This window comes from Schistocerca serialis, chromosome 1, assembly GCF_023864345.2.
Source record: "Schistocerca serialis cubense isolate TAMUIC-IGC-003099 chromosome 1, iqSchSeri2.2, whole genome shotgun sequence".
NCBI lineage: Eukaryota > Metazoa > Arthropoda > Insecta > Orthoptera > Acrididae > Schistocerca > Schistocerca serialis.
Genome location: NC_064638.1, coordinates 549286732 through 549575089, shown reverse-complemented (window position 1 = coordinate 549575089; position 288358 = coordinate 549286732). Strand labels below are relative to the sequence as shown.

The 288358-nt window shown below is 42.2% G+C and overlaps 1 protein-coding gene and 1 non-coding gene across 2 annotated transcripts; both read right to left on the bottom strand.

Annotated features, from left to right (window-relative positions):
* Positions 1 to 46299: 46299 nt before the first annotated feature.
* Positions 46300 to 217470, bottom strand: LOC126414230 (uncharacterized). Its single transcript, XM_050083332.1, has 8 exons — positions 217150 to 217470; positions 168713 to 168868; positions 86401 to 86748; positions 77689 to 77873; positions 56844 to 56943; positions 53739 to 53852; positions 49188 to 49343; positions 46300 to 46382 (listed from the first exon to the last, which is right to left on the bottom strand). Exons 1-8 carry the CDS (start codon positions 217468 to 217470, stop codon positions 46323 to 46325), a joined length of 1440 nt encoding a protein of 479 aa, XP_049939289.1. The 3' UTR covers positions 46300 to 46322.
* On the bottom strand, positions 108177 to 108251 carry Trnat-ugu (transfer RNA threonine (anticodon UGU)). Its single transcript has one exon. It is a non-coding gene; the product is annotated as a tRNA-Thr (tRNA).
* Positions 217471 to 288358: the final 70888 nt, after the last annotated feature.

The window sequence follows — 288358 nt, the reverse complement described above, 5'->3', positions numbered from 1 at the left end:
AACAGCGAAGCAATTCAGAGGCGTGCTGCTGGATTTGTTACCAGCAAGTTCGACCAACACACTAGTATTACGGAGATGTTTAGTGAACTCAAATATGAATATCTGGAGGGAAGAGTATTTTCGTGAAACACTAATAAGAAAATTTAGAGAACCGGCATCTGCGGCTGATTGGAGTACGATTCTGTTGCCACCAACGTACATCTGGCGTAAGGACAATGAACACAAGATCAGAGAAATTAGGTCCTGTGCGCGGGCGTATAGACAATGGGTTTTTCTTCAGTTCCACTTGCGAGAGGAACAGAAAGGTAATGGCTAGCTTTGCTACAAGATACTCTCCGTCATACACCGCATGATGGCTTGCAGGTCTGTACGTAGATGTAGTGTAGATATGAATCTCACTATCCCTCAGTACCTCAACATCCTATTTGTTTACACCATGGTTGACGGGTCTCTTTAAACTTCGTTCTAATCTTCAGCATTGCTTAACTGTAATCCGAGTCTATGTCTATCTTCCCGTGGCTCCAAGTTTTTATCTCTTCTTGCGTTTTTCGAACAGTGGATTAGCTGTATATATTATTGCAGTTTATTACGGACTCCGGGACTGTTATTACTTCTCGTCTCTCATTCTCCTACGAAGTCCGCATTCTCCAATGACTCTTTCTTTTATTCCTCCCCCCTCTACTAAGTGCAGATTACCCCAAGGTTATTACGTTATCATCAGCGAGAATTACCTTTTCCATATCCTCATATACTTTCCCTATCCCTTCATCTTCCGCGTGTGACGTATGTGTTTACACCTGAATTGTGGTTGTCGGAATTAGTTTGCTGCCGCTTTGGATGAGAACAAACCTATCACTGCGTTGCAAAAAACTCACTCTTACAGACCTTGAAATCCGCCTCGACACGTACTCATCCTGCCGTTCTTTTCCTAGATGAAAACTGCAGTACCTCTCACAATCTCTAGTCTTAAATTAGGACCTTCGTGTTCCAGCTTCCTTTCATATATTTTTTTCACTTGCGAGTCCAACACAATACCCCTTATCCAAACATAGCAATCCAATTACCAGATTTGTTCTTCAATCCGTTTTTTCTTCATTCCTCCTTCCTTCCTTTCATCCCATTTACTGGTAGCTGACCTCAAAAACTTACACTATACATCGTCATCATCATCGTTATCATCATTCTGTTAACACAGGCTATATTATGGGGAAAGAAGCACTGCGGCTACACAGCAACGGTGGCGATCGAATGAAATTGGTACTACTTCGCCATTCGGTTAAGGCCAATCCGGTCACACTTAACATGTGCACGAGCATTCAGACAAAGCATTGTGCAATGAATTAAAGTGCAGTTAAATATTTAAATGATGTCACACTACCTTTTCAGGTGATGTAAAATCATAATAATGTTATATATTTTGAGTTCCAGCATGATTCACTGATTAGTTTCCTCAAAAATCTACTTTTTACGAAATTTAAAAATACACTCCTGGAAATGGAAAAAAGAACACATTGACACCGGTGTGTCAGACCCACCATACTTGCTCCGGACACTGCAAGAGGGCTGTACAAGCAATGATCACACGCACGGCACAGCGGACACACCAGGAACCGCGGTGTTGGCCGTCGAATGACGCTAGCTGCGCAGCATTTGTGCACCGCCGCCGTCAGTGTCAGCCAGTTTGCCGTGGCATACGGAGCTCCATCGCAGTCTTTAACACTGGTAGCATGCCGCGACAGCGTGGACGTGAACCGTATGTGCAGTTGACGGACTTTGAGCGAGGGCGTATAGTGGGCATGCGGGAGGCCGGGTGGACGTACCGCCGAATTGCTCAACACGTGGGGCGTGAGGTCTCCACAGTACATCGATGTTGTCGCCAGTGGTCGGCGGAAGGTGCACGTGCCCGTCGACCTGGGACCGGACCGCAGCGACGCACGGATGCACGCCAAGACCGTAGGATCCTACGCAGTGCCGTAGGGGACCGCACCGCCATTTCCCAGCAAATTAGGGACACTGTTGCTCCTGGGGTATCGGCGAGGACCATTCGCAACCGTCTCCATGAAGCTGGGCTACGGTCCCGCACACCGTTAGGCCGTCTTCCGCTCACGCCCCAACATCGTGCAGCCCGCCTCCAGTGGTGTCGCGACAGGCGTGAATGGAGGGACGAATGGAGACGTGTCGTCTTCAGCGATGAGAGTCGCTTCTGCCGTGGTGCCAATGATGGTCGTACGCGTGTTTGGTGCCGTGCAGGTGAGCGCCACAATCAGGACTGCATACGACCGAGGCACACAGGGCCAACACCCGGCATCATGGTATGGGGAGCGATCTCCTACACTGGCCGTACACCACTGGTGATCGTCGAGGGGACACTGAATAGTGCACGGTACATCCAAACCGTCATCGAACCCATCGTTCTACCATTCCTAGACCGGCAAGGGAACTTGCTGTTCCAACAGGACAATGCACGTCCGCATGTATCCCGTGCCACCCAACGTGCTCTAGAAGGTGTAAGTCAACTACCCTGGCCAGCAAGATCTCCAGATCTGTCCCCCATTGAGCATGTTTGGGACTGGATGAAGCGTTGTCTCACGCGGTCTGCACGTCCAGCACGAACGCTGGTCCAACTGAGGCGCCAGGTGGAAATGGCATGGCAAGCCGTTCCACAGGACTACATCCAGCATCTCTACGATCGTCTCCATGGGAGAATAGCAGCCTGCATTGCTGCGAAAGGTGGATATACACTGTACTAGTGCCGACGTTGTGCATGCTCTGTTGCCTGTGTCTATGTGCCTGTGGTTCTGTCAGTGTGATCATGTGATGTATCTGACCCCAGGAATGTGTCAATAAAGTTTCCCCTTCCTGGGACAATGAATTCACGGTGTTCTTATTTCAATTTCCAGGAGTGTAGAAAGTCTTAAATCTGGATGCAGGTCCTGTTTTAACTAAAACCATACCGCAGAGTTTATTTGTGAAATTACTTCTTTTATGTTTCATGATGATAAATAAAAACTGAATTTTGTGCTAAGATTTGTAAAATCATCGTACAACTAACAGTATGTCGAATTTTTTAGTCAGAAAGAGTGTCATTTAAGCACTCTTGCAGGTGCTTAAGGAGTTCTAACTACAAGTATTTTATTTGCCGTCCGGCGAGAAACTGCAGCGGCAGTATTAAAGCACCACAGAAGCGAAGCAGTATGTAGGAATTCATCCCATCGTCATCATTCGCCAGTAATGTATGTCGCTACGCTTCAGAATGTACTCTAAGCCTGCCGGGACTGCGTACACTAAGCCTCGGATGGCACTGAAGACGACTGACTTTAGTGTTTATCGATCGAATTAGTTATCGTGCATTTTTGTGTAAATGTGTAGAGGTGACCTGATAATTTACTGGAAGCCTGTTTTGGTTTCAGTGTTTTTATTTTGTTTGCCTCCGTTAGGGTTGTAGAAAAACAGCGTTCCAAGTGGCGCACCTTTTCACCATTTTTAAGCAGAGCAATTAATTGTACTTGATTAATGGACGGTGTGATAACTAGCAGTGCTTGGAACTCTCGTAGAGCTCGTTATGAACTGTATCAAGCGCTGATTCCCATAGGAAATTTATAATGCGATTCAAAAATATTAATTTGTCCATGTGAAATTTTCTTGAATACACTGATTTGTTAAAACAGTAAAACATCGTTAATCACTGCAGTTCCAGACTCTTCTCGACTATAAATGCTCAGTTAGAAGTTTTTTTTATTCCTGTTTGACGAACTTGATTGTGGACTGGGGATTGTTGGCAGCAGGTTTCTTCATTACTATTTGGCTTTCGCAAAAATAATTTTCAGCCTCTTGTATACGGCAGTGGTAATTAAAATCACGTACAGGCATACTAAGTACACCCTGAAGGAACACTATACCATAGCAATAAAAACATTTTTATCCCGCTACCCTTCAACTGTATCACCTTAACAACTGTTTTTACAGTAAATCAGGCGAAGGTATAGGTAGCGGGGGACGAAATGACTAATAAAAATAATCGCTTATCTCTTTCTGTTACTTTAGCCACATACTAGAATAATGCCAACAGGAAATCACTCTTACTGTGATTATACCTACGTAATTGTTCATAAAGTAGACATTGGTTATAGCTGGATTTGGTAATGTATTCTGTCTGTGGCTTGGCCGTCTCCTCCTGTCAGTGTCAGTGTTTCAAGTGTATTTTGATTGTGCTAAACACATGTTACACGCACTAATTCACCGTTAGAAAACCGGAAGCGAGAGACTACGAATATACACTCATGCTCATAAATTAAGGATAATTGCAAAATGTGGTGCCACACAACGTGGCACTACACAAAACTGGCGGATTACCGACGTCCCGTACTGTAGCGCCTGGACACGTTTCCTGTCTGCTGCAATCGTTGCCATAATCTTGAGGTCACACTTTGTGGCACACGGAGGGACCGTGCTACGACCTGCTGTGTTTGACCAGCTTCCAGTCGCCCTAGTATTCACCCCTCATAACGTCAATATATGTTCTTTGAGCGATTTTCAGCACACAGTCACCATTAGCACGTCTGAAAACGTCTTCACACTTACTCACTGCTCCGTACTCTGACATGCACCAACACACTTCTGCGTATGTGGACTGCTGCCAGAACCATCGTGCGACGACTCGCAGATCAAATGCACCGCATGGTCATACCCCGAGGTGATTTAAACCCGCAAACCTCCCACCAGAGCGTTGTTTCACCGTGTATCAGCATTATCCTTAATTTATGACCACGAGTTTATGTTGACTCGCCATGGAACACTGAAATTGCCACAAAATCCACAGGAAAATATGAAATTCCACCAACAGCAAGTGGCCAGACCATCAGCATCGCACTCAGCGTCCTTGGACACATAATTTATTTCTCATTTAATGAAAGTGTTATTGAACGGGTGTTTAGCAGGAACAGATTTTGCTGTACACCAGGTAACACACCACTCAGTGTACCGGAATATGTTATTCTGCTTGTAAGTCTCAGGACGTAATTAATCGTTGCTGATTGGCTGATTGAGACGTAAGGGGCTAAACAGCAAGGTCATCAGTCCCTCGGTCCAGGGATAGTCCATTCAGAACTAGTGACGTCCGCGAAGGACGGCTTCTGATGATGAAAGTTTGTACGAGCGGTGAGACCGAGGCAATTTGGGCAACACTGGGTGCCAGAGCTGAGAAAGAATTTAAGGAGAAGTGCGTGGATTGGACCGAAACGTAAGTCAGAGCAGACGATGGGCCTTCCAGGGCTCATCCAAAGGTGAACAAAGACCCACCCCGCATTCGATCCTCATTATCGCAATGAAGGGCTGCAGCCAGTCTTATTCGCAAATTGTGTTCTTTGCGGGTCACAATACTTTGCATGGTTCCTGTATTTGTGACTTGATGTCATCGTACTCTAGCAAACAAACCGATGTAGTAGCATCACGGTTGTAATTACTTCGGTTACTTCCATAACGGAGGCAGTCACAACATTAAATACGTACTGTCCTAGTGTCATTTGTATTTTCGTGACATGTTCTGTCTTCTGTACATCCGTTCACTGAATTTATTGCGTCCTCTAACTGGGCAAGATGTTTCAATGCTGAACTTGTCTTCATCATTAGGTCAAACAGTGAAATAGCCGTGGAACTGATGATCCATTACTGATACAGGAACAGTGTTTTTGTAATATAAATAGTCCATAGAATTCCTATAATGCATCACTTTTGTGCCAGCCAAATCAAACGTGCCGTGCTAGTAACCAGGCTATGTCACAGAGCAGAAGGCGGGTCTCCTATATACATCCAGAGGTAACTTCTTGTTGGTTTTGTTCCGGGCACTTTCCTTCACCTCTCTATAGCGACACCTTTCCTGGAAGATACAACTGGAATACAGCATTAAGAAATTGACTACAAATGATTGTAACTGTCAGTCTCAATGAAATTCACCAATAGCAGTGTAACTTAAGATGTTGTTTTACTTTGTTTTGAAGGCTACCTGTTCTAATATTTCCCTATGCTATCTTCAGGCCCTGCATAATAAGAGTCTACTATTTAGTGTATATCGGGCCGTATACCTGAAGATAGCATAACGAAATTCTGAAACTGGTAGCCTTCAAAACAAAATAAAATAAAATAACATCTTGAGTTGCACGTCTGTTGGTGGACGTCATTGACATTGACAATTACTCGACCAGCCGACGTCCCCTGTCCATGGCAGAACGATAGGCACGAATAACTGTAGTTTTCACCCAACAAGTTAACAGATTTGCTGTTAAAGATACAAAGCTCTGTATTTGACACACTAAAGGGTCGTCATCCGTAAATGTGAGGGCATAATTCAAAACAAAACTGATGGATATTCAGAACTTTAAAATTACTTAGTGTGAGGTGGGTGACAGGGGTGGAACGGTGAAAGGGGAAGCGGTGATACGAGAGAATCGTGTGAGAATGTTTTATTAACATGACGCCCACTTTGGAAATCACTGTTTTGAATGCAAGTCATAATTTTCGGTATGCAGAGAATCGGAAGACAATATGCTGCTTGACATGTAATTTTAGTATATTCACTTATTTCGGCTTTATTGCCTTCATCACCACATGTCCTGACGTTGTATATGGACATATGTCAACTATGAGTAAACCATTATTGCTATATATGGCTCTTGGACGTATTTTTTCCAGCGACGTTCTAAAGTTGGTCAATGATTTGCTGTTGCATGTATATTATAATATGTCTTTTTTTTATTGTCTGACAGTTGAAGAAATTCGAAGTTTGACAGCCCCTCGTATCTTCCAGAACAGGTGTCGCTATCGGGAGGTGAAGATGCCTCTAGATATACACGGGACACCCGACATCTGCTCAGACTTTATCTTTGTCTCGTTACTAGCGTGGTACGCTTGATTTGGCTAACGCAAAACAACTACCCCTCGAACTTGAATTTCTGCAACTGTCAGCTAAAAAAATAAGCGTATAATACACTAAAGCGCCAAAGAAACTGATATACGTATGCGTATTCAGATAGACCTGAGAGATGTGTAAACAGGCAGAATACGGCGCTGCGGTCGGCAACGCCTATATATGACAACAAGTGTCTGGCGCAGCTGTTAGATCGGTTACTGCTGCTACAATGGTAGTTTCAAAAAATGGTTCAAATGGCTCTGAGCACTATAGGACTTAACATCTATGGTCATCAGTCCCCTAGAACTTAGAACTACTTAAACCTAACTAACCTAAGGACATCACACAACACCCAGTCATCATGAAGCAGAGAAAATCTCTGACCCCGCCGGGAATCGAACCCGGGAACCCGGCCACGGGAAGCGAGAACGCTACCGCACGACCACGAGCTGCGGACTACAATGGCAGGTTATCAAGATTTAAGTGAGTTTGAACGTGGTGTTACAGTCGGCGCATGAGCGATGGGACACAGCGTCCCCGAGTTAGTTCAAAAATGGCTCTGAGCACTATGGGACTTAACATCTATGGTCATCAGTCCCCTAGAACTTGGAACTACTTAAACCTAACTAACCTAAGGACAGCACACAACACCCAGCCATCACGAGGCAGAGAAAATCCCTGACCCCGCCGGGAATCGAACCCGGGAACCCGGGCGTGGGACGCGAGAACGCTACCGCACGACCACGAGATGCGCGCCCGAGTTAGTGATAAGGTGGGGGTTTTCCCGTAAGACCATTTCACGAGTGTACCGTGAATATCAGGAATCCGGTAAAACATCAAATCTCCGAAATCGCTGAGGGCGGAAAAAAGATCCTGCAAAAACGGGACCAACGAAAACTGAAGAGAATCTTTCAAAGTGATGGCAGTGCAACCTATACGCAAAATGCAGCAGATTTCAATGTTGGGCCATCAAAAAGTGCCAGACAACCTCATGAATTCGTGGGCCCTGCGTGTCAGGAAGGGGCTGTTCAAGCTAGTGGAGGCTCTGTATAGGTGTGGGGCGTGTGCAATTGTAGAGATATGGTACCACTGATACCTTTAGATACCATTCTGACAGGTGACAAATACCTAAGTATCCTCTCTGATCACCTGCGTCCATTCATGTCCATTGTGCATTCACACGGACTTGGGCGACGCGACACCCCAAAAGTCCATAATCGCTACAGAGTGGCTCTAAGAATACTCTTCTCAGTTTAAACACATCCGCTGGCCACCAGACTGCACAGACATGAACATTATTTAGTTTATCATGGATGCCATGCAACGTGCTTACGGATTTATGGACAGCCCTGTAGGATTCACGACGGCAGTACCCTCCACCACTACTTCAGACAATTGTTGAATCCGTACCACGTCCCATTGCTGCACTTCTGCGCTCTCGCGGGGGCCCTACCGGATGTTAGGCCCGTGTACCAGTTCTTTGTCTCTTCAGTGTAATATGCGTGCAACAGCAAATTATCGAACAACTTTGGAACGTCGCTGAAAAAAAGTATTTCATCCAACGACTACAGGTAGCAATAATAGTTTACTAAAAGCTGACATGTGTCCATCTACAATTTTAGGACATGTACTGATTAAGAGAACAAAGCCGAAGTAAGCTAATACACTAAAATTAAGTATCAAGCATCATATTGTCTTGCAGATCTCTGCATAATGTCCTATTGTGATGTAATGTATGGTGCAGGACCCACAATAAAGAAAGTAACAATTTTCGTGTTGAAAGGGTATCATGTGACATATCAAAAAGGCACCACTGCGTGCTGGATGATGGCCTTTTTCTTAATAAACTTGCCTCACAGGTCTCCCCCACCCCCCCCTCCCCACCGTTTCCCCTCTCATCATTTGACTTTTAATTTCTGATTATTCACTTGTTATTGTTTTAGAAGGTTTTCTACACCTACGGTGCATCAAATACATCCATTGTTTGCCTGTAGAGCAAGCATTCTCCAGGCAATGCCCAGTGTGGATATAGTGGACACTTTGTGCTAATTTGTGCTAATTGTGGTAACCATCGAAACCACAGCACATGTAAAACCTCTATATGGCTAATACACTATCAGTACTTCAGTGTTTGTTTGTGGTTCCTTTAATCACTCACATCTATAGTGTAATTACCAAATTACAAAGCCGATAAGTATATAATTCCGGTCCACCTATGACCAGTGGACGAAGCTCATAAGATGTTTTCTTAGTTCGCTGCAAGATTTGAAATTTAATTTTCAGTGCTTCTCGCGCCCGGGTTCCCGGGTTCGATTCCCGGGGGGTCAAGGTTTTCTCTGCCTCGTGATGACTGGGTGTTGTGTGCTGTCCTTAGGTTAGTTAGGTTTAAGTAGTTCTAAGTTGTAGGGGACTGATGACCATAGATGTTAAGTCCCATAGTGCTCAGAGCCATTTGAATCATTTTTTTAACTTTCAGTGCTTCGGACGTCATTTGTTCCAATTAACAACCAAAATATAATTCTGGAGATCATAGAGCGAAAACATATAGTAACGTGAACAAAATTAAATGCTGGCTTCGAAGACGACTGGAAACAGGATAGTTACAAACAGAAAATATGAGATTTCTTAGCACCAACCTTGATCAGAAACCCGGAGCAGATAAAAATAACTAAACAGCATAATGTGATCTCTTCGAGCTCAGGCGGAATATCCATGATAAGTTTGAGAGCCGAGAAAGTCGGCAGCAGCGCGAGGCAGAGTAGCGTCACGGATGCAGACGTTGCTGACCAGATGCGCCCCCATCGCCCCTCGTACCACCACAGGCCCAACAGACGCCGTATGGAGGCTCCAAAGCCCAGCAGACACTGATGCTCCGTTTGCTTCATCACAGAAGCCGCAGCTCCACAGCCAGCTAATGTCCAGCGAGACGAACCTGCAACATTGTCAACGTTTTCTCCAATTTCGGTGGCTGCTGAGTTCTTTCAGGTTAGGCGTTGTAGAACAACTTGGATGATATTCAGTTATGTGAGGGAAGAAGTATTATAGATTAGCGTCCCGTCGACGTCGAGACAGAAATGAGGCACAAATTCAGATTGGTGAAGTATGACGTGGCAAATTAGCCGTGTCCTTTGAAAGAAACTTTCCAAGCCTTTGATTTGGCGTGATTAGAATGTGATGCAAGAACACAAAACCAGTGATCAGATGGATAAAAAGGTTACCCGAAATATATTAGTTAACAAAGGTCTAAGATTAGGAGTGGAATGTCACTATGTTGTTTAATGTTTATTTGGATCAGGCACTGAATGGCTGGTTCGCTGAATGGTCAGGCACGACAGTGAAGTTTGGTGATTACACTCTCCACACTTTTTTACGTCCGGATGACCAGGTATTATTCTCTCAAGATGAAGAGGGTATGGAATGCCCCCTGAGAAACCTTAAGGAAGAGTATACAAAACGTGACTGGAGAATAAATCAATAAATCTGAACAAGACGGAATGTATGAGTCTGGGATAGAATCTGGTGAAAACTCACACAGAGGAAGGAGAGATAAAATCCTCTAGAAGTTAAAAATATGTGGCGACAATAACAGAGAACTCCAGTACTTGTGATAAGGATATTACGAGGGGCAGTCAATAAGTAGGCAACAATTATTATTCTGAAAGCTCCTCCGTTACAGACGCCATTTTGAAGTCTGGATCTATTAAGACAGGATGGAACTATAGGGCGTGGAGCAGAAATATTCCATGCTGTCACACAACAAAGTCTCCATTTTTTTGCACCGAAATGGGCCGAGAAGAAATGTGTTGCGTTAATTACTGAACACCCCTCGTTGCTCCAGAACAGCAAAGGGGAAGGGAACTATGAAAGGCTTGCATACGATAATATGGAATAATGTTCGGCTCGACAGTAAGAAAGGAATAATTCACAATTTGGTGGTAAATGTAGTTCAATAAGGGACAGCCAAATGAAAATGAGACTCATGGAAGCTTAGGCATCAATTTTCTCCCATTGTTTAAGGAAATGATTCAGCTCGGACATAAGACATAATGCTCTGCAGGAAAGAATCATCGCTGTAGATGAGCCAACCAGTCTCAGTCACTGGTTAATCAACGTTTCTGAAATATTTCTTTCTGTACCCGACAACGTGATTTCGACTCTTGTTCCTGTCTCCTTCCATTGTTTTAAAATTTTCCTCGAAAATGTACAAGGTTCTCGTCTGCTGTTTACTGAGGTACTCAGCCCATCAAAGTTTGCGTCACATAAAAAGGTATCCATCCTAAGAAAATTATCTGTAGACCTGCGAAGTGCTGAATAAAACTTTTAAATGATTCAATATCCTTAGCGACGTATGGAAAGCATTTGATGACGCCAGTAAAAACATCAGTTACAGTTCATATATGAACCTCATGATTTATAGACTAACCTAATCAGGCAATTCAAGGGTGCTGTCGCATCATCTACATGGCAAAACTCTATTTTAATAACAAAGCAGTATTACAATTAATATTTATCGTCAGAAAACATGGAAACGGGTCTAAAGAAATTACACATACCTTTTTCTTTAGATTTCGGCTTCCTACTACTCAGTACGAAAATCTGGGCGTTTAGAGACACCAAGCTATATGCATCAGAAGTATACAACTATTGCCAATAATATGATTTCATCTCAAGGACAGCCACAAAGTAATTGCCAAAACTTTCTATTTTAAATTTCATTGTTTTTTTGTGGAAACTGTCTTTATGAAAAATTTCACCTCTGATTAAATGAAAAATCTAAATTTCGGCTACTTCAGCGTATTGGTCTTCCCACTGACAACGATAGGTCAGGGAGGCACCGTTTCTTGCTTCTGCGCTGCTATTCTCCTCTATTCGGCTCACTGTGTGTGCTGTCAGACATACCTACTATATCTCCTGTGAGTCCCAGTACGATCTGTTCAGAAATAGTCTACCGGCTGTACACGCGTATTTCCTTCGAATAACTTCATATATTAAAACGTTTTTTCAAGTTACGTAATTTCTTCAGAATCTACCCTCTTCTTTCAAAACGATATATCCAGTAATAGCTACGAAAAATGATGTTGCTGTTATATAATAAACTGAATATAAGCATTGTCGTCTACTTTCAGTATTTATCCTGTTTAGATCGGCTAACTACTGAAATGACGAGACCTGCGACGCCTTTTGTGCAACTGTAATCCCCTGGTGACCCGGACGTCTCTGCGGCTTCTGATACACATCTGACCCGTTCGTCCTCACTCCAGAGTGGGTGGCAGACAGTGAGTCACTGGGCGGAAGGCGAAAGAGGGAGCAGACCGTGCGGCTGGCTCCCTACGTCTTTGCAACTGGTACGAGGTGCTACCCAGTGTTGATTATAGCTCTGAGCCAGCACAGGATCCCTCTTTTGTTGGGCCAGCGGTCGACTTTCCTGCCCAGTCCGGACAAGTACAGAGGTTGCGTATACTTGTCACTGGGAGCTCCAATTTTAGGCGGGTGATGGAGGCCCTCAGGGAGATAGAAGGCAAGGCGGGAAAGAATTCCATTGTGCATTCGGTATGTTTGCCGGAAGGTCTCATCCGTGATGTGGAGGAGTCCCTGCTGGCGGCTATCGAGCGCACTGGGTGCTACCTGCTGCATATAGTGGCGCATGTCGGCACAAGTAACGTCTGCAGCTTGGGTTCTGAGGCCATACTCGGCTTCTTTCGGCGACTAGCTGAATTGGTGAAGGCTACTAGCAACGCACGTGGGGTGCAGGCTAAGCTGTCTGTTTGTACCCAGGGTTGATCTCTGTCCTCTGATTTGGAACAGAGTGGAAGGTCTAAACCAGAGGCTAAGACGACTCTGTTACAGTACCGGAGGCGAATTTCTCGACCTCCGCTATTGTAGGGTTTTCTTTGATATGTCAAGCGTGCACTACACACATAAAGTGGATACTAGTGTATCGGAGTACGTGTGGCGTGCACATGCGGCTTTTTTAGGTTGGAGAACCCCTCCCTTGGGATCAAAGACGATTTGCCTGTTAAATCAGCCACAATAACCCCAGAGAATCATGGTCCTCCCAGATCAGAGATAGAAAAGATTAATATGATTTTAGTAAACTGCAGGAGCATTCAAGGAAAGGTCCCAGAATTAGTATCGGTTACTGAAGGTTATTATGGATAGATGGTATTGATAACAGAAAGCTGGTTGAAACCACACGTCAATGACAACGAAATCCTAACTTCAGATAGGAATGTTTATCGTAAGGATAGGTTAGTCGGCAATGGTGGTGGCGTGTTAATTGTAGTTAAAATTTTGATAAAATCTATCGAGGTTATCACGGATTCGGAATATGAATTAATCTGGGTGAAACTGAGTATCATAGAACGTTCAAAAATGGTGATCGGATGCTTTTATAGACCAGCTGGGTCAGGATCTGTAGTTGTATAGCGCTTCAGACAGAAATTGCAGAATAGCTTTAGTAATTTTTCTGATCATGCTGTTGTAATAGGGGGTGACTTCAACTTGCCAGGTATAGATTGGGAGTGTTATGTCATCAAAACTAGTGCCAGGGACAGGGATTCGTGTGGCATTGTTCTGAATGTCTTGGCCGAAAATTACCTTCAGAAGATGGAAAACCAACTCGTGACGGTAACGTCTTTCATCTCCTGAAAACAAACAGACCTGTACTTATCGAATCAGTTAATGTAAAGGAAGGTGTCAGTGATCATAGGGCTGTGACAGCATATATGACGACGAGTCCTACAAGGAATGTTAAGAAGGGTAGGAAGATATATTTGCTCATCAAGGGTGACAGGATACGAATTTCACAATACCTCATAAGTCAACACCAAATATTCGGTGATGAGGACGAAGATGTGGAGAACAAATGCAAAAAATTCAAAGGCACCTTTCAATATACCATAGACAAGTATGTTGCAAGTAAGGTTTTAAGGGATGGGAATGATCCATCGTGGTTTAATAGTCGTGTTTGAAAAGCGCTACGTAACAAAGAGCACTTCGTCTCAGATTCAAGAGAACTAAAATCTAGCTGCCAAACATAAGCTGAACGAAGCGAAAATGAGCGTAAGGAGAGCAATGAGAGAAGCGTTCAATGGTTTCGAAAGTAAGGCGTTGTCAATCGACCTGAGTAAAACCCTAAGAGAGTTTGGTCATATATAAAATCAGTAAATGGGTCAAAATCATCTATTCATTCTCTCAGCTACCATATCGGTACAGAAACGGAACATAGCAGAGAGAAGTCCGAAATACTGAATTAGGTCTGCCGAAGTTGTTTCACCGCACCAGATTGTAACACTGTCCCTCCTCTCAAACGTCGTACGAACGTCGAAATGGCACACATTGAGACAGCCGATCGCGGAATTCAAAAGCAGCTACAATCGCTTAGCAGTGGAAGGGCGCCAGGACAAGATGAGATACATACAAGAATCTAGAAAGATTTCGTGAAAGAAATTGCTCCATTTGTAGCAGGAATATATCGTGCATCGCTTGAGCAAAGAAAGATACTTAACGGCTGGAAAAAAGAAAGGCCGTAAGACAGATCCACACAATTATAGGCCTATATCGTTGAGATCAGTCTGTTGTAGAATTATGGAACCTGTTTCATGCTCAAGAATTATGACGTTCTTGGTAAATGAACAGGTCCTCTATCAAAGTCAAAAATCAACATGGATTCCGCAAACAGAGATCCTACGAAACTCAGCTGTCTCTGTTCCTCTATTAGATCCATAGCGCAGTGGACAACGGCGCTCAGGCTGATACCGTGTTCCTTGATTTCAGTAAGGCATTTGACACCGTCCCGCATTGCCGTTTAATGAAAAAATACGAGCTTACGGAGCATCGGAGCAGACTTGCGACTGGATTCAAGACTTTCTTGCAGATAGAACTCAACACGTCGCTCTTGAAGGAACAAAATCGACAGATGTAAGGGTAATATCCGGAGTACCACAGGGAATTGTGATAGAACTGTTGCTGTTTACAATATATGTAAATTATCTATTAGAAAGCGTTGGATGCTCTTTAAGACTATTAGCAGATGATGCAGTTGTCTTTACCGAAGTAAAGTGAAGATACATTTTTACGTTTCTCAACAATGGTGGTCGGGCTGCGCTATGGGTGTTGCCGAACTGTAGGATCTTAGAGATACGCTTTGCCGTTTTATTCCTACAAGTATCAGTCTTGAAGCCACCCATGAGCAGGCTTCGAATCGCTTTCAAATTTCGTCTACTGGTTTTAAACGGACCATTGTGGTTCAACACTGTACATCAGAGCAAACCTTGCAGTTGCACTGCATGCAAAGATGTGGGTGTATGTTTAATGGGTTGCTGGTCGACGACATCTTCAGATAAGGACTGAAGCTTCCGTGCTATGTCGGGAGTGTCAAAGACTGTCGAGGTCGTCGTCTTGTTGCTCATCGAACCGTGAACAGGCGTTTTCGATAGCAAAATGAGTGTGAATCAGCGCCTCAAGGGAAGGGTTGGTTTCATGCCGCATCCTGAAACCTTTTTATGTCGATTCTGAGCAGGCCGTTTCTTCAGTCACACATAAAAAACTCCACGATTTTAACACTGGGCGTCGCAACTCAAATCCCCGTCGTGGAAGCGTCAAAAGAGGCGGTGATATGTAAGAGGGGGTGTAACGATATTCCCATTGTCTAACACGTATCTGGCGGCGTTTGGCAGCATTGTGGTATAATGTGGTGCCAACGTGGCATCATCAACGCACCTTGTAGCTCTCGTGAACTTCTGAGCTCTGGTATTTTCTTAGCTCTTGTCGACAACTTACCGTCTGAAGCGTCGGCGAGCCCGAGGGCGACGTCGCAGAGTGCCGTGCTTTCCCGTCATTACAGACAAGTGTCGTAGGCACCTTTCTGCTAAATTTCAGACTCCTCATTCGCAATCGGGAATAATTATCGTTTTCGAAAAAGTGATTCATTCATTGTGTTATGTAATGTATATTAAAGCGCCCTTGTGAATAGACGGCGGAACGTAATCACAAAGCGTTTAGCATCAATCTTTCAAATTCGTCTAAGCTTGAATTGAAGCTCGCTATGCCAGAGATTACCCTGTTTATTCAAATTTTCAAGATGAATTCGGAGGTCACACGGAATACATCTTTGATTAATCTACAGAGGACAGAGCTCCGGTGTGGTTAAATGATCATTCAGTTTCCTGAAGGGGCATAGGATATGCTGAAGAACATTAACATTGACATTTTCATCACTACTTCTTTATTAGGTTAAGAGTCCTGGCGAATGCAGACCCTTAACCACTTTTCCCAAATCCCGTGCAGTAATAAAATTAAAAATGAATTGGAAATGTATGACTTTATGAATCGATCATCCAAGTAGATAGTTGTTTCGGCCACTGTATGTGAGGTAGAGGGCTCAGAATAATTAATCTGCCTAGTGTGTAGAATTACTGTTGGCGTGTTGAACAATTCTCGCTTTCCCTGACTATAAATTTGTCTGATACATGGCAGCTTTGCAGGTAATAATCCAGTTTCAGCTTACAGTTATGAATTATAAAACTGTAATACTATACACGGTCTCCCAGCAGGGATGCGTCAGGAACTATCATTCGAAGCAAAGAAGTCTGGTAAACATGGGATCTAAAATGCACGCCTTGAGATCTATGAGCACTTATTGATCTTCGGTACTGTGACTCTTTGCTTTCAGTATTTTTTGAGGTAGTACGACGGACCGAAAAAAAAAGAAAGACCAGTAAACATTGGTTGTAAACTTCATACCTTAAGAGCTACGAACATTTGTTCGTCTTCTCTACTGTGAAACACATATCTTCTAATGAACAAACGCTCGTAGGTCTCATGATACGCGTTTTAAAACCTATGTTTACTTGAGGTTTTTGAATAACCGTTCCTGTTATATCCCTGAATACTGACCATTCCTCCAAGAACGCTCTGTATAAAAAAGAAGGGGATCTGTAATATGGTGGAGAGTATAAGCAGAAATGTAAACAGGAAAATCGCAGGACAGTCGTAGTTCTATAAACTCTGCCTAAGTATTAATATGGCGTTCTTATTTATTGCCAATCATCCGAATACTACAGAACTGTATCTCAGGAAATGGGGAGTATGAAGCATAAGCAGGCTCATTGTGGAGAGTGCGTACACTTGACGTCGTAGGATTATTCATTACCAGGGAACAGCTAGAGTTAAGCGAACATACTTAAATGTTTTGTGTACAATGCATTATGTATTATCCAGAAATAGGTAGTGTCTCATTGTTTGAATACAGTAACTTTTAGTGTGAACTTGATAATACGACGACAAACAAGCTTTACATACAAACTTTACTGTAGAGAAAAGAAATGTACCGCCTTTTTTTTTAGAAGTATATTGACCTCAGTCAGAAGGGAAGTATGAAGACACATTCAGTGCAAGTGAAAATATTTTTCAAAAAAATAATAAATAAGTGAAATTGTTAAGAGATGCTGAGCACCCGAGGTGCACAAACCTTGGGCTACTCCGCGATGTTGTTCCACCAGTTGACCAGTCGTTCTCTGCAGGGCTAATGCGAAAGTGGAGACTGTAACCCCAGCTGCTTCGTTTAAAGCATTAGTCTTGGATCGCGTGTTTCATGGGAATATCAAGGCACAAGAACGGTACTTCTATTTTATTGGCTCATGATTCTTGTATCTTAAGCATACCCTGTGTTTTCCGAAGGGGCCTTCGTAACGCTCTGAGGTGACTTTCGAGACAGATGTATGAATCATTCTAACTCGTTAGAAGAGATAATGAGAGTTTTCACCTCGTTATGAATGTGTTCTACATTATGTAATGTCAAACGATGGAGCACACTTAACGGGCCCTGAAAATGATGCTGCTGCAACATATATTTGTTTCTCAAGATAAGCTGTTATTGTTACTCGATTGGCACTTAAGATGAAACAAATAGGTGAATATATGATTCCGACTTCTTGATCGACAGTAATACCGTCCGCAATGAGTTAAAAAGCTTGCGTAATGCTTGCTCGGTACATGTACCACCTGTGCGGCACTGAATCTGGAAGATACTTTTTGAACAATCACTTAATAGAAATTGTTATCAATACGACACAAGCTAACTCTAAATGTACCACTGTGTTTCTTTTCGTGAAATAAGCATATTACAAACGCTTTCATCGTATGGAGCTACATGTTAAGTAACAACTGCGCCTAAACATTTCAGCAAGAAAGAATGCCTGAAAAGGAAATTTATGAATTTTTAGATCACCACAGGACTGTAGTTTAGTTTTAGCGGTTTTTAGTTGGGCAGAACCCTACGATCCACGACAGGGCTGGTTTAGCGAGGAAAGTGTCCAATATTGTTACCCAGGATTCAGAGGGAAGGCGCCGTTAGAGACTACATTTACTACGCACGGGTACTGAGATACTGTTGAATCGATTTCATTGTTGCAAACAAGCGTTGTCGAATCGGTTGGTGTAAAGCATGGAATGCCACATTCAGCAACAGAAAATAAACGTATACGAAATGATTCAGAATTAGCTATTTACACGTCTCCTGTATATTTCTACTGTAAAATTCGTTTTCATGTCCGTTAGTACCTTTTGCTGCAAATACGGGAAACTTTATGAACAAGTAACTGCAACTCATGAAGCGAATAGACTATTATCCAAGAACTAATATGAAAAAAGGAAAATGGAGGAATGGATGATCATAAATCACTGTAAATGGCCTTCAAGATTCGCCATGTTCTAGAGTTGCGCAAGCTGCATTTGAAAAAGAAGTACTTACTGCTTGCATTAAGTATGTGATTCAAATACTGCTAAGAAAAGTCTTTAGATACAGTACATCTCAGTCGTGTTCACACTTTTTCTGTGTAGTATCTTGTTGAAATTCAGAATGTAATTTCACGAAGACGCGATTTACAAGTTGAATTGCGGACGGTTTTAGCGCAGCTCAGATACAAATAAATTCATCAGCGAGTTTCAGTGTAATGTTGGAAGGAAAAAGAATTATATATCATAACCGGCGAATATTTCTGATAAGATAATTCTCTATATATTACAGGTTTTAAACTTCTGATCTTAAATAGGTATTATAAAATTAATCACAACCCCTAACCCGCCCCCCCCCCCCCCCCTCCGGTAACCTTCTTACTGTGGCGTCAAGTAACATGCAAGCCTTTCAGCTTCATTGCCGTCGGTAACATAATAATGGTGCAGTGCAGTTAATAGTAAAATGTACTGACAGACTTCGTACACCGTCATTATCAGATTCCACTTTTTTGAGTAGAGTACTCTCTATACAGTGTTCCAAAGTCTTTGTATGAAATGTCCAGGGATCATATCTCACATCACGGGGAGCAACTTCTGTTAGAATTCGCTGACGTTTCCCGGTGGCGATAGAGTCTTCTACTATACGATACTGCAGTGACTGTGTTGCTTGAATTACGATGCAATGTTCCTTTGGATATGCATGCATGAAACACAAGAAATGTATTCACAGTTTCGAATATGGGCAACGATCAGCTGCTGTATCTTATTAACACGCCGATACCGGTCAAGAGGCTTGCAATAGTAGTGTGTCCCCTGTGCGGGAATACACGTAATGGACCTACGAGCACAGGCTGTGGACACTTGCTTGACGACGTATGGAAGTCTGGATCTGGGCGCGAGTCTTGCGCGGGTAGTTAAGACGACAGCTCGCAATAAGCGGGAATCCTGAGTTCGAGGCCCAGTTCGGTGCAAATTTTCACTGTCTTCATTCCATTATATGGACGATGGTTGTCCATATTCGCAGCTGCGAGTACATTTCATGTATCTTCTATTATCGGTTGTTTCTCCGAGAGGCAGGGAGTAGGGACTCTGTGGTGTGCGCAGCCCACGCTTGTTGCCTAAACACCAGTCATCTGGTCCATGTTAGATAAAGGGTATATCTAGACTCTGATATATCTTTTACCACTTAGAGACATTCATTCTTGTTGGAAATCACTCAGTCAGTTTGCTGACATACGTAGCATGCAGTTTCAGCGCACCTGGTTACTAAATATTGCTAGTTTGGTGAAATTTCGTCGTCCCAGGGCGGGCGAATTAAATAAAGAGACTTCTAGAGCCGCTGGGAAATATCAGCGAACATTTTTGCTGTAACAAAGGTTGCTCCCCATGATGTGATCTATCACACTTAGACGTTTCATGCAAGGAATTTGAAGCACCCTTGTAGCGCACACCACAGAAGGTGGAAGTCTGTCCTGCCAACATGACACTCTGCTTGCACGTGACTGAGGTATTATATTGTGGAGAATAAATGCATGCAATGAAATGCGACTTATATATAAAGTGAGATGAACACCAGTTCACAGTGACATGACTGTCGATTTGACCCTTGAAGAACATGGAGGAGAGGTGTTACTAACGTAAACTTCAGTATTCATAAAAGTAGAGCAACGTCACATGCTACACATCTATACACCAACACCCTGCATAGTACAACAGTTAGTCATCGACTAGCATTTTAGTTTGACCATAATTCTTCCACATTATGGTTTTTCCCGCATTTATGCACATTTTAATACACTTGAATCCACGTTTCGTCAAAACAAACGAAGGGGTGCTTTAATTACAATGCTCCGTTCTTCCGTAACTATCTGACGTAGTTTGTATTTAATCGAAATATAATTCGTTTATTCTGGTACCCTTTAAAGCCAAGACAGAACTGACAGAACGGTTTTTCTGAGAATTTCTTTGCTAGCCTTGAACTCCAGTTTTGTACAACAAAGCACTGAAGGGATTTCCAGCGTGCTGGTATACTGAAGTATCACCAGCTGGTAATATTATTTCAATATTCCAAACAGACAAGTTGCCTGATAGCTCTTTTTATTACCTGATTTTGGGTTTTCGTTCATAACCTATTCTCATATCATCCATACAGTCACAATTAATATTACTCCACATAGCAAATAATCATGATTATCATTATCCAAAGTAGTACACTGCAAGTTACCGTGAATCAGGAAGTAAACAGAAACTCCTCCCTATAACGATGGTCATGATTTTTGGCTGTGCGGAACAATAGTTATTCTAGACCAGAGGTTTTGTTAAGAACACAACCGGTTTCGGGCACTTATACTCCAGTATTCAGGTGCTGAAACTTGGTGCTGTGACCCCAAGCGCCACGGTGGACGAGTACAAGACGCCATGTGCTACCAGCGAGAGCAGCCCATCCAATACTCAGCCGGTATCGAGCCGTTATACGAAATGGGAACTTGCAATAAAGTGTCAATATGCCTTGCCGAAGTCAAAGGGTGAAATATCTGAGTGCGTTCGAACCTGGTACAGTGATTCGTCTCCTGGAGGCGGCACCGTCGTTCGGTGCGATTCGCCTCACTCTGTAGAGACTGCTTTAAAACTGTGGCGTATGTGGAACCATTGGAGAGAAGAGGGCCGTGCACAGCGCTGACAGGATACTGAATGACACAAAATAACCACAGCACGAGATGACCGCCATCTTGTCTTCTTGGCCGTGACGGATAGAACAGCTTCGTCCACACGTTGGCGCAACGGTGGAGCACTGTAACGGATGGACTAGTGGCACGCATGCCGTAGCGTCATCTTCCTTTGACTGGAACACAGCAACGCTGGAGACTGCGATAGGCACTGGAACGTTGACACAGGCATGCTGAGTGGCAAAATGTAATGTTTTCTGACAAGCCTTGCATCAACATGTCCCACAGTGGTGGTCGCATACGCGTTCGACGCCACCATGGTGATCGTAATTGGAAAGATAGAGCGGCACAGCCGATAAACACCAAGTTTGGGGCGCCATTCTACAAAACACGCGATCCCGCTTCGTATGTCGTGAGAGGAGATTGTACAGTTACCTATGCATCAAGGAGGCTTTACAGACCGAGGCACCACCCCTCCTACAAGCTGTTCCACATCATACAGGGTGTTACAAAAAGGTACGGCCAAACTTTCAGGAAACATTCCTCACACACAAAGACAGACACTCTGTGACCAAAATGGTACTGAAACAGAGGATGACAGACTGAAGGCCGAAATACTAAATGTCTTTTTCCAAAGCTGTTTCACAGAGGAAGATTGCACTGTAGTTCCTTCTCTAGATTGTCGCACAGATGACAAAATGGTAGATATCGAAATAGACAACAGAGGGATACAGAAAGAATTAAAATCGCTCAGAAGAGGAAAGGCCGCAGGACCTGATGGGATACCAGTTCGATTTTACACAGAGTACATGAAGGAACTTGCCCCCTCTTCTTGCAGCGGTGTACCGTAGGTCTCTAGGAGATAGTCGCGTTCCAAAGGATTGGAAAAGGGCACATGTCATCCCCGTTTTCAAGAAGGGACGTCGAACAGATGTGCAGAACTATAGACCTATATCTCTAGCGTCGATCAGTTGTCGAATTTTGGAACACGTATTATGTTCGAGTATAATGACTTTTCTAGAGACTAGAAATCTACTCTCTAGGAATCAGCATGGGTTTCGAAAAAGACGGTCGTGTGAAACCCAGCTCGCGCTATTCGTCCACAAGACTCAGAGGGCCATAGACACGGGTTCACAGGTAGATGCCGTGTTTCTTGACTTCCGCAAGGCGTTCGATACAGTTCCCCACAGTCGTTTAAAGAACAAAGTAAGAGCATATGGACTATCAGACCAACTGTGTGATTGGATTGAGGAGTTCCTAGATAACAGAACGCAGCACGTCATTCTCAATGGAGAGAAGTCTTCCGAAGTAAGAGTGATTTCAGGTGTGCCGCAGGGGAGTGTCATAGGACCGTTGCTATTCACAATATACATAAATGACCTTGTGGATGACATCGGAAGTTCACTGAGGCTTTTTGCGGATGATGCTGTGGTATATCGAGAGGTTGTAACAATGGAAAATTGTACTGAAATGCAGGAGGATCTGCAGCGAATTGACGCATGGTGCAGGAAATGGAAATTGAATCTCAATGTGTACAAGTGTAATGTGCTGCGAATACATAGAATGATAGATCCCTTATCATTTAGCTACAAAATAGCAGGTCAGCAACTGGAAGCAGTTAATTCCATAAATTATCTGGGAGTACGCATTAGTAGTGATTTAAAATGGAATGATCATATAAAGTTGATCGTCGTTAAAGCAGATGCCAGACTGAGATTCGTTGGAAGAATCCTAAGGAAATGCAATCCGAAAACAAAGGAAGTAGGTTACAGTACGCTTGTTCGCCCACTGCTTGAATACTGCTCAGCAGTGTGGGATACGTACCAGATAGGGTTGATAGAAGACATAGAGAAGATCCAACGGAGAGCAGCGCGCTTCGTTACAGGATCATTTAGTAATCGCGAAAGCGTTACGGAGATGATAGATAAACTCCAGTGAGAACCGATAGAGGTACTCAATGTACCCTCCGCCACACACCGTCAGGTGGCTTGCGGAGTGTGGATGTAGGTGTAGATGTAGAAAGAAAATATGTTATGTGGACATGTGTCCGGAAACGCTTACTTTCCATGTTAGATCTCATTTTATTACGTCTCTTCAAATCACATTAATCATGGAATGCAAACACACAGCAACAGAACGTACCAGCGTGACTTCGAACATTTCGTTACAGGAAATACTCAAAATGTCCTCCGTTAGCGAGGATACATACATCCACCCTCCGTCGCATGGAATCCCTGATGCGCTGATGCAGCCCTGAAGAATGGCGTATTGTATCACAGCCGTCCACAATACGAGCACGAAGAGTCTCTACATTTGGTACCGGGGTTGCGTAGACAAGAGCTTTCAAATGCCCCCATAAATGAAAGTCAAGAGGGTTGAGGTCAGGAGAGCGTGGAGGCCATGGAATTGGTCCGCCTCTACCAATTCATCGGTCACAGAATCTGTTGTTGAGAAGCGTACGAACACTTCGACTGAAATGTGCAGGAGCTCCATCGTGCATGAACCACACGTTGTGTCGTACTTGTAAAGGCACATGTTCTAGCAGCACAGGTAGAGTATCCCGTATGAAATCGTGATAACGTGCTCCATTGAGCGTAGGTGGAAGAACATGGGGCCCAATCAAGACATCACCAACAATGCCTGCCCAAACGTTCACAGAAAATCTGTGTTGATGACGTGATTGCACAATTGCGTGCGGATTCTCGTCAGCCCACACATGGTGATTGTGAAAATTTACAATTTTATCACATTGGAATGAAGCCTCATCCGTAAAGAGAACAGTTGCACTGAAATGAGGATTGACACATTGTTAGATGAACCATTCGCAGAAGTGTACCCGTGGAGACCAATCAGCTGCTGATAGTGCCTGCACACGCTGTACATGGTACTGAAACAACTGCTTCTCCCGTAGCACTCTCCATACAGTGACGTGGTCAACGTTACCTTGTACAGCAGCAACTTCTCTGACGCTGACATCAGGGTTTTCGCCAACTGCACGAAGAATTGCCTCGTTCATTGCAGGTGTCCTCGTCGTTCTAAGTCTTTCCCAGTCGCGAGTCATAGGCTGGAATCTTCCGTGCTCCCTAAGACGCCGATCAATTGCTTCGAACGTCTTCCTGTCGGGACACCTTCGTTCTGGAAATCTGTCTCGACACAAACGTACCGCGCCACGGCTATTGCCCCTTGCTAATCCATACATCAAATGGGCATCTGCCAACTCCGCATTTGTAAACATTGCACTGACTGCAAAACCACGTTCGTGATGAACACTAACCTGTTGATGCTACGTACTGATGTGTTTGATGCTAGTACTGTAGAGCAATGAGTCGCATGTCAACACAAGCACCGAAGTCAACATTACCTTCCTTCAATTGGGACAACTGGCGGTGAATCGAGGAAGTACAGCACATACTGACGAAACTAAAATGAGCTCTAACATAGGAATTAAGCGTTTCCGGACACATGTCCATAAAACATCTTTTCTTTATTTGTTTGTGAGGAATGTTTCCTGAAAGTTTGGTCGTACCTTTTTGTAACACCCTGTATATTTCAGCAGGACAACACGGCCGCATGTGGCGAGGAGTATGCAAGCCATTTTGGAAAAACGACGTGTACCACTGTCTACCTGGCCTGCCCGTTTGACTGACGTGTCGTCCATCGAACATGTCAGGAATACGATCAGTCGGCAACTTGGTCGTTCAGGTCCTCCTCCAGCCACAGTTGATGTATTGTGGACGCAAGCATTAACCGCGTGGCACAGTATCCCCCAGCAACATACTGGTTCCATAACACGGCGTCACGCGGCCTTGACTGCAGCACGTGGTGGCGTTACTCCGTACTGAACTTCCACAGTCACAGAACGCGTACAGGTCTGTAATGATAACCATTTGTGTAGTGTCATCTCCCTACTCGGTGCAATAAATTTCATTGGGATCACATCTCTCAGTCTCGGTCTTCTACTTTTCCCAGACATAGTGAAGATGCAATAGTTGGTCAAGAGTCAGCAAAGTTATTTATATTTCATTGTATTAGGTATGGCACATAAGGTGCCACTCATCAAACTGTACCACAGTGAAATACTGTGTTGTAAGATACTCTTAGCAAATTTTGTTGATTCTTTCTTGTTGTTTTGCATCATTTCTGTTCTAGTGGTGCCCTGTCAACAAGTATTTAAGTAGCATACAATGTGTCACCTTTTAAAAGAACAGTAGGATGCTGGATGTATTGTGCTACCACGGATGGTTGGAGTGAATTAATAGTAGCATTCAGTTACAACATTCGCAACACCAACAAACGTGTCCACACGTGTGCGGAGACGTACGCACGCAAGCACGCGCTCACGTATGTGTGTTTTGTGTGTCTTCATGTCGATGATCGCTACAGCTCTCACAGTTTTTCACTGACGATGTGGACGCACATTACTTCTGAAAGCTTGTGGGAATCAGGAAGAGCTCACAGCAGGATGACACTGGACAGGGACGCTACTTGTGTACGACAACAGCTGAATTTGGGTCGGATGCATAGCGTGCCAGGATAGCCGTGGCAGTCAAGAAGACCGCTATCGTTAAGCGGGATATTCGGGTCCGAGTCGATCCGGCAAAGATTTTTACATGTCGTCTTTCAATATATCTCAGAGCCTGGAAGCGATTTATGCCATTGAAGTCTGTCAAATCATCACCTGTATCTTGTAACTGGAACACATTCTTTCATATTGGTATTGGCTCTATTTGTTCTTGGAACAATACATACTGTATATTGGAAACTGCCGTGAAGTGATCGAAAGTGAAATAGAAGAAATGGGTGCCATTCTCGTGCTTTCTCAAGTCAGAGGGAAGCATTAACAAAAAAAAAAAAAAAACCATAATAAAATAAGGGAAATCATAGTTCGCACGAAAATAGATAGGTTGGAAACCCCTTTGAATAGATGTACTATATATGTTCATCTATGATGGAGCATATTTTCAATAATTGCATATAAAAGGAATTGCAATTTATTCCCTTCATCAAGAAGTCGATGTCAGGTTAGGCAGAAAAAGTTTTTACATCTTCATGTACATGGATACTCTGCAAATCACAATTCAATGTGGGACGTACGAGGAACGTATCCGTTAGGATAGTTCTGCGAAATTTGACATTAATGGGCTATGAAAGCAGGCGACCAAAGCGACTGCCTTTGCTAATAGCACTATGTCACCTGCAGCACCTCTCTTGGTCTCTCAGTGCCTGGCAGAGGAGAAAGTAGGCGACTGAAACAGCGCTATTCGATAGTTGAATAACAGAGAATTATACATCAATACGATATCGACCTTTTCCGCAATTGGTAAACGGTCCATTCTAAGGCGGGTAATGTATCACGAAGCAAATACCGACGGAATGTAGGAATGTTACGTGATACCACGTACTTATAAGTTTGTGGCTATTACAGCGCCACCTATCACAAAGCGCAAAAAGTCCTCCAACTAAAACATTCGTATTTCTTTACGTACTACACGAATATGTAATCATTCATGTATTTTAAAAAATCTCAGTTGATATCCGTTTGACCTATGGCAGCGCCATCTAGCGGGCCAACCATAGCACCATCTGGTTTTCCCCTTCAAGCTAGACACGTTTCGTTCTCCGTAGTTTTTTCGTTTGGCGCTTATTTCGTGAGATATTTGGCCTAGTGACGATCAATGGACCACCTTGTATAGCCCGTTCGTTCCCTGATCAGTAATTATGGTATCAGGCGCCCCAAACTTCAGTAACCAGTTATTGACTAAAGCTTCTGCTCCCGTACTTGCCTGTTGGTCTGGTATTGCGACTGCCTAGGAACCGCGAAAAGTGATCAATTATAGTCTAAACATAACGATTCCCTGCTGGTGTTTTGTTATATGGCCCGCAGATATCTAGCCCGATAAACTCGCGAGGTTTCGAAGCCTCTGGTAACCGTTGCAACGGTTGCAGAGTGCACTGGCAAATTTTCAGCGATTATTAGATGGGATTTTAAGGGGATTGAAACCAAAGGCATGCATGGTATACCTAAATGACACTATAGTATGTATTTTCGAAGGATGCATCAGAACATGTATCGCGTTTAAGAGAAATCCTTAGAAGATTCCGGTCCGTACGGTTAACATTAAATTTACATAAATGTAATTTTGCGCAGACGCAGATCAAATATTTAGGTCATGTAATCAGTGAACTAGGGGTTCAGACCGATCCTGGTCTAACGGTACGGTTCGCACATACGTCTGCAAGTGTTCTGCACGTCTGTTCAAGTAACATTGATCCAGTATCTTCGGATTATAGCGAAAAAGACAGCGGCAGGCACATTTTTTCGATAGATGGTATTTCGTCGCGATACCGACGTTGACTTTGAACCACGGACTTACATAGCTCAAATACTAACTATTTTTCCCCGTGCCGTCTAAAACACGGTTTTCTGGATTGGGAAGGAATGCCTGGTCCCCGGCACGAATCCGCCCGCCGGACTTGTATTGAGATCTGGTGTCCGGCCAGTCTATGAACGGTTTTTAGGCGATTTTCCATCTGCCTCGGCGATTGCTTTATTCCGCCTCAGCTACACTATGTCGGCTATTGCTGCACAAACATGATCTCCACGTACGTGTACACCACTATTACTCTACCACGCAAACATAGGAGTTGCACGCGTCTGGTGTGAGACATTCCCTGGGCGACGGGGAGAGGGAGGAATCTACGGGGGTCTGAACCGCACAATAACCCTGAGAGAGTAGTTCATTGTGGGGCAGCGGATGGGTGAAGTGGACTGTGGTAGTCGTGGTGGGGTTGTGGACCACTGCGGCTGCAGTTGGGACGGAGCCTCTCCGTCCCTTCTAGGCCCCCGGTTAACATACAATACACTACAATACAATACAACCATTTCCCCAGAGCAAACTAATGCACGTGTCTTGCGAGGACGAACGTCCTATCTCTAGTATCTCTGTTTTTTTCTGAACATGAGTGTACATAATGCTAATAGAGCTTTCATTCTCGGAAAACTTTAATTCAGTTTGTAATAAATCAGTCAATTCGCATTATACTTTCATTACATTATTGTGAACCTCTGACAACTCGATCACTTGTGTCATAAGAACATTGATTGAATAGGTAATATTCTTTATTCATTTTTGCCATTTTTGGGTGAATTTTCTTGTGAGGCTCTATTTTGTTTCTTGTGTCATGTTATTGTTCAGTCATTTTATTGGAAAATACACCAATTCACTAATCGAGGACAAACAAATTTTTATTACAGATCTTTGCAACAGGCCTTGCTGTCAATAATCGGTAATTCAATTTTTTGATGTATCAGTCGTAGAAAATCAAATATTTGTGTAAGACATTTGTATTCTGTTTTACGTTAGTTATAATTCCTACACATACGTGTAAATGTTTAACAGAAACGGTGTATATAGTGCTGTGACTGTTTGACTCATATTTAATTTCCGTTTAAAATTTGTAAAGGATGAGCCAGTTGGTAGGAAAATTTTAATTTGTTTTATTAGGTCCCAGAGGTAACTTCGTTTTTTCAATACGGCCAAGCCACGGCCGGCAGCGTCGGCCGCCTGTAAATTCTTTCGTCCCACGGTCTAGAAACAGGAAGTTAGCACCGAGGAAGGGCACCTTCACCACGCACCGCCCTTGTGTGCTGACGAGGGTACGCTATGCGGAGGCGATGCTCTGGAAAGTTCCATTGCCGCCGCTACGGGTTTCTCGGTTCTGACCAATCAGGGCGGAGGATGCCGCATGGTGCACTGAATATACCCAGCTGCCCATCGCCGGGCCCGCGCTCTTGTTTTCTTGCTCTCCTGTGAGTCGGACGCGCGCCCTGTAGCACTGTGGACCTTCCCGCTTCTCCCGATGCTGCGGCACTGTGGACTTAGTTTTCGTGGACACCAACCTTCACCATACTTTACCTCCTGAGTCACCCTCACCGCCATAGGACTGACTATGTGATCCCTTTTTATCATGTTTTCGCCAACAAACGGCGTTTGTCTAAATATTATCCTGATGAATTAATCACGCCCACGACCTCCCCATCCACCCACCCATCCTGTACAAATTTTTGTGTAAGTTTGTCTATGAACTTGAGTTGTTAAATTTAGCTTCAAGCATAAATACTTCTTTTATTACATCATTCCTTACACCATAATTAAAAATTTCATTCAGTATAGAATCTAAATCACCATTCCTCTGAAATAGTTGGATTCGTGTTCCAATGGAAGCCAGCACACTGCGGAGAAATATGTTTTCCTTCTCCAGCAGAATTTAACTAATGTTCTTTATTACTCCATGATGTTATTGTCACGTATCAATAACGGATAGTGTTTCATTTTGTTGCAATTATCTTGCGGTTCTTTTGCTGTGAGTACTGGGCATATTTTCTACAGAGGAAAGCTTGTGTTTTTCTCAAAGGGTAGGTGAACTCCCGGCATGGTCATAGACTCCTGTTTGAGGCCAGAAGGCAGTGAGCGTATCACACTCTCCAGGGTGACGGCCAGTTTTTGCAGAAGCGGAGCTGTTAACACACATTGTGCTTTCATGGGCAAAGCCGACGTCTGTCCTCATTGCAGGTGGAGGACACAGTGCCACCTTGCAGAGGTGTATGGAGAATGAAATTTTTGCGTTTCTCATGAGCATCACAAGACGAATCTCTGTGACGCTAGCCAGTAAGTGTGAGGAAATCAGCTGCAGTCGCTTGAAAAACTTTCGTCTATCCGATCCTACGTCTCGCCACTGCAACGAACATCTACATCTACATAACTACTATGCATCTCACAGTTAAGTGCTTGGCAGAGCGTTCATTAAACCACCTTGAAGCTATTCATCTTTTCTCTATAGTTCCACTCTCTAACAGCAGGCGGGAAATAAGAACACAGGTCTTTCCATGCAAGCTCTGATTTATCTTAGTTTATTAAAATGATCCTTTCTCCCAGTGTAGGTCAGCGCCAAAAAATGTATTCGTATTCGGAGGAGAAGGTTGGTGACTGAACGTTCTGAAAATATCCAGGCACAACGACGCAACGAGAAACGCTGTTATTTTAATTATTGCCACCTAACTCGCGTAGCACATCGATGACACTCTCTCCCATATTTCATGATTTCTTCGAACTTTTTCGGTGTCTTCTGTCATTCCTATCTGAAGGAGCCGCACATTGTGCAACAGTTTTCCAGACGAGGACAGACAAGCATAGTGTAAGCAGCTCCTTTAGTAAAAATGTTGCATCTTCTAAGTGTTGTGCCAATAAATTGCAGGTCTTTCTCAACAACATTATCTATGTAATCGCTCCAATTTAAGTTATTCATAATTGTAATCCCTAAATGTTTAGCTGAAGTCACAGCTTTTAGATTTGTTTCACTTATCGTGTTACTGAAATGTAACAGATTCCTTAAAGTACTCGTGTGGGTGACTTCAAACTATTTATTATGTAGAATCAAATGCCACTTTTTGCACCATGCAGATATCGAGTCTAAATCATTTGGCTATTTGTTTTGATCGTTTGATGGCTTCATGAGACGGTAAATTACAGTAGTGTAAGATGGGCATGTCGTCTGATTTTTGTGTGTTATCTGTGTGCACGTCAGAGAGAGAGAGAGAGAGATGTTGTGTTACTGTTAAACAATTTTTGGTCTTGTGCCACAGTCTTTGCCTCTGCGCATTGCGGTACGTGATGGAGGTATTCAGTAGTGCTGTGTTGACTTACTATTGTACCTGTTAGTTGAAGTAAGAATTATTGTAAAGGACAGAAAGGGTGAATATGATGTATATAGAAAGGCTCAGACCTGAGGCATGCATTAACGTATCAACTGATTAAGGTCTTTGGTCTTTATAGAAATTCTCCGTTAACGTTATACCTTTTTAAAATTAATGTTCACTTTGTTAACGGTAGTATTGTTCAGACCAACGTTATGTGTGAAGATCATGCGAAGTTTTACTCTGTGTTTTCAAATACATACGTCATTCTAAAATCGTTGCCTCGGAATATCATTTCATAGGAATAGTTACTCTCCCCATTTCGCTCGTTGAGGAAGTTTTATCAGTATCTACGCATTACCAAGAGGCACCATATAATATGCAACAGTTTCAATATTGTTTGGAAATTTTACTTAAAAATAGAAATCTAGATTAGCCGCTGTCTGCTTGCTGTTTGCACTTGTGTTTTGGAGAAATCGGCAACGATGTTGTCAATGTCCGAAGTAAGCAGAAATTCTGACTAGGGCCAGATAATTGTTTAACTTCAGTTGATGATTTAATATAAAAATAAGCTGTATTGAGACTAGTGACAGTTCAATTAAAATTAGATTCTGTTTAGCATACTAGCTGAAAGTTGGTAGCAGTTTGTGGGTTCATAGTTCCGGTAATACACAGACATTTTATAGAGTGGGAGGTAAGTTTGGGCTAAATTTCTTACAGTAAAATGCAGTGAGGAACTTTCAGCACCATCATCAAGCAATTTAAGAGGGCTGCTTAGTTTGTCTCCTACATCGTTTGTAGCCGCGCGGGATTAGCCGAGCGGTCAAAGGCGTTGCAGTCATGGACTGTGCGGCTGGTCCTGGCGGAGGTTCGAGTCCTCCCTCGGGCATGGGTGTGTGTGTGTTTGTCCTTAGGATAATTTAGGTTAAGAAGTGTGTAATTTAGGGACTGATGACCTTAGCAGTTCAGTCCCATAAGATCTCACACACATTTGAACATTTGAATCGTTTGTACAGATTAGGAACAGCAGAGGGCCTGTAACTATTCCTTGCCTAGCGCCATATCTTACTTCTGTTTTACTCGATGACTTTCCACCAATTCCTGCGAACTGTAACCTTTCTGAAAGATAATTACGAATCCAGTCGAAAAACTGAGACGATACTCTTCAGGCACGAAATTTGATTACAAGTCCCTTGTGAGGAACCTTATCAAAAGTCTTCTGCAAATCTAAAAATATAGAATTAATTTGAGATAACCTGTCGATATCACTCCATAGTTCCTGTGAATAAAGAGCTAATTCTATTTCACAAAAACGATATTTTCTGAATCTGTATTGACTATTTGTCAATAAATCGTTTTCTTTGATGTAATTCATAATGTCTCAACACCGTATGCCAGTATTTCAGCAGATGAGTCCTGTCTGCTTTCTTGAGTTCTGGTGGGACCTGTGCATCTTTCCAGTCTTTGAGTACGGAACGTCCATCGAGATAGCGGTTGTGTATGATTGCTAAGAATGGAGCTATTTTATCAGCATACTCTGAAAAGAACCTGTTTGGTATCCAGTTTTGATCGAAGTACTTCCCTTCCTTAAGTGATTTAAGTTACTTCGTTACTTTCAGGATATGAACTCTTAAATTTGTTGGCACCTGTTCTTGATTATAATTCTGGAGTATTTACTTTATCTTCTTCGGTGAAGGAATTTCGGAAAACTGTTTAGCACCTCCGCTTTATTGGTGCTATTTTCGGTAATATAGACATTGTTATCATGCAGTGAAGGTACTGTTTGCGTTTTCGTCAGATTTCTAAATAGCGTTCCATTGTGGGAGCTGTTAAAAACGTCTCGCGTGGGAGGCAATGATAAATATAGTACTTCAGTAAAAAATTGCCAGTCCTAGAGATTTGACTTTTTAAAAATTTTACGTCCTATTTCTTTGTTTCCACAAAGTGTTCTGACCTGTTTCGTGTACCATGTACGACGTTACAAACTCTTGTTAATTTGTTTGGTGTGTATTTCTCACCTGCCATCGATACGATTTCTTTGAAGCCAAGCGACATCTGTTTTGCAATTATATAGTCAGTGTCGAAGGATAGCGTCTCTCATGAAGGTGTGGAGCGAAATTATATCTTATTTTCTTAAAATATAGAAGTATTGTGCGTACATTACATTGAATTCTTATGTTACGACGTTCAGTCTTGCTGCCACGACCTTGTGATCACTAATCCGTGTATCTCTCACTTGCCTTCTATTATTTATTGTGAACCTTTCACACTTCGATTGGGCTCCTGAACTAATTGTTGAAAAGTAATTTCGGCATTTTCTCACAGTCGAGTGGCATCTTATTGCTCCCTGACTTACTACCATAACGAGCTGCTGACTTACCTCCATCAACGGCAGCAGCAGCGCTTATTTTTACTAGTACAGCTGTACCGCTGTATTTCCGTGTGCGGGTATGTGCGAGGCAGTGGGTCGGTTGCCACAGAGCAGCGAGGAAGTCTCTGTGGCGCAGGGTCAGGCTGGGGCCGCTGGCAGCGTGCATGAGCGGTCGGGTTTGTGAGGTACTAGCTGCGAGAGCTGCAAAGTTCGTCGCCCACCGAATCTGGATGCTGGAGTTGAGTAATCAGTTAACCTGTTATCAAACCTCAACTGCTGTGACATCTCTTCGTTCATTGCCAGTTGTTGCTTCCTGGGCCGTCCTCACAAGCATCAACGTATGGTGTGCTGAAGTCAGCAAAATTTTGCAGCCGTCTTTCTGTATGGTGTTTAACTATTGAATTCATTGAAACTTACTACTGAAGTGCACCAACGGTATCTTCTGCCTTGTGGTTGTTAACGTTCTGTTTACATGCCCTCATCGTTAGCGTCGTTTTCCGGCAGTGTGTTTTCCTCGCCGTGTCGATGCTGTCCGGCACGGCATGTAGTTCGATAATCTTGACGTGGTTCATTTTTTTTAGTGGTTATTGTGCCTTGACTGTATTAAGACACCAATTGTCAAGACGCAGTGCTGCTGGTATCATCATCCTCGCTGATATTTCCAGTTGTCGTGCCATTGGTTGGGTGGAAGGGAATTGATTAGGTTGTTGGTTGGTTCTTCAGCTGTCCCTAAGTCAAGTTCTCATTCGATTATTTAGTATTATGCTTGGCTGCCTGTCTCACCTAAACTTATGTTAGAGTTTCCTCCCCAGGCCGACCCTTGGAACACTTCTGAGCACCACTGTTATGTTGTTTTGGATTGCGATTTTCTTTTAGTCTCAAATCTGTATGAGGACTAAAAGAAAATCGCAATCCAAAACAACAACAAGTACCGTGTGAGAGCTGCAAAATACTAACGCGAATTCTTTACAGACGAATGGAAAAACTGGTAGAAGCCGACCTCGGCGAAGATCAGTTTGGATTCCGCAGAAATGTTGGAACACGTGAGGCAATACTGACCCTGAAACTTATCTTAGAAAATAGATTGAGGAAAGGCAAGCCTACATTTCTAGCATTTGTAGACTTAGAGAAAGCTTTTGACAATGTTGACTGGAATACTCTCTTTCAAATTCTAAAGGTGGCAGGGGTAAAATACAAGGAGCGAAAGGCTATTTAAAAACCACGTGACAGTTATAAGAGTCGAGGGGCATGAAAGGGAAGCAGTGGTTGGGAAGGGAGTGAGACAGGGTCATAGCCTCTCCCCGATGTTATTCAATCTGTATATTGAGCAAGCAGTAAAGGTAACAAAAGAAAAATTCGGAGTAGGCATTAAAATCCATGGAGAAGTAATAAAAACTTTGAGGTTTGCTGATAAAATTGTAATTCTGTCAGAGACAGCAAAGGACTTGGAAGAGCAGTTGAACGGAATGGACAATGTCTTGAAAGGAGGCTATAAGATGAACATCAACAAAAGCAAAACGTGGATAATGGAATGTAGTCAAATTAAGTCGGGGGATGCTGAGGGAATTAGATTAGGAAATGAGACATTTAAAGTAGCAAAGGAGTTTTGCTATTTGGGGAGCAAAATAACTGATGATGGTCGAAGTAGAGAAGATATCAAATGTAGACTGGCAATGGCAAGGAAAGCGTTTCTGAAGAAGAGAAATTTTTTAACATCGAGTATAGATTTAAGTGTCAGGAAGACGTTTCTGAAAGTATTTGTATGGAGTGTAGCCATGTATGGAAGTGAAACATGGACGATAAATAGTTTGGACAAGAAGACAATAGAAGCTTTCGAAATGTGTTGCTACAGAAGAATGCTGAAGATTAGATGGGTAGATCACATAACCAATGAGGAGGTATTGAATAGAATTGGGGGGAAGAGGAGTTTGTCGCACAACTTGACAAGAAGAAGGGACCGGTTGGTAGGACATGTTCTGAGGCAACAAGGGATCACAAATTTAGTATTGGAGGGCAGCGTGGAGGGTAAAAATCGTAGACGGAGACCTAGAGATGAGCACACTAAGCAGATTCAGAAGGATGTAGGTTGCAGTAAGTACTGGGAGATGAAGAAGCTTGCACAGGATAGAGTAGCATGGAGAGCTGCATCAAACCAGTCTCAGGACTGAAGACAACAACAACAAGTGTGTGAGGCCTTCAGCCATGTATTAATTTAGTTTGTTTTAGTGTTCAGATATGGCCTTCAGCTGAACCTTATGTGAAATATTTTAAGATAAAGCCTTCAGCCATCTTAAGTTTAAATTTGAAAAATAATTTGAACATTTGAAAATTTTCCTCTCTACCTTAATCTGGTTATCGAAACCTTATGCCCTGAGTTGTTCTATGTTCAGATATGCCCTTCAGCCGAACCTTACGTGAAATATTTTAGGATAAGGCCTTCAGCCATCTTAAATTACAATTTCAAAAATCATTTGAAAATCTGAAAATATTCCTCTCTACCTTAATTTGTTATCCAGGCCTTAAGCCTTGAGTTGTTGTATGTTCAGTATATGGCCTTCACCTGAACTTTATGTGAAATATTTTAAGATAAGGCAATCATCCATCTTAAATTCAGATTTGAAAGGTCATTTGTTTAAATTCTTTTAACACAACACAAACGGTGGCCTTTGAATTTGGAGTGGTACCGTAACTGGGAAGATTAGCCTGCTGGTGAATGGCGTCTCATTATGATTAAAGATGAACTGCAATTTTGCACTACACCAGAAGTCCATCGTGGGCAAGTATGACGTGAGATAGGGTTATCAGCACATGACAAAGTCTGAAAGATGGCTCATTCCAGGTCTACATTTGGGGAGAGGTTCCCATGTTGCAATGCTTTGGAGAAACACAATGGTGATACTCTTAGCAGTATTGTGTGGGGAGCCATCGGATATGATTTAAGGTCATGGTTGATAGTGTTTGAGGGATCTCGGATGACACAGCGTTGCAACTGGGACATCTTGCATCCTGATGTGTTACAGCTTATTTGAGAAGATAGTGGTTCTATCTTTCAGAAGAAAATGCTCGTTCATAGATGGTACGTGTCTCTATGATACCTGTGCATGATGCTGAGGCACTCCTGTGGCCAGCAAGATACCCACATTTGTCACCGATTTGAATATGTATGGGAGCAGATCGGAAATCACCTCGTCCTGCACTAGTACTCAGTTTACTTCAGGGGAGGACACACCACCCTTACGAGCCGAATCTCTTCATATACATCCAGGCCAAAGGTGGAGAACCTAGTATAGACATGTGGACTGATATTGCCAACTTCTTTGTTAACTTGACTAGTTTTTCCAATCAGTGAAATAATATCGTGTACAGTCTCAAACTGTGAGGTTTCGTTTCGTTTCCTGCTCCCCATGTGGGTGCTTCACTTTTCTCTCTGGCAGTGTATGGGTATTCCGACAGTACCCTATAATGATTGAATGTCTCTTACAAAAACAGTACTTTGGCTTTAATATCTCTAAATACACAATTTATGTTCCAATTTTTAGCTCCCACACATGTGCTTAAACTCCTAAGACGGACACATATGTATTGATGGATATATTTAGCAGAGCCACGTTTGTTTGCCCATACCTTTATGAAAGTGTGTGTCTTAACATAAACACTACATATTCAGTTTATTGTAATACACATGAAATACTTATGATTGAAAAAAAAACATATATTGTGTGGCAACTGTTACAATTAGGTTGTTTAATTTCTGCAATTTACATCTAAAAGCACTTCAAACAGTACATCGACATATCGCAGAGAAAATTTTTTACAAGAAAAAATTAAAAACAATTTAATGTGTTCATAAAAAATAGCATTCCCACGGATAATGAAAGTATAGTGGCGTTGTCTGCTTTTTTGTTTATTTATTTTAATTACTTAATTACTTTTTAATCTAAACTGTTTGAAGAATGTTTCAATTAATGTTAAGCGTTCTAGTAGATTGTATTCAATGCAATAAATGATTTATTTGTTTGAAAAAAGTGGTCCAGTGATTAAATGCAAAACTGTGCCTCAGGTCTGAGGTTCAATCTAAGGTCAGTTCCATTTGTCGTTGTTGTTGCACATACCATTAAAATGCCAAGCTGCGTCATGGTTTTTAGTTCACTTTAGAATCTATGTTCCCATATATCTGAATGGATGTGAACAAAGGTCTAAGGAAGACAAAGATATATTATGTCAAAAAGGGCTGTGCCCACTAAGTCAGTGTGGTAGTCAAGCCTACATTCGGCTTGATGGCGACTCAGCTTATGTAGACAACACAATTGTTTACCACTGCCGTTCTCTGCTTCAGTAGTTTACTTAGCTTTGACTAACAATGGCTGTAATGTCTGTGAAACTGTCATCCACACGAAAAACGCAGATTCCATGGCCAGCGATGTGTACCGTATTTGTATTAGTCATACGCAGTAAACGCCTGATTACCTGATGCTATGATATGGTCATCTACATTTTGAAAAGTTTATTTTGCTTAGTATCGTGAGCATTGTAACAGCAAATCGTTAATATCAAATACTGCATAACATACCTGTATGACTAATTTCGGTGGTAGAAGTGTGACAGCTGATATAGTGGTATTACCAAGTATGAACTAAGCTGATTGAGATCAATACTAAACCCCGTTTACTTGGTCCAATACTAATGTCATACAGTATAGCCAATTTTTTATCTGGGTTTATTTTCTAAATGAAGATGAAGATTCATCTCCAGAGATACAATAGGCCTTTAAGGTCTGTATACAGTCATCGTTAAAACGCTTTTCCGGTACCGCTTGCGTGATGTGACAACCTTAGCATAAAGGTGTTACTCATAGCACTACCAATGTTAAATGCCACACCAGTAAGATGTCACAATGGCAGGTGTATTTTTTATTCAATAGGGTTTGGAGTATTATGTATTGTAGGCGGGGTGTTGTCGTCACTGTTTAAATTGTTATGGAAACTGACACAGGATGATGTATGGATACTTACAGTTTCTGGAATCTATTTCTATACTTCCGCCATCAGACATTTTGTAGTTGAAATATCAGAACTTATTTAATACTTTTAACCTCTGATTTCCTAATCTAATTTCCAAGCATTATGTGACATAACTACACTTGTTTTACTATTAGTGGCATTCATTCTATAACCTTCAATAGAAAAAGTCTGTTCTTATCAACAGAGCTTCCATCTCCTTTTCTTTCTGCGACGGAAGCACAGTGTGATGTCACATCTTACATTTCTTATTTCTTCTCCATTAGCTTTCTCCCCTCTTCCAGATATTTATGTTGGTTCCTTTATTAATTGATTTGTGTGCAAGTGGACATGGTGGTGGATTCCTTGCAATCTTTCTAAATCTCTTCCTAAGAATGGCCTCGTTTTCATGTCCTACAAGACTTTCAATGACAAACTAATATCTGCACAAGTTTTAGACACGTTTTCGACACCAGTATTGTATCCAGGATAAGTTCAGTATCTCAAAAAAGTGTATGCCAAGGAACATACTCAAAAACGTTTCCTAAAACTAAAAATACGAGTACAATAATATGGACTTCCCTTTCGTCAATTTGTCTTCTGTGACTTGTCATGGGATTAATGTCGACTCGTATTTTCGTATATTTACCTGGAATCCAAACTGATTTTCTCTACGTTCTGCTTATTACTGGTATGTCCTTTCGTTCTGAATATGGTCCGTATTTAGCAAGGAGGGGTATTTAAGCTCATGGATGGTGTAGGGATTATAACATTCTTCTTGAACGTAGCTTGCAGTCTCCTATGCGTTTAATACTAGAAAGAAAAGTTTTGCTTTGGTTGGCTCTCCTGAAGTTCTTAACAGTCCCAGAGGAAATGTTGTCTACTCCAGTTTCCAGGTGCCTTTCCGACATTAGACCTCCATTTGAAAATAATAATTATTTGTTGTTACCAGTGGCATAAATTTTAATGAACAAACCTTGTGGTGACGACCTGAAGCAGATCGTGGCTAATAGATTACCAGTGAATTTTAGCATAGGAATTGGATTCGTTTGATGACAATAACTAGAACAGGCTAAGACAAACAAGAAACGAGGACGCACAGTTCAATTGTTACCCAGCATTTCTAGGATGTGGGATAAGATCTCAGCGGCAGCTTATGTTATTATGAAACTTTACTTGCTTGTTTTGTTACCATCAAACAACGAATACTAACCCATCATTGTGTAACACCACCTTAATTACTTCGTGATATCATTGACAATAATGGATAACAAATATTCCACACATGTAAGCATCAATAGCTGCCAGATGAGTAGCCAATTTAGCCCTTGGACGCAAAATGAGCATGGCTTATGTTGATAGAACATGAGGTGATAAAAAAGATTTATAGACATAATCTGCATATGATATGGACTTTATGAGTGACGATGGAGGTTTCACCGCTGTGCAGTTTCACGGCGTGGATGCAACGACATTACTTGGTCTGAGCTCAACTCTTTTGACTAATAAAATAAATAATGATATTGGGCAGAATTTCGCCTGTCTAGAAACAAATTGTGGTACACTGGCGCATTGTAGTCCGACTACATGCTGTTATAACCCCAACAATAACTTGCTCCGGACACTGCGAGGGGGCTGTACAAGCAATGATCACACGCACGGCACAGCGGACACACCAGGAACCGCGGTGTTGGCCGTCGAATGGCGCTAGCTGCGCAGCATTTGTGCACCGCCGCCGTCAGTGTCAGCCAGTTTGCCGTGGCATACGGAGCTCCATCGCAGTCTTTAACACTGGTAGCATGCCGCGACAGCGTGGACGTGAACCGTATGTGCAGTTGACGGACTTTGAGCGAGGGCGTATAGTGGGCATGCGGGAGGCCGGGTGGACGTACCGCCGAATTGCTCAACACGTGGGGCGTGAGGTCTCCACAGTACATCGATGTTGTCGCCAGTGGTCGGCGGAAGGTGCACGTGCCCGTCGACCTGGGACCGGACCGCAGCGACGCACAGATGCACGCCAAGACCGTAGGATCCTACGCAGTGCTGTAGGGGACCGCACCGCCACTTCCCAGCAAATTAGGGACACTGTTGCTCCTGGGGTATCGGCGAGGACCATTCGCAACCGTCTCCATGAAGCTGGGCTACGGTCCCGCACACCGTTAGGCCGTCTTCCGCTCACGCCCCAACATCGTGCAGCCCGCCTCCAGTGGTGTCGCGACAGGCGTGAATGGAGGGACGAATGGAGACTTGTCGTCTTCAGCGATGAGAGTCGCTTCTGCCGTGGTGCCAATGATGGTCGTATGAGTGTTTGGCGCCGTGCAGGTGAGCGCCACAATCAGGACTGCATACAACCGAGGCACACAGGGCCAACACCCGGCATCATGGTGTGGGGAGCGATCTCCTACACTGGCCGTACACCACTGGTGATCGTCGAGGGGACACTGAATAGTGCACGGTACATCCAAACCGTCATCGAACCCATCGTTCTACCATTCCCAGACCGGCAAGGGAACTTGCTGTTCCAACAGGACAATGCACGTCCGCATGTATCCCGTGCCACCCAACGTGCTCTAGAAGGTGTAAGTCAACTACCCTGGCCAGCAAGATCTCCGGATCTGTCCCCCATTGAGCATGTTTGGGACTGGATGAAGCGTCGTCTCAGGCGGTCTGCACGTCCAGCACGAACGCTGGTCCAACTGAGGCGCCAGGTGGAAATGGCATGGCAAGCCGTTCCACAGGACTACATCCAGCATCTCTACGATCGTCTCCATGGGAGAATAGCAGCCTGCATTGCTGCGAAAGGTGGATATACACTGTACTAGTGCCGACATTGTGCATGCTCTGTTGCCTGTGTCTATGTGCCTGTGGTTCTGTCAGTGTGATCATGTGATGTATCTGACCCCAGGAATGTGTCAATAAAGTTTCCCCTTCCTGGGACAATGAATTCATGGTGTTCTTATTTCAATTTCCAGGAGTGTACATTAAGCCTAAACGAACATAGTCCGGAGCGTATAAGTACTGAGCCATTTGCATACCAAAATATTCTCGTCTTAATAGCACAGCCTACACCATGGATCTGTGATACCTGGAGCGACGTCTCAGGATGCATTACAGGATCCGCTGTTCGACCACAGTATGGTGCAGCCTGGTCTGAGTCACGAGAGCTGCTGCTGCTGGAGCAGAGAGCCGCCTGCTCTCTGGAGGGAGGTCATGGCAGCCTCTGCAGTATCGTCAGCTGCCCTGCCACACTGTCACTACGGTCACAGCTGGAGACATCGCTAACAGCATCATTCGAATGACGCCACACTTGGCACCCTCACTGCGCTGTCGGCAATGCCGGATGTCTATTTCTTTGCATGAGAGCCGGCAGTTGTGGCCAGCGGTTCTAGGCGCTTCAGTCCGGAAACGCGCGACCGCTACGGTCGCAGGTTCGAATCCTGCCTCGGGCATGGATGCGTGCGATGTCCTTAGGTTAGTTAGGTTTAAGTAGTTCTAAGTTCTAGGGGACTGATGACCTCAGATGTTAAGTCCCATAGTGCTCAGAACCATTTGAACCAATTTGCATGAGAGGCTACTAGACGCCTTCAGCAAGCTGTCCGTGATGTACCGCATCCGAGGCCCAGAATAAAGAAGTTAATTAAACAAACCTGCCGTCGTCCTGACATCTGATTTCACTCTCCACAGGTGACAATCCTTAGGTCATCTGGTCATCATGTCATAGCACTGACATTGCTTCATAGAGCAATGTCTGAACCTACAGCCCATGGTACAATGAGTCCAAAATATTTTGATTGTATTTTGGTAATGGAGAAAAGGTTTGACGATCATGCATTTTGTAAAGCAGATTTTATTGTGAGTAAAGAACCAGTGGATGTGTCTAGTTTTAGAGAAAATGGAAGTCACGACTGGTTAGTGCTTATTATGTATGAACAGTGTAACCTTGAGGGACACTCAGCGCGATGTATGGCACCTGTTCCAGTGAAATCTTATACAAGCAAAGCTAAGGTCATATTGCTAGGCAATATGGGGAGTCGAGCTGGCCCATAATTAGACGTAAGAATTGAGTTAATATATTTTGTTTCCTTAGCTTGTGAACGTTAGTCCTCAAAATGAGTGTTGGTAACGATAAAGCTTCGACAGAATCAGAGTCAGAAGCAGTACGCATATTGTTAGAAAAGGTAGCACAGTTAACAGTCAATTATACAGAACTGCGTGGGTTAGTAGAATCGGAGTCATTACGGTGGAAGAAAGATATCTCAGCCACGAGTTTAATTGCTCCTTTTTCTGGTAAGGCAAATTAGGATGTGCAGACCTTTGTGGGAGACCTTGGAAATCTGGCTGAGATTGAAGTGTCTAGTCCGATTGGAATACTCAGACAAGCAGCGGAAGCTGAAACTTATATAGAGTGTCCAGAAGCTCTTAAGGGAGCTACAACATTCGAAGAATGTAAAGAATTGTTAGTGCAGAGATATACGAAATGAAATAGTGTCAGAAACTGTTGTACTGGACAAGAAGCCTAGTAATGGAATATGTCTGAGTAAAGAAGCAGAGCAAGGGGCCCTATAAAAAGGTGCAAGATTGGGTGCTAGGGTTATGGAAACCAACTGTTAGCATAAGTCTCAAGAGGCGAAACAGGGCCTGAAGTGTCAGTTCTCAGGAACTGTAGCGTAAAGGATAACCTAGTTTGGTCGACTTGAGGGACCAGGTCTTGATAAAAAGGAGTGCAGTGTGTTGTATCGACCATATTAAGTCAAAAAGTACATCAGAGCAGAAGTGAAATGCAACAGAGCCAGCCACAGAAAGAAAAAGTGTTACGCTTTGTGAAGCAAAACACTACTACGAGTAACAAGCCTTGCGAAGCAGAGCCAGCTTGGTGGAGTAAAGCAACAGCTGACGCTGCAGTGCGCTCAGGAAGGACGGAAGTTTTCCTCAATTGCCACCAAGGAAGTGTTTCGAGCACATGCCTTAAGCCCTAAACAAAAATAGACAGGAGCGTGTAAATGCTGAGCCATTTGTGTATTAAAATATTCTCGTCTCAAAATAACAGCCTGCAGCACGAGCCTCTGACACCCAGAGTGACGTCCCGGAATGCAGAACGGGGTCTACTGTTCGACCACAGGACGGGGTAGCTTGCCCTGAGACAAGAGAGCAGCCGCTGCTGTGCAACAGAGCCCTCCGCTCACTGGAGGCATGTGACGGCCGCCTCCATGATATCAGCTGCGCTGCCACCCTGTCATCATGGTTACAGCTAGAGACTTTGCTGACTATGGCTTTCGGCTGACTCGTACTGTACTGCCACCACTGACAATACACCAATAGCTGCAGACCATTACTCAGTCGGCCTTCTGATATTTTAAAGAACCTTCCTGCACAATATCTGGCAGATATCAATTGACAAGTTTTGTCTCAAGTACAGATAGTTTTGAGGATCAGTGGACAAAGTTCAAAACCATCGTACAATATGCGTTAGATGAGTATGTGCCAAGCAAGGTCGTAATAGGTGGAAAAGAGCCACCGTGGTACAACAACCGAGTTAGAAAGCTGCTGCGGAAGCAAAGGGAACTTCACAGCAAACATAAACATAGCCAAAGCCTTGCAGTCAAACAAAAATTACGCGAAGCGAAACGTAGTGTGAGGAGGGCTATGCGAGAGGCGTTCAGTGAATTCGAAAGTAAAGTTCTATGTACTGACTTGGCAGAAAATCCTAAGAAATTGTGGTCTTATGTCAAAGCGGTAGGTGGATCAAAACAAAATGTCCAGACACTCTGTGACCAAAATGGTACTGAAACATAGGATGGCAGACTAAAGGCCGAAATACTCAATGGCTTTTTCCAAAGCTGTTTCACAGGGGAAGACTGCGCTGTAGTTCCTTCTCTAGATTGTCGCACATATGACAAAATGGTAGGTATCGAAATAGACGACAGTGGCATAGAGAAATAATTAAAATCGCTCCAAAGAGGAAAGGCCGCTGGACCTGATGGGATACCAGTTCGATTTTACACAGAGTACGCGAAGGAACTTGCCCCCCTTCTTGCAGCGGTGTACCGTAGGTCTCTAGAAGAGCGTAGCGTTCCAAAGGATTGGAAAAGGCCACAGGTCATCCCCGTTTTCAAGAAGGGACGTCGAACAGATGTGCAGAACTGTAGACCTATATCTCTAACGTCGAACAGTTGTAGAATTTTGGGACACGTATTATGTTCGAGTATAATGACTTTTCTGGAGACTAGAAATCTACTCTGTAGGAATCAGCATGGGTTTCGAAAAAGACGGTCGTGTGAAACCCAGCTCGCGCTATTCGTCCACGAGACTCAGAGGGCCATAGACACGGGTTCACAGGTAGATGCCGTGTTTCTTGACTTCCGCAAGGCGTTCGATACAGTTCCCCACAGTCGTTTAATGAACAAAGTAAGAGCATATGGACTATCAGACAAATTGTGTGATTGGATTGAGCAGTTCGTAGATAACAGAACGCAGCACGTCATTCTCAATGGAGAGAAGTCTTCCGAAGTAAGAGTGATTTCAGGTGTGCCGCAGGGGAGTGTCATAGGACCGTTGCTATTCACAATATACTTAAATGACCTGGTGGATGACATCGGAAGTTCACTGAGGCTTTTTGCAGATGATGCTCTGGTGTATCGAGAGGTTGTAACAATGTAGAATTGTACTGAAATGCAGGAGGATCTGCAGCGAATTGACGCATGGCGCGGGAAATGGCAATTGAATCTCAATGTAGACAAGTGTAATGTGCTGCGAATACATAGAATGATAGATCCCTTATCATTTAGCTACAAAATAGCAGGTCAGCATCTGGAAGCAGTTAATTCCATAAATTATCTGGGAGTACGCATTAGGAGTGATTTAAAATGGAATGATCATATAAAGTTGATCGTCGGTAAAGCAGATGCCAGATTGAGATTCATTGGAAGAATCCTATGGGAATGCAATCCGAAAACAAAGGAAGTAGGTTACAGTACGCTTGTTCGCCAACTGCTTGAATACTGTTCAGCAGTGTGGGATCCGTACCAGATAGGCTTGATAGAAGAGATAGAGAAGATCCAACGGAGTGCAGCGCGCTTCGTTAGAGGATCATTTAGTAATCGCGAAAGCGTTACGGAGATGATAGATAAAGTCCAGTGGAAGACTCTGCAGGAGAGATGCTCAGTAGCTCGGTACGGGCTTCTGTTAAAGTTTCGAGAACATACCTTCTCCGAAGAGTCAAGCAGTATATTGCTCCCTCCTACGTATATCTCGCGAAGAGACCATGAGGATAAAATCAGAGAGATTAGAGCCTACACAGAAGCATACCGACAATCCTTCTTTCCGCGAACAATACGAGACTGGAATAGAAGGGAGAACGGATAGTGGTAATCAGGGTACCCTCTGCCACACACCGTCAGGTGGCTTGCGGAGTATGGATGTAGATGTAGATAGACTACGAAAGTCTACTGTACGGGATTGAATGAATGGACAACTATTGGTGACTGATAAGATATGTAACAGTCCATACTTTTATAGTTCAGTATTATTTCTCTCAAAGAATGATAAAAATTGTTCTGCTACAACAAGTCAATAAGATATTTTCATAATTCATTAGGTGTAATGTACCACTTATTTCGGTTCGTATAAGCCCATACGAATTATCTAATATTTTTTCAGCTTCTTGTTTCATTTCTCGGTAATCTATTTTAATGATTTTTTCTAAAGGCGAAATATATACAGCGAAATATAAAATAGCAGTCTTCTGAGTTCTGGTGAAGTTTTTTCGTGAATCAAAAAGCCTTTTATTATCATGAAGTTGCTTTATTATTCTAAAGTGTGTGCTAGGTTTGGTTCAACAAATCTATCATGGATTGCGCACGTAGTCAAAATGAAACGATTTTCTAATCAGCAAAAATATTATATCAGTAAATAAACTCTGGTCTGTGTTTGCTTTTACATTAAGTGTAGTAACAAGTTACTCAGTGCTTTGAAAATGATAGAGCAAATTCAGCAGTCCATATGATCCATTCAGCACCTGCAGACATAAAAATATTTTAAGCCACTTACAGATCTTTACCTTGCAATTAGACTCAAAGCTATTATTGTATATTTTGTTTTTATATTAAAACTAGAATTAGAAAAAGTACAAATAGTACTATGACATAAAATACTTTGTTTTTGAAAATAAATAATTGTGGATCTCCACAATGAATACAAATTTGAGTAAATTTTACGGATATACACTCCTGGAAATTGAAATAAGAACACCGTGAATTCATTGTCCCAGGAAGGGGAAACTTTATTGACACATTCCTGGGGTCAGATACATCACATGATCACACTGACAGAACCACAGGCACATAGACACAGGCAACAGAGCACGCACAATGTCGGCACTAGTACAGTGTATATCCACCTTTCGCAGCAATGCAGGCTGCTATTCTCCCATGGAGACGATCGTAGAGATGCTGGATGTAGTCCTGTGGAACGGCTTGCCATGCCATTTCCACCTGGCGCCTCAGTTGGACCAGCGTTCGTGCTGGACGTGCAGACCACGTGAGACGACGCTTCATCCAGTCCCAAACATGCTCAATGGGGGACAGATCCGGAGATCTTGCTGGCCAGAGTAGTTGACTTACACCTTCTAGAGCACGTTGGGTGGCACGGGATACATGCGGACGTGCATTGTCCTGTTGGAACAGCAAGTTCCCTTGCCGGTCTAGGAATGGTAGAACGATGGGTTCGATGACGGTTTGGATGTGCCGTGCACTATTCAGTGTCCCCTCGACGATCACCAGTGGTGTACGGCCAGTGTAGGAGATCGCTCCCCACACCATGATGCCGGGTGTTGGCCCTGTGTGCCTCGGTTGTATGCAGTCCTGATTGTGGCGCTCACCTGCACGGCGCCAAACACGCATACGACCATCATTGGCACCAAGGCAGAAGCGACTCTCATCGCTGAAGACGACACGTCTCCATTCGTCCCTCCATTCACGCCTGTCGCGACACCACTGGAGGCGGGCTGCACGATGTTGGGGCGTGAGCGGAAGACGGCCTAACGGTGTGGGGGACCGTAGCCCAGCTTCATGGAGACGGTTGCGTATGGTCCTCGCCGATACCCCAGGAGCAACAGTGTCCCTAATTTGCTGGGAAGTGGCGGTGCGGTCTCCTACGGCACTGCGTAGGATCCTACGGTCTTGGCGTGCATCCGTGCATCGCTGCGGTCCGGTCCCAGGTCGACGGGCACGTGTACCTGCCGCCGACCACTGGCGACAACATCGATGTACTGTGGAGACCTCACGCCCCACGTGTTGAGCAATTCGGCGGTACGTCCACCCGGCCTCCCGCATGCCCACTATACGCCCTCGCTCAAAGTCCGTCAACTGCACATACGGTTCACGTCCACGCTGTCGCGGCTTGCTACCAGTGTTAAAGACTGCGATGGAGCTCCGTATCCCACGGCAAACTGGCTGACACTGACGGCGGCGGTGCACAAATGCTGCGCAGCTAGCGCCATTCGACGGCCAACACCGCGGTTCCTGGTGTGTCCGCTGTGCCGTGCGTGTGATCATTGCTTGTACAGCCCTCTCGCAGTGTCCGGAGCAAGTATGGTGGGTCTGACATGATATGTAAGTCTGCAAATTTGGCATTGAAAGTAGTCCTGTAGGTTGTTAGCCGCATCATTTTCCTCTTCTATTACTGCTTAAATTGTCGACATTTCGTCCCCTCGGGTTACTGTGGTATTCCCGAAAAGCTGGACACTGTCAAATATGAATGTGGCAGTCATTTATAAAAATAAATGTGGCACATTGTCTTCGACAATTTTCAGCTAACTAGGAACACTAGAAGATCCATATAAGAGTGATCCCTACACTGGTCTTTGATAGTGTACAGTTAATAGGGAACACATGAAGATCCTGAAGATGATGGCAGAAGAGGAGTCGAAACTTCGATTGTGTGAGACGAAACTGAAGAGGAACACGACGCAGTCTAAGAACCTAGAAAATTTTACCTCAACATCGACATAAATGCTAAGAGTAGCTGAAATGTTCTTTTAAATATAACATATAGCAAACAAAGCCTACATTTTTTGCATTTTAAAATATAAATCAGTAATACATTTATCTGTTTTAATGTATGTGGTTCCCTGTTAACCTCTTCATGTAGTTGACAGTTCTACAAATCTAAACGTTGTTGGTTTGCCTCGACTACTCTGACTTACAGCAATAATTAATAGGTCTAGTAGCAAAGGAGGGCCACATTATAACTGACTACCAGTTTGGAAACGGAAAAAGTAGGTACCACAATGCGTAGCTTTTCATGCGAAATTCACAGATTTACATCTCAAAAGGGAAATATTTTCTCTGGTAAGATACAGATCAAAATAGTCTGTGCGAGATTCATGGATCATGACAGTAGTTTCCTTATAAAACCAGCGATGAAATACCAACATGAACTTTCAAGTCATGTCAAGCGTTTGACGCTGTTAGGAAATCATGTTGGTAGTGACGTTAGAAATGGGATTTTTTATATTGGTCAACTCTCAGTGTCAGTCAGATTGTGTATATAGTCTTCCATAAACTTGACTCAGTATTTAATGGCATTAAGATAACGACAGTAAGACATCTCCATAGCCGCGGTCTCTGAATACCGACTATATTACCAGAAGAAAATAATTCTCACTATTGGACAGGGGACGTGTTGAGAATTTATGGTGTATACTTGTTGATCTCCTTGCTGTGTACTCTGTCCTAGGTTACATTGTGTCACACTCAGGGCTAACTCATTGAATGGAGGCTACAACGCTATATTTGGTGAACTGAGAGTCTTGTCAACTGACCTGCACAAACATTTGCTTAGATAACTTGCTCATCTTGCCCACCGTGATTTCCAAAGGCTTGCCAGTGGATATGAGGAAAACCAGGAAATCACGCTTGAATCGCTCATTGCAGTCGACCCATCCACAGCTGATGGCAGAGTCGGACAGTTTTTCACTCTGAAACACAAATCAATAACTGTCTTAAAGGCAAGTCTGGAAATATTCGTACTGTTAGCTAGCATTTACAGTTTCTTCCCTTTAATATTGCTATATTGTACCCCAATAAAGTCCAAATCCGAGAGCAGGGTCGTTAATGAAGTACAAGGCACGTTTACTATCAACAGCAACGTACTGCCAGAAAGTAACTCAACTCTTGGAGAGGGAGAGTGCTGCTACTTATACGAACATCAGGTATTCTAAAATATACAAAGATTACAAACACCACGAATTACGAGTACGAGAACTTACCAGAAATGGTAAATACTAAATAGCAAACCATTGCTGGCGGTGGAGTTTTAACAAGTAACCGGCAGCACGCTATCCACTGACGCAACCCGTTACTCCATACTGCATGCAGTACACATCGCCGTAATATTTTATTAGTTCATAATTACTTCTGCACTACAATTGTACGCCTCTTTGTTTGAACCACCGAGTGCTTATAATTAGTGCAGCTCCTAATGGAGGTCCAATGTAGGCTGTATTTACTGTAGAGCAGGGAAACTTGGTATTTATCCTAATGCGCTACAGCGGGACTGATTTACACTGAAAAGAAATTACTTCCAATTTTGGCCACTAGATGTGGAATTGGCTCTGTAAATGCAAGAACGAGGTACAGAAATGTTTTTACATAACGAAGTACGAAAGGGGCGTGGGCACAATAGGTCAAAGAAGTGAGGAAATCATAATGATTTTGTTATTAAACATCTCGCATGGAAACAGTGGTGGCCACACAGCTGCGCTCCTCCGAAGCAGGAATCACATGCTGTACAAGGAGTGGTCATTAACGTGCTGACCTCACTGTACACCTGACAGGCCATTGGCTGTATTCTCTTCAAAGACTTCGCGACCGAGAATAAAGGTGCTTCTGAATCCACAGCACACAGCCACAAACGGCGAGTGCAATTACTCTCCGCATACAACACAGTACTCGACAGTACCCCGAATTCGGCAGTTCTTTGTATTTGCTGCACGCCATTCTGTAAAATGTGCCTTGTCAATCCACAGAATAATGCACGGGCATGAGGTTTCAGCTGCTGTACCGCCGAGACCTTGTACGGGTACGGGTGTAAAATAGATACCAAAATTTTCCGTACTGTTGGCTTTGGGATGGACAATTCTCGTGACACTGCATGAGCACCAGTACTACCCTGGGGCACGTGGTGCATGGTCAATTGCTGCAACAGCACCTCGTCAACAACTTTCACGGGGATAGGACGCCTTCCTCTAGCAGTAACCATACCCAGCTCACTCGTGTTTCAGAGTTTCCTTATTGTCTTCTTTAAACCATTCAAAGACATCAGACCTCTCCTCAGACATTACAGTCAGCGATACTCTCTCGAAGCAGCTCTGAATTTCCTGGGGTTCAAATAAAACGGTTTTACTAACAGCACGGTCTCTTGTCTCGATAGTCATGCTGCTCATTCGCGTCACGGTTGTCAAATGACAGGGTGGATGTTGTAACGTCATACAAACAGAGTATTCAAAGGGGTCAAATGGCTCTGAGCACTATGGGACTCAACATGAGAGGTCATCAGTCGTCTAGAACTTAGAACTGCTTAAACCTAACTAACCTAAGGACATCACACACATCCATGTCCGAAGCAGGATTCGAACCTGCGACCGTAGCAGTGGCACGGTTCCGGAGTGAAGAGCCTAGAACCGCTCGACTAAAACGGCCGGCCAAACAGAGTACATCAGCAGATTTCCACCCGGTAATTTTTGCACCTGGTAATTTGTTCCAGCGCAAATCGGTTTCGCATTTAGAATATCTAACAAGTATCGCTGCCATACGATAATTCCAGCCCGAACTGGACCTCCGTAAGAAGCTGCACTTTAATTAGAAGCAATGAGCTCTTCTTTACTTGTGGGCTATCTGTACAGAAAATATCTTTGTTCGAAAGATTTCTAGAAGGTTACGAAGCCTTTAATCAACTATTCACAGAACTACCAGATAACTAGTCGTCATTTATAGAAAAATTCATCTGCATCTATGTTTGTATTTACAGCTGCGCAACAGTAGTAAAAAGAGGACGATCAAGAGTAGTGTAGGCAGTCTCTTTAGTAGAACTGTTTCATTTTCTGAGTGTTATGCCAGTAAAATGCAGCCTTTGGTTTGCCTTCCCCAAATTTTTCGATGAGTTGATTAATACAAGAAAGTAGATGGAAACCCACATAGATGGATGTGGAATTTTTTAAATGTGAAATTGGTGAAAACTGCATCGTGATCCGAACTTGGGATCACGAGATATCTGTTTCTGGATTGTGCATAATGATTAGAAATGATGGTACCTGGCATCAGCCATGAGATTCCGTTGTCACACAGTAGGGAGAAAGAGTGGAAAAAACGCGAGCCATCGTGGCGAGAGTTCCCTACTGGAGAGTTCGCGCAAGAATACCAGCAGGGGCATAATAATTGATATTACGTAGTGTGTAGGAGAGGATACCCTCCCAGCTACGACCATGTGGAACAGTCCAAGGCAGTGCAGCACAGAAACGAAGAATAATCCATCATAACATTATGTATTGCCCTAGTTAGTAGGTAGGGGAAATTATTTCACGTGGAATTCTGGGAGTGACTCCTCTGGTGTAATTGAGTTAGGGCATTATATTATGAGAAGGACTGATATTCATAAAGTGTAATGTATGGCGTCACTGCAACCAGGAAAGTTAATAGTAGCGATGACGAGCCACTGTTCAAAAAAATCGTGCCGGCTGCTATACAAAGGTCGTACGTGCATCGAATCGCAGCACCACTTCAGTGGCATAGTAAGTTTCGTTTCTTCCTTTGTCGAGCTACCAACACCTAATCAAGTAGAGTCACCAAGGCAGTTGGTTTCGATAAAGTATATTTTGACTGTGACATTCTTGACAGACTTACACAATGACAGACAATGAGCAAAGCTTACGTGGTGTACTATATCATCACTCCACCACACGCCAGTAAGTGGGGCGATATGGATTATATAGTTGTTTACTATCTCAGTATTGTGACCTTGTTGTCACTGATGACCCTCTTGTTCACGACAGAGGGTTTAAATCAGTTCGTGTCATGGAGAATATCATATTACTTGTTGCCAATAGATTCAAAAGTGGCCTTTCGTTGCGGTTTTAAGTCTCACGTGGCACAAAACATATTTCGCATACCTCACAGTATAGCAGTGTTGTGGAAGTTTGCAACTGTACATTCACACGCGCGCAATTGTTTCGTTTGTGGTGTCATGGTGATTGTGGCTTATTGAACAGAGCTAGTTTCGCTCCTGTGAGCTATGTGAATACCTGTTACCGCACTAGAACTTTGAGTAAGTGCTATAATGAATTTACACCTACCAACTTGGAGGTCACTGGGTCACAACAATATACCACGATTTTATCATATTTGTTTGCTCTTCGTCTGCTGTTTTATCAACCTTGCTTAGAGTGTTGCTGTGTTCTGACAAATCGGCATCGGTTATCACTTCTTGTGGAGCAGCTTATTCACAAATGCAATACAGATAAAGGCAGGTAAGGTTAACAGGTCGAGTATGTGCTGATGGACTTCGAGGATGCAGTACCAGAAGGTAGATCTGTGTTACACCTCTGTCACCCACTGCTGCTAAGCGTCTAATTCCTAGTGATGGCAGTTTGTTCCGTAGTAATTTGTCACTTAGAGTTTTCTAATTATTTTGTCTCTGATCAAATCAATGCATTTCGTTCCAATTAGCACCAAAAGGGAAAATTAATTCTAATACATGAGCATTTAACATGTTTCCAAGTTCCTAATTTTTTTCTTTTGGAATCACGCATTTCATGAACGATGATGGAGGAAAACAAACTTCCAGCAACAGCTCATACGTATTTTATGAACCGCTATGATGGTCTTCTCTGTCATATCACAAAGAACTCTTAATACTATAGTAAAACTAAGTATAACTGTAACATTACTATTCCTAAGAACTTGATCAACTGTGGCAGTATCTATTTCACGGCCGAAAGCTCTCATTAATGTATCTAACACAAATCATATTTGCTGTTGACATAAGTGCGACAAAATGTGTAGCAGGTGTTTGAAAATTGTTCCTCTTTTATAAGATCCAAGCACCACATTGTGCTGCGTAGTTATCATTAGTAAGACTGACACCTTTTAATCATTTGCAGACTGATCAGTAGCACTTTTGTTGAGTAATAATTACTTCTTTTCTAAGTAAGTTTCATGTTTCTTAAGTCATCACATATTCTCGTTTTGTTGTTTCTGCTATGAAGCAAAAACATCTGATCCACGAATGTGTTTGAGCCAATATAGCTATGTATGTTAAAGCAAACTATCATGGACCTTGCTTCGATTTAATACATGATAATTAAATGTAAACTTACCTGATCAGTAAGGATTTGACCGAAGATACAGTAGATGCCTGTTTCGAACAAGAGAGGAGGTATCACCGACAGTGTCTTCAGCGCCTTTGTCACGTTCCCATCTCTCTGCAACAGCTACACAGTTCATGATATTCGTGTATCTCCCCAGGAACGTCTTCATATCATAAAAATACAGAAAAGAAAAGCGATAGTATATTGTGCAAATGATTAATTGTTCCAATTCAAGTGAATCAGTCCTGAATTCCACAAAAATAGGATGCTGGTAAAAAATTTCTTATGAGACCTCAGATAACAAACACTGTTGTCACATAGGTGAGACTGAAAAATTTCGAGGGGAAGGGCACGGAGGAAAGATAAATTTATCAAGAAAGTCTGAGCGTCAGTAAATTGAAAAGAAATTTGTTCGCTCCAGTTGATAGTTAAAAGGAAATTATTATGTTAAGCGTAATGAGACGTGATGAAAATTGTTTCATTAAATTTCTGAGACTGGTTTCAAAAGCGAAAACTTCGAGCCTATACTGTACACCTACAAGCCCCAGGGAATTAACAGGAATTTCGTTAACAGGTAGCTGCATTGTTACATTGTATTACATTACCCGTATAGCAATAACGGCAAGAAAAAACATATCTAAAGAATACCCAGTAGAAATTTTATTTGAGTGTTAGATAGTCTTTCCTGATGGTACTTTTCTGTAGTGTGCCTTGTACGTAAGTGAAATTTGAACGATTAGCAGTTCAGAAAAAACAGAACAGAGGCTTGTGAAATGTGGTGTACATAAGAACGCTGACAATGAGACGGGTTGATGCCGTCACTGATGAGGAATCGGTAAATAGAAGTGCGGAGGAAAGAAATTTGTGGTAAACTTGTCTAAAGGAAGGGATGGGTTGGTCGGACACATTCTGAGACACCAAGAAATCAAGAAACACTATTGGATTTAAATGTGTGTGTGTGTGTGGGGGGGGGGGGGGAGAACTGTAGTGTGAGTCCAAGAGAGAAATAGAGTAAGAAGGTATGAATGGGTGTCGGACCCAGCAGATACGTGGAGATTTATAGGTTTTCATTGGATAGAGTGGTATGGAGCACTGTGCAGAACCAGTCTTCAGACGAAGATCACAACAACACAACAGAGTCATTCACTGTAGGAAACTGTTCAAGATTTATATTTTGTTTCACTGGAATGCAGTGAAACGACAAGACTACATTGTTCTACAGTGCTAATGTTGATACTAAAATAATGTAAAACACTTTTTGCAGTTAAAGTGAAAAAACTTTAGGCAGTGAATTACGCCCTAGACCATGGTCTTACACAGATAAAACGAATGTCAAAGAAATATCTCTCGTAATACTATGGGAACAACAAGATGACACGTTTTACTTTTTTCTGATTCTGATAAGGTGAAAATCATTTCCTTCCTATTCTATACTAATGTAACTTTTGTATGGATGAATCATCGTTCACACAATCAAATGCCTTAGTAAGTTACAAAATATAGCCAATGGCAGTAATCTCTGTTGTAGGACCTAATGATAACATAATCAGCTATCAGAAACATAGAGTTTAGGTTGACATTTTGGAAATATGAGATTAGTTTTCTGCACTAAATGTTTACAAGGTGTGATGTACATAAACCTGTCGAAATTTTTAGATAGTTTCTGATAATGATGCTATGACTCAGTAAATTATTAGTAATATTTTAATTACTTTTTAAGTGAATCGACAGTAATACATTTAATTATGTTACGCAAAGAACCACTGTGAGCAAATTCATCACGTGAGTAACTGAATAGAGTATAAAATTAAGTTTCGTTATTTTACTATGAACTGCGTCATATGAATAAGAATAATAACGATAAACGTTATTGATATGGTGCTTACATTGACGTATAACAGCATGATCAGTGCGAAGTTCGACGAAAGAGTAACTTGATCGCTGGAATGAGCTTTTAGATAACCTCAGCTACTAACCAAAGATACTTGCAGTTACAGTCCTGTCCAAAACCAATTCATTTCAGCGAAAGTAAGATTCAGTGACAACCACATATGTAGAAAACAACTGAAAAATAGTTTTGAGCTTGCTACAGGAATTTCACAAGCGAATATTTTCCTTTTTCCTTTAACTTTCAACAACCCGTCCAGCTCTCATGAGTTTAGAATGAAGGAGGTTAAACAAAATCCATTACGATCACTACACAATGATTAGTTCAGGCTACCATGAGCCAGTAAAAACCTTAATACAGAACGATGATGGATGTTTCCATTCATGATGCGTTGTCTTTCACTGCACAGTCAACTACACAAGAGTTGCCTATGCTGGCTCCTGTCAGATATCTGGAATGCGAATTATATTGCTAGGATTCAGTGTAAGCTATCACGCATTTGCGCATGAACTCCATTACTCAACGTTACGCTTAAGCAAATCCCCTAGTTGTCGTCGTTCCTTAATTAACACCAAACGGTGAGTAACACTTTCTGAAATCAACCTCTATCGAATGTGGCTACTTTAACAGGATGTCTTAACATTACACTACTGTGATTTGCATCATAGGAAACATTCGATTAACTGTTCTTGGAAAGTACGCCAACAGAATTTCAAAAATAGACCACAACGTAATGCACATTGCCTCCCATGTAGTGTCTGCCAGTGGTGTTGGGTAAGCATTTCGTGACGTTTCCGCGCTAAGTAAACGAACCTGTAACAGGGAGTGGTGGTTTTTGGGATATTCTGTATTTATTCTACCAAAGCTCTGTGGTAGCGGTCCTACATTGACGAGCGATACTCAAATATCGGTCGAACGAAGGTTTTATAAGCTTCCTCACTGCTAAGTTCTTACCAAACTGCTTAAGATCGAATGAAAAATCGACTATCCATTTTATATAATCCGCTTGCACATTACTTGATGTTGTAGTCGACGAATTATAACTTTTAACTTAAGTAGATTTCTTGGAAGAGGTTAATTCATCTCGTTATTTGGTGTCCTTTCGTTGCACAATAGCGAGCAGTCAACGCGTGACGGAGATGCAGCGGAAAAGTATCGCTTAACTATATTAACAGCCACTGATGACCGAGAAATACCTAGTAACAAAAATTATGAAAGTTACTCACCACAGCACTCACAAATATGCAGGCACACAGATCAACCATATTGACGAAAAGGAGGATTGAAATTGACTCGCTCATTATGTTCTGCAAGAGGAGTACAGACCTGTAACAATATTTGAAATAGCTTCATTCTGTATTAATACAAACACAGGAGTTACATTTCTGCTACCGTCAGATGCAATGAATTTTACACACAATGAAATAAAAAAGAGAGCTTGGTATGTTAGTTTCTATACATATGTGATGTGACAGTGTGCTATAAACAATGAACGTCCTACTACTAAAGGCTACAACAGTGATGGCTGCAATAGCATGTGTGCAATTTATTGACTGTCGTTTCTTCCAAACACCTCACCATCGCTCACAAGCTAAGTTAATTAAGATGTCGACATATTTCAGGCCAAACTGAAAGCTACAGTCGGAGATGAAAAAGTGCAGGATCTATAATTTCACCCACAGTTATACCGAACGAATATTTCTTACGTGATATTTATTGAAACATTTAGCATTTAGCAGTGCAGGAAAGGTAAACGGAAATCGGTTTTTACATTTTGCACTTAAGAGGACGGGGTGACCACTACACTTTAGACGAAAGTTCTTACGCGTGCCGAATACTAGTCATTTGCCAGTCAAGTTAACTGCGAATATGAACCCTGACTACATTCCCTGCATGCAGTTTGTAAATGGTACAATTAAACTGCACATAAGTGTAGATTAACGTTCACAAGTTTGCATGACTTATCTTCGTACTCATAACTGTAGCTGATAACTGATTAAACAGATATTACGGAGAATATGGATGACTATAGACTATTCAAGCACCATACTCATGTTATACCGATTAAAACTACCTGATTTTGGGTAATGTGCTGTGATCCACATACCAACTTACTGAACACGCAATGGATTCATGTTTGCTAATTATCATCAGCAGCATTGCAGTGTACTATCTGGTCCACTTCTGGCTTCATATATGCATACGGTGCACGTATATTTTGGTGTACCCATGATATCACAAGTCATGCCCCATTCCGTGATGTCATCATGTCAATTCTCTCTCCAAATCCACGCCACACGTAAGTCAGAGGGACCACACACACACACACACACACACACACACACACACACACACACACATTTATATCTCCCAGTCACAGCCCAGTATTTTATCAGCCTTTAAAGCAAAACAGCCAGTCAGTATTTACCCTCTGAGCTGCCATCTCAGCAACGTTCAAAAGCATCCAATCAACCTGAATTTTGTAAATTAACCCCATGCACGAAAGTAAAAGAAAGGAGTGTATGACTTTTACAAACAAATTAAAATATTGACAGTACTGGTGTAACTTACGGTTTTTTCACATGTAAAATGTCTGTATTACTTTTCAATTTGCAGTATTTTTAGCTTTAAAACGTCTGTATTATTTATCAGGTTTCATCAGCATAATGTTTAAATCAATGTTATTTCACTGTCTAACGAAAAATATGTAAGTATATTGCCAACACTTGTGTAACTAATATTATTTCGAAATTCAATATGTATGGTGAAATATAATTGTGTGATACCTCTGAAGTAACTTACAGGTTAAAGTGAACTGCAAAATGAACAAATTTTGACCTTTTTACCACACCCAGTGCGAGGCACAATACAGCGCCAAATTAAATTTTTTCCGCTTCTGAATTATTTGTGTTATTATTCTACGACTCCAGACTACATATGTTAAATAAAATAACTGGAAAAGTGCTATTACTGTACTACTTCCAGGCTAAGCTAGACCTGGCACCTTAAACATGACAGTGGCGCCTCAAATTCTGTGCCACAATGCCTTTTTCAAGTGGAAATGTCTGTATTATTCTTTTGTAACAGTAAAGAATACACATGGCAAAAATTACATGCTAAACATGCAATGCAGTATTATTTGACAGTCACTGGTGGTACAAAAACGAACTTACCAAGAACCACTGTAGGGGGCAGACAAAAATACATAAAAAACAAAATGAATATGGTTTATTGGCTTTTCTTATTAGTTTTGATCTTGAACCGACCTGTTGTCATGTTCCACTGGTGTACAAAAACACTAACTTTCAAGGAAGGCTGCAACAGCTTATCGAAACTATAGTGCCAAGCCAGTCTAAATGAGTTTACACACGTCCATAATCAACTACTGAATAATACTGCATTTACACACTGAAGTCACATTTTATGACAATTTACCGGAACAAACCGTACTAAAATTTGTGTATTATGATGAAACCGTCAGTTTGTTGTATCACTAAACTGCATATTTTTGTAGTATACAGGTTTCACTTCGAAATACATCCCATATGACACAAAAATCCTGCTTACATCAATGATAAAAAGGCAATGATGGACAATATTCCACACAGATATCTGACCACAAACGAAAATTCGATATTTGCACCAAATTAGAGTTGTCTGTATTATTTATCAAGAATACGTAAACATTTCTTGTAAAATAGTACAAAGCGCTAGCGACACTACTGCTGTGCCTTAACCCTCCAACAGCAGGCGCTTTTTCCAGCGTCCCTGTATAAAGTCACTGACAATTTTTCTCGATACTTCTTTATAAATTACATGAAATAAATGCAAAAAAAAGAACGGAATTCATAAGTGATTTTTAGTTGTCATTCGACATACATAATCTGAGAAATCCGATAATTTCCTTCAATGTTATAAACACAGGAGACATGTAGTGATAATTTTTTGTTGAAGTAAGATTATCGCACAAGCTCCTGAAAAACGGTTGCAACATTGTTTGGAAGTGAAGAGATATGTGTAAGAGTGTGGGCGAGACTTGAAAACATGTGAAATGTGATTCAAGATGTTCCAAAGCAACAGAAAAGATTACACAGAAAAATAGCGACTTCCCGTGTTCCAGAGCAACAGAGAAAGATTCGACGGAAAATTAGCTACTTTCACTGTACAAACAGAAAACGAACTATATCTGACATGAATACAGCAGGCACCATGGGAAACAGCGAAAAGAACTGAATGCAAATATGAACATCACCTGCAGTTGAAGGGTGATTTCTTTTATAGTTGGAAGAAAATACATAACGCTTTTATCTCCTGATCTTATTTACAGTGAAGCTGCACTTTGCACCGAGAGAATTTTGATCATAGTACTACACTTCATAGAAACCAGAAGTTGTATTATTTATAAAAATAGGTAAAACTTTGTTCTTTGCCTTTACAAAATACTCATGACGATGCTAATCTTATACGATAAGTGCTCTTGTCAAAGAAAATTGTTCGATCTTTGTACCATGCTTTATAAAAACCAAACATTTACTAAAATACATAATACTTTGTTCTATAAAAGTAAAAACACAAGAGCAACTAGTGATCCAACTTATAGATTATGGTACACTGTCACTGTCACTGTCACACAACAGAAATTAAATGTCCTATGATGAAGTAACATAATGAACATGAATTTAATACACAATCAAACTGATGAAAAACGATTGTTGTCATTATTTCACCTAAACACTTTCTTTCAGTCTTTCAAAATGATCCAAACATTATAACAAATCCAGGCTATGGCAAATATTTTATGTTGCAGTACAGAACTTTTTCACCTTCTGCTAATGACGATAATGTGAACTGTTACAGATAAGCCTGAAACGCATTGTTATAAATGGTCGCATACAACTCCAGTTACTGATAAGGATCAAGCGAAATTATAACACATTGTTCCATACATTTCAAGTTTCAGATAAGCATCAAATGAAATTGTATCAAATTGTGTTGTGCATCTCAAATTACAGATAAGCAGCATATTCAAAAGCAATTTTTCTTAAGTTGATTGGATGATGATCTTTGATAGCATAAATGTGAATATTACTGGGACTAATAAGGGTCAGTTGACAAGGTGATTTCTATTACCTGGTCATGGTTATCACCATCCTACAAACAGATGGTGGCTACTATCAAAATCATGACATCGTGATTGCCATTACCCCAAGCCCTAGTGCATGCTATTGTTGAAATAGGTACCAAATGATTTGATGACTGGCATTATCCCTGTCATTGTGACAATCATTAGCCAGAATGCTTAGTGGGTGCTTTTGGGGGTTTAGGGTCAGCTGACATTGTGATTTCCTCTATCCCAATAACACAATTATTAATGTAAGAACATCACAGATTCTATTGAGGGTAGTTGGGGTTAGTTGACATGGTGACTGCCATTACACTGATGATTATGATTACTATTACCCTGCATGCACCGAACGAGGTAGCGCAGTGGTTAGCAAACTAGACTCATATTTGGGAGGATGCGAATTCAAACTTGCGTCTGGCCATCGTCGTTTAGGTTTTCCTTGATTTCCTTAATTGTTTCAGCCAAATGCCAGGATGGTTTCTTTGAAAAGGCATGGCCAATTTCCTTCCCCATCCTTCCCTAATCTGGTGGGAGCAATGACCTCACTGTTTGGTCCCTGCCTCCAAACTAACCAACTCTGGACACATGGTATTATTCAACAACTGAAAAATAATGTGCTTAAACTCCTTTATAAAATACTGTCCAGTTTGATACAGTTTAGTTAGTTGCCTATGCGCAATGGAATATACAAGTTCATTGTTTGGGGCAATGTGTTACAATTTCGACTGATGTTTATCTGTAATTGGAGACATAAGGGGTAATTTCTTGCAATTTTATCTGTAACTGGTGACATATGAGGCAATTTGCTACACGTTCAGTTGATGATGATCTGTAGCTGCGGACACATGGGGCAGTTTGTTGCAGTTTAGTGGAGGTAGTTGCGACAGTGCAAAAAATGCCCCATGTTACCGAATATGTATTGAATTTAAATGTTAAAAACTACTGTGCATGGAGCTATTTCATTGGTCAGGTAGTCTCCACTGTGTGACAGTAGAAGTTGTCACTGTCAGAAAGATAGCAAATTTTTTTCTGCAAAATAAAATTTGTACCCACTTATGCTTGGCTGATTTTGAAAAAGTAGGCAACTGAGGGTAAATGAAAGCATAGCAATTACACAAACTCTTGGAATCACTATAATGAAAAGCATTTAAAAGTGGGTAGTTGAAACTATGGCTATCCTTATTTCGTGTCTATGAAATGTGTATAAAGTTCATAATTTAAAACTGATATTAAGTAAGTTATTTCATCAATGTGGCCTGTATGACCCACTGCAAGGGGACCATGGAATTGTTCCTTTCAAAAATTGTAACTACATAAGTTAAGAAATGTAGATAACTGAGAAATTGTACTGGAAAAAGTAATGAGAATGAACTAGCTAATCTTAAGAGCATTTCACCTGTAAAGAAGCCTGTTTTTAAATAAAAACAGGCTTCTTTACAGGTTTCAGAGGTATGAGCACTGATTTTTCAACAGAATTCTGAATAAGACTGAAATAGATTTTACAGTAGAATAGACTGCCTTGTTGGAAAAAGGACTTAAACACAATGTAGTTCCTAACCTGTCAGATAAAATGTAGTAGAAAATATTATTGTAAATCTTAAAATACGCCTTGACAGCGTCAAAGTAGAGTCTTCTCGACAAACGAGAGAAGCTCATGATCTATGTAGTGCTTTTGCGAAACTTGCAGCTAATAATTCCTGCCAATGTGTTTGTGATAAGAAATTGATTAAAAAATATTAAAGTCAACCTAAAAGAAAACAATGCCTTATAACACAGTCTGATTAAGGGAATGGTGGAATCATTGCTCAAAACGAATACGTGTCTAAAACACTACAATTTTTTGAGGAGAATAATGTTTCGGAACTAGAAGAGGATCCAAAAGTCATGACACAAAAAGAAATTAGGCTAGCCGATAACAGCGCTACGCATGTGCTCAAATCATTAAAAAAAAAGCAGCTTTAATATAATCCACAGACCCCTAAATTGCGTTCCTGGTTTAAAGTACATAAAAGTCATCATCCGATACGTCGAACTGTAAACAGTATGAACAGGGCATATCATAAGTTAACAAGGTTTCTTCAGGATGAAATAAAAAAATCCTTTGTTTTTCGAAATTATTGTTCTGTCATCGACAATCAAAATTTAGTCAGCAAAATCACAGATCTGTAGTGCAACCAGGATACTAAATTGTTTTCATTAGACTTCAGAAACCTATATATTAACGTACCTGTTCAAACAACCATTGACATAGTCAAAAAAACTCACCTACGTTTAAAAAAGATATTTCTGATGAGCAAATAACTGACCTAATTTGTTTGCTATCAGTAGTAGTAAAATACAACTATTTTGTTGTCAGTAATTATGCCATTAGCATGACTGCCAGGCAGTGGATAACCCACTGGCTGGCATCTCGGCCGATATTTTCATTAATTCGATGGAAGAGCAATTCTTGAATAATTTTTCAGCTGCTGGTCGTGGTATTACTATTGGCAACGACAGACTTCCTTTCAGTGTTTTTCGAAACGCGACTAATACCAATCAAATTGTGACCGCTAGTTCAGAGCATCCTCATTCCCACGACAAAGCATTTTTTCTTTCAGACATTCATGGTGCAGTCTCTATACCTTTGTCACCTGACAGGCTTAATGAAGATACGAGCATAATAAAAAATATTGCAGTTAATAATGGCTATGATCCCACGTTAGAAGATCTGCAAAGTTGAAGCTGACGCTAAAGTGATCACTTTAGGCAGCAGTGCTTTTCTGTAAGCCTAACACAGGGCTCTATTGTACTTAATCTGCGTGACTACCGTGTAATTTCAGATAGACATTAAGCTTTCGTCGTATTTTTTTTTTAAGTTGATTATTGTTTCTTTCAATTATTTTTGTTATAATGTTTCAAATGGGCATGTGCTACTGTCCGCGGCTGATAGGCGTACGGTATTCGTGGCAGCAATGTAAGCCACTGGGCCGATAAATCTGATGTGGTTCCCAGCTGGGTGTACGTGACAAAGGCTACAACGTTTTGTTTTACTTTGGAGTTATGACTATTGCTTTTTAGCAATGTAATTTTACATAGGTAACCTTTGTGCGTCCATAAAATTGTCGTCTTCGTTAATGTGGTTTTGTCTTACCCAATTTTCTACGTATTATTTTATAGGGTTTAGCAACTGTTCATTCTGTTGAAGACACCTCTAGTAGGTGGCGAAACCTAGGTCAATGTACCTAACGTTTATGTGCAACTGGTTGGCTGTTTAATCTTATACTGAAACGAGCATACGGTTGATGAAAACAGCCATGTTCGAAATTGCATGGCGAAGTTACTATCAAATGTGTCCAGACAGAAACAAAGCGCTGTTATTCTTTCATTGGCTGACTAAGGAGCAAAATTCATGCCGCTCACAATTCGACACAAGGTACCGATCGATCTTGGAAGCTAGCCTCAACTTGAAGAGCCAAGTGGCAGACACTCGAGCACCCACCATATACACGATGTTTATTTTAACGGAAGACTTTGAAATATCTCAAATACGTTTGTCTCGGAGGGCGAAACCCAATGACACCACACTCGACCCACAATCCTACCCTGCATGTGGGTGGCGAGGGGCAACTTTGAAATCTTCAGCTGGAATCCCCGATTTTTATTGTACTTTGCGATTCGACGGCAAAATCTGCATATGTTTTGTCTGAAGCACATTTTCTTCGTCTCGCCAGAGATGACGCTGTAATAGGCGTAGAAATGTGTACACGATCGTAATTTAAAACAAGCTTTCCAATGGCCCTTGAATATCCAGTGGCACGTGTTTGACCCTACTTCCATGCTGTGAGGGTGGGACAAGCCAGTACTTCTAATTGGAAACCCCATTGGCAACGTTGTATTCTTCCAACATATCGAATAGGAGACTACACTCGATGCGCCACAGTGGTCGTGACTCGAGTCGAAGGCTACTCTACTTTTACAATCAGAGTAAATGTTCAAATGCAGCACTTCCAACCCCTTTACACTTAGATACCCGCTTTTCAAATGACCATACACAGGACAGAAGCATATCTGCGGGAATGTCAGCACCGACGTTTATGATACGGTCGACTACGTCTTCACGGCCTGTTAGCAATTGCTGGTACACCATATCTCTTAAATATCCCCACAGGATGTAATCCAGTGATGTCAAATCCGATGACCTAGCGGCCCAATTAACAGGGCCACCTCTGCCAATCCACCGACAGTGTAAACAGGGTGTAGTATCTTCCGTGCTTCAACTGCGTAATGCGCTGGGCAGCCCTCATCCTGCAGTAGTACCCGTAGTTCCTATTCCAAAAACGTTCGATATTTGAGTCCATTCAACGTACCGGCGATAACATACAACCAATGAGTTTGTTTCTCATGTGAATCGACCAAGGACGTTGATGGTCCTTGGGGATTATCTGCACTCCAATAACGAATGCTATGCCGATTACCGCTACCACGGTTTGTGAACGTAGATTAATCGGAAAACAGTTTCTCGACAAAGAACGTGCTGGTCGTCTGCATTTATTAACGTGCCCACTCAGAACACTACCTAGGTATGAAAATCGCCACCATGAAGTTCTTGATGCAGTGACACATTGTATGAATCATACTTACGACGATGCAGTATTGTGAAAATACTATCTACGGGCATACCGGAATTGTGATGTAATTCCCGGTCGCTTATCCGTGGGTTATTTCCACTGCCACTAGTACAGATATTTCATTAGCTTATTGTGTAACACGCCTGGTTCGTTTCCTTTTGCCGGTCTGTGTGCTGCCATCAGGCATAAAGGCGTTCACAACCTTGTAGAAGAACGAAAGGGAGCGAAATTTCGCTGGAAAACGCTTGGCATACAAGGCAATAGCAACCTTAGTATTTCTCCTACAATCTCCGTAAATGAAGATCATTGAAAGTATTTCATCTGTTGTTGCCACATTCATCGCCCACTTGCACCTGTGTTCTCTTATTGATAGGTAGGTATGCAAGCAATAAACACTGTAACGTTTAGAGCCGCTATCTGTTCTATCTCTCCACGATACGTGAGACCCACTTGCAGTATACTGCCTGTTACGATACGTCGTAGTTTGCTACATGGCCTTGGTTCTACCTTCGCAGCAAGGAGGTGGGGTCCCATGTGCCATTGGATGCTCAAGAGCCATTGAGTACCATGTCGTAAAACTTGATTGTGCGCCAATTTCTGTTCCTCCGGTTACAGTGCCATCTGTGACGAAACGAAGAAAATGCTTCAGACGAGATGCATATAGTTTCTGCCGTAGTATCGTAATCTGCTACAATAAAAACCGAGCGTTCCCATAATAGAATTCAAAGTTCCCCTCCACCCCACCCCACCCATCCCACGCACAGGGTAGGGTGGCGAATCAATGTGTAACCCCCTCCGACACAAAGAAACTGAAATTATAACTTTTTTTTAGATGTGTAGTTTTCAAGATATATCAGTGTCTTCATTTAAAGTAAACACCCTGTAGTCCTGATAGCACCCCATACGAATATCACATCTTCTATGAAACTTCCTGGCAGATTAAAACTGTGTGCCCGACCGAGACTCGACCTCGGGACCTTTGCCTTTCGCGGGCAAGTGCTCCACCATCTGACCTACCGAAGCGCGACTCACGCCCGGTACTCACAGCTTTACTTCTGCCAGTACCTCGTATCCTACCTTTCAAACTTTACAGAAGCTCTCCTGCGAACCTTGCAGAACTAGCGCTCCTGAAAGAAAGGATATTGCGGAGACATGGCTTAGCCACAGCCTGGGGGATGTTTCCAGAATGAGATTTTCACTCTGCAGCGGAGTGTGCGCTGATATGAAACTTCCGGGCAGATGAAAACTTTCTTTCAGGAGTGCTAGTTCTGCAAGGTTCGCAGGAGAGCTTCTGTAAAGTTTGGAAGGTAGGAGACGAGGTACTGGCAAAAGTAAAGCTGTGAGTACCGGGCGTGAGTCGTGCTTCGGTAGCTCAGATGGCAGAGCACTTGCCCACGAAAGGCAAAGGTCCCGAGTTCGAGTCTCGGTCGGGCACACAGTTTTAATCTGCCAGGAAGTTTCATATCAGCGCACACTCCGCTGCAGAGTGAAAATCTCATTCTGGATCACATCTTCTGTTCTTTAATAAAGGGGTTGAAGTGTTGACGATTTCTGTCGGATTACGAAATGCTACAGGCAGTTACATATTTCTTCACGCAGCTAAAACACTGTGTTTTGCCAAGCCGGTATCTTAGAGTGGTGTTTCGGTTGGATTATTGTCTCAATACTCAGGACGACTTTGTCCGGTTGGCATACCGAATCAGGAATGAATAGCCTTCAAATGCAATTTTTTTTATCGATCCTGATACATAACAGATACTGAACATGATGTAAGAGGAAGGCAAGACAAAGAATAAAACAATGAAGCATTTAAATAAAGGAAATTAGGATTGACAGATGTGCGGGATACGCGAATGGTTCTATCTGAAGCAGATTGGAATGTAGATTTATCAACTAACGATGCAACAACGTCTAGCAAGAATAGCGAAACTCACTCCTGTATGAAAAGCAAATACAGAATTCTTCACGTATGCACCAGATGTTGCAAGAATAAGAATACTCGGTTTTACGAATATGTGCTGGCAGAATGGTTATATGCCTGAAGAATTGGATATCCCCAGATATGTTCAATTTATAAGAATGGAAACAGACATGATTATTAAACCTACAGAACTATTAACCTTCTATACTCATGTTATAAACTAGACACTACAAATATAACAAACCGGCTGTCACCAAGCGTTAATACTACACTGACTTAGCAAATGTCATTGGATAGGGACCTAATATTGCGAGCGGCCTCCTCTGGCGATGTGATCTGCAGTGAGACGCCGTGGAAGTGAGTCTACAAGTCCCTGGTCCTCCTCTGGAAGCAGCTGACACCAAATTGCTTGCAGAACGGCAGCCGGTTCTGGTCTGTTCGTGGGCGCAGGATCCATGGCACGACTCTAGATTCCATGACATCCCATGTATGCTGGCTGGGGTTCAAATATGGGCTCCAGGGTGGCCATCTCAGTTTTTGAACCTCCCTTGCATGTTCCTGGAACTATCCCCGGGAGACGTGGGAGCGATGGGGCGGCGCATTATTATCTGCTACACCGCTGAAATGTCAGCGTGTTGGACGGCTAAAAATGGGTGGAGATGGTTCCCGAGCAGCTCAACATACCGTGGACCATTCATAGTGGCTTCCGTAACAACTAGGGGACCCAGTCCATACCAGAAAAATGTACTTCAGACCATAACAGAGACACCACCGCCTTGGACCATAGACTGTGGCAGGTGGGATCCATCGATACATGTGGTCTGCGCCACTCACGGTGCATCTCATCGATGTGGTGCAGTTGAAATCGTTATTCGTCCGATCGTATCACTTTGTGCCATTGTTTCAGCGTCCATTCTGCTCATTGGCGGCAAATCCAAGTCCGATGACCTCGCCGTGTGCGGCGCTGGCTTTCATACCACATGGAACCTACGTGTATAGCACGTCCTGTGTTAGATCGAGCCGTGATTTGTTGCATTCCCGGCCTTCTGTAACTACTGACGATCTATCTCGGATGGTGACATCGGATCACTGAAGATAGCTCGACGGCCTAGTTCGTCTGTTTTTGACTGTGACACCCTCAATCAGCCATTCACTATACACCCTGGACTTCGCTGAACATGTGAGGTCGAAATCAAAATTCCCATCCGTCGGGAACTGACGGCCTTAACCCGTTCTAACGGCATGAGTTCACGACGACGTTGCATTTTACGCAGGTCTCTTGCACAACTACTTCTCCGAAGGTCTCCTACACAACTGCAGCTGACACAGGGGGCGTGTGGTGCGCCATCTGTACCTCTCCATTCCCTCACACTTGTGCTACACATCAGTGTACCACACTGCCAGGTAAGTAGAAGGATTTCACAAAGGAAGGTCGTGTTTCGACTATATCTGCATTATGACGCTAGTAACAGAAACATTTGTGAATTCAATTTGCCATCTTTCTTGCTTTCATTGACTGCGAAAAGACATTTGATAACGCAGATCGTAACAAACTTTGAAGAATTTTAAGAAACAGAGGAAACGTATCTTCTACGAACTGCAGAGGGTTTGCTTATGAATAACAAAATACAAATATAAATACAAACAGAATTACGAAGACAAAACCAGTGGTAATTTTAGGACAACAGCTCTTGCAAGTTAAGATCTAAACTGAAAAGTAGACCATAAAACAAGTTAATACATTTAAATATCTAGCGTGAGATATTATGTACTGCGCAAATTTGGAAATACAAAATAGGTTAGATCTATTTTACATCTATGTGGAAGTATCCACAGAATGTTGTGAATGAGAATCCACAGAGATACGATACTCACATTCTACGCTGTTATCGTCAAACCTGCTCTGCTCCATGAATGTGGAAACTGGACTCTGAAGAAGAGAGATGGAAAGAGAATAGAAACATCTCAAATGAACTTCCTTAGATACGTAACTAGATACACTGTAATGGATAAAAAGAATAAAAAGAGAAAAGGTGGTATGTGAGCTGAATATAATATTCGAAACATAACTGGCATGTTAAAACAAAATCAGTTGCACGGAAAGAACACAGTAACCGTAAGCCAGATGCAAGAATTATTAAAACAGACAATATCAACCACGAGACAAAAGACGTTTAGGAAGATAAATGAAGAAGGAGCTTGACACACTTTGAAGGAGTCTAGCCCTGATGCGGCATTCCAGGCCGTGTTTTATACCGTAATAAATGAGACATGCTGTGGTAGCTTTGTGGGGCGGTAGTACCCCACTCTACAAGTGACAGGTCGTCAATCCATACGGACTGGGAGTATGGGCAAGAGATGAGAAAAGACTACTTATCCTTGACCTACAACAGAGAAGATTTGTTTCCAAAACGCATAAATTTTAGTATTAATAAGTAATGTTTTAATGATTAAGAAGCAAATCTGATACAAATAGAGATTATACGCACACTAATGTCTCTATAATTACAACCTGACTTATTAAAATTGACCTGCAAGGGTTGACTAAAGATTTAATTTATTGTTACGACCTGACTGGCAGACTTAATTAGCAACCACTAAAGTAAGACACTATCTAGGGGATCTCATACTAGTCTTCTTGCAAACAACATATGTGCTCTATGAGTGGTTATTTCATTTAAGTAAAGATGACTTGTAGCTCAACTTTGTTTCATGAAACGTTTATATCCAGCCTACTACTGCCATTCCGCCAGAGAACACGTATAGGTCAATCACCTTAAGTTTAATTTTGAATTGGTCGATTACTTGAACTGAAAAAACATGGTAACAATTAACAGTGCATTGTTTTTGCGAGTGTTATGGTGCTCGAAAGACTACAGTCAGATTTGATGAACGATACTTCAATTAATGAGTACATATTGTATCTCATAAAAGGTTGATTGCAACGAAGCATTTTGATTTGGATTAATAAAGGAGGTACCACGACTTTACTGTGGAATTGTAGTAGCAAAACACACTCTTTAAATCGCATGTTTGGAGCTATGGCCTATGTAGAAGAAATAAGAACAGCTTTCGAAGAGAGGAGTTAAGCAAGCGTCCACCCGATTATGTAGGGAATAAACTAATGCATTTTCCTAGATTCTGTGTTTGTAGTTTATTTGTTGTAGTTCTCTACATTCAGGTTTGTATGCAAAGGTATAATTTTCGTTCATGATCGGAAATCTGTGAGGAATATTGTCCATAATCATTTTGAAGTAATCGTTGTTTATACATCGTATTTGCGAAATTCGAAGTTTAGCTGCATATTACGAAAGTATGGTATGTAAGTGGTACAACACATTAAAAATATCACCCAAACACTCCCTTTTTAGTACGTTTTACTGTGTTAAAGTGTCAGAAAATTTGACGTTAGTCGATGAACATGGCGTTATGTACTAGTTGGCTATGGACTTTACAAAGTTCTTTTAGAGAAACTTGGCACCGTAGCTCCAACTAGTACATGTCGCGGCCTAATCGAAAGTGTCAGCTATTACAGCAGCACCTACTTAGGGTGTTATTTGTAGCCACATGTCTTACTAGTGTTACGCCCGCAGCTCGTGGTCCCGCGGTAGCGTTCCCGCTTCCTGAGCACGGAGTCCCGGTTTCGATTCCCGGCGGAGTCAGGGATATTCACCTGGCTCAAGATGACTGGGTGTTGTTGTGTCGTCTTCATCATCATCATTCATCACCATCTCGGTCGGAGGAAGGCAATGGCAAACCACCTCCACCAGGACGTTGTGTAGTACGGCGGTGCGGGTCTCCCGCATCGTCCCCTACGCTCTGTTACGGAGTATGGGACTTCATCACCTTCATTTCTACTATTATAGAACAATAATAGAAACAATTTTGGCACTTAATTTGAGCGTCTACATCATATTTTGGGCGTCAAGTGTATCTTAACTCATAAGAAGCACAGTAATTTCACTCTTCCCGTAGCTGACACATTACTTTAGCTAACATGTATTTTGAGCAGCTATTGAACATCAACACAAAATGCTGGATGCTCCACTGAGTCTTGTACTATGTGTGGTAGAAACATCGAAGGCTGGTCGTTGTCCACTGCAGCTTTTACTGTAACTTACATCAGTGGTGTAGCATGTTTTTTAAAAGACATTTTGGATGTGGAAACATTGTGAGTGTTGCCATTATCTTCACATATCTGTCTTTCAACGTGGAAATAACTACGACATAAACATTGTGAACTTCTGATAAGGCTTAGGTATTTTTGATAATTAATAAAAACATTTTTGACGTGTAAATACTGTTTGTTACACTAGTATTGTCAATAACGTTATATGTGTTTTTGATAGACATCTAATTCGTAGACATGAAATTGACATAAACGTCTTGTGTCTGCTTACGTATTTTTGGTAAATAACACAGATATTTTAGGTGTGTAAATGCTGTAATTTACACCGTACAGAAATTCTTTATATTGATATTTCATTGGCTAACATTTGTTTAAAAAGATATTGTATAGCCCACACAACTGTGATTATAGTTTTATGTGAGGACATTTTCTATTGTAAAATAGGGGTATAATCTTTTTTTGCTAGTAATCTCAGTACCATATCTGTCTCCACACGAAATTAAGTCATCTTCTTCCTAGTTCAGATATCTGAATTGATTATTTTAGTCCCAAAAAGTATATGTTTCGAATGAAGATATGTTTATCAAGAAGTTAAGACTTCGATGTAAACGGCAGGGTATCAGTCGCAGTTGTTACGCGAATAACAAGACTAAGTCATCCAAGAGCCCAAAGCCACTATTTCTAGCGGAGTATCTATAATATATGCATTAATGAGCAGTGTACTTTTCAATTTCCAGGCCGTACTGTAGATTTATAAGCGAACTACAAGGAAGAGAATGTGCTTTGTCAATACTTTCTGCACCTAAAGAGTAATTGGATATAAATTATTGTTGTGATACGTCAGACTCTATGGTGATGAGTCAGTATCTATATCTGTTGGTGTTTAAAGTAATAAAACTGGCGAAACGGATTACAGCCAACTGATTAAAACTTCCGTCATAGGACAGGACAGAAGATTGCAAAAAAAAGTTTAAAAAGTCGACAAGTGCAGCACTTTATATATCAGTGAAATCAACTACATTGCCGGGCCGTCTCTGAAGTCTATGAATTCCCTACATATCTTCTGAATGACCGTTCTCCTCACAGTTTATTTATCAGTCTGAAAAACTGGCATCGTTAACGATTATGTTAAATTTTAAAACACTTGAGATATGCGTATTGTTGCAGTTGGTAGCTCTTGTTATTGTTTTACAAACCTTGCTTATATGAAGGCATCCCACTTAAAGATTAACAAAATTTAAGGTAAAAAGTTTCCTAATATGTCTATAATTCAGTGAGGACACCTAGAACTGTCTTTAGTTCTAAGCATCTACTTTTATTGTTCATGTTCCTTATTCAAGAGTCTTGGAAATTCTGATATAGGACGTCATTGTTGCATCCACCGTGTTACAACCTATATGCATGCTTAATGCTGTTGAACTCGTCTCTAAACTGTTACTTCGCCGGAGGTGTCTATGAAACTAGCCTTCCCACTGCTACACTGAGGTATGAGGTTCCTTCAGAACGAAGTAGTATACAGGTTGTTAAGTCTCATGCTCCGTAGGAGTCAAGACTGTCTTTGGCCTTGACATTTACACTGCACAGGTGTTTAACAAGATAAGTCGTAGGCAGCCACAACCTGCGTCGATTTGAGTAAAATAATTTTGGGTCTTAAACTATGTCAATATAAAACAGTTCATGGCAAATAACTTCTACATTTTGAGGATCGTCTGCTCCTTATACTTATTTCGGTTTTAAGGTCAAAATTTCGCGATGCCATTGAAGATTTCGATGTAAGGGTTCCTATCAAGGGATGAGAACCAATAACATTGACATGACGTACCCTCCGCCATGACTGTGCAACGGTTAGCGAAGAATATGTACTATCTCAACAAAAGTACGAAGACATCTGTTAGTAGACATTAATATGAGGTGTGTTTACCAGTCTTCTTTATTGCGACTTAGACTCTGCCGAGGACACTTATAATGAGGTGTCTAAACACGTGTCGAAGAACAGCAGCTCATTCTTCCTTAAGAGCCAAAGCACAGAAAATAGTAATTCTGAACGACGGGAATGAAGTCGACGTACTAACTCTCCCCAAGCTGTTCCGTCGGTTTTACGTCGGGACTCCGAGCAGGTTTGACTATTTTAGGAATAATATTGTCCACAAACCACTGATTCATAAATGCTACTTTATCAAACTGATAGAGTCATCATCTCCGCATTGTTTCCATAATATAGGGAGTACAAACTGCTGCAAACACTGTTAATGTCCTACCGCATTCATCTTTCCCTTCTACGCAATAAGGAAGACACATTCCAACCATGAAAAGCACGCCACCTCTACTGTTGACATTATACATGGTGGGAGGTAGCATTATTCAAGCCTTCACCAAATCCAGATTGCCATAGGGTGTAGCGCGGTTAATCGCTCCACATCACTTGTTTTCAGTCATCGACTTCCCAGCGCCATCGTTCTTCGCACCACCCCACGCGCAGCTTGGAAATGAATACTGAAACGTGTAGCGTATGACGAGCAGACATGCAGTCTGCCTGATCTTGGTTTAGCTGCAAATGTTCTTTCACGTTTCCATTTTACAGTCACATCAGCGACAGTCGGGCTTTAGAGGGTTGAAATGTCCCAGATGGATTTGTTACTCAAGTGACATTCAATAACTTGTCCTTGTAACATGTCATGGGCGCTCTTCACAGATACATTCTGCGGTTACTGATTCTCTTCTGACATCGCAATACACGACGGTTCATGAAAACTGACAGGTCCGCCTCTAACGGCGCCGTAGATTCCACGGATCCTAAAATTCTGAGGGTTTTCACCCAGACTCAAGTTCATTTCAGCTGATGACAGCTTTGGTTTGCACACCTTTTGTGTCGCTCACTTTACAGCAGTCAACAATTCGTTGGACTTAGCTGGCTGAGCAGATTCTGTTTTTATGCGCCTCGTGCAGATATCAGTTAGTGATCCTGTCGTAATGATGATGTGGCGTCCTGGATTGTTGAAACAGAGCTTGTTGCGAAATGGTGGTCATACCACCGTATTGGCGCCTGACGGGTGAGTTGATACTGAAGTAGGTGCAGGCAGCACTCTGCACAGATTGCCCCGTAATCAGGCGGAGACCTGAACTTTTTCTATGGAAGATACTCATCTAGGCTTCCATGGATCCTGAGGTAGTGACTGATGGCAATATCACTGCTGGTAACTACGTGGACGATATGGACTACCTGCACCCATGCGTTACATCTTCCACCAGTATAACCATACGAGTCAGAAGACCAGAATGGTGTTACAATGGTTTTAGGGAGCAAGACAGTGAAATAACACTGATGTCTTAGCCACAAACTTCACCTGCTGTGAACACGCTGTAACACAATTGCCATGCTGTTGGGTGCCATCGGCACGTCCACAAACGGGAGACCATAATTTACCAGCCGGCCGGGGTGGCCGAGCGGTTCTAGGCGCTACAGTCAGGAACCGCGCGACCGCTACGGTCGCAGGTTCGAATCCTGCCTCGGGCATGGATGTGTGTGATGTCCTTAAGTTACTTAGGTTTATGTAGTTCTAAGTTCTAGGAGACTGATGACCTCAGAAGTTAAGTCCCATAGTGCTCAGAGCCATTTGAACCATTTACCAGAATTTCGTGACGTATGTATAAACATGTAGGGCGACATAACTCCTGAAACCTATCAGCCAGGCAGAATCGCTGTGGATTGCATCCCATTGACGCATCGACATGCTATTAAGCACGTGGGCATTTTGTTTTGGTTCATTTGGTGTTGCACTTTTCGCGTAGATGGAATATTTCTGAGCTCAAACGTTCAGTTAGAGGATGAGAGACTTCAGGTTTATGATACCATGTGAAAAGCTCCATATATCTCGGAACGTTATTGTACTATGTCCTGATGCATAGTGAAGTGACGTACAGTCTGAAAGATTTCGGGTACCTTCGTTATGTTCTTAAGAGACACAGTGTGCAAATCAATTTAAACAGACCAGTCGATGGACGGGCGGTGACAGTATCCCATTGTTTTCCTTTCAGAATGATTTAGCAAGATCCTAGATTTGTTGCACATAATTGTAATTATGAGTTTAGCGATTTACGTTAAGCATTGGAGCTGTGTGTGCGATTACACAAGATGTTACAAACCACAAATGAATTCCAGAACACTGAAATTTGTCAGGCAGTGAAGCAATCGACTATCGTCCATAAATTAAAAGGTAGGAGACTGCAATGGCCTGGGCATATGGCTAGAACGGAAAGCAACAGAATTCCTAAGAATACATTTGAGGGCACTCTCCAAGCAACAAGTCCGGTGGATGCCTGTCTTGGTGCTGTACTGGTAGAGTCTGTTGGCAGAGGCAAGTCAGAGACGGTGTTGGCAGCTTGCTCCTTTCTCCACCTCATCTGTTGACAGGAGACGTTTCGTATGACACTTCAGCGACTATTGTTTCCAGGATCGCGTGTCCACCGCCGGCAAGGGGCTGGGGTCATAACTTACGGTCGTGAGACCGATGTCTGGAATTGATGCCCCTGGTATGAAGACAGTTGTGGTGGTGGAGAGCGCCGTGTCCTTCAAGGGTGTCTTTTGTTGTCGACGGCTGAGCTCGTGTTTGCGTGAGGCTGCAGCATGGGCGCGGCGTCTATGTGCATTGGCCACTTACTTAAGCAGTAACGCGGTCATCGACTCTGTCTGCACCGGTTCCACGCGTGGCACCCGGGCAAGGTGGCACTGTAGGCAGTCAGCTCCGACTGGCCTTCCTGTCCATAGCCGGAACATGTCCTCGGTTGTCCTTAATAAATAGTGATGGCTCAACAACTGCAGATGGACGAGTACCACGGCTTGTGTTTGCGTAGTTCGATACGCACATGTCAGACGCCATTAAGAACGTGAGCGCACAGTGTTCACACACATACTAGCGTGGTCCTAGGTTGCCGTGCTGACGCTACCGTCAGCAAGGCGAAAGCACTAGCCCTTGGTGAAACGTCCATTAGACTGACACAAGCCTCTTCATTCTTCATCTTGAAGCAGACTGTACTGGAAATTATAGACAGGTGGATGCCTATCAGTTCCTGGAGATGGACATGCATGTCGTCCATCAACACCCGATTTCATAAGCCTTCGGACGCGCTTAAGATTTTTGGAACATGAGTTTCATGATCGCCTGGCGGTAAGAGAATGCCGCGTGTAGTCAGAGTTCTAAGTCAGAATAACGATCGCAATACCACACAGAAGCGAATAAGCAAACACTTGTGCGGAGCGCTACTCGGCTCGCCGTGGGTCGGGGGCGTGTAGCGTCTGAAGGGCGACTGAGGGCACGGGCCAGACTCACACTTCCACATGTTGTCAATGTGTCAACCACCTGCAATCGTTCACCCGTGATATATATTCACGTAGAGCAGAAACATTTTGCTTGAATGTCTCTTGGCGGTGTCGGCGGATAAATACGGTACTGCAGTGACTTTGTGTTCCGAATTACGATGCTATGTTCCTTCGGACATGCTCGACACCGGGCAAACGACTTTCAAGTAAAATGTCTTCCCTGTACAGAAATATACATAATGGATGTACGAGTAGAGATTGCAGACACATGGTAGAGTACGTACAGAAGTTTAGGTCTGGCCGTCAGTCGTGCACGGGTAGCCAAATGGTAAGGCGACCCCTAGCGACAAGCAAGAAATCCGGTTTCGAGTCCCTACCCGGCACACGTCTTTATTGTCTTCGTTCAGTTATATAGCTGATTGTTGTCCATATTCACAACTGCGAATAATTTCATAACGGCTGTGGTCGGAGCAGAGCGTGTTTCTTCGGACATGCATGCATGTAGTACAATTATACCACAATTCTGTGCTTCCGCAACAGAAATGTGAAAACGAGTTCACAATCGTAGATGGCGGTATGCATCGCACGAAAAATAGCGATTAGACTTACACTTTGGGTTACGGCATCGAGAGAAACATTGGGATGGAGGAAATCAGACCTTAACAAAGTTGTTTAACTTTCCGTCCTTCTGAAGTCCTTTATGTGTGTTTACAATTTACAGATTTAGTGATGAATGTACTGAAGTTTCAGTCAACGGCCGATAGCGATACGACCCATGACGACAACTGAAATTTGCTCTGCAGATCAATAGAGCACCTTATCCTGACGGATGATTTATAAAAGCTGTATCAGATATAGTTTTCTAACTTTACAGCATAATTCCGAGATTAAGTGCAAAGGTGGTATCTGAACGTGTGAATGAATGAAAAAAAAATGTATTTGAAGTATCCAAAATCCATTATTGCTTACCTGATTATTACCTGATGATGCTGAATGTTCTTCACCAACAGTAGACACATCTCTTCATCTGACACGTCCTCTGACGTAGTGATGTTAGTCGAATCTCCTTTTCTTTGAAAGGTCAGTTCTGCATTTTCTTTAATGTTAATTCTCCACTCTTGATCTTCGTGTTGTTCATCCTTCACTTTTACTTTCTGCAGAAGTGCGATGTTCTCATTCAGAACTTGCAGCTCAGCAGCAACCATAAGCATCGCATGGACGAAGAAACTGTCTATGCAAAACGAAGACTGAGCGGCTACTAGCACGCTGAAAGATTGAACACCATACAATATTTCGTATGTGGGTGACAGATAAAAGTTTCCTGGAAACCAGATGGGCATAGGGAACAGGCGGTGTGATTCGGGCGAACCATCGTCGGAACTGATGAAAGCATTAGCAAGTAGTGGTGAGGAGACCAGAAAAACGATTGCTAACCAAAACGCTACCTGCAAAAACCCATTTGGTGTATGTATATGTCTGAGAAAGATACAATGTGACATAGGAAGAAATATTATATATCAGCTCTGATCTGAAACAGATGGAAATAAGACTTGAGACATACCTGATATCGATATTATTTAACCTATATTGTAAAATTTTGAAACGTGCGCCAGCTCCTGCCGACATCTGATTAAAGCAGTCAGAGACCGTGTTGCTGCATCGCTCCGCAGTGGTGTTCGCCACGAGCCGATAGCAGGCACATGAAAATAAAGGGGAGGGTGTTTACTCCACACGGCAGAGGCAGAGAGAGGGAATCTTGCTCACCTGGTCTTGTCCCTTACACTGCCTGGTGTGCAAGAGTGCTGGGGGGCCATGCATTACAGTGAACTGGTTCTACCGCCTACATGTCGAGTTGTCGTGCACCTTGAGGACCAGTGTTATTGAGTACTTTCGTCCGGCAGCGTGTAGCGTCGATTGCACTGAATATTTCTGACAGACAAGATTTAAACGTGGCTGCAGGTTTCTGAGGCATATTCACTGGTGATTTACGGCCATCTCGTCTGTGCAGCATGAGCGGTGTTGGATATGTCCAGCCTTCGTGTGTTGATATGAGTCAGTACATGTTGTTGTGTCGGAGACACGTTTTCATTGTACATTCGCTTTGGGAATATTGGAAGTATTTCTGTTGAACATCGTTTCACGTCGATCTTCTTATGGTGAAACCAGTTTGTATTCTCGTTAATTTCAAGAAGCTTGTTAACGTAAAGTACGAGCCAAATAGGCATTGATGTTACATAAACTGGCAGTATTTGTTCATTGGAATTATTACAGCAAGTGTACGGCCAAGACAAGCTTAATTAGTAACTATTCTTGGCACATATTTCATGTTTTAATGTACTTTAGTGCCTATATTTATTATGTACTCAAGCGTGTGGCACGCATGTAACTTGCATTTCTGCATGTTGTATTCAAGTGACTCATTGGCGCCAGTGCCCTTCGTAACTTGTAAGGCACAAGCACCACCTGTACGGAGCTGGGATTACTTGGTGTGTTGATTGCTACAGAGTAGCTGACAATGTATTGTTATTTCTTCTGAAACCTGTCTAGCAATCTTGGTAGCAGCCAAGTGTTTAAGGTTATAATTAAAGTGAGTTACTTTCATTAATTTTAACACTAATTTGTTAATTGTAATTTTTTAGTTCAAGCTGTATACTTAATAATCAAGATCCCTAAATTATTTATTTATTTAATTTCAGCTGCTTGTTGGTTCAGATTGCTGTGATTAGACTGTATTAAATTAACTTGAATTTCTCTTTTAAAGGATTGTGCCAAATCTCCTTTGCGCTTTGCAGAGACCTCTTGAGAATAAAAGCAATTATTGTATTTATGTCAGCTGGTGCTATTCAGTTCCATGCAGTTTCCACCGTGGTAGATATTCTTCACCTTAACAAATTTCGTTGACTGAAAAGCTCCACTTGTTTCACACCATATAAAACAATAGCATTTTTCTTAGATTTTACTGGTGCATTTGCTTCGCATTTGTGAGTCATACCTGCATGTATTGATACAATCGGTGTGACTGCTTTTCGTAAGAGCTCCGGACGACCTCGTTAATTTTGTCGTTACGGTAGAGCCTCCTGGTGTCTGACAGCAGCTCGAGCAGTTGTTTCATTGTGTCGCCTTTGTAAATGAAGAACGCTGCCTGTAAACAGATAAAACTTTTCTTCGAAAAGTTGCCCTTGTAAGTCAGGTGCGTCTTATACTCGAAATCAATGTAAAAGTGTCCAGTGTTTGATTTAAAATCCCTGCCAGGATTAAAAATGGTCACATATGCGATGCCGCGGGAAACCTATCTCTGTCTGCCAACATTCGATTCAGCTGGTAGCAGCAGTGCACCGATGCGATGAACATGAGTTGCGGGGTTTCATAAACTTGCTAACAGCCCACCCCATCATCACAAACCCAGAATGCTGTCTATCCTACGATGTGTCGTTGCAGCCTAGGATGGCAGTGAACTGCCGACCGATGTGGCCGAGCGGTTCTAGGCGCTTCAGTTTGGAACCGCGCGACCGCTACTGTCGCAGGTTCGAATCCTGCCTTCGGCATAGATGTGTGTGATGTCCTTAGGTTAGTTAGGTTTAAGTAGTTCTAAGTTCTAGGGGACTGATGACCTCAGATGTTAAGTCCCATAGTGCTCAGAGCCATTTGAGCCATGGCAGTAAACTCGAACTAAACGTGATTTGTGTTATCGGCAACAGTACAACATTTTTGTTAGTAGCTAGCTTCGTAATCGAAAAAACTGTAAGTTGAAAGTAATTTCATATTCAGAAGAACATGGAAACAGAGCATTTCGGCCCACCACCAACAGACTAAACCATTCATAATTGACAGCCTAATAAAGAAGAGCTGAAAAAATTGAGGAAGACTAAATAGAGTACTGATTGCAAATGGCCAAAACTAGAAGATGACGTACTGAAATGGAATCAAGGACACCGTCAAAACAGCAGTGGAATTAATACAGAAAATGATTCAAATACAAGCTCGTAAGCCAGCACAAAAGAGAAACTTAACAGACTTTAAGGGTGGAGTTGGTTGGTGCTACAGGTTTCGCGATGTGAAGCGTCATGGACTTAGCATACGAACCAAATCAAAAATATCTGAGAGAATGCCGTAACAGAATGAAGAGAAAATATTATCTTTCAGCTGCTGTATTATTCAACAACATTTGAAGTGCCGAGTAGCAGAACTGTTGCCATGAAAGGTGCTAAAACTGGAACTAAAAGGCAAGTGGACATGAAAAAAGGCACTACACTGTTGTCCTTTCATGTTGTACTTAACTTAATCCAATGTCCATTTTCAACGGCAAAACAATGCCAAAACCTTCTTTAATATTGCCAGGTGGTGTTGTTCACCTTCATGACAAGGGCTGAGTGGACGAGGCTGGTATGAAATTACGTATTATCAGAATTTCGGAGAGAAGGGAGCTTTAAAACGACTTACATTCAACAAGTGTGTCGGTGGATAAAGAAGTCGTGGTCTACAGTGAAATAAGACATTATTGTCACATCTTTCAAGAAGCGCGTCATAAGCCAAGCTCTCGATGGTAGCGAAGACTATCTTATGTATCAAGAGGACAACGATGAAGACGAAGAGGAAGAAGAAGAAGAAGAAGAAATTTTGGATGACGATTTTCAGGGACTTCAGATGTCGGTTCGGTTTTATAGACTAAGAATTTATTTTAGTCAAATTTGCAGTCTAATAATAAAAAAGGTAAAAATAATATTTTTTAAAAAGTTACATAAAATGAAGGTGCTTCTTATAGTCAGCAGCACCTTACAATTTGTAAAATACTGTAATGGTTACCGCATAGCACCTCAGAAGAAAATGGTTATCAGCCTGATGAATGACGAGGCGAATAGCTCGCAAACTGTGGAATGTATGGTGCTCAGATCCAAAATCTATCCACACCACATAGACGCAGGTGCCACCCATAGGCATTCTATGGGTGCGTAGCGGATGGGTTCACAGCCTATGATAACTGAGGACTACAAGGAGTGTCTACGTGGTGGTGATGCATTTCTGCATATGGTGCGAGAAGGAATCTATTGGTCGCTGTGCCATGAGGTATATACTGTATTGTGGCTGAAAGTCAGCCTTTCGCTCCATGATGACACGCTCCATATGTGCGAATGAGATCGGTGTGTGTGTATGCACGTCAGCGGCTGCACACTATGTTTGGCTGCAAAATATACCAAATAATACAGTGCACACTACGTTGCTTATACATATATATTTAAGCAATATATATATATATATATATATATATATATATATATATATATATATATATATATATATATGAACTGGGGACCTAGAAACGACGAAGAGGCTTCGTCCACACCGTAGCCCTCAGTGGCATACAACTCTACAACAGGCTGCAGTGTGTCTCTCTCGCAGCTGCCCTTGAATTAACCGATTTGTAACCGTTGTGTCACTGTTATGCCAACTGTTGCTGAAAACTGCTGCTGCAGATGCAGTACGATGCACCAGAGCCCTATACTAAACACGATGGTCATCCCTCTCAGTAGTGCTACGTGGCCGTCCGGAGCCCGGTCTTCTTGCGATCGTGCATTTTCGTGATAACCACTGTCACCAGTACTGTACAGTGGCTACATTCCTGCCAATTCGTTCTGCATTATAGTGGAAAGACCATCCAGTTTCTCGTAGCCGTATTACACGACGACGTTCAAACTCAGTGAGGTTCTGACAAAAACCTCATTACCTCCTTAAAGATGTTCTTGAGTACCATTATCTCACCACGTCCAAACTCAAAAGTAACTAACGCTTACGGCCATTACAGCAAGTATTTAGAAGAAATATGATTTGCATCCCCATAGTGACGCTACCAGCGTCGCTTTTATGGGAGTGGCACGAAATTTGAGCGCGGTCGTGTGTGTGTGCGCGCGTGTTCAAGTGTGTGTAAAATCTTATGGGACTTAACTGCTAAGGTCATCAGTCCCTAAGCTTACACACTACTTAACCTAATTTATCCTAAGGACAAATACATACACCCATGCCCGAGGGAGGACTCGAACCTCCGCCGGGACCAGCCGCACAGTCCATGACTGCAGCGCCTAGCCCGCTCGGCTAATCCCCCGCGGCCTGTGCGCGCGCGCGCGTGTGTGTGTGTGTGTTTGTGTGTCTGGTTCTTTCCTCTTCACTCGCAGGTGCTAGTCCCCCTGCAAGGTAAATGTTGCATGTAAAACATTCCATGTTGTGAGAAATAACATTGTTGTAAATAAGAAAACATTGAAAAACAAGAGATGTATTGTTAACGCTGATTAACTATAAATTAATTAGTTTTCTCAGTGTTATTATTTATTAAAGATCCTGATCCTATCATTATGATAGTTATTGTTGCTGGGCTAGGGTGGAAACGAATGTTAGTTTTGCAGAAGATTTTTTATTTACACAAATGTGCACAATCATTCAGTTTTGCAGCAGTGTCACAATTATTGTTTTCTATGCGCGTCGAATGCAGCATGAATCGTAATAAGGTCAATAATGCGTAGGTCTTTCCGTAAATTCCACTACCGCAAATTTTACGTTTATAGCGTTTTCATATGCATATTTTGGTGCTGAATGAATTCAAGCATTCATGCACTACTGCAATCGGTTAATGTTCAAACTGTTCACATGCGTTCTCTGCCTCGTGATGACTGGGTATTGTGTGCTGTCCTTAGGTTAGTTAGGTTTAAGTATTCTAAGTTCTAGGGGACTGATGACCATAGATGTTAAGTCCCATAGTGCTCAGAGACATTTTTTTTGTCCACATGCGCAGGGAACTATGAGAAAAAAGTTACCCCAATTTTACCATCCTTGTAAGCTCATTAAAAAGTTTGTTTCTTAGCAGCTTTTTGCTCCAAGACTTTGAAACTCGTAAGGAAATCAGGGCTCATTTGAGTCAGATGAACTTAAGTAGTGCTGAAGCAGGTGATATATAAAGAATTAAAAAAGTGGACTACCCACCTCAGTTTCTGATTTAAGTGGGGGAGATTGGTGGTCTCATGTCAATATATTCTGCTTATGCTAACGGCGTCGAGTTCTTTGGCAAGCCGCGAGAGCCTGCTGTTTCTGAATTGTTGGTCTGCAGATGTTTCGCAAGTGCAAGGCTTGGGCGGTACATTTAGAGCAATCTGCTAGCCGCCGCGATTGCCCATGACTAGAGCGAGAGTTACTTAGTAAGAGAGATACGTTTCCTGTTTGGAGGTGGCAATGTGATGGGTAGCCATATATTAACTCGTGCAGTCATCAGTGGTCTTTACCTGCTGGTTTGGAGCTTCTCCATGGGGATGCTTGCTTCTAATTCAGCTACAAGTTTAATTGCGAAAGCTTCGACGGCTAGAGTCAGTTGACTTAAAAGTTTTCTAGGTATGGTACCGCGTCATTATGTATAAAACTACTACTGCTGGAGAAAACCAACGTTTCGGCCACGATTGCAGCGGCCTTATTTTGGGTGTACATCCAAGTGTCGGTACTTATGACGGAGGCGGGCTTGATCATTAAATTACCTAAAGTGAATCTAGCCCATAGTGAAATCTTTTTTGGATATTTAGTGCCAGCGAGAGAAATTAATATACATGACGCCTGAACCTAAGGTGTTTACGGATTCTCGTCACCTAGTGACAAGAAGGGCATTGCATGATTCATAGGCATGGTGCAATCATTTAAAAAATTTATCCCCAATTACGTACAATTTGCACCACTTAGACAACTGCGTCACAGAAGTGGGGAAATTCCCTACAGACAGCCTTCGATGGTCCAAAACACACGCTGAGAAATGCTGTAGTACTGGATATTCTAGATTTTAATTCGCTGTTTACTGTGCATGCAGACGCATCCAGTTTTCAAAATAATTTTAGATAATTGATCTGAGCAACTTTGGGGCACATTTGAATCTACACCTACGTGATTACTCTGCTATTCACAATTAAGTGTGTGGCAGAGGTATCAATGAACCATCTTCAAGCTGTCTCTACCGAGCACTTAAATTTCTCTGTGCGAGCGCTGATTTATTTTATCATGATTATCATTTCTCCCTATGAAGTTAGATGCCAACTGAATGTTTTCGCAATCGGAAGAGAAAACTGGTGATTGAAATTTGATGAGAAGATCCCGTCGCAACGAAAAACGGCTTTGTGTTAATGATTACCACTCCAATTCCCTTAACATGTCTATGGCAGTATCTCTCTTATTTCGCGATAATACAAAACGAGCCGCCCACATTTGATCTTTTTCGATGTCATCCGTCAGTCCCACCGGATGCGGATCCCACAACGCACAGCAGTACTCCAGAATAGGGCGGCCAAGTGTGGTGTAAGCAGTCTCTTTAGTAGATCGGTTGCACCTTCTAAGTGTTATGCCAATGAATCGCAGCCTTTGATTTGCTGTACCCACAACATTATCTATGTGATCGTTACAATTTAGGTTACTTTTAACTGTAATCCCTAAGTATTTAGTTGAATTTACAGCCTTGGGATTTGTGTGACTTATCGCGTAATCGAAATATAGCGGATTTATTATAGTACTCAAGTGAATAACTTCACACTTGTCTTTATTCAGGGTGAATTGCCACTTTTCGGACTAACTGCCACTTTTCGCACTAATTCCTTCATATTGTTCTGCGTCTTCGTAATATTTTCACTTGGTATTTTAGCATGCACCAATTGTATTGTTTTAATAAAGATACTCAGATGGCAGGTGAATGCTTCATGTATATTTATGATATTGACATAAAATTGTTTAATTTTTCTGCTGAGTCTGGGCTCAGTTATTTATCACTCCCTGATCCCCATATCCTTAACCATTTCAGGGAGAGTGACTGCAGCTGCTACTGGTGTTGTGTGGTGGCTCAGGCAGGAACGTTAACATGTCCTCATCTATAACAGTAATAAGAAAGCTCTAAGTATAATGATGTACACACATGTAATAATAATTATTATTATCAGAAAGAGAAAATATTTATCGACAGTCATTTTCTCCCCAGCTGACTGCTGCTGGTGGTAAAGTTTCACAATAGTCATCTTACTATAAACAGCAGATAGCAAGTGAAGGTGCTCAAAGAATGCCATTATAAAAATTGAAATCGCTGGAGGGATGGAACCTGTGCTTGCATGCCACTGGCTGAAACGTCAGTGGCTGGGGTCCTACGGCGTTCGTCCAACGGTGTGATGACGTCGATACACAAAAACGGCTCTAATGCCTCTGAGCACTATGGGACTTATCTTCTGAGGTCATCAGTCCCCTAGAACTTAGAACTACTTAAACCTAACTAACCTAAGGACATCACACATCCATGCCCGAGGCAGGATTCGAACTTGCGACCACTTCGGCCGGCCGTCGACACACATACGTAATGACATTTGCCACGGTGAGGGGAGAAGTGGGAAAGGGAAGGGAATTCTGGAAAATGCAGGAGGAGGAGGGAATTCCGGAAATGCCGTTGCTTAAGTCAACGATTCGAGAAACGCTGATGTCAGCGATCTGAGCTAACATGCACACTGCCCTCCTATTCAATGCACCATTGGCACACAATTGTTACGAATTTCGTTTTATAAACCAGATACAGTATGTTATTAGTAATTTGCTATTATTCACGATACAACTCGATTGACACGAAACACATGCATTTAGATAACAGAACGATAAAAGTGTCAAGATACGAATTCAAATAGTACATACCTTGGACAGATCTCCAGTACAGCCAAAAATAAGCAAATAGCACATTACGAGCTCCTCGAGCTCAGGTGGGGGGTCGATGATGAGCTTGAGGCACGAGAAAGCCACCAGAATCGCCATCGAGACCAAAGTCACGGCGGCGCACACAGCCGACCGCATGCGTCCTCGCTGCCCATGCGGCCACCACAGGCCCATGAGACGGCGAATGAACGCTCCAGGCCCCAGCAGCGTCTGCATATCGCTCTCTGTCAGCACCATTACAACGGCCACAGTCCCACAGGCTGCAACTGCACGATGAAGAGACCCTACAACATTATCCACGCTTCCTCTAATTTCTGGAATCTCCCAGTTCTGCAAAGTTGAGTGCTGCAGATCAAGGACGTATAATTAACTACCGTAGTCCACATATCAGAGTATATCAATATTTTGGCCTTATACGAGATGTGATACTGAGACATAGAATCAGGAAAATAACATAAACTGAAAAACTCCAAAATAAGGAACCTCATTCACGCCTCCTGCTAGTTAAAACCACTATGTGGAATTTCTATTTGCGATGCCAATATGATGGGGTCAGAAGCAAATCTATATAAGTGACATTTTTGAAGAAAATGAGATAATTGCACATATATGTTCTAGAACACTTATTATGTTGTGAGGAATAGTAATATACGTGACCCTCCGTTCAGAGTTGCTCTCTGGTGTCCGAATACATGTACTACTTTGGCTCTGAAGTTTTGCAAAAGTAATACAAGTGCATTGCTTACGTTCGTTGATTGCTCCTAGTTCCTGTTCGTGTATTTATTTGCCATATTTAACGAAGATGAGTTATTGTTGATTTAATTATACGAAGTTAGCGTCTTAGAGAGTGAAGTTATTTGCTAGATGGATTGTGAATATTTAGGAAAATCGGTACAGTGATGCAAGTTTGTTTGGTGTGGTAATGTGTGAGTTCATGATTCGATTTTGGACAATGTTTCGTGATGTACTGTGTACATATGCGCATCCAATGCAGGAAACGCGTACTTCTCCTAAAATAGTGTGCGTTTCAAAAATGGCTCTGAGCACTGTGGGACTTAACAGCTGAGGTCATCAGTCCCCTAGAACTTAGAACTACTTAAATCTAACTAACCTAAGGACATGACACACATCCATGCCCGAGACAGGATTCGAACCTGCTACCGTAGCAACGGCGCGGTTCCGTCCTGAAGCAAAATAGTGTGCGGTTATATGGAAAAAGCGTACTTTTCCTAGCAAGTAGTGATAGTTTCATCAGCTTGTGATGTACACTAAATTGTCATATTACATGAGTTATTGTGTGATTAAGTACCAGATGAAAATGACGCAATGGCTTTTGTTTTATTGTATGTGAGTCCAGTTCCGATTCTTCGCATCTATCTGCCGATGATAGTGACTTCAGGCCATCTGATTGTGATCGTAGTGATAGTGATGATGAATCATTAGTCAAATCATCATCATCTGAATCTTCAGATATTCTGCTTTCTAGAAGTATTTTGACAACAGAATCTTCTGTGTCAGAAGAAACCTCATCTTCTGCTAATGGTACTTTTACCAACTGATGAGAATTCTAATAGAAGGGGAAGAAAACGCTTACGAAATCCAGCTAACCATAGGCATGATGTCACAAAACTGCTGCGAAATGCTGGGTAATCCTATGTTGGACACAGAGGATTAGAACATCAAGCGAAATGTGTAAGACCATTCAATCACATGTGTCGATATCACCAATTTTTCTGAGAGAATGCGTGAAGAGCTATTTACTGCATATTGGGCACTTGGATCATGGAATTTACAAACTGCTTATCTCGGAGGCTGTCTTGAACTGAAAGAACCAAAGCGAAGAAGCGGAAATGTCACAAAAAGGAAACTTACTACTGTTGTCAAACTTAATGGTGTATTGGTTTGTAAACAGTTTCTTCTAAAGACATTTGATGTATCAAATGTTCGCTGCAGTAGAGTCATGTCCAATAGATCCATCAGCGGAGAATCACCAAAGGATCAGAGGGGCAGAATGCACCAGCAAGCAAAATACCTGCTACTAAAGTACAGGTTGTTGACAAACATATTCAGTCATTTCCCACTTACATCTCACATTACAGCAGGATTCAGAACTCTAACAAAAAATACCTCCCTGAAAGCCTCAATATTATTGTGATATACCATCTTTACGGATATTTGTATGTGGAGAGAAATGAAGACCTTGTGAAGGAATGTACATACCGGCATGTTTTCAACACCCGTTTCAGTTTGGGTTTTCATGGTCCTAGTACTGATACACGCAATAAATGTGACAAGTATAACAATTTGTTACGCAACTGTGACCATAATAACGATGAAGCAAAAGAAGTGCAGCGAGAACAGATGCTCCATCACCGCAAGGCCGAACGTGCACGACAAGAAAAGAAATCTGACAAAGAAAGAGCATCAAACCAGAATAAAGTTGTGGTGACGTGTTTTGATTTACAGGAAACTTTGCCATGTCGACGTCTTTCTACTAACAAAGTTTACTGTTTTCGTCAGTTGTGGACTTATAATATTGACATTCACAACATAGTGTCTGGCAAGGCCAGATGTATAAGTGGGATCAAAGCACAGCTCCAGACCTTCACTGAATGTCGGTTGTTGTTCGTTGGCTCTTACAATCTTTGGATTGTAATGCTAAGCACATCATAGCTTAATCAGACTGTTGCTCTGAACAAAATTTCAATGTAAATACTGTCAAATACTGGATGAATATCGTTTCTCACACACATATTGAAACAGTCCATCACAAATTCTTAGAACCTGGGCACGCGTTCAACGAGTGTGATCAAGATTTTGGCCTTATTGAGAAACGCAAGAGGAATGAAACTCATGTGTATCTGCCTCAGGATTGGGTATACGTCGTTAAAAGGTCCAGCAAACAGTTCACAGTTACCAAATGAATCAGGCAGATTTTGTAGCTATCACTAACGTGAAACTTTTGACCAAGTCATCCATTCCAGGAGATACCGAGGGGAATGCGTTTGCTGGCGGTCTATTAGATGGTTTCAAGTAAAAAAATGAATTTACTATTATTCTCGATTCAGAAACATACAAATTTACAGTAGCCATACACACTCACACACACACACACACACACACACACATATATATATATATATATATATATATATATAGTTTCCACTTATATTACTTTGCTTACATATGTCTCCTAGAGTTCGCACCCCCTGCGAGAACCTGTCTCGCATCCGAAACTCACTTGTGGCCATTTTGTTACTAAACGTTGCCAACTACATTTTTATGGGGCAGATCGGCTGACAGTGGGTAGTGAAAGAGCTAATCGCTCCGGGCTTATCAGATGCCAACAACAACTGTCATCAATGTAGAGGCAGAAACGACACTATCCAGACGAGACATGTTATGACAAAGGATTGTTAGATAAAATTGTGTTTAGTTAACTTGTTGCCTGCATGTGTACAACATTGTTTTGTTTTCTCATTTCATTGTACAGAATATATCTATGTTGGTATAAAATTGACAATAACATTTATAAATTTAGGTTTATATATTGTTTGTATTCGTGTAAACTTCTCTTATGATCATATGTAATCTAAGATGCAAAGCTGTATTAAATGTAACGTGAGAGCCCTGTCAGACACATTAATAACACCCGCGGCATTTTGCTAGGACAGAAAACTACTTCGTTAAAACAGGAGACTGGATAGCCGTACTGACGTGTGAACGGGGAAGTGAGACGGTGTACGCTGATTTCGGGAACTGTTAACTGGTTGTGTGGGAATTTGAAGTCAAGGTATAATACGAGACATAAACCAACTTAAGAGACTTGGACGAGAATAGTTGGGAAGTGTTTTGATGAAAGAGTCGATTTGGAGACAGGGGAAAGGTATTTCAGTGCCATACATCATAAAGCAAATGGCGGAATATTCCGTTTCAAAATAGAGCAATGGTGATTTAGATTGTGGATATTGACTATGTGAGAGGAAGAAAACCGTCAGTAGAAGGACCAGCTGAAATGTGTGAGCTGTGATACAGTATCATTCAATGGTGTTCGTCTATATGCTATGATTTTGAAAACTGTGGTATAGGAGAATGGATGACGTATTAATTATTTCGAGCACGGTTGCAGTATTGTTACATTGTAAATAAACTTTTAAGGCAATACACTAATTTTACATGTTATTAGCGGAAGTTTTAACAAAAGTAGACGGGCCGGTATAATAAACTTGAAGTTGGTGTGTACATCGTACTCAGATAGGTATTGTTTCAAGTAACATTTTAATCTAAAAACCTCTTATGACACCTGTAACTACAGATACCATCGACATGTTGGCATGAGGTTCACTGTTACCTTTATAGCACTAGTTTTCAGTGGACTAATGTATTACAATACAACGAAAAAACAGCCAGAGTCGCTAATTTCACTTTTATTTACTTGACCACTAGTTTCTAGTCGGGATCCATTTTCATATCATCAGATATTCAAAATGGCATTTCCCAAAATATAAGAACCATGTGTAGATAATAAACATGAAGTTACAGAGAATACAGATAACTGTTAATGCATGCTCTGCCACTGTTCGTTTGCATTTTGTTATACGTGTATGTTTATTATCTCGACGAGGTTCTTATATTGTGGAAAATGTCGTTTGACTATCTGAATGATTTGAAAGTGGGTCGTCAAGTAAATTTAAACGAAATTAACAACTTTGGCAGTTTTTCCGTTGTTTCTGTTAATAAAAGTTGCTGCACTGCGATTACTCCAGCGTGCTTGAAGTTCTTAAATTTTTTTAAAAGTAATTGAATTTAATAAAGCAAGAGGGAGAACACAACTGTGATCGACCGACATCTTCTTCGCTCCAGTACAAGGCACAGATGACGCAGCAACAGCACGCAGACGCCCACCACAAGTGGAGTATGAAGGTATGGTTTGTGTAGTTCCGCCTCAACTCTGGACACAGCGGTGTCAACAGAAATATAAGATCTCAGAGATTAGCGAGTTTTACAAAGTTATCCGATATGAAACGGAGTGTTTAACAGCTAATGCAGATTTTTTAAACCCATAATTAATTAAAATACCATTATTCAGTCAGAAGGCTAAAATTTTGTGCATTGTAAGAATTTATTTAAAACTGAACACTGCATTGCGTTAGGTCCTGCAACAGTAAAAGGCCCACATTGCCTTCCTGCTTGAACACTTGTTGATAATTTCGAATAAGACATCCCATGTAGTAACTAAATTAACTGGTATCTCGAAGACCTACACTCACATCAGATACATTATAGACAAAGGATGCTGCAATAGATTTTGAAATTTCGTAAGACAATAATACTAATCTGAAACACATCGTTGTGCCATTTACATGAGTAACAGATAATTTAATTGCTCGATCATAAAACAGTACATGCTGAAAGTGTTTAAAATGTTTTTCTGCTCTAATATACTACTACGATGGACCTTCAAAAACTAAGTTGCACATAATTATAGCAGGCCAAATATCTTATTCAATACTGCACTAGACATTAAAGTGACGCGATGCATGGCACTCTTTTTCATCATAATCACTAATTTTCTGTAACCAATCGTCGGAACATACTATCAATCGTTCAATTCCTCAACGAGAGAACTCCACTGTTTGGTCATGGAGCCACTCGAGAACTCCTACGTGAACGTCCTCATCTTTGAAAAGTTTCTTTCCTCTGACGTGTTTTCGTCCGCAGTTCGTGGTCGTGCGGTAGCCTTCTCGCTTCCCGTGCCCGTGTTCCCGTGTTTGATTCCCGGCGGGGTCAGGGATTTTTTCTGCCTCGTGATGGCTGGGTGTTGTGTGATGTCCTTAGGTTAGTTAGGTTTAAGTAGTTCTAAGTTTTAGGGGACTGATGACCATAGATGTTAAGTCCCATAGTGCTCAGAGCCATTTGAACCATTTTTGAACCTGACGTCTTTTCAGATTCTGTGATAAAATATTGCCTGGATACTGTCGCCTGTGGTCTACGTCGATGGCCTCAATTCCCGATCAGTATGACCCACGTCTGTGCGGCCTCTTAGTAAAATTTTTGGTACCTTTTCACTACGGCTGGAGGCGACATTGCACTTGATCCGCGTACTTTCAAATCTTCGAAGTGAATCTGCGTGCAATTTAGACGTTTTTGCTCGCAGGTGTCGCTTTCTCCCGCATAATTCAGCTTGGACTACGTTTCCAGTTGTCGCGTCACTTCAGTCGCTCACCGTCTGCAACTGTTATTTGCACCGAAGCATTACTATATCTGCAGGAAACCCGGAGCATCTACTATTTTTCGTTTTTGTGCCACTCGTTTCGCACAGTGGTGTTAACGTGTGACGTTCTGTGTAACTTCCTGAAACTTTTACGTATATTGTCGCTTCATTTTCATATTTTGTCGACCGAGTGACAGCATAAATGTGTGTGTGTGTGTGTATGTGTGTGTGTATGTGTGTGAGTGTCTGCCACGTTTCCTTTGTGTGACAGAGTTAGTATCTAAAGAATAATTAGACGAAAGATTATGAATTTATTGTATTTTATACGCTCGGTTTCCAGAATAAAATGAGAGGGAATTACTGCTCAAGATCACACGCACGTTAATACTGGAGCTATCACGTTTTAATGATCTCGTAACTAAATACGTCTTCTAGGTTTTCCATGTCGTAGTGAAGAAAACCACAATTAAAACAGGGATGTTTATGAGGAAGCATTTCTTCCACAGTAAAGACAAGTGCGTCACCTCAGTAACCGAAGATTCATATTATTACTAAGAATGTTTTATGTAAATAATATTGCTACCAAAAACCGACTGATCAACTTTTGAATATCTGTTACATATGCTGTATTCAGAGTATTTCGAGAGGACATCTCCTGGCGGAAGCCACCTCTAGACTGCTTAGTACCAGAAGAAAATGCATCGTAGCTGATGACCTCAACGCAAAGCACATATGATGAAAAGCCAAAGCGATTACAATACGCGGCCATCCCCTCCTGCCTTAGTAAAGTATGTGCCCCAATTAGTGTACGAGGGGAGCAACTCTCTACCTCCTTAGTGGTGCACCCGACGTGATAGGCATCGTTATAAACAAACACACCTTTCCAATTCTCTCAGCAGATGTTATCCATCTACTCTCTTCTAACCACCTGCCAGTGGCGTTCGCCTTGAACACACACTCATCCCATCCATGTCTCCTGCAATAGGACAGACTAATTGAAGCACGTAATAGTTAGCAACAGTCGAATAACTTAGCTGCCAGCCAACGACAGTAAAATAATTCACGAAGCAGTCAATCACTTCACTGCTGTAAATAAAGATGATGTAAAAATTACGACCCTAAGGATACCATACCAAAGAAGAAACAGATGAGGAGAACCACTGTACACGGAAACTCTCAAAAGAGATATAAGATTTAGCAAGAGGTGGAGCCGAACAAGGTTGTTGGAAACTAACGCTAGAGTAAAGAAGTAAGGCGGGACACAAAAGTTTCCCTTATCTAATAACGACACAAAAGTGACCCTAAGAAATCTTGAGACGTAGCGCACAACTTTACTAAGAAGAAATAAAGACTGTCAAAACACACAGCTCTTGGTAGCGACTTATATCTGTCGGAGGACAAAGATAATTCTCTGCCAGATATTTCTGAATGCAATTACGATTCATCCTATAGTCTGTCGGCTTACTATCAACTGTGAGTCAGTTATATGAAAGACTTCTTTTATAGAGACTCAACTAACGATTGATTCAAAAAACCAACATTACAGATGAATAGTTTCGGTTCCATGTGTGATACTGAAAGCTGCAGAACCAATTTAGAGTTGTTGTGGAAGCTGTGTTGTTCTTCAAGAGCAAAAAGCACTTTGACTTGGTCCTATTAGATGTAACTCTAGCCTGTGACAGCTTCGGATCAGAGACTCTGTAGTCAGGAGTCATGAAATGCGAAGCTCAACTTTGAAGTTGCTGAAGAACGTACTCGCTGGGCGCACACGTGAAGTATGGTTGTCGATACTGGATCCTCTCACAGGGAGAATCATACAGGAGTTAGACAGGTAATTCTGGTATGCACTCCCGTGTACAGTGCCTACATTTCCGACTTCTCACCGTTTACACGGGCCTCCAAATGCGCACACTGCCACAATTAAAAAGAGCCGATCATCAGCTGTGATTCAAAGCCGACTATACGGTCCTTGCCGATATCTGCAGAAGTGGAATAAGAAATGGAGAGTGGGAGTATATGGTGCTTGATAGCAGGCACGACGGCCCAGCAAGGCTAACTTCAGGAATTGGAGAGATAAGAGTAACTGTCACTTCAGTAGAATGGACAATGACAGCGAAGTACTAGGGAGTAATATGATGGGGCAGAAGAGCTCACAATTTCTATACTGATTCTGTCCACTAATTAGTGAAAATGTTCACTACCCACTGAAGCCGATCTGCTAATTTACAGGTCTTACATACAGAGAGCGACGAACCACACTGGCCTTGCCCGCGGCACGGCAGCAAAAATTTCGGGAAAATACCACGGCTTTAAAACAAGGCACTATTCCCAATATCAAATCCAATGTACACAGAGTTCCAGGAGCACGGCTAGAAACTTTAAAGGAACAATTAGTTTTACGTAAGTCACTTATTACGCAGACCCGGACATAGGAATGAAGAAACACATTGCAACGCATCAGTCTGTGGAACTACTGGTTAATGTCTTAATATCTAAATACCTAAAAGGTACTAAACTGAAACCACAGACTATGTAGAAGAATTCTTTGAGAGAAAATAGATCCAGTGTTGACTTATTTTGATATTAAACGTCCACAGTGTTTACAGACTGAGCCTGAGTTGATTACAATTTGGTACAAAGCAGGATGTATCACGAATTCAGTGGATCGTCAAAATGCCTTCTGTCTGAAAAAAAGTGTCTTTCATGGATATTAAGATAGCAGAATTGTTTCACTATGTCTCTATTGCCTTTGCTTTGAATGTCAGCATGAAGATGTGAATAAATAAAAGACAAGTGAAACAATGGCCAGAGCGAGAGCGAAACAAGCTTAATTGAAGACTATAGAATATGTTGCTTCTGATATTGCTCGGAACAGACATTTATGTGGTCTTTAGCTATTTAATTAAAGCTAAAATCCATTGTAGAAACACTGTGCAGTCCGCTTCATTTCCATATTCATCTGATCTCTGCAGCTCCAGTTCTGCATGAACAAACTAATTCCTCTCCTTCCCCTTTCGTTTTCTCTTCTCCAAATGAACCCTACCAGCCAAGCGTTTCATCCCTCATTACTGATCCTCGAACACTGCTGCGACTGAAATGGCTCATCCGCATAATCACTCATCCATACACTCTGCAAACGCCATCCCAACGAAACGGCAAACACCTCTCCCTACCTGACCACACAATACTTACAGGAATCTACCAAAGCACCAAAATTTCTAGAATTTGCATTTTCCGCTCAATGTCTGAGATCTACTTCCAAGAAACTGTTCGAGTGTTCTCACCCTCATCTTTGCTTTACCATATCATTTTCAAATCACATTCCTAGAGAAACCCTCGCCACCTAAAGCTTACCTCCACATCAGAAGGAAATCTAGTTTTTTCTTTTAAAAATACCCCAATAAAAGATTGGTATTCAAACTCATGTGAGTTACATAGTAAAATATCTATTAATATTTTTAAATCACGTTTACATATTGATAAATTTCTCTGAATGAAGTTTGATGTTACCTCTGAGAGGCAACCACACCCCATGTGAGGCAAGTAGGTGCTCATGCTGTGACGGGCTACTCTGTCATAAGTTTTGGAACCTGTCTCCGCTCCACGTGTTTACCTCCATTACCAACTTTCTCATCTCATGCCACAAGGAAACACGCAAATAAAGAATGACCCCGAACTCCACGTACAGACTTCGAAGATTGATCACGGATATTTTCTTAGTATTTCGGTATAGTGGTCTCCGATGGTCAATACTTAGTAGATGCTTTTCGTTTGATTTCTCTCCCCAGTTTATCTTTGTATCTGTATTACATTGAAAATATGTCCACAACGAGTGCAAAAGCTGACTTTTGCACTGTGTCTTGTTTCGAAATTATCTAGTTCCAGCCGGCCGCGGTGGTCTAGTGGTTCTAGGCGCGCAGTCCGGAACCGCGGGACTGCTACGGTCGCAGGTTCGAATCCTGCCTCGGGCATGGATGTGTGTGATGTCCTTAGGTTAGTTAGGTTTAAGCAGTTGTAAGTTCTAGGGGACTGATGACCACAGAAGTTAAGTCCCATAGTCCTCAGAGCCACTATCTAGTTCCACTTAGTCATGGTACTTCGTGTTGACAGCAGGAATGCCCATTCTTCATGCATGAATACTTCTCGGTCATGTTTGAGGTTGTTTTTCTGGCAGTGTCTTTTCTACGTCACGGTGATACACAGCTGTATCGGAAGGTTTACTGACGGGGAGCTGGTTGATGTGCACGTCGTCTGCGGGTTCAGTGAGTGTAAATGAAGAATAGTACAACGACACCAAGCTGAGCTAGTCTCATAGATACGGCATCCGCATCACAGAAGACTTGCATTGCCCTAGGTTTTGTTTGGTACGATTTAGTGAGTGCATATTAACGGTTTTTCACGGTTGTAAAGGAATTTTTACAGAAACAAAAACCTCTGAGGCAACAAGCCGAATAAATCATAACTACATTGTTACTCTATAACGAGCAACCGGAAAGCATGGTTACCTTGTACAAAAATTCAAAATATCCTTGAGCAAGAAGGACAAAAATTCTAAATATCCTTGAGCAAGAAGTTGACCCTGTAGAACTAAATGACCGGATACAAATCTGTATACAACAGGTATGCAGCTATTTACAAAAGTGTTCTTTTCCCATGAAATACCTGCACGTTTTGTTCAGTTAACGCGTTTCATTTCAGGTATTTTATTGTGAACGTAATTTATGGATCACCTAACTAAATATCCTATCCTAAACTAACTAAAACCAGAACGTAGATGATAATATTATAAGCTCGACAAAAGTTAATTTGAACTACTAGAAATGATCACTCATACACCCATTATGAAACATCGTTCACTCAATTGTAAAAGTCACTGTCCTTCTTAATTCTCTACTATATTGTTTCTCAATAATACTTGCTCATTGCTGAAACATATATGAACGTAATAATTAATGCCTCCAGCATCCAAGAAATTTGTCTATACTCTTCAGGGTCTAAATAAGTGATCGAAAAAGTTTCTTACGATACCAACTCTCCGAAATAAGCCTTTAGTTCCGTAATTATGTTGTAAAGTAACAGTGACGTCAGGCAAGACAGTTACAAAACAGTAATACTAATAAATATCGACAGTGAACAACAAACAGTACTGAAATATTCAACGACGCACGATATGGAGACAAATTTGAGCATTACCCATATACTTGTTCATTACATGACAGCTTTCTTGTGCTCCGTCGATAAAATGTGAAAGATCTGCGAAAATAGCTTCTCTGCTGCAGCAACATCCCATGTTTACTGTAAATCAGAAGTCCATCGCAAGAGGAGGCACAATGCCTTAGACCATTCTTTCCAAGTTGTTTTCAACCGGTCAGAAACGCGTCCCCCTTCCTCTGTAGTGCCTAATAATATCTGTTGACAATACTAGTACAACTGCCTACGTTATTTTTGTATATTGCGCTATATATAGCGTCTTCTTCATGGTAATTTGCAGCAGATTCTACCCCTTTCTTTAAAAATTATAAATACGGAAATAGCTGGAAATAATATGGTTCAAATGGCTCTGAGCACTGTGGGACTTAACATCTGTGGTCATCAGTCCCCTAGAATTTAGAACTACTTAAACCTAACTAACCTAACGACATCACACACATCCATGCCCGAGGCAGGATTCGAACCTGCGACCGTAGCGGTCACGCGGTTCCAGACTGAAGCGCCTAGAACCGCACGGCCACACCGGCCGGCTGGAAATAATAAGTTCGCTATTATGTAAACTATTATTGAATAAGAGGAGTGCAGTTCAGTACCCAGTCAATACCAAAATTCTTATTTCTTACGTTTCCGTTTACAATCTCCCGTAGTTTTCTATCTTGCCTTTCACTTTTAACAAACTAAACTATTAATGTAAGTCGCTCATCAACCTACCTGTTCGTACTCGACAGTGGCTTGATGCCCTTCGGCCTAACACTGCAAAGCTGACTTTTTATTTGAATTCTTATTAGAGTTTCTTTGCTACAGTGAAAGATTCTGAACTTAAATACTGTGTCAAAATGCTGCATCGGAAACTGAGACTGCTCTGCAGTTCACACTTAAGTGTCAGGCTGAGTGTCTCCATCACACTATTATTCCACCGTTCCACTCTCTAAGTGCGCATTGGAAAGATGACCATTTCAATCTTTCTGTACGAGCTCTGATTTCCCTTACTTTATTTCGATGATCACTTTTCCGTATGTACGTTGGCGACAAAAAAATATTTTCATACTTAGAGGAGAAAGTTGGTGGTTGAAATTTCACGAAAAGATCAGGCCTCAACGAAAAACACCTTTGTTTTAATTTTTGCCATACCAACTCGCTTATCATACCCAAGACAATCTCTCCCTTATTTCGTGATGATACAGAAAACGAGTTGCTCTTCTTTGAACTTTTTCGACATCCTCCATCAGTCCTATCTGTTAAAGATCCCGTAATCGACAGCAATAATCTAACAGGAGTGGAACAAACAAATAATTAGGATTTCAGGGCAGCCTAACATTCCGCTTAAAAGGAAAAGTTACGCAGTGGAAACCGCATCTGAATGTTTGTCGTTTGGGAGAAAATAGTTTTATGTCTCGCGTAGAAGGAGAAACAGAAGTCGACAGGAAAATGCAGTAAATGAATCTAATGTAAAATGACTGAAGATAAAGTGAGGCTGAAGGGATGGAGAGAGAGGCAACAAAACGACTACTCTCGCTAGTGTGTGGTGCATGAAACTGGCGACGAACCACCAGACTTCCGAAAACATATTGTCCACACAGTGTCGAAGATAGGAAGGCCAGAGAAATGTTAGAAATATTGTAGTGTTAATTTACAATTCACGCATCGAAATTGTTGACATGAATAATACACAGAAGAATGGAAAAGAAACCTGGGGATGTGTTATGTGACGAGTAGTTTGCCTTAGAAATGGTAAAGGCAGCAGAGAGCCAATTCTGACGTTGTGGTGGATAATGCAAGCTAGACTGAAGAAAAATCAAGACACGTTGTTAGAAACTCTAAACCTACAAAAAGGGTTTGACAGTACAGAATGGTTCAAGACATCCGAAATTCTGAATAAAATAGGGATTAGCTATAGGAAATGACGGGTAATATACAGTATGTTCAAGAACCAGGAGGGAATAATAGGAATGGAAGACAAAAACGAAGTTCTGCGATTAAAAAGAGTGTAAGACGGGAATGTGGTCTTCCACCGCTACTGTTCAATTTATACATCGAAGAAGCACTGACTGAATAAAAGAAAGATTCAAGAGTGGGATTAAAAATCAATGTGAAAGGGTATGAATGATAAGATTCACTGATGACATTGCTATCCTCAGTGAAAGTGACGAATAATTATAGGATATGTTGAATGGAATGAACAGTCTATTGTGTACAGAATATAGACTGAGGGTAAATTGAAGTAAGATTAAAATAACGAGACGTAGCAGAAATGAGAACAACAATAACTTTAACATCGGGGGTGTGATCACGAAGTAAATGACGTTAGGGAGTTCTGCTATCAGGCATCAAAATATTCCAAGACGGCTGAAGCAAGAAGGACATAAAAAACCAACTATCCCTGGTAAAAGGGGAATTCCCGGGCAAGAAAAGTCTATTAGTATCAAACACACGTCTTAATTTGAGGAGAAATGTCTGAGAATGTACGTTTGCACCACTGCATTGTGTGGTAGTGAATCTGGGACTGTGAGAAAGCGGAGCAGAAGAGGACTGAAGCATTTAAGACGAGGTAGTAGAGAAGAATGTTGAAACTTAGGTGGACTGCTCGGGTAAGGAATGACGAAGTTCTATGTAGCACCGGTGTGGTCAGAAATATATGAAATACACATCTTTTAAGACGTCAAGGAATAACTGCGTGGTACTAGAGGGAGCTGTAGAGGGCAAAAAGTCTAGAGGAAGACAGAGACTGGAAAACATGTAGCAAATAATTGAGGACATACGTTGCTAGTACTACTATGAGATTAAACAGTTGACTCGGGAGAGGAATTCATTGCAGGCCGCGTCAAGCCAGTGAAAAGACTGTTGACTTAAAAAAAGAAGACAGACAGCTGGTAGCTCATCGCGACTGCTGTTTACCGCTCTGCGACACAGCCACTCTCGTTGGTCGGGACTTCATGGCTGTCGCTTGGATATGGAATCGATGGGTTTCGAAAGGATCTCAACTTCCCACGAGTCTAGCGCCCGAGACAAGAGTCGTAGTGACTGCACGCTCTGCTATGAGGTTTCATACCGCTAAATCACGTACCTTGCGTCAGGAAATGGATTTTTTCGAAGCAAGACAAGTATCCACAGAGGTACCGCGAAGACGTGTATAACACCACGGACTGTCACTATGGTGACCGTTGATGCCGCAGACGCGTATGGACATTGGGGCACCCAACGACAGCAGTGACCGCAAGGGTGGCTCCACGTCATCATTTCAGACGAGTTCCGACTCTGCGCATAGCATCAAGGTGGGTGTGTCCGTGTGTGGGGACTTCAAGAGGAATGAATGTTGACAAATAAAATCCGCGATCGTCTTGTGAGCCCAGTACATGTGACGATAAGAGTTGTTTTGGATACAGAACAGATTACATCTGATTCTTGTAGATGATAGTTTCGATAGCAAGCGTCACGTTTCTGACGAGCTAAGGCCGGAGGCTGTGCTCTGCTTCAGAGGTCTCCTGGACGTTACAACACAAGGCTGCATGTCGTCTGTGCTGTTCTTGCCTACATGACGGAGTCGGTATTGAGAGTTGCCCTGGTCAGCCCTGTTATCTACACTCGCTGTAAGCATCTGGTAATGCGTTGCCGAGAGATTGATAGGTCTACATTCGGCAGCCCTTAAGTTTGACGTATCTAACACAGAGTTGAAGCTTTGTGGTATACGTCCCCAAGTGTATAGTCCAAGCACAGTTCGACTTGATGCCCAGCAGAGTTACAGCCCATTTTGCTGCCTGATGTGGAAGCTCTGTATATCAAATTTCAACCCTGAGTACATCTGTGAACTTAATCATATATTATTTTATACAAAATGAGAGAAATTTCGTTTGCTGCTATTCATCCTGGTGTTGGAAACTTCAAAGCCGGCAGTATACCTACATTTCTGTTTCTAACTAAAACAGACTACTGATGTATTTCTTGGTGTGGCTGTTGAACAAAACTGATTACTTCAAGTCTCTAGTTATGCCATAGACTCTCTGTAAGGACAATTACAGGCATTTGCTAATTTCCGTGGCATCACTGGACAGGAATGTCGATGCGTACAATTCTTCCCATTTGTAGACCAACTGTTGACATGTAAAGCATTTCTCTTCTTCCGTCGCCCACAGACGTTTTCTATCAGCCACAGTTTCACGTAACAGTGTAACGTAAGCCCAACGTTGTGAATTAGAGAATACCGGTAGAGAAAATTTGATAACAAGGTGCCGAATATATGTAGACAATGTAAGGGAAATGAGGAAACAGTCTCTAAGCGCATGTGTGACGTAACTATCCATCGCTAATGATCAGATTATTATGCAACTTTATAAATAAAGGAGAATAAGGGAGTAAAGAAAAAAACATATGATAACTATTCACATAGAACCTATTATGGTGGACGTGAATAGTTGAAATTTATAGGATTCATTGTTATTCATTGTCTGAAAAGACAGATAACAGAAAAGATTTAAAATTTTAGTAGTCAGTGCAGTATGCATTATTCAGAACAAGGTGATGTCTCACTGCTTCAGTACAACTGTGTTGTAGCACAATCCTCACAATATGAAGATGATATAGGCAATGTAATAAAATAAAATCCGATGTTACCTGGTCAAGAAGTGGATGTACTGTCTCTTATGTCTTTTGAGGCAGCTTCATCAGTGAGTAAGAAGGAAGACGGTATTTTGGAATAAATGAAATGAACAGAATATTGTAGAAATTGTTAAAGCGAAATTAAGTTAAAGAGGTTGAAAGAAGCTGAGCATATTCAAACCTCGGGTTATTGCGTGATGCTGTTCTACCAGCAGCAGTCTACGGTCCTATCGTGGCGATGGAGCAGACTGTGGCCTCGCCTGCTTCGGTTAAAGTATTAGTCTCGGATCGCGTGTTCCGTGGGACCTTGAAGATGCGAGGAAAATGCCTCCTCTTTGTTGGTGTATCGTCCCTGGCTACTTAGAGTACCCTGTGTTTACCGGAAATTCTTTGGTTCACTTCAGATGACGCTACCGAAACGCAGCTATTCAACACACTAGCACATCAGTAAATAATGGGTTTCACTTTCTTAGGAATGTCCGATATTTCACACAGTATTGAATAATGAATGTCATATTTCGGCATCTAAAAATGTTTCCGGTGCAAACATATATTAGTTCCACAAGATGGGCTGTTATTGTTGCGTAATAGGCACTTGAGAGGAAACAGCGTCTGGGATTCCGGCTTGTTGACCGACTGTACTAGTGTCTACAACGACGGAAGATGCTTGCGTAACGCTTATTCGTTAAATGTACAAGCCAATTCATAACAGGTCTGTGCGTTTCTTTTTCTGAAATGCTCAGACAGCAACGTCATCAGCGAGTGAACGTAGATATTACATAATAGTTGCACTGAAAAACTGTAGCACAAAAGAAGGAACGCTTAACATAGCTGGCACAGCGGTAACACTCTGGACATTTGAGGGAAGATGATGGTCCTGCCAGCATGCATTCGTAAAGTGACTTTCCATGTTTTCATTAAATCGCTTAAAGCAAATTTCGGAATGATTTCATTGAAAAAGACACGGCTGATTTTCTTTTCTATCATGCCATAATCTGAGCTTATGCTCCGTCTCCAACGACCTACTTGTCGATCGGTCGATAAACTTTTATGTTCCTTCTTTCCTTCAATTTTATTTGTTACGCGTACTGCAATCTCGGTATCCAGTATTTTTCCTGTGCGACTTCATATATTTACATGGACTTTTCCATAATCTCGTAAACATCTCGTGTATCCTGTCGCTATTTCTGGTCGGTATTCTCGATATTGTAAATTCCTTCCAGATACCGTCGAAAACTCTCATTTTCATGTTACCTTATGTAATTTTGAGCATCCGTCTGTAAGAGAGCTTGTGCAACGTTTAGATTTTCACTCTTTTTGCTAATGGTGTCGCCTGTGAGTTTTTCCGAACTACATATTTGGTTTCAAATATTTCTAATTACATCATTTTGTGGATAAATTTTACTTTATTGTGAAACAGTGTATGGATAGATGGACAGAACTGCTCGTCAGCCCCATAATGAATCTCTGTAATCTGTAAGACGCCCTGACGACTCAGCACTACCACGTCGGGAAAACTTCTTCTATCTAATTCTCTACTTACTCCAACAAAATAGATTCCATTGTATTCATCCCAGTCTGACTTTCTACACTACAGAGAAGAATTAGCATGGTATCGTTGAAATAGCGTCATGAGCATCACAATTAGAGAATACTGGTGTACTGATTGGTGAGAGAGTAGCCCTGACATCACAGAGAACGGAATAGTTTCAACTGTCAGTCGACTGGGATATCATTGGACAGCATACTAGCCATAGCAATAACAGTAGAGTACGTCTTGGGCTAGAGACTCTATATCAAAGCGTTTGCTAGCGGCTACATGTTCATGTATACTCCGCGAGTGATCTTACGTGGTGGAACGACCATTTGTGCAGCGAGTTGAAAGGAATCGGTGAACAACCTAATAAAGAAATGGACGAAACTTGTAGGTAACGTGATGAGCAGCTTCATCAGTTGACCATATCATGTGAAAATTCTAAAAGGGAAATTAAAAATGACTTAGGCATGTCGAACTGTGAGTTGACTATGTTTTGTAGAAGGGTAAATACTGAAAATGACCAAATGTATCAAGTGGCTGAAAATATTGAAATGAAGACGTTAGGAAAAATTATTTGTAATGACAGTAAATTATATGAACATGATGATAAAATGCGGGAGAGTGAGGATCATATTTACGAACTAAACTGAAGTCCAGAGGTCGTAAACGAAAGCAGGAGCATATCGGTGAATAAAGGAGCAACAGAGTTAGTGTAGAAAAAAATGGCCCTAAAAGATAAGCAGAATAATGTTAGTGCTGGAGTGTTTGAGGATAAATTGAAATATTGTCTACCAGTAGACTGAAGTGGTAACAGAACAATGGAAAGTACAGATAACATAGAGAAGGATTACCTAAATGAACAGATACGTGAGAATATTGTACTAAATTTTATGTAAAACCAGTTCATATAATGTAATGCTATGCTACTGTTGTGTGACACTGGCCATGTACGTTTTATAATTCTTCTACAAGATTAAGAATAACAAAGACAAAAATGAAACGTGTTGAGATGCAGTGGTGAGAACTGTAAAAACAGGAACACCAGGGATTATTGTACAAGTTATTGGCTCTTGACTCTTGGGGCAATGAACTGTACGATAAAAGCTGTAGTGGTCCAGAACGCATTAGTGGCCTTTGAAAGCAAAAGAGGTAACCCAGTGCATCAGGTGTGTAGCAAAGGACTGTTTTCATGTTTGGTATTGCAAGGCAACTATTCTCATAGCGATTAAAATAAAATTCGTGTATCAACTGTATTGAGACAGGTCTGCTTAGATGCTTAGGCTACTATGATAAATAACATTAAAATAAATTGTATCGGTTTTCAAGCCGCGTCAATTCCAATAACTGTCCATTGCAGCTTACACCAAATGTGGTACCGAAATCGAGCTATGTCATAGACAAGCCCACCTTAACATGTACGTTACAACATTTACAGGATTTGATCAGTAAGACAAGTGGCTCATATAAATTATAACACAGAGATCAATGTGGAGTTTTGTATATATCTAAGATGTATGCTCTGTGGATAAATTGTGATTAGGTGTTTTATTTTAATTGCTGGTAAGATACTGGACTATGGTTAGCTGCTTCATTTTAAACGATGATAAAATACTGGGAGATCTGAATGTGTGTGCGTATGTATGTGAATGTGTGTGTGTCTGTGGGTGGGTGGTTGAGTGGGTGGGTGCCGTAGGTGGGTAGTGGGCGTCTGGGCATACATGCATGAGTTTCATTTTTGATAAATAACTACTGTTACTTAGATATTTTTGAATATTAATGAAAAGATGCTATAGCTGCTTTTTTAGAGATTTATTAAGCTTAACCTACTGGTTTTGGCTTTTATATTAGGCCATTACCACGTGCATGTTATGTTGTAGAGAAGTAACGTGAAATAATCATTTGACGTTACTTTGTAAAGCATAACTTGTTTTCCGTAATAGCATAATGTCAAGGGCGAAACTGGTCGTGTGAAATAAACAATGTTCTAAAAATGTAACTGCTGCTGTTTTTTGTTAATTGAACATCAGTTGTGGAATCAGCATTATCATCATCCAGATGTGGAGAAACTAATAACTTTCGAATATGGCAGAAATTTCTGATCATTCAGATACTTCTGTGCATGAGGCCAATTGACACAATGTAAGTGAAAATTACATATATTAACAAATAATACAAGTCAATCAGATACTCTTGAACATGGTGCATAAAATTCAGATCATTCCGATTCTTTTAAAAATGGCAGCTGTATGCTGACAGGTTACTTCGTTTTAATGACTGGTTTACTATTGCACTGCAATTGGCAATTTCTTTGCTATTTTGAATATCTCGCCAACGTCATGTGAAGTGTGCAAGCTTGTGACATGATCATTTGCTCACAGAAAATGGGGTGCGGCTTGTGATGTCTTACCTATGATGTCATAGATAGAGGGCCCAGCTTGTGTCGTCGTAGGTAGGGCACTAACTTCTGTATGTAGTGCCAAAAAATTATCTGTTTCGGCCAGGTTCACTGTGGACACTAATGGAGGGGCAGTGGGAGACATACAAACTTCAAATGATTTGATGTCGTACAGAAACTATACAGGCATGCACGCAGTTACACCGGAGATGTCTATGAGCTAATGTCTCCCAAGAGAGGGGAAAGGAGGGGACGGGAGGAAGAGCATGAATGGGTGAGCTAATCCAAGCTGTATCAAGCTTCCTTCCCTCCCTACCTCTACATTTACATAGACAACCCGCGAGCTACCGTACGGTGCGTGGCCAAGGGTACCCTGTACCACGACTTGTCATTTCCCCTCCTGTTCCTCCCGCAAACAGAGCGAGGAAAAAACGACATCCTGTACGACTCCGTATGAGCCCTAATTTCTCTTATCTTATATGTTGGCAGCAGTAAAACCGTTCGCCACTGAGCTTCTAACTCTGGTTCTCTAAATTTTCTCAGTAGTGTTTCTCGAAACGAACGTCACCTTCCGTCCAGGGATATCCACTTTAGTTTGCGAAGAATCCATGTAACACTTACTTGTTTTGCTCGAACATACGGTAACAAATCTAGCAGCCAGCCTCTGAACTGCTTCGACGTTTTCCTTCAATCCGACCTGGTACAGATCCTAAACACTCGAACAACACTCAAGAATAGGTCGCACCAGCGTCCTGTATGCGGTCTCCCGTAAAGGCAAACAACTTTTTTCTGAGATTCTCCCAATAAATCAAAGACGACCATTTGCCTTCCCTACCACAGTTTTCACATGCTCGTTCCATTTCGTATTGCATTGCAACGTTACGCCAAGGTATTTAAACGACTTGACTGAGTCAAGTAGGACACTACTAATACTGTATCCGAACAGTACAGGTTTGTTCTTCCTACTCATCCACATTAACTTTCATTTTTCCACAGTTAGGGCTAGCTGTCACTCATCACACCAACTAGAAATTTTGTCTAAGTCGCCTTGTATGTTCTTACAGTCATTCAATCTCGACTCCTTACCGTAGACCACCGCATCATCAGCAAAAAACCGCAGATTGCTGCCCACCCTGTCCGCCCAATCATTTATACATATAGAGAAAAACAGCGGTCCTATCGTACTTCCCCGAGGCGATCCTTACGATACCCTAGTCTCTGATGAACACTCGCCGTCCAGGACAACACACTGTGTACTATTATTTATGAAGTCTTCGGGTCACTCACATATTTGTGAACTTATTCCATGCGCTCTTACCCTCACAGCCTGCAGTGGGGCAGCGTGTCAAATAAACTAAACTAAACTAAACTCCTTCCTAACAGGCCGCCGTGTCATCCACAGCACACAGGCGTCACTGGATCCGTTATTTTACCCTTCTTATATGCTGGAGTCACTCACGCTTTCTTTTCAGTCGCTTGGGACTTCGTGCTGGGAGAGAGATTCACGATAAATACGAGCTAGGTAGTGAGCCAATGCCGTAAAGTACTCTTTGCTATCACCTAACAGGAAATATTCGAGTTCTGCGTTCTGTGGTGAGAAGACTCTTTGATTAAATTTTGTAAGAAATTATGATTTGAAAATATTATTCGATCAATGGTAGGGGCAATGCGACGCCAGCTTCACACCAGTGTGACATCAGCATCCCACCAGTGCAAAGCCAGCATCAACATTCACGTCGGTGACACACTTATTAAATGCACTGATAATTAAATCAAGACCCTAATCAACAGGGACAGTTGAAAATATCTGCCCCGACCAGGATTCGAACCCGGGATCTCCTGCTTACATGGCAGACGCTCTATCCATCTGAGCCACCGAGGGCAGAGAGGATACTGTCACTGCAGGGCTTTATCCGTTGCACGCTCCCCGTAACATGTCCGAAACACCAGATACCATCTTCATATGGAATCCACTGTTGGTGGCGCCTGCCGCGTCACGATTGTGAAATTTCCCCTAACCTCGCCGCATAGACATGTTTTCTGCGGAGTAGATACTTAAATTGGTAAACACGCCGATATGATGTCCTTGGCGTTGCACTGCCAGTGGGTAACATTTGACACCCATCGTGCACGCAGAGACGGACATTACGAAACTTATCCTGATAACAAAAATGTATAAGTACAAATTAAACTGGTGTCCATATTAATTAAATTGCACTGCGTAAAGATCACACATTCTCAAGGGAAGAACGGCAAACACTGTGAACATTATTCCTATAAAGTTGGTACCCATGCATGAAAGTAAGTATTTGCTATAGAATCTACTCACGTTTCCCCTCTATTCCCGGGATTCATTCTACTAAAAACTGTCTATGAATTGTAAATACATCCACAGATGATGTATATTCAAACCAACCGCTTCTCCCGTCGGAGGTTCCAGTCCACCCACGGCGATGTGTGTGTTTGTTGTCCTGAGGATAAGCTAGTTTAAGTTAGATTACGTAGTGTGTAAGTCTAGCGACTTATGACCTCAGCAGTTTGGTCCCATCGAAGCTCCCCACACATTTCAAATTTCAAACCAACCTCCTACGTACACTAAAGCGCCAAAGAAACTAGTATAGATTTACGTATTCAAATACAGAGGTATGTAAACAGGCAGAATACGGCGTTGCGGTCACAACTCCTATATGTGACAACAATGTCTGCTGCAGTTGGCAGATCGATTACTGCTGCTATAATGGCATGTTATCAAGAAGTAAGTGAGTTTGAACGTGGTGTTATAGTCGCTGAACAAGCGACGGGACACAGTATCTCCGATGTAGCTATGAAGTGGGGATTACCCCGTACGACCATTTCACGAGCGTACCGTGAATATCACGCAACCCTTAAATCATAAAATCTCCGACATCGCTGCAGCCGGAAAAAGGTCCTGCTAGAACGAGACCAACGACGACTAGAGAGAATCTTTGAACTTGGCAGAAGTGCTACCCCTTCCCAAACTGCTGTAGATTTCAGTGCTGGGGCCAGCAACAAGTGTCAGCGTGCGAACTATTCAACGAAACATCGTCGAGAAGGCTGTCGAAGCCGAAGGCCCACTCTTGTAGCCTTGATCACTGCACGACACAAAGCTTTACGCCTCGCCTGGGCCAGTCAACACCGACATTGGACTGTTGATGACTGTAAACATGTTGCCAGGTCGGACGAGTCTCGTTTCAAATTGTATCGAGCGGAAGAATGTGTACATGGTATGGAGACAACCTCATGAACCCAAGGGCCCTGCATGTCAGCAGGGCTCTGTTCAAGCTGGTGAAGGCTCTATAATGGTGTGGGGCGTGTGCAGTTTGAGTGATACGGGACTTTTGATACGTCTATATACGACTCTGACAGGTGACATGTACATAAGAATCCTGTCTGTTCACCTACATCCATTCATATCCATTGTGCATTTAGACGGAGTTGGGTAATTCCAGCGGAACAATGCGACACCCTACTCATCCAGAATTGCTACAGAGTGGCTCCAGGATCACTCTTCTGAATTTAAACAATTCCGCAAGCCACCAACATGAACATTATTGAGGATATCTGGGATGCCTTGCAAGGTGCTGTTCAGAAGAGATCTATGGACAGCCTTGCAGGATTCGTGATGTCAGGTCTCTCCAGTACTACTTCATACATTAATCGGGTAATTGCCACGTCATGTTGCTGCACTTCTGCGAGTTCGCGGTGGCTCTACGTGATGTTAGGCTGGTGTACCAGTTTCTTTGGCACTTCAGTCCAATTAAATGCATGTCTGTATACTCCACAATGTGAGCCAAGAGTAACATGCATTGAACACCAGCTGAAGGTAAGTTTACTGCACTTTAAAGAAGAGGTATAAATTTATTCTACATCAGTAACAATAGAAAAGACAATTTCCGACTAAAATACGTGTTAATGGCTATTGATAAATCACCCACCACGTTGAGTGGGAATATTCAAAAGGTAAACATACAATAACAAATAATGATGTTTACCGCTGACTATAACTTAAACAAGAGCGTCTGTAAACACGTTAGCATCGTGAGTTTCATCCAGTACTATATTCTAAAATCCGCGATGTCTTGTCTATGAAGTGATTGAGCCGTGTGTGGCTCGTGTTCCCGCCATAATCTATTTTACACCCTGTTTCTAACGTACTTCCACCTCACTACGATAATTGAAATTAGTACTGTCACTGAGTTGCTGCTTTGCCTGACCGTGTGCGGCGTTAGCAACGTGTAACGATGTATCCCATCTCGTAGTATCTTTGCTGGACTGCTATTACTTCCCGCTCGTTGTCTGTTGTAAGTTAGTTGGTCGCGGTTCGAGTGGCGAGTTAGTGTCCGCCAGTCGTTTTGAACGCTTCTGGAGCGCAGTCCGGACCTGCCAGTCGGGAGTTGCAGAGTGGCACTAGTGCAGTCGGGTTGGAGCAGCAGTGAGGTCTGCGTCGACATGGCTCGCCCGACCATTGCCGCCACGCATCACTTGAGCCGGGCCACGGTCTTGGTGGATCGTCGGTCGATCGTCCTACCGGACGACGTGTTTTGGCTCGCCGATCGTTCATGAGTCGGCTGTGTGTGTGCGTGCATCGGTTCCCGATTATCTTCGTCTGTGCTTAGTTACTGTTAGGCATCGTTCAGGGCTTACTGCAAGTGTTTGTCAGGTTGTGTGTGAAGTTGGCATTATTTCCTTGACAAGTTATCTCAAATGTTGTCTGCGTACTGCCTCTGAGAGGTCGATCTTCTCATCGGGCGACGTGTAACTGGATCTCAGAGCACTTCTGGGCCCTTTCAGCTACCATCTTGTGGAAGTTGGGTCGGCCCTTTCCTGGTGCAGAGATGTCGTTTAGCCAGTGGGCGTGTTTCCTGTGCACGGTTGGGTCCGAGCCAATATTTCCGCCGTCGTGTGTCTAGAATTGAGAAAGGGACGCACCAGTAGTGCAGTCGCGACGGACCAGCATGCAGTCGGTCGGTTGCTGCGGACCAGCTAAGTTATCTCCGCGCGGTGCAGTCGCTGGGTCAGCTGCCGGTCCCTGCTCAGTGTCGGAGCGTGTGTGGAGCTCTCCGATCGCTACGAGCTTCGTGGCTCGCCGACCCAGGACGTCTGAGTGTGTTTTCAAGTACCCAAGCCTCGTCCATTCATGTTGTGGTTCGTTTCGGTGGTTCGCTGTTGGGGAGGTTTTCCTGTGACCAACAACGAGTGTTTGTACATATTTGATTGTGGATAATTACGTCCGTAACATTTCCTGTTTGAGTTCTCATGTACTGATTGATGGGAAGCAAGTCGTTGTGTCGGTCGGTCCGTGTCTGTCCCCTGGTTGGGTTCCGACGGATCAAGTGCAGTTGGGCTCACCACGTGTCTCACCTAAGTGAACGAGGGCAGACCGACCTCCCTGGAGGCTTTTGAGTGCCACCGGTGTTTTATTATCTGTTTTTAGCTGCTTAAAATTTAAGGCTTATTGTTATTTTTTCTTTTTTTCTTAAAAATGTTGCAAAATTAATTCTTCAATTCATCTTTCAAGCTTACATATTGCGGCCTTCTGCCTTTAAAAGATTATGGTAACATATTTTTAAATTTCGAAACGTAATTGTTGCCTTCAGCCATTGGTATTGCACCTTGCATATATTTGTTCTATCTGCTATGCCTTAAGGCTTTCCACTTAGCCGTGATATGTTTTCTTATTTACTTTATTTGCCTTTTATTTGCATTTTTTATGTTGCTTTTTTTCAAGATTTCTTGTTTTTAAACATTCTGGCCATCTACCTTTAAAAGTCTATGGTAATGTATTCTAAAATTTTGAAACTTAATTGTGGCCTTCAGCCTTTGGTATTGCACCTTGCATATGTTTGTTTTATCTACTTTGCTGTGATGTTTTTTTTAATTATTTTATTGCTGTCTTAATTGGATTTTTATCTTGTTGATTTGTTAAGATTTCTTGTTTGGAGCCCTTCAGCCGTGAAAGAGTTGCGTGCGGTAAAGGTCCTTGTATGTGCCGCTTTGGTTGTAAAAGTGTTATTAAATTACAATAATTTGCAATTAGACGGTGAAACTGACCCCAACCTTATGTGGCCTTTCCCACAATACTAAGTACCTGTTCTGCCCAGCGGGTTTAGCGGGCGTCTCAGTGATATTATCCCGAGACGTGTGGAATTGTCTATGTAGTGTGTCAGTGCAGATTGCTCCTTTCCTCTACGGAAATACTTTGCCCTCAATGACTCTTATCTTGTGTTCATCTTGCCCCTGCCCATCCTGATTGTGTGCAAGTGTTTCACTTTACCAAATTGGTCTGAACATCATACCTTTCATGTCTGGTGAAATAGGTTTCCGTCTATACTAACTGAAGTATCTAAAGTATATTTAGAACTACCTTGTAGGACCACAACAAAACGCTATCAGCAGATGGAGACTGAATGTAAGGATTTGTTTTATCAAACTATTCTGCTAGTTCCCACTATCACCTGTTCCTCAGGCTGAGTGTCTGATAGACTATTCAAAAACTGTTACGATATACACTCCTGGAAATGGAAAAAAGAACACATTGACACCGGTGTGTCAGACCCACCATACTTGCTCCGGACACTGCGAGAGGGCTGTACAAGCAATGATCACACGCACGGCACAGCGGACACTCCAGGAACCGCGGTGTTGGCAGTCGAATGGCGCTAGCTGACAGCGTGGACGTGAACCGTATGTGCAGTTGACGGACTTTGAGCGAGGGCGTATAGTGGGCATGCGGGAGGCCGGGTGGACGTACCGCCGAATTGCTCAACACGTGGGGCGTGAGGTCTCCACAGTACATCGATGTTGTCGCCAGTGGCCGGCGGAAGGTGCACGTGCCCGCCGACCTGGGACCGGACCGCAGCGACGCACGGATGCACGCCAAGACCGTAGGATCCTACGCAGTGCCGTAGGGGACCGCACCGCCACTTCCCAGCAAATTAGGGACACTGTTGCTCCTGGGGTATCGGCGAGGACCATTCGCAACCGTCTCCATGAAGCTGGGCTACGGTCCCGCACACCGTTAGGCCGTCATCCGCTCACGCCCCAACATCGTGCAGCCCGCCTCCAGTGGTGTCGCGACAGGCGTGAATGGAGGGACGAATGGAGACGTGTCGTCTTCAGCGATGAGAGTCGCTTCTGCCTTGGTGCCAATGATGGTCGTATGCGTGTTTGGCGCCGTGCATGTGAGCGCCACAATCAGGACTGCATACGACCGAGGCACACAGGGCCAACACCCGGCAGCATGGTGTGGGGAGCGATCTCCTACACTGGCCGTACACCACTGGTGATCGTCGAGGGGACACTGAATAGTGCACGGAACATCCAAACCGTCATCGAACCCATCGTTCTACCATTCCTAGACCGGCAAGGGAACTTGCTGTTCCAACAGGACAATGCACGTCCGCATGTATCCCGTGCCACCCAACGTGCTCTAGAAGGTGTAAGTCAACTACCCTGGCCAGCAAGATCTCCGGATCTGTCCCCCATTGAGCATGTTTGGGACTGGATGAAGCGTCATCTCACGCGGTCTGCACGTCCAGCACGAACGCTGGTCCAACTGAGGCGCCAGGTGGAAATGGCATGGCAAGCCGTTCCATAGGACTACATCCAGCATCTCTACGATCGTCTCCATGGGAGAATAGCAGCCTGCATTGCTGCGAAAGGTGGATATACACTGTACTAGTGCCGACATTGTGCGTGCTCTGTTGCCTGTGTCTATGTGCCTGTGGTTCTGTCAGTGTGATCATGTGATGTATCTGACCCCAGGAATGTGTCAATAAAGTTTCCCCTTCCTGGGACAATGAATTCACGGTGTTCTTATTTCAATTTCCAGGAGTGTATAAGATTGGGAACACTAAGGAGTGTGTTCACATTCATGACAAAAAGCCAGTGTCTACTGTAAGTGCATGGTCGATCATCAGTACCTGAGGTAGAACCCTACTGAAGTAGAGTGATAATATCTCCTTAACGGAGCAGTTGTCACGCCACCGAAGTCATAATTATCAATCAATACTTACTTCACAAATTTGTGACGAACTGAAGAATAAGTCAGCAAATTTATTTTCAGCTGGAGATTATTAAAATCGTCGATGTTGTACAAATGGCGCTGTGTGTTCTGCGCTTTCTGGAGACAATACCGAAGGAGTACTATTGTTTGGTACATGAAGTTTAAACAGAGCAGTAATAATTTTAACGTTCTATGAACAAAGTGTCAGGCGTCCTTCCAAATGTATTCGACATACGCTGAGGTAACAGAAGGCATGGTATACCTCCCAACATCGTGTCTGACCTCTTTTTACCCAGTGTAGAGCAGCGTTTCGACACAGCAACGACTCAACAAGTGGCTGGAAATCCGTTGCGGTAAAAATGAGCTATGACACGTATATAGCCATTCATAATTATAAAGGTATCACCAGTGCAGGATTCCGTGCACGAACTGACCTCTAGACTACATTTCAAAGATATACATCCACATGGATACTCTGCAAATCACATTTAAGTACCTGGCAAAAGGTTCATCGAACCACCTTCACAATTCTCTATTATTGCAATCTCGTATAGCGCGCGGAAAGAATGAACAGCTATATCTTTCCGTACGAACTCTGATTTCCCTTATTTTATCGTCGAGATCGTTCCGCCCTAAGTAGGTCGGTCTCTACAAAATATTTTCGCATTCAGAGGAGAAAGTTGGTGATTGGAATTTCGTGAGAAGATTCCGTCGCAACGAAAAACGCCTTTCTTTTAATGATTTCCAGCCCAAATCCCGTATCATTTCTGCGACACTCTCTCCCATATTTTGCGATAATACAAAAGGTGCTGCTTTTCTTTTAATTTTTTGATGTACCCTGTCAGTCCTATCCGGTAAGGATCCCACACCGCGCAGTAGTATTCTAAAAGAGGACGGACAAGCGTAATGTAGGCAGTCTCCTTAGCAGGTCTGTTACATTTTCTAAGTGTCCTGCCAATAAAACGCAGCCTTTGGTTAGCCTTCCCCACAACATTTTCTATGTGTTCTTTCCAATTTAAGTTGTTTATAATTGTAATACCTAGGTATTTAGTTGAATTTACGGCTTTTAAGTCAGACTAATTTATCGTGTAACCCAAGTTTGAGTTCCTTTTAATACTCATGTGGATGACCTCACACTTTGCGTTATTTAGGGTCAACTGCCACTTTTCGCACCATTCAGTTGTTTTTTGTAAATCGTTTTGCAGTTTCTTTTGATCTTCTGATGACTTTATTAGTCGATAAACGACAGCGTCATCTGCAAACAACCGAAGACGACTGCTCAGATTGTATCCCAAATCGTTTATATAGATAAGGAACAGAAAAGGGCCTATAACACTACCTTGGGGAACGCCTGTAATCACTTCTGTTTTACTCGATGACTTACCGTCAATTACTACGAACTGTGACCTCTCTGACAGGAAATCGCAAATAGTCATATAACTGAGACGATATTTCATAAGCACGCAGTTTTACTACGAGCCGCTTGTGTGGTACAGTGTTAAAAGCCTTCCGCAAATCCAGGAATGCAGAATCGATCTGAAATCCCTTGTCAATAGCACTCAGCACTTCATGTGAATAAAGAGCTAGTTGTGTTTCACAGGAACGATGTTTTCTAAACCCATGTTGACTGTGTGTGTCAAAAGACCGTTTCCTTCGAGATAATTCATAATGTTCGAACACAATGTATGTTCTAAAATCCTGCTGCATATCGACGTTAACGATATGGGCCTGTAATTTAGTGGATTACTCCTACTACCTTTCTTGAATATTGGTGTGACCTGTGCAACTTTCCAGTCTTTGGGTAATGATCTTTCGTCGAGCGAACGGTTGTATATGATTGTTAATTATGGAGCTAATGCATCAGCATACTCCCAAAGGAACCTAATTGGTATACAGTCTGGACCAGAAGACTTGCTTTTATTAAGTGATTTGAGTTGCTTTGCTACTCCGCGGATATTTGCTTCTGCGTTACTCATGTTGGCAGCTGATCTCGTTTCGAATTCTGAATATTTACTTAGTTTTCTTTTTTGAAGGCATTTCGGAAGGCTGTGTTTAGTAAACCTGCTTTGGCAGCACTGTCTTCGATAGCATCTCCATTGTTATCGCGCAGAGAAGGCATTGATTGTTTCTTGCCGCTAACAGACTTCACATACGACGAGAATCTCTTTGGATTTTCTGCCAGGTTTGGAGACAAAGTTTCGTTGTGGAAACTGTTATAAGCGTCTCGCACTGCACTTCGCTCTAAGTTTCGAGCTTCTGTAAAGGATCGCCAATCTTGGGGATTTTGCGTCTGTTTAAATTTGGCTTGTTTGTTTCGTTATTTCTGCAACAGTGTTCTAACTCGTTTTGTGTACCAAGGAGGATCAGCTCAGTCGCTTGTTAGTTTATTTGGTATAAACCTCTAAATTGCTGCCGATACTATTTCTTTGAATTTAAGCCATATCTGGTCTACACTTATATTATTAATTTGGAATGAGTGGAGAATGTGTCTCAGGAAGGCGTCAAGTAAATTTTTATCTGATTTTTAGAATAGGTATGTTTCTCGCTTATTTTTCGAGGATTTTGGGATTACAATATTCAATCTCGCTACGACATCCCTGTGTTCACTAATCTCTATATCGGTTTTGATGCTGGTTATTAACTCAGGATTATTTGTTGCTAAGAGGTCAAGTGTGTTTTCACAACTGTTTACTATTCGCGTGGGCTCATGAACTAACTGCTCGAAATAATTTTCAGATAATGCGTTTAGCACAATTTCGGATGATATTTTATGCGTACCTCCGGAATTAAACATGTATTTTCGCCAACATATCGGGGGTAAATTAGTCACCAGCAACTATTATCGTATGAGTCGGAACGTGTTTAAAATCAAACTCAAGTTTTCTTTGAACCTTTCAGGAACTGTATCATCTGAACTGGGAGGTCAGTAAAAGGATCCAAATATTATTTTATTCCGGTTGCCAACAATGACCTCTGCCCACAGGAAGTATCTACTTCAATTTCGCGACAAGTTAAACTACTTCTAACAGCAACAAAGACGCCACCGCCAACCGCGTTTAGCCTATCTTTTCGGAACACCGTTAGGTTCTTTGCGAAAATTTCGGCTGGGCTTATATCCGGCTTTAGCCAGCTTTCAGTGCCTACAACGATTTGAGCATCAGTGCTTTCTATTAGCGCTTGTAGCTCTGGTACTATCCCAACACAGCTACGACAATTTACAACTGTTATACCAATGGTTCCTGTATCTATGTTCCTCCTGTGTTCATCCTGCACCCTTTGTGACTGAAGCCCATGTTGTGTTTTTCCGAGACCCTCTAACCTAAAAAACCGATGTTAGATAGGGCTCAAGTCGGGCGATCTGGATGGCTAACTCATTCGCTCGAACTCTAGAGTATTCCAGAATTTGAAAATACCGCTTCAGTTGTAAAGTTCTTTTATTATCAGGCGACCGGTTTCGGGCTCTTATAAGCCCATCTTCAGGTGTCGTAACTTGGTGCTGTGGCTCACGAGCGCCGCGGTGGACGTGTATTAGGCGCGATGTGCTACCTCATATGAAGAACGATAATAAAAGAACATTGCAACTGAAGCGGTATTTTCTACCTCTGGTTTACTGCTCAGTTGCGGATGTTCCTCCAACAGGGTTGTTTGGTCTAGAATATTCCTCAAAGCAATCACAAGCAACTGTGACCCGGCGACATGGAGCATTATCATCCATAAAAATTACATCGTTGTTTGGGAACATGAAGTCCATGAATGGCTACAAATGGCGCCCTGGTAGTTCAGTTGGACCCCAGTGTATTCCATATAAGCACGGCCCACACCATTATGGAGCCCAACCAACTTGTATGGGTTTTTGGAGTTTGCGCCGTACCCGAACCTCTACATCAGCCCGTACCAACTGAAATCCTGGTTCATCTGACCAGGCCACGGCTTTCCAGTCTTCTCGGGTCTTGCCCATATAGTGAAGAGCCCAGGAGACTCGCTGCAGGCTGTTAATGTAGGCGGTTACATTTGTCGTCTGCTGCCATAGCCCAGTAACGCTAAATTTCACCGAAGCGCCCTAACGGATACGTTTGTCGTACTGCCCACATTGATTTATGCAATTTTTCAGGCAGTGTTGCTTGTCTGTTAGCACTGATAGCTTTACACAAACACCGCTCCTGTCGGTCGTTAAGTGAAGGCTATCGGCCTGAAATTTACTATTCTCATCACTGGATCCCGGAGTACTGATTTGCCTGAATGCCACATGCGTCTTGCTTCTGTTACCATTTGGCGAAAAGTCTGTTAGTAGCCGTCATGCTACCACAATAACGTCAGCATCCTTCCACATGAATCACCCGAGTGCAAATGAGAGCTCCGCCAATGCCATGCCCCCTGATAACTTGTGTACGCCATAGTACCGCCATCTGTGATGTGCATACCGCTCTCCCATGACTTTTGTGAAATCAAGGTACATATCGTAAATTAGGGATTTCTCAGATCGGGTATAGATGATGGAACATTTCAAGCTGCTTTTCGTTTTCGCTGATATATTGGCACCAGCGATGCGTATACTGCACCACAGTCACAACGGCCTTGGTTAGGGCATCCACGTGCCACCGACATCTGAGCCACACATCCATCAGCCACCCTGTCTCCCGACAGCAGCATTGCAGAGCACCAGAAAAAAAGAAAATCGTTCAAAAAATATGTCTCAAAGTACCTGAGTTGTTTTAAATGACTCTCTTTGTTTCCTATGCTATAGTAATGATTGTACCTGAAATAGGTATAACACGCTGTCGTAGATATTCATGAGACGCTTTGCATGATGCCCGCATGCGTGTGTGTGTGTGTGTGTGTGTGTGTGTGTGTGTGTGTGTGTGTGTGTGTGTGCCCGCAGCTCGTGGTCGTGCGGTAGCGTTCTCGCTTCCCCCGCCCGGGTTCCCGGGTTCGATTCCCGGCGGGGTCAGGGATTTTCTCTGCCTCGTGATGGCTGGGTGTTGTGTGATGTCTTTAGGTTAGTTAGGTTTAAGTAGTTCTAAGTTCTAGGGGACTGATGACCATAGATGTTAAGTCCCATAGTGCTTAGAGCCATTTGAACCATTTTTGTGTGTGTGTGTGTGATGCAACTACACGAAAGGCTCGTTGCTGCAAGACACACGACGATAATTTTTTCTTTCCTTTACGCTGTTCAAAGACAACTATATACATTCTTTTTGCATATAAAAGGTGTGTCATTTATACAACAGTAAGGATAATTCCACAGTTATTTCGGTGTTTGTACATGTGATAAATTAACAAGGCACTCGAATCGAGAAGAGAGGACTTTGACAATTGTATTTCCTGTAAGCATTCATCAGAGGTATATATTCACAATCGCCTTCATCAAGACTTGAAAGACGTTATAATTGGGGAGGGTATGACAATTTATTCGGGTTACCCAGTAATCAAGAGATGTTCATGTGTGAGGGAGACAGCTCTGGTGGTGAAATCAGGCTATGAAGTAGTACAACTGTTCCTATCATCACTACTTTTCTGTACAGATGATTAATTACTGCCCTCGACGTTTGGCTTTACTGAAGTATCAAAAAACTAATAAGTAATATTTTCACTCAAAACTTTATCTAAAATCCCATACCATAGATAGTAGCTCTGTGAGTGTAGTATAATAATCATTGCTTTTAAACAATGATTTTATGTACTTCAGTCAAGTAACGCTATAGGGAGAGACAGAAAGGATGAGAGAGATGTGGTGCAATACCTGCTGGTAAATATCCATCCACCTCTGTAAATCTTACTGTGTGGATTCCGTGCACAGCAAGATATAAGAATTTATCTGTATCCACAATATCCTTGTAAAGTAAGATGGATGGAAAAAAATTTGTCCTTGCTGTTTTTGTAGTTAGTGTTGTTGTTGCATTCGAGTTCTGTATTCTAGTTAAATTAAAACATGAAACACAGCTCTCTTGAATTAAAAAAAAAAAAAAAGGAGAACCTCCCAATAGCAAAATGTCTTCACCTACCCATATATATAAGTGTTAGATCAGTGCTATAAGACAACTATACAATCCATTGATTACATGTATGCAGACTTGTAACGATGCAATAAATATTAATACTTACCAACAACAAAGAGGTGATGTACCAGCTTTCTAGTGACGTGTTTGCCATCGATATACATACGAAATAAGCACTACCTCCTGGTACGATGAAACAAATCATTTAGTATTGTATCAAATATTTAATCTAGTGTTGCAGGTCAATCACATACATTGCAGTAATAATCTGGTGTCATGTCTCATAATAATTGCATTTATTTAGCTTCGTGTACAGAAAACATTGAAAGAGAACGATGCTACAAGTGCGCTAATAAACTCACAAGAATGTTGTATTTGACTGTTTGAGGTCCATAGCATTCACTTGGCATTTAAGTGATTATTATTATGTCTCAGTGCGAACAGATGCAAGTTTCTTTACAATGTATGTAATACAATAATGATAGTTCCCGAAAAATGTCCTTACTGTAGCTGAAACAGTTCTCTGGCACAAGCACATGAGGAAAGCAGAGGTACACATTTAATACGAACAACAAACATGTTTACACCGGATGAACATTACTCTCACTTATTCCTAGCAGCAGATTCCACGCATGTGAGTAGTGCTGAATGCTTCCAAAATCACACAGATTTCTGATGCCGTTTCCACTTAATATGATGGATTGTGTGAGACTAGACAGAAGTGAAACCATCTTTCATTGGTGACGGCAGGAATTCACGGAAACGCTAAGCCCCAGGTTGAACATCACTCGTGTTTGACAACATCTAGATTTATTTCGTGAAAACATTTAATGTTTACCTTTACAGTGGAATGAAGCAAAAAGCCAGTTACCAACAACCAATGATCACAGAGCTTCTGAAGAGCTCCAAAATTTGCTTTCAAATTCATCCCTTAAAAAAAATAGAACCGGATAAACATCGGTAATCACAGAGCGTCAGAAGGCTTAGAAACTGGTTTAAAATTTTCTCTTAAAACGTTGAACAAGCTCAGAATCAATAAGCACCAAACACCAGAAGCCTTGGAAATTGAATTGAAATTTTTAAATATTACAACAAGGCCAAGATCAATACTGAGCCCCAGAAAGCTCAGAAATTTTCCTTCATAAATTAAAAAAAAACACTTTAACAGAAATAAATCAAGATATTTTACAGTTTTTCCCAAACAATTTAAGAGACTAAATGCCCTGCTTCAAAGGGACTCGGTCAAGGTGGTGGCTACCAGGAACACAAAAAATGTAATAACTGTGACAGCAAAAAGACCTGTAGGGGCTTAAACGTTTAAGAAATTGGCAACAATTCTGTGGTGATCTAAACTTGCAATAGAGCTTAACATGGTGAAATTTGTCTGATGGCCCGAAACCTTCCTGTTTTCTCAATTTTGAGGCTTGTCTCCGGGAGGGAAGGCAGGCAACGGCAAATTTAAGAATATTCCCGGGATAGACCGTCGCAGTAAGCATAAGAACTTAACTTGAGTAACTGAATACCCACAACCGCAACTCGGTACGGTCCCAATCAGGTCCACGTACCGACCTCCGTCTGGAACCACGCCTGCTTCCTCTCCTGCTGTCAATTCAGCCGGATGGTGAGTCGCAGCGCAACAGTTTGTTGGCTGACCGGACAACCAGCAGCTGGTTCAGCGTACAATATGGATGACTATCTCAGCGTGCAAAATTCACAATTTGATATTAGTATAATATTAACTTAGAAAGTAACCACTTAAAACACCAGAATAATTCACAACTTGAACCCTCTGCAAATTTGTTCACTTTTTTTAAAAAAAATGACTACCACTTATATAAGATTAGAACAGCTAAGCCCAAGAAATAAAGATAACGGGAGTAAAATTATTATTTTTACCCAGAACTCTGAAAAAAGATATATATACTGACAAACAAAGAAGAGGGTAATATTTAAGCACAAGTTTAATCCAAGGTGGTTATAACAAGTTACCTCCAAACATCCAGTACTTGGACAGCATTAAAGTTGACTGCTCGTTCAAAAATTTCAGTACATAGAGGTACTGCTCCTTACCAATATGGGGCATTCATCAACAGGCCGCAGTGTCCATTACATGACAGCCATCTTTCTGTGTGGCTTGGGCTGACGGACAGCCCTTTGGATGGCCAGTGTAGTTCTAAAACACAATTTTAAAAAAAGAGTTTAACAACTCGGCAAATTAATTGCCCCGTCTATCACACAAGGACTCCTTTTAGTTGGTCCCCTTTACAGACTAACCAAAAAACAATACCACAAGCAACTCAAACACTACTAAAACCTGTCACTGTGCAGAAACAGGGAAGAATTGCATATAATCAGGGAACCAAGAACCTAGAAGCGGGCAAAAGACTCAATACACGTCTGCTGAGACGACCGACCGACCAACCAACGGTCATTCCCGAAGAAATCATAGACAAGGGAAGAGATTGCTAGTGAATCGCCAACTGACAGCTTGTTACCAAGAGCTCACTTCGATGGCAAGCAACACAATGGTCGATGGTCGCAACACACTTTTGATAGGAAACCAATAGCCATCAGATTCCCGCGGAACGGAGCCTTTGGTCACTTCCCGTACAATTGGCCAACCGTCGTCCCGGCCGCTTCAGCTCGGAGCCCCAACTCTCATTGTTGTCCAAGCAAGACTCACACGTCGCGAATATTCGGCCCACCAGCCGTGGCGGGGCAGCAGCGCAACTAGACGATCAGAAGAGAAACCAAGCAGAGGAAGTCATCCGAAAGAGAAACTGGTACGAGCCGACGTAGCTCTAGTGGCTAGTGAAGTGCCACTGTGCCGACATGTATGTGTACTTCTCCAGTGTCCAGCTCTCCCTCCAGTGAAACTGGTGTTGCTACAGCTAGTGCTTTACAGTGTATTATTTCAGTGTACGATGTAAGTTTAATATTAACCACCTACCTCACGGCAATTTCCGCAACTCTTTTCTGGCAAATATTACCCACAAAATCTTTAACCATTACACCAATTATGAACAGGCACTTGGAAAACCATACACAATGCTCAAAAGATCATGTGTTTCTTCCCAGCATCTTAAACCTCTTCCAGAACGTAAGCATGCAGTTTGATTTCCATCAATGACACAGGAGGATCCAGCCTCACTTAGTCTGTCAGAGTGCTGCATGAGAGCTAATGACGAAACATCAAAAGATATCAACCACAATTCATATGTTCTATATCTACTGTCGGGTACCCCATTGCCTCACACTACATGGGTTGAAATACAATGTAGTATTGAGCCACGGGTTGAATGTGAAAGTAGCTCCATTCTAGACGCACTCCCACTATCGACACCCTGCTCGCAGCAATAAGACATTACTTCTTTACGATGTATTTGTAACCCAACCACCTAAAACAATGATGCTAACTCGCATTCGATGGGATTTTTCCTCACTTAAGTAAGATAATTACAACACTATCAGATATTTATAGTACAACAACCAACCCACATGTGTGTTTTGGTGTTCCATGGAAGGAATTCAAATTAATTCTCGCAATAATACAACCCTCAACATCACATCTCAAATAAACAATAATTCACTACCACACTTAATGTGCAATACATTACACACAGTAAGGTTTATAGCACTTGACGCTCAGTAATACAACTATCGATCTACATGTATTCATATGAACCTAAATGCTGACGTAGCTGTTAGTACGATGCTATTGTTCAGGAGAAAGTTTTATTTGAACAATGGCAGATCGCAGTGTATCAATGTCAGTACCTCACCTGACATTGAGTTATTACTGGTGGTGGTACAAATAGAAAATGTGATACCTTATAGGAAGGTTCACTTCACGCAAATGCAATATATCGCTTGTGTCTTACACTTTCGTATATTGGGAGTCAATTAACCAACGAGTTCAGACCAGACAACATCGACATCGACATCAATATCTTCAATAGCAGTGAGCGTTTTAGTTCCTTAGTTACATGTGTATTCAGTGGTACAGCAATGAAACTACTGGATGATGTGACTACATACATCATATTATTAAAATGGTGAAGTGTTACAAACATCTGAGTGATATGTGATGCAATATGTCTCGCTCGAGCAGACACATCCATTACTTGACTATGCAAATAATATGGTCGACAACACTGTGTCACATATTCTGCTACATCATATGTGTATTGGCTCGAAGTTGGCTGACTTTGTAGCAGCCAATGGATAGGATTAAATACAAAATGAATTCAGAGTACACAAAAAAATATTTGGGAAACACTGCCGTATGGCAAATCGTTTTCATGGGGAAAAGATGAGTATATACTGAACGTATATGTGTATGAGATAAAGTTGTGATAAATCGCTATTTTTTCTCCAACTGGTAACTTGGGGTTAGTTCCTTTACACACATTACTATGCATTTTCTCTTCTGAATAGTGTGTGATAAGCTAATATTAATGCCTGCGAAAAAAGCCCTCACTGTATGTGAAATTATCTCTGCTGCACAGTACACATTAAACTCCACTACATTATTATATGTTCCAGAGATCCAAGATGATGACACAGCTGGTCACGAGATCAGGATGTCACATATTCTTGTAGATGTAATCCAACTTTAAAATGCTTTTGACTTTGAACGTAGAATACTCAGTGTCAGACTATTAAGGACAGAAAGAAGATGCAGTGGTCGTAATACCATCGGTCTTTTTTTATTGACCTGAAGTGCTAGGTTTCAACTGACAATGAAGCTATCATCACTGCTACAAATACACATAATTCAGGAATCAATCAAGAAACAGGACGCTAATCAAACGCCACGTCAAGATGGACAACGCTACAATTCCACAATTACATACCGTTATAAGCAGTCACATAGGCTGAGTGTAAATATAACGATGCACATTCCAGTTAACTCAGGCAAGTACAAGCATTAGTTCTACTGAGGCTGTTGTGCAAATCTACACAGATAACCTCAGTTTATGCCATAACACTTGTCATTATGAATTTTTGAATTTTTCATGTACCTCCAGACGAAATTTTATTTTGTTATAAGTATTAACCGAATTACCGGTAGTTTTGTATTTATGTATATAAAAATTTAGCTCAACTTTTTTTTTTTACATATAGGCAATGGGAACAGAGAGCGGTGGCTATCCAGTATGACATAATCCAACACTTGTCACAATGATTTCTTGATCTGTATGCTTTCAGACAAAGTTGTATTTTACTACAATTACTATCTAAACTCTGTATATTTTTATGTGTAACATTTTTTTTAGCTTAACCTATTCTTTTACATAATAGCAATTAATAGAGAGCATTGCCTACCTAATTTGATATAATGCTCCTACATGCTTGAATTAGATTGAAATGTGCATTGCTATAAATACATTTAGTCTGAAAGACTACTACCAATGTTATGCATTTGTGGAATTGTGACTATTTACAACTACAGCATGGTGTTTTATCAGTGTCCTGTCTCTATGTCTGAATCTTGTATTGTTCGTAGCACTGATGACAGCTGCACTGTTATTTGTTGTTTAGACCTGCAGTGCAATGAAAAAGACACGTGATATTACGACTAATACTGACCTTGTTTCTATCGTGGATCACATCACAATTGTGAGCCACAATTATTCCTTTGGAATGAAACATACATCAGGCTATTAGTAATGCAAAATATGTAAGGACTGATGATATTCATTCTCGAATAAAGTATTTTGATGTCGGAAATTGTTGGGATTATCAGTCACTAGTATATATTTTAATCTAGATCCTGGTAAAGCTCCTAAAAATGAAAAGTACCAACAACAGTTTACAAAGCATTAATTCAAGCTGCTAAACTACTAACAATCTACTGGTTCTACCCTACAGTAAGCCCAAGATAAAAGCTTGTACAATTACCCCATTATCTGATTTAGCTTCCAGCGACTGTCCAGGCATTACTGTCCTATATCAGGACGGAAATTTAGTCGAGCTTTGTGGTGAGGTGGCACTTAAATGGTTCAAATGGTTATGAGCACTATGGGACTTAACATCTGAGTTCATCAGTCCCCTAGACTTAGAACTACTTAAACCTAAATAACCTAAGGACATCACAAACATCCATGCCTGAGGCAGGATTCGTACCTGCGACCATGGCAGCAGCACGGTTCCGGACTGAAGCGCCAAGAACCGCTCGGCCGCAGCGGCCAGCTGAAAAACTTCAGCTCACAGCGAAGAAAGATTCTTTCCTTACGCATACCAGGATTCTCTGGAGAGGCTCAGCGAAACCACGCTGCCCGAAGTAACAGCATCCACCAGTTACCTTTCAGGATCGTTGTAATTGTAATTACCTTGGCTATTACTCTCCATTCGTTCTGTCATACAGTCGTTAGGGTCCTGTTCTGAACAGCAGCCCACGCCTGCTACAGTAATGCCTTAGTCTGGCTGCTGCGAGTCTCTAGCTAGCGACGTCGCATGACTCCGAATGTCGTACAGATTGCGTTGCTTGTTTTCGGATGGGAGGCTCTAAGGTGAAATGGTTACAAGGCTCTTCGTGACAAGACGTTAATCAACGGAACCTTGACGAAGAGTACACCTGCCCTTAAGTTCCTACGCAGTCCAGTAACAGGTCAATTACACCCAAATGTCCGACAAATCTGGATATTGAACGATTCGATCAGCTATCAAACCGAGCGAGGTGGCGCAGTGGCTAGCACACTGGACTCGCTTTCGGGAGGACGACGGTTCAGTCCCGCGTCCGGCCATCATGATTTAGGTTCTCCGTGATTTCCCTAAATCGCTCCACGCAAATGCCGGGATGGTTCCTTTGAAAGGGCACGGCCGACTTCCTTCCCCTTCCTTCCCTAATCCGATGAGACCGATGACCTCGCTGTCCGGTCTCCTCACCCAAAAACTACAAACAGCTATCCAAATGGAAATCCCTAAAGAGGGCCCTTGTTTAGGTCTATCATGTACTGATAACTCTATCTGACATAGGTTTGTAGCACATCGACAGTCTTCACAATGAACACTCAACATCTGACCCTGTTCGCGCCCCTTATACATGCTACCTGGCCTGGTAATAATTCTAAACATGGAAAACGCTGATATATTCTGGTGGCCATTCATTGTGTCACAGGGGACTGCCAACTTGATGCTTTAGTTATTCGTCGATGGTGCGTATATGTGCGAAGATACACTACTGACCATTAAAATTGCTACACCAAGAAGAAATACAGATGATAAACGGGTATCTTTGGACAAATATATTATACTAGAACTGACATGTGATTACATATTCAACCAGTATGGGTGCACAGATCCTGAGAAATCAGTACCCAGAACAACCACCTCTGGCCGTAATAAGGGCCTTGATACGCCTGGGCATTGAGTCAAACAGAGCTTGGATGGCGTGTTCAGGTACAGCTGCCCATGCAGCTTCAACACGATACCACAGTTAATCAAGAGTAGTGACTGGCGTATTGTGACGAGCCAGTTGCTCGGTCACCATTGACCAGACGTTGGTGAGACATCTGGAGAATGTGCTGGCCAGGGCTGCAATGGAACATTTTCTGTATTCAGAAAGGCCCGTACAGGACCTGCAACATGCGGTCGTGCATTATCCTGCTGAAATGTAGGGTTTCGCAGGGATCGAATGAAGGGTAGAGCCACGGGTCGTAACACATCTGAAATGTAACGTCCACTGTTCAAAATGCCGTCAATGCTAACAAGAGGTGACCGAGACGACTAACCAATGGCACCCCATACCGTCACGCCGGGTGATACGCCTGTATACGAATACACGCATCCAATGTGCGTTCACCGCGATGTCGCCGAACACGGATGGGACCATCATGATGCTGTACACAGAACCTGGATTCATGCGGATAAGATGACTGTCATCTCGACTGCTAGTGATACGAGGCCGTTGGGATCCAGCACGGCGTTCCGTACTACCCTCCTGAACTCACCGATTCCATATTCTAATAACAGACATTGGATCTCGACCAAAGCGAGGAGCAATGTCGCGATACGATAAACCGCAATCGCTATAGGCTACAATCCGACCTTTATCAAAGTCTGAAACGTGATGGTACGCATTTCTCCTCCTTACACGAGGCATCACATCAACGTTTCACGAGGCAACGCCGGTCGACTGCTGTTTGTGTATGAGAAATCAGTTGGAAACTTTCCTCATGTCATCACGTTGTAGGTATCACCACCGGCGCCAACCTTGTGTGAATGCTCTGAAAAGCTAATCATTTGCATATCACAGCATCTTTCTCCTGTCGGTTAAATTTGGCATTTGTAGCACGTCATCTTCGTGATGTAGCAGTTTTAATGACCAGTAGTGTATATTGATATCCATCCGTGTTTTCAGCTTACTTTACTTTTTTGTCTAACACACCCTTAAGACTGACACTATTCCTTGCGAAAATGATATCGACGAATCTTGAACTCGGAAAGCACAGCTGTTGCTATGAAAATGACAATCATGGCAGAAAAATCCGCCGATTGACAAAAGCGAACGTCTTTCATGAATAACTATTTAAAGGCATTTCATTTAAGCCAAACAGAATAGCTCTAAGACAGAATAAATTCCCTGACTGTTGTGAAAAACGTGCACATAAATTTTCGGTATGAGTCTATAAAAATAACATTACTCCCAATTTAGTCCTGCTCGTCTGGCAAACTTAGATGTGTTAAGTACAACTGGTACATTCAGTGAATCAAACTGTATAAGTTTTGTTTTCATCTAGGAAATGAAGGTTTATATGCCACCTTGTCTCAAATGTTGTTTTAATCTTCAGTCCAAATGGTTTGATGCAAATCTCCACCCCTGACTTACATATTTTATAATTCTCTTTATCTCTTAATAGCTGCGGTAACTTAAATCCGTTTGTACTGGGTTATGATATTCAAGCCTTGGTCTACTTCAACAATTTCTGTCGCCTACACATTCCTCAAATACCAGATAAGCTATTCCTTGATATCTGTGGATGTACCTCTTGAACCTCTCAAATTTTTAACCAGGCTGTGGCTTCAAACTCTTTCCTATCCGAATCGGCCAAGTAGCTCTCTATTGATTATCTCATTTATATGTATAATTTTCAGAATTAATGTGTAAAACCATACTAGAAGCGTCTATTCTTTTCTCTCTGTATTGTTTATTATTTGCAATTTACTTCCAATTAATTTTACAATCCAGAGAAATAGTTTGAGAAATGACTTCCAAACACGTTTATGGTAGATGTTAATATATCTCTCATTTTACTAAAATATTTTCTTTCTGTTGCTAGTCTACATTTTCTACCCTGTTCATTTTGTGACATTTTCCTAGCGGAAGTAATGTTTTCCATTACTTTACACTATTCGAAACATTTTGTCATGGATGTTATGATGACACAGATGTTATTGAAGAATACGAGTAGCAAAGATTATTCCCAGCAAGACTCCATTCACATGTAGTCTGTGTGTCTACATCCTTGAGGTACCTGCAAATAAACAGCCTGACAACAAAACTGAAGCACACATAAGTTGTTGTAGCTTCTCATTCGCTGAAACGTCTTATTCATAGACACCATCACAGGATATTTAATGGATACAACTGCAAATCTCAGTGACAGGAGAGACGGCAGGCAGACTAGATTTGTGTTGCTCATATTTAGAATTTTTACCTACTCTGTTACGATGTATAATGAGCACGAACTGAGTTACTGGTTTAGTGATCACTCTGAAAGACGTGAAGATGCTCCATACTCGTGTGAGACAGCATTGTTGGCACATGGTACAGTTCGAAAGAGACCTCATTCCTGGTCTCCATTTGGCCAGCTGGTAGAATCGTGCAGTATCCATACTTATGGGGTTTTTGGATATGACTATGGCCCATTGTTGGAGTGCATGGGAACGTGAGGGTAGGTATACTCGTCCTCACTCACAACTGAAATTGTAGAACAAAGTGAGTGTCAGCACAGTTGTTAATGATTCTTGTATGGCTACCACTATCAAAACATGGCCACCCAATGTAAGTCCAACACTTTGACGTTTTAGCAGACATGTAAAAAGGGCATCTATTTAAAAAATCCATCACACCAGCATTAAAACGAAGCCCTCTGGTTCAACCTTCACAGTTATCAAAACACCACCACTTGACTTAATTTTCAAATTTTATAACTCAGTAGTGCAGCCAGTTTGGTTCTCAAGTAATTACCACTGCCATGTGCAATATGATAGGAATCCCAATCGTTAGTACTTGCGTTTTATTAGTTTAAACATTGTCACTCACGCCAGTCTGCTAAAACATGTGCCACCCACCCAGTGTACTGGGAATATCCATCCACTGTGGCCGTCGTCTAATTGTTGACAGGTTGATGCAGCCACCTGCCTGAAACCCCACTTGGCTGCACTGGAGACACCATGAGGAACGACTTCCACATTCAAACCAGCGGCAGAACATGAGACTGGGGTACTGCTGGGACAGACCCAGATTAACAAATTTTTCATTCCACTCTGTGCCACGAACAGATAAGTATCTCTTCGAGCCACCGCGCCGCCAGCTAGAGACAGTATATCGCTTGAATACTGATTGCAGGGCCACCAGTCTTATGCTAAAAATGTTCTAATTTTACAACTAACTTCTTAGACCACTGCAACATTTCTACAATTGAAGCATTATTAAGAATACTCCCTCACCCTGATGTACCATCCTAGATTATCTTATAAAGTTATACAGACACTTCGGTCGCAAATTTTAATGCGATGAAACTCTTGTACAATAATCACATAGGGACAGCAACACTCACATAATAATTTTTTTTATTGTTACTCGATCTCTGCAGTTATTCTTGCAATTACCTTAGAATGTGTGGTCTTTCCTGTATTGGAATATATGCAAGTGGAATGACATTCTTCATGTATATGTAGTGTTTACATTAAAGACCTACAGCTACGGTCGCAAATTCCTATTACTTCCTGTGTATACAGGTTTTTCTAGGTTTACCTATAAACCGATGTATTGACATTGTGAAGTATTCTGATCGATCTGTGCAACTAATATATGTTATGATGCAATTTTTGTCTGTTATTTGAAGAAAAATATTGATGGATGACAGCAAGTCTATTCTGTGACAAATCTGAAATGCCCAGTGATACAAACTTACGTGTGCAACGATAGGAATGTGGTGGAAATGTACTCAGTGACAAATCTGAAGCGCTCAATTATACAAGTTTATGTGTGCAATGATGGAAATGTTGCGAAAACTACGAACTTCGTCTGCTAGATGAACACTATGAAAACAAGTAGTCCACGGGCCGGAGTGGCGGAGCGGTTCTAGGCGCTACAGTCTCGAAGCGCGAGACCGCTACGGTCGCAGGTTAGAATCCTGCCTCGGGCATGGGTTTGTGTGATGTCCTTAGTTTACTTAGGTTTAAGTAGTTCCAAGTTCTAGGGGACTGATGACCTTAGAAGTTAAGTTCCATAGTGCTCAGAGCCATTTGAACCATTTTTTTGAACAAGTACACCAAACCGACATTTCATGTGAGTCACATCCCAATGCAAATCTATAACGCAACCATCTGTGTGATGTGCTTATAATTAAGTATTATGTATATTTTAGGACAAATAATCAGTAAAAAACGCACCACATGTTCTAATTAAAGAATGAAAGCCGTCTGATGATGAATTGTAATGATTCGAAACCAGTAATGGTACCTTTTTAATAAAGGAATCTAAAATAAATTTGTGGTTGCTGTCTCAATACCATCAACATATGTTATGATGAGTGTAGAATGTTTCGTCATTCCTCTATTAAGGAATATAAATGGCTGTGACATCTGTCTTACATGTAGAATAACTTTATTTGATAGATGTGCGTACATCATTTGTTCGAGCTATGGCTTACATAATTTGATGTATGATATGTAGGTCATCGATCTGTAGTCTATATTTAGCAAAGAACATCTTGACTGGCAGTAGAAAAACATTACTTTATAACCAAATCCACTACTTTTATTTCGTTTCATAGATGTAACTTTGACTGCCTAAAACCGTGTATACAGTCTTGAATGGCAGGTGAAAAGAATGGTGAATCTCCATATTAGCTGCAATATCTTGGATTTCGTCGTTGTACTCATTTCGCGAGACATGAGAGTGGATGTAATACATCACCTGGAACATATACTGAGACTTTTACAATGGAAACCCACACTGTAGCACACAATGCCTCTCTTGTAGCGTATATCGCTGGAGTTTGTTGAATATCTACATAACGGACTTGCACTGACTAAACAACAGCATGCATGCCTCTCTACATTGGTTCTTGTCTACCTCTTCTGTTAGTCCTACCTGACAAAAATCTCAGGCTGATGAGCAACACACAAGAATAGGTCTTACAACTGCTTTCTAAGACATTTCTGTCGTGGATGTACTACATTTCCAAAAAATTATTTCAATGACTCTGCCTGGCCTCTGATTTTCCTACAGTTTGTACTGTGTGATCTCTCTTTACGTCGGCCCAGACGCCTACACCTACATACATGGTCAATTGCCAGCACTGCAACTATCGTTGATACTCAGAACTTCTTCTCTGCAAATTTCACTACAGCCCTCATGCTGCAGCTCTGCTATAGACATAGCAACATCCTTCATCAGCCTGCATCTGACGCACATACTCCGCAATTCAAAGTGCAGTGCATGGTGAAGGGTTCTATGTATGTTCCCGAACTGTAATACATATTTAATTTTTTTCCTGTAAAATATTTCTTTTCATGGCATTTACTATTAACCTTCTTTTTTGTAATTGTTACAGCCAACAGCACTTCGCTATTTTAATTTTGACCTTCATTTCCCGCTTAACACTATTGCCGAAGTATTCCACATGCTTTTAAGTGTACCTAGGCAAATCGTCTGCTCCATATTCTTGCCGAATTTCTGTGCATAACTAAAACTTTACTGTTTTTTACAATGAATGCCTGTTAAATATAGTCTTGCCGTCGGTTTAAAACTCTTGTGTTGTTAGATGTATTATGTCCAGACCACCACTATCAGATAATCCTTTTTAATCAGATCGAAATGCGAATGGAGTTTTAGAAACCGATGTGTATACTTTTATATAGTAACTGTTCTCTAACCCAATGATTCCGGCAAGTACTCTAACCAGTAATGACATTCCATTGATAATTACAGTAAATGCAGATATTTTGTGTTTCCCATTTGTAGCCAAATTCTTCTATACACAGTTTTTCAAGTCGTTTGTACTGTAATGTCCTGCTCTCACACCAACTGTAGTTTGTACCCTTCCGTTATGGAAGTGGTTTTCGATTTATATTTCAGTCTTCCTCTTCTGACTTCGGTTTCTTCCACTACCAGTTTCCAGTTTCGTACGCACAGTTTAGTGACTGCACTTAAAAAGTAATTTCTTTCACTGGGAATGTTTTAAGTTTGTTTGGTATTACAATTTTCTGTCTTAAGGTGTCAGGTGTAACAATATTTCTCGGAATCTATCGTAATTCAGAAATAGTGAGCTAGATTTCCGGGTTCTATTGTGAACAATATCCTAGACAAAAAAATCTTTCTACAGCTTTAATACAACACTTACGTACAGTATCACTCATTAATTTCAATAAATCATATAACAGACATCTAATTTCCTACATACCACGTTATTCCATGGTTAGAGTTGTGTGAGCAGAGGAATGGTAACCTACACATAATATTATCTAGAAGATTGTGTGCAGATGCAAGAGTTAACTGAACTGGAATATTTGTTCATTAATCGAGCAAAATATTGTTGCACCATTGGATGAGGCTGCTTCGTTCGGTATATAGTGAGTTTTTACCGTGATGAATTGGCGGAAAAAAATAACAACACCAAAAAATTATTGATATAGATCAATGAAATTTCGGGGATACATTTGTCTAGGTAACATATTTAAGTGATGAACATCGCAATATGACATTAATGTAAGCGAGAAATAAGATATTGCAAATGTGAAATGTTGGCATTTTAACGAGTGGTGTAACAACCCGAAAGTTGAATGCAAACACGTTAACGTGCGTGTAGTGTGTTGTACAGCTGCCTGATGTCAGTTTGTGCGATGGACTTCCATGACTGTAGCACATGCTCAGTCAGTACGGGACGACGCTTAATGCTGGTTGTGGGTGACGTTGCAGATGTTGTCTCGTATGTCCCGCACGTGCTCGACTGCAGGTTGTTCTGGTGATTGGGCAGGCCAAGAGAACGTGGTCGAAACTCTGTAGAGCCTGTTAGGAAACAACATCGGTACGTGGACGAGCATTATCCTGTTGGAAAGCAGCCCCTGGAATGCTGTTCATGGATGGCAGCACAACTGACTGAATCACCAGATTTACATACACATTTGCAGTCATGATGTGTGGGATAACCCCGAGAGCGCGCCTCCTGTCATACGAAAATGACATCCCGGACTATAACTCCAGGTGTAGGTCCGTGTGTCTACTTTGTAGTTAGGTTGGTTGCAGAACCTCAAGTGTACTCCTTGTAACCAACACACAGGTGCCATTGGAACCGAGGCAAAGCCAGCTTTCATCAGAACATGCAACACACCTCCACGATGCTCCCCCTGTGAACTCTAATTTGATACCACTGAAGTCACAAATGGCGGCAATTTGGGGTCAGTGGAATGCAAGCTACAGGGTGTCTGGCTCGAAGTTGTCCTCTAAGTAACTGACTTGTAACAGTTTGTTGTGTCACTGTGGTGCCCACTGCAGCTCAAACTGCTGTTGCAGATGCAGTTCAATGCACTGGATTCATACCCCGAACCTATCTTGCCTCATGGTAGTGCCTCGTGGCCATCTGGAGACTGGTCTTCCTGCGACCGTACATTCTCGTGACCACTGCTGCCAACGATCATGTACAATGGCCACATTCCTACCAAGTCTTTCTGCATTGTCTCAGAAAGAACATCCAGCTCCTCGTAGCCATATTAGATAACCTCATTCAAACTCAGTGAAGTGCTGATAATGGAATTTCTGTCGCCTTATGGCGATTCCCCTCCAGAAGGGGGGGGGGGGGGGGGCTGGTAGCAGCGTAACACGCGGCTCTGCAGCCTACAGGAAATTAAAAAATATTATGAGCAGACATAATAACAAGAAAATCAGGTGATAAAACTGTGACTGCTTAAAACGAACATGGTGAAAAGTTGTGGAGAAAACATAAAAAGAAACTGTGGGTGATGCTGATTAAAAAACATACTAAGTAGACAGGCACAGTTACAAAACACTGTGATAGTCTGCTTTCTGTTCACAACACGTAAAAAGGTGGACACTCAACACTGAACATTCACAGGAAACACTACACTATAGAGTACAAATGTACATGGTGGGGGAGGGGGGAACCTGGACGGATGGTGGAAAAAAGGGGGAGGAAAGGAAACGTAAAATAAGGGTGAGAGCCGATGGAGGGAGAGAACACAGAAAAGAGGGAGGCTAGGCACATACGAGAAGAAGTGGGGAAGGCAGTGGTGGGGAAAGCAAAAGGAGTTGGGAGAGAGAAAGGAGGCAAAGAGAGGGAAGGCATGGAAGAAGAAACGGGATGGGAGGGGGGAGAGGGAGCCTGGGAATAGGACAGGGGAAGGGAGGGGGAGGTGAGGATTAGAGATGATAGGAGGGATAAATAGAGGGAGAGAGGGCATCATCCAGAAGGGGGAGTTGATGGAAGCCACCTTGGGAAAGGAGATGAAGGGTGAAGAGGTGGAGAGTAGGGGGGACACAACAGTCAAGGCATAATGGGGGAGGGGGGGGGTTGGATAAGAGTGGAGCAGCTAGGAAATTGGTGGGGGGGGAGGGGAGATCAAGTTGGCCAGAGGTGTAGAGGACCCAGATGTGTTCGAGTAGTAGAGGAAAAGGAGCAGATGGGAGAAAGTAATCACGTCATAGAGGATCCACGTGGGAGACGGGACACATATACAGAAGGCGAGGTGGAGTGCATGGTGCTCGAGGATCTGAAGGGACTTATGGAAATGGTAGGGGGGGGGGGGCGGACATCCAGGTGGGACTGGCATAACGGAGGATGGGACAGATTAAGGAGTTGTAGGTGTGGAAGATGTGGAGGATGGTAGAGGGGTTCAATCGCCATGTCCAGCCAGAGAGGAGAGAGATGTTCAAGGAGACAGAGGCGGTTGTAGGCTTTGGACTGGATAGAGTGGAGATCCAGGTGAGGTGACAGTCAATGGTGACTCCAAGATAGGTGAGGGTAGGGGAGAGGAGGACAGGATGGGCGCAGATGGTAAGGGAAAATACGGTCATGACCATTACAGCGTGTAGTTAAGGCAAACCTGATCTGCTACTACTGCCGCTCTTATGCGACTGGCGCGTAATTTGAATGGAAATCATTTTTAAGATGTAGAAACAGGCCTACCGACTTTCCCTTATGTCGCACAACTTCTTGGTGTTGCGATTTTTCTTCCATCAGAGTATTTCACGAGGAACGACTTGATAGTTAATGCACAGCTGACCTGAAAGCTGTCGACGTTGTGAAAGTAAAAGGATGTATAGACTAGAAACACTACCACCACGTACTTCAGTGTCATGGAATTATCATGTGGTTTGTAGTTTGCAGGTAAAGGGTCTTCATTAGAAAAGGATAATGAACGAAACATCGCTTGTTGTCCCATAAGAAATACATTGCATCAAAGAAAAAACAGAAGGTACTGAGTGATACAGTGTGGTCATCCCAAAGATTTGAATGTAATCGTATTTAAGTTTTCTCGGATAAAGAGTACAGGTGTATCTCGTAAGTTCATTAACAAGCCAAAAAAAAAAATAATCTCGAATGCCTTCAGGAATGTTTGGAATACGTAGATCTACAATATCTAGAAAAACTTCTTGGCGCACACCTCGAGTTTGTGAGTTATTCCAGAGCAGGATACTCTGATGAAAGTAGAATACAGTTTCTCTGTTTGTATTGTATATGTTTAAGTGTACTTAATTATGTTTTTGCAGAAACAAAGTTTTGTTTGTGGTCATATTTGAAATATGAGATAAGAGTTATAGCTTATTGAAATTGGTGGATGGTACGGTATAATACTTATATCGCCTCTTTGGCGTCTGTACTAACACCTATACGTAGATAATAAGTGAATAACTAAAACAGTAGGCAGAAAGAGCATAGTTTATAATCTTTTGTGATTATTAATTGTCCAGAAGTTTTACTTGTACACATTTCAACAGGCATTCTTATTTCCATGGAAGACAAACTGCAGAACACTAATACGTACACTACAGCAGTAACGCCCCCTGGCGGCCGCTTTCGCGACCTGACATTTGCAGCAGCGGCCCTACATGCAGGAGTGCGGAACTTGCGAGCAGTATGGCTAGCCCCTGCCGGCTGTTGTGACAGGGTCTCCTCGCTGTTTCGCCGAGACCTTGAGCCATGCACACTGACGTTGTTGTGATACGCTTTCTGTCGCGCCGTCATGGGCAACAGAGTGGAGTTATAGTCTCTTCAGTATTCTCCTAAGCAGCTGCAGTGTTTAAAGTATTTTTACTCATTTATTCGATCGTGATTACTCATTTGTCGAATGTTAAAAGCATCGGATAAAATTCTTACCTTCTTCCAGCTGTATTAAGAATTTTTTCTTGTGGGGACCGGCGGCAAGCTGACGACTGCATGGTTTTGTGGTGCGTGTATTGTATGTTTGTGTTCCTAGTCAATCATGTACTACGTCTTCGGAAACGCACTGTCTCCGTTGCGTGTGGTTTACTTACAACATCTAGGGATATCGATTTTCGATCACTTCCAGAAGCCTGCAGAGAGACATGCCACCCGTAATGGGGTATTTACGTTTACCATGCGTTCGAAACGTCTGGAGGTCTAGTCCTCGAAAGTCTACTCCCGACGCATGGTACTGTAAGCAGTACGTTGATATCTGATGCGCAGTCTGATTGAAAACCTGTGGCATTTCTGTAATAGTGATTTCACATCCACATAGTGAGTTCAGCCATGCGCAACGAAACGTACGCAGTGTTAGGTACTATGTTGTATGCTCCTGGAAGTAGGAATGTTTTTAAAGTGTTTCTCTCCGCTGCCGCATGGTTGGTAACTTATGAAAGGCTGGCTTCGGTCAAGTTGTATCAGCAGCAGGTTAGGATTTGTCTCCCATAACACTTACCGAAAAGCTGTTGTCAGACTAGTTTTATAGTGTTGCGTCACCGCCAGACACCACACTTACTAGGTGGTAGCCTTTAAATCGGCAGCGGTCCGTTAGCATACGTCGGACCCGCGTGTCGCCACTATCAGTGATTGCAGACCGAGCGCCACCACACGGCAGGTCTAGTCTAGAGAGAAAGCCTAGCACTCGCCCCAGTTGTACAGCCGACTTTGCTAGCGATGATGCACTGACTACAGACGCGCTCATTTGCCGAGACGACAGTTTAGCATAGCCTTCAGCTACGTCATTTGCTACGACATAGCAAGGCGCCATATTCACTTACTGTTCTGAACAGGTAATATTGTGAATCATGTACCGTCAAGAGCGACGTTCATCATTAATGGATTAAAGTTAAGTATCAAACTAATTACGTCCGCTTTGTGAATTCTAATTCCTAGTCATGTTCCAGACCTCACGTCAGTAGAGTCTTTCCTCCTCACGCCAGGCTGCGCTAGCTAAAATGCGTGCATTTCGGCCTCCTCTAGTAACACGGTGTTGGCTCTTCTGCCAACACAACATATAGTAGTTCGAGTTGCACTTATGTTCCTCATCAATCATGTATGACATGTTGAGGAATCGGTTTCGGATCCATCGTGAGTGGTTCTGCAATGTCATGTGTTCGGTGCTCAACCACCCGTGTGTTCTGTGTGTTTCGTAGGAGAACTATGAGGAACAATACATGCTTACAATTTGTCGGCATGGTGTCTTGTATTAGTAGTTGTTTTCCAAGCACAGACTATTGCTGTGTCTCAGTGGTATGATACGAGTAGCGAGTTTATTGAGGAGTAAATAAATTTTGTATGTCCTTCAAGAGGAGCGACCAGACAGTCTCACGTGTGTATTGTGTGAAATCTTGATCACGTAAACTGTCGCTGGAGGCACCATGGTGCGTTAGATGCTCACTAAGTTGCGTTGCGTTGATAGAGCACATCAGGTTTGAGAGAGCCGTGCCCGAGAGCATCACATTTGACTGGCAGTGTAACGAGCTTGTTGGCTGGAGGAACGTGGGCGTCTCTACCCATGCCGTCGCCGTGCGTTTCTCTGTATTTAGCTAGAGTATTCTGTTTGTGATTTCGATATAACTTGTGTATTGATCATATGTCTGCTCATTTAAGTCTTCGTCGTGTGTTGGTAAGCATTAAACTTGAATATCGCCGCACTTTTCGGCTGATTCTAAGGAGCAAGGTCTTCTTTATTATGTGATTTTTCCTATACTTATCCGTACTCATTATTTTACCAACACGTGCATATTTATGAAGTTGTAACCATCTGTTGCATGAGGAACAGACGTGCTTTCATTGTCGAGGCTGTCCACTTCTGTCACTGGCTGTCTTCAGCTCATCTTCTAAGGTCTACAGCGAGAACTGTTACAATTCTTTTGGTGATAAATTAACCTAGAGCGCTGGTTACTACGAAGCATAACGCTATTGGATGGGTTTTATTGTTAGTGTCGAACAGGCTTGTGCGTGCATAGTGGTGTTAAGGACGCTCTCTCTTCTTAAAACCTAGATTAAGGTACGGATATTGCTTATTAGTTGAGTGATATTTTATTGTAAATGCCCACTGGCATAGCTGCTGATAAATAGTGAGCAAGCGCTCTAGCTGAAGTACATTTGCGTATAGATTAAAAAGCAACCGCAAGTGTGTCTACTAACGTCTATTAACTTTTATTATTAACTGGGTGCCTGGTAAATGTTAAGTACATAACAAATTGGCTTTCAATATTGTTTCTTAATTGTAATGCCTTGGATGAATCTTCCGGTGTGGTTTTAAATATGGTCAGCCAGTGGTGTTGTTGATGTGAGATCCTGCTGTTGTTCAGATCTGTCTCGGAGCAAGATGCTACCATTGGTCTTAATCTATCAGCAGTTGACACGTGTGCGCCGTCACTGCCGCTGACACCACGCTGGTTCTAACACCTGGCACCTAGCTCACCCCAAGGACGTCGAGCGTTCCAAATTGCCGTGGCGTCTTGGAACATCTTAATGAAATTTGTGAAAGGGAAAAAATCAGTTTGTCAGCCCAACCGACCCTCAGCTACAAACAACACTGTACAGAATAAGGTGCAGCACATTTAGATACCGTTTGTTGCTGTTTCCACAATCTTCCACAGGACCAAATACATCATCGTTTCTGTAGTCGTATAGTGTATCCTCCAGGCTTGATGATACCGTGTTCTGTAGCCAAGGAAAATGTGAATGTTTCTCGTAGACGCATATGAGGGCACTTCATGAAAGAGATTAGGTGGTAAATGATAACTTTCTTGACTCCCAGGCTTCTGATTTGATACATAAATATGTCATATAACTTTATTCCCAAATTGGAGCTCTTTCACATTAACCAGTTTACTCCGAATGTCTTATTGTTCACAACAACGTTGGTGTTTCGTTAGTGGCCTTATTGCAGGCAGAAATGATATTAGATAGTTGCACATCAATTCTGTGGAAAATGCCAGTAAAATCTTGCGTTTTATTCAGTTCTGTGATGTAATAGATGTTTACATGATGCTGCTAAAATATGCCAGGCAGTTTGTCCCTTAGGAGATTCATTTTAATGTCAGGCAACACCACTTCATACGGAATTTTTATATCTTCTCGACATGGTTTCGACTACTTCATTGTCGAATTTTTCCGATAACACTTTGCTGTCCCAGTGTCACTTCCATGTACTACGCTTGCCAGTCTTGCCTTGATAACACGTTTTTCAGAGACAGACATGAAGCATTTGCTGCGCAGGTAATTGTTACATACACCACATATTTATTTCTTTAAATAATACACCTGTGCACTCTTCTCCATAATCCACTTGGCCATGGGTTTAACCACTACAATGTTGTCATAGGTGTCATAGATGACACACGTGTATGGGAATCTATCAGAAATATAGCGTCAAATGACCACCGAATACAACGCACACATGGTAAACTTTAGCGTTTTATCTAGCGGCGGCAGTGGCAGCACCAGCAGCCAAGATACTACATCTAAAGCAATAGTATTTGGGGCTAGAGCACTGAAAGTACTAGAATGGGAGACTATACATAGCAAATATTTTAAAATGTAAAGTGATGTATACAATTCAGTTTGTTTTGCCATAGACAGAAGAAATCATTTAACAGATTGTTAAAATGTATTCAGTGATTATGTTGGAATGTTCTGTGTAAAGCGACAAAGTTCACGTGGACATATAGCTGAATGATTTCATAGCTATATGTGAACATCGTCACATGTATGCTATATTTAACATGTATCAAAGACAATTATATGATTCACATTACCATATGGTTAACAGTTGTGATGAGAGACAAACAATCACTTAGTAATAACTTTTGTATTTGAAAGCCAAAAAATTAATATAAGTTTTTTGAAAGCTAATTTTGTTTGGTTCCAATCATGTATATTACTTTATATCCATTTATTACTTATGTACATGAGATATAATTCCAAATTATCGTCACAGCATGAGACATCCATTAAAGCATGAAACTGAGAATATCTGTGCCCAGTATTAACAGCAATACATGATACTATACTTGTGAAGAACTGCTGCTTGACATGTAAGCTATACAAGAAGTGTCAATATGTGAGCCACATATATTTTGTTACTGGTATAGAATAATTTACAACAACAGTGCTACATGACTGTTAGACTTGCAATCATATACACTCCTGGAAATTGAAATAAGAACACCGTGAATTCATTGTCCCAGGAAGGGGAAACTTTATTGACACATTCCTGGGGTCAGATACATCACATGATCACACTGACAGAACCACAGGCACATAGACACAGGCAACAGAGCATGCACAATGTCGGCACTAGTACAGTGTATATCCACCTTTTGCAGCAATGCAGGCTGCTATTCTCCCATGGAGACGATCGTAGAGATGCTGGATGTAGTCCTGTGGAACGGCTTGCCATGCCATTTCCACCTGGCGCCTCAGTTGGACCAGCGTTCGTGCTGGACGTGCAGACCGCGTGAGACGACGCTTCATCCAGTCCCAAACATGCTCAATGGGGGACAGATCCGGAGATCTTGCTGGCCAGGGTAGTTGACTTACACCTTCTAGAGCACGTTGGGTGGCACGGGATACATGCGGACGTGCATTGTCCTGTTGGAACAGCAAGTTCCCTTGCCGGTCTAGGAATGGTAGAACGATGGGTTCGATGACGGTTTGGATGTACCGTGCACTATTCAGTGTCCCCTCGACGATCACCAGTGGTGTACGGCCAGTGTAGGAGATCGCTCCCCACACCATGATGCCGGGTGTGGGCCCTGTGTGCCTCGGTCGTATGCAGTCCTGATTGTGGCGCTCACCTGCACGGCGCCAAATACGCATACGACCATCATTGGCACCAAGGCAGAAGCGACTCTCATCGCTGAAGACGACACATCTCCATTCGTCCCTCCATTCACGCCTGTCGCGACACCACTGGAGGCGGGCTGCACGATGTTGGGGCGTGAGCGGAAGACGGCCTAACGGTGTGCGGGACCGTAGCCCAGCTTCATGGAGACGGTTGCGAATGGTCCTCGCCGATACCCCAGGAGCAACAGTGTCCCTAATTTGCTGGGAAGTGGCGGTGCGGTCCCCTACGGCACTGCGTAGGATCCTGCGGTCTTGGCGTGCATCCGTGCGTCGCTGCGGACCGGTCCCAGGTCGACGGGCACGTGCACCTTCCGCCGACCACTGGCGACAACATCGATGTACTGCGGAGACCTCACGCCCCACGTGTTGAGCAATTCGGCGGTACGTCCACCCGGCCTCCCGCATGCCCACTATATGCCCTCGCTCAAAGTCCGTCAACTGCACATACGGTTCACGTCCACGCTGTCGCGGCATGCTACCAGTGTTAAAGACTGCGATGGAGCTCCGTATGCCACGGCAAACTGGCTGACACTGACGGCGGCGGTGCACAAATGCTGCGCAGCTAGCGCCATTCGACGGCCAACACCGCGGTTCTTGGTGTGTCCGCTGTGCCGTGCGTGTGATCATTGCTTGTACAGCCCTCTCGCAGTGTCCGGAGCAAGTACGGTGGGTCTGACACACCGGCGTCAATGTGTTCTATTTTCCATTTCCAGGAGTGTATTTTTCATAAATAATGCAGACCATATTTTTTGAGGCAGGACTGAAATTTTGTTTATCATCAGATATCTGTCGCCATATTTTCCTTTTTTTAAATGTTTAGCGTTACTCCATATACCAAAACACATATGGGAAAGATTTAATGATGTATGTTTAATAAACATCAGTCTTATTGTCTTTAAACTGAAGTAAAAACCAGATAATTCCGACCAATTATTAACATTAGACGTTATCATAACATAGAGGGGCACTATAATACGTGGATAACTTTGGTACTGGTTTTAGCAGAACTAAGGTAAGTTCAGTAATATAATATGAACAGTTAAAGCTTTGGTACAAGGATTAAACACATTTTTTTTCATTTGTGATCAGAGATCTATAACCGCACATGTAATATAAGCAACCAGTATGAGTTTTGTATGCATACTGCTATGCTCCACCCACCAATTCCCAAATATGCACTTAAGGAGAAATTTAGGATTGTATATTAAAGAAACTTTTTTTAAATTAAAATGCTTCGAAAAATTGTTGGTTTTTCGTTCATTTTTCGTACACATACACGATGTAACAAGTTTCTAGCTGTGTGGAACCGGGGATATCACACAACAGCCTCCTAAATTCAGGAAGTACAATTGGAAGTGGATCATGATGAAATGACTAGGAATGTCCAACGTCTTGGACCATGTAAGTTTGTGAAGAGGCTTGATAACTGCAACTTATCAGTATTCTGAAGCAGCCGAAACTTAACGTGCCTCACTTCAGGGAGTTAAACATTCCTCAGTTATTAAGTAGGATGAGGCCAACTCACAAACTATTTGGCTTTTGGTTATTATTAGAGAACTCGACAACGTTGCTGTTGACATTGGTAACATGGCACACACTGAAACTGGTACACTCCTTAATGTGATTGATCTGGATGTGCTTACACCTATTACATCTGATGCAATTCCAGTACTGAAGTTTCGATCAGCAAGCAATCAAGTAAAATGTACATGTGAAAAGGAATCTTTCTTTTAACAGCTAACCAAATGGGTGAACTGGTGAACTGGTGTACTTGTGTACACACAGCCCCACCCTACTCGTGTTGCTGTCTACCAATCATGATAGCCCACGTCAGTCTGGTGTGATGAGGAGGGCAGGATGTAGTTCGAATCAGAGTACAAAAAGTGGATGACAGGGTAAAACAGAATTGATATTGTCACAAACTGTTTCTATAACTAAAGGAATGAGTGGTATGGTGGCAGTTCCCTGTAAATATTATCGTGCATGACCTACTTCGATTATTGTAAGGAAATAGTATTTTACAGTACATATTTTTTTTAAGTGTGCTCTTAGTTCAGAACACAGATCGGCGACCAAAAACTCTACTCAGCACACATTTTGTAATGTGCGCCTTTGGACATTCAGTTAATGATTCTTGTGGTGGAACAGAATCATGGTAGTATGCATTGCTCTACTGTGCAGTATTGCAGTATAGCTGTCAAGCTACAATATAAGTGACACTTTAATACATATGAACAGATAAATGTACTGTCCAAGCAGTTGTTATGGGATGGAGAATAATGGTATGTACACCAAATACATGTAAGTTACTTATTGCAATACATGGGTAGGATCAGATCTCAAAAGAAGCCCACCTTGTGTAAAAATGAAAATTATTAGCAAAGTACATAATATTTGTGTTTACTCACAATATTATTGTTGTAAACTGTTGTATAGCAACTGTTATATTGAAAAATATGCATTGATTTTATACTGCTGCTAATGACACAATCATGTTTCGTAACTCCCTGTTTGTGGTTGACCTGCAAAGCAACCAGACCAATATAAATGATGCAGTGCATAGTATTCATAGTCTTAAAAATTCCATGAGGGTGCTGTGATCTTATCAGGTCAGTATACGCCATCTGAAAATCTAATGGAAAATGTTGGGGAACTTGAATGCGAATCCTCGGGAAAATGGCATATTTCTTGAGAAAAGCTGTTTGGTAAATTCAAAGAAGCTGAATTCAACAAATATTGAGTCTATTATGGACCACCAACGTGTATCTGACACAACAATCTTAAGAACGAGATAATAGATATGAGAGCATGAAAGGAGCACGTAGACGCCCATTTTTTTACTCTGCCAAGATGCACATGGAATAGGAAAGAAAACAGATAGCACAGGAGTGATATACTTTCAGTCATGCACTGTAGAGTGAATTTCGCAGAACGTGTTTAGATGACATGCAAGTCGATTGCAGATGATACTCTGGACCATAAAATGGTTCTAACACATGTAGGCTGCAGCAAAATGCACAACAAAAAACTGCAGCGTGTAGACAACTAGCACAGCGACTAACAGCTTATATATATACACATATATATATATCTGTTGCACATAAATAGGAGAGGCCCCATTACTGTTTGATTACACTACTGTCAATAACGTACTGGAAATAGTAACAATCATATATCATATTATGTATAGGAGTAACTTTTTGACCGACGTAATTTATAGTGATGAATTAGCACAATTTGCAGGGAAGTCAGATGCGAAGCTGAGAATCATAGGAGCAATCTCATTAAATTTAATTCATTCACAAAAAAATGGCTTAAAAAGCAGTTGTAAGAGCGATTCTTATGACTTACTCACCATCCAGGGATCTTTGTCGGGGTGGATTAATAGAAGAGATTCCCGGGTTCGATTCCCGGCGGGGTCAGGGATTTTCTCTGCCTCGTGATGGCTGGGTGTTGTGTGCTGTCCTTAGGTTAGTTAGGTTTAAGTAGTTCTAAGTTATAGGGGACTGATGACCATAGATGTTAAGTCCCATAGTGCTCAGAGCCATTTGAGCCATCTATACATCCGTAATAGAAGAGAGAAAGAACAACCCCTATGGATTGGCATACATGCAATTGTTTAGGAGATACAAGATTATGGAGATACTCTACAAATTACAGTGGAGGAAGTTATAAGAGAACTGTCATGTATCATCGACACGCTCAGTGTAGGAAGAAACCGAGAGAGTATGTTCAAGGAGACAAATTACTTGCATTTCAGAACCTGTAAGAAACTTCCTTCCAACATTTGTACATCACATGAAGACATACAGATCAAATAGGTTGACAGTATTAAATTTCCGGGATTACAACTCAATAATAAATTCAGTTGGGAAGGCCATACCGCAGAATTTCTTAAGCGCCTAAACAAGTCTGTATTTGTACTGGGAATGATGTCAGATGCAGGAAATATAAACATAAAAAAACTTGCTTACTTTCATTCTATTACTTCGTATGGGATCAGATTCTGGGGTAACTCATCAAACTGAGCAGAAGCTTTGAGCATGCAAAAGCTTTCAATAAGAATCACTTGTGGTGTAAATTAAAGAACATCATTTAGAAATCTGTTCAAAAAACTTCGTACTCTAACCAATGCTCCTCAGTATATTTATTTCTTAATGAAATTTGTTGCAAGGTGTATATCTCTATTTCCAAACAATATCTCAATATGTAGTATCAGTACTAGGAGTAAGAACAATCTACATAAAAGATTTAAAGTTACCTACCTTGGTCCAAATAGGAGACCAATGTCCAAGAACATACATATTCAATAAATTGACATAAACCCTTAAACATGGTTTAGACAGAGTTTGAAAGTTTTTGTGACAGGCAACTCCTTTTACTCTCAATATTTTAGCAGGGACTGTTAGACCAGCTTAAATATATATGTGTGTTAGATTTCAGTTTCGAAAGCATTTGATCACAACAGTCAAGACTAGGTATTCTGTGTATGATGAATTTATTAAAAACGCATAACAGTGTTTCATTCTGGCATGGTATTAATTCTGTAAATATTAGCAGTTACAGTTTACTGTAATGTATTCACATATTTTGACAATCTCCTGACAAATGACCAGGGTAGTAAGTATTATATTCCAATTTTTTATGTTTTTCATGTCAAACTTTCTGACATGTTCCATACTCACGAGAATCATCTAATTTTTTGGGTCTATGGAACGAAAACTGAATGTAACGTAATCTAATCTAATCTAATCTAATCGAATATGTCTTCAAGTCATGTCTGATAATGATTGAGGGAACTCTCATGGTATAATGATTCGTCACAGGCATCATCTATCCCCTTGAGTTACCTCTCATGCGACAATATCACGGTATTGTCTTCCAACAGGCGAATACTCGTCCCCACATGGCACTTGCTTCAAGAACTTTCTATGTGACGCTTAGGTACGCTCGTGACTAGCAATTTCCCCACCTTTGTCCTCAGTAGAATGTGTGCGGGACATCATTTCCGTCCTAGCGCCGCTATCCATGATATCGAGGATGTCAGAACAACTGTTGTGGGCCAGCGACACAAGACGTACAACGGCTTTATGACAGCCTTCTCAACCTAATCGTTGCTAATATCCAGTCCAAAGTAGGTGCAATCTCATACTGGTAAGTGTGAATTTGTGTCAACCTTTCATCACTGAAATAGTATCATATACACTCCAAATCGTTAATTATTAGATCGTTTCCTCCTACCACTCTGGGTACTTCAATTTTTGGGTCAGACACTATGTGCGTATTTCGTCAGCAGCCAATAACGACTAAATATCTCTTACAACTGTTCCTCCGAGCCATAATCCGTAGGTAGCGGTCATCCTGTGCAGTAGTAGCCCTTGGGCGGCCTGAGGGAGACATGTCATCGGCAGTTCCTGTCTCTCTGTATCTCCTGCAAGTCAGAATAACATCGCTTTGGTTCACTCAGAGACGCCTGGACACTTCCCTTCTTGAGAGACCTTCCTAACACAGAGTAACGATGCAGACGCAACCGAACAGCGGTATTGACCGTCTAGGCATGGTTGAACTACAGACAACACGAGCTGTACATCTCCTTCCCGGTGGAATGACTGGAACTGAACAGTTGCCGGATCCCCTCCGTCTAACATGTGCTGCTCAAGCATGGTTGTTTACATCTTTGGTGGGTGTAGTGACATCTCTGAACAGTCAAAGAGACTGTGTCTGTGATACAATATCCACAGTGAACGTGTAACTTCAGGAGTTCTGGGAACCGGGGTGATGCAAAACATTTTGTGATGTGTGTATTAAGATTATATCATCTGAATCCAGCCACTGTCGTACGCTGCAGCACCGAACGACTTATCACAGAGGAACGCAGTGTGACACCTTAGGTCAGCACAGCATCGACCAGTCGATAGGCTGATTGAACTACTCCTACCTGGTTGACTTCGGAATTCCACACTTGTGTAATGCACTTGCAATTATCATCTGTTCGCTATAACGGAAGTCGAATTATTCCGTTATTTGTTCCAGATATCAATCCAGTTTCCAAGGTAAAATATAAAGATTTTTAAAACCTGATGACGTTTTGCCATCCTGGTATTGTGAAGTTTCTCAGACAGCTAAATCCCAGCTAAATATACGTGATGTGAGTGCTTTCGCTGTGTTACCACAACAAGAATTTCGTTTAGTGGCTATTAATAATGGATTTCCTGAGTCGCTTGTGCTTGACTTACCTGTTTCTTTCCCTTAAGAGAGTGACGTTTGACTGCCTTTTGGGAAATTAGTTCATTCTGGAAAGAAACTGGTTCCCAATAACACTGTTTCCGTATTATATGCGCCCAAGATGTTTAATTTATGAAACAAATATTATTTCACTTACTTGCAAATTGCTGTAATCATAGCTCAAACATTAAAGTCTCTTCTTATAGAGTTTTACAAAAATTGATTTACATCGATTTTTTCCCCGGACCCTTCCAATAATCCACACGTGTATCAATACCAGCGAGGAGAAGTTGTGACTGGTGATTAGCAAATTTACACTTGATGACTTATCAACTGACAATGAACCTAGAGAACGTGACCTTTGTATACAAATCAAGTATGGCCAACGTCGACAGATCATGTGGTGATAAAGGACTATGGACGTGATCTGCACAAGATTTACACTCACCAAGGACGATGGAGATCGTATCTGCATTCAAATTTTTGTGGTGCTTGCGTGGTACCAGAAGAGGTGCTACTATTACTCGGTCAGAGCGATATTCATTTGGCTAATAAATAAATAATCACACTGTGAAGCGACTTGCCTTTATAATACCAGCAAGTCACCTGTGACCAAGCCTCCAACATGTTCAATACGTTGTTCAGCATTACAGAGATACCTCGAAGACAGTTGTACCTACCGCAGGCCTCTGATACTTTTTCGCATTAGAAGAAGACCTGTCTGCCCTACTACTGTGCAGTGCAGCGTGTGCCATCCAGACGATTAGCGATGGCAAGTAGCACTGCAATCTGCTGTATACCTTCTTACTTTCCACTGGACGACTTGTAAAGATACTGATAACAGCCACATGGTGCAGAAAACGTATTAAGTGGGCTGGGTAGAATGTACACTTGTAAGTAGGCTGTTTAGGTTCTTTTTATTGGTAACGTCACCTCTGTATAAAAATCACTGGCTGTGCTGTGTGAAATCTGTGGCTAGTTTGCATTGTTGTCTGCCATTGTAGTGTTGGGCAGCGGCAGCTAGATGTGAACAGCGCGTAGCGTTGCGCAGTTGGAGGTGAGCCGCCAGCAGTGGTGGATGTGGAGAGAGAAATGGCTGAGTTTTGATATTTGCAAGAATGGATGTTATGAACTCCTATATATATTATGACTTTTGATGATATTAAGGTAAATACATTGTTTGTTCTCTATTAATATCTTTCATTTGCTAACTATCCCTCTCAGTAGTTAGTGCCTTCCGTAGTTTGAATCTTTTATTTAGCTGGCAGTAGTGGTGCTCGCTGTATTGCAGTAGTTCGAGTAACCAAGATTTTTGTGAGGTAAGTGATTTGTGAAACGTATAGGTTAATGTTAGTCAGGGCCATTCTTTTGTAGGGATTTTTGAAAGTCAGATTGTGTTGCGCTAAAAATATTGTATGTCAGTTTAAGCACAGTCATGTATAAATTGTTCAAAGGGACGTTTCATATGGCGACCCTGCCAGGATACCTCACTGGAATCTTCTGATTTTTTTCTTGTAGTTTGTGTAATTAGTGTAGCTATTGTTTATTGCTAGTGCGTAATCATAGAGAGAATTTCCTTTGTAGTCGTAGTTTTTCCTTGTTGTACAGTAAAACAGTTGTGGCATGCATGTAGATTTGCACCAAGTATTTCGCTGCTGCGCTTGCAATTAACGAGATATTATTTTCAGTGCTATGTTAATGTGTTCTCTTATTTTTGCTCTTCAAATTGTGCTTTTCTGTGTTATCGTGTGAAGTATTGTGACAATAATGGCGTGTGAAAAACGTAACACTAGGCTCCAAAGTAAACTGAGAAATAATAGTGACGACGAGTGTAGCTTACCAGCACCGCTGTGTAATGAATTAACAAACATTCAAAGTAGTAATTTGGTAACTGTGCATAGGGAAATGGAGCGGACGTCAAATAATGGTGTAGACAGTGAAACAGGTAGTGAACAGGGAAGCATTATTGATCGATCGGTCGGCAACAGCTCGCCTCAGGAATCGGGAATGACAGAACACAATATTGCAAATACTGTAGACTCAGGTTTTGGGTTCTCACCGTTTTCTCAAATGAGTCAAGAAACATTTTCTGCTTGTCAAAATGTGAATGTTGCCGGTGCAACTTCACTGCCGAAAAGCACTGAGGAACATGTTTCAGACACCAGCGCATTGTTATTACAGTTAATGCAACAAATGGGACAAAGGCTACAAAAATTAGACACAATGGAACAAAATCTTCAAAAGTTAGACACAATGGAACAAAATCTTCAAAAGTTAGACACAATGGAACAAAATCTTCAAAAGTTAGACACCACACTTGAACAAACACGTGAAGATTTAACTACTGAGTTACATAACATTGAATCGAAATGTAAAAAAGTCTGTAATGACGTAAAAACACAAATTTGTGAGCATTTTCAACCTATTTTTTCACGGCATGAAAATGCATTACAGAATCACGAAGCAGCCATAAAAGAACTGCAAACCATTGTTCATGAAAAACATGAGACCTTGTGGGCTAAAATTGACTCAGTTGCATCTAAAGATTCGGTTACGCAACTTGCAAAAACTCAGGAAATCTTGAAGGACACAGTAGATTCGATTTCAACACAAATGGACACTCTGAAACTTGGTTCAGAAAAACACACTGAGGAAATGTGTTCACTATCGGAGAAAGTAGCCGAACTTTCGGATCAGGTCACTAACTTATCTACAAAGGTAGATGATGATCTGAATGACGCAAGACCTGTAGCCTTCACTGACACAGAAGAGTATGAACAAATTAGAAAATTCAAACAAAATCAAAATCAAATCAATACACAGTACAAAAGAGAAATCCGGGAAGTACATCAGTTGACGCAGGTAATGCAAGAATTACATATTTCAGAGGACACTCGCGCTCCAGTACGGGAAGAGGGATATAGAAATACGGAACAACCACAAAATAATAACACAGGACACTTCGGAAATTATGAAAGAAATTGGCAAGGCGCATTGGATTTTGAGATGGAACCGCCGACACGACATAACAATGACCGATATGCTACTCGCCAACATGATGATTTTGACTATAAGCTGTTCATTACTACACGTAAATTCAAAACGTTCAAGAATTCTGCCAACGACATTCATCCACAAGCGTGGCTCCATCAATTCTCTCATTGTTTTCCTCCCAACTGGTCATTGGAGCACAGGTTAGAATTTATGTGTGGCAACTTGGAGAATGAACCAGCTGTAAGAATGTGATCGCTCATTCATGATTGTCACAGTGAAGGAGAATTTTATCATGCCTTCCTCTCAGCATATTGGTCTCAAGCCACACAAGACCGAGTAAATCATAGCATCATAATGATGAAACGTTTCGAACAATCTGAATTTTCCAGTCTTATGAAATATTTTGAAGACATGTTGCACAAGAATCAGTACCTGTCAAACCCATACAGCCCCTTAGAACTCATCCGCATTTGCTTAATCAAATTGCCTGAACATTTACGACATATTATTTCGGCAGGACGTTGCAAAGACGACATTGAAGCTTTTCAAGGACTCTTACAAGATTTAGAAATTGACACAGACAGTCGCGGGATGCGAAAACAGGAAAATAATCACTACAGGTCACATCCGTCACAATTCCGTGACGACAGAAGCAATACCTGGACATGACAAGCCTATTCTTACTACGTAAATCGTGACCAAAGCAGACACCACCCGTATGACAACCACTGGCAGAGTAATAATAGTTACAGTGAAAGATTGTATATCCGTAGTAATGAATACGACAGAGATTACCATAGAAACAGACAATATGTGAACAAAAACAATTATTATCAAGGGAGGCAGAATAACTTCAGACGCAACAGTTCAGCGCGCAGTTACGATTCCGGGAGAAATTCTCCACCACATGACCGACAAACAAGAAACTATGTAAACTACCGACAAAACGACAGACCTGAATTCCATCAGAACTGGCGAGCTTCAAACAGAGCTGGGCCCTCTCGGCAAGGCGAATTTGTAGAAGCTAGGTCTCCTAATCCCAATAACGGCACGCGCCAACCAAGAGACAGACAGTGACTCGCACCGCAGGCAGCTGCGTGCGCCGGCTGGCTGAGAGAAAAATAACATACACGCTAACCTTGACAAAAATTCCAGCGCTCTTTACCGACGTATACAACATGATAATTACTTTGAAGTTGAAACTCTGCGTACTAGAAAGGGTAAAGGATTGCACCACATTTCACATGTAAAATCGTTTATTGAAAGATAATCTGCTTTTTAACTTTGTCTTTGCCATATAACTTTTCACTTCACATTTCTAGTATGCTTTGTCAGACTTAGAATCTGTTAACATACAACAATGTTTGAAGTTAAATATCCAATCAAGAACCAAGAGAACTTATTTAAACAGAAATTACGAATGCATTGTTATAGTAAACAGACATCACAGTGTTATTGTGTGTGTAGATTCTTGCTTGTTAGTTGCACGATTATGTAACGACTATAAGGCTTACATACTTAGAACATTTACCAGTACTGCTAATGAGATTTTAATGCAACATTTTCGTTTACTTGAAAATACATTCTGGATTTAAAGTACTTTCTGTGAGATACCAGATGACACAGTGGTTAGTTTATGTGACAGCTACACGATTTTTATCACGACGCTACTAATGAGTGACAATTTACAATGTTGCTTTTGCGGTGTATCGGTTTTATATCTGCACAGTTTTTCTGAATTCTTTTGGAAAGTAAAACATGTTTTAGTAGTAACTTTTGTGGTACAGCTACAATGAGATTGCCTTTTCCGTAGCACAACAATACGTTACAGCACAGTAATTTCTTCATCACGGCAGTAAGCATAATAACTAAGATATCTATACGCAAAGCATTTCACTTTTGTTTATCATGAGGTAAGTACATTGACTTCTGCAGAACTTAGCTTGCGGAGGACGACAACTACGACACTTCCACAGAGATTATCTTACAACAAGACGCACAGTTTAGCGCTACAGTACATGTATTTGAGTGATTAATTTCACACTTAAAACATTTATTTATTAAGATATTTGAAGTACAATGATACAAGGGTTTTCTGTGATACATTTCATTCCATTGCTGTAATCTGTAACACCTGAGGGTAGAATTACATTAATCCTCAGGGGGGTACACGCCTACTTTGTGTACCATGTGTGTGGCAAGCACAAGGAGCCCTAGCTAATATGGTATTTGCTTATACAACTTTACACATCGGTACCATATTTCTCTAACACAGAATTACACAGCTGTCTGATTATTTACCTGAGAGAGACAAACATTTATTTTACTACATCAGTGACAGACGTTTACGTAACTACACCATTGGATAACTTCACACTTCCAAAATTGTATGTTGTTTGTACCTTGTGAACTGTTCATATTTTTTCAGAACCATTGTGATACTATGAGAGCTTTGAATGATGTATTTGGTATGGGATCATAATTTTTAAAGTACGTTTGAGGTAGATGACACTATTGAAAATAGCAGAGAATTTTTTTTACGTTTTGAAATTATTGGAGGAAGCTACAACGATTTTGAGAATTGATGTTATGATATTATTACGACGATGATGTGTATTATGCTGTTGAGATATGTTTATGACCAATAAGATGATGCTACCGTATATGAGGAATTTGATTATGCTACGTATTTCTTATGATGAAGTATTGAAGAAGTGTCGACGAATATGTATATGTATAATATGGTAAGGAATAATGAGTAGTGGTTAGGGACTCTAGTTTGTGAAAAAGGTTGTTGGAAACCAAGAATCGTACTTTAAGAGTTATGAAAAGTGTTTATATGCGTGAACGTATCACAATGCTGGCGAAAATGTTTTGGACACTGCTATATTTACAGGATTTTGTTTCTACACATTTGTAACGCAAATTTTCGACCTGTGAAATTTTTATATGAGACTGTCACTGTAGCAAAAACTGCTGTCGTAAATATTTCGGTAAGAAAGGTAAGTGGCCGTGACGTAATTCGTTGTGAGTGGCCAGGTGTGCCAGCTGCCTTGAGAAAAAGCCCTTAGGTGGTATAAAAAAAGAAAAAAGGAGAGGCCATTATCCTCGCTATCGACATTCCTTTGTAGAAAGCATCGTAAATACGACACCCTCAAACTTGAAAACATGATTACACTGTGGAGTTCTTAATTTATGATATTTACTGAAATGAAATGATGAGAAACCTTTTATGTCTATTGTCTTGTTAGTTGAAAGATTGTTTACTGCATTATGAAATGCCATATGGCTAGTGAATGACGTTTGACGCCTTGCTTTGCCTATTTTTTTAATATCTAGTTTCTAGCTGCACTGCAGCATTGGTTAAAATAGAATTTTATAGATGTACTAATGTAAATATTTTCTGTCTACAGATCCAGTAAATACTAATTTTGTAATACATTTCCCAAAAATGGGGGAGCACAAAGATATTTCCCTTCACAGGAATTGCATACGGAATTTTCTTTTCAACTACCTGGTAATTTTTTTTGTAGAATAACTTCTTGTGGTGCACCACTTTAATTACATAGACATTAAGATGTGAATATACATTTCCCTTGTCTGCATTGTTGTCTTTAGTGTACAATTTTGCTGCTTGAGTTTTGTCATGTTTAGGTACTAGTTATATCATTTGCTGCTGCTGATTGCCAGGCATAATGTTACGGAATTTGACATTGTATTACGCTGTTAAGCCAGTTTTACTACGGATTTATTTTTCTTGTTTGCTACACAGTGCCTTATATTAGTTGTAATATTGCAATTGCTTTGCCAATTTGAATTTTTTGTCATTGATTTTTATATTAATTGTTTTATGCTGCTGCATTGCCTCATCCCTTAGTTTAGCATCTGAGCTCAGTAGATTTAAGTTAGCTTAAGAGGGGGTAGACTATATAAGAAACTAACTATGATGAATTGGAAGAAATGCATTGCGAAGCTATAAGAAAATGGTTTGGCCAATAAAAAAAAAATTTTGAAAGAGGATATGAACCAAAAAAGTAGGATTTAGAGACAACAAGTTTAGGTAGGATTTTCTTGGAAATAAATGATGAGGTAAGATAATGGTAAATAAATAATGAGGTAAGAAATGTGTGAACATATAAATACAGAAAGCATGCTTGGATATAATTTTTTTGGTGGAAACAAATGTTGAAATAAGAGGAAAGATATATCGATTGAAGTTTTGGGGTGGACTGCAGTACCAAATGTCACACTAAAAACAAACCCTGTCCTGCATTTTTATGTTATTACACTATGTCAATTTGTGTTTTTCCTGTCTTAATGTGTTTAGCTAATAAGAGTTATGTTGTAGAATTTTTCTGATAATATGTTATTTTCTTTGTAAAGATGTTTAGACATTATTATTTCTGTTTTGTTTTAATGCTCATGTGTGAAGTTGATGTTTCGAAAGTTATTTTGATCTTTTATGTATGTACTCATGTCATAATTCCTGTAACACTGATGTATATGTTAGTTCGATTCTTTTGTGAAGCCTGTACTACAAATGTTATCTGTGTTATTATGTTTTTAATGATGTGTTTTGTACCTTTGTTATTGTGTTCTTATGTTATAAAATTGTACTTGACACCAGTTCATCAAATTAAGTAACTTGTAAGTTCCATTTCATGCACACGTTTCTGTTGGGCATAGTATATGGATAATATGTGAGAAGTAGGGACTGATAGTGTTTGCACGTGTGTTAATAATTCAGCAAGGGACTGGATAACAGCATTGCTGGTTCGAAGGACATTTCAAAAAAAAATTTTGTGAGTGCACAAGTGGTGGTTCATGGACTTGCTATATTATCTGCAAGACTCTTCAGTGGTGATTGTGTACCTGCACAGTCACAACAGATGGCTGCTTGCCATCTCTACAAGGACTACAGTGGGTCTACACCTTTGGTGATCCACCAATACTATTATTTCTACAAGGACTGCAGTGGGTCTGCACCTCTGGTGGCCCACCAATACCACACTCTCTACTAGGACTACAGTGGGTCTACTCTGTGATGACCTATGTACCAATATTCTTCAAAACGTCGAATGACTCTGCTGTGGGTTTGCTCTGTTGTGGCCCATTACCTGTCTGCATGTCAAGAGTCAGCACTGTCTTTCCGTTGGAAGGACAACACTACTTCTTCAAGACTGCATGGAAATCCATTACTTCCGTGTGCATTTTCTTTTACTGCTCAGACTTTGAGAAAAACACTGCTATTTTACTGTGATGAACGATTAGGACTGTCTTTATGGACTGTGAGAAAGTTTAGCTTTTACCAACATTGTATCAATAAGTGTGTGCATTTGATATCTTTGTTATTGTAATTATGAAAAATTTTATCAAATCATTATTGGCCACTGCCCAAAACAATTTGTAAAATTTTTTGTGGGGAGCATGGGGGCTATGTAAATAGGCTGTTTAGGTATTTTTATTGGTAACGCCACCTCTGTATAAAAATCACTGGCTGTGCTGTGTGAAGTCTGTGGCTAGTTTGCATTGTTGTCTGCCATTGTAGTGTTGGGCAGCGGCAGCTGGATGTGAACAGCGCGTAGCGTTGCGCAGTTGGAGGTGAGCCGCCAGCAGTGGTGGATGTGGAGAGAGAAATGGCGGAGTTTTGATATTTGTAAGAATGGATGTTATGAACTCCTATATATATTATGACTTTTGATGATATTAAGGTAAATACATTGTTTGTTCTCTATTAATATCTTTCATTTGCTAACTATCCCTCTCAGTAGTTAGTGCCTTCCGTAGTTTGAATCTTTTATTTAGCTGGCAGTAGTGGTGCTCGCCGTATTGCAGTAGTTCGAGTAACCAAGATTTTTGTGAGGTAAGTGATTTGTGAATCGTATAGGTTAATGTTAGTCAGGGCCATTCTTTTGTAGGGATTTTTGAAAGTCAGATTGCGTTGCGCTAAAACTATTGTATGTCAGTTTAAGCACAGTCATGTATAAATTGTTCAAAGGGGACGTTTCACACTATTCTTCACGCAGCTGCCAAAGCAGTCCAATAACTGATTCCAGTATATTGCCTTCCATTTACAACGCCATTAATGTAAGAATTCACATATTTCATAGGACTTGTTGTTTGGTGGAAGATAAACTGACACGACTGCAACTGGGTCTCACATAAATTGTCATAGAATAGCCACTACCTGTCAATTTAAACTACAGTTCTACATTTGTGCATGCCCACCAGTTGCAGTACCTGCCAAAACGTCTTGGATTTCCTAGTTATCTGCTAGGACATCATGGGAGTGCTCCATAGGTTGTGAACATGCTTTACAAATTCAAAATGAGAATAGTTCTTACATTCAGTGCGACACGAAGATATTCCAGTCAGAAGTTTGAGCCATTATAATGCTACGTAACTTTTGATTATTAATCAGTTTATAACAATGCAGACACTTTATATATCAAATTCAATAAATTTATCATTATCCTAGATAGCCATGTAACAACATTTGCTCCAAACAAAATCAGTTTCAGGTAACACTGTGATTTATAGTAGCAAATAAATACCATATAGTTTGAGACTGAAATTGAAACACTGAATTGTAAAAGTAGTGTCCCTATGTAACGTTACCACTGGCAGTGTATAAACATGTAGAGATAGGTGGTCCATTCGTCTTTTGATATTTTAAGCGATTCTGTGGGTCATGTGGCAGATGTCGAATCATAGCGCAATGCTAATGTACGTGATGGAAAGAAATGAACACCTTTTGATACCTGACGTGGTGTCTAAATATGGTGGCCAAAAACAAGAAAAAAGGAAATCTGTTGAACTGTGATGAATTTCCCTCATGAAGCGAAAACTCTTGTACTAAGTCGAATTTCCTTTATTATTTTATAATCCATTCGAACCTTCGTTTTACAAATCTAGCCTTAGCTGTGCGTGTCTGGGGATCATGCGAAAATCATCAAAATCAGGCTTTTGCCATATCATTACAAATTCTACAGTAGGTAAACAAAGTGAGGTGTAAGCTTTAAAATGACATGTAATTTCATTTTACTGTATGCTTTGAAAATGATACAGCAAATTCAGCAGTCCATAAGATCCATTCAGCACCTGCAGAGATAAAAAAAAGTATATTAAAGCAGTTGTAGCTATTTACACTTCCGTCACTCTAAAAGATATGGGCGTATATTTTCTTTATTACATTAAAACTAGAATAAGAGTAAGTAAGAATAGTTCTAATGCACTGTCATGCGAAAAAATAGATTATGGACAAATCTTTAACTCTTAAAATGTCCATAATGAGAATAAATTTGAGGAAATTTAAGCATTCAGTTTTAAAGGGGCGATTAATACCGTATACATCGAGTTTTAAAATTCAAAGATGAAACCCATCCTAGTCTAGGAGCGGAAGCTCCCAGTGTTTACCGCAGCTCACTGTCTAATATGTTTACGGAGTCAGAGGACTGGCGAATTATAAGATTGATGTCAAAGACGCCAAAGCTGTTGCCGGATGTCCCCGTTTCAAGGTCCAAGTGGCTGGTATTGAGATGATGCGAAGACATGAGACTGGATTTGAAGCGACGTCATTGTCACACGTAGCTAAAAGTAAACTACTGGTCGACAACTTCAAAATGAAAGTAATTCCCATTCGTGGGGAAAAACGGATTTATGTATTTCGTGTGAAGAATGTGCCTATCCCGGTTCGTAAGCTATAGGTTTTGAGCAATAGCCCTTCTGATTGTTGGATTTAATATGAATTTTATTACAATGACACACTAGAGCAAACCATGCTAGCAGAAATAACTGATTCAGCTGCGAAGGTAGTCAATAATGTGTTTGCTGAACATGCCGTACAGGATAGGGAAGAAGTGGTGCTTAACGTTAGTGTTACAAATGTTGCCGAACCACATACGAACAGTACCTTAAGGAAATGTCTTATGTGGGCGCGTCATAAGGAATTTACAGTGAAAACAATTGATCATGAAAACCATAACTCGCTCCCGTGGGAAGGTCTAGGGCAGCCTTCGGATATGAGAATGAAGGAGATTTTATCGAAATATTCGCAGAGAGGAGCTGCTCCATGTTGCAGGAAAGCATTATCATGATATGTAAATCTGAGCCTTATGTGGCCTTTGTCACTGAATTCTCCTAAATTCTTAGGCCACGTTATTTTCTTCTTCATATCCTACTTATACAGTCAACGTTTCGACCGCTCAGTTTGTATGTTTGTCAGGATATTCTGGTGTTTCCGGTTAGTTAAACGCTGTCAAAGACCACTGTCGCGATAACTTACGGAAATGAGTTATACTATGAGAGTACTGAGCTAATTAGGAACCCTGCAGGATCCTTATACAAGTGATGGCAACTCTGGTCTTTGACGAAGTCAGGTTAACGGGGACACATGAAGACGCTGAAGAAGATCCCAGACAATTGTCGTAATGTCCATTGTGTAAGAAGTAACTGAAGTGGGACACTACACACCCCAACAACCTCCACATTATCATAATGTTGCAGAAGGTCCCAGGAAGTCCGAAGTTACGCAGATGACAAGTTTTTCCATAAGATTTACTAGAGCTCACTGTGGGGTAACACGAAGAAATCCCCTGTCACAAGCGATGAAAGCTTTCCACGAGCTGGGAGAAACATGGATAAGGGTGGCTCATTCTTGAGGGGTCCAATGGATTTAAAACGAATAGACCCGATACGCGTATATTCAGGAAAGATGATACCGATTCCGAATGCCAGTCTCGAGCAGTGACTGTAGAGGGAGCCACAAATGAAAATTTTCGGAAATTCAGTAGCAGACTGTGCGATGACAGTCTTTGCTGCACCTAAGTTGTCTAAATGTGTAGGCAAAGATGTCTGGTGTTATTCCCACGTTAATGCTTCCACTGATGTAAGAAAGTGAAGCGGGGATTATACGAGAGATAGTAGGAGTATAGTCGTGGTGTACTACCATACGTTCTACAAACAAGATATTTAACCACTTTTTAATTACTAACTGTCGTCACTCTCTCGATGACTAGTGATATAGGAAAGTTAAGCGGGGATTACGCGAGAGGTAGTAGGAATATAGTCGTAGTGCACTACTATATGTTCTATGAACAAGATATTTAACTACTTTTTAATTACTTACTGTCGTCATTCTCTCGATGAAAATGTGCTGTTACAAAATAAAATTCATCTATGCGAGCCTTTATGATACTGTGTTTCTTTTTATTTTTTTATATTCTGAATAACGAACTAAATCCTATTATACCAGTTTACCTTATTTATCCCAATTACTATTGCATTCAGATGGTTACCTGTACCCTACTCCTCATATACACTGACAGAAGGATATCACAACACCAAGAAGAAGTAATGAGACATAACGAAAGTTGGTAGGCGTGATCTACATCTGAATGATGACGTCTGTTCAAATCTCACGCTAGTCGAATAAGACTGGCGCTAGTAGCTCCACTAAGAAGGTGCAAATCAGGATTGCTGTAGATACAAAGTGTAATATTGGTGAGTGTATTACCTTTGAGATTTGGTGTGGTGAGCTGATGTTAGTAGAATACCTCCAAGGAGACAAAGACACCACTGTCGTCATCTCACTGAGACTGAGCGAGGTCGTATAACAGGGCTACAAGAAGCTGGATGTTCCTTCTGCGGTAATGCACAAAGACATGGTAGGAAGTTAGCAGTTGCACATGATTGCTCGCAAGTAGACCGAGCTCCAGTGGCACTGCATTGAGGAGAAACCTTCGTGTTGGGCTTATGGTTCTGGCGCATCGTACTGTATCTTCAGTAACAACTTCAGCAGCCTTTGGTACCACAGTGACACTAAAAACTGTTACAGATCGGTTACTTGAAGGACAGCTTCGAGCTAGGCACCCTCTAACTGACCCAGAACCACCGCCAATTGCGACTTCAGTGGCGTCAAGCGAGAGCTCATTGCATAGCATGGTGGACGTCTGTTGTGTTTTCTGATGAAAGGTGGATCTGCCTCGGTGCCAGTGACAGCTAGGTGTTGATTAGGAAGAGGCCAGTTGTGGGCTGCCACCAACCTGTCTGCGTGCTTCATTCATTACACTTATACCTGGAGTTATGGTCTGAGGTGCGATTTCGTATAACAGGAGGAGCTCTCTCGTCATTGTCACACGCACCCTGACTGTAAATGTGTATGTTAGTCTGGTGATTCCATCTGTTGGCAGCCATTCATGAACAGCATTCCACGGGGTATTTTCTAACATTACAACGCTCGCCCAGGTACAGTAGTTGTAGCCCACAATGCTCTACAGAGTGTCGACATGTTGCCTTGGCTTGCTCAGTCACCAGATCCGACCCCAGTCGAGGACATATGGGATGTCATCGAATGACAATGCTAGCCTCATCCACAAACAGCATTAACCGTTCATCTGCAGACCGACGATTGCAATAGTCATGGAACTACATTCACCAAACTGACATCTGGCAACTGTATAACAGAATACATACAGGTCTGCATCCTTGCATTCTACATTCTGGCTATTACACTGGTTATTAACCAGTATTTCACATTTTCAATGGCTTACCTCGTGCTTACATTAACCAGTGATCGTGTTTAAATATGTTACCTGGACTAGCGTATTCGTAAAATTTCATTATTCTACAGTAATTACTTATTGGTGGTGTGATTTTTACCGTCAGCATAGTTTTCTTAAGACATGGTTTCCTTTATAGTGGTAGGAAAAGAGCCATATGTTTATGTTATTAAAAGTCATTTTGACGAATCTTGCAGTTATCTTTATCATGTAATGCTATTAGTACTACAACTAAAAACTATAAAAAAATATTACAAGAATAAAAAGGTCGTATTACTAGTCCCACCATCTTGACTTTTCTACAGTGGTTACTACTACTGAAACATGTTTTGCTGACACTAATGCATCAACTACAGTTGCTTTTGCCCGCATCTCGTGGTCGTGCGGTAGCGTTCCCATAGTGCTCAGAGCCATTTGAACCATTTTTGAACAGTTGCTTTTGATACTTTAAAATTTGCTAACCATCAGACTCCAGGGGAGTAACAGACTCTGCTTCTGTTCGCTGTAATCTTAGTCAGTTAGACCGCAATGTACCTAGTTCCTCTGTACGTTCGTAGCAGACTATTCAAGCTGTCGAATCTACCAGTTTCAAGCAGTAAGGCGACGGATGGGAGACCATAATTTATCTCTCATTGGTTGTTCTCGTTCTTCTTATTTATGCTTGTGGCCATCTCCCTTCAGCCAGAATATTTAGTGTGTGGAAGGCAATGAAAACCATCTAGGGTGCATGATGCCCAAATCAAATCCAACGTACTGCAACGGAGTAAGAAATTCGCTTATGAACTGGGAGGAAGTCAGAACCAAGAATGTAGAGTATTAGGTTTCAATACTCGCAGAATAAGAGCTTACGTCTGACCAACGGAAGAAAAGGAAGAAATCTATTTTCCCAGAAAATACGGACCTCAAGTGACCAAACAGTTAAAAAAGTTTTCACATATATTAACTCTCTTATCGTCGTTCTGACACCTCTCGTCAGCGACCTACTGCAGTGTATCATGGGCCTACCTTTACCTTTCCCTATCGACCGGTCTCGCCGCGCATAAAGACGCTGGCCAGACGGTGATCAACAGTTTAAAATACTTCTGAACCTCACAACGTGTACTATGTCATCACACGCGATTGTGTTCAGTGGCCTGGAGTAATTAAGACATGATGTTTCATCAGAGACAAATCCTTGTGATGCTGTAGCCAATGACACAATTTTTCTCATATTCTGCCTTGTGTTACGTCATCAGCTAATACTCGAAGACAGGCCTGGCAGAACAGGGCACCGCGAGAGCGAGCATCAGAGATTGGGTCTCCAGTGACTGATGAGGTAAAAGAGGAGAAGCAAGGCTGCAGCCGGACCCCGCCACAGCCAGTCAGTCCCCTCCCCTTGCCACACGCCAAACACTTTGCTAGCAAGATTACTTTTTTGAAATTAAATGTACGTTTGACGTTGGGAATAACAAGGCATGTGCTCACTCGTCAAAAAACAAAGAAAAGAGAGAGAGAGAGAGAGAGAGGGAGAGAGAGAGACAGAAATTGGAGGAGCCACATACATCATTGAACGTGAAATTTGAACCGCTTTATTTTTAGTGCCTTTTGAAGGCCACGCGAAGTGCTTAATAAGCCACCACAGTGTTATGAGCAGGAAGCACACTCACTGAAAAGACATTGAAACATCAACGCAACTACGATATATGTCTAACTTATTCGCATTTGCGAGTATGGACAAACATCAGCTGTATAAGAAACCACGACAGTGAAAATTTATGCCGCACCGGACTCGAATCCGGGTTTCCCGCTTATCGCGAGCGGTCGCTGCACCATTAGCCCATCTGAGCACGCTTCGCTGCCAGACACAGACTTCCGTATGTCGTCAACCATGTGTCTACAGCCTGCACACTTATATTCACTATGTATAATCCCGTATAGTGGAAACACTGTAACTGAAAATCGCTTGCCTGGTGTCGGCTGTTAAATATGATTTTGCAGTGCCTGTGTTGTTCAGAAGTACTACACAATGTTCCTTCGCACAAGCATGCATGCATCATACTTGTGAGCCGGCCGATGTGGCCGAGCGGTTCTAGGCGCTTCATCTGGAACCGCGTGACCGCAACGGTCGCAAGTTCGAATCCTGCCTCGGGCATGGATGTGTGTGATGTCTTTAGGTTAGTTAGGTTTAAGTGGTTCTAAGTTCTAGGGGACTGATGACCTCAGATGTTAAGTCCCATAATGCTCAGAGACATCATACTTGTGAACTGGCACTGCAGTATCGTACAAATACGCTGTAACGCACTTGTCATCTGACGGACGAGAGTGAATGCTAGCTGAACTGAAGGCGGCAGTTAGGGAAAAATCTGAGTTCTTGATGAGTGGAGTAGTGAAAATGGTCGACATCTCCAATTACTTGAATTCATTCTTCTGATGCAAAAACAGAATTTTTGGTAACAGATACGGCGGATAAGATTGATGCAATGAAAAAAAAGTTAATGACATGGAAAAGTCACCTCCCAGTTCATTACATGGAACATTTCCTTGCACCCAGGCAATCGTGTAATAGACATGATTGACTATCTTTCAGTAATAGAAACATTTCACCATGATTTCCTAAAGAGATTCCAAGACTCTTCGAATGAAGACTGATTTCAAGTTATATGTCACGCCCACTTCGCTTTTGGCTGACGATTTACACTATGTGATCGAAAGTATCCGGACATCTTGCTGAAACTGACTTACAAGTTCGTGGCGTCCTCCATCGGTAATACTGGAATTCAGAATGGTGTTGGCTCACTCTTAGCCTTGATGACAGCTTCCACTCTCGCAAGCGTACGCTCAATCAGGTGCTGGAAAGATTCTTGGGGAATGGCAGTCCATACTTCACGGAGTGCTGCACTGAGGAGAGGTATGGATATCGGTCGGTGACGCCTGGCACGAAGTCGGCGTTCCGAAACATCCCAAAGGACTCTGTGCAGGCCAGTCCATTACATAGATGTTATTGTCGTGTAACCACTCCGCTACAGGCCGTGCATTATGAGCAGGTCCTCGATCGTGTTGAATGATGTAGTTGCCATCTCAGAATTGCTCTTTAACTGTGGGAAACAAGAAGGTGCTTAAAACATCAATGTACGCCTGTGCTGTGACAGTGCCATTCAAAAGAACAAGGGCGCAAGAACCCTCCATGAAAAGCACGACCACACCATAACACCACCGTCTCCGAATTTTACTGTTGGCGCTGCACACGCTGGCAGATGACGTTCACCTGATATTCGCCATACCCACACACTGCCATCGGATTGCCACATTGTCTACCGTGATTCGTCACTCCACACAACGTTTTTCCACTGTTCAGTCGTCCTATGTTTACGCTCCTTGCACCAAGCGAGGCGTCGTCTGGCATTTACTGGCGCCATGTGTGGCTTATGAGCAGCCGCTCGACCATGAAATCCAAGTTTTTTCACCTCCCGCATAACTGTCATAGTACTTGCCGTGGATCCTGATGCACTTTCGAATTCCTGTGTGATGGCCTGGATAGAAGTCTGCCTATTACACATTAGGACACTCTTCAACTGTCGGCGGTCTCTGTCAGTCAACAGACGAGGTCGGCCTGTGCGCTTCTGCGCTGTACGTATCCCTTCACGCTTCCACTTCACCATCACATCGGAAACAGTGGACCTAGGGATGTTTAGGAGTGTGGAAATCTTGCGTACAGACGTATGACACAAATGACACCCAATCACCTGAAGATCGCGAGTTCCGTGGAGCACCCGATTCTACTCTCTCACAATGTCTAATGACTACTGAAGTCGCTGATATGAAGTACCTGGCAGTAGGTGGCAACACAATGCACCTAATATGAAAAACCTATGTTTTTGGGGGTGTCCGGATACTTTTGATCACATAGAGTACCTCACTACTTCCTACTTCAGACGTAGACGTATAGCGTAGAATCCAGCTCTGCGATCTGTCTGCCTACTCCAGGAATTTCGATGGATTTTATGAAATGACGCAAGAACAATATCCTCGGCTGCACAGGTAAATCGCTAAAGTTATTTCAATGTTTGGTTCAATACAAACTAATGAACGATGTTTTCCATTTCTTTCTTTCATATTATAAAATATAAAATAGATTGCGTCTCTCCATCGTTCGTATTTTACAGATTTTAATTTGCTTAACTAAACGTTTTTGTATCACGAACCATTGTTCCTGATACAATATATTAGGTAATGTTAAATCAAATTAGGAATTTTTTCGCTTATAATCACTGAACATCTTTGGGTTACAGGTGTTTTGCACTCTCGCCGTGTGCTTTGGTACACATGAAGACAGTTACGACAGTATGTCTGCCACAGCACTCAGCAAGGTGCAGAAAAACCTCTCAGTCGAAAACGCTGAATGAACATGAGCGGTAATGGAAACTAAAGTATTTCGTAACAGTAGCAGAAATGGTGTTCAACGTATGACTTGTTGTTGTTGTTGTTGTTGTGGTCTTCAGTCCTGAGACTGGTTTGATGCAGCTCTCCATGCACGTATGACTTATATCAGATAATTTCTACATTTCTCGTCACTGAAAATACAAAGAAATAACACATTTCTCGGTTTTAATACAGATGGTTCTGTATTAACAACTTTTATTTCCTGTAATCTGTTGCTACTTCTACAAGTCTTTGGTTCGTCACAGTGCTATAATGCCCAGCAATAATTAAAACGGCTAATAGCAGAAGAAGGTTACAATATGAAAGGCGGACAGATTGGAGAACGAGAAACTGAATAGCACAGTATACACAATTTGAAGAGAACAGTAAGCATTTACATATCAAAACAGAAGTAACTTCACTGGTAAGAATCAGATCGAAATAGTTCTTTGCCTCCTCTTATATGACGTATGACTTATATCAGATAATTTCTACATTTCTCGTCACTGAAAATACAAAGAAATAACACATTTCTCGGTTTTAATACAGATGGTTCTGTATTAACAACTTTTATTTCCTGTAATCTGTTGCTACTTCTACAAGTCTTTGGTTCGTCACAGTGCTATAATGCCCAGCAATAATTAAAACGGCTAATAGCAGAAGAAGGTTACAATATGAAAGGCGGACAGATTGGAGAACGAGAAACTGAATAGCACAGTATACACAATTTGAAGAGAACAGTAAGCATTTACATATCAAAACAGAAGTAACTTCACTGGTGAGAATCAGATCGAAATAGTTCTTTGCCTCCTCTTATATCAGTACTTCGCTGATGAAACCAGAAGAGAAATGCCATCTCGAATTCTCAAGGTATGTCATGCATGATATACAGTTAGGAAGTGAGGTTGGTAATGACGTCACAAGTCGGATTTATTTATGTTTATCGTCTCTCAATTTATCAGTGATTCAGACTTAAGTATACAACATTCCAAAAATTTCAGATTACTTTTTATTAAGATTTAGATACTGGTGCTCAGTCCTCTCCATATTCGAGACTGCTGGATACCGACTAACTAAGAAAGCAGCGGAAAATAATTATTATTGGACCTCATCTGGGAAGGCGTGGCAAGTTACTCATGAACACTTACTGACAATGAGGTTATTTACGTAGTCCTGCACCACGTTATGATATGTGTACATACAATATTATATTTAGTGAACCGTCGGGAAGAGGATGTACTCATCTGCTCTCTCTGGAGTTCACCTAGAGGTCTAAGCTCCGTGGCAGCTCTGGATTTCACCTTGTCTCTTCCTTTCTTCCTCTGTTTGTATTTGACAACACTACCATAACGTACAGCTTCACAAGAATTCGCTACAGTTTTTTCTGTACAAATTACACCATCTGCAATATCACAAGAAGTTACAGGAATGCGATGTAAATCTCTCTGTACAACGACATTTCTCAAGACGTAATCAAAGGATCGTTGCATTACCTCTTATTGAAGAGTTACGTTAATGTGAAGTATTCCGATGTAAAGTGTTCATTTTACTGCCAGTGATTCTGGAAAGATATACAGTTTCCAGATTTGAGCTAAACCCTTGTCTACTGACCTGCACAAACATCTGTTTAGACAACTTGCTCATCTTTCCCACCGTGATCTCCAGAGGCTTCCTGGCAGACATGAGAAGGAACAGCAAATCCCGCTTGAATCGATCGTCGCAGTCGACCCATCCACAGCTGAAGGCAGAGCCAGCCAACTTCTCGCTCTGTAACACAAATCGTCCACTGTCGTAAAGAGCACCACATATTCGTTTTGTTAGACAGCAATTAGAAACATTATCTCTTTTACATTTTATTAGTTTACAATTGCTTTCATACTGCCAGTGTACATTCATTTGCATTACATCTTAAATGTCTGTCGATATAGAAAATACCTTTAATCGAAGAATTTAAAATACGCTACGCAGGCCTGTACCGGCTTTACACAAAAGTGTCATATGACCAGTCGTTACGATTAATAGAAAACTACATCAGCACCCACAGCTGCTTCTGTTGCTGCTGTCACTGACTTCATCACTCATTCCATTTTTAGTTCCCTACTCTTTTAGGATACTCTTTTTTATTGCTAGGTATTGCTTCATCAAATTGCACTGGTACAATTTTTGTTACGGAGCTTAGCATACTGCAAATCCGTGACATCTATGAGCGGATGGGGGAGAGGGTGACTGCGCGATTGCGCTTCGAGCATGATTATAGGTTAGCTGTGTATGAACCTTGGCCATTCTATTAAAATCGTTCCATACTTTTCGTAATGACGGTGGAGATTTCAGCCTGATATCTGACAAATTCGAGAAGAAGGACACTTCATATCGAAAGTACGCTTCATATCGGAAACTGATGAAGGATTTTTCATCACGTAATGATCTCAGTACCTTCCACTAACCGTCAAAGTCCGACAGTTACATCATACTCTCCTACTGTTCAAGTGTAAACAGAAATCTGTAGCATTACCAGGCTTAATATAATTACCATAATCAGACACCAAACAAAATTTTACCCAAGGGAACAATTACATTAGCATTGTGTAACACTGCCTCTAGCCGCGATAATGGTTTAAATTCGGCGAGTACTTGAGTTTCATCGAGTATGAGGCGCTCACTGATTATTAGATCCTGTAGAGCCACCAGATTTCAGGTACGTAGATTGCTACGTTTTACTCGCAGTTCCAAGTACTCCCCGAAAAACTCTACGAGGCTGTCACGTTGTTTGGCGGGTTAATAGGGATCTAATAAGGCACTTTATTATTCAGAAAGCAACAACGCAGATGTGTAGTCGTATGGACATGGCATTTGTCATCTTTGGAAACGGGAGTGTCCAGAGAATACTTATCATGAAGATACAGAAGAAAGGGCAATTCTTGGTCACCCAGAATTTTAAAAAGTGGTATTCATATGACGCAACGAGTAACGTCTCCAAGCTGTCACGACCTCTGGTCTAAACTAAACTCTCCAGTTACTAATGTACTCATTAGGAAAATTGGTTCACTTGATGTTCAGCATCGTTTGGAAAATCGCGGCTTGTCACACCACACTACATATCTCCAGGCAGCTGCTTTCCAGTTTTTGGGTTGTGTACATAAATCTATATGTACCACTGTGCACAACGGCCTTTTACCAGGTACCGGACAGCAAATGTTCATTGAATGCAGTTTCTTTCTCAATGTTCGCTTGGAACCTGGTTGATACTGAACTTCATTCACAGATAGCAGCAATTACAGTCGGGTTTAAAGTCGATTGTCACTGACAGGAATTAACACTACTCTTCAGTCGGTTAACATCTAGTTACAAGCACTTTTCTAATGCAGTGTTACTTGACTGCTAGTGGTACATCGTTCCTTGTAGAAACGTTCAACAGTCCTTGTTAATACATCTACAAATCAGGCCACTTTATTCGTAGGGTGGTTAGGGCCACGTACCAGTGCGATAGTTCCTTTCTGTGATGCAGTGTTCTATTTCCGTACAACTGACACACTCATGACATCACACAACACCATCAATGAAGCGTCACTTGACCGTATAGTGCCAGTTCTACACCATCTACAGCGCTCACAATGTGCTATTTTATGGAGGCAACTAATACTTTATTCAGTGAGCTTAGTTATGAGGAAACTGCAGTGTCTTTTCAGTCGCATTTGGTTATCTGTACTACAGCATGGGGTGCTGTTTGAATGACAGTCGTTATTTTGGTCAATAAAAATTCTTTAAGACGGCGGATCGTGTCCAGATTCCTTTCACTGTATCGCAGTGGTGACTGCTGATTCCGTCACCTCACAAATCAAACTGCCAGACAGCGATCACTTTGTTGCTTACGTAGCCTTCACTTCACTGCACGATGAAGCAAGACTCGAGCAATCCCAGCGCCGGGTTCACACCCTCCTTCCAGTCTAAGGAGTATGAGGCTTACGCAATCCAGCCCGCAGAAGAGGACGTCTAATTGTAGACACCGAGGGTGGTGTTACGGACATACAGACCTGACGGCGTTTAGCCTGCGTTGTCGTGTCGCTGCGAGGTGTGGCATCCGCTGCGTATGAAACTCATTTACGTACTATAGTCCGATTCAAAATGATGTCGGTTCGCACAGGTAAAGCCATTGGCGGTGATTGCGTTGTTCATGGTTCCAAGCGACTGCTGCGGTACGCGCGCTAATACATGCTTTATCCTGCACACAATGACTCACAGATGCTTACAGTGCCCTCCATAAGTTTGGAAACACCATGTTGCGAATTACAACGGAGCAAGAGGGAAGCGATCTATGTGAGTTAATGGTTAGAATACTAATAGCAAGCTCAAATAACGGTTAATAATGACACATACAGTATTGTACACTTAATTATTGTACATATACATACATATTGGAACATACTAGTATAGCTCCGTTTTCTCTAAACCGACGTTACCTGCCCAAGCAGTTCTACTAAACACACCAGGTGGCGCGAGTAGACCGCATGGTTCTTTAGAGGTACGTTGTTTACCTTTCTGTTCACTTGTAGATGCTTCTGCATAAAGGTATAACACGCCGCGAAAGTAATTAAAAATCGCCCCAAAGTGCCAGATTGCTTATGAATCACGGGTAATGATAATCACTTTGCACCAAGAAGGCAATAGTGTCCAACAAATAGCAAAGAAACTGATGATTTCCATCAGTGGAGTTGTCAAAACCATACACTGGCATCGAGAAACAGGCTCCTATGGAGAACGTCCTCGCTCAGGAGCACCCAGGAAAACATCAGAATGCCAGGAAAAGTATTTGGTAGTGACCAGTAAACGTAACAGATTAAAAACTGTCCTTGAATTGACTGCTGAACTAAAGGAAACGAGGGGTACATGGGTGAGTGAGACAACAGTGAGACGACGCCTGGCAGACAACAACCTCCGAGGTTATGTAGCAACAAGGAAACCACTGTTGCGCCCTGTTAGCAAGAAGAAAAGACTTCATTGGGATAAGACACACCAACATTGCGCAGCGGGGGATGGGGAAAGACTCTCATTCACTGATTAATCCAAGTTCCAAATATTTGGAAGTAGACGCCGTCAATTTGTACGCCGTTTACCCCATGAACGCTTGAGTCCCCAGTGCGTAATACCAACTGCAAAGCATGGAGGGGGTTCTGTGATGCCATGAGGATCCTTTACAGGAGGAAGTCGGAGATTTGGTGAAATAGATGGAAATATCAACCAAAAGGATTATCATGCACTGGGTGTTGCGTGATGTCCTTAGGTTAGTTAGGTTTAAGTAGTTCTAAGTTCTAGGGGACTGGTGACCATAGATTTTAAGTCCCATAGTGCTCAGAGCCATTTGAACCATTTGGATTATCATGCCATTGTCCAGCGACATGCTAAGACAAGTGGTTTGCGTCTGAGTGGGAAAGGGTTTATCTTACGCAAGACAACGACCCGAAACATACGTCTCGCTTGTGTCAGAACTATTGAAGTCTCTAGAGGTTCATAAAATATTGAAAAACATGGAATGGCCGCCCCAATCCACTGATTGTAACCCAATCGAGCTGCGATGCGATGAATTGGACAGGAGTATCCTAAAACTGGTACTCATGAGTGGGTCACAATTGTGGGAGGTCCTGCAGCAAGAATGGAGATTAATTCCAACTGAAACCTTGGCAAAAGTGACGCAGCGCATGCCGAGAGAGTGCAAGGCAGTAATGACAGCAAAGGGTGGCTATTTTGAGGAATCCAAAATTTAATTGCTGCTGCTTCCTGTGTGTAAGGGTGGCTATTTTGAGGAATCGAAAATTTAATTGTTGCATCTTCATGTCTATTATTTGAGCTTAATAAACATTTGGAAAACAACAAAATGGATTTTTATACTCTATTTCCTTTCCATTGTCTATAGTGACTAGGTGTTTCCAAACTTATGGAGGGTTGTGCATGTAGAATCTGTCGCATGATACGACCATCAGCAATGACAAATCGCTACAAACAGAACAAAAATTTACTAAATAACACACTACGATGATGTTTAATGTTCGCAGTACCTAGGACAGTCGCAGAAAAGCGCTCAAAACACTACTGAACGATCACTGGCTGTCGGAGAATGCGTGAGGTAGGTGCGAAGAACAAACCGTAACTCAACCGCCATCGTTCGTGACTCTAAGTATAGTCTCATTCTCACAGCTGACCACATCGACATATCCTGAAAGGGACGAAATGTGACAAACCAATTTCCTGGTGACCGAATATCTGCATCTTTCCAACTCGCATACACACTGAAATTGTGTCCTTCGACCTTGCAAGTACCTCCAGGTGTCTTCTTTGTGATTGTTGTTCAGTGACGATGACATTTATGCTGAAAGAAAGTGTTGTTGTGTATAGCGGGAACCGTCTCACCGTAACCTTATTCATTTGTTGATGGAGGCGTACTCTAGTTCCGGTGGTTGAAGATAACGGGAAATTTTTGCGCAGTAGTCTGGACTGGTAAGTGTTGTGTTCTTCGAGAGATAAAGCGTAGAAATTAAAATTTTCTCAACTATTGCATATAGACTGATTAATTTGTCAATATGAAAAAAATGGCTTTTTTCCCTTCCTTTCCTGTCATAAAAAATGACTTCTTCCATTTGCAGGTATCTTCTTATTTTATTTCCTGTAGTGAGGAATACCTCTTCCATTTACTGATATCTCCTTATTTTATTAACAAATAAAAGCCAGGCGTCACTCATTCTGACATTTATGTTTTACGCGTCTTGGGCTCTTAAAAGGATCAATAGTTTACTTAAAGACTAAATTCTTCAAAATTGGAAAAGTGATCTCTTTAAAGCATATCGACACAGATGGCTTTCGTGGCTTCTAACTTTTTCTTATGAACTCGAGTACTATCGTCAAACCTGACGGAAGAACAGAAACGTCGAGATACCGCTCGGACGTTTCTAATCAACTGCAATGGCGGTCTTCTCTGTCATATGACAGAGGCCATTATTTTACTGCAGCAAATCGAAATATAAATCCCACATTAATATTCCTACCATAAATATTCGTAAAAACTTCATCGAGAGTGATGTTATCTAACCCACAGTCAAAATATCTGACTGATGTACTTAACGCAAATTACTTTCTCCTGTCACATAAGAGGGACCCAATGTGCAGCATTGATTGTTGAATGCAGATAGTGTTCATTCATTTGCTCAGCAAAGCACCACATGTGTAAAGCAGAATGAACAAGTTTTGGTGCCATTACTAAAATTCGGAACTCGTTATTACGATGAACTTCTGTTAGGTAATGAGTGCCCCTTTTCTAAATACGTTGTATGTTTCTTATGTCATCACATATTCTTGTTTGTGTTTTGCCGCTATCAAGGAAAAACTTCTGTTTCATTTAATATGTCCTCACAAATACAGCTTCTTCTTTTAGAATGAATTACATGCAACTTTAATATTTCCAGTAAACACCTATAACGCTAGTTGAGCTTACATTTGACTAGAACCTGTCGTGAACTTCGGATTGATTTAATAAATGATAATTAAATGTAGTCTTACCTGATCAGTTAAGATCTGACCAAAGATACAGAACAGGCCAGTTTCGTAGAGGAGAGGTGGTACTGTCGATAGTGGCTTCAACGCCTTTGTCACGTTCCCGTCTCTCTGCAACAGCTACACGGTTCATAATATTTAGGTATCTTCCCAAAAAAATTTTCGAGTTATAAAAGAAGTAACAACGCTAGTGCATTGTACATATGATTTATTTCAAGGAAATCAAAGTCCTGGCTTGTTCAAATATAACTCGCTGAGGTTAAATGATCTGTAAATCTCCGTGCTGTGGATGATACTACACTGACTGCGTTTTCCCGTAGATGAGACTCAACAATTTCTAACGGAAGAACAGAAAGAAAGGATAAATTTGTCTGCGTAGTTTAGACACGAGTTAATGGAAAAGGAATGGAGTCATTCCTACTGGCTGAGGAAAGTCAGTTGTTGCGTTGATCTTAATTATGCGTGATTAAAAATGTGCCACTAAATTTCTGAGACTGTTTCCACATTTGAAAACTTCGTACCAATGCTGTAGTAGTCCTCCTTATTAACAGGTGTTTCGTTAACTGATAGCTGTACTGTCACGTTATGTTATATTAGTCGTACACTTATTTTAGAGCCTGTGTGGAATCAAGAAACTATTCAAGGTTTACATTTCATTTCACTTCAGCATAGTGATATGCCATAGCATTATCTTGTATTACAATACGAATGCTGATTATAAAATAATAATATTAATTCCAAGCGCGTTTGTCAAAAAGCTCTTCAGATGGAAAGGAGTGGAGAGATTTGCCCAAATGAAGTTCTTTCATTTAGTCTTAAACGTCACCACATTATCTGCAAGATGTTTAAATGCTGTGGCAGGTAGCTGCGCACTTGTATGTGTACCTGATTCCTTAATGTATTAATTTTCAAGGTATTTTTAAAGTTTGGTTTTGGCCCTAGTATCACACTTAAGTCTTTCACAATTTTTTACAAAGAGAAATATTCTTACTGAAAAAGTCATTAAAGTATATTGTAAAGCTGTTGTCACATCAACAAGATTTTTGAAGAAATCTATGCAGAATGTTCTGGCAGTAACACCAGATGTAATTCTTACCACGTACTTCCGCACTCTAGAAATACTCTATCTGTACGTGACATTTGTCGAAAAACATGAGAATGATGACCTCGCTGTTTGTCACCCATAAACTTTAGCTCATCACCGTTTCCCTAATCTGAAATGATACCTGAACTATCTGTGAATGGTATTTCAGAATAAATTAGTTTCTTAATTTTTGAGTGACGTATAACAGTAATCATATTTAGTGCAAATGTAACTTAACTAAGGTACCTCATCAATCCTACGCACTGGATTTTCCAGTTGCAGTTGTGATCTCTCTGTAGCCTCAAAGCCTTAGCTCTTTGCACTCTACGTGTTTCACTATTTTCGTAACATGTCAGTACTCAGGCTATGTGCTGAAATGTTGAGTATGTCACCATAAATACAAATTAATTTGCTATGTGATTGTAAAGTGACTCTTTCCATATCATTACGATACAGCGTGCAAAATGATCCATAGAACAAGTAACTAACTAACTGTGTTTACTGAAACATGTCAAAATGTAATGATATCCACTTGCGTTGAATCATTTATTAATGATGTTTACTAATACAATAGTAACCATTTCAATATTGAGGTTGGTAATATCTTGTATGTGTTAAATGGAGAAAAACTTCTCCCCTCTAACAAAGCAAACAAAAGTGGACCCAAAATAGAATCCTGTGGAGTACCACATCCAATGTTCTTCACTACTTACGGCTGGTAAAATATAATAAAAAAAGCCGATTGAATATCACAATAATAGTATAGTGAACGAAAAGTTCTTATTCTGTTAGATGAAGTATATCTCTCGCAGAATTTTGGGATCAGTTAGATTATATACTCTGTTCTCTGTCATTCAGATAAGATAAAAACCATTTACTTCCTTCGTCTGCTATTCCATAATAACTGAACTTTTGAACGAACATGACGTCGTTTACTTAATCAAAAGCTTCAGCAAGTCGTATAATATTTCTAATGGTAATAATTTCTAATGCACTGATTGCAATAAAATCATATGTGAGAAAAATACAGCCTACGTTGACAGTTTTCTTGTATCAGGTAAGGTTTTCCTGGTTTATAAAGTATGTTGTACATGGCCCTGTAGGAAATCTTTTTTTAATTTCCACGAATACTCGGCAATTTTTTAGTAAGTGTGAAGTGGCCAACAATTATCATAAAGTCGAAAAAAATACATGTAGGTTCCCAATAAGAAGTGTCCATACAAAATCTAAGCGCTCTACAAGACCTTTTTACGGTACATTGTGGAAGATACTGTGTGTACCACATTCATTTGCCAGTTTTCCGTTTCCAGTTACATATGATGCGAGGGAAGAGCGATTGCTGGTAAGCCTATGTTTACATTCTTGGTCTTTACGAGAGATGTACAGAGGTTGGACAAAAAATATGAAAGCAGCAGAAACACAACACCTTACCATGCCTAAGGCGCTGTAGGAAATTATTTGCTTACAAACTGCTTCCACTAGTCTCGGAATGGATAAATAAATTCCTGTGCAGTTTTCAAGGCAATCCTACGCCATTCTTCCTGCAAAGTAGTGGCCAGTTCCGGCGACAAACATGGAGGTGAACAGTGATCACACATAAATATGCACTATGTGAACTGTGTGAACAGGGACCTCCTCAATTTGAAAACAGCATCACCATTAAGAAACAAACATTGTACCCTGATCAGCTAAAATGGTTACCCAATCCTTAGTATTACGTGACCTAGCAGAGTAACCATGTGGCCAATCGAATACCACGATATGATTGCCCAAATGGTCACCGAATCCCCGTCATTTTTCTTATTTGGTACATAATCTCAGCCACAAGGCGCTAAAAGTTAACAGCATGACTCATGACTAACGATTCACGATTTACTACCATTGCTCCATAATCTATGTCTGATGGCTTTGGCAGCATGTTTTCCTATTATGGGCATCTGCCGATTTTGGAACTCCAGTTGCCCTGTAGTCCCCTGTTCATGAAACGCCCTTCCTGTTGTTTGGGCGCTGACAGGGCTCGCGAATCAGACACTGTTCTGTTGTGGCTTTTGCGCCTGTCTTCCTCTTATTTTTCGTCACAATCCTCTTCAATGACCGTCTGTCACGGTCACTCAGTACATACACTTTCGTCAACATTGTGACTTTTCCGATTTTCCTTGTATGCGGTATAAATCGTTGATACGTTGCCTCTTGCAACACCAAACACTTCGACACCCTTGTTTATAGAAGCACCATACGATCGGCAACAGTGCGCCCACATTAGAATTCACTTCGCTCCGACATAATACACTCACAGCTACACTGAACATTGTTGTGACTACGACTGGTACTTGCAACATGTTGAGGACGTTACACAGGAGCCGTTCGTGGTAAGATACAACAGCGCAACTTGCTCTGGTGCAGAGTATCTGAATTTCTCTTGGTGATGCCATATTTTTGTCCATTCCCTGTGCATAGGGAATCCATGGGTATATTGTTGTTGTTGTTGTTGTGGTCTTCAGTCCTGAGACTGGTTTGATGCAGCTCTCCACGCTACTCTATGCTGTGCAAGCTTCTTCATCTCCCAGTACGTACTGCAGGCTACATCGCTCTGAATCTGCTTAGTGTATTCATCTCTTGGTCTCCCTCTACGGTTTTTACCCTCCACGCTGCCCTCCAATACTAAATTGGTGATCCCTTGATGCCTCAGAACATGTCCTACCAACCGATCCCTTCTTCAAGTTATGCCACAAACTCCTCTTCTCCCCAATCCTATTCAGTTCCTCCTCTTTAGTTATGTGATCTACCCATCTAATCTTCAGCATTCTTCTATAGCACCACATTTCGAAAGCTTCTATTCTCTTCTTGTCCAAACTAGTTATCGTCCATGTTTCACTTCCATACATGGCTACACTCCATACATATACTTTCAGAAACGACTTCCTGACACTTAAATCTATACTCGATGTTAACAAATTTCTCTTCTTCAGAAACGCTTTCCTTGCCATTGCCAGTCTACATTTTATATCCTCTCTACTTCGACCATCATCAGTTATTTTGCTCCCCAAATAGGAAAACTCCTTTACTACTTTAAGTGTCTCATTTCCTAATGTAATTCCCTTAGCATCACCCGACTTAATTCCACTGCATTCCATTATCCTCGTTTTCCTTTTGTTGATGTTCATCTTATATCCTCCTTCCAAGACACTGTCCATTCCGTTCAATTGTGTATATGTGAAGGCAAAAAGAGTAGGGATCCAGGCATCTGCACAAGGAATGACCAACAGCAGTTCCGTAGCGATCATCCAGAAGGTACAAGAAAAGCAGAGTGCCTCTCAGGGCACTCTTTCCCTTCATCCTCGAAGGGACAGAGTGCAGGGAAAGGCCCACGATGTCCAGGTCAAAAACTGTCCCAAACGCTAATGGAGTTACATGCCTCGTATCCAGGTAGCCCCTCGACACTCCCCCTCCCCTCCCCCCGCCCTAGCTCTTCAAGTGCTTCACCTCCCCAGTGCAAAGCTAGAGGTAAATTAAAACCGCACTGATGCCATGGCTTCCATATTACAGTGGAGCATGAACGAGTACAGGATTCATGTGAAGGAACTGAAACTCCTAGCAGGGGCACATCCCTTGTGCTTTTGTTTACAAGAAACGCATTTTAAAGGGACAAATGTCCCTGTGCTAAAGGGATATATGCTATACCGCAAGGATGGTGTATCGGGGGAAACGGGTAAGGGAGGTGTCATAGTGTTTGTCACTAATGCGCATTATTCCTCTGCTCTCCCCTTGGCTGCTGACCTGCAAGCAGTTGCAGTTCAAATTCATGCATGTCGAAAGATCACAGTTTGCCCACTGTATTTACCTCCACAAGATACAACACACTCTAAGGAACTGACGGATATTATCTTAACTCCCTGGGGCTCGACCAGTACTAGCGCTCCAGGTCGGGTTTTGGAAGGCCTCATGACATCTCACGAGCTGTGCATCCTCAACACGGATAATCACACACATATCTCTACTGCTACTAGGTCATTCTCTGCCATTGATCTCTCTTTCTGCTCTCCCTTCCTCGCCGATTCTGTTCAGTGGGAGATCGCTGATGACCTTCACTCCAGTGACCACTTTCCAATCCGCCTTCACCTACTAAATGGCTCACCATATGAAGTTAAGCAGCCAACGTGGATGGTCAGCAGAGCTAACAGGACACATTTCAGCCAGATGGCTGTATTCCAACACTGCGACAGCGTCTAAGAATGGGTGGATCACATCGCACAAGTGATCCATCATGCCGCTGATGTTTCCATCCCACAGTCCTCAGGCAGTCTTACGAGGCGACCCGTACCTTGGTGGACAGATGAGTGCCGGTCCGTGATCTGGAGAGGGCCTGCGGCTCTTCGACTTTTTAAATGCCGACCGACAACAGACACCCTTAGGGCTTTTCGAGTCGCGAGGGCCTCGATGCGCCATTAGCGAGAGTAAGAAAAGGTCATGGCAGGTGCTCCTGGACTCCATCAATCGTTCCAATTCTTCTATAAAAGTATCGGAAGCTATCCGTTTACCGATAGCAGCAGTGCTGAAACAGAGGTGCCACCAAACAACACCCAGAGACATTGCTCAGACGCTGGCCAAGCATTTTGCACAAACTACTGCCAATGCAAGCGAGTATCAGAAGTTTCGTCGCTACCTTGCGACTGTGGAGAGTGAAAAGTTAGACTTCAGGTCCAACAATTCTGAGGCCTACATGTGAGAGCTCGAATCAGCGCTAATTGAGATTCGTGACGCTGTACCCTGCAATGACGAAATCCGGATTTGCATGCTTCTACATTTGCCAGCGGCATCACAGGAAGCCCTCCTCGAATGTTTTAATCTAATGTGACAGACAGGTGCCCACCCCAACTCGTGGAGGGAGGCAATTCTAATCTCTCTCCTCAAACCAGGAAAGGACAGCATATGTCTTACTAGTTATCAGAGTATCGCCTTAACGAGCTGTGTAGGAAAGACCCTGGAGCAAATAGTTAACCGTCGTCTGGTCTGGTTGTTAGAGACCAGGCAACTCCTTTGGCGCTCTCAATATGGATTCCGAAGATTTCGGTCCATTGTCGACAATCTGATCCTCCTAGAGGCGGCTATTAGCAGGCTTTCCTCCGTAAGCATCAGCGTATCGGCATATTCTTCGAAATAAGTAAGGCACACGATAATACTTGGAGACGCTGTATTCTCGCACAACAGCATCAATGGGCCTTGCGTGGACACTTTCATATCTTCATATGGTCTTTCTTGTTTCAGCGGTTTTTTAGGACCTGAGTTGGTGACACGCTGTCTGATCTATTTGAGCTGGAGACTGGTGTTCCTCAGGGCAGTGGTTTAAATGTTACCCTCCTCGCCATAACCATCAAGAGTATCACATCTACGGTGAGGAGTCCTGTACAGTGGTCCTTTTTTGTAGACGATTTTGTTGTTTTCTGTTCCTCCTCCGGTGATGCAACGACGAGCCGTCAGTTGCAACTTACAGTGCTTAGGTTAGAGGAGTGGGCTGCAAAGACGAGTTTCGAGTTTTCTCTTTTCTGAAGATAAGTGTGTGCGTGTTCATTTTAATCGTTCTCATCGTCTTTTTAATTTGCCTGCCTTGAATATCCTACATTTAAGCGAGACACTACAGTTTCCGGGTCTCATCTTTGACTCCCTACTGTCGTAGTTACCACACTTGCGAGACCTGAAAGCCAGAATCCTGAAGGCACTGGACATCATCAAGTTCCTTAGCCACAGGTCTTGGGGAGCGGACAGGGCGCGCCTCCTCCTGTTTTATCGGGCTTTTGTGTGTTCACTGCCGGACTATGGTTGCACAGTGTATGGGTCAGCGAGGCCCTTTTACTTGCGGACCATTGACGCTGTCCATCATGTCCTCGGGTACTTACGGGACTAGACCCATACTTAGCATCTGTGCTGAGGCGGGGTAACTGCCAGTTACCATCTAGCGCCAGATCCTCATGGTGTGTCAAGCGTGTAAGTTCCTGGTAGCTCCAACTTCAACCGCACACTATACTGTTGCTTGTCCACCTTTGGAGCACCTTCTTTCCAACCGTCCACGAGCCGCGATGCCATTTGGATCCACGTGCAGTTTGTGCTGGAGTCACTCGGTTTAGAGCCAGTACGACCCCAAATCCAGGGCTGTTACCGTCTGCCGCCCTGGTTACTGGAGGGGCCCAGAGTGATTTCAAATGGTTCAAATGGCTCTGAGCACTATGGGACTCAACTGATGTGGTCATAAGTCCCCTAGAACTTAGAACTACTTAAACCTAACTAACCTAAGGACAGCACACAACACCAAGCCATCACGAGGCAGAGAAAATCCCTGACCCCGCCGGGAATCGAACCCGGGAACCCGGGCGTGGGAAGCGAGAACGCTACCGCACGACCACGAGATGCGGGCCCAGAGTGATTTCAGATTTGGTATGGTACGGGAGAGATAGCACTCCTGCTTCCGTTTTTGATGCGATACTCTCTGATATTTTATCTGAGTACCACGACCATGTAGCTATTTTTACGGATGGGTCTAGGCAGGGGGCTCTGTTGGTTGCTCCACCGTTTTCCCAGATCGTGTCCTCAAGGTCAGATTGCATCCAGAATTTACTGTCTTCGACTCAGAATTATATGCGGCCTTTCGAGCACTGGAGCAGATGAGACGTTCTCCTTGTGTTAGGATTCACGTCTGCTCAGATTCTATGTGCGTCCTTTATTCTCTCCAACGTTTTTACCCAGCAGGTAGAGTAACCCAGAATATCCAGGATGCCCTTCTACAACTACGACTTGGGAATTGAGGCGTCTTTCTGCTGGTTCCCTGGGCACGTTAGAATTGCAGGGAATGGAAGGGCGGATCAAGCAGCCGAGGGGGCGTGTCGTGATATTCTGGTATTTTGTTGTGCTATACCCCTGCATGCTATCACCTCGCTGTAGAGGTCAAAAGTCATGTGTCGATGTGAAGACGAGTGGCAGGCACTGGCTGATAACAAGCTCCGTGTCATCAAGCGCACAACTCGATGGGTCGGTGCGTCGATATCATTCTTACTGGACTCCGCATATGCCACAGCCATATGACACATGGATTCTTACTCCGGCGAGAGGACCCTCCAATGTGTAGTGCTTCTGGTGTGCAGATCACGGTGCGCCACATTTTAATGGACTGCATTTTATTTGCCGGCCAGTGGACTGCGATGGATTTGCTGGTGGATCTTCAGTCTATTTTATGTAATAATCAAACGAATAGGGTTAGGGTTTTAAAGTTTTGTGAGTTGTCCAACGCTTTTAACAAGATTTTAGGGAGATGTTACCGTGCGGAGTGGTCGCGCGGTTTGAGGTGCCATGTCACAGATTGCGCAGCCCCTCCCGCCGGAGGTTAGAGTCCTCCCTCGGGATGGGTGTGTGTGTTGCTCTTAGCTTAAATTAGTTTAAGTAGTGTGTAAGTCTAGGAACCGATGGCCTCAGCAGTTTGGTCCCTTACGAATTCACACAAATTTGAACATTTTGAACATTAGGGAGAAGTTCTTAATGTGTCAAAGAGTGGCTGGCTCACCCTAGTTTTTTGTAAGTGGTCAGCCAGTCACATTTCCCTACGTTTTTCATTTACTTCTACTATTTTTTTGTTTTCTCTGTGTCTTAATTTCTTGATTAGTTCCCTTCCCTCTTAATTGGCTTAAGTGCAATTGAGAGTGCGTGCGATATAGAGTGACTGTGTGGTCATTTAGAGTGCATGCGAGTACAGCACTTTAGTTCACCTCCACATTCGTTTGATTTCATAACTCCCTTATCGTAGCACTGTCCGTGTGGGCGGGAGAGTTTGTGTGCTCCAAGGAAGCTGAGAGCTATATCGGCGGTAGCGTAGCTACTGGCAGGTCCAGCCTAGCCGGGCAGGTCTCAGCAGAGAAGCCAGACAAAGTGTGCCTCACAACGACCCGTCTTGTATCCAATATCCTATATATCCTATTCCCTACCCTCTCCTCAGTTACCATTCCCTTTCTTTCTCTAATTACCTTAACACACCACTGCATTGTGGTTGGTCTCGGGAGGTACGAAGGCTAAGGGAGAAAACCCTGAAAGAAAATCTGGAGTGGGGCCCCAAATGCGGTTGGGTCCCCTTTCGGCAGCTCCTGCAACCTAAGTGATACCAGACGTATTGGCTTGCCTTTCCTCCGGATATTATCATTTAAGTTGAGTGGGAACCGTGATGATTGGGCAACTCTCGTGTCTTCATATTTATCGCTCAGGCTTGTAGCATCATGGAGAGGACACTTCAGCGATGTCCAAGGACTTCGGCACAACACGGGAAGAGGCAGTTACCGGTTATAAGCTCTGTCTGATTGGCGTAAGACTCGAGTACCAGGGGCCACTTCCGACGGTGGGAGAGATCATTGCATCTCAATGGACAGCTACCGCCTGCCTGAAGCTGGGCAGCCCCCAGCCAATAAGGTGCTCTCCCGCCACTATCCGCCTGCTTAACGGGGTGTGTGGAGCTTAGAAGCAATCTTCGACAAGCGGGTTGACATAGTACACCTACTAAAAACAAAAATGAAATAATAAAGAAATCACTATTTCGTATTGCCACCTGGAATGTTAGGACCATGTGTCCAAGGTACATTGACGATGCCCAAGAGGTTGATTTCATCCGTAAGACTGCCATAATTGATAGAGAGCTCCATCGTTTGAATGTTGACATCGCGTGACTGCAGGAGACGCGGGCTGTATCAGGGAGGATAATTACACATTCGTCTGGCAGGGTAAGTCTCAAGGCGAGCCAAGACTTTATGGCGTAGGATTTGCTGTTAAAAACACCCTCCTGGACTCTACTGTGCCACCATCCGGTGGAACAGAGCGAATTATTGGTTTAAAAATATGCTCCTCAAGCGGCACTGTCAACATCCTAAAAGTATACGCTCCGACCTTATCATCCAGCATAGAAGAGAAGGATCTGTTTTATGATTTACTCAGCGGCAGAATAGCCAAGGTACCTAGCACCGAGACACTGTATATTCTAGGGGACTTAAATGCTAGACTTGGATCAGATAATGACATGTGGCCGAATCGCCTGGGACATCATGGGGTGGGAAAAATGAATGAAAATGGCGAGAGACTGCTTGAAGTTTGCTGCTTTTATGGACTCTGCATTGCATACACATATTTCCAGCTTAATGATAAGCACAAAGTGTCCTGGAGACACCCGGGCTCTCATCACTGGCATCAACTTGACTTAGTCACAGCTAGGCGTACTGGTCTCAAAAATGTGCTACTGACACGAAGTTATCATAGTGCGGATTGCAACACTGACCACGCCTTGGTGGTGTTCACATTGAGACTCACTCCTAAGAAATATCACCACGCTAAACCGAGAGTTCATCCCCGTATCAACACAGATCATGTTCATGACACACAAAGAAAGCAGGATTTTGCCAGTAATTTTTAAAGTGCTTTCCCAGGAAACGTGCAAGCAGAAAGGAATGTTGATAAGAAATGGGCAAAACTCTCGGGTGCAATCTACACCTAACCAGTATTGGCCTATGGAATAAAAGGAAAAATACGTTAGGACTGGTACGAGCAAAATTTGGAAGAAATGGAACCAGTCACTGAGCCTAAACGGAAAGCCCTGTTTACTTACAAAAGAAACCCAAATGAAAGAACTCGAGATGACCTACGAAAAGCAAAGAACAGGGCACAGCAAACATCCAGGAGATGCGCAAATAACTACTGGCTGAATTTATGTGCAGGTATACAGAAAGCGGCCGATTCTGGGCATGCTAAGGCAATGTACGATGGTATTAAGAAAGCAATTGGATCAACTGTCAGAAAAACAGCTCCTCTGAAATCCAAGACGGGTGAAGTCATCACTGGTGAAGGCAAACAAATGGAACGCTGGGTTGAACACTACCTCGAGTTGTATGCAGCCGAGAATGAAGTTAGCAAAGATGCATGTGACGCCGTCAAACAAATGCCAGTTATGGAAGAACTAGATGCAATGCCTACTATGGAAGAACTCAGTAGAGAAATAGAATCTCTTGCTAACGGAAAGGCCCCAGGTGAAGATGGGATCCCTGCAGAGGTTATTAAGTATAACAAGTCTGTTCTTCTCAAACATTTATATTCACTTATCACAACGAACTGGGAAGAAGGTTATGTCCCGATGAGTATGCGGAATTCGAGGATAGTTACTCTATACAAACAAAAAGGGAACAGAAGTGACTGTAACAATTATCGAGGCATTTCATTACTAAGTGTCGCCGCAAAAGCTTATGCAAGAGTCATCCCAATGCGATTACAAATCTTAGCTTCCAGAATCTACCCAGAATCTCAGTGTGGCTTCAGGCCTGGCTGATCAATCGTAGATATGATCTTTTTAAGACAGCTACAAGAGAAATGTGAGCAGCAGAGACCACTTTATATTGCTTTCATTGACCTTGTTAAAGCATTTGATTTAGTGAGCAGAAATGGGCTTTTCAAACTGTTGCAGAAGATTGGATTCCCACCTAAAAAAATAATTGTCTCTATCCATGAGAAAACACAAGCAAGAATCTGCTTCAACGGTAAAACATCAGAAGCATTTCCTGTTAATAGCGGTGTGAAACAGGGGTGTATGTTAGCTCCTACATTATTTGGGATTTTCTTTTCGCTTCTGGTCAGATTTGCCTTTGAAGACTGTGAGGAGGGAGTGTATCTACATACGAGGTCTGATAGAAATCTTCTCAACATTGCTCGCCTCAACGCCAAGACCAAAGTAAATACAGTTGTTATCCATGAGTTGATATATGCAGACGATGCAGCTCTAGTAGCGAACACAGAAGATGAGTTGCAGTATATAATCAACAAATTATCCCATGCCTGTGAAAAATTTGGTCTACTCATCAGCTTTCAAAAGACTAAGATCATGGCGCAGAGCACTACCAACCTTCCATCCATCAGCATTGATGGCAATCCTCTCCAGGTAGTTGATGCCTTTACCTACTTGGGATCCACAATATATAGCAACTTGTCCATGGACACCGAAATTACTAACAGAATCTGAATTTCATCCATAGTGGATGCTGTCAAACTCCGTGACTGTTCCTTTATGGGTTTGTAGAAAAATATCCGCTACCAGTCACAATAAAAGTTTGTTTATTCGTCACACGACCGGTTTCGGGCTTGCGCCCATCTTTAGGTGTTTATACATTCGTTTTCATGTTTGTACTGTTGGATATCACTGTATAAATACAAAGAAATTATTTGCTGGTGACTACACAAATACAAGGGGGCAATTGTAAGTGGTAAGGCAGCATTTGACGAAAATATATCTGTACTTACAAAAAGATGAAGCACCATTATTACAGTTATGATGTAATGATAGTTTTGCCACTTAATTACACACTTATGGTCATTTTCACGTCCATATACCAGGTATAGCTCCATATTACACTATTATGATGTGTCCTCGTGAAATACACTATGTTTATTCAAACGCGTGGGCTGTGGTCAAAGAACTTCGATGTAGCAGATGTAAATATGTTGCTCATACAGAAACTCGTAGGTTCTGGTCAAAGAACTTAGCCATAGGAAGTGCAGAGGAGTTTCATATATAGAAATTTAAAAAGCTATTATAGACTGCAATGCTTCTTGACACACATTATGAAATTTTTTGGTTCACATTTTTGACAGAAAACTTAGATCTAGGAAGTACAATGTTCTTATATATATGAAATTACTCAAAACTATTACAAATTAAAAAATGACAGCTAGATCTGTTTTGAGCCACACTGTTGTCAGAGAACTTAGATCTAGGAAGTACAATAATGTTACATATATGAAATTTTTGAAAGCTATTATACGTTGTAGAATCCCTGTTACAGCTTGTGTTTATAATATGACTATTACAAACTATGATAATGACCCTTGGACTGTTGTATGACTGCTACATTAAATTTCATAGAATATTACTTTGTTATTATATCACAGGATAATTATCTTCTGTTTTTGAATATTTCATGAAATATGTGAAGATAGGATTTGTTTGCAAGTTCCACTTGTTCGTTCAGAACAAGGTCTGGTGAGTTAGAGCTGTGGATATAAATTTCTAGTTCTTCAAGCAGATTCATTTTCTTTCCTTTGTTCACAGTGTGTAGTATTTGTAGGTTTTCTGTAATGGCTGTGGCTGAGTGACCATGGTCTTTTAGGTGCATTGCAAAGGTGGATTTATCAAAAGTATTTAGCCGAAAGGCATCCATATGCTCACGGTATCTTATAGTGAAACTCCTTCCAGTTTGGCCTATGTAGAACTGTGGGCAATTGTCACATAAAAGTTTGTAAATACCTTATTTGTGGTGGCATTGGTTGTTTGTCTTACTGTTGTGGATGATGTGCTGTTGTAGTTTGTTGTTAGTGCTGAAAGAAATTTGAATACCAGTTTTCCGGAAGCGGTTGGCAATTTGGTAAGAAATTTTACCTATAAATGGTTTGCCGGTGAATGTTTTTTTTTTCCTTCTTCTGAATCTGATTTAGTAGGTGTGGATTGTTTCTACTTGATTTTGTCGTTAAGTTTATCAATTACATATGGGTTGTAACCATTTCTCCATGCAATTTCTTTTATAATGTTACTTTCTTTTGTTCATCATGAAGGCTGAGTGGGATTTTATGTATATGATTAAGTGTGGATCTGAAGAATGCCATTTTGTATTGTGCTGGATGACATGAGGAGTTGTTAATGTCAACATCACTAGTGGTAGTTTTCTGTAAATCTGGAAGGCATGTTTGTTGTTTACATTATCTAATTGATGTTCTACAGTGAATTTGATGTTGTTGTGCATCCTGCTGAGGCCTTTAGCAAGTTTCTCAATCTCCTCAGTTGTACCATTGTATAAGATAATAGTATCATCCACATACCTTTTGTTGTATATTATTTTATTTTTTTAAGTGAACTATCTGATCTGAAAAATTTATTTTCTATGTGGTTAATGGAAATATCTGCAAGTATTTCTGCCAAACTACTGCCCATTGGAAGACCATTCTGCTGTTGATAAATTTTGTTATTAAAAGTGAAATAATTGTGTGATAGGACTAGTTCTAGGAAGTCAATGAGTTAACATATCTCAGCCTTGGATAGCTTTTTGTGTTTTAATGGGTTGTTTCTAACTATCTGAATAGTGTCATGTACAGGAATGTTGGTGTAAAGGTTTACTATGTCCATTGAAGCAAATTTGGCACCCTCTGGTATTGGTAAGTCTTTGATGTGGTCAATAAGTTCATAGCTATTCTTAACTGAAAAATTGTTTTCATAGGTATAAAAGTTACTAAGAATGTCTTTAAGTTTCTTGTTGACAAAATGTGCTGGACTGTTTCTTGAGTTGACTATGGGGCATATAGGGCAACTTTCCTTATCTTTGGTTGCGAACGTAGTTTGGTTGCAGATGGGTTCATGACAGGGCATTTTAGAACATCAGAGTCAGATAAAAGGAAGTCAGAAGATTTCAGTAGCTCCTTAAGCTGGGCCTGAAATTTGGGTGTGGGGTCATTGTGTATTTCTTATATTATTCTGGAAAAATTCTAGAGTTTTGTTGATATATTCAGATTCATACATAACAACAGCTGAGTTCCCTTTATCAGATTTGACCACCAGAGCTTTGTTTTCAGATAGTTTTCTATTAATATTTCTGAGTAGTTTGGAATCACAGTTATTTGATTTTTGATTTTGTAAGTTTTTGTGTATGATATTCTTAACTTGCAGACCAATACTAATCTTTTCATTATTGTTTATTTTAGCTGAGTCACATGCCATTTTAGAGCAGACAATTAATTCTTTGATATTGCTGTCGGTGAGTAAAGGTGGCATATTATATTTGAGACCCTTCTCAAGGAATTCAGTTTCATTTTTGTCAAATGAGATGGTGGTTGAATTAATCGCCCTATCATAAAAACTTTGTTCTGATATGGAAGGAGATTATAGTTGTTGCAGTTTGTTAGGGTTAAGAGCAAGTAATTTCTGATTATGTCTAGTTGACACTACTAGTTGTTCTTTGGTCATTAATTTTATCTAAAACATACATAAATTGCATTTGAGTCAAGGAGTTGTTTAGTGCCAATTGTAGTTAGAGCATTTGTTTGGTTAAAAACTGAAATCCAATCATTATACATGTGTAAAGATGCCCTTAACAAACAGTTTCACATTTTGACTTTGCTATTTTGGCTAACTTAGTGTGGCTCCTAACATTAATTTTAATGTAGTTTGGTATTACTTGAGACAAAAGACACTTTTTGTTGAATTTGATTGCTTGAATGGTCTTCATCATTTTTATTTTACATGTTTTGAATGCATTGAAAGTTCGTAATACCTGGCTAGGTAACATTAATTGAATTTTATCCATAGTGGATGCTGTCGAACTCCGTGACTGTTCCTTTATGGGGTTGTAGAAAAATATCCGCTACCAGTCACAATAAAAGGTTGTTTATTCGTTACACGACCGGTTTCGGGCTTGCGCCCATCTTCAGTTGTTTATACATTCGTTTACATGTTTGTACTGTTGGAGAACACTGTATAAATACAAAGAAATTATCTGCTGGTGACTACACAAATACAACCTGATATATGGACGTGAAAATGACCATAAGTGTGTAATTAAGTAGCAAAACTATCATCACAGCATAACTGTAATAATGGTGCTTCATCTTTTTGTAAGTACAGATATATTTTCGTCAAATGTTGCCTTGCCACTTACAATTGTCACACTTGTATTTGTGTAGTCACCAGCAAATAATTTCTTTGTATTCATACAGTGATCTCCAACAGTACAATCATGTAAACGAATGTATAAACACGTGAAGATGGGCGCAAGCCCGAAACCGGTCGTGTGACGAATAAACAACCTTTTATTGTGACTGGTAGTGGATATTTTTCTGCAACTAACAGAATCGCAAAGGCATCATCTGTCATGGCTGGATTGAAAAACAGAGTATGGAACAACGGACTGCTTACCACAAAAACTAAATTAAAAGTCTACAACGCTTGTGTTATAAGCACCCTTCTCTAAAGCTGTGAGACATGGACAAGTGTTTCTACGTATGAATCTCGACTCAACAGCTCCCATCTCCGCTGTCTCCGGTAGATCCTTCAGATCTCTTGGAGAGATAGAGTACCCAACACCGAAGTCTTTCATCATGCAAGCACAACCAGCATCTTTGCACTTCTGAGTCATCGACGTCTAAGATGGTTGGGACATGTCAGGCGCATGGCTCCTGAACGGATACCGAAACAACTACTGTACGGAGAACTTCAGGAGGGTGTGAGGCCAGTGGGACGACCGCATCTTCGTTTCAAGGATGTCTGCAAGAGAGACCTGACCAAGACCAGAATCAATCCAAGTCGCTTGGAAAGCATTGCAGATAACCGTGTCAAGTGGCGAGTAACTGTGCGCAACGGCGTCAAGGTCTCAGAGGACGAAAGCACACAGGAACAAATCAGGAAGAGGACAAAGTGAAGAGACAGAGCGGCTTCTGTTCGAAGTCCATCAAATTTCACATGTCCAAACTGCAGCAGTGACTGCCACTCTCGAGTGGGACTTTTTAGCCACAGCAGACGCTGCAGACTCTGAACCAAGCATGTTACACCATCATCCCTGAAAGATGGACGGATACCATTATAAGGGCGCTGATGACCTCGTCATTGGGCGCCCGTCAGATCCAAACACACACACACACACACACACACACACACACACACACACACACACATTCACACGCACACACTCCCTCCACTTAAACACCAGGACTGTCTGACGTCAGCACACAATTTTTTCGTCATCGCATCTTTCGAGGCATGTTTTACCGTCTTTGGGAACACAGAAATAAATGTTTTGAATAAAATTGTGGTTCCCATTTAGCAAAGAAATGTAATATAACCCAAAGAGATTATAGTGCTGACAGAAGATGCTGAAGGGAAGTTACATGCTGCAGGCAGCTGAACATTTTCACAGGAGATGAAGAGAACTCTGCCTCCACTTCACCTCTATCCCTCCTCATCCCTGCCTCGCTTCCCGACAGCCAGAAGTGTCAGGTCACGAATTAACGAGCAGCTACTGCTTCTTGGCCATTGAAAATAGACTCCCAGACCCGCTGGCTATAACAAATTTAGAAAACACGCTGTAGTAATGAAGGTAAAAAGTTTACAAAATTTACAATGTGTACAACAAGGCTGACCAATGTTAGTGTCAGCTCTTTTCGCTCCATTCACAGACTGTTAAATACGTACTACACAACATGAGATCCAACAAAACGCCGACTAGCTGATTGATGGATTTGGCTTCCAAGCTTCTTCATTTCCTGTTCCGCTAATTATAGTTTTTAATGAAAATGGAAGTCCTGCAAGAGATTAATTCTCATGACTTGGTGGTCAGTTTGTTGCATAATAGCCAACGGTTAACACATAACTGAGATACAGCGGAGAAGCATCGCCACGCGGGATTAGCTGAGGGGTCTCAGGCGCTGCAGTCATGGACTGTGCGGCTGGCCCTGGTGGAGGTTCGAGTCCTCCCTCGGGCATGGGTGTGTGTGTTTGTCCTTAGGATAATTTAGGTTAAGTAGTGTGTAAGCTTAGGGACTGATGACCTTAGGAGTTAAGTCCCATAAGATTTCACACACACCTTTTTTTTTATTTTTTTATTTTTTTTTATTTTGGAGAAGCATCACATTTAACTGTGAACACTCAAGTTAGACAAATAGCAGTTTAAAAAATTACTACGAAATATACTCACCACAGCACCAACGAATATGCAGGTACACAAATCCACCATATTAACGAAAAGAAGGATGAAGATTGACACGGTCATTATGTTCTGCAACAGGAGGACAGATCTGTAACAAAATTTGGAATAGCTTCATTCTACTTGTAAACTTGTAACAGTTATTAACGCTAGAAACGAGAAACTACCTACAGATAAAAGCTACAACCGATATAGTCAAAAGTCTGGACTGCGTGGAGTAGCCGCGCAGTGTAGGACGTCTTGTCACGGTCCGTACGGGTTCCCCAGTCGGAGGTTCGAGTCCTCCCTCGGGCATGGGTTGTGTGTTGTCCATAGCGTAAGTTAGTTTAAGTAGTGTGTAAGCTTAGGTACCGATGACCTAAGCAGTTTGGTCCCATAAGATCTTACCACAAATTTACAAAAGTATGCCGTTCCTTGTATGTAATTCTTTACAAACACCGTATCACTTGACATTTTTCAGACCAAAACCTTTACAACAAACAGACGTGAAAAGGTGCAGGATCTGCAGTTTCGCATGCAGATGTCATGTACAAATAATTCTTAAGTGTAATTCATTGAAAAATTCAGTAATTAGTAGTGCAGGGGAGATAAAATTAATTCACGTTGTTCGTGTTGCACTTAAAGTGACCTGGCGATCAGAACACGTCAGAAAAAACTCTAAAGTGTGACTAGAAATCAGTTATGTCATTCAATCTGATAGCTTCTATGAGCTCTGTGAACACTCCAGCTACGTGACATGAGAGAACATGCAGTTTAGGTGGGTGTTGTTCCGGCGTAACATCAAGCGGCGGCACGTCAGCATGGATCGTAACCGCTGAGAAGGCTGTGAGACGACGTCAGCTGACAGTACGCTGACTAGGAGCGGCCAATATTCGAAAATAATACAAGGGCCGCTCCAGCGAACCACGGCCGCACTAGAAGAGACGCATGTTGTCTAGCTATCTGAAAAAAAAACAGCTTCCTAGGCACCCTGTAAGATACGAGTGGGCAGGATCCTAGAGGTGTGAATATCGATTAACGTATCACAATCTTTGATTATCTCCATGTACATAATCGTAGCTAAGTATCGATATACCCCGTCAGTCCAGAAAGTTTCGAGGCAGGGGCAATACAGAACTAAGGAAAGCCAACATGACGACATCTCCTTTCCCAAGGTGGCTTCTGACGACTCCCCATCCTGTATGATGCCCTCTCTCCCTCCATTTATCCCTCCTCTCAACTCTGATCCTCACCTCCCCTTCCCTTCCTCTGCCCTTCTCCCAGGCTCCCTTCTCCCCCCCCCTCCTCCGATCCTGTTTTCTCCTCACCTGCCTCTCGTCTCCAAGTCCTTTTTGTCCTCCCCTCCACTGCCTTCTTCTCGCGTCTGCCCTGCCCCCCTTTTTCTATGTTCCCTCCCTCAATCGTCTCCCCCGGTTCTTTTCCTCTCCTCCCTCCCCTTTTCCCCCTCATCAGTCTGGGACCATCCCGCCCTCCCCCCCCCCCCCCATCTGCCTCCGTGTCACCTGTATAGTGCTGTTGTAAGTTCAGTCAAATACATTTGTTGTTTCAAACGGAGTGCAACGAGTAGAAACTACGGTTCTTGGCACGGTTCACTTTCAGGAACCCGGGCACGGACATAACCAGCACAGCATGACCAGGAGCAAAGCGTTCTTACTTTGCAGACGTGTCGGCAGTAGTTGACTACTGAGTCTATTCTGCCGACGCAACCATGTTTCACAAACACACGGCGGATGGGCTGTGTCGACAGTGCGACAACGGCTTGCGCCAGTATTGTCCAGGGAGTGCACTCCAGCCACTGGCGTCTGATTGGCGGCTCCCGGTGGTGGCAATCGCTAAGTGCACAGTGGCTAGTTGGGTCGTAGTTTAACCCTCGCTCCATCAGGGATACAATCACCATAGTATGGCAAACGACGCCGTTGAATCACTGACGTGGATGGCTGTACCAGCACACGAACATCGTGCGACCTTCCGCACACTGCAGTCGCCCACTCTACAGTGGTCGACAGTTCACTGCTCTTTGCCATGGAGGTGGGCTTTCATTACAAGGTCCTCGTGTAGGTATCACGTAGTCAGCCAATGGTATTGCTGCGACCTGGATTTATGAAACAGCTGTGTTTGCCATGATATGGTTATACCATCGTACTGGAACCTGACTGGTGGCATTATAGTGAAGCAGCTGCCTGTAGCAGTCTGTTGCAGTTACGCTGTAGTCAGGCAGTGTCCTACAGGAGCTGGCTAGCGGTGTTTTATACGCCATGAGCTATGGGTACGGTCACGTTGATTCCATGTGACCTTTAGTGGTCACCAAAGGCACCATCATAGCTGTGGTCTATGTGAACGTTGTTGAGGACCATCCGTATCCAGCAAGATAATTTCCGTGTCACAAGTCCGGTATTGTCCAACAGTTATTTGAGGAGAAACATTGAGAAATCACGTCATCTTGCCCATTAAATTCGCCTCATCTGAAAGCGATAGAACGCATTTCGAATGCTACTGGGTTGCAGCTGCGTACCTATAAACGACCGGCCCACTATTTATGGGACTTTCGAGACCTACGCTTAAACACCTGCGGCCACATACCTCCGGAAACTTACCAAGCACGCATAATCATGCTGTATAACGTTCCAGCGGTGGGCAGACGTGCTATCTGGAGGATGGTCTTAATGGTTTGGCTTATGAGCGTGTATTGATGGAATACTTTCGAGTGTGAAATTTTCGAGTGTGAAATTTTCAAGTGTGAAATTTTCGAGTGGGAAAGATATTGTAAGGTTATGATACCATGTGAAAACTCCCAGATAAGTGGGAATATTAGTGCTTCGATGCAGAGTAAACTGATTCAAAGTGAGGAAATGGCATCTGATGAGCGTCTCGGCAAACTTTGATAAGTGCCTAAGAGACGAAGTGCGCAAGTCACTCTAAACAGACCAGTCGACGAACTGGTAGTAACAGTAACAAAAAATATAGTTTTGCTCCTCAAATAATTTATCAAGCGTTAATTAAAAATCAGTATTGGGACTGTGTGTTACTACGCAAGATGCCATGAACAGCAACTGAAATCCAGTATACTACCAACATGAGAGACTCTAAGAAACCACTTTGGCCGATATGGCCTTGACGCATTAAAGCTTTGAGTAAAAGTGAGCTGTTGGTGAAATGAACCTTTGTGCGAGAGACAGATACCGTTTGAATCTTTGATTAAGACTAAGGCACTGGTGAATAGAAACTTCGTCGGATCCTGAAAATGGCAGATCAATAATAGGTTCAAATAGTTCAAATGGCTCTGAGCGCTATGGGACTCAACTGCTGAGGTCATTAGTCCCCTAGAACTTAGAACTAGTTAAACCTAACTAACCTAAGGACATCACAAACATCCATGCCCGAGGCAGGATTCGAACCTGCGACCGTAGCGGTCTTGCGGTTCCAGACTGCAGCGCCTTTAACCGCACGGCCACTTCGGCCGGCCTCAATAATAGGAAAAGGCAAATATGTTCATTAGAGTCTTCACCTGGCACACATTAAGAACTACCTCGACCTAGGTAAAGTGTCCCTTTGACGTGAAATAAATAAGAGGCGAAGCAATCGCTCATATAGGGCAATCATTGGGAAGTAAAACGACTTTAATCTAGAATAAGGGACCATCTCAAGATTTGCTCAGTGGTATACTTAAAGCATAATTATTTAAAGCATTATTGCTTAAAGTATAATTACTCAAAGCATAATTTCGCACATTTCAGTTGTGACATGATTAAAAGTAAATATGTAATCTCAACGAGTAATAAGCCAAAAATATGAGTAACAAGTATCAAGAGATCCAATCTTGCCTACCTGAGGATTACCTGATGATGATGAATATTCTTCACCAGCTGCAGACGCATCTTTTCATCTGAATCCTCTTCTGACAACGCCTTTCTTGTAAAATGGCCATTGCGTCGAAAGGTCAGTTCTTTAGTCTTTCCATCGATGATAATTCTCGACTCTTGAGCTCCATATCTTTTAGTTTCCGCATTTGTTTTCTGTACAAGTGGGATGTTTTCATTCAAAACTTCCAGTTCAGCTGAAACCATCAGCATCATGTGGACGAAGGAACTGTCTATACAAACCGTAGACTGAGCGGCTACTAGTACGCTGAAAGATTGAACACCGTAGAGTATTTCATATGTGGGTGACCGATAAATGTTTCCCGGAAACCAGAGAGGCACAGGAAATAGACGATAAGACTCAGGAGAATCTTCGTCGGAACTGAGGAAAGCACGGACGAGTATTGGAGTGGAGACCCAAAACACCATCGCCAGGCAAATCGCTCCCTGCGAAAAATCAAGCGTTGTGCGTATGTGTCTCAGATGAGGTGCTGTGTGACAGGAGACAGTAAGCTATTATATTTAGAAACAGACGGAGGTAATGTTTGAAATAAAGGCCTACCTAGTATCGCTGTTCCTTAAACTAAATTATAACATTTCATCTATTGAAGAGCTTCATATGTAGCACAGCAAAGAAATAGCTTTATTTAAAAAACAAAAATGTTACTGACACGTTTACTTGGAGTTTGTGTGCCATACCTGCATATAGCGATAAACTCTACGTGACTGCTGTAGGTAAGAGCTCCGGATGACCTCGCTGATTTCGCCGTTACCGTAGAGTCTTCTTGTGTCTGACAACAGCTGTAGCAGTTCCTTCATAGTGTCGCCTTTGTAGATGAAGAAAGCTGCCTACAATCAGGTAATAGCAACAGCCATAAATTTTAAAAACTACCAATTACCGTGAAGAACGAAAAACAATTAACTTATAATAAGCTCCGCAGTTCAACAGAGATAACCTACAAGATGAAATCTACTTCATCTGGGAAGCTGAAGTCAAGTCTCGTAATAGGGAGCTCAATCTATTAATCCACACCTCCATCCAAGGTTGGCAGCGTAACCCCCTACGGAGACGTTAAACCAAGGACTGGCATTTTGGAATCGTGATGGCGGAGAAAACTTTATCAACAGTATTTTGCTGGGACCTGGAGAAGAGGTGGTATTATTATTATCATTGGATTTCGATACGTACCTATACAGCCGTCTCAACAGCGGAAAGACGGGACGACAGCGAGCTTCGACAGATCAGAATTTTCATTAGGGTCATGCCGTACTCTGGTACCAAGTCACGTGGGCTTACTCCTGTCATGTGACGCCGTGCAGTCGATTATCATGTCAGTTACGACGATATGAAGATAATGACAACGCAACACAAAGCCCCCGAGCGGAGAAAACTCTGACCCGGCCGGCAAACGAACCAGCGCCCCTTCGGTAATCTGTAGTTCTTTAATCACCAGACACTGTTGCGCTCAGTGTCCCATTAAGGAAAATCCGATAAGGAAATCAAGTATTGTGAATTGTTTCGCACTGTGTGATGATGACAGTACGCTCCTTGTCATTAATTTCCTTAACTTTGCACTTATAGACAACATTCGAGGAAGTAACCATCCCACTTCTTATTTACTCATACGTAGATGAATGTAGATAAGAATACACTGACACATATTGTATTTTTTCTGTGGAATACGAATCTGGCTTTTGATCATTTCTGTCACACCTTTTAATTACCTTCTCATTTCGGGTGATCAACCCAGAACAAAATAAAGCATCTCGCAAGGTTCAAAAGCCGCTGCTGAACCCTGTTGCAGGCTCATTATCTGTAGCATGGGCACAGTAGATTTTGAGAGAAAGTCTGCTTATAAAGTTCCCCGAGCATACGACGTAGAGTGGAAGTGTAGGAAAATATTTTTGACAGGTCAGCATTGCTCCTAATAACGATATCTTTATTAGGCGGGAACGTCTCCGTATGAAAACACTTGGGAGATCTTGCTAATACCTGAACTTTTAATTTGTGAGTTGACACGGCTTGAAAACCAAGAACATTTTATTCAATTTGTGAATTATTTTGAATGTTATGTTTGCTGCATCTGTAAGAACAACTTGCCTGTCGCACACGGTCAAACATAATGCAGAATTGTGAACTAAATTGTAAGTCTGCGGCTGAGTACAGTTGTGTGCTAACACCTCCTTATCAAAACGTACAGTTTACTTTTAATCTTTGTCTCTTTGATACAGAAAAAGCGTTATGTGGAATATATTATGCGGTCAAAAATTATGAAGTACCTGGAACAGTAATACACATGTCTTTGTTGGCAAAAATGTCTTTATTCTTAATTTCTCGTGATGTGTTTAGGATTACACTTTCTTTGTTGGCAAAAATGTCTTTATTCTTAATTTCTCCTGATGCGTTTAGGATTAAACTTTCATCAGAATTTTAACGTCGGTACTCAGTATCTCATAAGCTCTACTCATGGCGATACCACATTGGTGCCCAAACTGGAGTGGTAGAAACGACGAGATACTGTTTATCGATGTTAAAGATTTGACGATAGCCAAAACGAAACACGCCATGAGAAGTTAAAAATAATGAAATATTTGCCGATCAAGACAAAGCTACAATTCAAAGTGCCAACAGGGTCGCAGACCCACTCAGAATCTTACTTAATTTGATGAGAATGAGTTTCTACATGCCATAAAAGACGGAAATCCAATTCGGTCTTTTCTCCCATGATATCCTGAAAGACATGAAACTGTGCAATCACTTAGGTGCACTGTTTCTTCAATGTAAATGGATATGCTGTGAAACTTGGGCCCCGTGGCGGGCAGACCGTTCGCCTGGTGCAAGTCTTTCGAGTTGAGGCCGCTTCGGTGACTTACATGTCGATGAGAATGAAATGACGACGATTGGGACAACACAACACACAGTCCCCGAGAGGAGAAAATCTCCGAGCCAGCCGGGAATCGAACCCTGGCCGTTAGGCATGACATTCCGTCACGCTGACCACTCAGCTACCAGGGGCGGACAGTTTCTTCAATAACGAAAATCGCTTGACTCAGAACAACAATAACACTTATTAATAAAAGTTCAATGCTATCATGCAGAAAATGAATCTTGGGAATGAAAATTTCCCGGTACAGAGGACGTCACATGCTATCTTGGAGAGTCATGTACAGTTGCAGAAGTAACTTCTTGCGTTCTCCATGGAAGCATGCTAAAAGCCTTATTGTTCATGGCGTATATTAATGACGTGGCAGACAATGTTAATAGAGAAAAAGTCGGACTTTCCACATGTGCCGCAGTTATCTTTATTCAAGGAGTGTTTTAAAAAATGCCACACAAACATTCAGTTAGATTTTCATAACATTTCACAGTGGCGACTGGAAACTCTAAAAGTATACGGGGTCTTACAAAAAGGTACGGCCACACTTTCAGGAAACATTCCTCACACACAAATAAAGAAAAGATGTTATGTGGATATGTGTCCGGAAACGCTTAATTTCCATGTTAGAGCTCATTTTAGTTTCGTCAGTATGTACTGTACTTCCTCGATTCACCGCCATGATTTCATACGGGATACTCTACCTGTGCTGCTAGAATATGTGCCTTTACAAGTACGACACATGTGGTTCATGCACAATGGAGCTCCTGCACATTTCAGTCGAAGTGTTCGCACGCTTCTAACAACAGATTCGGTGACCGATGGATTGGTAGAGGCGGACCAATTCCATGGCCTCCACGCTCTCCTGACCTCAACACTCTTAACTTTAATTTATGGGGCATTTGAAAGCTCTTGTCTACGCATCCCCGGTACCAAATGTAGAGACTCTTCGTGCTCGTATTGTGGACGGCTGTGATACAATTCGCCATTCTCCAGGGCTGCATCAGCGCATCAGGGATTCCATGCGACGGAGGGTGGATGCATGTATCCTCGCTAACGGAAGACATTTTGAACATTTCCTGTAACAAAGTGTTTGAAGTCACGCTGGTACGTTCTGTTGCTCTGTGTTGCCATTCCATGATTAATGCGATTTGGAGAGAAGTAATAAAATGAGCTGTAACATGGAAAGTAAGCGTTTCCGGACACATGTCCACTTAACATATTTTCTTTCTTTGTGTGCGAGGAATGTTTCCTGAAAGTTTGGCGGTACCTTTTTGTAACACCCTGTACACACTACTGGCCATTAAAATTGCTACAACAAGAAGAAATGCAGATGATAAACGGGTATTCATTGGACAAATATACTAGAACTGACATGTGATTACATTTTCACGCAGTTTGGGTGCATAGATCCTGAGAAACCAGTACCCAGAACAACCATCTCTGGCCCTAATAACGGCCTTGATACGCCTGGGCATTGAGTCAAACAGAGCTTGGATGGCGTGTACAGGTACAGCTGCCCATTCAGCTTCAACAGGAGACCACAGTTCATCAACAGTAGTGACTGGCGTATTGTGACGAGCCAGTTGTTCGGCCACCATTGACCAGACGTTTTCAATTGGTGAGTGATCTGGAGAATGTGCTGGCCCGGGCAGCAGTCGAACATTTTCTGTATCCAGAAAAGCCCGTACAGGACCTGCAACATGCGGTCGTGCATTATCCTGCTGAAATGTAGGGTTTCTCAGGAATCGAATGAAGGGTAGAGCCACGGGTCGTAGCACATCTGAAATGTAATGCCCACGGTTCAAAGTGCCATCAATGCGAACAGGAGGTGACCGAGACGTGTAACCAATGGCACCCCGTACCATCACGCCGCGTGATACGCCAGTATGGCGCTCAAGAATATATGCTTCCAATGTGCGTTCACCGCGATGTCGCCAAACACGGATGCGACCATCATGATGCTGTAAATCGAACCTGGATTCATCCGAAAATATGACGTTTTGCCATTCGTAGACACAGGTTACTCGTTGAGTACACAGGTTCGTCGTTGAGTACACCATCGCAGGTGATCCTGTCTGTGAAGCAGCGTCAAGGGTAATCGCAGCCATGGTCTCCGAGCTGATAGTCCATGCTGCTGCAAACGTCGTCGAATTGTTCGTTCATATGGTTGTTGTCTAGCAAACGTCCCCATCTGTTGACTCAGGGATCGGGACGTGGCTGCACGATCCGTTACAGCCATGTGGATAAGATGCCTGTCATCTTGACTGCTAGCGATACGAGGCCGTTGCGATCCAGCACGGCTTTCCGTGTTACCCTCCTGAACCTACCGATTCCATATTCTGCTAACAGTCATTGGATCTCGACCAACACGAGCAGCAATGTCGCGATACGATAAACCACAATCGCGATAGGCTACAATCCGACCTTTATACAAGTCGGAAACGTGGTGGTACGCGTTTCTCCTCCTTACACGATGCATCACAACATCGTTTCACCAGGCAACGCCGGGCAACTGCTGTTTGTGTATGAGAAATCGGTTGGAAACTTTCCTCGTGGCATCACGTTGTAGGTGTCGCCACCGGCGCCAACCTTGTGTGAATGCTCTGAAAAGCTAATCATTTGCATATCACAGCATCTTCTTCCTGTCGGTTAAATTTCGCGTCTGTAGCACGTCATCTTTCGTGGTGCAGGAATTTTAATGGCCAGTAGTGTAAATGTAAAATACTGCGCTTTCCAAAACAAAGATATGCAGATCTCCCAGAAATATAATTAAACACATCAGTCATGTCGACATACTGAGAACCTCCACACTGGTTTGTCAGATATATAAAACTTGCGAAATAAAACATCCATGCCTCTAATAAAGAGAATAAAAACGGGTACGTCAGTAAATATTATGTGTCGAAGACTGCTCTTCCTGAGTGGCACCTTTTATATATTTGACAAACCAGTGTGAAGGTGTGTTGTTATAACTGAAACACATCTTCAGTGTGTCAACGAGACTGATGGGTAGTTATATTTCTGGGACATCTGAGAATCTGAGGATGACAGCTAGTTACTGTCGAAACTGGACATGAAATAAATTATTTCACATCAAGCGATATTGGTTTCTAATATTATAAATTTTTCTATAGTCTGTCGTAAAAAGCTCTCAAGGGATTCTCACTTGAGTTCACGAAGCGTCTCTGCAGTACTGACGTGTTGATCTCACCTACCGGTAACAAATCTAGTACACTGTCTCTGAACTCCATCGATGTCTTCCTTTAAACAGACCTGATGTGGCTCTGAAACATGCGAGCAATAAGATGGGTGCAGTTGTGTTCTGTACATCGCCACCTTTACAGATGAATCACACTTCCCTAAAATTTTCTCAATAAACCTTAGCCAACCATCAGCCTCCTCCACTACCATTTTTACGCACTTGTTCGATTTCACATCGCTTTCCAACGTTAGAGTTGGATATTTAATCAATATGACTGTTTCAAGGAGGACAGTACTAATGGCGAACTCCAACGGTACAGGATTTTTTTCGTTCTCACCCGCATTAAATTACATTTCGCTACCCTTACAGCAAGCTGCTATTCATCACACTGACTAAAAAAATTTTGCCTAAGTCATCTTGTATCCCTATACATTCACATAAGGAAGACCCCTTACCGTACGCCACAGCACGATCAATTAACAGCCGCAGCATTCTGCTCACCCTGTCTGTCACATCATTTACGAATGTGCAGAATAAGAGCGGTGCTATCGCATTTTCCTGGGACATTCCTCACAATAGCATTGTTTCTGAAGAACACTCGCTTTCGTGAATAACGTTCTAGTAAATGTTGGTCTTCGAGCCACTCACATTTGTGGGAAGCTGTTCCAGATGGACGCACCTTCGTTGATAGTCGGCCGTGGACTACCATGTCAAACACTTTCCGGAAATATGGGAAAATGGAATCTGCCCGGCGCCCTTCATCCATGGTTCGCAGGATATCATGTGAGAAACAGGGAGAGCAGAACTTCGTGAGCCAGATGCTTCTGTATCCGTGCTGATTAGTGGACAAAAGCTTTTCCGTCTCAAAGAAATTTATTATATTCGAACTGAGAATATGTTTTTGCGGTTGCTGTCATTTTTCGGCTCCATCCTTCATTCCTACTTAAGTACACGAGTTATTCGCACTGTTTCCGGTCTCGCTTGGGGCTTTGCGCAGGGCGAGAGATTGGGGATAAATGCAAGCTAAGTAAGGGAACTACGCCGTAGAGAGCTCTCTGCAAAACTTAATTGAGATTCCATCCGGACTTCTCTAATTATTGTCTTCAGAACTCGCCTTTACTAGTCTTTGCCAGGAATGCCACTATCTACGTCCTCCATACGGGAGCCTATACGACGGGAGAACGACGGTATGTTTGTACAATCCTCATGCATGAATGATTTCATAAAGGCGAAATTTGAAATCGGCATTCCTTTTGCTGTCTTCTATTACCAAATCAGACTGGTTAATGAGTGACTGAACAGAACCCTTTGAAATTACTGCATCCGTCCTTTCAATGTTATTTGCTGTATAGCAAACAGTTTCGGTGGCTCGGTACACCAGTTTCTGCGCTGTGTGCATCACGAATAGCCACTCTAAACGTTGTACAAATATACTATTTTTTAATAAAATGATTAATTAAATACTCCACGATTAACATTGATCAGTTGTATGGTACGCTAAACTGAAAAATCCTGAAGTAATCTACTAATCTATAAAACTAACAGTAGAAACTGATAGTGTGGTATCCACCACTATTAAATCTTCGCACCGAGCAGCGGCGCGCTCCTCTACGCGCACCCCAGAAGGCCATCGTTGGCCGCACTTCTCCGTGCGCAGCTCTCTGCTAGCATCGCAGACCGCTTCAAATCACTGAGATTGGCCACCCAGAACACAGCGATTGGCCGCCCAGGATATACAGCGATACCAGGCACCGGCTTATTAACTATGGAGCCTTTTTTGTCGTCATCACCGATGTCTACAAGCCAGTTCTCTTGGTACTATGTTCTTCATCACAATCCGGAAGTGCTGCACTGCGGCGGACTGTTACGTCTCTTGGACTGGTGTACCCGCTGCTCGATGTTGACTTGGTAGCCTAGTACAACGTGAAACAATAGTGTTCAGGCTTCTAAACTCTTGTTCCGAAGAGTCTAGTTGGTACTTGATAAATTTGTACACAACTTATTCTGAAACGTAAATCTCGATGCAGGACAAGAGAACTATGTCACCATTAAATTAGAACAAAGTTTAAACATGTTACGCATTTATCACACGATACGAAATCCAAATAACTAGTACACCAAACAACAGGCCTGCGAGAAAGCAATACGTTTGCTATGTGACTCCAAAACAAAGTTATTCTGATTAAAATTTTATCTCTTAATATTGTTGCTCTTTGTCTTAATTTTGTAAGCAATCACTATAACCAGAATTGTTATTGTAATCACACAGAAAAATAATTAAATCTGTTGACCTATCTGTGCTCAAGGGATGCTCGTCTGTCCTGCAAACTGTTGCTATTACGAATATTGAAGTGACTGTCCAAGACCAAATTGCCTCTACCCCACCTGCGATGTGCAATGCAAGACGGTACCTCAACAATTTTTACAAAAATGCTTCTGCAGCCTACAACTTGCTACATGCAGTGCGAGTATACAAAACAGATTCATGAAGGCAAAGAATGGGAAACGAGGAAGTCAACTAACAACCGCTAAATGAGAACAGAGACTATGCTTCATTAAGCCAAAACAATACATCTTTTCATGAAGTTCTCACAACTAGACAAGTTATCAAACTATTTCTTAATAATTGCCCTATGTACAATTATTTTCCTTGACGCTTGCTTCATTTCATTCATGTGCTCCATTATATAACTTCTCAGAGTAAACTTTAAACATATACAATGTTATAACAATAAGAAACTACACAATTAATAATACGTATATATAAAAACCTAGATGACCTTAGAAAACTTACCTTCTGGCGTTCTTGCATCCATATCTTTTCCTCAGAATAGATTAACAAAAAAACTTTTTCAAATAATGCTGCCTCCACTACAAGGGAGGTCAGCTTCCATCCTCTCAAATGAAGTACATTGCTAGACTGTCTAACACACTCTACTTGCTACGCTCTTCTAAAAAGTATCAGGGACAGATTTACAAAGAATACGGTTATATCGATGCTACAGATGTTGAGTACATTTATCAAATTTTCAACTTCGTTCACAATTATTGCTAAAACTTCCTGAAAGTTGTCATGGCAAACAAGACAGTTCCCTTTCAAACGGACTTATGACTTTCATCGGGATTCCACATTACACTTGCAATTTTTGGATATTTGTATAACCAACATCAGTTTATACTATTTTCATAAAACATTCGCCTACCACTTGCCGCTTGGTGACAGAATTATTTTTATCAGTGTTGTGTTAATAAACTGTAGAGGTGTGATAAAATTGTTGTGTTATTCCTGATTGTAATTGATCGATGTGTGAAAGAAACTACATCAGGAATAAGTAAACCAAAGAAATAAGCCCCTATGTGGTAGTAGTTCTTTCACAAGAACAGCGTCAATAATATCTGTTTATCAGTCTAGGTAAAGCTATCAATATGACAATAAAAACATCTATATGTCATGTCAAAGTTATCAAATTCTGAAGTGCAAACTGTAGAAAGGCGTACTTATGTTACATGAATACAATGAATGTACAAAACTTATCAAAGGACCAAATGCAGCAAATCACCTATGTCATACCATCCACAGAATACACAGAACCTAAGGTAATGTTCAGGATGAGCATCACAAGTAGCTCTGGCAATAGGACAGCATCAAGAGTACCTAAGTGTCAATGAGACGTGGCATTTACTGGTATAAAGGAAAACGTGGAAGGGAGTACCCACCAATGTAACTTTTTTATCACACAGCCGATTTATTTAACAATACATAATCATAAATTTGTTTCCTTTACAAATTAACAAATTTGTGAAATGAATAAGCTTTTGCAAGAGAAATCAAAACAAGAACAACATGACAGTAATTACAAGGGACCTAACATGCAATCCGCCCGTTATCGGGTGAAACAGCGGTGTTTACTGCCGCGATGGACACAGTTTCTCTTACTAAATGCCCTATGGCAGCACATTAAAACATATAAGTAATATTGATGACAAGGGTGTTTTAATTGCTCAAACAAAGGACATATTTCTTTTTTATTTAGAAACTATGTTTCGAAAGGTTTGGGGTTAAGATACGCACCTATGCTTAAAGGTTTAACAAATTAAGAAACATTTATGAGAATGATAAGGCTTGCTTCAAAGCAAGCAACCTTTTCATTTCAATCAGCAACAAGGTGTGACTGGATTCCAACCCGTCTCTTTTGACAATCTTATTCTGACTAAAGCCCTGTGACAGTGGGCTGCTAATATGTTAAAAAAGTGGCTCTGAGCACTATGCGACTTAACTTCTGAGGTCATCAGTCGCCTAGAACTTAGAATTAATTAAACCTAACTAACCTAAGGACATCACACACATCCATGCCCGAGGCAGGATTCGAACCTGCGACCGTAGCAGTCCCGCGGTTCCGGACAGAGCGCCTAGAACCGCTAGACCATCGCGGCCGGCAATATGTTAAAAGTTAAATTGCTTTTCAGTTATGAAAATCACTGTGAAGCAACGTTTTAAAACATTACGTATGAGCACTTATTACAAGAGAACTCACTCGGTGGAACCACAAGATCCACTTAAAAATATACCAATAACGGTCCAGTCTTTCAAAGACAGGAACGCACAGCTCAGTACAGCAGGTGGTTCAGATTATCTCAAATTCAATTACAGTCAAGGAATCGAACCGGTTAGCATCGAAATCTAACCATAAGACCCCTGTTCGTTTAACGGCAACCTTGCCTTGGTACGATTGTTCCGACTGTGTTTCCGACCAGGAGCTGATTCATTAAAATATTAATGATCGGGTATGAACTAGAAAGAAGTGGTAATATAATATCAGAACAAATTTCCTAATGACGGCTAGTGTCTACTACAATACTACGGTCTATATTTACGACCAAAAAGCCGACCGAGTAGAACTCTGATGCTCGGGTGAAAACCAGAAAATAATTAGGGGGTCAGGTAGACAACGACACCAGTCACCACGAGGATTACAGAATGTTACTCCCCTTTATCAGCAAGCAGCTCAATGCATCCACGGTGCGTCGCGACGCTTACTGAGTAGTGTCGCTGACAGTCAGGTAGAAGGGGGCAGCCAGGCCACGAGCGGTCGTCTGACAAAAATGTTGCCATCCAGCGACCTGCTGTTTGTAGTCGACGTTGACCCCGGTGAAGTGCTCCGGTGTCTTACCTCTGCGCAGGCCCTCCTTGCTTAGCTCGTGGCTTCGGCCGCTCGGACTTCGTGACCGCCTCTTGCCGCGACGCTACCACCAATCCCCAATCTTGGTGCCAGATTTCTCGGACCAGTGAACCCGTAAATAAAACGGAAAGCAAAGAACTTCTGAGGACACAACCCATAGATACCAACTCTTCGTCATAGATATTGGCAACGGGACGCAAGAGGGATAGTCGATTCCACCCTTGAGCTAGTGGCACCAGACAGAAAAGTCTACTAACTTAATGGGGCCACGGCTCAGTCAATATAAGTAAAGTAATGAATATGACAGTATAAATATATTAATATGTGATGTCAGAGTTATAAAATGCTAAGATGAAAGTCGAATATAGGCATATCTATGTCATATGCATAAAATGAATGTATATGTATTCCACCTATTTCACCCACGCAATGTTGTCAACAAACACACAAAAACACAAAAACTATAAATGACTTGTCCACATATACTATTTCGAATGCGTTCAAACATGGCCAGCATATGTGAAGGTAATATGTTGGAAAACAAGTCATGGAATACCTGTTTAGGACCTACTTACACTGTTGTGTAACATTGCAAGATGGAGTAACAATGTAGACTACCAGCTACACTGCCCCCATACAACTTGTGTAACCAGTAGAATACAACCAGTAATATAAAATATTAAGGTGACTACCCTGCACTAAATACATCCACTAGATGGCACAAGCCATCTACACCATACCACAACAAAAAGAGCGATACAATTCTACTAGGATGCAGTGCTACATAAAGCATGCGTTAACAATATTAATCCATGAAGAAACAGCAAATATTTGAACAGTAAAGCATATAAAAGTCAATCACTTGTATTTTATACAAGCAAAGCACCACATTCTTGTCAACAGTTTATATGTAACTTACTGACATGTTCAAACTAGAAAAAGTGTGCAACTGAAACAGAATATACAAACATGATCTATCCCTATACGCTGTACCGCATAGTCAGATATTGTTTGGATATGTGAAGGAATATTTGTCATACAATGAAAACAAAAACATGGAATAAATGTAGGGAACCCACATACGGTACTTGACTGAATAATGTCGCAAGTAATGTAACTGTGGAAGACAACTACTTATACCAAACTCAGTACTACCTGTGTAAACGGGTAAATTACCAGACACTAACATACAAAGTCAGCAAATGTCACAGACACTATGGTTTCATGTCAATAGACAAGTCAAAATAATGGACAGTCATAAGAATGTTAAGGTAGATACCCTGGAATAATTGTAACTATTAGATGGTACACCCTGAACAACTACGTTTTATCTTAACAAAATGAGTCATAAGAATGTTAAGGTATATACTCTGAAGTAATTGTAACTACTAGATGGTACCCCCTGAACAACTACGCTATATCCTAACAAAAGGAGTTTTACGAGCCTGCAAGGATGCAGTGCACCATTGAGGATGGCTCACCATCATCAGTTCATGCAGTATCAGAAAAAGGTTTTTGATTAGCAAACTATTCGGAAAGTTAGTCATATTTATTTAAACATATGCGAACAAACAAACAAAAAATTTAAAATTGCATATTCCCATGAATAAATGTATTGCAAACCAATACACACGTTAGTCTTTTAAACCAAATGAACACCAAAAGTCACTGCATCCATGTAATCAAAATCTCGAACGAAAGGTACTAGCCACACACGCCGTCTATAAGATAAACCACATACTAACGAACTAGTGAGGAGGTCACACAACATGCCAGTAAGAAACTGTAAATAAATCCAAACTGTCTGTTTAATGTAAGACTGTGACAATGTGTCTGTTTAAAGTAAGACTATGAACAAGTAACGCCAGGGCCTTGCCTCAGGGATAACATCAGTTGCCGTTATATCACCGAAGTTAGGCGCTGTTGGGCTTGGATAGTACTTGGGCGGGTCACCATCCGACTCAGCCGAGTGCTGTTGGCAAGCGGGTTGCACTCAGCCCTTGTGAGGCCAGTTGAGGAGTTACTTGACTGAGAAGTAGCGACACCAATCATGAAAACTGACAACGGCTGGGAGAGCGGTGTGTTGACCATATTCTACTTCGTATCCGCATCTATTCAAGGCCCCTTTGTTTGTTTGGTTATGGACATATGACAGCAATCCGTGAGTCGACCATAAATACACATACACAACCAAAACCACTGGCAATTTTGTAAGTAATGTCCAGTGGAACCCAAGTGAAGGAACCCGTGTAAAATTGAAGATGAGTGCAGAACCACTGAAAGCGTCACACACGACTAAAATAACTGCTTGTCAAAAAGAGGGAGACACTGAACAATATCTAGTGATAATTCTTGGGCTAGCTCACGCTGTTCTACCACCAAGCATTTGACAAAAGGTCAATGACAGTAACGCACGCGCAAGCATAGATCCCCAGATGAAAAATCCACCAAATACGCTACAAATCTTATATCCCGTTTGAAACTGAGCATAGTCAGGTAACCCATATTAAGTAATTGCATCATGAAACATCCAATTATCTATGAGAGTGCATTAGCAGCATGTGCGTAGTCGATGCTATAACAGTTAAATGACTGTGACATTTGTTGACGTTATATTACATTGCTGACTGCATTCTGCTTGGTTGCACGAGTTTTACAGGGATTGGTGTAAGTGCTTGTCTTACACCGCTACTCCTTCTTGCGACGTTACGCAGTAGCATATATAGGTTCCATAAAGGTATTCTATGGTTTGTTTTCCAATGTAATTCACTCATGTTATTTTGTTTGTTGAACGCTTTGTCTGGATAGAATTAATGGATTACATACACATGATTAGGTATAATATAATTTTTCATCGGTATGAACGTAATTCTTTGGCACAACATTGGATATGTATGAAGTTTTTTCACATTTGATGTTACTGATAATGTATCATATGATCTACTGGTAACAGATGTTATGTGGATGTATATTGATAATTTCTGATATGCACAAGTTAGATAACTGTTCCTGTTTATTGATATTTGTTTTGTGGCAGTACATGATATATGGGCACATTCACACATGAAAGTTGATCAAGCTGAATAGTTTCTTATGGGTTTTTTCATACATTCTGCATATAATAAGATGTAGGCGGTTTTCTACATTTGATCTTTATACACATTTTGAACACTCGTTTTATGCAAATGATATAAATATGACATTGCCTTTTTGATAGCTGATAGCTGATAGCTGATACTCAGCTATGTTGTCGTTGTGCAAGGGCTACTCTCACATAAATGCATATTTCTTTGGTTTACTTGTTTCTGATATTGTAGTTTCCTTCATACATCTGTTATTTTCTTCATCTATTTTTGTAGATTAGTAGGTTCTTTCAGGATTTTACAGTTTAGTGTATCACTCAGTTTGCTAATTTTAATCATGGAGTATATAATTAATGATTTTATTAATAAATGGTATACTTGTACAATTTATAGAGTATAAGTTCGTTATGGTAGACTATATATATTTACATTTTAATTATATGACAGTGGAGGTGCCTGTTGATTTTATGAAATGATTACTGTACATTCACTTGCATAATACTGATTCTAATTCTGTTTTTGATTTGGCCTATGTATTTGCATACGTTTGCATGGTAAGTAAGCTGATGTGTTGTTGTTGTGGTCTTCAGACCTTAGACTGGTTTGATGCAGCTCTCCATGCCACTCTATCCCGTGCAAGCTCCTTCATCTCCCAGTACCTACTGCAACCTACATCCTTCTGAATCTGCTTACTGTATTCATCTCTTGGTCTCCGTCTACGATTTTTGCCATCCACGCTGCCCTCCAATGCTAAATTTGTGATCCCTTGATGCCTCAGAACATGTCCCACTAACCGGTCCCTTCTTTTTGTCAAGTTGTGCCACAAACGTCTCTTCTCCCCAATCCTATTCAATACCTTCTCATTAGTTATGTGATCTACCCACCTAATCTTCAACATTCTTCTGTAGCACCACATTTCGGAAGCTTCTATTCTCTTCTTGTCCAAACTATTTATTGTCCATGTTTCACTTCCATACATGGCTACACTCCATACAAATACTTTCTGAAACGACTTCCTGACACTTAGATCTTCACTCGATGTTAACAAATTTCTCTTCTACAGAAACACTTTCCTTGCCATTGCCAGCCTGCATTTTATATCCTATCTACTTCGACCATAATCAGTTATTTTGCTCCCCAAATAGCAAAACTCCTTTACTACTTTAAGTGTCTCATTTCCTAATCTAATTCCCTCAGCATCACCCGACTTAATTGGACTACATTCCATTATCCTTGTTTTGCTTTTGTTGATGTTCATCTTATATCCTCCTTTCAAGACATTGTCCATTCCATTCAACTGCTCTTCCAAGTCCTTTGCTGTCTCTGACAGAATTACAATGTCATCGGCGAACCTCAAAGTTTTTATTTCTTCTCCATGGATTTTAATACCTACTCCAAATATCTATTTTGTTTCCTCTACTGCTTGCTCAATATACAGATTGAATAACATTGGGGAGAGGCTACAACCCTGTCTCACTCCCTTCCCAACCACTGCTTTTCTTTCATGCCCCTCGACTCTTATAACTGCCATCTGGTTTCTGTACAAATTGTAAATATCCTTTCGCTCCCTGTATTTTATCCCTGCCACCTTTAGAATTAGAAAGAGAGTATTCCAGTCAACATTATCAAAAGCTTTCTCTAAGTCTACAAATGTTAGAAACGTAGGTTTGCCTTTACTTAATCTTTCTTCTAAGATGAGTTATAAGGTCAGTATTGCCTCACGTGTTCCAACATTTCTACGGAATCCAAACTGATCTTCCCCGAGGTCGGCTTCTACCAGTTTTTCCATTCGTCTGTAAATAATTCGTGTTAGTTTTTTGCAGCTATGGCTTATTAAACTGATAGTTCGGTAATTTTCACATCTGTCAACACCTGCTTTCTTTGGGATTGGAATTATTATATTCTTCTTGAAGTCTGAGGGTATTTCGCCTGTTACGTACATCTTGCTCACCAGATGGTAGAGTTTTGTCAGGACTGGCTCTCCCAAGGCCGTCAGTAGTTCTAATGGAATGTTTTCTACTCCCGGGGCCTTGTTTCGACTCAGGTCTTTCAGTGCTCTGTCAAACTCTTCACGCAGTATCGTATCTCCCATTTCATCTTCATCTACATCCTCTTCCATTTCCATAATATTGTCCTCAAGTACATCGCCCTTATATAGACCATATGTATACTCCTTCCACCTTTCTGCTTTCCTTTTTTGGCTTAGAACTGGGTTTCCATCGGAGCTCTTGATATTCATACAAGTGGCTCTCTTTTCTCCAAAGATATCTTTAATTTTCCTGTAGGCTGTATCTATCTTACCCCTAGTGAGATAAGCCTCTACATCCTTACATTTGCCCTCTAGCCATGCCTGCTTAGCCGTTTTGCACTTCCTGTCGATCTCATTTTTGAGACGTTTGTATTCCTTTTTGCCTGCTTCATTTACTGCATTTTTATATTTTCTCCTTTCATCAATTAAATTCAATATTTCTTCTGTTACCCAAGGATTTCTACTAGCCCTCGGATTTTTACCTACTTGATCCTCTGCTGCCTTCACTACTTCATCCCTCAGAGCTACCCATTCGTCTTCTACTGTATTTCGTTCCCCCATTCCTGTCAATTGTTCCCTTATGCTGTCTCTGAAACTCTGTACATTGGTTTAGTCAGTTTACCCAGGTCCCATCTCCTTAAATTTCCACCTTTTTGCAATTTCTTCAGTTTTAATCTACAGTTCATAACCAATAGATTGTGGTGAGAGTCCACATCTGCCCCTGGAAATGTCCTACAATTTAAAACCTGGTTCCTAAATTTCTGTCTTACCATTATACAATCTATCTGATACCTTTTAGTATCTCCAGAATTCTTCCATGTATACAACCTTCTTTTATGATTCTTGAACCAAGTGTTAGCTACGATGAAGTTATGCTCTGTGCAAAATTCTAACAGACGGCTTCCTCTTTCATTTCTTAGCCCCAATCCATATTCACCTACTATGTTTCCTTCTCTCCCTTTCCCTACTGTCGAATTCCAGTCACCCACGACTATTAAATTTTCGTCTCCCTTCACTACCTCATTAATTTCTTGTATCTCATCATACATTTCTTCAATTTCTTCGTCATCTGCAGAGCTTGTTGGCATATAAACTTGTACTACTGTAGTAGGCATGGGCTTCGTGTCTATCTTGGCCACTATAATACGTTCACTATGCTGTTTGTAGTAGCTTACCCGCACTCCTATTTTTTTCTTCATTATTAAACCTACTCCTGCACTACCCCTATTTGATTTTGTATTTATAACCCTGTATTCACCTGACCAGAAGTCTTGTTTCTCTTGCCACCGAGCTTCACTAATTCCCACTATAGCTAACTTTAACCTATCCATTTCCCTTTTTAAGTTTTCTAACCTACTTGCCCGATTAAGGGATCTGACACTCCACGCTCCGATCCGTAGAATGCCAGTTTTCTTTCTTCTGATAACGACGTCCTCTTGAGTAGTCCCCGACAGGAGATCCGAATGGGGGACTATTTTACCTCCAGAATATTTTACCCAAGAGGACGCCATCATCATTTAACCATACAGTAAAGCTGCATGCCCTCGGGAAAAATTATAGCTGTAGTTTCCCCTTGCTTTCAGCCGTTCGCAGTACCACAACAGCAAGGCCGTTTTGGTTAATGTTACAAGGCCGGATCAGTCAATCATCCAGACTGTTGCCCCTGCAACTACTGAAAAGGCAGCTTTCCCTCTTCAGGAACCAGACATTTGTCTGGCCTCCCAACAGACTCCCCTCCGATGTGGTTGCACCTACGGTACGGGTATCTGTATCGTTGAGGCACGCAAGCCTCCCCACCAACAGCATGGTCCATGGTTCATGGGGGGGGGGGGGTGGCGATACCATCATTATTCTTTATGCATAAAGGCCTGGAAGTGCTGAGAGAGGACAATTTACTGTCTCACCTATTTTTCGTATGTGGAGAATTGTTAAAGATTTCATTACAGCCTGACGCACCTTGATGAGACTCTAGGAAGTTAACAGCCTGAGCAGACATTGATGGAGCCTGGCAGGACGCTAAAAGCATGAGGTATTTTTATGGTTATTAGCTCATAGAAACAGCATGTTTGGAGTTGAAAGCAATTGGCAGTGAGCCCATCCCTTATCAAATCATCCCAGACAGGTCCACAGCCACACAGGGCAGCCTTTCGTCGAGACAGGACTCCTGCAGAACAATGCTGCGTTACCTGCCATGGCGCCAGTGGAAGCCTGGGCGTGGGCAACGGTCTAAAGGAACATGTCTACACAGTGGAGTCGTAAAGAGGGATGCAAGTTACATCACCACATGAAACAAAACAGGCTAACGTACTGCCACTCTGGCATTGTCAGGGTGTATAGATCACAATCGCTACTTGCTCTAAGCTGCACCTATGTAGAGAAACTACAATAGATTTGATCACTCAAAGTCTGCTCAGCATCAGATCAATTCAGGTTGCATTATCCACATTTTTAGGGCCAGACTACCTGAGTCACTCCACTAGTTAAACTGTCTCTGCCAACTAGGATCCTTGTCCAGTGTAGTCCTAAACCACCTATTAGTTGTTTACGATATACAATCAATAACTTGTTTAGTGTAATTTATGTCTGTTGTATTTTTTGGAAAAATAAATATTGTTAGAACACTACAACTATGTCAGAATTGTAAATCATTTATATAGTCCCACCAGGGTTACCGTTCAATGCTGTATTGAGACTCTGTAATTGGTTGCTATATAATAAATAACATCGAAAGGACAGCTGAAAGTGTTTCATTTTATTATGTAAGTGAATGACCGAAGTTCCTCAAATCTTCAGTTAGAAGGTTGGATATACAAATATTTTTCTTTTGCTAAAATCTGATGACAGTAGTTATTGTAACACTGCGTCTTATAAGTGTTTGGCACGCAAGTTTTAAGTTTTTGAAAGTGTCTTCCGGTCGTGGCCAGGCAGTAGAGGTTAGTGCAGCCCATGTGCTACGCAAGTAAGCCTCTGGACAGTAATGTCGACATTACGTCAAAGCACTCCAGACAGATGGGGTTTGCGACACCGGTCATGGCCGAGCTACGAAAATCTGAAAAGACAAGTGTGTGACAATCTTACCCATTCCTCCGCCCCCAGTAGGAACAGCTCAGAATCGTACCAATAATGGTATAAATAATCAAGCTTAAGTACAACATGCTGCGTGCATCGATATTTTTACAGATGCACGAATTTCTCGTTTGCATGTTATTTTTTGAACAGAGAGTGCAACCGTCTATGCTTACTCAACAATTTCCGAATTTGGTTGTTAAAGCACGGTGCGTCTTTTACTTCCCTAACCCCCTTATTCGCAAGTGCTTCTCTAGAGCGAAATTTATAACCCCTTTAAATTTTGTAGATATTTTCTGTGAATAATTGTACCTCTGAGGTCCTGTTTCTGTAAGTATAAATAATTTCTATCAGTTGGGAATCGTGTTCATTGTGGAGGTGGGTACTTAACACCGAGAGATTGCACTGTACTTTGTTTTCTGACTCGTGAGAGCCAACCAGCTCGTGTAGGTCTTCATCCTTTTCAGCCTAATATCCAATAAGGCACGAAGTGTGGCAGACGGATCCCAGTGGGGAACATCTGGAAGGTGAATCCCATTTGCGTCATTCGTCTGATAACTAAGGAAACCTCCCGAAAACTTTGATCGGAAATGGTCACTGAGACTTCTTAAATCTATTCCTCGGGCAATGTTATCAGCTGTCGCAGACGAAGATTAAATTTAGTAAATGTATTTGTTATGTAAGTGTGAGTACGTTCCACACTCTACGTCGTGGAAGAAACAACGACACTTTGAGAGTGATTTCACGTTGGGCGTCAATGTAACCTATTATCGGTTACAAATTTCCTTCGTCTACCGCCAGTTACTTCCCTGACGAAGACAACAGATTCTTCAGGTTTGTTTGCATCAGAATTATTGGCTAGCGTCTGGATTTTCGTAGCAAATAAAGGCACCAAGTCCACCAAGAACGGTTTATACGGTGATGAGATAATGATATCGATTGCCCCCATAGAAGCCTTAGGGAAGTAGGAAGCAGCAGACGCTGTGATCTGCCCAGATCTGTAGTATGGACGGTAGCCAGATTTCATTTCTCAACAAGTCCCACTACGGTGACTCCGCTTGTGTCCACACTATTTGTGCGATTTTTTATATGGACAGCTGTTCTCAGCCAATTAACGTCTCCGACTTTTATCACCGATTATCCCACAGAACGTTTAGTGGAAAAGCCAAGCTCAGGAGTCCTGAGCGACATTTACATGCAATTCACTGTGACATATCCTCATTAATCGGATTTGTTCGCCAAGTATTAACTGTGGTAAACAGAATACATGATGTGTTGGTATAGTTTTGTATAGAGCACGATAACACAGGCGTGTCAAGGAAACAACTGGATTAAGATAACACAAGGTTCAACACTTCAAGATACCGAGTACTTGTATACCTACCTTGGTCAGAAATCCAGTACATGCAAAAATAAGCAGATAGCACATTGCGATCTCTTCCAGCTCTGGTGGGGGGTCAATGATGAGCTTGAGGCCCGAGAAAGTCGGCAGCCACGCGAGGGAGACCAGCGACACGGCGGCGCACACAGCGGACCGGGCGCGCCCTCGACCCCGCCGCGGCCACCACAGGCCCATCAGCCGGCGTATCGCCGCTCCAGGTCCCAGCAGCGACTGCATCTCCTCACGCTTTACCAGCTCCATCACAGCGGCGGTAGCTTCGCGGATTGCTGCTGCCCAATGAGACGAGCCTACAACATCACCCATGCTTGCTCCGATTTCTACAATTGCCGAGATCTGCAAAATAAGGAACCTAGGTTTGAAGAAACACCTAGTTAAAATCATTACGTCAAATGGCGGATTGGGATGCCAGTAACGTAAATAACTGACTCTACGAGTTCAGGCAGCTCCTACGAGAAAAATAACGGTGACGTCTGTCTTGTGTATGAAACACCCTTGAGGTTAGGTTTGCAAGTCAACGATGCCAATTATACATCTTCTTATCGAGCAGACCGACTGATGAGCCAAAGGCTTTGCCGCCATGGTAACACCGGCTTCCGTCAAACACCGATGTTAAGAGCTGTCGGGCTTGGCTAGTAATTAGACTGGTGACAGCCCAGGCTTGCCGAGTGCTGTTGGCAAGTGAGGTGCACCCAGCCCTGGTGGGGCCAGTTGAGGAGTTATTTCACTGAGAAGTAGCGGCTCCGGTCACGAAAACTGACAACACTTAAGAGAGCTGTGTGTCAAACAGCCCCTCCTGTGGCAGCTACCGGCTGTGGCTGACAGGGTGTCCGGTCTGTACCTCTAGGTCTTCTGAGGTCTGTTCGGAGGGAGAGTTTAGACCGATTGATAGTGGGCAGTGAAAGAGCAAATCGCTCAGAGATTATTAGATGCCAAAACAGAGATGAGGGATATCATGAAGGATGACATTTTATGCATATTTGTGTTCAATTAACGTGCTGTCTGCGCATGTATATCATTACGTTCCTCTCCCACTTCTCTGTGTCGAATATTTTCAACGTCGGTATAAATTCTGCAACGTACTCTAAATATTTTCTTTCGCCTGTTATCTGTATTCGTATAAAGTTTTGCTGGCATTGTATGTTATATATGACGGAACAAATATCTACCCCTTATTTAATGCTTCGTGATGGACCAACTATGCACATTTCACTAAAGCGGATTTCACTAAAGCGGAACATTACTTTCCATTATGAAATATTCACTCTGCAGCGGAGTGTGCGCTGATATGAAACGTCCTATCAGATTAGAACCGTGTGTCGGACCGAGACTCTAACTCGGGACCTTTGCCTTTCATGGGTGAGTGCTCTACGATCCAAGCCACCCTAGCAGTTCTCACGACAAAGTTCCAGAGTCCGAGTCTCGGTCCGGCACACTGTTTTAATCTTCCATGAAGTTTCGGAAGATTACTTTATGTAGACAACAAAATTTTCGAATACAGCATTAGTAGTGCGCTGCTTGACACAGTCACGTTGATTAAATATCTAAGCGTAAAGCTGCAAAGATGTATGAAATTGAACGAGTTTGTGAGAATTGTAGTAGGGAAGGCGAGTGACCAACTTCGGTTTCTCGGGAGAATTTTTAGGAAAGCTTGGTTCATCTGTAAAAGAGACCGCATATAGGACACAAGTGCGACCTATTGTTGAGTACTGTTAGACTGTCTGGGATCCGCATTAGCTCGAATGAATGGAAGGCATGGAAGCAGTTCAGAGCCGGGCTGCTAGATTTGTTACCGGTAGGTTCGAACAATACGCAAGTACTACGTAGCTGTTTCGGGAATTCATGTGGGAATTACTGGAGGGAAGCCGACATTCCTTTCGAGGAGCGCAATGGAGAAAATTTAGAGAACCAGAATCTGAGGCAGACTGCAGAACGATTCAATTGCCGCCAACGTACATTTCGCGTAAATACCAGGAAGATAAGATTAGAGAGATTAGGGCTCGTACACAGGTATATGGACAGTCGCTTTTTCCTACGTCATGGCTGTGTGCATATACTGTATGCTGCTGTCTAAGGCGGGTGACCTTGAGTGGGACTTAGCCGCTGGAGGAGGCTGCCGCGCAATACGGGCCCCAGTATTACTAGGCCCGTGTTGCTGGAAAACTCAGCTTCCGGTTGCGCAGTCGGGACTGATAAGGCGCGCTGGCGCTGTGCGCGCGTGTGGGGGCAGGAAGTTCTGACATAGGATTAGTAGTGGTGGGGTAGCTTGCGGAGTGTGTATGTACATGTAGATGACTTCTAAAAGAAAATACATTACCATTAGTGACCTCTGAACTGTCAGGAAGTGGATGTGCTGTCTGTATTGCTTTCGAAGCAGTGGTGCTGATCTCCATCAGTCAGAAATAAAGGAGACAATACTTTCGAATAAATGAAAAGAAACGATAGATTTCAGAAATGATTAACATCGAAACTAAGTTTAAGATGTAGACCGGAGCTGAGCAATCAGTGTGTTCAAACCTTGGGCTATTAAGTGACGCTGTTGCACCAGCTGCTCTCTGCAGTCCTATCGCAACCGTGGAGGAGACTGTGGTCCCACCTGATTCGTTTAAAGCATTAGTCTCGTGTCATGCGTTCCGTGGGAATTCGAAGACAAGAGAAAGTTACCTTCACTTTATCGGTGCATGATCCCTGGTTATTTAAAATACCCTCTGTTTAGCGGATTTCTCGTTGCACCGCTTCAGACAAAATTATCAAAACGCAACTATTCATCATACTACTGCATCCAAATAGCTTGTTAGTTCAGTAAATAAGAGGTCTCACTTTATTAGAAATGTCAGTTACATTAGGCAGTATGAAATAAAGAATTTCATATTACGGCGCCCGAGGATGTTTTCCACACAAACATACATTAGTTCCACGTGATTGGCTATTGTTGTTACTTGATTGTCACTTAAGAGGAAATAATACCAGCGATTCCACCATGGTGATCGATAGTGCTACTTTTCACAAACGCTTGCGTGATGCTTACTAGTTACATGTATCATGCAGAACGTAAATCATAAACGTACATTTTAATCAAATTATTGCTGAAAATTAATAGGTAACAAGCGTATTTAAAAGATGTCAGGGCATTTGTTTTTCTCAAATACACAAACAGCAATGTTTCCAGTACACGAACGTAAATATTACGTAACACCTACGCTGAAAAACTGCAACGCGGAAGAACGAACGCTTCACAAAGCAGGCACAGTTGTACGACCCGGACACTTGCGTTTCTAGTCCCTGTTGGGTCATAAAGACTTAGATTTCAGTGGTTTCCGTAAATCGCTTAAGTAATATTCCGGGATACTCTCTTAGAGAAAACCACTGCCGATTTCCTTCTCTATTCTTCTTCAGTATGAGTTGGTACTCCGTTTCTAACGGTGTCATTGTCCAAAGATCGATAAACCATAATGTTCCTTCCTGGCTTTAGTTATTTGTTGTACGTATTGTAATCTTTGTCTTCCGTTACAACATCTGCCCTCTACGGCTTCATCTACTATCACGAAATTTTCTGTGATGGCTTAACATGTGTCTGTATCCTGTCACTATTAATCGTAGTCATTATTGTGGTTTCCTCCCATATTCTGCGGAAAACATCCTTATTTCACATCAGTTAAAACAATTTTCACCATCCTTCTATAAAACCACATATCTGAATCGTAGATTATCTTCCTTTCCGAGAATGATGTCGCTTGACACCTTTTTTAGTGCGGAATATTTGGTTTCAGGTATTTGTAATTCCATGACTTTGCCAGTGAAATATAATAAAGTGATCTTGTGGATGAATTCTACCTCATTCTGCGACAGTTACAGAGTTCTATTCAGGGAATACGCTATTATATCTATATTATGTTCCCCTTTTGATACTATATCATTACCTAATTCATAGTGTACGTACATGTCGTCAAACTTCAGAGTAAGAACTGTATTTCACTTTTCAAAAAAATGCGTTGTGAAGTCAATCATTAAAGGAATCCACGTTGTTAAACAGTATGTGGACTGTGGACAGATGGGCAGCACTGCTCTTCAGTCCCGTCACAAATCACTGTAAGCAGAGAGATGGGCTGAAGAGCCAACAGTGCCACATCGCCACATTGTGGAAACGTCTTCCATCTAATTCGCTACTTCCTGCCGGTACAATAAGATACATCGTATTCATTCCAATGATACAGTGAAGAATTAGCGGCTTAGAATCTTTATTTGAATCACTGAAATGCCCTCATAAGCAAGTGAACTACAGAAAGAGTGTTCCTGCCAGCAAAGAGATTGGAGTACTATCATGTGGCATTGGTTGAGAGCCGGCGGAGTGGCCGAGCGGTTCTAGGCGCTTCAGTGTGGAACTGCGCGACCGCTACAGTTGCAGGTTCGAATCTTGCCTAGGGCATGAATGTGTGTGATGTCCTTAGGTTAGTTAGGTTTAAGTGGTTCTAAGTTCTAAGGGACTGATGACCTCAGAAGTTAAGTCCCATAGTGCTCAGAGCCATTTGAACCATTGGTTTAGATATCGTCAGAAAACGCACCAGCCATAGAATTGACTCAGGGGTGTGGCTTGGAGTAGACACGAAATATCACCGATTTTACAGGGGCTGCATCTACTTGTACACTTTGTAAGCTACGTCATGGTGTGCAGTAATGGGTACTTCGTCTACCGCTGTCACTTGACGTTAGCTTTTGTCAGGGCTGACGGTGACACCACAACCAGGAGCGGTCAGGAGTGTTTCACCGTGGCCACCGCCGCTACCACTCTTGTTGGTAACAACGTTTTATGACAATCGGATTTTAACTACGAGTAGAAACACACAGAGCAGAAAATCTCTCGCCAGTTCCGTCCTGGACGATGACAACCGCTGAACAGCCGAATCATGGAGAACAACTTCCTCACCCGAGGCAGAGAAGCAAGTATCCGACACCGTTTTCCGGCTCACCGCATGTCATAGGATAAAAAGATTAGCCGCACAATATGGTACTCATGAAATTATATCGACTGATGAATCGCCGCATACATTTGTACACGTTGCTGGTGGGGTACAAGTATCACGAAAACCTCAAAAGACAATTCTTTTAATTTGCCACCATGACGCCCTGCAGGCACGTCGTTGAAGTGTGATTGTACGGACGACCTTTAGATGACGCCCTTATATGTATCCTTCGGCGAAAGAGGAAGAAACCCACTGTATTTGTACGTTCTCTCGCAGCATCTCACAGTCGGTATGTACAATAAGTGCGATAACACCATATCTTTGGCAAAGGGTTTTGAGAAATCTTTTCCTGCAGGTGGTTGCTTGAATCTGAGCCACGTTGAATCACTATGGATTCCTGACATTTCGCTGGTTTGCAGAGACCATACTATTGGCGTCAAACGCTGCGGTTCGTGATACTATGCACGTGCCTAATTTAACTGCTCATGGTTGTGTTCTGCCTCTTTCCGCTCCCTGCCGTTAAGTGTGCTGATATTTTCTGTTACTTACCAACTATTTATTTTTTCCCGTAACTTGGCTAGTTTAATCGATTCATGTCATGTTGCTTCACAGTCCTCTAAAGCGTCAATACAGATTCGAACACTCAGAAACAAGTTGCATCCAGACGCTGCCTAGACTGCTACAGAACACTTTCCTCCGACAGCGAAAACTGCTGTTATGGGCTATGGCGACTCAGCCGCTTACACAGGGTGTTACAAAAAGGTACGGCCAAACTTTCAGGAAACATTACTCACACACTAATAAAGAAAAGATGTTATGTGGACATGTGTCCGGAAACGCTTAATTTCCATGTTAGAGCTCATTTTCGTTTCGTCAGTATGTACCGTACTTCCTCGATTCACCGCCAGTTGGCCCAATTGAAGGAAGGTAATGTTGACTTCGGTGCTTGTGTTGACATGCGACTCATTGCTCTACAGTACTAGCATCAAGCACATCAGTACGTAGCATCAACAGGTTAGTGTTCATCACGAACGTGGTTTTGCAGTCGGTGCAATGTTTACAAATGCGGAGTTGGCAGATGCCCATTTCATGCATGGATTAGCACGGGGCAATAGCCGTGGTGCGGTACGTTTGTATCGAGGCAGATTTCCAGAACGAAGGTGTCCCGACGGGAAGACGTTCGAACCAATTGATCGGCGTCTTAGGGAGCACGGAACATTCCAGCCTATGACTCGCGACTCGGGAAGACCTAGAACGACGAGGACACCTGCAATGGACGAGGCAATTCTTCGTGCAGTTGACGATAACCCTAATGTCAGCGTCAGAGAAGTTGCTGCTGTACAAGGTAACGTTGACCACGTCACTGTATGGAGAGTGCTACGGCAGAACCAGTTGTTTCCGTACCATGTACAGCGTGTGCAGGCACTATCAGCAGCTGATTGGCCTCCGCGGGTACACTTCTGCGAATGGTTCATCCAACAATGTGTCAGTCCTCATTTTAGTGTAAATGTCCTCTTTAGGGATGAGGCTTCATTCCAACGTGATCAAATTGTAAATTTTCACAATCAACATGTGTGGGCTGACGAGAATCCGTACGCAATTGTGCAGGCATTGGGCAGGCATTGTTGGTGATGTCTTGATTGGGCCCCATGGTCTTCCACCTACGCTTAATGGAGCACGTTATCATGATTTCATACGGGATACTCCACCCGTGCTGCTAGAACATGTGCCTTTACGAGTACGACACAACATGTGGTTCATGCACGATGAAGCTCCTGCACATTTCAGTAGACGTGTTCGTACGCTTCTCAACAACAGATTCGGTGACCGATGGATTGGTAGGGGCGGACCAATTCCATGGCCTCCACGCTCTCCTGGCCTCAACCCTCTTGACTTTCATTTATGGGGGCATTTGAAAGCTCTTTGTGTTGTCCTTCTGTTGCTGTGATTGCTAATTTGTGTGGTGTTTTGTTGTGCTGTTATTTTTGGCTGTGCATGTGTCGCATTCATTGACTATAGTTGTTGTTTAATTTGTCTGCTTAATTTTGTGACTGGATTACTATTGTACACACCGATTGCTGCTATTTTTGTGGTGATGTCTAGATCTTTCTGGCACTTATCTTTGCTGAGTGGTACCTGTTCAGCCTACGAAGCATACATTGGAATGTAATTGCTTCTGAGTATGTGGGTGTTTGCAGTCTAATGAATTATTGTGTTAGCTGCCATAGGTTTACTTAAACTTCACAATTATGTTGATACTTTACTTTCCTAATGGCTATATCTAAGGCTTTTATTTGGTTGCAATGTTCCTTTTCCACTGTGAAACCTATCTGTGTGTGTACTGTACGTATACCAGAATGCAACTGGTCATTTTTTGTTGGAGATTCAGCAATTAAACAAATGGTATCATCCGTTATCTGATGCTATAAACGATGTTGTAGTTCCTTTCGATTGAGCCGTGCGCGGCTCGTGTTCATGCCGCTTATTGTTTGTCATCTTATCTTACGGTACTGCCGCCCGTTTCTTATTTCTGGCGTCACTAACTTCCTGACTTACCTGCTGTGAGTGGCAGCAGCAGCGCTTATCCTTAAGTGCACTGTCGTATCATCTCTGGTGCGACCGATAGTATTTCCGGGTCGTCGTGTGTCTGGAGTGCCGGCCGGTGTGGCCGAGCGGTTCTAGGCGCTACAGTCTGGAACCGCGCGACCGCTACGGTCGCAGGTTCGAATCCTGCCTCGGGCATGGATGTGTATGGTGTCCTTAGGTTGGGTAGGTTTAAGTAGTTCTAAGTTCTAGGGGACTGATGACCTCAGATGTTAAGTTCCATAGTGCTCAGAGCCACTTGAACCAGTGGAATTCAGTGGGGACGCAGCAGCAGTGATGTCGGGGACGGAGCGCCGGTGAGGCGCAGACAGACAGTGGTCGCCGACCGCTGGCGACACACTTGAACTGTCCGACGAAGGAGACTGGAGCGGGAACGACCGTTGGTTGGGCGTTCGGTCGGTCGTCTCATCGGCCAACGTGTATTTTATTTGGTCCTTTGAGCGGTTCCGGGCCTAGGCAGTCGGTCGGTTGGGGCAGAGCAGCGAGCAAGTCTCCGTGGCCCGTAGTCAGGCCGGAGCCTCTGGTAGTGTGCACTTGCAGTTAGAGTTGTGAGGCGCTTCTTGCGAGGGTTACGAAGTTCCTCGCCCACCGATCCTGGACACTAAAGTTGAGTGCTCACTTAACCTACTATCAAGCCTCAACTGCTATCACGTCCTTTCGTTGGGTACTGGTTGTCACTTTCTGGGAGATTCCCGTGAGCAACAACAAGTGTGCATTGAAGTTGGCTAGAATTGCAGCCCAGCGCCTAGAACCGCACGCTGATTTTTTTAGAATTGCAGCCGTCTTCCTGTGTGGTGTTTAACTTAATTTAATTCATTCCTTCATTAATGAAGTGTACCAGCGGTATCTTCTACCTTGTGGCTGTTGACGTAGTTTTTGGTAGTGTATTTTGCTCGTCGTGTTGATGCTGTCCAGCACGCAATGTAGTTCGACAGCTGAGGTGTTGTTGGTGGTTTTGGGCGTTTATTCTGACTTTGCTATATTGGGCACCAGTATCCAGAACATTGTGCTATTGACATCTTGTTGTCGTTTTGCTGGTCGGGTGGAGCAGAACTGATCTTGTTGGTCGGTTTGTCGGCTGGCTTTCGGTTTGGTTGCCTTCCGATTAAGAGATTGCCGGTCTGGCTTCCTGTCTCACCTAAACGTACGTTAGTGTTACCTTCCCAGGCTGATCCTTGGAACCTTCTGAGCGCCGCTCCTTGTGTTTTACATGGTGATTTCCCTTGTGGTCTTAAGTACTCTGTGTGGCTTTCAGCTGAGTTTTAGCTTATTAAAATTGCGAGGTTTTTCTTCTTAGGCCTCAAGCCGTAAAAAAAAAGAAAAAAATCGTTTCTTGTTTGCAGTGTGGCCTTCAGCCGAGTTTTAATAATTAAAAATTCAAAATCCTTGTCTTGCCCCTAAGTCATGAGATTGTTATTTTTCAGAATGAGGCCTCCAGCCGAGTTTTACACGAAATATTTTAAGATAAGGCCTTCAGCCTTTTCAAATTGAAAACTCTTCTTCGTAGGCCTTAAGCCGTTAATTTGGTTTGTTGATATGCGGCCTTCAGTCGGGTTTTCAGCCTATTTAGATTAAACATTGAAAATCACGTCTCGGCCTTAAGCCGTAACACTGTTCTTGATTAATGTGAGGCCTTCAGCCGAGTTCTATGGGAAAAATTTAGACTAAGGCTTTCAGCCTAGTTATATTAAAGATAAAAAAACGTTTTGTAAAGAAGTGAAACCTCCAGAAGAGCTCCTGTACCTCAATTCCTTGCTTAGGCCTTGTGCTTTGGGTTTACGTTGTGGCATTCAGCCCATCTAAATTAAATCAAAGGAGGTCATTCGTTAAAACCTTGAGAGTCTGTGATTCTTGCTTGTGTGACTGTTTTAAGAAATAAAGTTTATATGTTGAGTGCAACTGACAGTAACTTATTTCGGCCCCTTTCCACAAATATAACCTCACCCGCTCTGTCCTGGTATCCCAGGGATTTCAACGATAATGTTTTTAAAAATCAAGCCTCTATATGGCTTATGAAAATGTTGGCTCGGGCACCTGCCATTAGCAATGGCACTGGTAGCTTATCTGCTAGTAAATATTACTCATTACTAAACTGAAAGTAGTTCTGTTCAGTTACCATTTTGAGCAGTTCGTATATTTATTTCATGAGCTCATATAGTATTTGGCTCTTATCCTTCATGTTTTGTTCTATGATGTTTATTATTTATTTACTGGTATGTTGGAGTACACAACTATGTATGTTGGAGTATACGACTACTAAAAAACCAAGTAAATATAACTAACCACTCACTGTTTACTCCGACTGATTAAAAAAATGGTTCAAATGGCTCTGAACACTATGGGACTTAACATCTGAGGTCATCAGTCCCCTAGACCTTAGAACTACTTAAACCTAAGTAACTTAAGGACATCACACACATCCATGCCCGACGTAGGATTCGAACCTGCGACCGTAGCGTTCGCGCGGTTACAGACTGTAGCGCCTAGAACCGCTCGGCCACTCCGTCCGGCCCGATTGATTATATAATATACAGTAATAGCAATAGATGGTCGCAAATCGCATTTCTCTCTGAAGTATGTAAATGAAAAATGAAAAAGAAAAGGAAATAAATAATAATAAACAAAAATATCTATGAAAATAAACAATAAGAAACTTCAATGAATTGTTTTGAATCTACAATCTATGTGAACAAACGAACCTACATGTGCAAACGAAAAAATCGTTTTATATTTCAGAACACTCTCTGAAAATGCCTTTTAATTAAGGAGTAGAACGCGTCTGCGTTCACAAGTTAAATAAAAGCGCATAATGTGTAACATGCAGAAAGCGTTTTGTTTTGAACTGCAGCAAATTATAAGAGTGTTTAAGTGAGTGCGTAGTGTAGTGGTCAAGATCCATATTTGATATGGTGAATACTGTGACCTCGAATCCTGTCAGCTGCATTTTGAATTTTTGATAGACATTAATTTAACTGTATATTTCTTACTACGAGGGACATTCTGGGAGTAATAGATCACATTCTTTTCTCAGCGCATTTGAGTGGAGAATGTGGGATTTGTTGTGGCACATCCTGAAATATTTCCGCTGTAGCCCCTGCGGTTTGATGAAGTCCAAATAGGTGGTGGTATTATACGTAGCCCTCAAACTGGCGTCCGTAATGGAGGTGCGTCCTAAGCAGAGCTGTCACTGAATTTCTTTTGACGGAAAACCAGAGCATCTTAGATATTCCTAGGCTGTTGCAGTGTTTCTGCTGAGACCGGGCAGTGAGCAAAAGCACGATGAGTCGCATAGTGAGGCGCCTATCTACGTCGTAATAAGATCGCTAAAACGTGTCCAATCTGCCGCGTGCCAGTCGGAGCTCACAACATTTCACTCGAATGTTCTTCCTTATCCACCCTACGGGTCGGATATCGCACATTCCGACTTCCATCTGTTTGGCCGAGAGGAGGATGCACTCTGCGGGGAGCAGAACGTGGATAATGCTAATGCAGCTAGACGTTGGCTCCAACTTCGACAAACAGAGTGACACCACGCGGAGACACAAGCCGTCCCAGTAAAGTGGCATATGGCCGTCGCATTGACCGAGTATATTGAAAAATAGTGTTTTGTAGCCAAAAGAGTGGAGAGTAATACGGTGTACTGAAATCAAGAATAAACCAACCTGTTTTAGAAAAATGTGTTGCAGTACTTGTTGAATGCCACACGTAAATAATCACAGGAATAATAAAAGTAAATTCATCCCTTAGTGATCTTGAAGTCGAGCACAGAGCGGCGAAGCAAGAAGTTTGCAAAAAGTGGTTCAAATGGCTCTGAGCACTATGGGACTTAACAGCTGTGGTCATCAGTCCCCTAGAACTTAGAACTACTTAAACGTAACTAACCTAAGGACATCACACACATCCATGCCCGAGGCAGGATTCGAACCTGCGACCGTAGCAGTCGCGCGGTTCCGGACTGAGCGCCTAGAACCGCTCGGCCACCGCGGCCGGCAAGAAGTTTGCAAAAACGAGGTATGACGACGTTAGAAACTGGGCCATCGAAAAAAAAAGAACACATGAAATGTGCAGTTGCGAATATGGGCAACCATCAGCTATATGTTGGAATGACGACAAATCAAAATTCGTGCCGGGACTTCAACCCGGATTTCCCGTTTATCGCGAGATGTCGCCTTACCATTTTTTTCAAAACTTTATTTAAGGAAATGAAGTTATGCAAATACATTACAGTAACATATGAACAAATATAATCAGTTTCTGCATTGCTGTCCACATTGTAACATCTCACCGTTGAATTACAAGTATGGGTAGTTGTGGGAATATGCCATTCTATTTGTTTCATAGGGGTCTGTTCGTGTAAAATATCATCAAATTTTAATGTTTATTACTTGACGATGAACTGTCACATTTCTGGATATCTGTTGCAACTTTCTAAATTAACTTCTATTCAATCTTATTACCTGTGGTCGATTTTAGTGAGTTTACGTCATTGTGGATAATCGTAAGGTTCCTTATATTCTTTGATTTTTCGTAGGTTGTGATGCTATATAGTGAGATACAGTCAGAAATCTTCCTTGCTTTTATTTTCCTCTGCCAGAGTGTAGTGTATTGTATGTTCTTCGATCCAGTTCAAAGCAATGCGGTTTGGGACTGCGTCCGTACGCCCTCTGGGTTTAGAAAATTGCTCATATAATAAATTCAGATCTTTCTATAATCACTCACAATCTGCCAAATTTCAGTTCCTTTTTTATTCACAAATCTGTGTTCTTTGCTGTGGATAAAATTACAAGACGGACCCGAAGTAGAATCTGCTAGGTAGACATCATAAAGTCTTGGGTCGGCCTATACATTTCTGTTGATTGTTCTACACCTGACTGCCTTCGCATTTGATGGCAGATTCCACAAACTGACATTTCTCCAGATGGATTTCCAATCTTAGGTTGGAGGTCTAAATTCGATCGAATATCTACTTTTATTTTTATCAATTTAAGATATATTGTCCGTGTCTTGTCATATTATTCTCTGGAATGAAATATTGTTTCAGATGATGAAATCCGGTTGGAACGTGTTGCACGTTTAAAGGTGGGTTCACGATGACTGGAGTGATTTCGTTGATTAAGTGAGACGTTGAGCTGCTGAACAATCTTCTCCATACGTTCTACATTGTACATACAAAAACGACTTTACAGTTTCAGTTAACACCCACGAGGTTTGTTCCACCGCTTTCTGCGAGGAGAATTAGTGTGTCGAATTTAACTTTGAATATATTTCTAAGGGTTTCGAAGTGACCAAAGGTCGACATGATTATGGCAGCCAAATCTCCCTTGCACCATATAGTCGATTTTTGCAACTACATACATATTTGACAGGAATGCCCTCTGAAATTCGTCTGATTTCCTCATGTTATGCTCTTGTACAAATGCTCGTACACTTACGACAATTTATTTTCCAGCGATGGTGTGTTTAATTTGGATCTCTTATCGATACCTAACATTTTCATATGGAAGACGACTTTTATCTCTCCTGAGTTTTGAATACGCTATACGACTTTGATATTCATACTATTTGATTTCGATTTACTTAGCTTTGCTCCCGGAGCCAATTATTACTGGCCAATGATTTGTACGGGTTTCTCTAAATCATTTTCACTGGGAATCACGAGACCCAGGGCAAGTGTGTATGCCCTACATTTGATACTTTGAGCACTTATGTTCAGTTCTCTCGGCTGTTGTTCGAGGGTTAATAGCAGAGGTTCTAAAGCGATGTCGATCCGGTCATCGACATTGATCATCCGTGTTTTACCAGATTATTGCGGTTAAATGTTCTCTTTTGCTGACAGGATTCTGGATTCTGGACGAGTCTTGGCTTAATATTCAAAGTATTAATTTGATAAAGCGTTGTGGAAAACCCATTGTCTTCGTCGTTTCGGACAAGTTATGGTAGTTTTCTTTGTCAAAGACTCTCTGAAAGACTAGTGACTTTATAGTGCATTTTAATTTGAAAACACCTGCTATGAGAGATACAGTCAGTGTAATTGTTCTATCCTTGCCAATACTGGTTAGGTAAGGCCTTTGACTTAGTATAAGTTCCATGATCTTATAGTCATCAGTTATCAATGTACGGTTTTCGATGCATACACTGTGTGGGTATTTTGGAACTGAAACCACAATTTCTTCCACACAGTCACATGGGATTTCTAAGTCAAGGCTCATTAGTTCAGCGTATATGCATTAAAATTTAGTTTAACGTTGTTCTTGGATAATCTTATAAAACTCTACGGATATTCCATCAGCGCCCGACGATTTATTTTTAGTACTATGTTCTGTAGACGCTTCTAAATCTTCTTCATCGATCTCCAAGACGAGATCTTCTTCATCGATCTCCAAGACGAGATCTTCTTAACTGGTATTGTAGAGTTTTCTTTGAAGAGTAGTTAAGAGAACCTACAGTGCAATATTATCAGCAGGTCTACAGGACATCAATTCAAGGAAACATTTGTTTATTTCATTGTGTGTACTTTGTATGGTTCCATCTTTCCTTTCATTTTCCATCAATATTTTGACTTGTACATACCTTCTTTCGCGTATAACATGATGTTTTGAGTTTCCTTCATGTTGTACATAACCATACATCCTTGCCAGCGTTTTACATTCTTCTGAAAGTTTCCGCGTCAGTGCCAAAAGTTTGGATTTTATTTTATGGATCTTCACGTAATTCCTGATAACTGAAGCATCTGGTCTGTAAAGGTCTAGAGGACACTGGCAGTAATATTCACTCGTTCTCTTGTGCCATAAATTTTTTTTCGTGCGAGTACTTAATTAACAGTTTTCGTATTTTCGATTAAGGACATCTGAGCCACCAGGTTATTGCTGAAATATAGCATGCGGACCTCTGTTCCCATTCTTCCCACGTCTAGCTGAATCGTTCGCGGCATTCGTCACCTTCTAAATGTGCAACGTTCAGTTTGCACGTTCCTTTCGCTCGACAGGTTTTTATCGTTTTCCCATGTCTAATATACAGATATATGCTGCATGATCCGTAATACTAGGGGGCCACGCTTCAGTGTGTAAGTTTCGTTTCTCCAAATTGTTAGAAATATAAATTCTGTCTGGCCGACCATTTTGGGAGTGTTTCCACTTGTCTGACAATAAACCGCTCTTTAGTGAGTACTGCGGTTCCCAGTTCTCTTCATGTTCCAGACAGTACCGTAACATTATATCCACGCATGTTGTCTAATTTGATATTTGTCATTTCCTGCATTAAAAAATGTCAATTTCTGCAGCATATAAAACTATGTAACTTTCAGGAACCACCAATACTATTGATGTTCAATGTCGTTGTTGTATGCGATTGTAAACGGTTCATAAAGAGCCACTTTTCCTCTTTTATTAATTTCTAGGTTACTTTCAGTTAATCTAATTTTTTAAGTTAAAGAGTGTCCAAATCATATCCGCTTCGTATCGGATGATCTGACGTTGTTGTAGTTTTATCAGTTTCATCAGCCCACGACTTTTGAGAAACAATAACGCCACTGTCTATTGCTATTTTACTTGACATATCAGCTATGACTGCGATACCAGGTACAATTGACCCTCCGTTTGGAGCCACTGAAGCGGCCAATATGTTCCCCATTGTAACTTGATATACGCCGATTTTGAACTAGGTTTTCCAGTGATTTCTCAGTTAACTTAGGACTGATTTGCTTCCACGCCCCTCATGTTAAAGGCGCGATCTGCTCATCATCTCTGAGTGCCAGCCTGCTTATTACGTTCCTCTTTGGAAACCGACTTTCATTTGACATTTTGTCATTATTGGTTACAGTCCTCAGTTTCGGTTCACTGCGGTTCTTGTCAGCAGAAAGAACCTCTGAGTTTATTGATTGGCGACTCCATAGAGTGCTGTGTGCATAACGACCACATACGTGAAACGTGAAACTCTGACCTTCTCTCTAACCTCCGAGTTGTCGTTGCTGCCTGGAACTGACTCGGTTAGAGGTTTCGCATCTGACTCTTTCGCTTGTGTTTCGGTCGAAGTCACATCTTGCATAACACTTATTTTCGTGGGTGTCTTCTTGTCCGTGGTATTTTTTCATGCGGAATCACTTCTGTGTCCGCAGTTGCTGGTCTCCGTGCAATACTAGTGGCATTTGCACTAACAGTCGTTTCGGTGACTACAGTCGCGAGTCTGAATGCATTGGAAGCCCCTGCGTACGTCAGGGACAAAGGACAGCTGCAGGTCGTGGAGCAGAGTCCTGCAGGCGCCTCTGTAAACACAGGGCGCGCACGTGGTCTGTTGAGCCGCATGCCGCGCAGATACGAGGCTGTCCGTCGTACGAAGCTATATAGCTCGTAATATATATACTAAGATGGTATCTGTTCTTTCGGTCATGTCCGAAATAACAGGTACCGTCGGTGACCATGCAGCTCGTTAGAATAAAATTACAATGAAATGACCACCCTTAGCTGCTTACAGGCGTTGACATACGTCAACGGGGACAGATGAAAATGTGTGCCCCGACCGGGACCCGAGATCTCCTGCTTACATGGCAGACGCTCTGTCCATCTGAGCCACCGAGGACACAGAGGATAGCGCGACTGCAGGAATTTATCTCTGGCACGCCTCCCGCGAAACTCACATTCTCAATATATTTAAGGCTCACCGGCTCTTCTGTGCGAATGCACAAACGGTGCCCGAACTCTTACGGGAATCGGCAAGGCGCCGCGAGTAGTGAATATAATGGGCGGGGGCACTACGAATGTAGTGCGGGACAATACGTTGAGAATGTGAGTTTCGCGGGAGGGGTGCCAGAGATAAATTCCTGCAGTCGCGCTATTGTCTGTGTCCTCGGTGGCTCACATGGATAGAGCGTCTGCTGTGTAAGCGGGAGATCCCGGGTTCGAGTCCCGGTCGGGGCACACATTTTCATCTGTCCCCGTTGACTTATGTCAACGCCTCTAAGCAGCTAAGGGTGTTCATTTCATTATAATATATCTCGTAACACGCACTCGTTCGGCACTTCAGACAATAATCCGAGCGTTCAAACAGTCCTTAGTCGAAACCACCATGGGTGACTTTCACGTCCCGAACGCTACCATCATTATGCTTCAACTACAAGGTTCTCCACACGATTAAATCACCTTTTCACATAAACCAGTCGTATTCAGTTTAACAAATATGACTTTGGAAACTATTGACATGTGGATACCAACAATACCTTCAGAACTTAGTTTAGCTATTTCTTCTCATCGTCCGCGCGGCTTCCCCCGTCGGAGGTTCGAGTCCTCCCTAGGGCATCGGTGTGTGTGATGTCCTTAGCGTACGTTAGTTTAAGTTAGATTAAGTAGCGTGTAAGCTTAGGGACCGAGTATCTCAGCCGTTTGGTCCCATAGGATCTTACCACAAATTTAAAAAAATTATTTTTAGGAACGTTTCCACATTGAAAGAGAAAGGTCTTGCGAAATTTATCTCAAACGGAAACTTCAAGGTACTGGCTCTAACAGGTTCGACACCATGTTCCCATCTTTAGAAACGTCAATAAAATCCTGAGAATACTGCTTGTAGCTGCTGCGATAGCGTGCAGTCACCAACCGCGAGCAACTTCGGCCGCAGCAAATGTCTGGGCAGTGCCGCACTCTCCGGTGGAAGCGAGCACAGCCGCTGCGCAAGTCAGATGAAATTTATTTCTCAGATTCTTCCTGAGACATTTGAGGCGTTAGTGCGCACAAATTAAACGTACAAGTATTAATAATTCATCTATATTTTTAATATTTTTTCGAGCTATCCATATAAACAACGTTGTTTGTATTGCTTGTTAAAGATGCTATCCGAGCACGACTAACGCCCATACCCAAACTTCCTATGACGTCAACCACGTGTCCACAACCTGCAGTGGTACATCCATTACGTATACTCCCGTACAGAGGAGACATTTTAGTTGAAAGTCGCTTGTTCGGTGTCGACGGATAAATACGATGTTGTAGTCGCTATGTTGCTCACATATACAACGCAATGTACCTTCAGACGTACATGTACGTCCGAAGGAACGTTGCATCGTATTTACGAAGAACAGAGGCACTGCAATATCGAAAAGAAAGAAAGTCGACCAGACTATCACTAAAGATAAAGTTCATGAGCTCAGTGAAATAGTGAATCAGTACTTAGAACAACATCCATTATCCTCTCGTTGTGGTCTTTGCTCTCCAAGACCAAAATGGACAAGCTAAGTGTTGCAGTTTGAAGAAGTATTGGCCGCTTTTCGTGGATTTGGAGAGTGCAAACAAAAAAATGTAAAGCCTGTGTGCTCTTTCTATAAACAGAAGTTTCTTACATTTCAAGACACAATTATTGCCCTTTACGTAACAACGTGAAATTTTATGAGAATTAGGTACATGAATTAAGAAGCAGAGTTGGAAGTCATGAAGAAATGTGCCACAAGGAAGAAGCTACTATGGATTGCATCTTCATCTGGTAAACAGTCATAATATCTGGACCACGCTATATTGACATCTGCTTCTTCATCAAATGAATGAGTTTAATATACGTTGAATTCACATTTGTTTGCGGGCTATAACAAACACGTATACCAGTACAGAATTAGACTACATTAAATTTCCTACAAAAATTCCTAGTCATTTTTTTCTCTAGGACTAACTGTTTGCAGAAAGAGAGTCGAATAAAATTGAAAATCTTGAACTTCGGACATGTGCTTAGCTTAGGTATGCTTGGAGGCCAATATGAGATAGTTTCTCTGCTCGATAGACCACTAATGTCTAATTTCAAATTATTCGGCTCCACTTCTTGTTCACTATTGTGGTACATTATAAACTGTCATGGTTTACACCCTGTATTTCCACTCTTGGTTTGAAAAGAAAATCTGAAGCCCAGCAAACGTTTTTGTGAACACTTTGTTAGACTCCTTTTTATCCGTTGACGTAGCATCACACTCAGAGGAAACCCCTTGACGGCGAGGTTGCAAGTGTTACGTTATCAACCATGACAGCAAAATTATTAGCCGCTAATGAGTCACACTGTGCATCAGGCGGGCGTCAGAAAACCAGTGTCGTGGAGATGCAAAAATCATACTGGTATGCGATATACGTATTACACTTCACAAAATGAACATCGTCGAAATTCAAGAAATGTTCAAAACAAGCCATTAACTTGCACCATGAACATCGAATGAAACTTATAAACTATGCAGGACGTTCAGCAACGTACCCACTCTTAAGGAATATATATTGAAACTTGTAAGTGTAACGGCGTGATGAGAACTGGTGGAATGTGACGGCATGCAACCGAATCAGGAACAGTCTATCGTGGAGCTTATCGTGAAACAGCCTGTCCTTTAAGGTGTTGCAGACTGCGTGAAACTGGCTGCTTTTTAAGGTCTTTCAGATTGTACGATAGTATGTTTCATAGGCAATGAAAAAGCAAATATCCAGAAACCGAATTTCTCCATTGGTTCCAGGTGGTATGCATTGCAATGCCACACACTTTTCAGGAGGGATAGTTTGCTCTAAGAGATTTTATACGTAGACCAGGAATCAAGCAAAAGCAAGTTATTTTGACCAGTTTTTTGCCAAAAATAGTGCTCAACCATAAATTAGTTCTCTTACGTCAATTTTCGCACTATCACTTGCTGTTACGTACATATTCCTTACTGTCCTTGCAAGATCGCAGGGGGGCAGAGCACTTACAACTTCTTGCAACACAATAAATAACTTTTCAGCCAATTTACCATCCTGATTAACACTTAGCAAAACTGTATACGAGCGCTTTGTGGCAATGATGTTAGTTGATCTTGATCAAACTCTCTTCATACTTCCAGTTCGGAGTGCTCCATTCGTATGCATTTCCTCGTAAAATCCGGATTGGATGAAGTTGAAAACAAATTCCTTACTACAAGATGGAATAAGTTTGCTTTTATCATCTACAAATCTCGGAACGATTTCACAGTTTGCTGTACATCGTCAGTTTGACGCTTTGTTTGAAATTTTGTTATTCTAAGAAGTTCGTCTTCGAGTTCTGTAGCACTGTTTACGGTTACGCAACCATCCCTGTTTCCCACGAAATCACTGCAATCTTTCTGGTGCCCTAGTTGACGTGTGTAACGTAGTAGGTAACTATCATGCACATCCTGTAAATTGTACCGAGCATCCGTGAAACGCGCAAATACCAGGTGATATAACAAGTGTGCCTTATCCTACATTGAATATCCGTAGCTTTTCTCATGCGCTGCATGGTCATATTGCTGCAGACTTATTCGAAAAAAAAAATAAAATATATATATATATATATATATATATATATATATATATATATATATACTATGCTGCGGATGGTATGCGTAATTATGTTAGCCACCAGCTCCTTGGACATGGATTGTCCTTCAGAACGTTTCACTGGAAACAGGGTTTGTGGCTCCCTGTCCCACAAGGATGATGAACTACATGGCTCGAAATTTATTCCAATATTACTTTCACTTGTTAAGCACGCAACGTCATAACTGTACTGCTCATGTACATTTCCCGCGCAGTAGAGCGCATACGACACCGCACATTGCACTGACGCATCTTGCAGAAAGACTAATATTTTTTATCTCCCACTTATTTTTCACTCTACGAAATTCCTTGGGATCTTGGAGTCCTTTCTGAGGAAATGTCAGTTCCGGAAACTGTTGTTGTAGGTATAACGCAAAGTTTACTTTGTTTATCGTTGCCATTGCTCTGCTTCCTATCAACACCACTTGCATTGTAGTACTGTTGTGAGCTACTAGTTGACTAATCAGCTTAACTGCGCTCCATAGCCTCAAGCTGTGGTCACCAGCGAATACCTCCAGTCCCGCCCCCTGTTGCCATTAGCAGCCAATACTGTGGTTGCATAGTAGACAATATGTGGGACGTCGAATGCAGTAAACATCTTTGCCCTTTAGTTATCTCGCACGCACAACATGTTGGCGGCGACAATGTGCGCCACCGTAGCGGTGGTCTTCATCCACAGCTTGTATGGAGTGGATCACAGAGCAAGTCCCCTTCCAAGGTTTACTGGCTGATATCAATCACTGGTTATCCCTCTTGACTGAAATTATTGATATTTCGATCTGTTCCTAGGTCCTCCTAAATATCTAGTGCTGACTGGGTAATGATTCATCGTTTATTCTGGTGTTCTGTTCTCTTATATTCTTGTAACAAAGTCCTGTCAGTCGTTCCGGTATTCCTTACCCTCATCATTTAAGCTTTTCAATCTTAGTACTTCTTCTATGTCAGCATTCGTCACCCTGTCAGTTACTTTGTACTCAACAACTCTTCTTAGGAATCACATCTCCAATGCTTGCAATTTTTTTTTTTTTTTTGCTTTCTTGTCATAGTTGGTACTGACATCGTTTTGAAGTACGTAGATAGTTTGCCCTTTCTTACAACTGTGTCGTTTCTATCGATTGTACCGTTAACATAAATAAATCTTTCTATTTTCTCTATTACGCCCATTTCTGTCATGACTGACATAGTCTTTCCTAACACGCTGAACATGTTTAATCTTCGTGTTTTGTGATATTTATTGGTATTTTCGTATTAGCTCCTAGCCCCTGGAAGCCGTAACTTTGATTTCCATTGAAGATCCAAACAAACACATTATAAATGAAACTCCGGCACACAGTTTTAATCTGCCAGGAAGTTTCATATCAGAGCACACGCCGCTGCAGAGTGAAAATATCATTCTAGATTATAAATGGCTTCAGTTGTGGATAAAATATGACCAGTTGTTTAGAGTTTTTTCTCAGCTCCAAGGCAGCCACCACATGGGACATGCGGTGATTGTCGAACTAGACTAACACTGAACTGAAGCATATTTGCCTAGAGACAGAGATACCTTAAACTAATGAGAAACAAAACAATTGCTGTTCCCAAAGCTATAACAACCAATTCCGAAAATATTATGTATCCCAGTCGCGTCAGTAACCCCTGAGTGTAACGTTTCAAAAGCAGGAAGAATATAAACCGAGGAAAGAAACTCATTTCCAGTAAAGTAGGTCAAAATTTATTTATAATCTAAAATATTTACCAATTTTTCTTCTCGGTTACACATGGCGTAATAATATTTGTAAATGATGACTGTACATACTGAAATTAATTGCAATTATGTAAAATTTTTGCGTTGTATTTTGTCTCCAATGAAAGTACGAAAAGATAACAACATGAAGACTTACTTTTAAAATTTCTCGTACTTAATAAAAAATATTTAGCGTTTTGTTGTAATATTTTTAATTTTTACAGCAGATGGAATGTAGAACTTTTAAACTTCAAAACTATTAGAGACGTGACATAATTTATTACTTCTCTTTCAATGTTCTTTCAAAAAAGTATTACGTAACGTAGAATGCATATATAAGACCTGAATTAATTAGGCAAGGTGCTTTCCTTCTAAGTATTTTTGTGAGTGAATGGTGAGTTGTGACAGAAAAAGAGCTAGCTCATTCCAGTGATTCTGCAGTTGTGGTCCGAGCTTTGAAAAGACTGTTCCCTGATCAAAGATATAGGTCGTGAGTTTGAGTATCTACCAGGAAGTTTCCAAACTACAGGTAGTCCACAAAAGATTACCACTACCAAATATATTACGATCTGACTGGCAAAGAAGTACATCGTCTTTCATGTTCTTAGGAATTCAGCAGACACTTCGGGTTTTACAGATTATTTAAATCAGCAACTGTGGTTAATAAAAAAAGAATACAAGAGATTCATAAAGATTCCTTCCTAGGAACCTTTCTCAATGAAGAAGACAGGTTCATATTCAGGTAATTTACATGTTCTTCGAAAAGAGTGTTCCTGTCTGCTTGTAAGAAAAGATTTACTGTTTTTCATTAAGACTTTGTTTCTTTCAAGATTTCAAGATGATTTTTCCTTTTTTTCGAGAAGAGCTGCTACTGTCTTTCTGTCGAGAAGAGCACTTTTTTAATTGAAGAAGGATATATACTTTTCCCCATAAAAATGATCTTTATTAGTTTACAACTAATTCTATTAATTTTTGTTTCTAAGAATTCATTTTATTCTTTTCCGATGAAGTGGAAAGAGTTCAGTTTTCAGAAAACTTGTTTCGCTAGAGTGGAAGAAACTTCAGAACAATCGCTGCGAGGAAAATTTCATTACAGAATATAGATTTGAGCCAATAAATGTTGTAAGACGAACTGAAGAGTGTGGAAAATTGCTATCGTGGTTGAAGTTTTGTATTGGAATATTGGATGTGAGAGTGCATTTCTGTGTCTAGGCATACATTTTCTTGATTGTAAATTATATTCTGCAAAATAGTGCCACGAAAAATAATAATAAAAACAAGCTCATGTCCCTAATGTACATCTGTGAGGTGACGCTTGACTTTGAGGTAGCCAATTCTAAACGCGATGGTGAAAGAAATTTTCAAAGTTTGTACTTGGCCGGCAACGGGACGAATAGTAGTGACGTAACATTCTTGATCACCAGACTTTCCTATAATATACTGCGTTTAATTCCAAACGTCCCGGAGCTGATTCATGGAGTGACGCTGTAGGTGATCCATCCGTCGGATAGGTACGTTGAGCTTGCGGCCTCCTGAGTAGAGTAAGAGGACAGTCGGCTTTGTGTCAGAATCAGGTTTCCAGCGTTTCTTACGAGCGTCATTTCGCCACAAAAATGACGCCATACTATTCACACGTCTCTTCCATTCACCTACGCTTAACGGATACACATCTCGCACAGACCACGAGGAAAGGGGCCATTATTATCGAAGCAGGATAATCCTTTTCGATTAGGTGGCTGAAACCAACCCTCAAGGTCTTCCAGCGTACAATATTATATGGTTCCTGCTGTATCTTCTTTCTAATTCCTTTCATCAATCTTTCATCCAACTGATGCCGTCCAGTCTCCATTTCTTCTTACTATACGCCACTTTTTCTCCTCTCTGTGTCCCAAATTGGCCTCATGTCCACGATGTTTGGTGTTACCTACTATAATATCCACCTACGGGTTCATTGTCTTCCTTCGACTGCCCCTTAAATGTTACGGTAACTGCTTTTGGAAAAATTCCGATATAAAGTTATTTATTCTGCCAAAATTTATGTGCCGTCGCCTCTTAACTGCCTTTTCTTTTTACTGTAAGCGTGTACTATAGCTTCCTCGCTTCAGTCACAAGAAGAAGAATCTAATAATTCTAACAGTTGCAGACAATTACTCTATATTATACACATTTCAAGACTTGTCATGCCACTTAGAAATATAATTTCAACAGTGCTCAACAAGTAATGCATCGAATTATTTTGTAGAAGTAGGCTGATTTTATGCAGGTGTCTGATACATCGTAATAATACCCACTTGTTTGGCTACAAAACCCTACATTTCAACATAATCTCGTTTCGATGCTACGGCCTTACGTCACCTTACTGGGAGGGCCTGCATGGTACCACTCTACTGCTCGACTTCTGAAACGTCTTTCTGCATCAATAACTTCGCCATCATCCACGTACTGCTTCCCGCGGAGTGCTTCCTTACTTGGGCTAAATAGATGTAAGTCCTAGGGTGCGAGATGCGAGCTGTAGAGTGAATGAGGCAGAACAGTCCATTGATGTTTTGTGAGCTCTTTTCGGGTGAGGTGACGTGCGTGAGGCCTTGCATTGTCGGGAGACTCAGGAGGTCGTTTGCGTCTTTGTGGAGACGAAAACGTTGAGGTCGTTTCGCCAGTTTCATGAGAATTGCACAACATGCTTTAGATTTGATCGTTGAACCACGAGGGAGAAAATGAAACAGAACAAACTCTTCAGAGTACCAGAAGACCGTTGCCTAGACCTTACAGGCTGAGGGTGTGGTTTTGAACTTTTTATTTCGAGGAGAGGTGATGTGGCGCCACTCAATGGGCTGCCTTTGTGTTTCCGGTTCAAAGTGATGGACCAGTGTTTCAACACCCGTGACGATGTTCGACAAAAATTTTCACGATCTGTGCGCAAGTAATAGCGCACAGATGGTTCTTTGTTGTTCCTAATGGTCTTCTGCTAGGCGGCGAGGAAAACAGCGGGTACACAGCTATGAGTACCCCAACTGGTGGACGAGTGTGTCAACACTGCCTACAGAGATGTCCAGTTGTGCAGAGAGGTGTTTAATTGTGATCCGACGATCACCTAGAATGAGAGTTGCGATCCAAATTGCAGGAGTCGCAGCTGTGTACGGCCGGCCGGCAGGTGGGTGATCGGTTAGGTTCGCGGTAACATGTTGCGATGATGACAGCCGCCTCGTCCAGTGACTCACCGTGCCTTAGTTCACTCTCAGGTCTCCACAGCCATTCTGCAATCACCTACAGATATCTGTGATACTCTTGTTTTCCGCCAAAAGAAATTCAATTACACTCTCTGCTTGGAAAGCACGTCCGTTACATACACTCCATATTGCACCGCTCCCTATTGGAACGTCATGAAAGTATAGAGACTACACCAGGAATGTTACATAATGTCCCACAGAAAATTCAGCATTTTTTCAAACAAAATTGGCTGAGAAAATAATGTGTTGCATTACTTACTGAATGCCCCTCCTATTAACTCTAACGTCACCCTATCAGTCTTTGTGTATAAAACGTCTTGACAACATTAAACCCATAAACGTAGTGTTCTCTATTGGGAACCGCTACGAGGTAAAAATCAGATGTGGAGGTACGTATGTGGCAGTGGTGAGAATAAGTCCGGCAGCATGGGGAAAATATCTTCGACAGCAGAATACAGCCACCGCCTTCCTCTGACCATCCAGAAATGCCTACGTTCACCAACTTTATCATGAGAAAAAGAGTGTACTGACAGCGTGACTGGCGTCATATAACAGGAAGCTTCGATAATCTCAATTGGTAAGCTCTATTAACCAATCCTTCAACCCTATGCATTGCAATCGTATTTACAATGTTTTTTCTGTTGTGGAGCAATTTTAGTGTGCTTACATTCCTCGGAGCAGCGCATTACGATTCACTTAAGTCACAGATTGCTGCACGTCCTTCATTATAAAACGAAGCCATAGCCTGATACAGTGATAAACGAAAACATTGTAAGTATTGCCTACCTCACGAATGAATACAGCCTGGTGGCTTGCAAGCACTTGACGAGAGAGATGCAAAACTCTACAAGTAGAGCAGAGACGAAGAGGAGATCATTCTAGCGTAGCATACCGACCACATTTTGTCAGAATTTTCATTTGAACCCCAAAAAGTTCCATTCACTTCCTTGACTTACATAAAAGAAACACTGAAGGTTGGTATTGTTTTAGAATTTTTCGTAAAAAGACATATCCTTATTGTACTATTAACTATAATTCAAACCATTTCAACCATCAAAAGAATGCATTTTTACATTTTCCTTTCAATCGTTTCTTGAATGTCCCACTTTGATAAGCATAATGCGCAGGGGAAATGGAATTTATGAATTACATTGCCAAGGCTGGCGACTATCCTTCTAGTCAGATACAAAAAAATTATAGTGAAAATGCAAACAAATACACCATTACGAAGTTAAGTGATACTGCACCAGACGAAATTAAGAATAAAAAAGCTAAAAAATATGTGGCTCTACCATAGTACAGTGTCATTAGCCTCAAAACTGCGGCATTTGTTTAAGAATATTGAAATAAATGTTTCTTCGCCTACCAACATCAATATGGATGTGTATTATCCCATGGTGTTGATAAAATTAATTTGGAATGAGTCAGCGGTTTATATATATAATCCGCATTGTGACGCTTGCTAAACTCACCATCCACTGAAGATCCATTTTCGTGGAAACGTTGACGTCGATATTAAGGATTGGTGGAAAAGTCGAACCGTGTCGCTCATCTCATTGAGAGTGGATATTCTATTCCAGATGTTGACTTGCACTTAAGACTGTACCACAGTGCTGAGAAGTGTAGGTTTATGGATCGCCTAGGTGGAGATTTTCTGCCAGAACAGATCATGTGGCGTACGCATGCTCAACAAGCAGGTGATAATTAACAATACCCAGTCTTAGGAGTTCTTTCAGGATCATCTATTAGATCGGGAGAGGAATCGCAATCGCTAGTGTGTACGATATTTTAGTAGACTGATACACGTCGTCGCATGTTAAATCGAGTGCACTTTCTATATGTTGTAGATTATAATGTTTTTCTTGTTAGATGTATGTTAAGGTGGGATAGGAAACGTATTTTATTTTAACTACTTCTCTTAAAGTTTTATAATTCCATTTTATAGAGATTTTAATGTAGAATTTATCCCTTTTTACGGTGACTTGCCTATCAGTGCAATCTGTTAGTTTCCGTGAAAAGATTCGTATCTTCATACAGCAGTTATCCAGAGTCCTCTATAGAAGGACATGTTTTCGACATCCTTAACTTCTCTGCTCACTGTTTTATAATTTAAATAGAACTATTGTTTTATTAAATTCTGTACGATCTTATAATGGTGCGAGATTTCGTTTATGGTTTTTAAACAGCATCTGTTTATATGAAATAGTATATTTTCGCCATTCACAGATGGCGCTTCCTGCATTTTTAAATATGACTTTTCCATATATCGACATACTCATGTCTATATTTGTATTAACACTGTTTATTTACTTTTTGTAAGTTATTCGGTACCTTCTTACATTAACAGTGTATACTACGTCTATAAGTACCAATTTAGATGTACTAGGAGGCACATATCATGAGTTTTTGCAAAATAATCTTGAACTCGACTATTTATCATGGTCAACGTGCAGTCTGCAAATAATTTCTTCAGGCCACATTTGTTTTCTGTCATATATGCTGCTTCTTTTGCTCAAAATGTTTACAAGTGCGACTACGCTTTTAAATTTGAAATATACGTGCTTGTAAGCACAAGCTTGATGTGACCACATTGGGAGATGTATAGAACGTATTTTTCTCATTTGTATTTTTACAGTGTTACAATGTCTTGGATATGCTTGTACTTACTTATTTCTGTTACCTCTAGCATTTATGACGGCTGTTCAGTAGTCGAAATCAATCTGCAAGAAATTCATATTATTCGCGAAAAGCGCTGCATTCTCCCATTTGTATGTCCAACGAGCACTGCACACGGTGGTCCTATGGATTACAAGATAAATAACATATATACTTGTCAGCCACTAGTTTACTTGCTCCTTTTTGTGGTAAATCAACTGAGGATGTACAAGCGGATGTGGAGGATCTTAGGAATTTGTCACAGATGGGAGGGGGGTCTGATGCAGAAGTTTCGAGGATATCTAAATTAAGATTAACTGGGAAAGCGAAAGCTTATGCGGGTTATACGTAGGCTCTCAAGGCCGCTGGAACAATTGAAGAACTTAAAAAGGGGTTATATAAGAGGTATACAAAGTAGAATAGTGCCAGGCGTTACAGGGAACGGTTTGACATATACGGAAACAGTGGAAGAATTCGCGGATAGAATAAGGTAGATCAATGGTTGAACATACGAACTGGAGCAAGACATTATAGTGAACGAATTAATTTTCCATGAGCACGAGCAGAGGTCTCTTGATGCATTTTTAAGGGTGTTGTAATCGGAAATGTCGAGGAGAGTTTGACCAGGGTCGCTGATTGATTTGCGTGCAGCTGTTAGACTGGCAGTGATGAAAGTTATGTGTCAACTGGATTGCAGATTAGATGACAGAATTTTCGACCAATATTAGGTGTCACAGATGTTGAGAGAGGGGGCATGTGAGGAAGCAGTGTCGCCAGCCATGGAACTGTATGAGCAGAAACAGAGTTCAGCACAATGGTAACGGTAGGTTCAGCGATGGGGTACCAGGCATGATGCCAGCGTTAAACGTCAATGGTTAGCTGAAGTCCAGTTACAGGAATCCACAGCAAAATTAGCTGGTATTAAGTCGCATACAGAGGTGGATTGTGCAGAAGAAGGAATACTGAGCAAGAAGAATTGCAGGATGGAATTGTAAGATACTGTTGGGCACAGGGGTACATGTGTCGTTCGGCGGTGGATATGTGGTGGACCACAAGTAATGCAACCCATCACGTTCAAGATTGCATAGGGTGCAATGTCATTCCACTTCTTTTGCTTGGGATTGATGTCTTAGATCCTTTCAACAAAACACCTGCAGGGAATGAATATGTAGGCACGATTATAGATCATTTTTCGAGAGACAAGGTAATGGTCTCAGTGCCCATACAACACGTAGCAACAGTGGCGCAAGCGCTAGTAAACAATAGGATATTGAAGTTTGGGTACCTGAGATGGTAGTGATGAATCAGGAAACCAACTATATGTCTGATTTGTTTAAGGAATTGTCTAAGCTGTTATGTGTGAAAAAACTGAAGAGGAGTCCTGTACATCCTCAGGCTAATGGAAAGAGGTCATAGAACTACAGGGAATAGCTAGGATACTATGTAGACACATATCAATCAATGGCCATATTTAATTAAGGTATGTGGTCTGAGCATAGATCTCAAAGCAGCAATGCTACCGTGGAAAGGATTACTTAACAGCTGTTTTGTTTAACCTTTAAATCTAAAGGGGATGGAAGGGCTGACCCAATAAAGTGAACATTTCAATTCCAATGGGTTTATTAATTAGCCAAAACAATCTTACTTAAAATTTGACAAGCGTCACACGGGCAAGATTATTTAAGAGACATTCATTACATAAATCATGAACAAGTTAATAAAGAACTTCAACAAACAACTCTAGTTAAGACACATTATTTAAGACCCTTTCAATTAAACCCTTATATTACAAGTAAAATAACATTTGACACACAGCCTCAACTTTAACACGAATACTTAAAACATATCTATAACTTGGTCAAACTTACAGAGCAACCCCGAAATCATTCAAATGCCCATGGACTTACAAGATGGACTTTTAGGGCATAGAAAGTTACAACTTCGTACAATGATAAATGTGTAACAACAGAGGCAAGGTCCAAGCTTGTAGGACCGAAGTTCAGCCACGAACGGTGGAACCGACTGAGAGAAGTAATAACATCGAACCAAGACGTGACTCCGTTTGCAACCCCACGTCGAGTAGGCCACCAAAGTGTGAACCAAGCAAATGCTACCGAACAGGAACTCCCGAGCTCAGGCGAAGTCCACCGCCCGTAAGCCAAACTTGTAATCTAAAGGGAACCCCTGCGCTTCGGTTGCCCGCTGCCTCAGCTCACTGAAACACAGACCTAACCCGACAACAGAAGCCAGAAAAACCTTTCTTAACCGTAACATTTAAGATTGACCAGTCAATGAACTCTATAAAATCAAGGCCAAACAACATCTGACTAGGAAGTGCCTCCTTTAACTGAAACGGTAACTGTAAACAAACTCTAAGACTGGGAAATGAACAAGCTCACGTGAACCGGCACTCACTGGGACTTACTGACATACATCTGCAAATACATCAGTATTATGCGGAAGCAGAGCACGCGCTTGGTAGGAGGCCTCAAATGAAATGGAGCAAGCATAACATCACACGTCGTGCAGCGTCTTACTGTACCAAGAGCGACCCCGATCACAGTTAACTAAACGCTCTTAGTAATTAGCATACTTAACTGGGTGTCTTGATGCTGGGGCGATCTTGCGAAGATGCCAGACCATCACTTCGCTAGACCATAACAGCGTGTCCCTCCAAGGAAGCGGGCACATCCACAGCTGACGAGGTTGCCGGAGAATGCACAGCCCCGGTCAACTCCCGCCGACTCCAGTATAACCACGTGACAGCCGCCGCCCGGCCTCAGGCACGTCGTCTTCGCTTCTGTCCGCCCGCCAAACGCCGACTCGCGCGCCGTCACGTTCCGTTCACACAGCGTTGTGTCTTCTCCTTCCTACTCGCGGTCGGCACTCCACTATATCTCGAGCCGGCCCAAGCCCAAAGACAAACCTCTGCACTAGGAAATCAATCGTACTCATGTCAGAGGTACTACTGGCGCCAGTTGCGTCACGGCTAATACCGTATGAGGTACTATATGATTATAAGGTGTCATCGCCGTTCGACATGTTAGGTGCCAAGAAGGGTAGGACAAGACAGTCTGTTAAAGAGTTCATGAGAGTGATAATGGAAATATGGAAGAAGGTGCACAAGGCTAATACCAGTACACTAGAAAAGCGAGAGGAAGCAGTGAGTTATACAGCAAGAACGTCGCAAATACAAGTTTGGCCAACAGTTTACGTTATCTACCTTTTAACTCCTAAGGGGAAGACGAAGACATTTTTTGCAAAATATCAACGGCCATATCATACAAAAGGCTGTGTGAGGACAACCGGGAGTAAACTTGTCACCAGATCAGTAGCTGGAGGACACATCAAAAGTGCAAAATGAAGTACCACCCGAATTAAAGTTGGTCGTGGAACCTAACCATAAAAACTTGCCTTAGTCCAGCCACAATGGGAGCAAAGACTGATGGACCATAAGTGTAGCTTTCAGTTTCCTGTTCAGTAGTTGGGGAGCAAGTAAGATACGAAAGTAGTCCACACGTATCCCGTCAAGTGGGGGATGGTGTGGAAAGCCAGTCGGTGTGGCCGAGCGGTTCAAGGCGCTTCAGTCTGGATCCGTGCGACCGCTACGGTCGCAGGTTCGAATCCTGCCTCGGGCATGGATGTGTGTGACGTCCTTCGGTTAGTTAGGTTTAAACAGTTCTAAGTTCTAGAGGACTGATGACCTCAGATGTTAAGTCCCATACTGCTCAGAGCCATTTGAACCATTTTTGGTAAGGAAACTCGTCATTGGTAGAAGACGAGGGTGCATATGCGGAAATCGATGAATCGGTTTTACAGAAGTGTTACAGGGGTGACCTTATGATCTGTGGAAGCAGGGTAGTGAAAGAGTGTCGGAATTCCTGGGCAGCATAGTTACTACTGGGTCAGATAACGGAAAACGGACTGCAAGAAATAGGTAACTAGGCCTGAGTTGTACTTCCAGCAAGTTAAGGCGTATTGCTTGTACCTTACCTTCGAAAAAGTGATAGTAGTAGCCAGTTACGACGAACAGAGGAGACTCACGGCAGCAGAAAGGCCAGAGGTAGATGGAAGTGGATTGATAATAAATGGAACTCCATGCAAAATAGTGGAACCCACTTCTCACCTGTCTGCAACAATTTCGCTAAATACCTGTCTGAGGATTTTGAAGCCTCGCTTGTGTTGTCACAGAGGTATTACAAGCCACGAATCTCACCATATTCATCCGGACTTCATGGTCATACTTGATTCAGTCAATAGAAAAACTCATTAACCAGCAGGAGAGACGAATCTCCATAGAGAGATTGACGCATCATGTGGATCGGTACAGGGAAAACCAGTACCAGAGAGAATCTTGAACAGTGTCATTCCAGGTACCAAAGCGTCATTTACATGCGTAAGCGTAGTCCTTGTTTACATGTACGAGAAGGGAAATACAATACAAAGCTCAGACCCAGCTGCTGTTCAAATCGCGATGGATTGTATTCCCAGACGCTAAGACACACTAGCGAGAGCTATAACTGGTAGTTAAGCCGAGACCGTCTGGACGCAGAGACGAAGCTGACAGCGGCGGCTGCATCACGAGCCACTGCCTGGCCGATGTTACTCTCTGACAGCGGTGCGGGGCGACAGGACACAGCAGGCCGTTGGAAGAAGCATCGGTCATGCTGCCGCTTCCTGTATTAAACCTGGGCGGGAAGCCGAGAAACCGTAATAAAGCAATTTGGACTGTCAGACTGTTTGATTGGCGGCGCACGGCGTCCCAGTCTAAACCAAACCCACCAGTTATTGCACTAACAACGATACAGTCTGCAGATGGTGACTTACCTGACATGAGTAAGATTGACTAACGACATACAATTATGGGCAGGCGCCTGGAAACCGACATCTCGGAAACAGCGAATTTCATAGCCTTTTCGCCTGCTACTCTCTCAGAGTCTATGGAAATTGTTGGTATGGTGAAATCATGAGTAGACGACAAGTTCTTGGAAATTCACCCCTCAGAATGAAGATCCCGAAGGCTCAACTATGGGTGTTACCTACACATTGCAGGATAGGTGGGAATCTGATGCAGATGTGACAGCAGGGTAAAATTCTGCTGTATTCGTATGCTTTTCGGAACACATAGTTCAGAGTCTGTTGTTGAAAACGAGGCTGTGAAGCAGACAAATTTTTAATGTTCCCATGTTGCCCCAACGACATCAGTTACGGTGCAGTGATAACCAGTGTTTCCTCATGAATGGGAACCACTTCATAAAAAGCAATGCTCTTGCTTGGAAGCGTATGTCGTTCGAGGGTTGCCAGAAAATAATGATCGGCACCATTTTTCTCAACCGAAAGCAATGCTACAAATGCGAAACGTTGCCTACGTATTATTTGAAATCTCCTGAGCGAGCCCGCCAAGTTTCCGTCACTTCCTACAGATAGCGTAGCTGGAGGACAGTTTCAAAATGGCGTCTGTAGGCGGTGTACGTTACAAGCAACGTGCCGTCATTTAATTAATCACTGCAGAGAAAAAAAAAACTGTGGGGAATATTCACAAAAGCTTGTGCAAAGTCTGGCAGAAGTACAGTTAGTCGCTGGGCACGGGTGGTGAGGTCATCAGAATGCAATTCGACGGAGCTCCACGATTTGCAGTGGTTGGGGAGACCATCAGTGGCTGTCAGACCTGACAGTCCAGGCCTAGCCCCCTCTAACTTCCACCTGTTTTTACCATTACAGGACGCCATTTGTGGAAGACATTTTTAGAACGATGAGGAGGTGATTCACACACTGAAATTCTGGCTCCGCCACCAAGAAAACGATTGGTACCGATAGGGCATACACGCCCTTGTTTCGCGCTGGAGGAACGCCATAGAACGGGTTGGAGATTACGCGGAAAAATAGGGTGTGTAGATAAATCACCATTCATTCCTGTGTGTGGTTCTCATCATGTTCAATAAAGAATTGTTGAAGAAAAGAAACTGGTGCAATACTTTCTGGGTAACCCTTGTAGTTAATGCTAAGTATTTATTCCTTTATATATAGGGTGAACATTAATAGCACTGATAAACTGCTGGGACGGTTTCCTGATGAGTAATCGACGAGAAAAGGTCCTATGAACATGTGTCTGGAAATGCATCGTTGCTTCGGTAGGTGGCGCTCACGAATAACCGTTTCTCTGACGAAGGACCGTGCTTTCCTTGTATGTAGCACTCTGCGCGACTGACGCAGCGCATTGTAAGCACCATAATGATCCTATTTCATGTCGAGAACAAGCAGATGGAAACGGTCGAGAGGCGGCACGGCTACACCAAAACAAGTACCCTCAACTGGTACCAACCACATCGCACTATACTCCAAGCCACCCTTAACACATGCTGGCAATCATTAGAACCACATTTAAAATCTCATCAGTCAGGGTACAACTGTGCATGTAAACTGACGATATATAATGTAGCGATATTTTAAATGTTATTCTGATAATGGCTGGGAACGAAACGTGTTAAGGCGTATGTTCTTAAAATATAAAAATATAAACAACGACCAAGGCGGACAGATATATTGACTAATGATAATGATCATGTCATGATTTTATGTCATTTATTAACAGATCCAGTGTGACCATCACCATCGCTTGCACAGATACAAGTGATTATAAAGGGTTTTCCTGAATTCCGTTTACCTTACCGTTGCTGGCCTAATATACGACGCCATCTCATCTCATCCACAATGCCTAGGTGGAGGAGTGGCTACCACATTTTGACCATCAGAGGAATGGCTAAACAACATTTCCCAGTGGTCGTATCGGAAGGAGGAAGAGATTAGTGTTAAAATACCGTCGACACAAGGTCATAAGAGACGGATTAGGCAAGGCTGTGACCTTTCGAAGGAACCATTCTCGCATTTGCCTTAAGCGATTTATGGAAATCACGGAAAACCTAAATGAGGATCGCCGGACGCAGGTTTGAACCATCATCCTCCCGAATACGAGTCTAGTATGCTAACCACCGCGCAATCCCGCTCGATGGTCGTATGACACCGCGCACATTACAGAGGTTTCAGTATGCACCTCATATACTTAGATACTTGTTGTGATTTTGTGAGCATTACTATTACTTTCCCTGGAAGACTTTATTACATGAACTGAAATTTCTGTGAAACTTAAAACATTTTTTATTGCATATAAGAAAATATACAACATTTTTCGCACTCGTGCTGTCTACGTATGCAAGAAAATGATGAGACAAGGGAGCAAACGTAAATGGAAGCCATTACAGCCCAAGTGAAATTTGTTATTGCAGACCGCTGAAAATCTGACCGCTGAAATGGTAGTGTGCTTGTAACATAGTTATCGTGTCTAGGTAAGTATCAACTAACACACGTTACAAGAATAAACCTCAAGAGGACCGAAACCAACTGCCGAAACGGAAATAATACACACATCAAAAAAAGTTTTCCATTATCCCGGTTCCCAGAACTCCTGAAGACATACGTTGACTGTGGATATTGTATCACAGACACATTCCCTTTGACTGTTCAGAGATATCACTAAACCAGCCCAAAGATGTAAACAACCATGCATAAGCAGACACTATTAGAAGGAGAGGGTCCGACAGCCGATCAGTTCCAGTCATTCCACCAGGAAGGAAGTACACGGCTCGTGTTGTCTGTAGCTCAACGATGCCTAGACGGTGAAAACCGCGGTTCGATCGCGTCCGCATTGTTACTTTGTGCAAGGAAGGGCTCTCAACAAGGGAAGTGTCCGGCCGTCTCGGGTTGAACACCCCCCCAACCCCCACGAGGGGCTCAGCATTCGTTTGCTGAGTACGGGCTTGGCGACCCCGGGTCCTGATCTGGGGACTGGTCAGCGCCGCCAGTCTCCTGTCACCGTAACCCCCAGACACGCTTCAGCGACCACCGTATGACGCGGCGGTGGAATGTTGTGTGCTGCGGGGAATGGTAATCTTGGCTTGACTGCTTGGATTGCGAGGAAGGTAAACCTCTATAAAGACCCTCAATCTTACGGTGTGAAACATTATCAAATAATGTAGTTCATGAAGTAAGTTCGTGGCTTGTGGAAAATAATTTGATGCTAAATCACAGTAAGACTCAGTTTTTACAGTTTCTAACCCACAATTCAACAAGAACTGACATTTTAATCAGACAGAATGGGCATGTTATAAGCGAGACGGAACAGTTCAAGTTCCTAGGCGTACGGATAGATAGTAAGCTGTTGTGGAAAGCCCATGTTCAGGATCTTGTTCAGAAACTAAATGCCGCTTTATTTACCATTAGAACAGTATCTGAAATAAGTGACATTTCAACACGAAAAGTAGTATACTTCGCATATTTTCATACGCTTATGTCATATGGTATTATTTTTTGGGGTAATTCTTCTGATTCAAAAAGGGTATTTTTGGCTCAAAAACGGGCTGTTCGAGCTATGTATGGTGTAAGTTCGAAAACCTCTTGTCGACCCCTATTCAATAGTCTGGGAATTTTGACATTGCCCTCACAGTATGTATTTTCTTTAATGTCGTTTGTTGTTAGCAATATTAGCTTATTCCCAAGAGTTAGCAGCTTTCACTCAGTTAATACTAGGCAGAAATCAAATCTGCATGTGGAATGCACTTCCTTGACTCTTGTGCAGAAAGGAGTGCAGTATTCTGCTGCATCCATTTTCAATAAGCTACCACAAGAACTCAAAAATCTTAGCAGTAGCCCAAACACTTTTAAGTCTAAACTGAAGAGTTTCCTCATGGCTCACTCCTTCTATTCTGTCGAGGAGCTCCTGGAAGAGATAAAAAATTAAGCAAATTCCAGTGTTACATTCTTGATTTTCTTTATTTAAACTAACGACTTGTTTCATTTTATCTGTTTCTACAATCGTGTTATAATTTCATGTATTGACTCGTTCCATGACCATGGAGACTTCTCCTAAATGTGGTCCCACGGAACAATAAATAAATAAAAAAAAAAAAAATAAATATAAGATGTATGGCTGTTTGGGTGGAACAGTCGCAAGCGGGCAACCTCTGGGGCACCTGCCGCACCTCAGTTGTATAAAGCTTACTCAGGCACGTGGGGCTCTGTCTGAGCGGACCTTAAGTTCCCTAGCTGCTCGTGGGACCACAATGGACCCTTCGACCTCTTCATTTCTCCCTAACAGTGGATTGGGTGGACCACTGGTAGGAAAACACACCCCATCGAAAAAACGACTTCGTGCTGCGAGTCCTCCAGCGCCTGGTGCTATTAGAGATTTATCAGACTGTCGTAACAGAGCACATGCTGATAACCAGAATGTGTTTTTGATTGTCAAACGGAAGGAGGGTAGCTTTGAGAAGGTTTCTCCCTTTTACATCCACAAGAGTCTTGAGGGAATTGCAGGAACACTGAAATCTGTGAAGCGACTGCGCAATGGGACTCTGTTAGTTGAAACTTCTAGTTCCTGTCAAGTCACTTCTCTTCGGAAAGCAACCTGTCTCGGAGAGTACGCTATCGAGACCGAGCTCCACTCCACTTTGAACTATAGTAAGGGTGTTGTGACATGTAGGGACTTGGTGGATATCCCCAAGGACGAGTTGAAATCTGAGTGGGCTGCCGAAGGTATTGTTGATGTGCAGAATATTATGAAACGAGTCGATGGGGACCTAGTCAAACCCGACTCGTTTATTCTCACGTTCAATTGCCCGAGACTCCCAGAGCATGTTAAAGCGGGTCTCTTACGTTTGCCAGTACGGCCATATTTCTCCAACCTAATGCACTGTTTTCAATGTCAGCGCTTTGGGCATACTGCGTTGGGGTGCAATGGGATAGTCACTTGTGGTAAATGTGGTCAGCCTGCCCATGAAGGAGCCGATTGTTCATCGACTGTGAAGTTCGTGAATTGCTCTGGGAGTCACCCTGTCTGGAGCCGGGTCTGCCCCATCTATCTCGAGGAACGGAAGATACAAGAGATCAGAACGTCTAAGCTCATCCCCTATGGTGAGGCCAAGAAGCTCTTTAAGGCCATGCAGCCTCCTGTGTTTACAACATCTTTCGCTTCCGCTCTGCAGAAACCGGCACAGTTGGCCACTGTTACTACACAAACGGAGGTTGTTAGTGTCAGCACTAATACCTGCGTTTACCAGTGCACTTGTGCTGCTGTGGTTGTTTTGCAACCTGCAGCTCTCCCCACAACGTCGTGCTAGGCCATGGTTGCTGACATTGGGGTACTTCCTGCCCCTCCCCATATGGCGCCTTCTCCCCAGGCGAGTAAAGCTCCAACTGTTGACAAGGTTCTGCTTTCTAAGCCCCCCAAGTCAAAAACGCCGAAGGTGAAGGTTTTGCCACCCGAGGAGACTAGTCAGGGTCAGTCCGATGACGATGCCATCGTACTGTCTGACATCTCCCTTGGGTCGCCATCGGAGCTGATGGACATTGATGTCGACCGGGGGCGATATTCTCGCCCCAGGAATAAATCTCCAGCCAGTACGGGCTCTCCTCTGAAGCACAGAGGCAGGGTGAAAATTCAGCCACCCTGATCACTGGCTCCAGTATTACAGTGGAACCTGAATGGGTTCAGGACGCATGTGGCCGAATTACAACTCCTTGTACGAGAGCGCCCCTGGTGCTTATGTCTCCAAGAGACACATTTTCGGACCACTGATGCTCCTTCTTTATGGGGCTATACCGTGTATCGAAAAGATGATCTGATGGGGGAAAGGGCAAAGGGTGGTGTTGCGGTTTTTGTCCGTGACATGCACCACTCATCTGAGCTCCCTCTCGTTACGGACTTGCAAGCAGTTGCAAATGAGCTTCTTGTGGAGCGGAGACTCACAATCTGTTCCGTTTACTTACCGCCTCAGGATTCAATAAACTCTGAGGGTCTCACAGATCTTATTAACCAACTCCTCCGCCCATTTCTCCTTTTGGGGGACTTCAATGCTCATCATGTCTTATGGGGCTCTACGACTACTTGTCCCAGGGGTCGCGTTCTGGAAAGCCTCATGGCGTCTGAAGGACTGTGTATCCTCAACTCTGGAGCTCCCACTCATTTCTGTACCGCTTCTTGGTCGTCGTCAGGTATTGACCTTTCCTTTTGCTCTCCAGCACTCACGGATTCTGCTCTGTGGGAGGTTGCCGCTGACCTCCATTCTAGTGACCACTTCCCCCTTCGGATTCGCCTCCTGGATGAGGCTGTGGCATTACCAGTGCCACCCAGGTGGCACCTCTGCAGAGCTGACTGGACACTTTTCAGCCATTTGACTGTTTTGGAACACCGTGCCAGCGTCCACGAATGGGTCGACCATGTTACAGCCGTGATCTTCCATGCTGCCAAATTGACGATCCCACGGTCCTCAAGTCATCCCAAGAGGCGTCCTGTGCCTCGGTGGACCACTGAGTGCAGCCCAGCCATCCGAGCCCGCCGTGCAGCTCTGTGCCGCTTCAAGTGCCGTCCCTCAGCTGACAATCTTGCAGCCTTTCGGGTGGCAAGGGCCAAGGCGCGGCGAGTGATTAAAGAGAGCAAACGACGGTCATGGCAATCGTTCTTGAACTCCATCTCCCGCTCCACTAGTTCTACGAAAGTATGGGAAGCCATCAGGAGGATTTCCGGGAAACGCAGCCAACTACCCGTCATGGCATTGCTGCATCAGGGATGTCTCCTCACGGCACCGAGAGACATTGCCGAGACACTGGCCATGCATTTTGCGGAATCTACTGCCACTATTAACTGTGATCCAGATTTCTGCCGCTACCGCACTGCCATCGAGAGGGGTCACTTGGACTGCAGGTCTCCAAATTCTGAACCCTACAACTGCCCCTTCACAATGTTGGAACTGGATTCGGCGCTGTCTGTGGCTCATGATACTGCGCCAGGTGATGATCAAATCCTGTACAGCATGCTGCAGCACTTGTTGCTGCCATCCAAGGAAGTTCTCCTGAATTGTTTTAATATGATATGGTCATCCAGCACGTTCCCTGACTCGTGGAGGGAGGCGATTTTAATTCCCCTCCTCAAACCGGGGAAGGACCGAATGCATCCCAGTAGTTATCAGAGTATTGCTTTGACGAGCTGTGTCGGGAAGACATTGGAGCGCATGGTCAACCGTCGCCTGGTTTGGCTGCTCGAGACCAGGCAGCTTCTTAGCCACTCTCAGTGTGGCTTTCGGAGATGTTGTTCAACTATAGACAACTTGACCCTGCTTGAGGCGGCCATCCAGCAGGCCTTCATACGTAACTAGCATTGTCTAGGTGTATTCTTTGACATTAATAAGGCGTATGACACTACTTGGTGCCGCCTTATCCTCAATCAACTCCATCAGTGGGGCTTTCGTGGCCATCTCCCCATCTTCATTCGGTCCGTTCTTTCCCGCCGCCTCTTTTGATATCGGGTTGGTAATGTGCTATCTGATTTGTACGTACAAGAGAATGGTGTTCCTCAGGGAAGCGTTTTGTCACCCTCTTTGCCGTCGCCATTAACAGTATCACGTCCACTATCCAGAGTCCGGTCCAGTGCTCCTTGTTTGTGGACGATTTTGCTGTTTTCTGTTCTTCCTCCAGTCTTGTCACTGCTAGTCGGCGGCTGCAGCTTACGATAAAGCGATTAGAGGCATGGACTGCGAAGACGGGTTTTACCTTTTCTGCAGACAAATGAGTGTGTATTCATTTTAATCGTTCTCGACGTGCTTTTTCATCGCCTGGATTGCGTCTGAGGGTCACCATTCTTCCTTTTAGAGGCACTGTGAGGTTCCTGGGCCTCACTTGTGATTCCAAGTTGTCGTGGTTGCCGCACCTTAAAGACCTCAAGGTGCGGGCTCTGAAGGCACTGAATATTTTGAAGTGTCTGAGCTATCTGTCCTGGGGAGCAGATCGGGCGCGTCTGCTGCAGTTTTATAGGGCTTTCGTCTGGTCGCGTCTTGAATATGGATGCACCGTGTATGGGTCAGCGAGGCCTTCGTATCTGAAGATTCTTGACTCAGTACACCATGAGTGTATGAGACTGGCCACTGGTTCCTTCCGTACCAGTCCCATCCCCAGTCTTTGTGCTGAGGCAGGGGAACCGCCGCTTGCCATCCGGCAGAAACTCCTCATGGTGCGACGGGTGTGTCAATTCCTTGCCTGTCCTACCCTCCCTGCGTACTCTACTGATGCCCGACCGCCTATGGAACGTCTCTTTTCCAGTCGTCCCAGGGCTACGAGACCATTTGGGATTCGTGCCAAGCATTTGCTTGAGTCCCTTGGTGTGGAGCGTGTGGCACCCCAACTCCAGGGTTTTACCCGCCTGCCTCCCTGGTTGCTCCAGAGGCCCAGCGTCCTTTTAGACTTGTCAGAGTACCGGAGGAGCTGCACTCCTGCATTTGTTTTTACCTCCTTATTTTACGATATTTTAAACCACCATCCCGACCATGTACCAGTATTTACGGATGGCTCTAAACAGGGGGACTCTGTTGGTTGTGCTGTTGTTTTCCCTGATCGAATCGTCAAGTTACGGGTACCTGCGGCGTTTACCATCTTTGATGCCGAATTGTTTGCTATCTTGCGGGCGTTGGAGCAGATGAGATGTGTTCTCAGTCTTAAGTTTCTCATCTGATCTGACTCCCTGAGTGCCCTTCAGACCATGCAACACTTGTACCCAGCGGATACGGTCGTCCAGAACATCCATGATGCCCTACTCCACCTGCAACGGCAGGGGAAGGAGGTTTCTTTCTGCTGCGTGCCGGGGCTCGTGGGTGTTAGGGGAAACGAACTGGCGGATGTGGCTGCCAAAGATGCATGTTCCCTCCCTCACGTTGTTGAATGTGCCGTCTCTCTCCATACTGTTACCTCATTTTGCTTTTTCGTGTTATACATCAATGGGAAGAGGAGTGGCTGGCAGTCGGTGAAAATAAGCTGCGTCTGGTCAAGGCCACCACACGGACATGGCGTACGTCCTACCAGTCATGCAGGCGGGATGAGGTTCTCCTCACTCGCTTCCACATCGGGCACAGTCCCTTAACGCATGGTTTTTTACTCCGGCGGGAGAACCCCCCAATCTGCAGTGCTTGTGGCGTCCAGATTACTGTCCGCCACATTTTACTTGACTGTCCTTTATTCTCTGACCAGAGGGCGGTGGTTTCCTTGCCACCGGATTTGCCCTCTATTTTGCAAGACGTCGCAACGACTGTGGTTAAGGTCTTACGGTTTTGTGTCCTGTCCAATTTGTTGCCTCGGATTTTAGGGAGAGGATTTTAATGTGCTGCTGGGTGACTGGCTCACCCAGGGTTTAGGTAAGAGGTCCGCCAGTCACGATTACCTACTTGTTTCACTTCGATTTCTGTTCTCTTTTCCTTGTGTTTCCTTCCCTTTTTTAGTGCGTTTCTTCTCCTCTTGTTTTGCCTCCGTGTGTGAGGATTTGGAACTGCGTCAGGTCTGTGTCTTTTAGCGGTTCTCCTTGTTCGCTGTCCGTCTTCGTCCCTTCACCGCATGTGTTCCTGTTTCTATGCGTTTGGGCGCTGATGACCACGCTGTTGAGCGCCCGAAAACCTCAAACCACACACACACACACACCTCGGATTGAACCAAAGCGATTTGTTCAGACATGGAGGTGATACAGAGAGACAGGAACTGTCGATAGAATGCCTCGCTCAGGCCATCCAACGGGTAGTAGTACTGCACTGGATTGCCGCTACCTACGGATTCTGGCTAGGAGGATCCCTGGCAGCAACGCCACTAGGTTGAAAAATGCTTTTCGTGGAGCCATAGGACGTCGTGTTACTATGCACAATAGGCTGCATGTTGAGCAACTTCACTCTCGACTTCCATGGCGAGGTCCACATTTGCAATCACTACAACATGCAGCGTGGTACATGTGGGTCCAACAACATGCCTAATGGACCGCTCATCCAGGTGTTACACTTGCCTTCAAGCAGACAATCGTCGGGACGTGTTTGGAGGCACCCTGGTCAGGCTCAACGCCTTAGACACAATGTTCAGTGAATGCAGCAAGGTGGAGGTTCCATGCTGTTTTGGGGTGGCATTATGTGGGGCCGACGTACACCGCTGGTGGTCATGGAAGGCCCCGTAACGGCTGTACGATACGTGAATGCAGCAAGCCCTTGGGTGGCATGAGTAAGGCATGTCATCGACAGTTCCCGTCTCTCTGTATCACCTCGATGTCCGAACAACATCGCTTTGATTCACTCCGAGACGCCTGGACACTTGTCTTGTTGAGAGCCCTTCCTGGCACAAAGTAACAATGTGGACGCGATCGAAGCGCGGTATTGACCGTCTAGGCGTGGTTGAACTACAAAAATGGATCAAATGGCTCTAAGCACTATGGGACTCAACATCTAAGGTCATCAAACCCCGAGACTTAGAACAACTTAAACCTAACCTAATTACATCACACACTCCAGTCAGGATTCGAACCTCCGGCCGTGACAGCACCGCGGTTCCGGACTGAAGGGCCTAGAACCGCTCGGCCACAGCGGCCGGCAGGTTGAACTACAGGCAACACGAGCCGTGTACCTCCTTCCTGGTTGAAAGCCTCGAATTGATCGGCTGTCGGACCCCCTCGGTCTAATAGGCACTGCTGATGCATGGTTGTTTACATCTCTGGGCGGGTTTAGTGACATCTCGGAACAGTCAAAGGGAATGTATCTGTGATACAATATACACAGTCATCATCTGTTTTCAGGAGCTCTGGGAACCGGGGTGATGCATAAATTTTTTTGATATAGTTGTCCCATTTATCTTGAACTCCCTAAATAGTTGTTTGTCCAGATGCAAATTACAAAATATTTCAAGCAAATAAGCAAATGTTCTTTAGCCGTCAGGTGGACATCAATCAGCATGATTGCCTTCGTTGTAGCTTTGTTTTTTTACAAAGATATGAACAGTGGTATGACATTTTTTAAATGGCACCCTGTATTTTTTATTCGGTAATTCATTTCCTCTCCTAAAGACCTATTCGAAAATGTATCACATTGTACCATTCGAAGAAACTTGACGATATTAATTCCATAACACAAAATTGACTTTGAGCCCAGGATCACAAACACGTCCACTTGTTGGAGTTGTCAGAAAACAAATGCAAACCAAGTAAAAACATAAAACAAAATTCACTTAGACTCTCCCGTACCATTGAAAAGGAGTACAACATTCAAACGTGATCAAAGCGGTGACCCTGGACACCGATGCACTGATGCACTCGTTGAATGAAAGAATTATTTACTGCTTCCAGTATTGCCTGCTGAAGAGAATTACAGGCATGCACGATACGTTCTTGCACGTCCTCAGGAGTTGTTGGAATATCGCGATAGACAAAGTCTTTAATGCATCCCCAAAGGAGAAAGTCCAGAGGATTTAAATCAGGAGACCTAGCAGGCCAAGTAACTGTTCCTGCTCGACCAATCCATTTGTCAGGATACCTTCGGTTCAGAACACGACGTGCATGCAAGGCATTATGTGCTGGACATCCATCTTGTTGATACCACATAAGCATTCTAATTCTTAGCGGCACTTCATCGAGAAGAGGAGGAAGAATTCCTCTGAGGACGTTGGCATACGCTGTGCCGTTTAGCCGACAGTTGATGAAATATGGCGCAATAACTATAGTACCAAGCATCCCAAACCAGACGATAAATCTCCATTGACGCTGATGTTGCATCTGTTTAGACCATAGTGGGTCGTCGCTGGAGCAATAATGCATGTTCCTTGTATTTACATGTCCTTTGTTTGAGAAGGAACATTAGTGGAGAAGAAGTTCGGGTTGGCGAGGATTTGCTGCTGTGCCCACTGACAGAACTGTACACGATTCTGGAACTCATTCCCATACAATTCTTGATGTAGGTGTACATGGTAAGTATGGAATCGTTGACGTGTAAGAATACGATGAGCACTGGGTTTAGGAATGCCAATCTCGTGGTCAAGATGTTGTGTGCTCACATGTGAATTCATAGCAACGGAAGAGATGACAGTAACTTTGGCAGCCTCGTCTGTGCAAGTGCTACGACAATTGCGTTGTCGTGGGTTGAAACATCCCGTTTCCTGAAGCGTCGTAACATGACGAGGAAACATCTGTCGGGAAGGTGGGTTCTTGTCAGGATATCGCTCTCTGTACAGTTCCGCTGCCTGCGTTGCATTTCGCCTACCTTCAACTACAACAACAATAAAAGAAACGATATGTCGATGCAGTTTGTAGGAAAGGCAGCCTTTACTGTATGCCTACTCTATACAACAGTATTTAAAAGGGCTAAACTATTGTACTAAGTATACTCGTACGTAATGAAACAGTATAGCAATTACTGTTCTGTTAACTTATATTCCGGATAGATGAATATCATTTCTACCTTCTCTTCGTTGGTGTACATTCTACTCACAAACTCTTTAACTGATGATGGTTGACGGAATGACGGGTATGCATTCTATCTACTTTTACATTTGTCCTCTGTCAACGTCAGTACGTGGATGTGTTCCATTACCCCGAGTACCTGCTCTAAGCGCTGGGAGCGTCATCGTCAATGTTATGTTATGTAATTAATAACATTGTGCTTCAGTGAATGGTGCACTGTGATACGTTTTTGAATAGGTCTTTAGGAGAGGAAATGAATTACCGAATAAAAAATACAGGGTGCCATTTAAAAAGTCATACCGCTGTTCATATCTTTGTAAAACACAAAGGTAAAACGAAGGAAATCATGCTGATTGATGTCCCCCTGACGGCTAAAGAACATTTTGTAATTTGCATCTGTGCAAACAGTTATTTATGGTGGTCAAGATAAACGGGATACCGTATATATATATATATATATATATATAAATCACACTGGAGCACAGTACAGGGCTGCATCGCATCCACATCACAACAGATTTTCTAATTGGTCCCCATGCCATTGCAAGTAATAGCGGTAGTAGCGGTTGTCATGCGTGATACACATAATCTTACTGTGTCTTACATCATATTGCCAGGCCAGTGGCCTACAGCTTGTACTAGGGTTCGTCTCAATAATCTGTAGAAGCCAGTCGTCCATATCTGGTGCAAGCACAGTCCGCAGCCTCCCTGCAGCTCCGACTGTCTGAAGAGGCCCATGCTCATACCCACTTTATTAAGCAATAATTCAATGCCAGTTCGGTAAACAACGATTCCATGAATTACTTTCAAGCAAACTTGCAAGGGATATACCTACAAGGCTATAAGACATGAACTTCTAAAGATGTGTGTTCAATCCAAAACACAGAATCCAAAAGATTCTCCAGATTCACTCATATAGAAACGATACACTGAAACGAAATTTTCATCTGCTACAGTTGTCAGAATTTAATTATAAGAACGGAGGGAGGATGAAGGTATTAATGAGAATGGGCTTTAAGATAGGAAATTATACTCGATATATCTTGAGAAAAATAGAAGTTCGGTGCCTTTCTGGAGCTGGAAAGTCAGTCGAAGACCTGGTTAAGGAAAAAAGGCAGAAAACAAGAAAAAAAACCCGAATACAAACCTGAGACTGATGTACTTTCTTCTTAGAATCTATGAAAACTAGAATCACGAAATACAGTACACTTATTTCTATAAACACAATCAATGTTATCTAAAGAGTAAATTTTGAAATTCTCTGTGTAAGTTGATATATGGGACAAAGTGCTTGGAATTTTACATGAATTTTATTTTATACTTACAGAATAGCACTTAAAAATTATTAAAGTCTCCCATTCGATAGATTCGCAAAACCTCATGCGACAAGCTTACTATACGAAAGAGGTTAAAGAAAGAGGATTTTATAGAAATCTTTTGAATACTCTCTGAGAAAATGGTACATACTCTACACGTCATTAAAATTGCTACACCAAGAAGAAATGCGGATGATAAACGGGTATTTATTGGACAAATATATTATAGTAGAACTGACATTACATTTTCACGCAATTTGGGTGCATAGATCCTGAGAAATCAGTTCCCAAAACAACCACCTCTGACCGTAATAACGGCCTTGATACGCCTGGGCATTGAGTCAAACCGAGCTTGGATGGCGTGTCACAGTTGCCCACGCAGCTTCGACAAAAAATGGTTTAAATTGCTCTGAGCACTATGAGACTGAACATCTGAGGTCATCAGTCCCCTGGAACTTAGAACTACTTAAACCTAACTAACCTGAGGAGGACATCACACACATCCATGCCCGAGGCAGGATTCGAACCTACGACCGTAGCGGTCGCGCGGTTCCAGATTGTAGCGCCTAGAACCGCACGGCCACTCCGGCCGGCGCAGCTTCAACACGATACCATAGTTAATCAAGAGTAGCGACTGGTGTATTGTGACGAGCCAGCTGCTCGGCCACCATTGCCCAAACGTTTTCAGTTGGTGAGAGATCTGGGGAATGTGCTGGCCAGGGCAGCAGTCGAACATTTTCTGTATCCAGAAAGGCCCACACAGGACCTGCAACATGCGGTCGTGCATCATCCTGCTGAAATGTAGAGTTTCGCAGGCATCGAATGAAGGGTAGAGCCACGGGTCGTAACACATCTGAAATGTAACGTCCACTTCAGAGTGCCGTCAATCTGAACAAGAGGTAACCGAGACGTGTAACCAATGGCACCTCATACCATCACACCGGGTGATACGCCAGTATGGCAATGACGAATACACGCTTCCAATGTGCGTTCACCGTGATGTCGCCAAACACGGATGCGATCATCATGATGCTGTAAACAGAATCTGGATTCATCCGAAAAAATGACGTTTTGCCATTCGTGCACCCAGGTTCGGCGTTGAGTACACAATCGCATGCGCTCCTGTCTGTGATGCAGCGTCAAGGGTAACCGCAGCCATGGTCTCCGAGCTGATAGTCCATGCTGCTGCAAACGTCGTCGAACTGTTCCTGCAGATGGTTGTTGTCTTGCTAACGTCCCGATCTGTTGACTCAGGGATCGAGACGTATCTGCATGATCCGTTACAGCCATGCAGATAAGATGCCTGTCATCTCGACTGGTAGTGATACGAGGCCGTTGGGATCCAGCACGGCGTTCCGTATTACCCTCCTGAACCCACTGATTCCATATTCTGCAAACAGTCATTGGATCTCGACCAACGCGAGCAGCAGTGTCGCGATACGATAAACCGCAATCGCAATATGTTACAATCCGACCTTTATCAAAGTCGGAAACGTGATGGTACGTATTTCTCCTCCTTACAGAGGGCATGACAACAACGTCTCACCAGGCAACGCCGGTCAACTGCTGTTTGTGTATGAGAAATCTGTTGGAAACTTTCCTCATGTTAGTACGTTGTAGGTGTCGCCACCGGCGCCAACGTTGTGTGAATGCTCTGAGAAGCTATCACTTGCATATCACAGCTACTTCTTCCTGTCGGTTAAATATCGCGTCTGTAGCACGTCATCTTCGTGTTGTAGCAATTGTAATGACCAATAGTGTACATTATTTTTTGAGAAGAAAGTTTTTAAACTGGATAAAAATTTTTAAATATAAATAATGCGAGGAACTTCACAATAAATGTGTTAATTTTATGTAAAAAAGCACCATTGGAATAGGCCTTAAAGACCCAACAGTACCGACCGGCCACTATGTCGCCCTGAGTCGTTAGGCGTCACCGGATGCGTGTATGGAGGGGCATGAGTTCAGACCACCGCTGTGCCAGCCGCTGTCAGTTTTTGTGACCGGTACCAATACTTTCAATCAAGTAGCTCCTCGATTGGCATCAGATGAGGTGAGTGCACCGCTCTGGCCAATAGCACTCGGTAGACGCAGACGATAACTCTGCATTTTTAATGTACGTCCTCTGTTAAAGTGTATACTTCTATTAAATAAATATGGAAATAGGAATAAAGGTGGACAATTAAACTGATTGTTTCCGGATTCCCTGGTCAACCGGATTGTGTCGAGCTTCGGACCACGAGTAGACTGCCTGGCAGCAGGCTGTCTGACCCGACACACAGGCCCGCATCACTCTTTCGCCGAACTTTTTGCCGACCCCACCTTTGCTGATGGACTTCGGGGCCATCCCAATTTTAGCTTCCTCGTGCCGAGCTGTATTGCTACCTGGGGCGGAGGCGGCACGAACTTTTGACACAATACTTCATCAATGCGTGTCGTTCAAGCGTCTTGCTCCACGCTGTTGTAACGTCAGACACAATTAGCAATTCGGCTGTTTCGTCAGCCACCTTCAGAACGGTGAGTGGGTCACTATGTCCCAAAAAGTCTTCCGTTTCGCGGAATTTCACCCACATCAAAACACGCCATTTGTAATGAATCACCCTAATAAATCAAATTTACAGGGGGTGGAATAATCGGGAACACCACACTTTACGAACCTTAATAAGGTGTAGGAAAACTATTGGCTTTCAAAACTATACAGTCTTGGAATGAATAAATACAGTTCCTCTACGAATCTTATACTATTCTTCCTGCAACGTAGTGGCAAGTTCTGAGTAACACTGATATCTGGTGAGTGTGGAGGCCAGGGGACATGAGACAATGTATCCTCCTACTCATAAAACAAGCGCAGGACCATGCGAACTGTATGAACAGGGGCTCGTTACGTCCTGCAACACTGAATGGCCATTCGGAAACAAAATTTTACCATTGGATGCACCTCACCAACCGTAAAGATTATACACTCCTTTGCACTAATGCGACCTTTCAGAATAACCATAGGGTCATGATATACCACAATACAGCTGGCCAAATCATCGTCGAACCCGTGCCGTGTTACATTCTTGGAACCGTAACACGGCCAGTAGTTTGAAACAGTATGCAACGACATTCATCCGTCCATACATGTTTCCATCGCCCATAGTCAAACTTTTATGGATTTGTTTTCTTGTTACTAGCATTTCCATCAATGGCATGTAGTCTTGGAATTCCAGATCCTGAAATTCCCAATGACGTGTAGTTTAGGAAATCCATATCCTTCTGAAATTCCCAGCTTATGAAGCTGGCTCCCTGCTGTTGTGGCACAGGAAGAGTCTTCACGTGCAACATTCAGTTCTGTAGTTGCTTTTGCAGTTATCCTCTAAATTTTGTCACAATTATCTACAATGACCGTCTGTCACGTTCGCTCAACAAACCTTGGTACGCGTTGTGACTTAGTGTATGTTCTTCCCGTTTCGCTCTATGCTGTATGAATCTTCGATATGGCGCCTCTTGAAAAACCAAACACATCGGCTGCCTTGAATACGGAAGCACCCACAATACGAACAGTAACAGTTTTCCCACAATCGACGTCACTTAGCGCCGACATAACGCACTCACAACCACACAGAGCATTGTTCCCACCACTGCTGATAGTTGCAAGGCATTGAGGACATCGCACAACTGCGCAACCTGCAGCCTTGGTTACAACATGTATTTATGCTGAAGCATGCATTTCTCGCGGTTCTTCCATATTTTTCTCCAACCCTGTATGTATCGGACCATTAGGTTAACCCTTTACTCTGGCCCGCTTCTTTCGACTCTGTGAAGTCGTACGACAGTGCAGTTTCACTTTTTTGTACATAAAACTCCATACGTTCTTTTGTCACAAATTATGTAGAAGATGCTCATATATTATAACTGCAAATTTTCAGTGAAAAATACGTTCATTTGTTTCATAAATGAATGAAGACTTGTGAAAGTTTTCTTCTTATGGTGATTAACTTGGAAAGTTGCTGAAGTCATGTTTTGAAAAAGAACTGTGTCAGTATTAATACTTGAGGAATGTTACTTTGCTTGCGTTAAGGCTGTGATGTTTCCCACTGCTGCGCTAGTATTAGTCGTAAGAAAGAGGAAATTTTATTAGTAGTCAATGAACACGTGGTTGGACGATGGAATCTGGGGCCGACAGTCGGTCAGGAAATGCAAACATGGCACTCGCGAGCGCGGTGTTGCGACACCGCTATTGCGGCACGAACTGCTTTGTGTGAAGCAACAACGAGGCAGAAAACCGCAGCGTTGCTTGACGTTATTGGGATATGAGGCGAGGAACTAAAAAATGGTTCAACTGGGTCTGAGCACTATGGGACTTAACATCTGAGGTCATCAGTCCCCTAGACTTAGAACTACTTAAACCTAACTAACCTAAGGACATCACACACATCCATGCCCGAAGCAGGATTCGAACCTGCGACCATAGAGGTCACGCGGTTCCAGACTGCAGCGCCTAGAACCGCACGGCTACTTCGGCCGGCTGAAGCAGTGTAAATTATGAGATTGAAGTAATGCCACCAAATACCGCTGTATCACTCTGTGCTGCCCCTTGACGCTCTTGAACTTGCTCGGCCTCCTGACGAAAGACGGTGATGGGTTCTGCCTTCAGCTCGGCCATCTGGACTCTTGGGTTCGACCATCCCGAAACCCCGCAACACCACTTTCATAATTTTGATTTCCCGATATAATTCGTATTTACGACTTGTCTGTCGCAAGAAAGTTGTTGGGAATCCATTGCGTCGTATCTTAGACGTAATATAACGGGAGCCTGTGGAAAAGTCAAATTTGCAAATTAGTTACGTGGTAACTTTTAAAGCTTTATTAAAACACAAACTTTATTCACACTCCACATTTTATTCCTTATGTCTACATATTTATTTCTCAACATGGTCACCGTGGCCATGAACACGTTTCTCTCAATGAGCGAGCAGTTTTCTCACATCGTCACTGTAGAACGTTTGTTGACAGGTCTTCTGTATGTTTCGGAAATAGATCAAAATCGTATGTGGCCAAGTCGGGACAGTATGGAGCGTGATCGTCATAATGAACCCAAGTCGTCAGATTGTTATAGATGCAGCGCTCGTGTGTGGTCTGACAATGTGTTGGCGGAGGCTGAGCTCTACGAGCGGAGAAACGTTTCCTGTGGTTAGAAACTCGATCAGAGCACACTGTTGTTCACGCACCGACGTAGTTACGTCGCACACCGCCGGGTTAGCGCCCTACAATTTGGCGTCCTCTAGCGGCATCGAGTCGCAGTTTGCGTCAGCGAAGCGGGAAATTCGAACGTATAATATGCAGTGCTAAATCTATATTGAGAACAGAATAAAAATTCGGAGGCATTACTATTCAGCACGCTCTCGTGGTACCAAACACTCTCATACAGTCTCTACACCAAAGTGAATAGTCTGTTTGTTGCCTCTTCCCCCAATGATTTTAGAAATTCCGTTGGAATTTAACTCTGTCTTCTGTTTTATTTGAAGTCAAGTCTTCCAAATCTCTTCTATACAGTATTCTGATTCTAATCCTTGATCCGCTGTCACTTTCTTGCGCACGCCAGGTTTCTTCCAGGTTTTACTAGGAAGGTTAAAAACAGTTTCTTCGTCTTTAGAGTTTACAGCACTTTCTTGCAGGATTTAAGAGGTATACGTACTGACGATACATTTCTAGAATATTAGTATTTCCTCTTAGCAAAGATAACATGTTGATGAAATTTAGAGCCGGCCGCTTTGGCCGAGCGGTTATAGGCGCTTCAGTCCGGAACCGCGCTGCTGCTACGGTCACAGGTTCGAATCCTGCCTCTGGCATGGCTGTGTGTGGTGTCCTTAAATTAGTTAGGCTTAAGTAGTTGGTCTATGGGACTGATGACCTCAGATAAGTCCCATAGTGCTTAGAGCCATTTGAACCATCTGATGAAATGTAGAGCTAGTGCGTCAGGTAAGTTGCAAGACAAATATAGAAGGCTAAAATGAAAAACCAATCTTAAAATTTTCATTGTAAAATACAGAGCTGTATTACTTTATTTTTTATTGAAGACGATCGATTCTGGTTATGAACGTAGCTATCTCGAGAGTGAGATTTCATGTTCAGCGTGAGAGAATAGGGTCGGCATAAGCGTGTTAGATGTTTCTATGAGATGGCTGTTTACACATCGGAGGCTGTATTAGGAACTAGTTATTGTTACTGGGGAATGCAGAGATGAATGCCTTTTGTGATACGAAATCGATCGTCTTTAATAGGAATAGAGTACTACAGCTGTGTATTGCACAGAGCAATTATAACCATCGCAATAGCTTTCCAGCATCATCTACACAAAATATTTCCGAAAAAGCAGTACTGACACAAAACAGTAAGAAGGTTTATATAGAACCTGAGCAAGGAAGCAGAGATAGTGCAATGCGCACGACAATGTAATTTGTGTAACTTTTTTCTTAGTTTATGTCTACCAAATTATCTAAATCTACATATCAAGGAGTGAGTTACCAAGTAAAAGAGAGGGCTGTGACAAAAATAGTCAAAAGAAAAATCTAAACCATAAAATTACGCGAAACAGAGTTATAGGCAGTATAAATAAGATTTCATCAGAAGCTCCTAACTGCCACGAGAAGCTCGTCTGAAAATTAAAATAAGTTTGCAATAAGAAAAACTCATGAACAATGTGTGCTGTGCAATGATACAATTTCGCAGGTACATTCACTGGTAGAAAAGAGTGTTGTACCTTGGTACACTTTCCAGACTCTCACCTCTAGCCAGGCCCGTAATAGAAGTTTAACACATAATTTTATTCCGTTTCTAAGAGGTACGATTTACTTTTTATTTGCTGGAGCATTTTTCTGAAGTTACAGAAATTAGTCCACAAAATACTGGTTTTTACAAATGTAGAAACACATTTCGAGGTACCAGGTTCAGTATTCTACTAGATTTTAAAAGTGTTGCGATCGAAAAGTTCTTGTCAGTACCGTATGTAATCCTCAGTATATTACAATATTATTGAACTACGCACCAATAGTCAATACGTGAAATACTGTAGTAAACCAAAACAAATTTCCAATTTCAAGATCGGTAAAATTGTTGATACTTGAAATAAACTCAGTTCATTTGCTAGCATCATATGTAGCACGGTAAAAGACCTTCAGCTTCAAGTTACAAGATAGTGCACGCAGATAAAGTATGGCTTAACTGTCGACGTGCTATATAAATGTTCAAATGTGTGTGAAATCTTATCGGACTTAACTGCTAAGGTCATCAGTCCCTAAGCTTACTCACTACTTAACCCAAATTATCCTAAAGACATACACACACACCCATGCCCGAGGGAGGACTCGAACCTCCGACGGGACCAGCCGCACAGTCCGTGACTGCAGCGCCCAGACCGCTCGGCTAATCCCGCGCGGCGCTATATAAATACTATATAATATAATAACATAATCCATAAAAGGATATGGCATTAAATTCACAACCTTCAGCTGGACCGTGCATCGTGAACCAGGTGATTAGCAAAACAGATACTGCGAAAAAATTCCGGGATCGTTCCTTTGAACAGAACATGGTCAATGTTGTTCCCCATCTCCTGCAATCAGAGCCTGTATGCGACGGCTATAATGGTCTCAGCAAGGAAGCAGAGATGGTCAATACGCACGACGACATAATTTATTTTACTTTTTCTCAAGTTATGTGGGGCAATGTTATCCGAAGCTACGCGGTCACGAAATATTACCAAGCAAAACACAGGGCTGGATTAAAAATCACTAAACGAAAAAGTAAACTAAAAAAATGTGAGAATTCGATTAAAGGCGGTCCAGATAAGTAACATTTCAGCAGACGCTCTTAACTACTACGAGGAACTGTTCTACAAATTACAATAAGTGTGCCAGATGAAAGATTTTACACCTTGGAATTATCACTGACATATTACAGTTTTGCTGGTAGCATTCGAAAACTGAATAGCACACTTTTGTTTCGTACACGGTGAAAATCGTTTCTGGCTAGTATGAATGCTGCAGCTGATTTAGAATGGGTCTATTTAGACGACTGAAGAAAGTGGAGGAGCTGTTACGAGACCCCTCTGCAGTCGGAAAGGACTTTGGTTGAAAACTTCATCCGGTCATCGAGCGTGAATCAGGCCGGATACGGAGACGATTTATTTGAAAAGCATTTCTCATCCGAATCCTTGGCCAACCAGAGCTGCTGCTCTAATGGCCCTGTCGTTAAAACCTAAACTCCTTTCCTCTTGGTTATCTTTCTACTCTTCTGTGATACAAGCAAGTAAGTAAAGTTAAAGTTGAACATCCCATCGCCGCGCGAGGTAGCTGCGTGGTCTGGGCGCCTTGACACGGTTCGCGCGGCTGCACCCGTCAGAGGTTCGAGTCCTCCTTCGGACATTAGTTTAAGTTAGATTAAGTAGTGTGTAAACCTAGGGACCGATGACCTCAGCAGTTTGGTGCACAGGAAATTACCACAAATTTCCTAATTTCCGAACATCCTATCGACAACGAAGTCATTAGCATTGAAGTATAAGCTCGAATTAAGGAAGGATAGGGAAGAATATCAAAAGAACCATCCCAGCATTTGCTTTATGTGGTTTGAGGAACTCACGGAAAACCTAAATATGGTTGGTCGGCCGTCGATTTGAACAGCGTCCTCGAGAACGGAAGTCCAGCTTGCTAACCCCTGCGCCACCTCGCTTGGTTTCTGTAAAGTGGTTAACACGACAATTGCAGTAACTTTAGTCCCTACGCATAAATGTTTCCTGTCTTACATCAATTCCTCACAACTTCGCAGCGTCATTACAAAGCCTTCTTGGTCGCATCATGGGGTAAAAAACATATACTGTCAGATAAGAGAAAAAACTTGATACTGTGACGAGTTCTACATGCTTTGCGTGCAGTTTTTTCTTCGTTTTCGTGGCGTTTTGTTTCCTCTTTTTTTCATGTAAAGCGCTCTTATCGGATACTGATATGGGCGAGCACTGACTCTAGATGCAATTAAAGAGCTTGAGACAGTAGTAGAAACGTTCGCTAACGACACTTGTAATCGAAATGTCTCATTTGTCACTGTTTTCTAGCTTCAGTTGCTATTCCCACTGCAAATTATTTCAGAACTATTTACTACTCTTGATTTCTAGATACTTCTTAAGAAGAAATTCGGCGTATTTCTTGAGAAGCATCATTTCTGTTTCCTTTTCTTCTCACATTTTGTAACCGTTATGTTGTTCGTCATGTCTGTCTTTCCGTGCAGTTGCCAGCTCTTCGAAAATATCATCAAATGCAATAACAGGGAAAGTAGAAACTCAGTAGTGCCTCAAGAATTCCTTTAACATCTGCTGTACTTTCGTTTACCATTTTCCAAAACATATTACTGTGGCACAGTTTATATTTGGTTCTCTGCTCGCTCATTATATCGATGGCAATTTTTGTAGGAATACATAAGTCAGTATATTCCAGCAGTGTTATTAGATCACCGTATATTGGACACGTTCACGTTATTGTCGTAAGGCAGTGCAGTCCATCTCTCTAATGTAACCACTCTGCTGTTACTGTAGTTGCTCACTTATTTTTGACCAGTAACAAGAAAGCAAGGTAAGCAGTACATGTCACGCATAGAGAGATGTCAAGGTGGCTCGATGGTTACGTTACTCTATCCACATTCGGGAGGACGGCGATTCAAACCCCGGGCTGCTATTCAGACTGAAATTTTCCGATCTATGCCAACATGGCATAAAATAAATCAGTAAACCGTCAACCCCCGATTCTTTAACTTACTGAGCACCAATGTATAATACAGCTTGAAATGTTTGATTGCTGTACAAATGGGTTAAACTTTCAAGTAATTGGCGTTAACAGTGAGCGCCAGATCGAGACTCAAGCTCGACGAAATGAGATACCCAGGGAAAACTGATAACTCGCTCTCACACATTTTTAACCTGCCAGGAAGACTCATAGGATAGACTCCGCTTAAAAGTGAAAACTTCATTCTGGAATCATTCCCCGGGCTGTGGCTGAGCCATATCCCCGCATTACCCTTCCCTCCGAGTGCTAGTCTTACAAGTTTCGCTAGAGAGCTTCTGTGAAGTTTGGAAGGCAGGAGAGCAAAGTTCTGGCGGAAGTAAAGCTATGAGGAGGGGTTGGACGTCGTGCTTGGATACTCCAGTCGGTAGAGCTTTTACCCGCGAAAGGGGAAGGTCCCGAGTTCAAGTCCCGATCCAGCATACCGTTTTAATCTGTCATCAAGTTTCATATCAGCGCACACCACACTACAGAGTGACACGCATGTAAGCGAGAAAAAATTTGTCAAACATAGAATGAGTATAGTGTGGCTAATTTATGCTTCTTTTCACTAACAAGCTAGTTTTTCATGCCTGTCAATGTTTATGGAGTCCAATTCCATGAACTACATGTGACATGCAAGGATTTAATTTTGTAGGTACCTTCAGTGATAGAGGTGAGCGTTATGCCTTGGTACGCTTTTCGGACTTTTACCTCTAGCCAGTCCTGTAATAGAAGTTTAATACATTATCTTATTCCATTTCCAAGTGATGGCATTCACTTTTTATGTTCTGCACTTTTTCTGAAATTACAAAAATTACTCCAGGAAATATAGCTTTTTAAAAGTGTGAAAATATGTTCCGAAGTATATCATTCAATAGTCTACTAAATTTTATAAGCGTTGGTATCACAAAGTTTTTGTCAGACTTGTATGTAATCCTCTATACGTTACAGATCGTTCAACTACACACCAAAAGTCAATGTGTGAAATCAAATTAAGCTGAAGTATTATGAATAACCAATTGCAAGTTAAATACCTTTTGCAACACAAGGTAATGTCAGACTTGTATGTAATCCTCTATATGTTACAGATCGTTCAACTACACACCAACAGTCAATGTGTGAAATCAAATTAAGCTGAAGTATTATGAATAACCAACTGCAAGTTAAATACCTTTTGCAACACAAAGTAATGGAAACCAACACAGCTTTCCAATTTCAATATTCGTGAAATTGTTAACGCATTAAAGACCCTCAGTTCACTTGCAAATATGGCATGTTCCACCGTAAAATACTTTCTATTCCATAGTACAAGATTGCGTACCGCCGGTGAGGTATGGATTACTGTCGACATGTTATATAAATACTGTATAATACAATAATAATACACGAAAGTATAGAGCATTTTAATCACAACCTGCAAGTGGATGGTGCCCCATACACCAGGTTAGCTGCTTAGTACGTAGATACAGAGAAAAAATGCAGGGATGGTTGATTTATACAGGACACGGCCAATTTCATTCCCAAATCTTCCATCTCCAAGTCTGTCAGCAATGTCTATAACGATCTCAGCGTCGACAGGAACGTTAAATTCTAATACTCCTTCCTCCATAGCTTCGTATGAAAGTGGCCATTTTACGAATTTTAGACTTCCTTTTCACCGTTCGATTGTTTGTAACGGTATTTTTTCCCTTCTAGTTTATCTTCTAAGTGCTATCATCTCGTTATTGTTACTGCTAGTGTTATTATTACTATTAATATTATAATATTTTGGACGACGAGGACAACTGTTGCTTACTTTTCTGAAATTTAATGGTTCAAATGGCTCTGAGCACTATGGGACTCAACTGCTGAGGTCATGAGTCCCCTAGAACTTAGAACTAGTTAAACCTAACTAACCTAAGGACATCACAAACATTCATGCCCGAGGCAGGATTCGAACCTGCGACCGTAGCGGTATTGCGGTTCCAGACTGCAGCGCCTTTAACCGCACGGCCACTTCGGCCGGCCTTCTGAAATTTACATCGCATCAGCCGGGTCATCAAGGAGGACTTCTTACATTAAGACAGGGCAGCAGAAACTTTTGATTAATTCAGTATTTTGTTCACCAAGGCTAAAACGCATAAAAACTATTCGCACATTCGCTTGAATGTTCTGGTTTTATAAACATTCCAGACATTACAGTCGTGCAGTGTATGTACAGAAGATGAATCCAAGTTGAAGACAGGCTATTAGAATTCAAAGATGAATTTGTAGTGTTTTAAGTTATTGCCACTACCTCTATCGAAAAATTTCCATTGATCTGTGTTTTCTTTTGACAAGAGTTGATAAGAATGTGTCTACTTACTTGAAAATCGAAGGTATATTGTCTATCGAATAATTCAACTAACAGGGTCATGCTTAGTTATCCCTGTGTGTGAAAGGTTCACAAATACAGCTGCGATGACGTTTCACAAGTAGTGAAATTGCCCTGACTCTTTTAAGGCTGCTTGTAACAGTTGTTAAAACACTGTGCTTTTATACGGTGTCACACCTCACAAGTAACTTTACCGTGATAGATAAAGGGTAAGGAAGACGACACTGATATATCATATTTGTATCTTCTTGCTGTCCCTTAAAGATAGGATAGCGCGCAGAGGCATTCCGAGTGTCTTATAGGTTTAACTGAAGTCTCCCATACCGCGTCGTCAACTCGCAGCTGTCACTATCCATCCTACTCTAGCCCTCTGTCTATATTACAAATTAGTGTGCCACCACGAGCTACGTAATAAAAGAAATACAGACGAAAAGAGTATTGTCAGTATTGTGTTCTCTTTCCGTTGGAGCACGCATGATATCACATCGTCATAACGTTGCTGGAAGAAGCCGCCATCCGGTGTCGGTAGATTTAGTTCACCCACAGTGATCTGAGTGCGTTGGTGGTATTAGAATCATGAAATTAGAGATATCTGCAATTCCTATTCCTAGTACTGCAGCGATTAAGTACTCTGGGCCAGCCCCGTGCCAGGGGCATGCTCACCGGGATTAGTTCGGTGAGCACGGCCAACTAATGTAGGTTTATATACGCTGGCACACCTGTTACGCTGTAGTGAGTAGTACACATAGTTAAATATTGATAACCTTAGGACATAGCAGTAGTGCCCATAGTAGTGCCCATAGTGGAAGAGTAATAGAAGTAACATTCTTAGAATAAAAAGGTGCAGTAGTAATAATTGTATTAGTATCAAGTAGGATCCACTAATGTATTAGGTGGTGGGTTGCTTATGTCTCATGTATTGAAGAATAAAGATTTTTTTTTAAATTCCTATTCACAACTGCACGGGAGAGAACTATGAATTATAGTTTTTGTGTGTTTGATGATTATGACAGAAAGACTAGTGAGTTATGAGTGCATTTTCCCATGTTATTTATACTACTCTGCAGGTTCAGTACTGATTAGAAACAGGGCTTTGTTTGTCGTATTCGTCTCATGGAAGTCATGATAATAACTGGCGTGCCGGGGGAGGATTCCTCACTTTGTAGAATAGTCGCATCTGCTGACGTCTTTAGCGAAATTTCAAGAATTAAAATAGAAACTTCGACCTTTCTTGTTTTAGGTTGTCATTTTATATGCAATGCCATGTATTAAAAAAAAATCGCGCTTGAGATATGAATGGTCATTTGTTTGTGATAAAGCTTGGTTAACATATTTCCATACTATTGGCTAAGTTGGAATTAAAAGATAGATTTAAATGAAAGTAGGTAACTGAACGCAAGTAGAGGCACGAAAGCCTTAGGGAAGTTCCTGGCTTTGAGTCCCAGTTCGACACACAATTTCACCAAACAATTGTACAAATTAGTAAACAATAACGTGTCGTGTAACATTTTATAATATTTGAACAGACTTATATTTCGTAAACGATGCTGCCTCGGGCATTTGTGTTTTGAGTGAATAATGAGTAAATGAATAAATAATGCTGGTTACATATAGTAATTTTGTTGCTTGAAAAATAAATTTCAGATATTTCCACAACGTTTCGCTGATAATTTCTCGTCATTTTTTAAGTTTGTGGATTGCCCCAGAAGCCTTCTGCTATTCCTCCTCTATTATCGCATAATTTAGTGCAGTCTTTCGTTTTCTTTGTCTTTTCACTGGTTTTAATATCGAGAGGAGGGAATGTAATGTCCGTGACGCAGGTGGGCAACTGTCCTCGGGAGAAACACGGAATTGGGTACATGTTGTCGAAAATTACTGCTTAATTATCTGACGGGGAGGCCCCGGCCGGCGGCCAGTTGCGTAACGCGGGTCGACGGACATGCACTGCCTTCTAAATTATTCCCACTGAGAACTGTGTACAGTGACGCCGAGGAGGCGGGACAATTGCTGGCAAATTAGGGTGGCGGCGATATTGTCCTTTGCTCGTAATGGCCGGCGGCACCAGCGACCGACGGCTCCACCCACACGACACAGGGGCCGCTACTTCCGACTGTGGCTTGTTAGCTGTCAGACCAGTCACGCCTTGCGTGCGACGGTATCCGCCGTTTAGAAATTGTATCACATTAGCAAAACGCGTGTCGCAAAGTCGCAATGCTGCATCCCAAATATCCACAGCTAGAAATTCAGAAACTGCCATTGTTGCAACATACTTGGATCTAGTCACCAGGCTTTTTTTTCCCTTGGGATTCGAGGTAATTTAGAGATACAGACGCAGTTATGGCAAATCTCCTACGACATAGATTGTCAAAGGTAGCGCCCTGCAAAGATAGTTCACTTCCTTCTACATTTCATATTTCCGAGCTCCGTGGAATAGCTGCACACCTGGGATTGAATACTGTCGTAATCGTTACAGAGACGTTCGCGGTATATTCCATGCATCTGCTTTGAATTACTCGTTTTGACATGAAGTCTTTGTTCCACGCGGATAGAGAGGGATTCGAAGTTAAACTGGGTTAAAATATCTTGCAGAATTTGTCATAAAAGAGATTCGTGTAAAAATATTCTCGCTTTCGTACAAGTCTCACTTTGTGCAGATCAATAATGATTTGCTGTGCCTGAGATTTATGCAATTTCGATTGGAACTAAGACGGGCTGCCTCCAATGTTCATGAAGTAGCTGCGTAAACTTTGTGTCTTAAAATGGCTGACCGTAACTCAGCACGGAACAAACTTAAAACAATTGGAGGGTGGTTCGAGTACCTAATCTCTGCTGTTAGACGAGTCGATTCGTTTGTGCAGGGTGTCCCAGAAGGAAGGTCAGTATTCAGGGATACGACAGGAACTATCTTTCGAAGACAAAAAATTAGAGTAATCATGGGCTCTAGAATCTATACTTTAAGAGCCATGAGCACTTGCTCATCTTCGATTCTATTAAACAAATCTCTTCTACTTCAAGATTTTCGCTTTCCGTATTTTGAGAGGTGGTAGTATGGACCAAAATATGGAAAAAGATTCTGTAAATATGCTCTGTGAGGTGCTTCCTTAACAGCTTTGAGCACTTGTTTACCTTGCCCCAGTATGAAACGCATCTGTTCTAAAAAGCGCTAATAGCTCTTAAGGTATGCATTTTAAAGCCCACGTTTACCTCAATTTTTTTTGTTTTTTTTGTTTGATCCATACTGACACCTCACGAAATATGAATAGCAATGAGCTTTCAGTAAAAACGATTTGTTTCACAGTGCTCATAACTCTTAGGAATGCATTTCATAGTCAATGTTTATGAGACATTCTCGCTTCGAATGGTCATATGCCTGAATACTGACCATTCCTCCTAGGATACCCTACAGACATTTCATTCGTCTAATACCAGATTAATAAAATCATTTGGAAGCACATAAACAAGGACAGCTTTAGTAAAAACTGAATTCGTTCCTCGCTTACGTATTCCTGTGGGAATCAGACTTCTGTTTAAGCAATAAAAACACATTTATTCCTGAGTGAAAGTTACGTTTCGCTTGATTTGTTACAGATTGCTGTGTTTAGTGATGGCTTACAGCAGAGAATTTGTACGACAAGGCTTACCTTATGGGAGTCTGTACTTCAACTGCAGTCATTCTCGTGTGAGCACTAGTATTACCAGAAAAATTTCCAAAAATTTTAGATATCTGTTTTATCATTACGGACTCACGCGTAAGAACAGAAGTGCACAGATATAAGTAATTGTTTCGAGAACTGATATAAAAGGCATATTTGAACGTTAAGTATCGGTTTCCCAAAGTACAGGATGGGTATAAAACTTTCGCTACTCGAGAGAGCCTTCATGGAAAATGATTGATCGAAGGACAATGAAACTTGGTGGAAACATCTGTAAGAACTTGCAGAAGAGAAGTAACGAATAAAAGGTTGCAAGAAATGCTGTTTAATTGCCAAATGAGAGGGTAACTTTTCTTAGTTGTATACCGTATTTACATTCAAGGTTACAAACGTTGCACAATGTGACGCCCATCTGCTTAAATATCGCACGTAGCGTGTAGCATTCTCAGCAATGGCAACAATAACTTCAACGATTTGTATCGCAGTTGGTCGTCGTCCTTTCGCAGGAGTAATTCCCACATCAGTTAATTCTTTAACTTCGGCACGAAGAAAGAACTCCTCCGCATTTCTTTAATACGTCGGTACTTGTGAAGAGAAGCAGCGCTATTGTTGTTGTTTTGGTCGAATAACTGTACGAGTGAAGCCCTGCCGACCCTGTTCAGATCAAAGTTCACTTTCTGCGACTGCAGTGCATGCTAATGTTTGTGTTACAGACCTACGTTGCCGTACCAGTACCGACTCATAATGTCAACTCATCCTAACATTTCTAACAACGCAAGTCCTGTAGCGCAAAGGCTGAACATCGTTCCTATAAAGTTGGATACCCACACGGTAAATAGTTTTCTGTCTAAACTGGCTCAAATAGCCAAAATTTAACTACAACCACACTATAACCCTGGTACCTTGCATCACTTAAGTTGGAAAATGACGAATTTTGTTGCTGCAAATAACTAATGGTGTTAACGTAGTATTTACGGTGTACCTTAATTTTGTATGTAACATGAAAAACATTAGGTTTGTTTATTTACTCACAAAATATTTATTCTGCGACAAAGACGAGTAATGCGTCATCTAACAAAAGCATATCTGTCTTCTGAATTTTCCAGAAAGCTACAACTGCTGTGTAACTGGACGAGGTATAACTTACAATACGTTTATTAACTCGCTTAGCAGAAACATTTGAAGTATCAGAGTGAGCCACCGCCACTGGCTATGCGAAAATTGGTTTATCCTGCTCGCGACGTCTGCATACGGTTTATCTTAATTTATTTTGAACAATGACAGTGGGAATAACGAATTTCTTTGCAGAACAAACATTTTCGCTGACGACGTTCTTAATTCGGGGCATATAACACAAGCAACAGACAAGAACAATTTCAACATAAAAGAGAAACGTAAGCTTAACTTTAGTATCTTCTGTCGTGGTGATGTCACTGGTTCACTGCTGTGACAGCAGTATCGACCGCAGCTGATGAATTTTTCCTTGTCGTGAACATTTGCGTTGTGGCAGGCTGCCCTGCTGACGCTATGACGATAACTGCATGTGTAAGAGAATCGTGCTGATTGTGACCTGATTTTCAGCTGGAGCTGTGTGTTGAGCATTTTTAAATGGAGATGGCACACCCGACAGAAATACGAGGGTAAGTCAATTATTATTCGCAAAGTAGTTATAAAATTTTATTGTAATCAAATAGGAAACTTAAAAGAACATCATTTTTGGACATTGTCTCCTTGCGTTTCAACGCACTTGGTCCATCGTTGTACAAAGTTCCTGATACCCTCACGAAAGAAGGTCCTCGGTTGAGCTGCGAGACAGGAAGGCACCGCTTCTTTCACTGCTTCGTCCGAGGCAAATCTACGGCTCCTTAATGCCTGTTTTAGTGGACCAGACAAGTGATAGTCAGAAGGGGCATGATCGGGACAATACTGAAGATGATCCAGTACTTCACGTTTGACTTTCTGGGGCGTTTCAGCAGTGTGGGCAGCAGTAAGGCATTGCCGTGCAACAACACAATACCTTTTGACAGCAAATCCGCGCCGTTTGCTTAGAATTGCAGGCTGTAGCCTGGCAGTAAGCGTCTCACTGTAACGCACACTGTTTATTGTTGAGCCCCTTTCCCCACAGTGTTCCAGTACTGGGCCGTGTACGTCCCAAAAAACCGTAAGCATCAGTTTTTCTGCGGACGCTGGGGGTCTTAAACTTTTTCTTGCATGGCGAATTTGGATGTTTCCATTCCATACTCTGCCGTTTACTCTCCGACTCGTAGTGACGGATCCATGTCTCGTCACCAGTAATGATAGCGTCTAAGAAGTTGTCCCCTTCGCTACCATAGCGATCCAAATGTTTTATACATATGTCCAAGCACGTTTGTTTGTGCAACTGTGTATTGTTTTGGAACCCATCTGCACAAACTTTATGAAATCCAAGTCTGTTGTGGATGATTTCTTAGACAGAACTTTAACTAATTTGTAGACGATGTGCCGCTTCGTCAATAGTTAATCGTCTGCCTAAGAGAATCATCTCACGTGAACCCTAAATAGTTTCTTCATTCGTGGCGGTAAACGGTCGCCCGGCTCGTTCATCGTGCGTAACACTTGTGCGACCATTTCGGAATTTTTCAATCCATTCGTAGACACTCCGTTGTGGAATAACACTGTTCCCGTACTGTACCGAGAGTCTTCGATGAATTTCGGCTCCTGATACACCGTCCAACCACAAAAAATGGATCACTGAACGTTGCTCTTCTTTGGTGCAAATAGACAGCGGAGTACCATGATTAACAACACGGCAGCGTTAACGAAACTGACCTAGCAGCTTGAAAATAGCAAAGATATGACTACAAATAAACAAAGCATGCGTCACCAACGTAAAACGACAGTACTTCCAAAATAAACAAAAATATAACTAAATTGCGGATAAAAATTGACTTACCGTCGTACGAACAAATGATTGTGCGTTAACTGTGTGAGAGCCAAAGACGGTCTGGCCAAACTACCAGATCAACTGTCGTAATTCGTTACGTTCTTGTCAACTTAGTAGCTCTATGCCATAATAACTACGAGAAACTTTAAATATTCGGAACAACAACCAGTCTGAAGGAAAGGCATTTTAACAGCAAGCTGACATGATGTTAACATGTCTTTCCTTCAACATCTGAGAGCTGCAAGGCGCGACGTATGAAACGTTTATAAAACCAGTTTATTTTCTCAATGACACTTTTTTCTTCTATGAGAAAGTGCTGATGTTTGATAATAAATGGAAAAAGCGCTATATTCTAAACAAAAATAAGTCAAAGTTATGGTTGTGGTGATTACGTGAGGTCAAGGCTCGACTTGATTTGATTGTGACCACCCAAAAGTAGGCGCATCGTGGTTTCCATGAATTATTTCAGACGAATGTAGTGACGGTTTCATTTGAAAACGATATGGGCGATTTTCTTTCCCATATTTGTCACAAAATCTATCATTGTTTATAACAATCAGACTAAGAGCTTGGTTTGTGTTCTTAGTACTACAATAAAGGAATTTCTTTTATTGAACAACATATACTTACTGTTACTTCGCATTATTTTGTAAAACGACACTATTGTTTTGGCAATAAATTCTAATGGTCGATTCTTGAATTAATTCCGAGACATCGCAGCTCAGCTTTGCATTATTCAGTACAAAGAGACAGGACTTCCCACTAAACGTCAAGAATGCTTTTCTTTAGTATAGAGTATCAATGTAACAAACCTTCACCAATCATTTAAAAGTTTGCGAACATCAAACCTTGTTTGGCAGAGGTTTAGGAAGAGATCGAGTGAAAATAAAACATGTCCTAGGCAAGCGTTAGGAAGTTACTAGTCACACAATGAAATAAGCGTAAAGTTTTGGCAAACATTTGTACTCCACAAATTTAAATTTTTTCCCCTTAGTGAAATAGACGTGATGGAACCGGTGTAGAATATCAAAACGATGCCACTGGATTTTGGTTAACAACACGCGGGAGTTGAGAAGCGAGCGAATTAGAAATGGATGCTGTTTAGTTCCGTCACACATCGTCCACTTAAGAGATGGTATGAATGTTCTGTAGCTACTGCGGAAAGATCAATGTTAGGACGAGAACGAGTTTCTGTAGTTTGATTTCCATACCTTCCTTGAGTTTGTCCGTAACGGTACGGAAGCCGGGCGAATTTCAGAGATATCTAAATTCACACCAGTCTCCCATGGTTTTGTCATCACTGGTTGCAATAAGGTCATGTGTTTCATGAAGAATTTTTACATCATTATGACGCCTTGCCTTTCGAGGCAGTTCCCAGACCAGAATTTTCAACCAATGTGCTAGCTGTTTTTCGCAGATAAGCAAAATAAAGTAATGAATGTGGAATTTCGGAAATAATTGGATGTTGTACCACAAGTAATCTACCGACAATATTTAGCGGCTGCATCTAAATCCCTTATATTCAATTGTTGCACGCGTCGTTGCTTTGTAGTCTCATTGTGGTTAAATATTCGTATACTTCAGAATAGAGAAAAGGGAAAATATAGCAAAGTACTAATCTAAAAAAGATATGAAATGAGTATGAAGTATGTATGAACTTTTTGCTTTTCTAAATGAAAGTTCCTGTTTCCTTTTATTTCCTTTACATTATAACGAACTGACTTACTACGAAACTTACACCCAGTTCCTATTTTCTTTTATTTCCTCTACATTGTTAAGAACTGTTTTACTACGAAACTTATTCACAGATTGCGAATTCATTTGGCGTTAGGTGTGCTAGAATACAATCTCTTAGTTTCACGTGGACTCGAACAAATTTTCAGGTGGCACTGATAGAGTGTACATCTATACCTAGCACAGTTGAGTAAGTTTCGTAATATTTAATACAGCTGTGAATCGTCGGTAATACCTCTTCACTCAGATATGCAAAGTAAAAAACTGAAGTTCTGTTGTTTTGAGGGCGCCTAATAACCAGAGCAATAACGTATGACATACACAGACAGGGGCGATCGTGATCTGCAGACAGCAACCAGTTTAATTCATACACTACTGGCCATTCAAACTGCTGCACCAAGAAGAAATGCAGATGATAAACGGGTATTCATTGGACAAATTTATTATACTAGAACTGACATGTGATTACATTTTCACGCAATCTGGGTGCATAGATCCTGAGAAACCAGTACCCAGAACAACAACCTCTGGCCGTAATAACGGCCTTGATACGCCTGGGCATTGAGTCAAACAGAGCTTGGATGGCGTGTATAGGTACAGCTGCCCATTCAGCTTCAACACGATACCACAGTTCATCAAGAGTGGTGACTGGCGTATTGTGACGAGCCAGTTGCTCGGCCACCATTGACCAGACGTTTTCAGTTGGTTAGAGATCTGGAGAATGTGCTGGCCAGGGCAGCAGTCGAACATTTTCTGTATCCAGAAAGGCCCATACAGGACCTGCAACATGCGGTCGTGCATTGTCCTGCTGAAATGTCGGATTTCGCAGGGATCGAATGAAGGGTAGAGCCACGGGTCGTAACACATCTGAAATGTAACGTCCACTGTTCAAAGTGCCATCAATGCGAACAAGAGGTGACCGAGACATGTAACCAATGTCAGCCCATACCATCACGCCGGGTGATACGCCAGTGTGGCGATGACGAATACACGCTTCCAATGTGCGTTCACCGTGATGTCGCCAAACACGGATGCGACCATCATGATGCTGTAAACAGAACCCAGATTGATCCGAAAAAATGATGTTTTGCCGTTCGTGCACACAGGTTCGTCGTTGAGTACACCATCGCATGCGCTCCTGTCTGTGATGCAGCGTCAAGGGTAACCGCAGCCATGGTCTCCGAGCTGATAGACCATGCTGCTGCAAACGTCATCGAACCGTTCGTGCAAATGGTTGTCGTCTTGCAAACGTTCCCATCTGTTGACTCAGGGATCGAGACGTAACTGTACGATCCGTTACAGCCATGCGGATAAGATGCCTGTCATCTCGGCTGCTAGTGATACGAGGCCGTTGGGATCCAGCACGGCGTTCCGTATTACCCTCCTGAATTCACCGATTCCATATTCTGCTAACAGTCATTGGATCTCGACCAACGCGAGCAGCAATGTCGCGATACGATAAACCGCAATCGCAATAGGCTAAAATCCGACCTTTATCAAAGTCGGAAACGTGATGGTACGAATTTCTCCGCCTTACACGAGGCATCACAACAACGTTTCACCAGACAACGCCGGTCAACTGCTGTTTGTGTATGAGAAATAGGTTGGAAACTTTCCTCATGTCAGCACGTTGTAGTCCGCAGCTCGTGGTCATGCGGTAGCGTTCTCGCTTCCCACGCCCGGGTTCCCGGGTTCGATTCCCGGCGCGGTCAGGGATTTTCTCTGCCTCGTGATTTCTGGGTGTTGTGTGATGTCCTTAGGTTAGTTAGGTTTAAGTAGTTCTAAGTTCTAGGGGACTGATGACCATAGATGTTAAGTCCCATAGTGCTCAGAGCCATTTGAATCAGCACGTTTTAGGTGTCACCAGTGGCGCGAACCTTGTGTGAATGCTCTGAAAAGCTAATCATTTGCATATCACAGCATCTTCTTCCTGTCGGTTAAATTTCGCGTCTGTAGCACGTCATCTTCGTGGTGTAGCAATTTTAATGTCCAGTAGTGTAATATTGAAAAGAAATAACTTCCTTGATGCGTTGATAATATTATTTATTTGATTACGATTCAGCTTCTTAGGCCACAGTCAAGTAATAATTGAAAATTTTCCCCCTTTGTGAAATTGAGTTCCAGCTAAGCAAATGTTAGATAAATTTAACTTTATTTATCATATTTAGTTAAATGCGGCGATTTTCGAATGGGGTAAAGAAGTAACGCTTCTTTCACCTGAGTATCTTATCATATTACGTTTCATCTGTATCTGCGTTAGTAATATCTGTGTAAGTTGCCAAATTTTTATCCGTCGTTACCACATACGATTGTCACCTGGTGATAGCCTAAAAAGGCGAAAGCAAATAACATCTGGACAACGTTAGAGTAGTGTTTCCTTTTTGATGATATTGGCTTGTTCTGTCTAGCGTCCTCAGTGAATTACGTAATTTTACGTATTATTATTAACTTTTGTGTCGTATGAAGAAGCAGTTGCGGCAATTGTTATAGAAGACAACCACTGTTCTGTAGAAAGTAAAGATGACCAGGAAATATTGTTACAGTTGCAGAGATACAGAGAATTTATAATTTGAGCGCCTCGTCCACGAAATTTAACGATGAATGCGACAAACTCCGCCTACTGGAAATTCTCATGAAATATGTGAAATCTCTATTAATGACCGTGCAAAAGCCATCTGAATGGGAAAGGAATTATTCCTGCTTCAAAAAGGGACGTGATCGAAAAAAAAATGGAAACAATTCATTAAGCACGTGAGGTCTTAGTTCCTTTTGTACTTACGCTGAGAGCAGAATATCGTCTGTTGGTGAGTACTTACATTATTTGTAGAATGTAGTCTGTTCGTGAAGCTCTCAGTGCTAACCATAACTTATGGGGCAGAACAACTTGGCCATTTGAAGTGTGAGAATACATACACATACGCACTGCAGTCTGAGCAGTATTGTTTTACCACAAAGTGTAATTTCTATCTTTTGCTAACTTCTAGGGCTTACGTCAGTAAAATGTCATTCATGAGTACGCACTATTCCCAGCGACCGCTAGTTGGCGTTAACTGTGTTATGAAACAACGCTTGCAGCACAGTTGTCTGCAGAGCTCAGAACTGCCTGGGAACGCAGCCTCCTGGCAAAGTTTTTCGGAAGATTGAAGCACATGATCTTTATGCAACATATCTGACCCAGAGTAACCCTGAGTAGCCGGGCTAAGATGATCTTGGTGATAGTGAAGCTATAATATCGAGATTGTACCATGAATGAATGAGGGTATGTGCTCTTTACGGATGAAACACGCTGTTCTTATACAGTGATTCACATGACAGATTGGCCCGGAGAAGACAGAAGAGTGGAGTTTACCGCTCCATCACCATAGAGATGGAGCAGTAGCTTTTAATCATGGAATTATGAGAAAGGAAACCGACCGCGACGTGCTCCGAGAAACCACGCTGGCCTTTAGATATTTAGGGGAAACGATGAAAAACTATGCATGCAGAAGACTGAACATGGAATTTGAAGTTGCTCCTCCCACACATGGAATAAATGGGCCGCCCTATTCGGTCCGTGTGATACTCCGAACAATCATAACAACATCCTGCATCTACATCCACATCCACATCCATACTCCGCAAGCCACCTGACGGCGTGTGGGGGAGGGTACCCTGAGTACCTCTATCCGTTCTCCCTTCTATTCCAGTCTCGTATTGTTCGTGGAAAGAAAGATTGTCGGTATGCCTCTGTGTGGGCTCTAATCTCTCTGATTTTATCCTCATGGTCTCTTCGCGACATATACGTAGGAGGGAGCAATATAGTGCTTGACTCCTCGGTGAAGGTATGTTCTCGAAACTTCAACAAAAGCCCGTACCGAGCTACTGAGCTTCTCTCTTGCAGAGTCTTCCACTGGAGTTTATCTATCATCTCCGTAACGCTTTCGCGATTACTAAATGATCCTGTAACGAAGCGCCCTGCTCTCCGTTGGATCTTCTCTAGCTCTTCTCTCAACCCTATCTGGTACGGATCCCACACCGGTGGTCAGTATTCAAGCAGTTGGCGAACAAGTGTACTGTAACCTACTTTCTTTGTTATCGGACTGCATTTCCTTAGAATTCTTCCAATGAATCTTAGTCTGGCATCTGCTTTACCGACAATTAATTTTATATGGTCATTCCGTTTTAAATCACTCCTAATGCCTACTCCCAGATAATTTATGGAATTAACAGCTTCCAGTTGCTGACCTGATATGTTGTAGCTAAATGATAAAGGATCTTTCTTTCTATGTATTCGCAGCGCATTACACTTGTCTACATTGAGATTCAATTGCCATTCCCTGCACCATGCGTCAATTCGTTGTAGATCCTCCTGCATTTCAGTACAATTTTCCATTGTTACAACCACTCGATACACTGCAGCATCATCCGCAAAAAGCCTCAGTGACATCCGATGTTATCCACAAGGTCATTTATATATTTTGTGAATATCAAGGGTCCCACGACACTCCCCACAACAGTTCCAGTTTGAGGAGGTATCACTTTGCTGGTCGGAGGGTTTCGTTAACGTGCAAAGGCAGAATAGGGTAGTCCTGCAGTGGCATGTAGGACAGTTTAGATGTTTGTTTATACCCCTTCTTCATGAACGGTAATACTGGT

What these genes read in the sequence shown, in the direction of transcription:
- LOC126414230 (XM_050083332.1), bottom strand. Translation starts at nt 217,470, where the DNA reads ATGGGTGATGTTGTAGGCTCGTCTCATTGGGCAGCAGCAATCCGCGAA. An exon ending in GTACTGGATTTCTGACCAAG is followed by an intron (nt 168,869 to 217,149) that starts GTAGGTATACAA and finishes TTTGTGTTACAG; the next exon opens with AGCGAGAAGTTGGCTGGCTC. An exon ending in CATCATCAGGTAATAATCAG is followed by an intron (nt 56,944 to 77,688) that starts GTAAGCAATAAT and finishes ATATTGTTACAG; the next exon opens with GTCTGTACTCCTCTTGCAGA.